The sequence below is a fragment of the Magnolia sinica genome, chromosome 4, assembly GCF_029962835.1.
Source record: "Magnolia sinica isolate HGM2019 chromosome 4, MsV1, whole genome shotgun sequence".
Lineage (NCBI taxonomy): Eukaryota > Viridiplantae > Streptophyta > Magnoliopsida > Magnoliales > Magnoliaceae > Magnolia > Magnolia sinica.
In genome coordinates this window covers 105,443,755-105,732,112 of record NC_080576.1, presented here as the reverse complement: position 1 = coordinate 105,732,112, position 288,358 = coordinate 105,443,755, and the positions used below count along the sequence as shown (strand labels likewise).

Genomic DNA, 288,358 nt, shown 5'->3' with positions numbered 1-288,358 from the left:
ATTTAATAAAAGTCCATAAAATCATTAGGGAGCCGGAGAAAACCATGGACAACCGCTCAAGTGGTGGCCCACATGATGATTGGATTTCTCTGATTTTGGGACTTCCCTTTCATGGTTGGCAACCATTATCGATACGTTTGATCCTATACACATGGTGGGTCCCATGACGACAAGCTTTTATTGTAGTGAGTAAACTCCATTGGGCCCACCATAAATTTATATGGTTTATCCTTACTATAAATCGATTTTTTGAGATCATTTTAAGAGTTTCAGCTCATTTTAGGGGTTGAGCCCAAAATTGAAGCATATCCAAAGCACAAGCTAACTTCACTATACGAAATTGTGGGAATAATGATTTCCACAGTTGAAACCTTCTTAGGGCCCACAATGATGTTTGTTTGACATCTGACCTGTTCATAAGATCACAGAGACAGGATGAAGGAAAAACACAAATATCAGCTTGATCCGAAACTTCCGTTGCACCTCAGAAAATTTCAACAGTAAAAGTTCAATTCACACTCTTTCCTGTGTTGTGGTCCATTAGAACTTTAGATATTTTTCATTTTTTGGCTCAAGCCTTAAAATTATCTGATAAAATGGATGGTCAGAGTGGATAAAAGTTCTATTGCTATCCAGAGTTTACTCGCTACCACATCCGTTTCTTAAAGCTTATTGCTATTCGATCATAAATGGTAGAGGACCAGGAATTCTAATAGCTTACCAGAGAAGAAATACAGTACAAAATTATGGCATTGATTGAAGTTGGGATGGGTTCGTTGTGAGCGCCTGACTTCTGCCTACCGGTTGTTACGTGGGACAAACATGTGTCAGATCCACCTCACTTTTCTCCACTGATTACTAAGTGGGATCTAACTTCTACCTGCCGATTGCTACGTGGGACAATATGCATCAGATCCACCATGTCCAGCAGATGAGCTGTCACGTTTTCACTATGAAGTCACATCCAAGATTTCGGTGGGCCACAAGAAAGTGAACGGCGTAAAATCATGGATGAAAGTCTAAATTTAAGTGGTATGGTACACATGAGTCTTGGGGATGGATGTGGATTGGATGTCGCTATATCGCTCTTCCCTCAACAAAACTTCTTCCGCCAACCTAGCATAATTGTATTAAATGACGGACCACTGTTAGAGAAAAAGCCCATACAAAGTATGCTTGAAAGTTATTCGATGCCCTTGTTGTTCAATCATATCCCACCGGGTTAGGACCAAAGGGAGCCTCATCAGGCAGGGGCAGTAATCTGTCTGCATCTTTGGAGGTTATCATGATGTCTCATGTCAGATGAGTGGATTGGAGAGGGCATACACACCATGGTAGGCCGGACACGCAATTTGGACCATAAGATGATAGGACTTCCCATATAACCATTTGCAAAAGTGTAGCACACTTGAGTTGTTTAATTAGCCTGATTTTTGGGCATTGTTATAAACGTTAGGTGGTGCACCTGATCGACTAGGTGGATCTTATCCGTATGAAGTTGTTTAGTTGACATTACTAAAGGCCCACTTGGATCATAAGTTACTCTACATTTATTATTTATTCATCAAGTAACTAATCTTGGTTTCTACTTATCTGGTAGATGAGTATGTTTATTAAACAATATTCTAACCAGCAAAAAGTAAAAATGTATGCTTGTTTGTAACATTATGGGAGTACTTATTTCTCAATTTTGTTTGGTATAGTCTTAATTTCAATTGTCCATCATGTGAGGCTAACCTTTGATGTGGATCATTTATTATGTTGAGCTCACCTTGGCCTTTTATCTTTAATATAAATCATCCATTTTGTGGAGCCAACCTTCAATGTGGGCAATCCATCATTGGGGCCCACCTTCGATGTGGGCTATCCATTGTGTGGAGCCAACCTTCGATGTGGGCAATCCATCATTGGGGCCCACCTTCGATGTGGGCTATCCATCATGCAGGGCCCACCTCGGATGTAGGCCGTCCATCATATCGGACAATGGATATGGGTTGTCCATCATACAGAGCCCACATTTAATGTGGGCCATTTATCATACTAGGTCCAACCTTGAAGTGGGTCGTCCATCGTGTGGGGTCCAACTTCAAAGCGGGCCATCTATTATGTGACCTGCCTTGGATGCGGCTCACACATAAGGGGCTAACTTCCAATGTGAGCTGTCTTCATGTGGGGCTCACCTTAATATAGGCCATCCATCATGTGGGGCCCACCATCAATGTTATTGTCCATCATGTAGAGCCCACCTTCAATTTTTGGCCCATCATGTGGAGCCCACCTTTGATGTAGACCATCTATCGTGTGAGCCCCACCTTCAATGTGGGTTATCTATCATGTAAGGCCCCCCTTGGATGTGAGTCATTCATCATTAGAGGCCAACTTTTGATGTGGACAGTCCATTATATGAGGCCCACCTTAATGTGGGTCCTCCATCATTTAGGGACCACCTTGAATGTCTATTGCCCATCTTGTGAAGCCTACTTTTGATGTGGATTATCCACTGTGTGGGCCCTGCCTTCAATGTGGGTTGTCCATAATGCGGGGCTCACCTTGGATGTGGGTCGTTCATTGTGGGTTGTCTATAATGCGGGGCTCACCTTGGATGTGGGTCGTTCATCATCAGGGATTATGAGGAACATATTATGTCAGGTCCACCTTGAAGTAAGCCATCCATCATGTGGATCATCATCATGTCAATTGTCCATCATACAAGCTCACCTATAACGTTTCAGAATTTTGTTATTTTGGATTTTTAAAAATCTTATAATTATCTTACGTTGTCTCTTATTAATCCTTAACACTTAAGGTGAGTCTATATACAAGTGATACTAGTAAAGAATCATCGACTACCTCACTTATAGTGAGGCTGCTGTTTTCATTTATTTTTTTCCATTGGTGTCAAAGTTCGGTGCTCGAGCGCACTTGGCTCCGACCCGAAACCAGTGTGTGGATGGGACCCTGACAATAGGGCCCACCTAAATATATGCATTGTATATCGACGCTGTTTATTTTAGTGTTGGCCTAAAAAAATGAAGTAGTTACAAATTTAAGATGGACCACACAACAGGAAACAGTGGTCATTGAACGCACACCATTAAAAATTTCCCAACCTGTTGATAAGACCGTACAGGTATGGATGATGGGAAAAGTTAAATACCAGGTTCATCTAAACTCATATGGCACAAAATCTTTTTAATGGTTAATCATCACAAAATTTGCATCCACTTCATTTTTGAGACCAAGCCTTCAAATAAGCTGGTAAAATAGATGGCCGGCATGGATATATGATTAATACAAGGTGCGTGTGACAGATAGGGTCCCACCCATAGACGTGTACACGAACCGAGCTAGCTCGACTAGCTCGCTCAACTCAAAAAAGCTCGATTCGACTCGGTTTGAAGTTGAGTTCGAGGTGATTTTTTGAGCTCGACAATGAGATCGAGTCGAGTTCGAGCTGGCCCAGCTTAACTCGACTCGGATTGAACCCAGCTCGAATCGAACTCGGATTGAACCAATTCGGTGACCCGCTTACTTTGATATTGATGTTGCTCACCAGGTGTCTGATGAAATGACTTAAAGAAGTATGGCCGATGGCAATGAAGGTATGCATATAAAATCAATACCCTTTTTTTCTTGATTTTTATATTGCTTAGAAGGTGTTTAATAAAATACTTGTAAAACCATTGCCGCTATCTCTAATACAGTGAAAATTTGAAGGTGCATTATAAGTGTTTGTAAAAATGCTGCAGTCGTGAACTCAGCTCGATCTTACCTTGAACTCAGCTGGAACTGGCCGGAGTTGCTGACCGAACTAAGCCAAGCTGGCCAGTCAGGCTCAAGGACCGAGCCGAGCCGAGTTTGAGCTGAGGTCAGCTAGTGGCCGAGCTGAGTCAAGCCATGCCAGATTGACTCGGTTCAACTCAATGTACACCCCTACCCACCCACAAAGCTCGTTCCAATGGGAAGCCAAGACAAGCTTCGCTCCAATGAGCTGCACTACGATGGATGTGTTTCATCCATACGGTTTATCTTTTTTTTTTTCAGCTCATTTTAGGGTAATAAATAAAAAACGAGGTGGACTAAGTTAACGAAACATTAGAGATTGGCTGTTTCCCGTTGGAAACTTTCTGAAGGCGACGGAAGTTTTGGATCAAGCTTATTTTTATTTTTTTTTCAACCATGGTTACGTGACTTTTTGAGAGGTTGGATGGCAAATGAACATTGCAATGGTGCCCATGAAGTTTTCAACGGCAAGTGCTCAATCCCCACCGTTTCATGTGGTGTGGTGTGGTCCACTTTCGCGTTGATCCACCTCATTTTTGTGCACATTCTCTAAAATTAATTGGAAATGGACGGCGTTGATGAAACACATAAATCACGGTGGGTCCGCGGAGCTTTTACATCAGCTATCTGGGTGGGGAAGCGGATTGGCTGGTGTACCACCACGAGCTATATAGCTGATGTAGGTACGTGTCGTGCGAAGACGAGCGCTGACGATCCTCGAGCTCCAAGTTGTACAAACAGTTCAAAGGAGATTAAAGTTACATGGGCCCCACAATGATGTATTTATTATATCCACACCGCTCATCCATTTTTGGAGATTATTTTAGAACATTATCCAAAAAAAATTATATCCAACGATCAAATGGGCCACACCACAAATAGCAGCGGAGATAATGATTTTCACCATTAAAAAATTTGTAGGGCCCACTATAACGTTTATTTTCCATTCAATATGATCATAAGGTCACAGAGGCGTGGATGAAGAGGAAAAACAAATTTCATATTGATCCAAAACTTTTATGACCCCCAAAAGGATTTCAATGATGGACGTTCAATACCCCACTGATTTTTGCAGTGTGATCCACTTAATCATTAATTATTTTTTATTTTTTGTCTCAAGCCTTACTACGAGCTCTCAAAATGGATGAACGGTTTGGATATAACACATACCTCATGATGGGACCCATAAAACTTGCTGACGTCAATACACCAGCCATATAGCTGGTGTGTGGTACACCAGCCAAACGGATGCGGATTGGCTACTGAACTTGACAGTAGCGAGTGTTACTACTGAAGTGACGTCACCACAGCACGCGGGCTCCACCATGAAGTATGTGTTGTATCCACACCGTCCATTCATTTGGAGAGATCATTTTAGGGCATGATCCAAAGAATGAATGAGGCAGATCCAAATCTCAAGTGGACCCACCACAGAAAAAAAGTGGGGATTGAACGCCTACCATTAAAAACTTCTTTGGGCCACAGAAGTTTTCGATCAAGCTGATGTTTGTGTTTTCACTTATTCCATATGTATGTTAACTTATAAACAGGTTGGATCTCAAATAAACATCAGGTGGTTCCTAGGAAGGTTTCAACGGTGGGCGTCCGTGACCCTACTGTTTTCTGTGGTGGGGTTCACTTGAACTTTGTATATGCTTCACTCTCTGTATAATGCCCTAAAATGATCTCTCCAAATGGATGGATGGTGTGGATACCACGCATACATCATGTTGGGCCCAAAAAATATGGTGACGTCACTTCAGCAGCCAACTCGCTAAGTAGCTCATCCGCGTCCCAGCCAATCCGTATCCTACTTCTCCCCCAGATGCGGCGCGTGGGCGTATCTCCCACGAGAATTACGTTAGATGGAGGATTTTGTGGGAAAAAGAGAAGTTATTTGATACTCTTGTAGAGTACGGTCGTTAATACACATGCGTATGGGAATTCTTCAAGTAACAAAAATGTAACTCAGTTTAGACCGTCCTATTTCTGAAAACAAACAGTGGAAAGTTTAAACTTATAAAGATCTCAGAAATGCTATTAATGGACGTTTGTTACTTAGATTCAGATAAATGATCTTTTTATACGAACCGTCCATTTGATGACCTTTGATTGGCTATTTAGATTAACCATTAAGGTTGATTTTGTTTGCGATAAACCATTTGGGCGGTGGATTCTGATTACCTATTTGCTAGTTATTACTTAATTACGGTGTGAGTATGAATTATCTTGCTCCTCCGAGTATTAAAGTTTTTTCCCTTGTGAAAATCGTGTCTTTGAGGTGAGTGGATTTGGTGGACCCTGATACTCTGACGGAGGAGGGTAAAGATTAAAAAGAAAAATAAAAAAAGAAAAGAAAAGAGATATATATCTATCAACAATTTGATTATCCAACGGTTGTGGAGGCCATTCATATTTGAATTCAAGGAGTCAAATTATCAAAGCTTTGCATTATTTCCACCATCCATGTTGAGTCCCATGACATGGATGGTTGATAGTACTCCCATCTAAAGGGAACAACTCAATCCAGGCAGGGGCTCCATGGGTCCTATGAAGGTTTCGATGGGGGCATCGTTATCACTATTTCTTCCCGATGGTGTGGTCCACTTAGATCTGTCTATTTTTGACCTCATGCCCTAAAATAATCTATTAAAATAGATGGACGGCCTGGATAGAACAGATACATTGCAGTGGGCCGCATCGAATCCCTGCCTGAACCGATTCCTTCCCGGGGCGAGGCAGGACGCAATCCGCGTACTACACAAAGGCTAAAGATCCGACGTGTAATGTAAGCTTGGGTGCGGATGTATTCTCGCTTATGAGAAATTTCCTACTGTGTGACGAGTATGGGCCCACGACCTTTTTAAGCCCATTTCTTTTTAGCGGCCCAGAATACTCTCCAGGCGTACGGACAGCTTTTCACGTTACGAAAATGCCCCTGCTTTCAAAAATGTGATATGTGCAAGGGGTTTCCTCCTACGGATTAGAACTGTAGCTATTGGCCAAAAAGTGAGTACTGGGATGGCGAGTTAGGGCCAACTAGGCCAAGCTATTTTATGGATGAAAAGCATGAATATAGTCACGTACATCACAGTGGGCCCCACAGTTAGGTCCCACCCACTTTAATGTCATGGATCCCACCACACTACTCAAACACCAAGTGTCCACTGATTCTATTTTTTACAAAAAATAAAAATAAAAATAAAATTTAAGAGCAGATAAGCATTTTGATTGGCTATCGGTAATTCATCTTGTTATGATGATCATGACCATGGGTTTGGCACCAAGTTCTTCAGTAAATGATTGAATTGTGTTTAGATTTACATATGAATTCAATTGAGAACAATCATTTTAATCAAGAGAGAATGACAGGAAGTGGCCCTCAAATAAATCCAACTTGAAAATAACATTAGGGCTCATTTGACGTACTTAGTAGGATTTAAACATTGAAATTTAGTAGGTTTTGCAACATGAAAAATTAATTGAAATTTGTTAATTGAATGTATGTGCTATATCCAAGTCATTTCATATTTCATAGTTAATTCCCTTCACTTCACGATCAATTCAATTCACTTTACGATCAATTCTCTTCACTTCATGATCAATTTCGTATATTTCATGGTCAATTCAATTCATTTCACGGTCAATTCCCTTCACTTCATGGTCAATTCCATGCATTTCATGGTCAATTCCATTCACTTCACGGTCAATTTCATGCATTTCACTCAATTCACTCCCTTACACTCAAATACATGTCCGAACTCATCCCTGTCATCCTTATTCCCTCAAATACACATTCAAACTCATCTCTTCCATCCCTATTCCTTCTTTTCACCCATTTTCTTCATTAAATCTCCATCCTACTATCACATTACATCTTCCATTTCCATTCTACTCAAGGTTACCTGAAAATGCATCGAATTGACTGTGAAGTGCATTGAATTGACCGTGAAGTGAAGTAAATTGACCATGAAATGCATTGAATTAACCGTGAAGTGAAGGGGAAATGACCGTGAAATGTATGGAATTTACTGTGAAGTGAAGCGGATTCGCCGAAATTGACTGTGAAATGCATGAAAATGACCGTGAAGTGAAGAGAATTGACCGTGAAATGCAACGAATTGACCATGAAGTGAAGAGAAATGACCGTGAAATGCATGGAATTGACCGTGAAGTGAAGCGGATTCGTCGAAATTGACCGTGAAATGCATGAAAATGACCGTGAAGTGGAGGGAATTGACCATGAGGTGAAGGAAAATGACCGTGAAGTGAAGGGAAATGACCCTAAGTGAAGCAGATTCGCCTAAATTAACCGTGAAATGCATGGAAATGGCTGTGAAGTGAAGCGAATTGACCGTGAAATGCATGGAATTGACTGTGAAGTGAAGGGAAATGACCATGAAATGCATAGAATTGACCGTGAAGTAAAGCGGATTCACCGAAATTGACCATGAAATGCATGAAAATGACCGTGAAGTGAAGGGAATTGACTGTAAAATGCATTGAATTGACCGTGAAGTGAAGAGAATTGACCATGAAATGCATCGAATTGACCGTGAAGTGAAAGGAAATGACCATGAAATACATGGAATTGACCGTGAAGTGAAGGGAATTGACCATGAAATGCATAGAATTGACCATGAAGTGAAGGGAAATGACCGTGAAATGCATGGAATTGACCATGAAGTGATACGGATTCACCAAAATTGAGCGTGAAATGCATGAAAATGACCGTGAAGTGAAGAGAATTGACCGTGAAATGCATCAAATTGACCATGAAGTGAAGGGAAATAACCGTGAAATACATGGAATTGACCGTGAAGTGAAGCAGATTCGCCGAAAATGACCGTGAAATGTATGAAAATGACCGTGAAGTGGAGGGAATTGACTGTGAAGTGAAGGGAAATGACCGTGAAATGCATGGAATTGGCCGTGAAGTGAAGCGGATTCGCCAAAATTGACCGTGAAATGCATAGAAATGACCGTGAAGTGAAGGGAATTGACCGTGAAATGCATGGAATTGACCGTGAAGTGAAGTGGATTCGCCGAAATTGACCGTGAAATGCATGAAAGTGACCGTGAAGTGAAGGGAATTGACCGTGAAGTGAAGGGAAATGACCGTGAAATGCATGGAATTGACCGTGAAGTGAAGCAGATTCGCCGAAATTGACCGTGAAATGCATGAAAGTGACCGTGAAGTGAAGGGAATTGACCGTGAAGTGAAGGGAAATGACCGTGAAATGCATGGAATTGACCATGAAGTGAAGCAAATTTGCCTAAATTGACTGTGAAATGGATGGAATTGACCATGAAATGAAGGGAATTGACCATGAAATGCATCAAATTGACCGCGAAGTGAAGGAAAATGATCATCAAATGCATGGAATTAACTGTGAAGTGAAGCGGATTCACCGAAATTGACTGTAAAATGCATGGAAATGACCATGAAGTGAAGGGAATTGACTATGAAATGCTTGGAATTGACCATAAAGTGAAGCGGAAATTGACTGTGAAATGCATGAAAATGACCGTGAAGTGAAGGGAATTGACCATGAAATGCATCAAATTGACCGTGAAGTGAAGGAAAATGACCGTGAAGTGAAGCGGATTCGCCTAAATTGACCGTGAAATGGATGGAATTGACCATGAAGTGAAGGGAATTAACCATGAAATGCATCGAATGGACTGCGAAATGAAGGGAAATGACCATGAAATGCATGGAATTGACCGTGAAGTGAAGCGAATTCACCGAAATTGACTGTGAAATGCATGAAAATGACCATGAAGTGAAGGGAATTGACTGTGAGATGCATCGAATTAACCGTGAAGTGAATGGAAATGACCATGAAGTGAAGGGAAATGCATGGAAATGACCGTGAAGTGAAGGAAAATGCATGGAATTGGCAGTGAAGTAAAGCGAAATGATCGTGAAATTTGCAATAAAAATGTCATATTCTAAAATCTACCCATATCTTAAAAATATCTTGATAACACCTTTTGGTGTATTTTTCAAGATATTTTTGTAATATTTTCAAAATCTGAGTGATACTTGTCACACTACTGCGGTAGACAGATCATAATGTATGTGACAACCTAGTTACCTTGGAGATCATCAAATGTTTTGACTGATTCGAACTAATTCATGAGCCACATCAAGTATAAATCAATGATAAAAGGTTCCAATGATTAGTTAATCTTACCCGTTGGATCTACACTACCGTTCCCCTAGACCGTGCAAAAACTGTGATGAGTTGAATTGTTCTCAACCAATGGTGTAATCTTTTGGCTGTGGCTCATTGGAAAGATCATCTATGAACTAGACAGTCAAAGCAGACCAATCAAGGGTTTATGGCCTGTTTGATTTACTATAACTATTATAAATTAGAGGTAAATGGGTAATCATTTTTCTTCACGCGTGTTTGGAATGGATGTTGGAATGGTGGTGGAATTTCACCTCGAAAACCAAAATTCAAACTAGTCTAAGCCAAAACCTTGTGGGCCCACTTTGGTGTATGATTTATATATACATGTTGTTCATTCATTTGTTTAAATGATTTAAGATCATGGACCCAAACATGAAGTAGATCCAAAGCTCAAGTGGGCCACATAATAGAAAACAGTGGAGATTGAATGCCTACCATTGAAAACTTCTAAAAGACTACATAAGTATTGGATCTACCTCTTCTGTTTTTTTACTCATGCCCTAAAATGATCTTGCAAAGTGAATGGACGGCATGGATAAAATATGTACATCAAGGTGAGCCCCATAGAGTCTGAGTTAAGACCTGCGCAACTTGTAAAATGGATGGACAGACCGGATAAAAAACATAACTAACCCGGTCAACCCCGAATTGTTGTCCAGTTACCCGGTCGACCCGGTTGGTACCCGGTCGACCCCATTTCTTTGTGGGGTAGGCAATCAGGGTCGACCGGGTTACTGGATAGCAATTCGGGGTCGACTGGGTTGGGGTCCACCATGATTTATGTTTTTTTTATCCAGTCTTGTCCATCCATTTAATGCCCACTATTAAAAACATATTAAGAGTTGCAAAAGTTTTGTATTGAGTTGATATTTGTGCTTTCACTTCATGCAGGTGTTCACTTCATTGTAGATGGGGGATGGCCTAAAATCTTTCAAATAGGAAGACCCTAGCTATCCAAGTCCTTGTCCATTTTTCTGTTGTCAATTGCCCATTTGTAGGCCACTGATCTAAGAGTTAGGAACTTCCGATCTGGAATATTTGGGAATAGTCCATCCACGGTGGGCAAGTAGAACAATCTATAGCTCCAAGACGTGGGCCCAATAATATACACATTGTCGATCCATTTTGCCAAGTCATTTTAGAGCATGAGCCCAAAATTGAAGCAAATCCAAATCGTAGGTGAACCACTAGTGATTGAATGCCCACATTTAAAAAATGACCATAAAGTGAAGGGAAATGACCGTGAAATGCATGGAAATGACCGTGAAGTGAAGTGAATTGACCGTGAAATGCATGGAAATGACCGTGAAGTGAAGCAAATTGACTGTGAAATGCATGGAATTGACCATGAAGTGAAGGGAATTGACCGTGAAATGCATGGAATTGACCATGAAGTGAAGGGAAATGACCGTGAAATGCATCAAATTGACCGTGAAGTGAAGTGAATTGACTGTGAAATGCATCGAATTGACCGTGAAGTGAAAGGAATTGACTGTGAAATGCATTGAATTGACCATGAAGTGAAGCGAATTGACCATGAAATGCATGGAATTGATCGTGAAGTGAAGGGGATTGACCGTGAAATGCATTGCATTGACCGTGAAGTAAAGGGAATTGACCATGAAATGCATAGAATTGACCATGAAGTGAAGAGGAATCGCCGGAATTGACCATGAAATGAATGGAAATGACTGTGAAGTGAAGGGAATTGACCGTGAAATGCATGGAATTGACAGTAAAGTGAAGGGAATTGACCGTGAAATGCATGGAATTGATCGTGAAGTAAAGGGAATTGAGCGTGAAATGCATAGAATTGACCATGAAGTGAAGGGGAATCATTGGAATTGACCATGAAATGCATGGAATTGACCATGAAGTGAAGGGAATTGACCATGAAATGCATTGAATTGACCGCGAAGTAAAGGGAATTGACTGTGAAATGCATAGAAAATCTTACTTTCGGCCATTCCCCTTCACTTCTCGGTCAATTCCATGCACTTCACGGTCAATTCCCTTCACTTCACGATCAATTCCATACATTTCACAGTCATTTTCAGCGATTCCCCTTCACTTTACTATCAATTCCATGCATTTCATGGTCAATTCCCTTCACTTCATGGTCATTTTCAGCGATTTCCCTTCACTTCACGGTCAATTCCATGCATTTCATGGTCAATTTCCTTCACTTCACAGTCAGTTCCGTGCATTTCACGATCATTTTTGATGATTCCCCTTCACTTCACGGTCAATTCCATGCAATTTACGGTCATTTTCGGCGATTCCCCTTCACTTCACGGTCAATTCCATGCATTTCACAGTCATTTTTGGCGATTCCCCTTCACTTCACGGTCAATTCCATGCATTTCACGATCAATTCCCTTCACTTCATGGTTAATTACATGCATTTCACGATCATTTTCGGCGATTACCCTTCACTTCACGGTCAATTACATGCATTTCATGGTCATTTTCGGTGATTCCCCTTTACTTCAAGGTCAATTCCAAGCATTTCACGGTTAATTCCCTTCACTTCCTGGTCAATTCCATACATTTCACAGTCAATTCCCTTCACTTCATGGTCAATTCCATGCATTTCACGGTCAATTCCCTTCACTTCACGGTCAATTCCATGCATTTCACGTTCATTTTCGGCGATTCCCCTTCACTTCACAGTTAATTCCATGAATGGATAGTCTAGATCGATAACCGGACTGTCCCACATTGCCAAAATAACTAGTTGTATTAGATCATTTCCCCATGATAACAACATCCAACCCATCTGAAAGGTTGGTCATACTATGAAGAACACTTGTATGGCCTACTGAAGAAAGCCATGGACAACAATGGATCTTATCGAAAGCACACGGTGACCATGAAATGCATGGAAATGACCGTGAAGTAAAGCGGATTGACAATTAAATGCATTAAATTGACTGTGAAGTAAAGGGAATTGACCGTGAAATGAATTGAATTGACTTCAAGTGAAGGGGAATCGTTGGAATTGACCGTGAAATACATGGAATTGGCCATGACGTGAAGGGAAATGACCGCGAAATGCATTGAATTGACCGTGACGTAAAGGGAATTGACCGTGAAATGAATTGAGTTGACCGCGAAGTGAATGAAATGAATGAAATTGACCGCGAAGTGATTGAAATTGACCATGAAGTGAATGAAATGAATTTTCGACCATCGATCTAATGGAATCTTAGAAAATAACCAGGTTGGTTGGCTAAAGTAGCTTCTCCTACCCCAAAATCATCCATGGTACATCAAGTAACTAATTTTGGTTTAGAAGATATTCTTGTTAAATGAATAAAGAAAGAAATGAAAAAGGAGAGAATTTTTTTTTATATGCTTATATATTCATTTTTATATAAATATGTATTAGAGAAAAATGTAGGTAGAATAAAATTCTGCATGTAAAAAAAAAAAGAAAAAAAAGTGCATAGCATGATGGTTATGGCTACGGTTATAATCTGTAGCCATAGGTAATCGTAGCTCTAACTCCCAACTGGGCCTATCTCAATAGGTGGACAATGAGTTGGGGTTGATCGGGTTAGTGGGACAGTGACTCGGGGTCGACCGGGTTAACCTGTACTTCTTATATATGGCACTACAGTTATTGCTACAGTTATAATCCGTAGCTATAGAGTCCTCGCTTTTTTTTCCTTATTATAATCCCACCACTTTTTGAGGGTCCTATTATGAGGTATGTGTTATATCCAAGTTGTCCATCTATTTGGCTAACTCGTATTAAGGTTGAGACGAAAATTAAGACAGATCTAGCTATCAAGTGGACCACACTGTAAAAGGCAGTGGAGGATTGAACGTCTACCATTGAAACCCTTTTAGGGTCACAGAAGTTTTGGATCACTATGAAATTTGTTTTTCCTCTTCATCCATGTCTTTGTGACCTTATGAATAGATTGGATGGAAAATAAATGTTATGGTGGGCCCTACAAAATTTTTAATGGTGAAAATCAATTTTCCTGCTGCTCTTTCTGGTATGGTCCAGTTGATCTTTGGATATATATATATTTTTGATAATGCTCCGAAATGATCTCGAAATATGGATGAACGTTGTGGATATAATAAATACATAACTGTGGAGCCCATGTAACTTTGATCGCTTTTGAACCGTTCGCACAACTCGGACTTCGAGGAGCGTCAGCGCTCGTATTCGAGCACCAGGCGATCCGCCTCCGGAAGGAAAGGAGGGGTATTTTCGACTTGGGAAATGGGGCCGTACAGCTGGGGCTTATTCTTGGAAGGTAAAAAGCAAGTGTGCCGAAAAAGATTTGTGGGCCATATATGGGTCGTACGGTTAGAAATTTCCCCTAGCTTATTTGACACTCCGGCTACAGACGGAGGAAGCGGATTGCGTCCTACCCCACCCGTCTAGGCAGATCTGTGCGGGGGCCATCGTGATGTATCTGTTTATCAACCCTGTTCATATATTTTATCAGATAATTTAAACGATCAACTACACCACACCAAATGCACCAAGCATTAAATTTAAGTTGCATTAAATGTAAGAGTCATATGCAGTGTGGTCCCCTTTAGCGTTGTATCTGCCTCACTTTTTATCATTATATGTTAAAATGATATTAGAAAATGAATACACAGCGTGGATAAGTAAATACATCATGTTGGGCCCCACACAAATCTGCTGAGCTGGACGCACTCCACTTCCAACTCCATCCGCTTTCCACTTAATAAAGCTATTCGTGTCCTATATTAACTCAAATTAGACTCACTAAATTGTCTAACCCACTTTCCCTACGCAATCCAGATTTGAATAACAATCCTAACCTTTAATGTATGGGCCCTTGTTTTTTGAAATAAGATCCCTGGAAAGCTTTCATTTTTAACCGTCCAATGAATGTCCACTACATAACTAATTTCTAAATGCCTGGTGTGCATCTAGTTTCATTTGAAATCTTAGCATCCAAATTGCCTATTCATAGTCGGTTGAAAATTCACATCAGATGATCTAAATCATTCAGTTAATGGTATTCAAAATATATTTAACAACGTTATAATTTTTTCGGAGTAACAAAAGTAAAGGACATTGGTATTGTAGAAAAGTTGTTAAATTAGACTGTATTTATTAAATAAAAGAATCATTGAAGATTTTATTTCTAGTTATCCCCAATCCACGGTGGGGTCCATCACATGAACGGTTTGGATCGTTGAAATATCAATCAAATCCAAGTGATTCAGTGACGTAAATGACCCATCAGGACGGTGGGTAAAAATACCGGAGACGGCTCTATGTACCTGATTGCGTAGGCGCGGCCAGTGTTATATCCACCCTGGCCGTTCATTTTTCCGGAAAAATACAAAAAATCGACAAATCCAAAGATCAGTGGGATTGAACGAAACTCCTTCCTACAGGCATTTGAGTTTTATCTTCCTTCTTATGAACGGATTATATGACAAATAAACATCATTGCAGGCCACAAGAAGGTTTCAACGGTGGTATTATTGTCCCACTGCTTCCTGAGGTGTGGTCCACTTAAGCTTTAGATATGCCTTATTTTCAGGTCATACCCTAAAATGATTTAGAAAAATGGATGTATGATATAGATATAACACATACATCATGGCGGGACCCACATAACTTTGCGACGTAAACACAAAGTACCGACCTCGGTTTGGATTGGCTCGTGTACCACACACCACGATGTCGCTGTGTGTTGACGTCATCAAGTTCTGTGGGTCCCATCATGAGGTATGAGTTATATCCAAACCGTCATTTCACTTGGTGGGCTCTTTCTAAGGCTTTAGAAAAAAAAAAAAAATGAGAAGATCCAAGAAGCAAGTGGACCACACAGTGGAGGATTGAACTGTTGCCATTGAAACCCTTTTGGGGGCCACAGATATTTTAGATTAATATGATATTTTTTTTTCTCTTCATCCAGCTCTTGTGTTACCTTATGAACAGATTGATGAAAATTAAGCGTTACTGTGGCCCCTACGAATGTTTAACGGTGAGAATCATTGTCCTCACCTTTTCTTATAGTGTGGTCCACTTCAGCTTTAAAATTACTCATTTTTGGGATCAAGATGATCTCGGAAAATGGATGAACGGTGTATATATGATAAATATATCATCGTGGGACCTATGTAACTTTGTGATCTACTTTGAACCGTTCGTACAACTCGGAGCTGGAGGAGCGTCAGCGCTCGTCTTAGCACGACACGTACCCACACTAGCCAGGCTGGTTGATGTGTGGTACACCAGCCAATCCGCTTCCGTGTTGTGGACTACGCAATCATAGTTATAACACGAGAGTCGTATCGTCTCCGGTACTTCGTTTGCAGAAACTCTTTTCGAAGACTTCTCTATATATACCCGATTTCGTTCCATTTCTTCCCACTCTGTAAGAAAATCCCCAATTTTAAGATTTCAAGATCGGGACTTGGAGCTGTTTGGATTCTGGTGCGATTTCTGCTGTCAATGAGTTCATTGCTTTTCCCTTTGTGGATTTCAACTTCTTTTTGATATATTTCGGTCCTTTTTTTTTTCAAAAATAATAGCACACCACCTTCTTACTCTTCTGATACTGATGGATACAATTCGTTTGCAAGTGGGTGTAGTCCTAAAAAACAGAGGGTGTAAATGTCATTCTTTTTTGCGTGTATTTTAGAAGTGACGAGAGAGAGAGAGAGAGAGAGAGAGAGAGAGAGAGAGAGAGAGAGAGAGAGGTTTTTAAATTCTAGGGTTTTGAGGTTTATGAAGCTCTTGATCCTGTAAATTTATGAAATTGATTCGTTCTTATTCAACAGATCCATGTCTGCATGCTTGATTTGTGATTTTCTGACGAGATCGATCTTGGAAATTAACTCAATTTTTCGGCTATCTGTTTTTTTTTTTTTTCCTCTTTCTATCTGTACAAAAGATGAGATTTTTTTAAAATCCTGTTTGTATTGAGATTTTTATAAATGTTAGAAAATCGATGATCTTCGCAATTGACACAAATCGACGATCTTTTTAATTGAAAAGTCATTCAACATAATAGCTTCCTTGTGTTTTTTTATTTTTTTAAACGAAATCTGAGGAATTTTTTTTGATTTTATCGGTACTTAGGAAATTCGTTTCTGATAGAAAAAGACAATCTTTTGAATTGATATAGAAAAAAGACTTATTGATTATCAAGTCTCACATGCAACTAGTTGGACCACTGAGTTACAGCCCCACTAAAGCACAATTTTCAATTATGTGATGTTCTTATGAAATCCTACCCGTCCAAAAGGTTGGCCCCACCACGAAGATCAGCTAGCACAAAAACCAGTCTGATCCACCCATCAGGTGGGCCACATGTGTGCTTTCGATAAGATCCATTGCTGTCCATGGCTTTCTTCAGTAGGCCATACAGGTGTTCTTCATAGTATGACCAACCTTTCAGATGGGTTGGATGTTGTTATCATGGGGAAATGATCTAATACAACTAGTTATTTTGGCAATGTGGGACAGTCCAGTTATTGATCTAGACTATCCATTCATTCCGCACCACTATTGTCAAAGCAAAGATGCACAATTGCACCCTTTGGATGATCCTGACCCTTTGGATGTTGGCCATCATTTTGAAATCATGGATCAGATGGTGAGCATCATCTGAACAAACTATTTCTTTAGAGCCATATGCAATTTAAAGTGGGGCCATCTATAGATGTTTCAAGTTGTTGATTGGATCTATTTTTATCTGTTTGGTCTTAACTGTCCATTTTGCATGTTTTTGATTGGATGGTCAGACTGACTCCAACTAGCTGACACAAGGCTTAGATGATGATGATGATAGATTGGATGGTCAGAATTTATCTATTTGTGTGTTTCTTGCATTTTTTGCCTGCCAACAGTGACATGTAATGAATGGACAGTCCAGATCGATAATTGGGGTGTCCACGTGTTCAAAGCAACTGCATGTATTATAAACCTACAATACAACTAGTTGTATTAGATCCTTTACCCAAGAAATTTCTTTCATTTAGTTGGTAATTTGCCTTTTCTTTGCCTGATAAGAATCAACAACTGAAGTGAAAGAGTACTTGGTTTTGTGAAATGTTTGAGTTTAGAAGTTAGTTTAAACTTTAGTAATAACAATTTTTGTTTGAGATGTGAGAAATTTCACTCGTTTAATCAATGGTTAGTTTTTCTCTGGCTTACAAAAATCGACAGTCTTTAAATTTTTATGGATTAGATCTTGTAAATGGTTGCAGGTTGCTGAAATCAAAGAGGATTTTAACAATGGCGGGTGATTCTCCCAATGGTGTTCATAATTCTGCATCCAAGCCGCCTCCATGCCCATCTCCTTTACGAAATTCCAAATTTTTCCAGGTAAAATTGCATCTTTCTGTTAGTTCTATGGAGAAGAAATGATCAGATATAATGGATGTATAGCCATTTCTTTCCTGCAAATGCATCGGATAGATAGGATATCCGATACATGAAAAGCTGGGCCGTGTCATGATGATTGTCTGGTGCAAAAATCAGTCTGGTCCACTCATCAAGCAGGACATACTGTCAAAATCAATGCACAGGCGATGGTCTGACTCTGATCTACTGGTGTGCGCACCCAACGAGTGGATTGGACCAATCAGCCTGATTGTCATACCAGGTGATCATGGCATTGCCCACCTTTGTTATGAATTGGATATTCTACAGATGTAATATGTTGGTGGAAAAAAAATGGATGGATGCTAAAGTTCACATACAACTGCTGTATGTGATCATTTCTATTCGGGAAGATTCGGGTGGCAATGGGCTGGATCTGGGTAGTGGGGTCAGCCTGAACCCAATCTGATTATTAATAAGGCATAAAAGTCAGGCAGGGGCCAGCCTTTTAGTAATTAGGTTTGCAATTTCAGGCCCCTGACTGCCCATTAATGTCACAACAGGCCTGTTTAGGTGTTGGTAGGGCCTTTTTTTTTTTTGAGGGAGAGTGTTCGTAGGTCCTTAATAGAAAATTTTGGGTCCCAAAGCCCACCAAGCCCAGCCCAACCCAGCCCGTTTCTAATACAGGCCCCAAACCTGACCTGTTCTGGTCTGGGTCCCAAAGCCTGCCAAGCCCAGCCCAACCCAGCCCGTCACTAACCCTTTATGCAGAGACTACTTCTTCATATGGATTTGTTCTTTGTTCTTGTGTCAGATGATTTTCATTCACCTATCATTCAAATTCATCCCAATTTAATTTTAGATATATCATAATGAACTATTTCATTCTATGACAGGCCAATATGAGAATTTTGATAACTGGTGGCGCTGGGTTCATTGGCTCTCACTTGGTGGATAGGTTGATGCAAAATGAAAAAAATGAGGTACTCATTGTTGTCTCTCTGTCTTGCAAGCAATGATCATTAATTTGGCAGTTCATCTCCCCCATGGGTGACAATTGTATTCTTTGAATAACATAAAACATCTGTTTGTCTGTGGATCTGTTACCATGTAATCATAGAACAAGTCGATAGTGTTGCTCCCTCCACATCAAACGTGTATATTTCTTGGGAGCAGGGGGAGTAGATTACCTGCCTCTGGAGGCATGGCATTTTTGTGCCTCCAAATTGTGTGCCACACGCCTGGCTCATGTGTATAATGATCTAAACGAAGCATCCTGCGTGTTCAACTGTTGATTAGCCGCTGACTAAATGTTTCTTTAATTGAACTATCTTAGGCATCTAGTGAAGGGACCTTTCCTCACTTGATGGGAGCTGTTGCTGAATTTTGTCCTTTAGCATTCATTTACCTGCCACCAAGGGACTAGAATCATCCAAACATTGTGTTTTCAGTTATCTTTCAAAAAAAAAAAAAACACATTGTGTTTTTGGTTAATGGCCCATTTGCTATTGAAAGCATAAAATTGACTGTTTCTATCCCATCCATTTATATCATGTGTTCAGAATGACATGAAGGCACATAAAATGTTGTGCCCACTCCCTATTTTCTCAGATTAGTCACAAAATGCCATCATGGTTTCAGATGGCTTGGAATGAATCCTAACAGCTTCAGTTCCTCGGCCACTCACATCCCTGGACTGAATTATTCCTTGTGTATAACTCTGCAGTAAGTGACTTTTGAACATGTACCTTGGAAGATTTGCTGCTTTGCACACCCGAGCTGCATTTGCTTGAGTGAACCGTTTACGCTTCTATATCATAATTTTATGGCCTTCTCTTGTGAAAGCATGCCTGTGCATTTATGGTACAATATTCTACTCAAGAGTTGCACAACGTAACAAAAACATCTCTTAACTCATTTGACATGGTTGTGTTGCACAGGTGATTGTTGCTGATAACTTCTTCACTGGTTCAAAAGACAACCTCAAAAAATGGATTGGCCATCCAAGATTTGAGCTTATTCGTCATGGTATTTTCTTCAGACAATTTCGTTTTCTTTGATTAGATTGAAACTTTCACTGTTATGAATGTATGCTTCCCTTTAGGGGTCCAAAAAAGGTTGAACATTGCTGTAACAGAAATGCTGAGAAAAAAATAAATAGAGGGCAACTCTCTCCCACTCCCTGATGCCCCATGAAATAATTTGGTAATTCATGCAGTAGTCTTCTTTTAGGGCCTGTTTGGGTTCAGGGATTTGCTCCCATGGATTTGAGAAATCAAGGAATTTAGAAAATCCGGCAATTGGCAACCATAATGAATTTGGCAATCCACCCACGAACACGTATTCACATGCGCACGCGCACACAAATCCATGGATTCATCCAAAAATTTTCCTTCCTCAAAAGTTGTTATTTGCATAAAATGAGAAATCCCCCAAAAGCAACAGAAGCTACACCATTGCAATAAATGCTCCTCAAATCCGTAGATTTGTGGCTTGATTACCAAATAATGGACTCCAGGGTTTGCCAAATACAAATTCCAGGTCAAATTCATGGTTTTGCTAAATCCATATTCCCATTTCGTTGATCCCAAACAGGTCCTTTCTTTAATGGTTATTTTCTTTTTTGTTTTTCCTTTCTTTGCCTTCTCAGAAGGTGTGAAGTTTCAAACATGTAATTATAAGCTGAAGGTGAGAAGTTTCAAACGTATAATTATAATTTTATCTGGAAACACATCAAGTTTAGTTAATATCTCCCTTTGCTAGAAAAGAAACTCCTCTCTCAGATGTAACCTAGGGTATCAGCTCGTTTTAGGCACTCTCAGATGTGGTTTTCTGGCTTCCATGTTAAGTACTCTCAGATGTAACCTAGGATAGCAGCGTGTTTTATTACCACATGCTTGGCTGTTGACTGGAAGTTAGTTGCATGATCTTTCTTCTCATCATTCCGTTCCTACTTTCACTTCCTAGGTCTTCACAGTTGCATGCATTTTGTAACAGACCCTTCCTTACTCCCACATATGGATCTGCTACTTCCTTTCACTCCTCCTACAGCTAAGGACCAAATCTTTTGTTTCTCCACTAACATCTTATGCAGCTTACCACCGTATGCCTTCCACTTTTTTTAGCATTTTCTTTTCTTTCTTTCTTTCTTTCTTTTTTTTTTTCCCTGATAAGCAACAAAAATCTTATTAATAGAGAAAACTGGACCACTTATCCATTAAGGTAATAATAGGAAATAGGAATTGCCCACATCATGTAAGGATTGCCTCGAGAGAACCTTTGCCAACCAATCACCTACAGACTGAGCATCTCTAGGAACCAAATTATACAAAAGAGAACATGAAGACATCACCCCCCTAATAGCCTGAAGGATTGCTTCCAAGGACACAGCCAAAAGCTCTGACCCATGCTAAGTGTGATTGTTGAGTACCCTTCTATAGTAATTTGTCCAAAGTACTGAGGGCAGACAGTGACAGCTGCACCCAACTTTTATTGCTTCCAATTTGCTTGGCTAGAATCTCAGACCTCAAAAGGGCCAGAGAAGAAAGGCTTAATCCGCCTCTTAAAGACAGATTGACAATTACTATGTTGCATGAATACTTTTATGTAACCCGTTGCATGCTGACTGTCATGTAATCATAATGATTTTGTATGTACTTTTATGCAGATGTCACAGAGCCATTACTGATAGAGGTTGATCAGATATTTCATCTTGCTTGCCCTGCTTCTCCAATTTTCTACAAACATAACCCTGTAAAGGTGCATACCTTTGTCTTCTTGCATCTATCAATTTCATTTTATAACTGTCCATTTGAACTTACGGTTTCAATTGGACGTTTGAGTAATCACGAGTGCTTTAGCATGTTATCTGTCTTGGCAAACTTTCCGCATGTTCATGTTAGTTGTGATCTTGTATGTCCTGTGATAATTGCATTGCTACTTTGTTTTCAAGCTAGCTTATGGTGTCTCTTTAGCACAAGCCAATAATGCAATGCACATGGAGAGAGGAAGTGGTATGTCAGTCATGGAAATGGGAGAAGAAGTGGTTGTAAAAAAATAGGCCTCTTTTGGTTGAGAAATGACCACAAGAGTCTACACACACACACACACACACACACACACACACGGAGAGAGAGAGAGAGAGAGAGAGAGAGAGAGAGAGAGAGAGAGAGAGCAATTTATAAGGCAAAAGCCAAAAAAGAAAACAAAGCTAAAACAATACCGTAAAAAGAAAAAAGAAAAAGCTAAAATACAACAAGACCTTCCCCAAGGTTGGGAAGACCCCTACAACCCCCAGCTTCCTCATGCCACAAACAGAAGAGGCCCTCTATGAAGGAGGGTATCACCCATGAAACTTCCGCAAGGGCTAGTACTCATGACCAGATATCCGCGGTGAAAGAGTAATGGAGAAAGAGATGGTTGATCAATTAAGCTTCTTAGAGGTATATTGGCACTACCTATGCGTTTCGTATCGCACAGGTGGGATACAAGATATATCGTGGGATATATCGGCCGATATTGTCAGTATTGAAAACATTGATCGCGTTCATGCCTCTTTTGCGCAAATTATCAACGGTTGGGGCCTGATTCTTCCTAACCAACCACACAAAGGCTGCAATTTTGGAGGAACCCCATAGAACTAGACAACTCCTGAATGGCAGCAACTAGTGGAAGAGATAGGAGGTGCGAGGGACCTATAGAAGGAACGCACTGAAACAGAATCCGAGCTAGCTAGGCTCCACACAAGAGAGTCTTCCGAACCTGGAGAGGGAATAAATCCCTGCAAACAAGACAAGAGAGCAATTAGGTTCAGAATTTCGAAATTGGTGAGATTCCTCCTAAATAGAGGAAGCCAACTCCTCCCTCACCCTAGCCAGAAAATCACTTATCCATGGAAATATCCGCAACAAGATAAAGCGTAGCCAAGGCCAGAAAGGTAGAAATGAGGGGGAGGAGCCACCACACCGGATATCTGGCCAAAAATCTGATTCTCTCCCTATCACCCAAAGCAAAGCCCAGGCCATCAAAAACTTTTTGGGGCAATCCTAACGATCCCTTTACAAAGGAAAGAGGAACTATAGATGGAAGAGGCTTAGTCCACAAACCTCGGGAGACAAACCATATTTGACTGCAATATCCGCTCTCCAACTTAAATGCCATTTCAACTGCTTAAAAATTCTTCTCACGTGCTTTCGTACTAAGTGGTTTAATGGTTTTGAAGGATTAATTTCATAACTTTCTGCAACTCGTGATTCTCGTTATGCATGGTAGATAAATATCAGAGATCATATGGTGTACCCCTAAGTTTCTTTTTCATTCCTTGAAACAAACCTGGAGACATTCTAACGTATTTTTCAATGGCTATTGAGAATAAAATGATTTACTCCGCCGGTGGGAGTTTTGAGCTCTCATTGCCAGTCCAAAGACCGGACAATGGAGGGTTGCATCAGGTTGGCAGCCAGCTTCAAACTTCGGCCACATCTTTTTCTCATGAATCCTGGCAATCTGATGATTGAGAATAAAATGCTACCCTCAAAGAAAGAGGGAATCAGATGATCATTCGGCAATAGTGGCATTGACCTATATATTGACAGAATTTCAAAGAGCACTCAGATCTTAGGAATGCAGGAAACCATCTAGCTTGATAACTGCCTTTCCATACCCAAAAAAACCCTCACAATGTTTTTGCTAGTCTTTACTGCTGATATTGCCCATCAATATGTAAGTCATACCCTTGCATATTCTTAGGACATCTGGTAGCTGCTGCTCAGCTACTAAATCATCTTCATCCCATTTGGGTGCTAAACAGAATGTTCATGTTGATCCCACCCCCTCAGAAGGATCAGCATGGATGATGGCTGGAGTATCTACTCGAATTCATATCAGGTATTCTCTTGTGCCTCTTCTCCTTCGTGAGGGGGCATCAACCTTCTTCTCTTTCCATACTGCCAACATTGACCTTAACAGATTAGAAGCTGAGAGGGTGGGCACCTGGTACACAGTGCAGTCAATGAGAACTGCAGAAGTGATGGCTGATGATAGGTCCCAGTTTCCCACATCCACTGGCACTGTTCACTTGCTGGCACAAAGCACAACCAGTGGTGGTGCTTTTCAATTCAATTGATAAATCTAGTCTGAAATGGCTATGACTGGCAACTATTCACAAGATTCACCTGTCACTCATTTCTTCTATGGTGCTTAAAAGAGTTAAACTTGGACGGTGGAACTGGATCATCTTTCGCTGATCACATAAGAAATAGATGTGTAAGTTGCAGTGAGGGTGGTTGGTAGGAGTAGGTGAGATGGTTTTCTCCTGCTTGACTCAAATTTCTTAGCTGCTCCCTTATAATTCAGTTCATTGCTCCTTGGTCCCACTGCTAAAGGATCTCTACTCTCTCTACTTGTTTGTCTGCTCTTATCCTATTTGAATTCTAATAAAATGGCTTGTAGGCTCTAGCTTATTTTGTTGTTTCCTTAATGCATATCTCAGACATTCTAAATGGTTTTCCATTTTTTTTTTTTGTTAACCCACTTGTTTTGTGCTTGTGCATGCTGATTGGCAACTGTGATGTTTAACAGACAATAAAGACAAATGTGATTGGCACACTGAATATGTTGGGACTTGCTAAGCGAGTTGGAGCCAGGTTGGACGGTTTGACTGCTCACATTTCAATCTAGTTTGTAATGTTTTAAATACAAGAACAATTGCACAAGCTTGCCACACATGCTAACCCATCATGTATTTACATCGTTGGATGAGTTCAAAAGGCCCCACCATGAGATCACCTTGTGCAAAAGTTAGGCTTGGGCTAATCAAACAGGCCACATGTTTATTCAAATCAGACTTTTGGCAGGTCTATTTTAAACCGTCCATTGTTTTTGCATAATGATGCCTGCTTAACGAGTGGACTGATGCAACTCATGCAAGGTGATCTTCATGTGGGTTCATCTTTTTCATGTCTCAGATGTCGTTGTTCAGACGACACCTTGGCAGGTGTACTTTAGATGTGTATGTGATAGTTCCTCATTTTAAATATGCTCATTTCTTGTGTGATCTTTACTTTCTTACAGGATTTTGCTGACATCAACTTCAGAGGTGTATGGAGATCCCCTTGAGCATCCACAAAATGAGGAATATTGGGGCAATGTCAACCCAATTGGTATGTTTTCCTCCCCCTTCCAGAAAGTAATCTTCTTGCTGTCATTGTAACTGGATGCCCTACCTTTGTTGTTTCTTGTAAGGTTACTCTCAGAATTCTGAGTGAAGTGTACTTGTGCGCAATTGAACCTCTGTATTGTTCAGAAGGAGAAAAAAAAGAAAAAAGGAGATCAGAGCCTCTGTTCTCCACAGTTTAGCTTTCCATTTCTTCTGATGTTCACTGGACTGTAACTAATTGTTGGCTGAGGTTGGACTCCAAATGCACAAGAATATGCTTTCAATTCCACTTTCAAGAAAAAAGAATTATCACTCTGGTAGTTGATCATTCGATACAAAATGTTCAGATGATTGTTCTCTTCAAAGCTGTGTGCCTTAACTATTGTTTCATCATTTGGTTTCTGTACTAACTCTGCAAAGACGTACTTGCTTTTGTTGAAGAATCCCCGGAGAAGACAGTGGTCGTGTGTTCTTCTTCTTTCAGTTGTTTTTTCTTTCATTAAGGGGGCGTTTGGATCGTAAGTTACTTGCGATAAGCTACTTATGCCTTAAGTAGCTTATCTTGATTTCTACTTATTAAACTGAAGTGATTAAGTAACTTTAAATAAAAAAGCTACTAATAATTTATCATAAACCAAACTTATCTCAAATAAGTTACTTATCTACTGCTGTAAGTAGAAAAAGTAACTTATTTGGTGGTATCCAAACAGGCCCTAAATTGTATAAGGCAATCCCATTTCTTTCTACAAGCGACAGCAATCCAGAGTTAATCCCCCTGCTATGACTCTGAGCAAACCTGCCAACAAGCGCCCAATCATTTGTGTTATGTAATCTGCCTTTAGATTGGCTCTTCTAGCACACATCACATTTGTTCTTGCCAGCCCTTCCATCTTCCTTTCCATCCATGATAAGTCATGCCAGTTCCATAATCCTGCTTGCTCAAAGCAGGATTTTAGGTATATCCGTTCCATAATACTGAAAATTGCAACTCTAAATTTGAAATAAGTATGCTATCTTCGGGAAGAAGGCAGTATAGCATAAAAGACTTGCAGCTATGAATCAGGCTCTCCTTGGCAAGTAGCTATGGAGGTTTTGGAAAGAAGAGAACTCCTATTGGAGATGGTTGCCTGAAAATATGGCACGCAAGAGGGAGGATGGTTAACTACCAAATCATCCTTATACAATGCATCAGGATCGTGAAAGGCAGTTTGGAGGGTAGAATAAGGTTTTGAGAAGATACCTGATGTGGGGACAGTGCTTTTGAGACAGTTTTCAGGAATTTTCACTTATCTGGCTGCTCAGTTTTTATGAGCCTTGTGTATAGCAACCATGTCAATTTTCAAGTTACTTTTTACATGAGTTGCATGATACATCTTGTTAGTTTATGCTCTAATTGGTAAGATCATATCGTCTATTTCTTGTTAAAGGATGTTACATGCATTGCAGGAGTTAGGAGTTGCTATGATGAGGGGAAGCGTGTAGCAGAGACTTTGATGTTTGATTATCATAGGCAGCATGGCATAGGTAAAAAAATAGTGCTCTACTTTTGACTAGGATTTTGATAGCAATAAACATTACTATAGAAAACTAGTATGTCAGCACAGAACTTGGTATATATTCTGATACATGCTCTCAATGTGGATGGGGGGTCCCATAACAGAAATACGCATTGCTAGGATATTCAATACTTACGGCCCACGAATGAATATTGACGACGGGCGTGTCGTTAGCAATTTCATTGCTCAAGCGCTCCGGTAAAATTCTTACCAACATCATTCTCATCTCTGATTCATGATTTGGGCGGAACATTTGACATTTGGCCTTTTTTCTTCTTCTTCTTTCGGAGGCATAATTTGAAATTCACCTCAGTCATATTGACCTTTAGTCATTTTCATTGTTCTTCCCCAATTTCATGCAGAGATGAGCCGTTGACAGTCCAGTCTCCAGGAACACAAACCCGGAGTTTCTGTTATGTTTCTGATATGGTATGCAGTTCTCCTTTTGGAATATTGGGGTCATGGTATTGACTATAAGTTCCAATGTTTTAACTCTTGTGGATTACCTTTGATGTCTCATTTGTGCCTCTCTTTTCTTCTTTTTTTTGGTGCTCCATCATTGAAGGTTGATGGCCTTATTCGACTCATGGAAGGGGATAACACCGGTCCAATTAACATTGGAAATCCTGGTTAGTTTCCATTTAAATCTGAGTCTGCATGGTTGTTAGATTTATTGTATGATAAAAAATTAAAAGGAGCATTTTTTAATGAACAGGCAGTGAACCCTTTGGATGATCCTAGCTATCCAATGAATGACAACCACTGTCCACATTTAACTAGGCTCAACTAGATGTTTTGGATCAGCGAACGTGAGAGGTTTTTCAAGACATCTCTCATCCACCATTCGGTCCGTGGAATGTACTATTGGTATCACCAAAAGGTGGTCCCAGCATGTACGGTTAATTGGATCATGAAAATGTTCAATTGAACTTTGCATTTTTTCTTAATATGGTGGCTCTAACGTCCACCACATGCACGAACTTTGGTCTTGGATTAGAGCTAGTCCAAAGGTCATGCTACTTAGATGCCTCTAACCACTCAAATATAGGGGCCGATTTTGGGCTATTGAGCATCCAAAAGTTGGGCAATTGATCAAATGGTTTGTATGATGTGATGACTGTGATTTTTTAGCCGTAATCCTATGAAGAGGTGGCCTATCAATTGGACAGTTCAGATTTGATATCCATGCACCGTTTTGAGGAAGCCAAAGTATATGATCTGCCCTCTGCCACATGATCCGTGCATGTGCTCATCAATCCAAAACATTCAACCAATTTTGAACCTCTTGGATGGACCACTTCCAAAGAATTACATTAACATGGTGGCCCAGGTTGCCAAATCTATAGAAAAACAATACGTACCATTAATAATGACACAGGCCAGGCAAAAAAAATAAAAAATGGTGGTTAGGATAATTTGTTCCGTAAGATTTTTGTGCTGTAGCCAATCCAAGAGGTGTGGTGGATGTTGGAAAAAGACTTCTCAGTTAGTTGTTGGTAGACATGATATGTTATGTCTTGTTTTTCAATCATGTCACTCAAATAGCTTCTAAATTGTATTTTATTGCAGGTGAATTTACAATGATGGAACTTGCCGAAACAGTGAAGGAGGTAAGTTTTTTGTTTGCTGTTTTGCTTTCATGAAAAAGATATTCTCTCTGCTTAGTACCTTGCATTTGTGCATGTGAACCTGTGAAGAAACTGCTATCAGTAGATTTTTTGAAACCAGCATCCTGATGAATATGGTTACAGAAAAGAAAGAAAATGAATTGCTAATTGTTCAATCGGTTGTGGGAAGCAGGGATTTTGGATTTGTCAATTATTCTTTCGTATTTTCTGAAAATGTATTTTAGTAGCAAAGTTACCACTAAGAAAGAAAGAAAGAAGGAAAGAAAATTATCAAAAGAAAAATATAAAAAAAGAACTGTGGACTGACTCTATGATTCGGATGTGTATAAACTAGAGAATGAAACTTGCTGAATAAACCATCTCTGCCATCAAATCAGTGCATATATGCATTTATCTCAAATGCCGATATGATTGAGGAAGGATCCAATATGCAAGAGTTGGCATATAAACCATTTCTATTAACTATTAATGCCATCTGTCCAAACTGTCCAAATGGTGGTCCGTTCTACAAAAAAACCACACTGGACCTCCTAAGTGATCCTAACTGCAGTACAATGGACTCTGCTGCGAATGGTCTCGAACAATTTGGTTATAAATATTTCAGGGCTTGATCAGATAGGAACATTCTATTGGCGTGAGCCTTAAGCTGTGGCTTAGCAATCCAAGATGCATCATACTGTTCTTGATCATTGGGCGGCATGTGTTTTGATTGACAGTTTAGTTGGCTTACACATGAGAGTTTTTGTATGCTTCATTTATAGGTCCATCCAGTATTGTGTGAGATCCAGTGCTCGTAGAAGCTTTAGATTTCCATGCCTCCACTTTCTATATCTAGGACGTCATATTTGTATGATCTGAACCTTCATTGATTGGGAACAGCCAAGGGATTGGATTATATACCAAAAACCACAATGACCAGACAATCCCAACCCTTTGAAAAGGGTTTACAAAAATTACTGCAATCCAGCTACTAGTTTCTGTATGCCAATTTTGTCTGATAAGCATGAAAATTTGTAACGTTGCATTTTACGGAGCTGTTTGATGAGAGAATGGTTGGATTATCATACATTCCACATATGCAGTATGGAGTAGGCATGAAAATTCTGTGCTTTTGGCCGTAAGCACAAACATTTTGGGTCCACCTTCTAAACTGAACATGTGGCATGTGTAAATAAATCCAATGGGGAAACAACTAATGGTTCATACACCAAAAAATCACTGTGATTGACAATCCTTACTATTCAAAATAAAAATAAAGGGTGAACAACAATCAGTGTAATCAGGTCCATAATCTTTGCACTCCATTTTAAAGGTTGAACTCCATTTTAAAGTTTAGGACCATAGTTTAAAAACTCAAAAACTCGACTCAACTCCGGGTATTATTTATAAATATTTCAAAATAAGAAATAATGGAACAGATGCAAACCTGGTTGGAGATGTTGCTCTTGCTGTTACAGGTATTGGGTTTGAAACCCTGTTATATAAACGCTACTTAAGCAGGTGACTCGTGTTGAGTCAAGTCAACCAAGTCAGTGAATTGACTTGATTGGTCAGGTCGAGTTGAGGCTGAGTCAGGCTTATGGTGGAGTTTCACAATGACTCAGCTCGAAATCTTGCCTAGTCGAGTCGATTTGGCTGAGTTTCAACTCAAGTTACCGAGTTGTAGAACTATGGTTGGGACTAGTGTTGTCAAAATCGTACGATTTACGATTTTAGTCTAATCTTAAGCAAAAAGATTTGAATCCCAACCTTGAATTCCTTTTTATATGAATCCTACAATTCCATGATTTGAATCCTACTATTCACGATTCAATAATCCTGATTTATTATTCAAATTATACTTGCTCGCTCTATTTTAAGCTTCACCTGGCTTTCATTTTATGTTTTTTAATTGGTGGGCCCTTTAAGAATAGTTTAGAAAAGGTAAATTATTTCATTTGTTCTTTATAAGAGATGAAATGATATATATTCTCTTCAACGTTAAATCATGTAGCTTTTTTTGTGATTTGTTGATGTATGACTTACCTGTAATGTTTTTATGGATGGTTACGATCATGCTGACTTATATGTGTTATGGAATGATGTTTCAAAATCAAAATATCTTTTTTCATCGGTATATAGTATCAAAGGCCGTTTTTCCACCGTGATTCTACATTTAAGAAAGGCAACAATAACATAAATTATTGAAGGGTCCTTGAATATTTTTTTTGAGGGAAATTTCTTGAAAGACAAATAAAAAAAAATAAAAGGATTAAGAATCCTTCAACACTATCATGGCATGGTATTGCTTTGTGCACATTGATGGCAAAAGGAAGATTGTGATGGGGTTAAAAATTTTGATTTATATTTTTCTCAATAGTTTAAGAAAATTGTAAAAAAATCTTACGATTTACGATACGAATTGCGATTCGATATGATTCAGCCCCTGCTACAATTTGTGTTACGATAACGATTTGGACAACATTGGTTGGGACAACCTATTGCTCGATTTTCATGATTAGGACAACCTATTGCTCGATTTTCATGGTTAGGACAACCTATCATGTCTATCGTCCAGTAATGTGTGGCCATTCGGTGAACGAGTGGTTTGGATCATGAATACTCATGCCTTGCAATATCATAGATCGGTTGTTTCAATACCTTTATGGTTTTGAATGTGTGTTTTACAATTTTTTACAAGACGAGGTTTTGAAAGTGGGATATTGCTCTTCATTTTGATGTGAACTGCAGCTGGTTAATCCATCAGTGTTGGTGAAGATCGTGGAGAACACACCGGATGACCCACGCCAAAGGAAGCCAGACATCACAAGGGCGAAGAAATTGCTAGGATGGGAGCCGACGATCACATTGCGTGAGGGCCTTCCGCTAATGGAAGAGGATTTCCGACAGCGGCTCGGGGTCCCAAAGAAGTGATATGCCTGACTGATCTTTTTGAAAAGATCCAAAGGATAGGACCGCCTTAGATGCGGTGCTGCTGTATGACCTTTTTCTTTAGGCCTTATGCTTTATTTAGTTTGTCACAATGTTGAATTTTTGAAGTGTTTTTTAGATTATTATCTTAAGAGTGTTAGAAGGATTTTCTTTAATTATTTCGTTGAAATGAATAAAATTAGTATTTTTGAATGCATGGTGTGCCCATTTCTTATGCTTGTTTGCCCATTTAGTACTGAAGCGAGATGGGCGCACGCCACCTTTGCAATAGATGCGGCCAGACCATATATTTGCATTGGTGGACGTCCCCTTTTTCTCAATTTTAATAGAGCCTCTTGATACCCATCAAGAGAAAGGGATTTTTACGGAAGAGAATTTTTTATTCTGCCAAAAAAAAAAAAAAAAAACTCAGCTCTAATTTTCAAAGGCCCTAATGCCCTATATTGTTTTTTTGAGGTGAAATAACTTAGATGCCTTTCACATTTTTTTATTTTTTATTTTCGCTTTGCTGTAGTAGAGCATTGTACGGCCCACGTTGGGTGTATAGATCTAACACGTCCAGTATGTGCACCCCGCCATGATGATGATCAAGCGACCCAAAAATCAGGCTGATCCAATAATCAGGTAAGCCGTTCCACGAAAAACAATGAACACCACCTGAACCTCCAAAGGTTTGTGTATACTGCCATTGGGGTTTTTTGGTTGTTTAAATGGGGCCCACTGTTTAATGATCCAAACCGTTCAGTATATGGTCCTTACGTGGATTGCTTATTAATACAGTATATGGCCCTTCATCTAGTTTGTCCCACAGGTAATGGACCATGGACCGAAAATGATAAGCTTTGGACTATCAAAACCCTTCAATCGCTGGCACGAAATGGAGCCTGAAAAGGCCATCTCTTCAATGGGTATCGCTCACGCATGTACTTTCAGCCATTGGATCTCATATGATAATCATGAGATTTTATCACTAGGATCATAAGATACTTCACATAAGCTACTGATGCCTAAGTAGCTTATCTTGCTTTCTACTTATTCAGCTAATTAGTAATTATTTTTGGTTTCCAACATCACATAAATACTTAAAAATTATGAATGAGCATGGTAATTTGGTACACTCCATTACCACTACAACTTACGGGTTACTGTATTTAGTTTCTAATTTGAAATTTTCCATGGAGGTTTAAAAACATAAGTGTAGGGCTTTGGTTTAAATACTTCTATCTTTCCTCTCCAATGCTTTAGTCTTGGAGAAATCTCTTCTTTCTTAAAAACCTCAGTACCAAATTTAAAGATTCAATAGTGTATATGGTGTTCTATTTACACGTTGTTGAGAATATGTTAGGTTTTCTTTCTTGTGCAATGAAGAAGACAGTTGTAGTAAGGATTGAGCACAAAATAAGATGATGTTTTTTATGACTAATCTACCCACTATGGTGCAATAGCTATCATGTCATATAAATCTCAAGAACAATCAATCCATCAATTTGTGTTACTCGAATTTAGTTGTATTGCCTTGTCAAATTAGAGGACATAAATAGGAGTTCTTACTTAACCAAAAGAACGAAAGAAATAAGGAAAAGAACATAGATGAGATAGATGAAGAGGTGCTCTCACTATGTGCAAAGGTCACTCTAATTAAGACCATATCCATTATAATCCACTACAGATGCAAATGATTGTCAAAAATTCTTTTTATAAATATAAGAAAGTGTTTACACCCGACTGATCATGACCAGATTAAATGGTTCACGAGGTGCTACGTGACGACCATGCTACATGTGGTGTATGTGAACTTCAAGATGAGGAGTTAGATGCATACAAATGTGTGAACATTAAATGTTAAAATTCTATCAAAAATATTTCTACACAAAGTAAATACCCTTAACACAAATTTCTATCAAGCATTAGTTATTAGTTCTACCAAAAGTAACCTTTGTAGATGTAAGAGCCCAATGATGTGAGGACTTCCATGCACAACGAAAATGGCAAGAGGCTTATTGATCTCCTATACACGTGGCTTGATATAATAATCTATGTTTGTGTGAAGAATCAAGAAGATTTGCATGGTCAATCATCCAAATCTCTCATTATACAAAAACTTATACTTGGTCATTGCCACTTAAAAGCTTATAAAAAAATTACTCAAATAAGAGCTCCAGGTCATTATCACACACAATCAATCTCTTTACAATGCAATACTATCTATCTTTAGTTTAGCTTCGTAGCTTAAAATTTTACTTCAGTCTAATCATGCTACTGCAAATTCGGAATCCTTAGTTTATATCTATTATTGTCCAATGTTATTATTGTAATATATCATAGGAATACATTAAATATTTATGGCCATGGTTGTTAGATCCTGATTACCAACTCCTTAGCAAATCACCAATCATATCCTTCTGACTTCACATCACAACCGTCTCATTCTGTTTTGATTTTTTTTTACGTCCATTTTTCCAGCACAGACTGCAGTAGGTATTAATATTATTATTTATTTATTTATTTACTTTTTTGCTGATTGTACTAATCTTACGTGCAAATCAATAAAATTAATAATAAACCTTATTTTTTATCTTGCTAATTCATTATTTATTCATTAAAAAACTTGTTATGTCACCATTGAAAGAAAAAGCAAAAATATTCCATTCTAAAGTACTTACTCTTATTCTTAAATCTCCTAATTGTTATAATAATTGGTGACTAAACAGTCAAATCAATTTTTATAGGGCTGATCCTAATTAAGTTAGTTCGATGCCTAGAATCATATGTTGAGATGTGGAGCCACATCTGGATGGCCGCTCGATCAGTCATGGACTGACTCAACTCATTTTCCAGCGAGTTGGGATTTTAGATTTCCGAGGTGCTCGACCAGTCGTGGGATGTGCTCGACCGGTTGAGGATGCCGCTCGACCGGTTGAAGACTCCACATGACCAATCGAGCTTACGCAGATTTAAATCCGGATTTAATACGGATTGCGGAAATTTGAGTTGGTTTTCGCAGAGATGCGAAAAGGGAGTTGCCTAAACTATAAATAGGTGTCCCTAGGGCTTTTCTAGGGTAATGGGGAAGCTTTTCTAGGTAATGAGAAATAATTTTAAGGTGTGGGCGAAGGGTTTTCTATTTACTTCTAAGGGAGAGGTTAGTATATTGCCTTGTAATCTTCGTTTTTCTTCATAGTGGAAGTTTGCATCCGTGATTTTTTACCCTTGTTGGGGTTTTTCCACGTATATCTTGTCTTGTGGTTTGTTTGGAATGCTTTGATTCTGTTTCTAGTTTATATTTCTTCTTGTTTATCATTTGTGGGTAAGACCGGAGAATGGATCTCGGCTCACTGCGTTGTTGGCGTGCTATGCAACAACTGGTATCAGAGCTATTGGTTTTAGTTCTATTGAGAGCGATGACGGAAGAAAGGAAGACTAGAATTAAGAAGTTCGATGGTTCAAACTTTGTCTTCTGGAAGATGCAGATGGATGATTATCTATATCAGAAGGACTTCTATATTCCTCTAGGAGGAAAAGAGAAGAAACTAGAAAAGATGCAGATGATAAATGATTTTTATTGGATCGGAAGGCTTTAGGAATGATTCGACTCTCTTTGTCTAAGAGCGTCGCCTTCGATATTTAAGATAAAAACCACAAAAGAATTAATGGAAGTCTTAGCCACCATACATGAAAAACCCTCAGCGTTCAACAAGATTCATCTTATGAAACAGCTATTCAACATGAAAATGTCAGAAGGTGGGAGCGTGACTAAACATTTAAACGAGTTCAATATAGTCACGAGCCAGTTGGAATTCGTTGACATTATTTTTAAGTATGAGGTCAAGGCGTTATTGATCTTATCCAGTTTGCCAGATAGTTAAAGTAGTTTGGTGATTGCTGTGAGCAATTGTTCAGGGTCGACAAAGCTGAAATTTGATGACGTGGCTGGTCTAATTCTTGGCGAAGAATTTATAAGAAAGGCATCAAGAGTTTCAGGGGATTCAGGGAATGCTCTAAACGTTGAAGGAAGAGGAAAATCGTTGAACAAATGAGGCAATAAACACGGACGTTTGAGGTCGAGGAAGAAGTCCAAGGGACCGAAAGACAAAGACGGGTGTTGGCATTGCGGCAAGAAGGGGCATATGAAACGTGATTGCAGGGCGCTCAAGAAACAAGAAGGAAGCTCTCAATGCGAGAATGATTCAGTGAATCTATCTGAGGAGAGTGACACAGAGGCGTTGATCTTGTCTCTTGATGCGATGAATTAGTCTTGGGTTATATACTCGGGTGCTTCGTTTCATGCCACTTCGTGTAAGGAAGTTCTGCGTAATTATATATTAGGTGACTTCGGGAGAGTCTACCTGAGTGATGATGAGCCGTGTAGTATTGTTGGAAAGGGAGACGTTCATATAAATCAGAAAGACAAAACGACTTTAAAATTGAAGGATGTCAGACATGTACCAAGTTTGAAACGGAACTTGATCTCAGTAGGGCAGTTGGTCGATACCGGTTATGTGACGACATTCATCAGTAATTCATGAAAAATCACAAAAGGTGCCTTGGTGATATCTCGAGGCAAGAAGGAATGTACTTTGTACGTGACTTTAGGATCATATAGTTCACTCGCAGTCACATCAATTGGAGTGAATGGGCAGTTATGACATAAGAGGTTGAGACATATGAGTGAGAAATGGATGAAAATGCTATTGTCAAAAGGGAAGGTACTAGGGCTGAAGTCTATTGACTTGAAATTCATTGAGGACTGCATGTATGACAAGCAGAAGAGGGTAAGTTTCAAGAAGACAGGACGCGCTCTAAAGACGCATCTGTTGGAGCTTGTACACACTGATGTGTGAGGACCGGCACAGGTATCATCTCTTGGTGGCTTACGTTATTTTGTTTCTTTTATTGATGATGCTAGTAGAAAACTGTGGGTGTATTTCTTAAAGCACAATCTGATGTATTTGATGTATCTAAGTGAAAAGTTATGGTAGAAAACGAGACAAGTAAAACAGTAAAATGTTTCAGATATGATAATGGAGGAGAATACTGTGACAAGAGATTCGAGGAGTATTGTGCAGCAAATGGAATCAAACAAAAAAAAATGATTCCAGGGATGCCACAACAGAATGGTGTGGCTGAGCGCATTAATAGGACCATCCTTAAGCGCGCTAGGAGCATGAGGTTATATATAGGGTTGCTCAAGATCTTTTGGGCAGATGCTGTGAATACTGCCGCATATCTCATCAATAGAAGTCCCTCGGCACCATTGGATGGTGAGCTACCAGAAGAAACGTGGACTGGAAAAGAAGTGAACCTTTCACACCTCAGAATATTCGGTTGCACTTCATATGTTCATATTGATATAGAGCACAGAAACAAGCTGGATGCGAGTCCAGGATGTGCACGTTTATAGGCTACGAGCAGCATGATTTTGACTACAAGTTTTGGGATAGAGAAAACAGGAAAATCATAAGAAGCAAGGACGTAGTTTTCAATGAAAAAGTGATGTATAAGGACAGTGTACGAAAAAATAAGGCCGAGGAAAAAGAATTCGTAGAGTTGAAAGAGTTACCAGACATGGGTGTTATAGCGCCACATGATGATTATTCATAGGAGCATTATGAGGTAGAGCCACAAACACCGTTGTGACGAGGTCTACTCAGGAGAGGAGACCCATAGTCCGATACTCACTCTCTTTACATTATCTACTGCTAACAGATAACGGTGAACCAAAGTGTTTTGAAGAGGCATTACAGTCGGATACACGGGTTAAGTAGGAACAGACCATGGATGATGAGATGGACTCTCTTGAGTCTAATCGTACATAGGAGCTAGTCACTCTACCTAATGGTAAGAAAGCTTTTCATAAAAAGTGAGTTTACATACTGAAAGAGGAGCACGATGGTTCGAAACAGTACAAGACTAGACTGGTTGTGAAAGGGTTTCAACAAAAGGCAGGTATCGATTTCACTGAAATATTTTCACCGGTAGTGAAAATGTTTACGATTCGCATGGTCTTGAGTATAGTGGCTACAGAGGACTTACATCTAGAGCAGCTAAATGTTAAGACGATCTTTCTTCATGGGGACCTTGAAGAATATATATATATATATATATATATATATATATATATATATATATATATATATATATATATATATATATATATATGCATCAGCCGACAGGATACGTGGCACCAGGAAAGGAGAACAAAGTGTGCAGACTGAAGAAGAGTTTATATGGCCTGAAGCAAGCCCCGAGGCAGTGGTACAAGAAGTTCGACAGTTTCATGTCGGGAAACGGTTTTAAGAGATATCATGCAGACCACTGTTGCTATTTGAAGAAGTTTGATACGTCGTACATCATCCTTTTTCTATACGTTGATGATATGCTTGTGGCCGGTTCAAGCATGAAGGACATTTTAGATCTCAAAAGACAACTGTCTAGAGAATTTGCCATGAAGGATTTATGAGCTGCAAAATAAATCCTAGGTATGAAAATAAAACGTGATAGGGAAAATAAGAAACTAGTTTTGTCATAGGCAGAGTCCATAGCTAAGGTACTTGATCGATTCAATATGGGAGGTGTTAAGCCGGTTAGCACACCATTAGCCAACCACTTCAAGTTATCTAAGGAGCAAGGTGTAAAGATACAGGAAGAACGGGACTACATGACTAAAGTCCCATACGCGTCAGTTATTGGGAGTCTCATGTATGCTATGGTAAGTACGAGGCCAGATATTGCTCAAGCAGTGAGAGTTGTTAGCAGGTTCATGAACAACTTCGGGAAGGAACATTGAGAAGCTGTGAAGTGGATCCTCAGATACCTGGTAGGTACTAAGGATGTAGGGCTGTGTTATGAAGGATCGGAAATCAAGCTATAAAGCTACGTAGATTCAGATTTGACAGGAGATATTGATAATAGAAGAAGCACTACAGGTTATATTTTTTCTCTAGGTAGTGCTGCAGTCAGTTGGGTCTCTCAATTATAAAAGATAATATCTATCAGTACGACGGAAGCAGAATATGTTGCGGTTACAGAAGTGTGCATGGAGATGGTGTGGATGCAAGGTTTCATGGAAGAGTTAGGTAAGAAGCAAGGAGATTGCAAGTTGTACAGTGACAGTCAGAGTGCAATACACTTAACTAAGAATTCAGCCTTTCATTCAAGGACCAAGCATATTGATATTAGATATTACTTCATATGTTCGTTACTGGAAGATGGATTGATTACTCTGAAGAAGATGCATACAAGTGAGAATCCTATAGATATGCTGACTAAGGCGGTCACACGGGATAAGCTGAAGCTCTGTTCAGCTCTGATTGGTCTTTAGGCTTGAAGACAGGGAGATGGTGCACTCCGAATGAATAAGGCAAAAGTTTATGGCGATGTGTTTCCAAGTGAGAGATTGTTGAGATGTGGAGCCACATCTGGACGGGCGCTCGACTGGTTTTTCAGCGAGTTGGGATTTTGAATTTTCGAGGTGCTCGACCAGTCGTGGGATGTGCTCGACCGGTCAAGGGTGCCGCTCGACCGGTCGAAGACTTCGCACGACCAGTTGAGCTTATGCAGATTTGAGTCCGGATTTGATACGGACTGCGAAAATTTGAGTCGGTTTTCGCAGAGGTGCAAAATGGGAGTTGCCTAAACTATAAATAGGTATCCTTAAGGCTTTTATAGGGTAATGGGAAAGCTTTTCTAGGTGATGGGAAGTAATTCTAAGGTGTGGGCAAATGGTTTTCTCTGTACTTCCAATGGAGAGGTTAGTATATTGCCTTGTAATCTTCGTTTTTCTTCATAGTGGAAGTTTGCATCCGTGATTTTTTACCCTTGTTGGGGTTTTTCCACGTATATCTTGTCTTGTGGTTTGTTTAGAGAATGCTTTAATTCTGTTTCTAGTTTATATTTCTTCTTATTTATCGTTTGTGGGTGAGACCGGAGATTGGATATCGGTTTGCTGCGTTGTTGGCGTGCTGCGCAACATCATAGACGCTCATTCAATTTGAGTTGAATATAATTCTAACGCACCTAACATTATTCTTAATCACACGCATTTGATTAAATTTATTTAGCTTTTATGTTCGATTTTGAATAACAACAAAAATATAAATTAAGAATAGTATAAAATACACACAGCTCACCACGGGTGGAGCTCTGCTTTGTGCACGTGTGAAAAGATAATCTTAGCTTATACTCTTCATCTTCTCACGTGCACGGATCTTTTAAAGGAATAAAAGCCTTAATAAAACTGTCCTATTGCAGAATCCGCTCCCTACATCACATCATGCTAATGTCTTCCATGTTTAAAACAGTATCAACATCATACTTTGTTTTTAAACAACGTAACTATAAAACCACCACACGTGGCTCAGTGTTTGACGAGTTGGTACGTTACATCCTAACCACCATCGGCCATGTCCCAAAATATTTCTCAATCGAACAATCCCAACCCTTCGATTCATGGACCTGATGGTCCCGACTTTAGTCCCACTCCTTAAGATCAAGAATCGGGGAGTTACTTGATGCTCTGGCTGGGTATGATGCTTGATACACAGGCAGGCATACATTGTCACATTAAACTGACTAAATCTTGTGAGTTACTGTTGCCAAATCACAGTTACAAGATTAAATTGTTGGAACAATCCTAACCTCTGATTCACCGACAATTGTGACCGTTGAATATTTTCATTTTAACCTTCCAATAAACGTTTACATGCTCAGCAGATCAAAGCGTAATTTTTATTCAAGATACATCTAAATTGGGGCCTGCACTTTGGACAGTTTAATTTGAATTGCTTGTTGTCAACGGATGCAATTTCTAAGTAACTGATAAGTGCCTGTGTATCATCTATTACACACTGCCAGAGTAGCCATTTTCTTCCATCGAGAACCCCCTGTATTTCATGCACAGAGAGGCAGCGAAGTAGGCGAGGCCCTCACCGTGGGGCCCACCTTGATGTGTGTATTCTATATCCAATCCATCCACTCGTTTCTACGTGTCATTTTATTACCAGATCCCAAAAATGAAGAAAATCCAAATCTGAAGTTGGCCATACTATAGGAAACAGCGGTGATTGAACGTTCTACCGTTAAAAACTTCCCATGGCCCATCGTAATATTTCAATAATGTTTATTTTCAATCCAACCCGTTGATAAGGTCACATAAACATGGATGAAGGGACAAAACAAATATCAGATTGATCCAGAATTTACGTGGCCCATTAATGGTCAATCATCACGTTTTTCTATGATATGGTCCCCCTGAGAATTATATCCATTTCATTTTTGGGATCATGCCCTAAAGTGATCTGGAAAAATAGATGGACGGCTTGGATATAGAATACATACTTCAAGGTGGGCCCCACCGTGCCGTTTTGGGTGAGGCCTTGGCCGCACGCAATCCACTCCCTCGAATAAGTCGGTCGCGGATGGCGTAGTTCCACCGCTTTATATACCCCTCCCTCATTTCACTCGAAGTATTCGGAAAGATGAAGAGCGGTAGCTCACTCGTTCACCTCTTTCTCTTCTTCTTCTGCATTTCCGTCTGTTCCCTTTCTTCTGCTCAAACTCACATCCCTCTCCGATCTTCGAAGCCCCTCCCGTCCCGCCAATTCGCAGAAAATCTCATCAGAAGCCTCAATCTCATACCTGGAATTCCTGAAGTTGAATCCGAGATCGATCCACCTGGCCCTCGCCTCGTCGAGCGGAAGCTTGACCTCGAAATCCTTGGAGAAATTGATTCTGATGTCTCGGTTGAAGAGCTAGGGCATCATGCCGGATACTACCGCCTTGAAAACACCCATGCTGCGAGGTAAATCTGCGTGGATTTTTGGAAATTAAGTTATTATGTTTGTAATTTATACGTTTCTGGAAGTTCTGGTGTGGATTTTAGTGAAACTGCTGAGGAATTTGATTTTGTGTTAGGCTGATTGGAAATTGCTACATATGCTTGATATTTCTATGTTTTTGGAAGAATTTAGTGTGGTTGTACTCAGTTTATCATGGAATTTGGAATTGCTAAATTAAAAAAACAGGTAGACATGCTTGACATTCCTGGCTTTTGGAAGATTTTGGCACCATGTCTACGGTCATTGTTCTGCTATTTGATTTTTTTTTAAAATTTATTTTATTTATTTTATTTCAGTTTCTGATAGAAAAGTCCTTTTATGTGCTTAAAATTTCTAGTTTTCTGGAATATTATATAGATTTTATCGAAATCAAGCTGGAATATGAAAATCTAGGTTAGGATGGAAAATTTGTTCTGCATGCTTGAAATTGTTAGGATTCTGGAAGAATTTGAGTAGTTCTGTGGAAATTCTATGAATTTTGAATTTTTATATTAGGGTTGAAAGTTTGGATATAAGTTTGAAATGTTTAGGTTTCTAGAATTCTTAAGTCCCGTTTGTTTTGCCAATTACCCTGGTAATGTAGGGCAAAAGTTTCATCATTGTGATTTTATAACTGCTAAAACAAACATGGGAGTTGTTGGTCAAAGACTCAAATGCAGATGTATTCAGGAGACAGGTAAAAGAATTTGTAGTCATTGAACTTTTTCATGGCATTACTGTAAAATCTCAAACATGAGTGTATTTTGGTGATGATTTGACATTAAAGTAATGCAAAAATGCCCACACTCTAATTTTACTACCGTCAAATGTAGATGTTGCCAAGAGACAAGTGAAGTAATTTTTAATCATTGTACATTTCCTTTACATGATTATGGTAATTGGTGAAGCAAACAGGCCTGTACGGAAATTTCTATGCTAATTTAAATTTTTAGGTCTGGTTTGAACATCGGTACAGTTGAATCAGTATATTTGCTTGAAATTTCCATGTTTATGAAAGGTATAGTGTGGATTCTACCCAAAGTCTGATTTTTTTTTTTTTTTTTTGTCTAGTATCGATATACTTGTATCTGTACTAGAAGCTTTTGACCGAAATTGCTAGGGATTTGAAATTTCTAGGTTAGGGTGCAAAAACTGTCATATAGCCTTGAAATTTATGTCTTTTGGTTGATTTGGTAGTGTGTATCAGAAAATTTACAAAAGTGGTTGAGTTCTGTGGGTGTAGGATCTGAAAATGAGCACATGCAATTGACTTTTTAGGTTTGGAGGATTTGTATGTTAGAATTTGAAGCCCAACAAGGTCTTTGGAACATTTTTAGGCTAGGAACATAAAAGATTCCTGAAATCAAGGACGAGAACTATACTGCAGGTGCTTGCGCCATTGAACTGACTGCTAAATGTCAATGCCTTTGGTGATTGCTTCTGATACATGAGTTGAAGGATTTATGGCATAATTCTGGATAGTATTGCATTAATCACCATCACAGTCACTCTGTGAGGTAAATTCTACTCAAACTTCAGCTGGATTTGAGTTTTCTAGGTTATGATGAAAACATCCATTTCATGGTTGCATGTGTTTGGCAATTTTCAATGTTTCTGAATGTATGTTAATCAGATAGTTTACATGCACAGATTGCTCTTAGTAGCGGTCAAACTTGGATTGAAGTATAAACCTGGAAGGTTTCTCATAGCACTCTGCTAGGCTAAACATGGTTGTTAATGTCAGATGTGTATATAAGCTACAGCATGAATTTTCCATGGACCATTTTTGTCATCCATCTATTTGATGACAACCGATCAGATATCTAGGTTCATCATGTTTTGTAACTAAGATATTTCGCCCATTTACTGCCCATAGGTGGGCCAACAGTATGGAGGTTTGGCATTGACATAGGCCATATAGTAGAAAGTGTGCATGTGTGTTGTGTAATTCCTCTTGAGAAGAGTTCCAAAGAACAGTACATAATATATGGTGTGAAAATTTGACTAAAATCTCTGCTTATTTCAGACCACAATGGCCAGTGTGCTGTAGGCTGTTATGCTTGTTGTTGTGAGACAAATGTTCTAAAAGCAACAGGGTTTGTTGGTGTATGACATCTTTTGCTGCCTTGAATATTGTGTCCCTCATCCGCCACTATCAGAGAAATACTCTTATTAGCCCTGTTAATCCAACTTCAAATGTGGATTATGTTGGGAACCTCAGATTAGCCACTTCTGATGCTTTTGGTCAAACTGTTGTGTGTCATTTTTATGTTTGGTTTCCCAAGGTCATTCTATACTCAAGCCAATGAGAGTTCCATGAATTTCTATCAATTAGGAACATTGCTGTCTACAGAGGCAAACAGCCAAACACCAATACCGATCTGCTTGCTAAGTCTAGGGCAAGCAGGGATCAACTTATTGTGGTTGATTTCTGATGATTCTCTTTTGTTTCTGTGGTTTTCTGTAGCAGTATCTTGCTGCTATTCCTTCCTATATCTATGATATATTATTGGTTTCCATGCTATGGTTCCTGTGTTGTTGCAGCTCTGTTTCTTTTTGAATAAAACCTTGAGCTTACTCATTGGAGGAAAAAAAAGAAGGGACATTGATGTCATCCTAACACAAACTGCTATGCCTTGATGCTTTATTTTGAAGTGTGGCCACACTGTCATTCTAGATTGACTCGATGAAATGATATGTTTTCAATACATTAAAAGACAGAGAAAAAGAAAAAAAAAAAAGAAGTAGAAAAAAGGATCTTTATGCTAATCTCCAGGGTTGCTTTTTTTAAATTTTGAAGTAACTCCTTGCTGCCTGCAGATTGTTCTATTTCTTCTTTGAATCTCGAGGTAGCAGCAACGATCCTGTTGTTCTATGGTTGACTGGAGGCCCTGGATGCAGCAGTGAGTTAGCCCTTTTCTATGAAAATGGGCCTTACAAGATTGCGGATAACATGTCTCTCATCTGGAATGACTATGGATGGGACAAGGTACAGTCTGCACATTTGAGTTCTTCTTTTCGTTACAGTCACAGTTCATTGAAGAATTTGAATTTGGTTGTCATGTGACATAACATCATGGCAGGTAGGTGAAAGAATTCAGCATAGTCATCTTATTATCTTGACTATTAATAACAGATCATAAGGGAGAATTGTAATATTTTTATATTATGTGTTGAAAATCTTGTACAAGCTCTGATATTGTAAACAAGGAAAATCTTGCATGACATTGTGGGATAACAGATGGACTGTCAATGGGTTGGGTTTGGGATGGATACTGGCGTACCTTACTTGAACTCAACTCCAGGATTCGGATACCCTTGGATTCAAATGCAGGTACCATTAGAGCTGTTCACGAGTCGAGCTAGCTCGAATAACTCGCTCGACTCGGCTCGAGTCAGCTCGGATTGACTCGGCTTGAATGGCTGAGTTCGGCCGAGTCAAGCTAAAATTCTGTAGCTCGAGTTGAGTTCGAGCCGAGTTCGACCATTGCCATTTTAACTCGACTCGAACTCGACTCGCCTCGAAACTCGAACTCGAGCTCGACTCGGCTCGTTAGAAATATGTTTTTTAATATTTTAAAATATTATATATATATATATATATATATATATATATATATATATATATATATATATATATCTCATAAAAAATAAAAACCCTACCCCACCCCATGGTCCCCACTCCCCACCGCACGACTGCCTCCCTTTTCTTCTCTTTCTCTATCTCTACCCCACGGTCCCCACCCAATCCGCTGCCCCTGCTCGCCGCACGCTCGCCCGACCAACATCATCAAGGTGAGTTCTTCTTCTTCTTCTTCTTTTTTTCTCTTTCTTGATTCCGTTGGAGAATGGGGTCCACCTGATGAGTGGCTTGGATCTCGAATCGGGTTCCGTGACTGATGGCCCGCCTGATGCCCCACCTGATGAGTGGATGGATTAGATCTCTCCCGTATTTGCCTGTAGCGTGGGTCCAAGAACATCTATAGTTGGAGGTAGAAAGGATGGAATGGATCTGGGTTGCTTTTTTTTTTTTTTTCAGAGAATAGGGATACGGATTGGCTACTCCCCTTGACACCAGCCCTGGAGCTGGTGGTCGGTGCTCTGTGGGTCCCACCATGATGTATATGTTTCATCCAATCCGTTCATCAATTTTTAATATCATTTTAGTTCTTTATCCCAAACATTAGAGGGATATAAATCTCAATTGGACCACACCACAAGAAAACAACAGTGATTGGATATCCATCATTTAAATCCTCCTAAGGCCCACTGTACTGTTTATTTGACATCTAATCTGTTGATTAGGTCATAAAGACCCAGATGAAGGGAAAAAACAAAGATCAACTTGATCCAATACTTTTATGGCCCCCAAAAAGTTTTTAATGGTTGAAGTTCATTCAACACTTTCATGTAATGTGGTCCACTTGAGACCAGGATATATCTCATTTTTTGTGTATTACACATAAATTGATCTAGAAGAATAGATGGACGGAATGGATGAAACACATACATCATGATGGGGCCCACAGAGCACCGACCACAAGTAGCGAATCCGTTTCCAGAGAATGGGAGCTTGAAACGTCATTTCAGGCATGGGCTTCACAGGCCCTCCTTCGAATCTACGCTAGTGGGATTTTTGCAGTCCAGCGTTGGATTTCATGTGCCTTAGTGGTTGGTGCTATGTGGGGCCCACTATGATGTATATGTTTTATCTATGCCGTCCATTCGGTTTGAAATATAATTTTAGGGCTTGACCATAAAATTGAGGTAGATATAAATCTCAGGTGGGCCACACCATGGGAAAACAGTAGTGATTGAATTACGCCATTAAAAATATCCTAGGGCCAAATGTAATGGTTATTTGACATCTAACCCGTTAATTAGGTAATAAAGACTTGGACGAAGGGAAAAAATAGTTATGAGCTTGATCCAAAACTTTTGTGGCTCCCAAAAAGTATTTAATGGTGGGCGTTGAATCAACACTGTGTGGTCCATTGAGATATGGATCAAACTCATTTTTGGGCTCATATCATAAAATGATCTGAAAGAATGGGTGGATGGCATGGATGAAACACATACATCATTGTGGGGCCCACAGTGCTTGGGCTCCACAACCTACCATTATATACATATATATGTATATATATATATATATATATGTATATATATATATATGTATATATATATATATATATATATATATGCCTGGATCCCTCCCCGAGAAACACCTTTGGTACTCTGGCGAAGTATCATAGACAATACACATGCACTTGAGACTTACATACATGGCATAAAATTAGTTCAAATTAACCCGTCTAAAGTATGGGTATCAGTTTAGATTTATGAAAAAATTATGCCCACTCGATCATCTAATATTAGATTTATGAAAAAATATTAGACGGTTAGAAATTAATCTTATCATATGGTCTGATTTCAACAAACAAGTGTTTACGACTCGGATGTCATGATTTTCTAAGATACAATGGATTACATTCAGAGATGGAAAATAAACATTATTACATTTTAAAGAAAGTTTTAACAGTAGATATCATTACCCCCACTGTTTCCAGTGGCATGGTCCACTTGAGCTTTGGAGATGCTGCAATTTTGAGCTCATGCCTAAAAAAATGAACGGAAGGCTTGGATAAAATACACACGTCACCATGAAGTTACGTCGTATTAGGGATCACCACGCAATCAGCTTGCGGTCCCACAGCAGGTGACATCCTAGCTCTGTTGTCTTGCGCTAGTTTACATGTATTACTTCATCATACGGATTAGAAATCCAGCCATAAAACCAAAAATCTCCAGTTTGGGGCGGTAGCACTTTCGATGTTGAAGAGTATGAAGAGGACAATGAAATTGAAAACGTGCGCCAGAATGCTTAAAGGAAAAGCTTTAAAAATTTTCATGAACGGATTTATAATTTTTGATATATTTTAACTATTTCGAATTGATGTTAATGTTGATTGTTGAGGACAAATTATTTTTTTGTGGTATGATATTGATAGTATCTAGAGGTTTATCATTTATGTCTTAGTAATGTGGCATTTAATTTGTATTTTTTAGCCAAAATTTTAATAACGTAACCTATGATGAATGATATGAACAAGCTCGAGCTCGACTCGAGGTAAACTCGACTCGACTCGAACCACTAGCTCGACTCGAACTCGACTCGACGGCTTTGGCAAACAAGCCAAGCTTCAATGTTGAGCTCGAGGCCGAGCTCGAGCTCGAGCTCAAACTCGAGTACACCATGGACAAGCCAAGCCAAGCTTGGCCCAGCTCGACTCGACTCGGCTCGATGCCCACCTCTAGGTACCATACATGAGGAAGCTGATATCAATCTGACCGGATAACTGGGGGATCATTCTGATACCCTCTGGTTCAGATTCAGGTACCATACATTAGGAAGCTGATCTGACTGGATATCCAGATCTGAGCTTTAAGTCTCAGTTTAAGTCTCGGTCAAATGTTGTTTATATAAGTAATCAGGTCCGGATCGGGTCCCTCATCCACATTTACAAGTCTACCCTTCACTTGATCTTTTATATTGTGAACTTATGTGCATATGAACAAATACTAAAAAAAATATTCATAAATATCTGACATGTTCCTGATCCAACCGTCCTTAATTTGTAATGTAACTACTAGACCCAGTTATGATCCTATTATTAATTTGGCCCAAGAAACTGGATTCAGATCCGATTGAATTGGGCTGGGTAGTTTGAGTATCCACATATTGGTACCCATTGCCATCCCAAGCTATGGGCAACACCATGCATGTCTCGTGGGTCTCACATCTCTTTCCTTTTTCTCATTGAAGTTATGTTTTTGACAGCAGGACATTCTACATTTTCTGGGACAGAATGTTGGATAGCCATGCTTTATGAGACAAAATGTTGGGCGGTTAAGGAACAACTTGTTCATGGGCTGATTGTAGCTGAAATGAGGATGTTGAGATGGATGAGTGGCAAGACAAGGAAGGATAGAATTAGAAATGAATGCATTAGAAGAACTTAGGGTTATCACCAATAGATAATAAGAAGAGGGAATGTATAGATGATTTGGTCATGTACAACAAAGACCAAGACATGCGCCGATTGGAGGTGGTAAGAAAAGACTTGATGACTTGTTACTTAACTGAAGTCTGGCCCTTGATAGAGTGGAATGGCGGAACAAGATTCATGTAACCGACCCTAATTAATTGGGATAAGACTTAGATGATGATGACACTGATAACTTTTTAAGTGTGGGATTGATATTTTAAATGAAACTGATAGTATGGCTGTAGCATAATACGTTTCGTGATGTATTTTCCAGGCATCAAACCTCATATTCGTTGACCAGCCCACAGGAACTGGATTTAGTTACAGTACGGATCTACGTGACATTCGCTTTGGTGAGAAGGGTGTTAGTAATGATGTATATGATTTTTTGCAGGTAAATGTGGAAAAAAATAAGTGAATATTTTCAATTCTTTCTATTATTTTTTGCTAGCCTATTGTTTATTACCCACTTCTTGTATTATGTCTAGGCATTTTTCAAGGAGCATCCAAGTTACTCAAAGAACGATTTCTATATCACTGGAGAATCATATGCCGGACACTATATTCCTGCTGTTGCTGAGAGAGTTCATAGGGGGAACAAAGAGAAACTTGGCCTACATATAAATTTAAAGGTAACTCATGATTTGATTCTTTCTAAATTTCTATGGAACAATCATGTGAGCATGTGACTCTCTCTCTCTCTCTTCCATGTATCATCCGTAGCTCTGCCTGAAACTGCACTTGTAGGCCATCTTAATTGATAAAATTTGTTTTTCATCCGTAAAAAAGGGAGGAGAGCATCGACACACACACGTGGAGACACTGGAAGTGATTTCTTTGCACTGACTTAAATTTTTCCATCAAATTTCCCTCAGGGTTTTGCCATTGGTAATGGGCTAACTGATCCTGCAATCCAATACCAAGCGTACACTGATTATGCATTGGACATGGGCGTAATCAAGCAAACTGATCATGACAGAATCAACAAGATAGTCCCAGTGTGTGAACTCAGCATAAAACTTTGTGGTAATTACTCTCCATTTGCCAATTACCAGTCACACATTACAGTTTTTGTGAGTTCTCTCATAGTGTTGAAATTTGGATAGTCTTCTAATTCCTTAGAAAGATTGAGATTGAAGTGTTACTTGGCAGGCTCCAGTACTCTGGCTTGCTTTGCTTCTTTCGTGGTGTGCAACTCCATTTTCAGCTCTATTATGCTTGTAGCTGGAGATATGAATGTAAGATCTTATTGCCCAAACTAATATTCACCCACCCTCTTTAGGGCATTTTTGGAACTGTTTGCAGAATGTGGATGATACAGCCTGTTCACTGCCTAAAATGAAAACAAGGTGATAATGACTCTGAGACATTATCATCTGGTTCCCAATTTGGATTGCTTTTGCATATGGTAGTCAAGATTGAAATTGGCTTTGGTGTACTATATCAGTCACCAATGAAACTGGTTTTTATCACCCTTCACCGGCCCAGTTCAGGCCTGTGTCACCTACATATATAATTGGTTTGTATCAGGTGATGGATACTGGTTTCGGATGGTACTTCATACTTTGATGGTAATATGGCTGTCAATGGGCCAGGTCCGGTCTCGACAAGCAAAATTTAAACAAGCCCAACTTGATGTGACCAATTCAGAATCTGGACCCAATCAAACCAGCATCAGCCTGTTTTACTTTACTAGAGTACTAGCCAGATGCATTTATCGCTTCATGCCATCTGCATTTTGAAGGATATGCTAAATAGCCCGGCTTCCTAAAATGTGGATGGAGTGCATCAGTGGCATCATCTGTGTTCTGCTGTACATCCACCCCTTCATCACTTTCTTTGTTTTACTATGCATTCTGTTAGTTTGGTTTGCAGGAGGTGCTGTGCATATTTATCTTCTTCTTTCTGATTTTGTGCTATGTTAATTTGCCCTTTCAGCACTATGATATACGAAAGAAATGTGAGGGAAGCCTTTGTTATGATTTCTCGAATATGGATAAATTCCTGAACCAAAAGTCAGTGAGGGAAGCTCTGGGTGTTGGGAAAAGGAAATTTGTGTCATGTAGCCCTATTGTATATGAAGCCATGATCACTGACTGGATGAAGAATTTCGAACCAGGAATTCCTGCTCTGATTGAAGATGGCATCAAAGTGCTTGTGTATGCCGGTGAATATGATCTCATATGCAACTGGTTGGGTAAGCATCTTCTCTCTCTGGTTATGAATGTCAATTACTTACCATCTTTGCATGGCTAGGGATCATACCAATAGTCAGTATTTTGAAATGGGAGAGCTTTTCGATTTGTCTTTTTGAGTTTTGAAGAAGCCCTGAAAGACTCTTTCCCATGCAATGTGACTCGAATCCTTGCTGAACCAAGTCAACTCAATCTCATCTCAAGTCAAAGAGGCTTTTAGGCATTCATGAGCATTGGATGTCATGCATGGGAAATGGAAATGGTTGTTGGAGGGAAGTTCACCCACAAAGGGGCTACATGGTTTCTGGTGAGTCGAAATAAATTGACGTTTCAGTCCCTAAGGGAGCATTTGGATCGTAAGTTACTTTCATAAGCTACTTATGCCATAAGTAACTTATCTTGGTTTCTACTTATTTAACAGATAAGTATGTTTAGTGAACAACATACTCATCAGCCAAAAAGTAGAAAGGCATTTTTGGTTTCCAACATCACGAGTATTTATCCCTCAAGTCTGTTTGGTCCTCCTTACATCCACTGGCCATCATGTGGGGCCAACCTTTGATGTGGACTGTTCATAGTGTGGGCCCCGCCTTTTATGTGAGCCATCTATCATGTGGGACCCACCTTGGATGCAGGTCATTCATCATTAGGGGCTGACCTTTAATGTGCACTATCCATTATGTAAGGCCCACTGTTGATGTTGGTCATCCATCATGTGGGGCCCACCATCAATTTTAGTGTCCATCATGTGGGCCCACCTTCAATATCCACTGCCCATCATGTGGAGCCCACCTTTGATGCAGACTGTCCATCATGTGGGCCCCACCTCCGATGTAGGCGGTCCATCACGCAGGCCTGCCTTGGATATGGGCTGCTCATCATTAGGGCTGACCTTTAATGTGGACCATCCATCATGTGGGGCCACCTTAATGTCGATTATCCATCATGTGGGCCCACCATTATTAATTTCCCATCATGTGGAGCCCATGTCCATCACGTGGCCCTCATCTTCAATGTGGGTTGCCCATCATGCGGGGCTCGCCTTAGATGTGGGCCATTCATCATTAGGGGTGGACCTTTGATGTGGACCATCCATCATGTGGGGCCACCTCGATGTAGGCCATCCATCATGTCGGGCCCAGCTTGAATGTCCATTGCCCATCACGTGCAAAGAGTTATGTTGAGCCCAACTTTAATGTCCATTGCTCATCATGTCGAGAGGGAGGGAAGGAGGTAGGGAGGGTTACTTTTTCTACTTACAGCAGTAGATAAGTAACTTATTTCTGATAAGTTTGGTTTATGACTAGTTATAAGTACCTTTTTTACTTAAATTTAGTTAATCACTTCAGTTAATTTTTTTAGCTTTTATACTTTTCATAAGTTGCTGAAGAGAGGCATTAGGAGAGAGAAAAGGGAGGAGAAGCTGATACGTATGTTGTTTACCAAACATATTTGCTTAATAAGTAGAAACTAAGATAAGCTACTTGAGGCATAATTAGCTTAAGTAACTTACAATCCAAACACCCCCTAAATGATGCTCACTTGCCATATATTATGTAGGAGGTTGGTCATGCAAGCAAGCTGAAATGTTGAACCATGCTATCACCGGAGTCCTGAAAACTGAAAACAAAATGCAAGATAACCTTGCAGGGTTTCGATCTCATGCTTTGAATGATGCTTGCTTGCAATATATTAAGTATGAGGTTGGTCATGCAAGCACGTTGACTTGTTGAACCCAATACAAAAAGGCGGACAAACCTTGCAGGGTTTGGTTCTTATGCTCTAAATGATGCGCACTTGTGATATGGTGAGTATGAGGTTGGTTATGCAAGCAAGTTGGCTTATTGAACCATGCTATTTATGTACATACCATTCAAAAAAAATTATGGACATAAAAGACGTTTGCAGCTGTGTTAGTAGTTGGCCTGGAACAAGTGTTAACTAAGCTTGGATATGGAGTTTGTAGTTTGAGGTGGGATCCGGTAGGTTCATTGCAGCCGTTTGCTGAGATCCTCTCTTTTGCAGTTGGGGAATCTGATCAGCAACCAACCCCAAAAAAGAAAAGAAAAAAGGAAGCCTGTCAACCCATCTCGTGGGCCACACATGTTTGAAAACAGTGGATGGTTGTAAAAAAATTGCCAACTACATGCATCCAATGTTTGCAGGTGGTCTGTCAGATAAGTTGGCTATTCTAATTCTTTGGGTCTCGACAGATACCCTACAGGCCCGGCCTGATGATGGATAACTCACACTGCTGGCCCATTGCTGCATGCGGGCTGTGCAGAACTTTACAATTGCAGTGATTCTAGTATGTATTAATGTGGTCACTGATAGCATTATCGGTAGTGAAGTTTTTGGAATGTGTAAATATCAATTGTTCCTGCATCCATAATCTATCGTGGCAAGCATTGATTTTGCAAGACTAGGATTACAAGAACTGATGATATGTGCAAGTAAACGGTAAATGAGTAATTGATAAGTGTCATCTTATTATAGGGAATTTTAGATGGGTGAACTCCATGGAATGGTCCGGTCAGAAGAAGTTTGCTGTAGCTCCAATGGAACCATTCACCGTCGATGGCAAGGAAGCAGGGCTATTGAAATCTTATGGGTCCCTCAGTTTCCTCAAGGTGAGATTCTTCTTCCTTTACCCCCCACCTGTTTTCAATGTTTAAAATCTGTATCAAGAGAAACTCTATTAGTTTGAAGTCGTATCATGTGGGCCAAACAAAATGGCTGTTCCTCTGTGGGCCAAAATGTGAATAAATCATGCCAAAAAATTCCTCTTACCATATTACGATAAAAGCATGTTTAGCTGGAAATCTCCAGTCACATGAGCATAACCCCCAATGGGGAATATTTTGGACCATGACTCTCTCGTGACATTGCACTCCAGATGAACAAAAGAGCGGGCCTTATTAGTCGCTGGCTTGAAAAAATGCTCTCTCTCTCTCTCTCTCTCTCTCTCTCTCTCTCTCTCTCTCTCTCTCCACCTTCCGAGAACTGTACATTTCCTCTTCCAATGGGTGGCAGAAAAAATGCCACAGAAATTCAGGAAATTGAAAATTTGGGGTTACGCCTGCTTTTCTTTCTATTTTTCTTCTGCTTCTTACTCGTCTTACTCTTGTTCTTTCTTTCTTTATTTTTTTAAATTTTACTCGGGGCTTGATCAAATCCTCAACCAAGGTTCAGGTGGGGCCACATCATGTCAGATGCTGATTTTCGAGATTCAAAATGTTGCCTTTTATTAACCCCCACCCCTAACCCTCCCCATGTTACCTGAATATTTGAAACTGAGGTATTTGGCACTTGATGTCAATGCAAGTTTAGGGGACCAAAGTTACCACATGCCTAATGAATTCCTGACACATATGCTGGATTGTATGCCTTCAGGTGCATGATGCGGGCCACATGGTTCCGATGGACCAACCCAAGGCTGCATTGAAGATGCTGAAGAAGTGGACACGAGGAAACCTGAGCGAAGATGCCTATCTGTCCATGGCTACTGACATGTAGAAATAGTAAGCTCCAAGCAACTTATCATGGCTTGTGAATATTAAATACTGTTCCTGCCACATATACCTCACCTAATTCCCATCCATGGCCGCAGAGAAGTTGAAGACTTTTTTTTACACACATACCCCACCCACACCACACGTCCACTCAAACTTATGATCTCAATGTCAAAACACAGCCAGTCTACCGTTGAGCCATGGAATCGGACCAAAGAAGTTGTAGACATTCATGGTATCACTGGTGTTGCATTTTAATTGACTGCTAATCGTAGTTCGAAAACTTGGCTTGACTTGATGTCCAGCCGGCTTAGGTTGACTCGAAGACTCAATTGAGTTGATACTAAACCTGATATTTAATAATTAAAAATAAGAATATTATCAGTATTAATTCATAATGAGAAACGCTGCAGTGCTTTCAAATCACCATAGATTGCTCTAGCTGCATTGAGACACTTTGACGGTCCAACCCATTGATCCAGACCGTTAACTAGCCCCAACTCTCATTTTATGGTTTACCATGCAAACTTCACAAGAATCTGACAAATATTGACCATTCGATTTGGTGTTGTTGTGGACGGTCAAGATTGTTTATACACAAAAGAAAAAGGTCCAATCAACAATCCGATCTATTTGTTAGGGCCCATCATGGTTTGCTTGTGATCATGAAGAATCACTTTTATTAACTATCCCATCCTTGGCTTTGAAAAGGAATGGCAATAGAAAATAAGGCCAAATCAAGGATTGATGGATCATCCCATCTGTGTGATTTTTGCATGGTAGTCCATGAAACGTGTTCTAGAATGAACAGAATTCAGATCGAACTATTAGAATGTCCGAGTGAACGGATGCAATGAGCACTGATCCATTAGACTCTGCAAGTGAACGGATGCAAGGAGCACTGAAGCATTTCTCAGTACACAATTAGAAAAAATAGTAAAAAAGATATAAAATAGCAAATGCAAACACGAATGACAGGGGAAGCAGAATTCGTGGTGTGCCCCACCACCAACCACTGTTGACCTCACGAAATTCTGTGGGCCCCACCATGATGTATGTGTTGTATCCACACCATCCATCCATCCTGCGAGGCCATTTTAGGGCATGTGCCTAAAAATGAGGCATCTCAATTGGACCACACAACAGCAGTTTTGACAATGATGTCTACAGTTGAAACCTTCCTAGGGCCCACTATGATGTTTATTTACCATTCGACAGGTTCATAAGGTCACACAGACCTGGATGAAGGGAAAACAAAAGTATCAGCTTGATCCAAAACTTTTGTGGTCCCCAAGAAGTTTTCAATGGTAGACGTTCAATATCCACAATATTCACTGCTTTCTGTGGTGTGGTCCACTTGAGTTTTGGATCTGCCTAATTTTTGGGGTCATGCCCTAAAATGATATTGCAAAATGGATGGACGGTGTGGATATATAACACATACATCATGGTGGCGCCCACAACTTGGTAACATCAACACCAGCAAGATTTGTGGTGTGTGGCACACCAAGCAATCGGCTTCCAGTGGTAGGCCGTGTTATTGTAGTTTGTACCATCCGTCGCTCCAGAATTCGAAACCTGGAAAAGTGTAATAATTATTTTGAGGAATCCTCATCCAAACATGCTTTGACATCAAATCAATAGAAACCCTTCTTGGTTTGAGTGGATTGCCCACAATCCAAGCGTGGCATCATGATTGGATGTTAGGGTTGACTAAGCAATTTGATTTTATGTGCACGGTCGATCCAGCGGGTCCTCTCAACTTTTGGAAGTTGGGAGCCTATGTGCTTCTTAAGGAATCGTTTGGGAGATGTATTTGGTACACGGACTGGGAGCTACCCCCACCGTGACCTAGCTCGAGATTCATGGGCCTGGCATGGGCTCCATGGGACCATCTTAATGTATGTGCTTTATCTGTTTTGACAGATCATTTTAAGGCACGAGCCCAAAAAGGAGGCAGAACGGAGGGTTAAGTACACCACACCACAGGAAACAGTGGGTGGGGATTGAACGCCTACTGTTGAAAACCTCTTGGGGTCACAGGAGTTTTGGATCAAGCTGATATTTAATTCCCTTCATCCAGGTTGGTGTGAAATAAACATCAAGGAGGGCTCTAGGAAGGTTTCAAGGGTGGGTGTCATTTTCGCCATTGCTTCCAGTGGTGTGGTCCACTTAAGCCTTCAATATGCATCTATTTTGGGCTCATATTCTTAAAATAATCTGTAAAAATGGATGGACGGGATAAAACACATACATCACAGTGGGCCCCACAGAGTCCTGCCAGGATTTCCATCTCTAGCTAGTCCTAGTGGGCTAGTACCCAATCCGCGCCCATGCATTCGTTGTGAATTGGAATTGATGTGGATTGAAATCGCAGGATTTTTTGTCTTTTCAAAACAAGAGGCTTTTAGTGTGAACGGGATGCTCTCGCCTAAACGCACTAGCTTTTCTGATCCACGCCCATTACCATCGAATGCCTGTTTTGTTCTCCCAAACGAACCCAAGGGATATTAAATTGCCTATCGAGCTCATGTCAGGGTGGCTCTCTTATGGTCACCCTCCACGAAGATTTGACTTTTACCTTGTGAAACCTTTTAACATGATTCAGGGAATTAGTGAAGAAGATGTTTAAGATGTGGATAACTTCCCGGCATACTTTTGTTGCTGATAAGATGGGACGGGAATTGCGTGTTACCCCAGTTCCATGGAGGCCCCTGTAACCCAAACCTCTGTGGGGGGCACCTTGATGTCCATGTAACATTCACTCCTTCCATCAGTTTCGCCAGACGATGTTAGGATGTGATCCCAAAAAGAGGCGTGGGCCAAAACAAAGAAAACAGTGACATGGAAAATTCGATCACTGAGGCCCACATTATGTTTTATGTGCCATACAACCCCTTCATGAGGTGAAAGCTTATGCGGACTCTAATAAGGTTTCAATGGTTGTTTTTCAATCCCTGCTGGTTTGTGTGGTGTGGTCCACTTGAGTTTTGGGTCTGCCTCATTTTTAGGCTCACATCCTAAAATGATCCGGTGAAACTGATGGCGGGAGTGAATGTCACATGTAAACTGTGGTGGCCCCACAAAGCTTTGGGTTACAGGGGTTCTCTTGTCCCATGCTGCTCGCCTGCGACAAGATGGGCCGACTGGGTCCCTTTGACCCACATCTTAGGCTAACTATTTCTTTTAAAGATCAATGTAATGTCAAATACGGTTAGCAATGGCCCCCACCGTGGTTGGCTCTAGCCTACCGTGGCCCCCTAAGCCCTAGCCTCAGCCTGGCCATATAACAATGAGAAGGTAAAATGATCCCGTGTTTATGGTAAGAGCAAATTTCTTTTTTACCTTATCCCTTCTAATCAGTCATTTCATATAGATGGTCTTGACACCTTCATCCAAAGAGCATTGTTAGACTACACATAAAAAAGTTTATTATACCTAAATTTCATCCTTGGCCCACTTATCACCATTGAATTGAAACCGGTTACAAGCATCTTTAAACACTCTACAGTGGCCTACTTGATGATCGGACTGGGTCAATTGGTCAGGCCTGTGCCATTCATCTTCAGCCTGGGTTCAGCCCGGTCTATTAACACTTGGCTTAAATTTCAAGCCCAGATCCAGTCTTCGGGCCAACTTTAGGGGGCCAAGCCCTGAAGTGTGTCTCAGACAGGGGGGGAAAGGGAGGGGCGTTGCTTTCACCATGGACGTGCAACGCACCAGGTGAATTCGATTGGTCCGGGCTGAAATTACAACCATTAAACCTCCAAACTGCAGTCTGGCCTTATAGGGCTGGGCCGTCATGCCGATTGCCACCCCTCTTGTTTGCTCTATCACGTGCCAAATGGCCTGGTGGTGTAAATCTTGGATGCAGATTTGGTACTGATAAATCAGCATGGGAAACTCTTTGGTCCCACAGGATATATGTCTTATCCAAGCATTTTTCCAGCTCATTTTAGGACATCAACTCAAAATTGAAGCATATCCCAGGTTCAAGTGGACCACACCATAGCAAACAGTGGGAATTGAATGCCTACTATTGAAACCCTCTAAGTGCCCCCACAATGATGTTTATTTGTCATCTAATTTATTCGTGAGGTCACACATATATTGATCAAGGGAAAACATAAATATCAACTTGATCTAAAATTTCTATGGCCTCTAATAAGTTTTCAACCGTTGGTGTTCAATTCCAGATTTCCTATGGTGTGCTCCACTTGAGCCTGGCATATAATTCAATTTTGGGATCATGTCTTAAAATGAGCTGGAAAACTGATGGACTGCGTTGATAAGACAATGAAGTTACTTATCATATAATCAGCCTTCCTGAATCTTGACTTGTATGGGTCTTTTTCTTTCTTTCTTTCCTTCTTTTGTTTTTTAATATTAACGCTGTTTTAATGAAAAAAAAAAAAAACACGTGCATGTTGTGAAAATATGGGGCCACGTACGACAACTTCCACTGCTAGAGATTTTTGGAAGGTCCATTGGATCGTGGATCGCCAACTTCCACTTGTAAGAAGAACTGATACCTTTCCCTGCATCTTTGGGGGATATAAAAAGGATTTCATTTCTAATAAGTGGGTCCATGGTTTGGTAATCCAAGCGACGGACACCTAGTCCCCAGACTTGCATGGACCATGTCTCCAGAATATTTCTTTGGTTTGATTCATGGCCTATGGAAGGAGGGTTAAGGAGAGAGACAGCATTGGTCCACGTTCAATTCGCCTAATATCCCCCAATATACGTTTCTTCAGTGAAAAAAATAAAAATAAAAATACATCCGTGCAGTTGGAAATCAAACAAATAAATAAATGATCTGGATTATCTGCGAGCTATGTGCTCCACTTGTCCGAGTAGAACTCAGAAGGATGGAAGCCAATTGGGTAGTAACTAGGGGTGTACTACAACCTGAGTCGAGCTGGCCTCAGCTCGGCCACTAGCTGACCCCAGCTTGAACTGAGCTCGATTTTCGAGCTTGACTCGCCAGCTCGACTCAGTTTGGTCGGCATTCAAGCCAAGTTCGAGCCAAAATCAAGTTTCTGCAGCATTTTCACAAACATATGCTATGCACTCTCAATTTCTCACGATATGTAAAATAGCGGCAGCTATTTACAAGTATTTCATTAAACACCTTGTATGCAACATCAAGATCAATAAAAAATGATATTTATTTCATATATATGCCTTCCTTGCTACTAGTCAACAGTTAAGTCATTTCATCAAACACTTGGTGAGCAACATCAATATCAAAGTACCCAAGTCACCCAATTAGTTTGATTCAAGTTAGGGTTTGAGTCGAGCTCCGTTAAAATCAAACTTGATTCGAAATTTTTTCGAGCTCAAAAATTCAGCTCGACTCGGGTTGAATTTAACTTGGAACCAAGTCGAGCAAGCCAACCGGGCTAACTGGGTTCGTGTACACCCCTAGTAGTAACTTAGTATGCTATAGTACTGTGTGTGTGCGTTTTACCGGCTCATTTCAAGGCATGGCCGTATTTAAAGTTCAAGTGTACCTCATCAGGAAATAGTGTGAGTTGAACTCTCACACTTGAAAGCCTACTGGGGCTACGGAAGTTTTGGATCAAGTGTCTGCGTGACCTTACGAACGGGTTGGTTGACAAATAAATATCATTATGGCCCTAGAGTGGTTTCAGTGGTAGACGTCATTATCCCACTGTTTCCTATGGTGTGGTCTACTTTAGCTTTGGAGATACTTTAATTTTGGATTGGTAGCCCAAAATTATCTTTTAAAATGGATGGACAGCATGGATAAGACACATACATCAATGTGTGGGCCCCACATGGTTTACTCAGTACGCCATGTTAGTTTAACTTACAACGCGCCCATTTTCTGCTGCAGTGTCAAATATATATATATATATAATCAGATCGGTGAAAAAGGTAGATCGCATCATCAAAATCAATTTGGAAGAAAAACAGGATCATGCATTATTTAACAGGGCCACACCGTTTGAGTATATGTACAACGGATGGTCTGAATTAATGTGTGTGGCCCATCTGATGCGTGGATTGTTCCAATCTTCCCTCCAGTTAATCCTCATGACATGTTCCACCCTCTTTCACGGCTCAACTGTTCTTATCCAAATGCCACGTAAGCCGAAAATGAAAATATTGTATGTTAACCTAACATGCAACGTTGTATGTGATCATTTCTCTTGAAAAATCTATTGCCTCTCAGCTAGGGTTTTTTTATTTTTATTTCTTTAACTCGATTTTTCCCTCTCTCTCTCTCTCTCTCTCTCTCTCTGCGCGAGACGATATTTGAAGGTGTGATTCTCTCATTTATTTCTCGTTCTCTTTCATTTCCCAAATCGATATTGAAATCTTCCCTCTCTCATCTCGAAATATGGCATTTCGATCCGTTTGCAACCGAATTAGCATCTGAGTTTCGGGATTTTGGGGAATTCGAATTAATGGAAATCCACTGTCCGTCTAGTGCGGAAGCTAGGGTTAGGGTTTTGGGTTTGTTTCGTTAGAGATTAGGTTTTCGATTGAGCACGTCTGGCGTGTGTCATTGGCACACGTTGAGATTGTGTCCCGAGATCTCTCACCGTCCATTGTGGTGGGCGGGAATCTCATGCACATTCAAATTTGGATTACGGCGCTTGCTTTGGGTGGAGAGTGTGTATGGCTTCCCGCTTGCAAGCAATGGATGGTGGGAGATGCTCGTCTCACGAGGACGTCTGATAAAATGGCGAGAGATGCTGAGGAGGCAATCTTGTTTTGCTCTTGAACTGCGGGTAATGCTGAGATTGAAGTTAGGGTCAGGGTTTTCGGATTTGGGTGATGGTGCGGATTTGTAGATGATTACTGGCCGACCAAAATGATCTGTTTTTTGTTTGGTCCTGCAACTATGCTGGTGGGCCCTCCCTTTCTGTGATTGAGACATTTGATCGTTTGTTCCCATCATGGATGGGCCATGCCTTGGAAATTTCATCCATCCGATTGTAGCGCTATGATTGGTGACCTAAAAATGGGAGCTTTTTCAGTGGTCCACAATCAATGGGAAAGAAATCTACCATCTCCGCGGATAGGATTTTCAGTTGGGGAGAACTTTGGGGCAGGACAAATACATTGTGAACTGCCAGATGTTCGGTCCAAATCTAGAAATGTGATCCCATCTGTATGGTCGCTATACAAATATAAATGCTGCTTTCATCAATTGAGGACTGCATGTTTTGCCTTTTGGCATCCATCTCTGTGATGTTATGGAGTTGGTTATTCTTAGCCTTTTTTTTTGTCTTTCCTCTCCCTGTTGTGGGGGACATAGCTCTATTGATATCTGGCCTTATATGGTGAAAGTTCACTTTTTGATATGTTAATGGTTGCTGGTTTTCAGCTCAAATAGAAAGTTTCTGAGAGTAGGTATTCATATTAATGTAGATCTGTAAATTTGTAAGTTGCATTGAAGCACAGTTCTGTTGACGTTAGGTTTTTGGTTTCTAGTTTTGTTTTAAGTTAGGGTTTTTATTTTTATTTTTAATTGCTCCTAGGACTTTTGATTCCTAGTACTGCCAAATGCCAGGGCTTTTGATTTAGTTACGAAGTTGCTGTTATTAATATTTTGGTTCCTAGAGCAAGCAATTTTTGTGGGGGTTCTCTGACATTAGCAGAGATGGTGTATTTTCCGTTATTCATTTCTTACTTCTTTGATGGGTTTTTTATTTATGGGTTGAATTTGGAGCTTGTGGAAGTTTTGGTTTTTGTGAGTATTGGAGAGCTTAGATATGAATTTGGACTGATGGGAGGTGGCTTGGTTTTTTGGTGACTCGGACAGCGAGTAGGAGAGCAATTGGTGGTTTTGACTAGGTGAGTTCCTTAGCCATTGTGATTTTGGTTGTGGCTTCCGGACTGGTTCGTCTGTGCATTCCTTATCCCCCATTATGAGTCCGGACAGCAGCAGGAGCCCTCCGCGAACACGGCGGTTTCGTAGCAGTGAACGTATGTCATACCGTGATGCACCATACAAAAGGGATCGGCGGAGTTATAGGTATGATTACTTTTTCCAGTTTAATGTTAGTTTTTTTCCCCCCTCATTGTGGCACTCATTAATTCTTCCTTTAAAAACACACATGCACAGACAATCATTAAATCTTAACCCATGGGTTTTGTTTTCCTAACATTACTTGGTTTTGATGTAATGGGCCATAATTCACTCAATCATGCTTGATTTGCATTCTGTTTGGCCTCACTTGGTTGACTTTCAGCAGGTCAGGTCAGCAACATTCTTATTAAAGAATAATATGATACACCATTGCATAGATGTTAAAAACACAAATGCAATATTCTACTGTTTTGACATTTCTCCCTCTTTATATTTTCATTTTTTAAGGCAAAAAGATAAAAAAAGCTACCCTTAGAGAGAGAGAGAGAGAGAGAGAGAGAGAGAGAGAGAGATGTGTCGGTCCATTTTGTATTGGTTTTCGAGAGGGCGGTTACACTCATCGCATGGTTTGGAACATTTGAGATGTTATTATGTGTGCATGCATTTCATTTGAAGTTCATTGTTTGGTACATAGTCCAACTAGTGCATATTTGCTAATGTATGACATCCAAGCTGTCTTGGAGTTGGCCAAGGCCCCACCATGTAGACCACCTAGAGCAAGAATTAAGTCAACTTGCTTGTCAAGTAGGCTACTTGTGTATGTTGAATGAGAACTTTAGTTTTCATTTTTCTCGTGACTTGTGGGTTAGCCTGATTTTTGTGCCAGGTGATGATGGTCATCATGCCCATTGTTTTGATGACTTGGATATATACATACGTGGCATCCTAGGCCCATTGTTTTGATGACTTGGGTTTGTACGTATTTGACAACTTGGCTTCAAATTGACCCATCCGTCTCACATCTTATACATATGCTATTTGATTGTTTGTATTAACAATATGACCACATCGAATGAGGTGTATGTGGGCATTTTACACACATCTCTACACACATGCAGGAGGGTGTTTCTCATTGAATTAGAGCTGGATGCATAAAGTGGAGATGTGCCTTTGGAGTTTTATGCTATAGCCATATACCAATCAAATTGAAGGGGATATTTTATAGGGCAGCTATAATTCCAGCCACGCTTGATGGAAAGAATGTTGGGCATTTGAGGAACAATATGTTCATGGTAAGGTTTAGTTGAAAATTTGAAATGAGGATATTGAGATGGATCCGTTGCAAGATGAGGTTTAGTTGAAAATTTGAAATGAGGATGTTGAGATGGATCAGTTGCAAGATGAGGTTTAGTTGAAAATTTGAAATGAGGATGTTGAGATGGATCAATTGTAAGATGAGGAAGGATAGAATTAGGGATGAATGCAGTTGAGAGAACTTAGCTGTAGCACCAATATCAATAACGCTATAACACCATTATTAATAACTAATATGATGAGAAAAAGTAGAGTTAGATGGCTTGGCCCTGAGCAACGGAGTCTGAGAACCATATTGGTTAGAAGTGAGTTGGTTCAAGTTGAGGGCTCTTGGAGCACAAGGGGAAGGCCCGAAAGGATTTGTGTGAAGGTAGGAAGAAATAATTTGATGACTTATGATTTAACAGAGAGTATGGCCCTTGATGGAGTGGAATGGTGGAACACCACTTGTGTGGCTGACCCAATTTGTTGGTAAGGCATAGATGATGATGATGGTTACCATATTCTGCCTTCTATCAGAGACAATCTCTATAAGAAGGATGTTAGATCTTTTCCCTATCCTAATCATAAGCTAGAAACGGAGGTCATCTCTCCCTGCATCACCCACAAAGTCTTGAATAAATCAAAGAGGCCCACCAAATGGTTGTTGCAAAAGGATGATGTATGGATAAGTGGTTGACAGTTTCCTCATTACTCAAACGTTGGGGGCACCCTTCTTTATTGATCATCTGTCTATGTCTAAGGTGGTCAATAGCGAGAAACTGACCAAAAACCACCACTCATGTGGGCCTTCAAATTTTCGCTGGAGGCAATCCATGGCTAATGAAAGAAAACGATGTGGCCAAATTTTTTTTCCAAGCCTTCAAAGCTCCACCTCCAACTGTCTCTGAATTTCTAGATGAAGGAGAAGCAGCTTGCAGTAGCCCTTGCAGGCACACAGAGTCCGCAACTTTAGAATCTATAAAGTTATGAAGAAAGTGGGCCTTTATATCACCTCCGCCAACCTCCATACAACTCTGTGAAATCTTAGCCTTTCTGCAAGAGGCTAGCTTGTTAAGCACCACCATCTCTTGGCAAAGTGGTTTGTCTCCCACACTACATATCCTCCCAAAACTGTATTCTTGAATCATCCCCGATTACAAAGGATAGGTATTTTATAAAACATCAGCCCAAAATAGTTCAATTCATGTCCCAAGATTCTTAATGGCTGCTCCCCACTAGATTGAGGCAGACACATCTTTTTGCAAAGTGGCTTGTCTCCACACTAAAAACAGCACCATTATCTTTTGTTTCATTCTATTTCACATTTAGTCGTTGATGGATATCTCAATTTATTAGTTTCTCTAGAACCAATGTCCTTGGAACATGTCTTCAGTTAAAATTTGTCAGTGGTTGTTTCTCATTCAGCTTTTGGACATAGCTATAACGAATATCCAACTTGCTCCTTTTTCTTTTTCTTTTTTTCAGGCAGGACAATCTGTGCAAGAACTGCAAGCGACCTGGTCATTATGCCAGAGACTGTCCGAATGTACCCGTCTGTAACAACTGCGCACTTCCTGGGTAAGATCAGTCTTCATGTGCTTCATCTTTTAATTGGTGGCATGGTTAAAGTTATACCATCTTTTAATTGGTGACAAAACTTTTATACCATGCTTTTTTTGTCCTAATGAAAAGTCCAATGTTGTTGACATTGCCACAATACTTTGCCATGGCATGAAAATATTTGATTTTCAGAAAATAAATTTTGTGAGGCCTTGAGTTCTTTTTGAGAAAACCAATTATTTGAAGGGTTAGATATCATTAGTGATTTTATAACATCACAATTGAACATGTCTGGTATACCCGTGGAATTCTTTACTGGAAAAAGAGTTATTGGTCTCTGAGAACCTAGTCCACTTGTCCTGATATTGGTCGAGGGCGTAGGCTATCACCTTCAAAGTGGCAGGACCGTCCCTGGTGAGAACTATGGTTCTTGTGAGTACTAATCAGATGTCAAAAATTTTCGTTGTTGGATGAGTGAACATAAACAATGAACCGGAATGAGAGTACAAGCACAAAGAAGTGCTCAACGAGAAGAAAAAAAGTAATATAGATAAATACACCACTATTTGCTTGGCATCAAATTACCGACAAATGGGTTTTACAAGAAACTGCCTGTTTAGTCAAGGAATCATGTTGGCTTTTCATTTGTTGTATTCTGCTAATTGCCAAGGGAAGTCCTTAATCCAAACAAAATTCGATGATTTCTTACAGTGTCTTTTCCTTGCCAAGGAAAGACCTTTGTACCCTTTTGATCACATTCTCCAAGTCTCTTTTGATGTGTAAGGGCAGAACAGCAATACCTAATTCTTTAATTCTGACAAGAAGTTAGTGACATCTGCCTCTTTTTCTTTTTCTTTACCATCCCCCACCAAAATATATATATATATAGGTAAGCTGGGCTTGTACCCGAGATCTCAATGTTGGGATGCACCGTCTCTGCAGCCTGCCATTGAGCTATGGGATAGAACCCCAGTGTTTTCTGCCTTTTTGGAGTCAGTTTCCCCAATCTGCCCCAAAAAATCCTTCACCATTCTGCCGGTATGATCTCAAGTTGTACTCTTAAAAAACATACCGTCTCTAATTCTACCTTCCACACAAGCTCTCTGGGTTCCCAATTGAACCGCCAGCAAGTTCAGTTTAAGTCTTCCTTAATGAGGCAGAATCCACCGCACCATTCTGTTTCCTTAGGCTTCTTTGTAGGCAACAACAATGCTCTCCAATCATGCATTTGAGATGCTGGAGCTCCCTTGAGACAGCTGGAAGTCTTCGATGACATTATCCTAAGGCATGTCTTACATCTGCTTGTTTCTTTCCATCTGCATGCCCTAAGCCATCCAACATTCTTCAGTGTTACCTACGGCCAGCGGCCAGTCATCATACCATAATTCCATCATTGTAGCAAGTGAGCCTAAAGAGAGAAAGCTTTGCCCCCATATCTGATGATAAACAGGGCAGTGCAATAGGAGATGATTCACCCATGACTACTGCCGCAAACAGAGGATATATCAGTTTCTGTGCTGTGAGGGATTTCCTGTGCAAATTTTTCTACGGTACTAGCCAGCAAGATGCAGAAGTTTACAGGGAAGTTCACCCACAGTTTTTTTGAGACAGTGTGCTACCTTCATCTTCCCCTATCACAGAGCAGCACCTTAAAGAAAGTTCCCAGCACTTCCATATCCAGATTCTGTAATCAGGGGTGGGTGTGACTGTCTTCTCCAGGTAACCAAACAGTTTGCACAGGGATGTAATCTCAGACTTTTAAACAAGGGGCCCCAAATAGTTTTGTCAGTGATTGTGTTGTTAGTATCTGATACCTTTTCCTCTTTATTCGTTGCCACACCAAAAAGATTGTCAGATTTCTCACAGAAAGGCTTGTCTCTGCACCAAATATCATGCCAACACCTGATCCTGTCCTCGAGTCCAATCCCACATCTAATATCTGAATAAAGTATGGTTCACATTAATTAAGAGCTCTCCAAATACCAGACACTGGTCTTCTGGAGGCCTTCTTAATGCTCCAGCATAGCTTTGTATACATACTAAGTGCACGGAACATCTCTAAAAAGCTCCCACCACCCTCACCTATATTCCTCCATTTTCCAAGTAAATCATCATTGAACTCCCCCGGTCTTTTCATTACCAGTCTTGAGGTTTTCTAAGTGCCAACTTCCACTGAATATATTTCTGACCACCTTCACCTGCATTCCAGATTAATTCACGTTTCAGCCACACTATGCTGTTAGATACACAGTGAATGCATTGAAAGGGAGATGTAAAGGTAAATTGGGAAGTTTGCCAAGTTCCCTTAGTTGTAGTTACTCTTCCAATATAGGTAGAGAACTAGAGATATTGTGATTTCCCCACATCCAGCTTTTCATTTAACTCTTTCTGATAACCCTGTCCCAAAGAGATTTTAGGTGGTTTGCCAATTGATTGTGGCAACCCAAGAAAAGTTGGCTGCAACCCTTCTTGTAACTTAAAAATTATGCAATGGGATTTATCATATTGCTCCATATTCATCCTCATAAAGGTGCTTTTGGCCCAAAAGAATCTCTTACAAATAGAATTTTTTTGAGCATTTCAGCCTCTACGATCTTACCTTTTCTGTTCTTTCAGAGAAAAAAAAAAAGATCTTACCTTGTCTGAGAAGAAGGGTGTCAGCATGCAGAAGGGGAGAGACTGCTGGAGTTTTAAAAGTTGAATACACCAACCATTCTGAATGCCATCACTCTAGAAATCAGACTGCTGAGTAACTATATGTAAATAGCAAGCAAGAATGGAGATAAGGAAAACCATTGAAGAGTCCAAATGGAGAGCCATTGATTTTAATAGAAAATGAGGCTGTGGAAATGTAAGCTCTAATCCAGCACCACCATCTTTCTGAAACCCATTCTTCACATTGGGTGGTCCAGGAAACTCCCAATCAACAAAATTTTATGCCTTACCCATATCTATTTTTCAGAAAAAAATCCCGATTCCCCTCTGCTTGGATACTCGTGAATGTACTTGTGAGATGTTAACGAGCCATCAAAAACCCTGAATAAAAGCAGACTGTGGAGAGATGATTGGTGGTCATGAGAACCTTTGTGAGAATATCATATGCACTTCCAATAAGGCTAACTGGTCTCTTTCCGGGATAAAGCATAATCAGATTGTATTCAGGTGATGATTGATCTTGGACCCGAAAAATTTGTATCTTCCTTCGTATTCTCCCAGCTGAACTGTTAGAAACTCGTAGAGAAGCTGTCAGGATGGGAGGTGGGTTTGCTGCCTAGCGCAAAGACAGCTACCTAATTTCTTCCCTGTTGCAGTTCCAATGCCCCAGCTTCAAGATCACCCAATGATTCAAATTGAAGACTGTCAGTGTTCGGTATTTTGATCTTCTCCAGGCGGAGAAGACTGCTGAAGTGAGATAAAATACAACTGCAAGTGATACTATGTGATGTAGTAAATTACCAAACTGAACTGGGATTCCTTCCCCAGAGAATTTAATTGGCAGTGTAGAGGAAGAGATGGAACTGGAGAACCTTCTGATCTAGCTACCCCCAATGAATGATGATTGTAGAAGTCTACCCTGATCCAAAAAAAAATAAAAAATCCTTGGGATGGCACCAATGTTTGTTCTAGTGTCTCTGTTTTCCTCATTTGTGACCTGGCCTTTTTTTGATTGCCTGTTTACATTTTTATTAGGAATCTTAGCGACCTTCGATGACTGTAGAAGTCTACCCTGATACAAACTTGTTCCTTGTGATGGCACTAACAATTGTTCTAGTTTCTCTGTTTTTCTTGCTCCGAACCTCAACTGTGCTTTGATAGCTAGCTTATTTTTTATGCTGAGGAATTGTAGGGTCCAGATGCATTAGGACATGCATAGTGTCCTGTGGTTGGGAGATTCAGAAGGTTGATCTGATGGGCTACAAGGTATGGGGCGCTCTTAAAGTGTTTGGCCCTTTTCTGTAGATCATTGAAGTGTCCTTTGCTTCATCATCATTATCATCACATCGTTGCCTTTATTGTACTAATTGGGGAGCTACAAAAGCTCTTGGCCCTTTTCTTTAGACAATTGTCATACTGTTTGCTTCATCATCATTATCATTGCATCATTGCTGTATTCTGTGCTTAACCACCTATCTTTAAAACCATTTATCTCTGGTCAGGATCATAATCATCAGCAATTATTACAGGGTAGTGGGCATCTATTTTTAGGCTGCTGATCTTAAGGTTCAAAACTCAAATCTTCTAATCTTGAAGCTGTTAGCTCCACATGCAGTTTGTGGCCCATCAGACTAATGGTTTGGATCACCACAATATAGGCCCCACTTCTGCAGAATAGGCATTTAGGACACCGAGCATGTCCTTAGGTGTCGTCATCATCATCATCATCATCATCATGGCCTTTCTCCCAGCAATCTGGGAACAAATTACTGGTATTAGGTTAAGATAATACTCAAACTGTAATTGGTGCAGTCACTGGGCATCTATTTTTAGGTTACTAATCTTAACATCCTGAACTCAGATATTCTAATCTGGAAGATATTGGCTGCTCATCTAGGGTGTGGCCATCAGACGAACTGTATGGATAACCAAAACACGGTCCCTAATTCATCACCATCACCAACATCGTCATCATTTCCATCTTGACCTTTCTCCCTGCAATTTGGGGTTGGCTTTGAAATGGTTCTTTGGCAAAGAGGTTTACAGGCACCTGCTTGCCAGAGATCAATCTTTCCTCTTTATCAAGGTGCTTTGAAATGGACGCGGCACTCTGCATTTGAGCCTGATAATACCCCTCTTATGCATGATTACCATTAACAAAATTCCTGTTGATTCGCTTTTTTAACTGCTAGGCACATTGCATCTGAATGCACCGGGAAGACCATGTGCTGGAACTGTAAGGAGCCTGGACATATGGCAAGCCAGTGCAACAATGAGCCCATCTGTCACATGTGCGGGAAGATGGGCCACCTTGCCCGCGAGTGCTCAGGATCTGGCCTAGCCCCGTTTGACACCAGGATCTGCAACAACTGCTACAAGCAGGGCCACATTGCTGCCGATTGCACCAACGACAAGGCATGCAACAACTGCCGCGAGCCTGGTCACCTGGCCCGAGATTGCCCCAACGATCCAGTATGTAATGTCTGCAATGTGTCGGGCCACGTGGCCCGCCAGTGTCCCAAGTCTAACCTGGCATCAGAGATTGCTGGCGGGCCCTTCCGCGACATCATCTGCCGCATGTGCAACCAACCAGGTCACATCAGCCGGGATTGTGTAAGCATTGTCATCTGCAACAACTGTGGCGGCCGTGGTCACCTCGCTTACGAGTGCCCATCGGGCCGGATGCTTGAGCGTGGGTTCCGCAGGTACTGACATGCACTGTCATGTTTTATTGCACCTATACAGGAGGTAAGATGGTTAGATATGGACAGTTTTGAGCCTTGTGAATTTCAATGGTCGAGCAGATTAATTCTCTACCGGGGAGATCTTATGGTTTTCAGAAGCGTTTGGGATGCTGTTTTAGTTGTATTTGGTCCTTCCTATTGGTGCCACTGCACAACCTTCGTTCCTAAGGTGTCCAATTTGTATTTCAAATTTTGTTTCCGGTGAGATGTGGGAAGATGCTGGGATGGTGTTGTTTTATAATTACTTTGGCCATGATGATCCCGACCTTTCATCAGTGAGCCCCATGAGGGAATTTTTTTTTTTTTTTTTTTTTTTTTAAATTTTTATCAAAGAAAAGAAAGGGAGTGTAATGATGGATTTCATTTTTCTGCAACTTGTTTGGATAGCAAGTGGAAATATCATTTTAGAGAGAAATACTCACCTCATAACTTGTGCTGGGAAAATTGAACAGTAATTGCCATGGAATCTAACCAGTTTCTTAGCTATCCAAACAACACAGAAATGTCATATCAATGGAAGAACATTTTTCATTTCCCTACTTTTCCTCCTATCCAAACACAGCCCTAGGAAGAATTGCCAGACTTTGTAAAGAGAGGAAATGCATATTCTGTGGGTGGATCATGCGGATGACATTGAATCCATTGAGCAATTTTGGTTCCTTTGCTGTGCCCATATGTATATACATCCCAGAGCGCAATGAGGAATATAGAGAACTTTGAGATGATGAGCTATTGCTTGCAAGTAGTACTGCCACAAAAGGTTTGTTTGGATGTTGGATTGGAGCAAGGGTTTCGACTGTTATGAATCTGACACTGCATGGACATTATCAGCAACAGGAGACGGCTATGAATGGCTTCAAGAGTCAATCAAAGGCGTTGAATGGACCATTCGAGTGCAACACGGCCCAAGAGATGATGTTTACTAAGGTACAGCAGATGATCAGTGAACTGCCATCGGATAGAGGGCAACATCCTACCAAGCACTTCTCAGCATGAGGGATTGCAACATCCTACCAATCACTTGACACTGTTTAGAAGGAATTTGATGAAACCACCATAAATTGGGACACTCGAGAGCTATATGTTAAATAAGTTCCTCTTTTTAGTATTGCCAGATATGCCTTTCCTTTATATATATGGTCATAAAAAACCTAGTGCTCAACTTCCATTAATACGTTGTCAAAGGGGAATGTTGACCATTTAATATGACTTTTTACCACACTGATCCTTACCCTTTGACTTTGTAGAGATAAGAGAAATTTTCATTTAATTCGAAAAGATTATCCATTAAATTTGGATGTTTTGATATGTCATTTAGATGGTTTAGATCAAGTGCCATGGATGGCCCATCATCGCATAAAATGATAATCTCTTATTTCATATGGTTACCATCGTGTTGAAGGTCAGCTCTTACAGAAGTTAACCTACGTGTTTAAAGACATATATGAAAATGAGACGGGTTTTTGGTGTATAGCAAAAGGTGAGGATGGTTTATGTGAGACTCGAGTTTTTATCTATTGAGGAATGGCTTGCCATTGGCAACTTGAAATGCCAGGTGCTCTCAAAATTTTAATCCAGGAGGAATAGCCTGCCATTGGCTACTTGAAATGGTAGACGCTCTAATAGCACTATCAATGCTCTTAAGTGCATCAGTTCACTTGGACAGTGTAATGGTTCGTTTCTAGCTGTCTATTAAGTCCAAAACAGATCATGGCCTACCATGAAAACTCACTGTTCAGACAATCTAATCCATCATTGGTTTTGGCTTTATTTTCTATAGCTGTCCCCTTTCCAAGCTATAGATGGGATGCTGTGATTCTTAACAGAAGCGATTCTTTAGGATCATAAGCAATCCATTATGGGGCCTAACAAATGGGTGGATCAAATTGTTGATTGGACTTATTTTTGTGCAAACAATCTTAACCATCCATATTAAAGGCCATTGATCAAATGGTTGATATTTGTCAAATTGGCATGGTATTTGCTTGGTGGCCATTAAATGTGTGATGGACCTATTGAATATCACCAGATTGGTGTATCTAAATGTCTCAATGCAATTAGGAGCAGCATAACTTATAGTGGCATTTCCCCAATTTAACCACTATAATGTTTGAGGGGTCCTGTGAAGATAAATGATCAAAGTGCTCAGTTGGGAAATGGTACTATGAGGTCAACCTCATGGGAACTTTCCATGATATCGAGCTGTGTGGGCCCCACCGTGATGTTTGTTGAACATCTACCCAATCATCCATATGCACCATTCCATGTGGGCCATGATCTTTAAAATCAAGGCAATCCATGAATTTAGTGGGACACACCACATATACAAGAGTTTAGAGGGGTTACTTTCCCATTAAAACATTCATAATCATGAATTGGGCCCACTGAGATGTGGTTCACAAATCCAGCCAATCCATTGTGTGTGTACCACTTGGATGAGGAGTCATACCAAGTTTCAACCTCATACAAAACTCAGGTGGGCCCTACCAAGTGTTTTTATATGTTTTAGGCATGTCTTCATATGGTTTTCGATAGTATGGCCCACTTAAATTCCATATACGGCTGATTTTTGGGATCTCCCATAACCTAAAGGGGACCCATCAAATGCACAGTGTTGATGTTCGACAAACATCACAGTGGGGCCCACACAGCTCGACCTCATGGGAACTTCACATGAGGTCGAACTTATAGTACCATTTCCCCCGTAAATTACCGTGCTATTAGTTGCATTGGGACACATGGAGAGCCAAATGCGACGGTCCATTGGCTCCAGCACAGGTTTCATGAGCTTCTATGGAAAAATCTCACAGATTGGACGTTTCTACATCTCTATCATCAGATCAATGGCTTATCAAATGGTCGGTTCAGACCATTTAGAAAAATGGGTCAACCCGACAATGAGATGCCTGTTGTTGGAGTCCCAGGGCGACTTCTAACGATTCTAGAGAGTCGCCATTCATGGCTTTGAAAATGCATGGTTGCAAGTATGAAGGTGAACTCAAGGTGGACCGTACCCTTACCGTGGGGCCCACCTTGATAATGTGTCCACACTGTCCTTCCGTTTTTTCAGATTATTTTATGGCATGAGCCCAAAAATGAAGCAGATCCAGATCGCAGGTGGACCATACAGTGGTGATTGAACGCACACCATTAAAAACTTCCCAGGGCCTACTGCAAGCAGATCCGTAATGTTTATTTTCCATCCAACCCGTTGATAAGGTCAACCAGACATGGATGAAGGGAAAATAAAAGGATCGTCTTCATCCAAAACTTTTGTGGCCTATAAAAATCTTTTAGTTGTCATTCACCACTCATTACAGTGGTGTGGTCCACCGTAGATTTGAATCTACTTTAGGTTTGGTATAAAATTCTAAAATGAGCTGAGAAAACGGCTGGGCAGCTTGGATATACAATACATTCATAAAGGTGGGGCCCATGCGGTAAGGGTAACACTTAATCCGCTACATCTAATCGACGGTTCAGATCCATCAATTGCACGGTTTAAAGTTTGTCAATGCTAGGAATCCATTTGAGTTTTTTTTTTTTTTTTCTGAGGGTAAGCTTGTTAGTACGCCCATTGTCAGTTCACACTTCACTTCACTATTAGCTACCCCCACACCAGGAGTCGATACCAAAACCTATGCGCTCGACCTCACCATAAGCTCCCGTGAGGTCGAGCTGTGTGGCCCCACCGTGATTCGTGTCGACCATCAACACCGTGAATTTGATGTGTACCCTCTAAATTATGGGATATTCCAAAAATCAGCTGCATACGGAACTCAGGTGGGCCATACCATCAAAAATCATATAAAGGCATGCGAAAAACATATAAAAGAACTTGATGGGGCCAACCTGAGTATTGAATGCTACTGAAACTTAATCTGACCCCTCATCAAAGTGGGACTCACGTAATGGATTGTCTGGATTTGCAAATCACATCTCGGTAGGCCCAAAAAATGATTATGAATGTTTTAATGGTGCATGGCCCCTCATCACTTCCGTATGTGGTGTGGCCCACAAAAGTCACGGATTGACTTGATTTTTGAGATCTAGGCCCACGATGGAATGGTGGATCTGACTGATGGGGTAGATGTTTGAAACGCATCACGGTTGGGCCCACACAGCTCGACCTCATGGGACGGTCCCATCAGGAGCCCATAGTACATTTTCCCATATATATATATATATATATATATATATATATATATATATATAAGCGCCCGTTTGGTTCGGGGTAATACCGTCAATCCACCGTAAAGAAGTCATCATAACCTCTGGCGCGTGTTTGAAAAATGATATAAATACATCGAATTTAAAATCTGTCTGAAATGGCGGCATATCAAAGTAACTCAGCCGCCGGAAGCACCTAGCCGCTGCAGGAAATCGATGCGAAAGCTCGTATCTCTTGACCGTACTGAAAGAGAAAGCGTACTCCGCAGGAGTATGCAATCTATTTCCCGTCCGTCCCAAGCTCCTACATAAGCTCTCCAAACCCACTTTCTTCTTCCTCACTGCTGACCGATACTGGATATCTACGACTTTCTCTGCGACCAGGTAAGACGAGAACCATGAAGAGGATTCTTCATTCCACCTCATGGTTTGACTATCCATTTCTACAGCTCGCAATAGAGATGGTCCTTCATCCTCTACGCTAATAACTCCTCCCTGTTTTCATGGTCGACAGACCGAAACTGCGTCGGAGAAAGTCGATATAGATGGTCATCGGGCATTTCCGCTGCTTCTAAATGAAATCAAGCAACTTCTCATGGAGTTTTACGTCTTGCAATGATCGAAATCGAGTGTGTCTTGACTATTTTTTTTTCCTATTATAGCGGGCCTTTCTGCCTTGCATGTCTTTGTATAGTGGAGTGTTCGTCCGCTTGTGGGTTTTCCTGGTCTTGCATGTTACTGCATGAATCGTCATTGCATGTTTATGTAATTTTTCCGCCTTGCATGTTATTGCAATGTCATGTTATTGCATTTTCTCGGATTTACTTCCATTCTAACTGTACCGACAGTACGCAGCTCGTCACGGCTTCACAAACACCTACGCATTCTCGTCGACAGGTACGGATTGGTATTCATGTGTATGTGACATTCAGTGAATATTGCTCGAACATTGATGGCCCATCAGATGATTTTCTCCTCTGCTAATGGTAGCGATTCCCATCTTAATGAGATATTGATCCTGTTTTTGGTCGGACGTATGCCGCCCATCTGATGAAATTCGGATGTCTTGTATGACATACGAGGCCCATCAAATGATTCCCATCCTCTTCAAATGGTTCTGTTTTTCAAGGCACATATGCGGCCCATCTGCCCACAGCAATGTTGTCCTGTGAGAGGTGTTTCGCCCATCTGATGTCATTGATGTTATGGGAAACATATGTGGGCCATCTGCTCAGAAATCAGACTCATTCTTCATCGTGCTTGATTCTGTACCGCTACCTGTTCTTCTTTTTTCTTCTTCTTCTTTCATTGTCATTGTGCTTCTGAATAGGACTGTAAATTGATTAATATATTTGGGAATAGATGCATCTTCTGGTCCACAAGGCAGGCGTTTCTTTCTTCATTTGAGCAGGGGCTGCCAATGGGTGGTTGTGTAAAACGAGCATTGATTCATCTTGTTGTATTGAGCGGTGAAAATTCAAACAGCACACAGGGAGAAATACATAGATACCTTCTTTTTTGAGAGTGAAGAGAAAAAAAAATAAAAATGAAGTAATGCATTCATAGATGTCCCATTTTGTTGTTATCATTGGTCACCAAGAACTATCTCATTAACCTGCAAAAAGATACTTGCAGAGCCATGCAAGCACTAAGCTGCTCCAGATCATCAATAACCATGTCGTTCTGTAACTGAGAAAGTAAAGTGAATCGGACAATCCACCAATAACACCTCAGATGCCTTGAGAACCCATGCCCATGGATTCAGCTTTAAACCATAGATTCAACCACGGTTCAACATCATCCTCAGAGAGAAGAATAACTTCCAAAATCAGATAACATTATCATTTTGCACATGAAAAAAATTCATAACACAGTACGAAAAAAGGCCTTGTCAATAATTTTCAAATGGGCGTGATATGACTCGAAACTGCAGCATCAGCATTGCTGTTTGCTTCAAATTCTGATTGTTTTTCATGCCTGGAGTCAATTCCAAGTGGGGCCTACTTGGCTACCAAGGAATGTAACGACCACCAATACCATCTTCTAATCCCAATGATTTGATATTGAACTTGCCTGTGTTTGTTGTTTTGCCCAGGAGTCAATTCCAAGTGGGGCCTACTTGGCTACCAAGGAAGTGAACAACAACAAATCCCATCTTGAACTCAGTTCACGACGTCTTCCCAAGACAGATTTTAATTTTGTTGTTATCAGGTTTAAACTGATATGTCTTTGGTGACTGTGGGGGTGGTGAATCTTGGTGTCGTGCAGTTGCTGATTATGATAAAATGAGATGTGTTTTATGGGTAACATTAATATGTTCTAATCTTGTTTCGACGTGTTTTGGATGGGACCTGTTGTTTGAAACTGAATTGTTAAGAAACTGTGCAACATATAGGATTTGTAAATTCAGTAGATAGTTTGAATAATGGTATATATCAAAGGATATTTATTGTTACAAGCAAGATATGAAATTGGTATTTGATAATGTGGTAGATGTTGACATTAGTTTCATTCGGTCTGTTGTACAAGAAATAATCTTAACATGGAGGGACAGAAGAGGAAATGACTGCTTTTACAGCTATAGTTGCTGCAGCAACAACAACTATTGTAGTGGGAGAATATTGCCGAAATTATTTATTTAGGACACCCTCACGATTTGGATACTATAAAAGAAGCAGGATCATAAATGGGATAATTAGATCGGGTGACCAAGAATGTGTTACACAACTCTGAATAAATAGGGCTACATTCTTCAACCTATGCTCCTTTCTCAAGGATAGGAATCTCCTTCCTGAAGGGAAACATGTTTGTATGAAAGAACAACTTGTCATGTTCCTTCATACAGTAGGGCATAATGTGAGGAACCGTGTCATTGGTAATCGGTTTATAAGGTCTGGAGAAACGGTAAGTCGATATTTTAGTAAAGCTCCGGATGTTGTTGTCGGAATATATCCAGACTTTGTAAAACTCCCAAGTGCGGATAGACCTGTCGAGATTCTAGCCAATCCCAATTGGAGCACATATTTTCAGGTATGCTCAATTGTAATGACATCATGCAAAATCTTGTGCTGTGCAACCCTTTTTTATATCTATTTCTTTGCTGGTAATGCATGTTGAAATTAGGACTGTATTGGTGCAATTGATGGCACCCATGTACCTGCCTACGTGCCTGCATTGGAAAGTGCAACCCATCGTAACAGGAAAGGAATCTTCTCTCAGAACGTAATGGTCGCATGTACATTTGATATGAAATTCGTATATGTGCTCTCCGAATGGGAAGGATCTGCTTCCGACGCACGTGTCTTACAAAGTGCATTGACACATTTCACTTATCATTTTACTATCCCTTAGGGTACTTCGAATGCAAATATATGATGGAACATATTCATAGGATTATTTATAATTTTATTTATAATGATATTTACTCGTAGTTAACTGTAGGTAAATATTACGTAGTTGATGCTGGTTACGCTCATTCACCTGCATTTATGGCTCCTTATCACGGTGTACGGTACTACCTTAATGAATACCGCACGGACCGCAATCCTTCGAACAAGAAAGAACTTTTCAACTATCGACATGCTCAGTTACGAAATGTTATTGAGTGGATATTTGAAGTACTTGAAGCTCGGTTTCGAATCCTCAAATCAGCTCCACCATTCAACCTTAATTACAAGTGAAGATGGTGATCGCATGTGAAGGTAATCTAAGATGAGGTCGCCTTAATGGATTCAACAGAGAGTGTAGATCTATCATCATGTGAGGGTAATGTCACGCAACGTGAAAAGGATGAATGTGCGATGTTTAGAAAAAGTATTGCTGAAAGGATGTGGAATGAATCTTTTCTTGTGAGTTGTATAGTATGATAATCATATGCTAAATTGTCATTTTGTACTCGGTTATAGACATGTGATTGTCATCTCAAATACCTATAAGCATGTGTCTAGATTGGCATTCTTTTGAATGTATCAAAATATGATTATTCGCTCTTTCAACTTTTTATCATGTCTGAAATGTGTGTATCTAGTGAAAATTGTCTTTCTTATATGATTTATATGCATGTATGTAATGCTTATTAAATCTGCTCATATCACTATTTGTAGATAATTGAAGTTAGTAACGGGGAAATGTCTCCAAAGAAACCAAACAACCAATCCACCCTGACAAAAGAAACTGGTCAAGAACGGTGTGTTACACCATGAAGGACACCAAAGAAATACAAATTAAAATCACCCGATGGAAATGGATCGTCAAGTGGTGTAATGCGGTGGACAGATGAAATGGATGATTGCCTTATCAATACGCTAATGGATGTTGTTGCAAATGGCCGTAAGAGTGCCAATGGTTTTAAGAAGGAAACCTACAAAACAGTCGTGGAGACCGTGAGAAATGCAATAGGAATAACAGTTCAAGAGAAACATGTTGGGAATTGCCTTTGCACTTTGAAGAGGTTGTATTTCGAGGTTCGGGACACTCTAAACACTAATGGCTTTGGTTGGGACGATGACTTGAAGATAGTGACCAATGCGGATGATGTTTGGGAGGATTACATACGAGTGAAACTATTTTTGAAATAAAATTTGTTATGACTTCAGTAATTAATTTTGTTTTTATATTGTACGTATGTTCTCATGTATGTTTATTTATATTGATTTTTATCGTTGTTGTCACTAGTCGCATCCTTGCGCATAACATGTTCAGGGGAAAACGGTGTGAAGGTACGATGACCTAACATACGTATTCGGTAATGACCGAGCAGCTGGATTGCATGCTTCCACAAGAAACATACATAATACTAAGCCATCGAGAAGGTTCAGGGATACTGATATTTCACCGACACGGTTTGTAGATCTGAATGACGATACTCTCATGTTATTGAGTGACGATGTAGGGGACAGTGCGCCTAACATCCAGTGGTCGTATCGAAGTTGTGATGGTTCTCATATTGCAAACCGAAGTCCGACTGTGAATGGGAACAACTCGGCCAACACGGGAAGCACAACCAATTTAGGGAAGAGAGTTAGGATGGAATGCCCTTGTGATATCATAGCCAAAGGAATGAGTGACGTTGCTGAAGCTGTCAAATCATTGGCTGTTACCATACACCAAGGGAAGGACATGTTACATATGTTGCAGGTTGTACCTGCTCTGGAGCAGATTGAGGGCCTTACTGGTCATGAGATCTTACGCGCAATAAGAATACTATCGAAAGATGAACAACAATCTGCTTCATTCCTTTCTCTCCATGAGAATAGAAGGTTGGATTTCGTGTTGATGCTGCTTGCTCCAGATCATTCATTTGACTGTGTAGTCCCCTCCACCTGACCGTATGGGTTTCTGTTTTGTTTGGCTGGTTTGCCAAGTGATTTTTTGGACATATGTGCTAGTTCTGTTGACTAGCTGGATGAATGTGGATTATTTTGGATGATCTTTTTTATTTCTTTTTTGAAATGTGTATTGAATGATCCATCCATTGATGCCGGTTAACCTGCATTATCTGTTTATAAGGTGTGGAAATTTTGTTATGATTATGTCTACGCGGCTCATGTTACTGCACTCTGTATAGGATAACAATTCAGATTTAACAGATTCAGTCTCCTCTTCAGGTATCCTCTAACAATCGTTATATCTTCATTTATCATAGGCAGTTATATACAAATAGTAATCTTTATCTCATTATGTTCCACTATAAATGCAAATGGTTTGACGTTGTTCAGTTTCATTCGTAATGTGCAGATGGGTAAAAAAATGTATGTTGTATTCAATGGCTGCCAACCCAATATCTATCATACATGGGAGGAGTGCAGTCAACAAGTAAGATGGATATTCTTCAGCCTGCTTCCGTGGCTACAAATCGGCGTCGGAAGCATATACTTAATGGACTGCTACCTCGCATCAGAATGCAGCATTGGGCGACTTGGATGCTGATTATGACACCATGGGATCGACGCATGGACGTGGTTGCATCGCCAGTTACAGCAACCATCTTACAGGGAGATCAAGATCGACATCAAATTACTGTCATTACAGTGATGGCAACGGCACATAGGGAGATGAGGTTGATGAAATGCCGCATTTACTTGAGGCGCTGATAAAGATTGTATTTGGTTGCTAGGTTTTAATCCTTGCCATTCATCTCATCTCATGTTGCTAAAGATCAAACTTACTGGACACAGTGGCCAAATTAGTAGCTGGTTTTACTTTCTGCTTTTTGGGACGTTTTTGGATATATGTTGGACTATGATGGACTGTGAAATCTGATTCGCTATATATGTTTTGGACATGACTATGGCTGCTAGTAGTATATAAGGTTGTAGTGGCAGTATCAGTTTCATTCATCAGGTAGATTACATTACAGTAATCAGGTTAAAACCTACTAATTTAGATCTAAGGCCATTGAAATTTGGGTCTGCCATACAGTGTATGATTCAGATAGATGTGGCATATCCAAAAATCTAGTGGAGGTCTCAATATGATGGAGTGACTAGTGCTGTTTGATCTCGACTGTGTATACCCTTCTTAGGCCCATACTGACAGCCGCACGAATCATGATTGTATGAAAATATGGATGAACGGCGTGGATGAAGCATGTACACAATGTGGGGCCCAGAAGAGAGTGACCACTGACCACTGATTTGAAATGAGCAACGGTCAACATTCCAATTCCCTTATTGGGATGGCAGGGCAAATCAAACGGCAGGAGCAGGTGTATTGGAGGTGAGGTGCTGGACACCATAACATACTTTTTGTGTAAGCCATGTCTATTACACAATGGCACCAAACACACGGCTGGTGATTAACCTTTTTACATAGAAATCAAACGTGTGAGAACAGTCAACAGAAATAGGAACAATCATTAGAAATACAGGTAATAAGTAATTATTACTTCTTTACTTCCAAATACCATGTATTTCGAAAAACCAAACAGGCCCTAAATAATCCAAACAGTTGCTTATGCTTGCCTGTGTGATAGTTTTTGGGCCAACGATCACTTGCAAATGCTATAGGTGTAAAAATATTCTTAAAACATTAAAACTCAAATGAAAATCTAAAGTTATTTTAGTCCAGGATAAATAAAAATTAACAATTCCAATTTAAGTTAATTATACATCTTACACAACCCAAGTACATATGATATCTTCCATGTATGCTAGCAAGTTTATAATCTGAAATGCTATCATTTTGAGAGATTTGGATGGCACAACTTTCATTGGACACCTTCATTTTAATTGAACTATTGGCATGAGCTCATGTATAACTCCTGATGTGTAATATGTGTTTCCACGGGTATATACGAGTTTTGCTCACATTCTTGGTTGCATCCCCAAACCTTTTAAGTTTCACACAGGGTGACATGGTGTTGATACGAAGCTTTCATTCATACATTCGTACAACTAGGAGCAAGCCACACTCTGATCCATATCTCAAGGGTGACATGGTGTCGATACGAAGCTTTCATTCATACATTCATACAACTAGGAGCAAGCCACACTCTGATCCATATCTCAAGTGGTAGACCGAGTGAAAGATACCTTGTTTCAACACTGAGGTCCTTTCATTCATACATTCATACAACTAGGAGCAAGCCACACTCTGATCCATATCTCAAGTGGTAGACCGAGTGAAAGATACCTCGTTTCAACACTGAGGTCTTGGTATCGATTCCCTAGTGAGGGTGGCTAGCAGTGAAGTGTGAACTGACAGTGGGTGTACTAACAAGCTAACAAAAAGCTAACAGTGAAGTGTGAACTGACAGTGGGTGTACTAACAAGCTAACCAAAAAAAAAAACTACCAGCAAGCCATGGTGCAAAAATAATTGATCGAATGATCCTCCCCCTTTTAATGAAGTCAATTTGTTACCATGGGTCCATTGTTTATGAGCCATAAATCACATTGCCAGGAACATTAGATCAAAGTGTTGCTTTACAATCATATGAAATGCAAAGCAAGATACATAATAGATGTTTCAAGATAATAATGGGACTTACTTGGATTCTCTAGTCAATCTTAACTTTCCATTTTCATGCTATTGATCATAGGCTTAAAATCATCCAATTGGTATGATTTTGTACCATGGCTTGCTCTTAATTATATGAATGATGAATAATTTGGACTGATAATAGATCACCTCATGTGTTATTAAAAAAGTTCGGGCCCTCCCTCTCTCTCCACACACACACACACACACACACACACACACACACACGATGCCCCCATTTCCATTGGATGTTATCAATGTTTCTAAACCTTTCAAATGACACATGGGATGCCCAACCATGTTTCTGAGCTGTTCATTTATTCATCCAATTAGGAGCACGATATCAGCCAAAAACAACACAAATTGTATAATCCTAAACATTTGATCAATATTATGAAAAATTGATGGTTGATCTTGAATAGGGAAACAAAATAAATCCAATCACACTTTTTAAACAATTATTTAACAAATCTCACTTTGGTTCTGTGATTTCTAATAATATGATTTATAGCTAGTAAACAATAAATAATTATTTTGAATTGACCCATTCAAAAGGTTAGGATCATTGATGATTGGGCATCCTTCGTCTCATTTAGAAGGTTTGGGTACAATATTGATAGTGTCCCCACACGCATATGTATGCCAAGATGGAATCTTGAGAAAATTACCACTGTAAACACCACCTTTTATCCAGCATCTTTTATAAAGTCTCCAAAACTTACCTTCCCAACTTAGACCTTGCACATACCGACAGAGCATTTGACGACGAAAATAAACCTGCTTATGCCACCTATAGATACGGTTATAATTCCTAGCCATAAGTATACAGAAACGACAAATCACTTTAAAAGGCAGGGATATTTTCGTCCTCAAATGCTCTGTTTGTGCGTGCAAGGTCTACGTTGGGAAGGTAAGTTTTGGATTCTTCATAAAAGACGCTGGATAAAAGGTAGGGTCTACAATGGTAATATTCTCTGAAATCTTTACCGTGTGCATGTGCACATACACAAACATGAAATGGTAATATGAGGTACCAGGAGGTCCATGATGTGTGATGGACAACCACGCCATGCATTTGGCGGGTCCCCTCTAGGTTGTGGGATGTGCTAGAAATCAACTGTATCCAAAACTCAGGTAGATCATACCATCTGAAACCATGGGAAATCATGCTTGAAACATCTAAAAGTACTTGGTGGAGCCCACCTGAGTTCTGGAATGGCCTTAAATTTTGGGTGGCGAGGATCCAAGTGAGACCCACACAATGGATGGGTTGGATGTCTAAATTACATCTCGCTGGCCCCTATATATAATCAGGAAGGTTTTAGTGGGTAGGCATCCACTCTCAACTGTTATATGTGGTGTGGCCCACCTAGGTCATGGATCAGCTTGATTTTTAGGCCTGTGGCCCACCATAGGAGGGTGGATCTGATGGGTGTGATGGATGCTTCTCAAACACCAGGATGGCCCCACAATCTCGACCTCACGAGGCCAGCCTCATAGGGAACGGATTGGCTACTCCCCCTGCCACCAGCCAATGGCTGATGGTCGGTGATCTGTGGGCCCCGCCATGATGTATGTATTTCATCCATTCAATCCATCTATTTTTCCATATCATTTTATTGTAAGAGACCAAAAATAAGCTATATCACAGTCTCAAATGGACCACATTAAAGGAAACAGTGTTGAATGAGTGTCGACCATTAAAAACCTTTTGGGGGCATAAAAGTTTTGGATCAAGCTGATCGTTGTTTTTTCCCTTCATCTGGGTTTGTATGACCTAATCAACAGATTGGATGTCAAATAAACAGTACAGTATGCCTAAGGAGTATTTTAATGATGGATATCCAATCACTATTGTTTTCATGTGGTGTGGTCCACCTGAGATATATATCCCTCTCATTTTTAGGATTAAGATCTAAAATGATCTTTAAAAATGGATTAACGTAATGGATGAAACACATACATTATGGTGGGGCCCACAGAGCACCGACCACCAGCCAGTGGTTGGGGGAGTAGCCAATCCGTTTCCAGCCTCATAGTGCCTATTTCCTGCACACACATAGATTACACACACACGCACCCGCTTAATCGGGTCTCAGTAGTCCGTTCAAAATTATTTGGACGTTTACACCTAAGCCCAAGCCCATCCAATTCTCTAAATGGAATATCCGAGCCCAGCCCATAAACAGTAGAAGGGAGATTCTATGGTAGATCCAGTGGAACCAGAAGCATCGTAGAGCATGTCTGCCCGGGCCCACATACGAGGGGCAAAGTAATGCATGAACTGGCGCCGTCCATTTATCTGGTCCTATCATACATGGCCCATTATTCAAAATCACAATACACAACTATCAGATAATTTAGTATTCTTTACTTTCCTAAACTAAATTTCATCCGTCAATCTCTTTTGTTTCTACGGTCGCTTTGTAGGCCACTCATCGGAAGGACAGGATCGTCTGATGCATGTGAATTTTATTACCGTTTTCCATCCACAATTCAAGTAGTTAGGCGGACGGTCCTGATTGACAATTTCGCTGGCACCTGTTCTGCGGATAGTGGTTGTAACATTTTCCGGTTCAACCGGCTATGCATAGAACGAAAAAGTCTCGCAGTCAGACGTGGATTGCCTAGCGAACAGGTCTCCAGTGAGTTTTTAATGGTGTGCATTCAATCAACACTCTTTCTTGTGGTGTGGTCCACTTGAACTTCAGATCTCCTTCAATTTTGACCATAAATCCTAAAATGATCTGAAAAAAAGGACTAACGGAGTGGATAAAATACCTACATCAATGTGGGCCCCACAGCACTTCATTATTCCCCGTACTGATATACAAGTGGGCCACACACAGTGGGGACAACGACTCCCCACCGTTGAAACCTTCTTATATCCCACCATGATGTTTATTTGCCATCTAACCTGTTCATAAGGTCACGAAGACCTAGATGGAGAGAAAGCTCATATACTAGCTTGATCCAAAACTTCTGTGTTATCCAAGAAATTTTCAACGGTAGGCGTTCAACCCCTTCTTTCTTGTGGTGTGGTCCACTTGAGCTTTTTATCCACCTCATTTTAGTTCTCTTCCCGTGAAATGAGCTGGCAAAACGGATGGATGGCGTGGATAAAACAGATACATCACGGTTGCCCACAGAACCAGTTCTCCAGGCAATCTGCTTGGCCCAAATTGTGGTACGCGGGACATTTTGCATACAATGGTCCCTCATAGTGATCATAACCATTCATCCAACCGGCTATACTGTACAGTACAGTGCAGTACTGGCGGGGCTCACTATTCACTACTAATATGCATTTAAAACTTACAAACGGACCATGGTTATCGTTCAAAAGCTCCACGTCTATGATTTGGACGATCAGGATCGTTCCATTGATGGCATGTCCACCGCAGCGAACTAAAATTGGTACACGTAGGCTAGGGATACCGCTAACCACGAGTTCGAATACTCCCTATCTGTTGCTCTGTCTGAAGAAAACTTTGATACTCTGGCAGAGCGTGATCAATGATACGCAGGGCATTTAGAAATTGGATACGTGAATTTTATTAAATTCAAATTAAACATTAATTTATTTTATTTTTATCGTTTTAGATGTATCATGAACAAAAAATTAGGCTTATTTGATAACCCGAATATGGGATTAATGGACATGTATTGGACGGTTTAAATGCAAATATCCAACGGTCCTGGTTCTACAAACAAGTGACCACCAATCAGAGGTTAGGATTGTCCAATGAATCTTATTTTGAGCAAGTAGCTTACATACAGTGAGTTTCACAATTCTGTCAGTTTAAATTAAATTACTTTATGTCAGTCAACATTTTATTAGTGCTTGCGTATCAAGTGTCACACGCTGCAAGAGTATCATTCATCTCTCCCTTCTTTTTCCCCCCAAACTCGATGGCTGGATGGTGTTTGGATGTGGGTCCCACCTTGATGTATTTTTTTACATCCACGACGTCCATCCGTTTTTGCATCTCATTTTACCGTTAAGGCCCAAATTGAGTAAGATCTAGAGCTCAAGTAGACCACACCATAGAAAGAAGGAGGGATAGTGACATTCACCGTTGAAACCTTCCTAGGGCCCACCGTAATTTTTATTTACCATCCAACCTGTTGATAAGGTCACACAGGTCTGGATGAAGGTCATACACAAATATCCGCTTGATCTAAAACTTCTGTGGTGTCCATTAAGTTTTTAACGGTGGGAATTCAATCACCACTCTTTCCAGTGGTGCGGTCCACTTGGACTTCAGATCTGCATCAATTTTGGGCTCACATACTAAAATGATATGGAAAAACGGATTAACGGAGTGGATATAATAAATACATCAATGTGGGTGCCACATAGCTTCACTTTTCCCCATCCTAGACAAGACCACTCCACGAAGTTCATCCATACGACACCCATGAGAAATATAACAACGGTACATATTCAAATGAAAAAGAATAAATGATATAAATAACTATAAAACATAAGAAAATTTTAGTCATGGTCCTCCCACATTGAAAGTCAATATACCAACGGTCTGGATTATTGAAGAAGTGGGCCCCACTTATTAGAACTGAAAAGCCGTGTTTTCTGTGTAAGTACGTGTGCAATAGCTCTGCTTCTTGTTTCCCACTCAGAGAGAGAGGAAGAAAAAGAAAATCTCCACATTCATTCATCTCAAATTCTCAATGTAGGATAGAGAGAGGAAGAAAAAGAAAATCTCCACATTCATTCATCTCAAATTCTCAATGTAGGAGAGAGAGAGAGAGAGAGAGAGAGAGAGAGAGAGAGAGAGAGAGAGATGCCGAGGATCCTTTCAAGAAGCCCTGCGAATTCAAGGCTGCAGTTCAGAGGAGCCTTCTCTCAGAGGCAGCGATCTTCCTTTTTGAAGAAACCGCCCGAGCCGCTTCTTCGGGCCGTAGCTGATTGCCTCTCGTCGTCTTCGTCTTCTTCGTCTTTGTTTTCGTCTTCATCTTCCCACCACGGAAACCCTCCTGCCTCTGTCTCTGAGGCCACCGCCGAACGGACGCTTCGGGTTCGTAACCTCTGGGCTTATACACCTTTATTCCGTGTATGTGCGCTGGGTTGGAATTTTGAATCTAGTTAGGTGTCGTTTGGATGGGATTACAGATGTAAAGTGTTTTAAGTTTCTCCTGTTTGGCTTTAAGCTGTAATCTGTTTACTGGTAAACATTTGTTTGTGTTTGGATAACCTGTAAATTTTTTATAATCTATAATTGGGTATTCACTCATGACAGAACATGGAGTGGTTAATCCTTTAAAAATCATTAAATGACATATAAAGTCTTCATTTAAGATGGATCATTGGGATAAACCCAAGTCAATAAGGAAGCGGATTGCTTACTGAGTAAACTGTGGGCCCCACTATCATTCATGCATTTTGTCCACTCCATCCATCTCTTGTACCAAATAATTTTAGGGCTTTATCCCAAAAATGGAGTATATCCAAACCTCAAATGGACCACACCACCGGAAATAGTGTGAATTGAACATCTACCGTTGAAAAATTCTTGGGGGCCACATAGGTTTTAGTTCAAGCTAATATTTTTGTTTTCCCTTCATCCATGTCTGTATGATATTATGAACAGGTTGGATGACAAATAAACGTCACTGGGGGCCTTTGAAAGTTTTCAACAGTGGAAATCAATACTTCACTTTTTCCTGTGGTATGGTCCACTTGAGCTTTGGATATGCATCAATTTTGGGTTCAACCCATAAAATGATCTGGAAAAATGAATGGATGGCGTGGATAAACCACATGCATTCACGGTGGGCCCAACAGAGTTTACTCAGTATGATAAGAGCGTACTGAGTTACTTAGTATGCAATCCGATTTCAGTCAATAAAGCCTATACCTGATCCTTATGCTAAACCAATCATTTGGTGGGCCACAGAAATCTGCCCACTAATTCAAATTTCCTTTTGTGATAAGAAACTATTGAATATAAACAATTAACTATTACTTCATGTATACATGCAGTGTGCTAGTGATGTGTATAGTATGCTCCACATGTACAGTGGCCCACACATGCTGGCCACGTATACATGGCCATACATGTACAGTTAGACATACATGCACGATCAACCCACGTGTACAACAGGCCATACATGATATAAAGAGAGGTACATGGAGAGGTATAAAGATGGATTAGAAAGCAGGCCATACATGATACATGGTTATGTGTACAATGGGACATAGATGGATGATCCCATATGTACAGTGGGCCAGATTGCGACTGTTAATTCCTTGAACATAGATGGACGATACACATAGAGAGGATACAGTGGGCGCCATAAACAATGGACCATAAATGCACAATGATCTATATCACTGAACCATGAGTCCGGTCATTGGAAGAAGGCAAGTGTGGGAATCCCGAAGCTTGCAATTCTCCTTGCATTGAAAAGTAAAAAAAAAATATATTTGTTGCCTATAATATGTTTACCTATAATCTGAAACATGCCAAATGCTAACAGCTATAATCCAATTATAGCTTGTAATCCCATTCCAGGCAAATACACCCATCCAAATGACCCATGTAGTCTGATTACCTATAATCAGATGACTACTTAAAGACCTTACAGGCATCCAAATGACCGTTATTGAAGTGGGCTTTTTTAATTTTTTTAATTTTTTAATTTTTAATTTTTAATTTTTTGTGTCTGGTTATTTCCATTGGTTTGGTTTTGGGTGTTTTTTATTTTTTGTTTAAAAAACTGTCATAATCAGTGTTTTCCATTTTAAATGTTGTGGTGAGCATTTGGATGCTCATTTAAACTGAATTGCAATAAATGCAACTTAATACGAATGGAAGAGTTGGAATTGCCGCTGTTTTAGTTCATCTGAATTTCCCTGTTTTTTCTAGTCAGATTTGCGATGGTTGTAATTTCAACTTGAGTGGTGGTTTTCATCGTATCAAACTGAATTCGATTCAATTCAATTGAGTATGCAAACATGGCCTTAGCATTTCATCTATAACTTGGACTCAATGAATGGATTGTGCACCACCTGTGCTTCATTTGGATGCACATTGAATTGAATGTCGAAAGACATTCTTTCTTATCAAGAGGAAATGGCAGGATTTATTGATATTTTCTGGTATTTATGATGTCGGGTTACCCTCTAATTGCAGCTTGAAAGTTGAAACTAACGAAATTGCAATTTGGCTGTCACTAAATGTGAACTAGAGCTGCAACTTGGGTTTGGGTCAACTCCTACCTCATTCACCAACCCGAGTTCGGGTTGGGTTGTTAAGGTCCTTGGGTTTGGTTCGGGTTGGAAAATGTCGACTCGATTTGAATTTGGGTTGGGTTTAGGTTGAGCAATTTCAGTTTGGGTTGGGAATAATCACATGTATTTGGATCAGGTTGGATCAAGTATGGATGACTTCGGGTCGGGCACCTCAGGTTGGAATTCGGGTAGGGTCGGGTTGCGGGTTGGGTCCTCTTGAGGTTGGGTTGACCCTCAACCCGATCCAACTGCCTGAGTTGCAAACCTGATGTGAACATTGAAGAAGGAAATCATAATTCGACTTTTTTCTCTTTTACTTTTTTTGAGAGATAATAAAAGATTTATTAGAAGACCTGCCAAAAAAGCAGGAAAAGAATACAAACTGAGAGTTACACACAAAAACAAGCAACACCATCAGATTTTGCTGCTTTAACATAGGCAACCCACTCCAACACTTCACATTTCACTTTACAAATAACCTCTTCCATAGAGGATCCCTTGTTCTAAAAGCTTCGACCATGTTGATCCTTTCATATGAACCAAAGAATTCCCATCGCAATAAGCCTCCAAACTGCTTTACGAGATTTACCCATACTGCTTCCAGGCCATGCCCATAGAAGAGCATCGACTGATTTCGGCATAGCCCAAGAAATATGAAAGAAATCTAGAAAATGCTCCCAAACTTAGAAGCAAAAGGGCAATGAATGAACAGGTGGTCAATTGATTCCGTAGCTCCCGTACACATCAAACAGATATTAGGGAGGAGAAGAGATCTCTTTCGAAGATTGTTGATGATTAGCATTTTTTTCCTACCCACAAGCATTGTTCGGATTATCCTTGACATTATTGAAATATCCCTGATATTATTCATATCTCCAGCTCGGTGATACCGATAACACTGGCAGCGGTACCGATAATAGTGGTAGCATCAGAAATTCTAGGTGTTTGTGATGTATCACTAAGCATCGCCAATATGTTATATTGTGTAAATTCCGTGTGTTGTTTCTATCGCCAATGTGTTGATATTGCCAATGTTTTTGACTGCGTAAACTCCAGGTGTCGCTTGTATCGCCAGTGTGTTGTAGATGTTTTGATAATATCGCCAATGTATCGGTATTGCCAAAATTTTGTTCATTAAAAAATTTTTATTTCAAATTTTTTTTTTTTTTTTTTATATAATGGGGTGCATGGTTGTATGCAGTGTTCAAAATGTTGATGATATCGCGATATTATTGTTATCGCAACATGAGCGATATCGAGACCATAATCTTTTGTTTCTTTTCCGGTTGTTAATGATTTCTCAGTGAAATATCATGTGTTGTCAATATTTTGAGACATTGATGGATGTTTGGATGAAAGGTTGGATAGATGGGATTGATGGGATGGTTGGACTGATTTCTTATGACAACACATGCTTTTGGGCCTCCATTAAATGGAAACTTATTATTATGCATTCTTTTTACAATTTTTTATTCCTAAATATACAAATATGTGTATTTTACCATCTCTTGAAGTTTTACTGAAAAATTTCACTGTTTCCCTCATGTTTCCCCAATGTTTCCCCACATTTTCCGTTTATCGGCAATATCGATATTGTTTCCATATCCTCGACAGTGAAACTTATAGTGATACCGATACTTTAAACACTGCCCACAAGCCAAACGAAAGCCGCAACTCTAGGAGCTCTGTTAGACCAATGATGGAATGGAAAGGCAATCGAACTTGGAGGCTTGGAAATCAGCTTGTAGAGGGAACACACTGAAAAGATGTGCTTTCTAAACCATCGAATCTTCATCTTGGGGCAAGGGAGTGGCAAGCTTTAAATACTCTAGCAAGCTGACAAATTCATCAAGTTCCTCCCCCGATAAGTTTCTTCAACAAGGAGGAGACCAAACTACCAACCGTCCACAAAAAGCAAAGTAACAATCTACAGTACTGAATTGGTCTGAAGAGATACTGGCAAATTTGGCAAAGAGCTCAATCAATGGCCGATCTCCAAACCAGATATCCACCTAGAAACAATTGTAGTTCCCCTTTCCAAGCGAGAAAGATACTCCTCAAAACATTTGCTTGGTTGAAGCAATCGTCCTCCACACATTTGAAGCCCTGCAGGGAGAAGAATTTTTTGTATTCCAATTGCCTGTTTGGGTGCCATATTTGGAAACTAAAAGTTCCCTCCATAATTTACCCGCTTCAGAACGGAACCTCCAATGCCATTTACCAAGAAAAGTGATATTCATGAGACCCAAGTCTTTCAAACCAGCCCACCCCCAATTTAGCGGTCATTTTAGCAAAGTGAACTTTCTTGTTTCCTCGGCTCCTTTCCACAAGAAATCCCTAATCAATTTATCAATTCTATCGGGCTTTGATTTTGAGCATTTAAAAAGAGACATAAAGTAGACTAGCATATTAGAGAGAGCATCCTTGATGAGAGTTAACCAGCCTCATAATGAGAGATACTAACGCTTGCAACTTGCAACTTTCTTTCAGTTCTTTCGATGACTTCGTCCCACAAGTGCTTTGCCGGTTTTCAACCCTAGGTTGGTAGAGGGGAAACTCTTGCTTTGCACCCAAAAACTCTCACAAACTACAATAAATCTTCACGATCTACATGAATCCCTATTAATTCACTTTTGGAGACGTTGACATTAAGGCCTAAGACCACTTCAAAACAAACCGCTATCTTTTGGTGATTATCAATCGACGTCATGTTCGCATCACAAAAAAGAATCCTGTCATTTGCATATTGAAGGTAACTAACTTTCACTCCTACGTTCGCCACTTTAAAACCCGAAATTAAGCCATTTTCCTTGGCTCTATGAAGCATCCTATTAAAAGCTTCCCCGACCACCACAAAAAGATAAGAAGATAGATCTCCTTGCCTAATTCCACGGGAAGCCTTGCCTAATTCCACCACAAAAAGATAAGAAGATAGATTTCCTTGCCTAATTCCACGAGAAGCCTTGACATAACCTTTTGGCGACCCATTGATCAAAATGGAAAAAGAGGGTGATTAAACACAAGATTGAATCCAACCCCTCCATTTAAGGTCGCATCTAAGCCTCTCGAGCATGTAGTCCAAAAATTCCCAATCTACATAATCATAGGCTTATCCAATGTCTAGCTTATAAATTAAGCCACTTTTCTGGTCCCTGTGTCTGGAGTCAATGCATTCATGAGCAATGAGCACGGTATCCAAAATTTGCCTACCCATTATAAAGGCACCTTGGTTCTTTGAGATAAGTTGAGATGACACTCTTCTAAATCTTGAAGCTTATACCTTGGCAATGATTTTGTATGGACTTCCGATCAGGCTTATTGGCCTAAAGTCTTTTAGCATCTCAGCCCCTTCTATTCCGGAGTCTATCACGTCTCTATAGACCAACGACCAAAAAGTCTGAAAGAACTTCATCGGGAACCCATCCGAACTAGGAGCCTTGTCCCCACACATGGAATCAATAGCATATTGGACTTCTTCTCAGATTGGAATTTCAAGAGAATTCGATTCCTATATATACAACTGAGGGGAAGTCTAGGTCATCCAGGCACGGCCTACACCAATATTCTAATTTGACTATTGCCACTTTATTAGAGTAATTATTGCAATTCAATTTGATATTTTATCCAAATGCACTCTTAGTCACCATGTCGTTTGTAAGGATAAATTCCTATGTTAGTTCCGTACCATCATGAAAATGATGGTGACTTATCCTCCTCACATGTGGCACTGATGTAGAGCTATCCAAACCATCCAAATTGTGGGTCCATTGTGGATGGAGCATATCTCTATACTAATCAAGCAATCCCAACAGACAGTTGGAGGTAAAAATAGTTCGTGATCCATATTCGAAGGGAAAATAAGAAGGTTGATATTATCTTCTCAGTGCAACTTTTCTGTTATGCTCCATCTACAATTGGGTCAGAGAGTTACAGTCTAGATTTCCGTGCAATGATGGCATGTGTACGGTTGAAGAGTCATCACCATGTGTATGGTGCAAAACTAACATAGGAGTCTTAGACGTGGTTTACATTTAGGTTTTTAAGCATCTCCTAGAAAGGCCATATGAATTGAGGTTCAAAGATGGTGATATGTACTGATAACGCCCAATGGGTGGTATCTTTGTATAATAGTACTACCCACTGTAACAAAAATATGCGAAAATGTGGATGTAAAGTTTGGAAGCATTAGACTTGAATTTTCAGTAATTTCTAATTTATTAATTATTAATTTAGTTTAGTTATATTCTTGTAATAATTTAATGCCTTTTGCTTTTCAAAAGAGAGGCAGTACATTCTGGTATGTGATGCCTTGATATTTAACAGTTTCTCATGCATATATGATTACAGCCATTACTTGCCATTATTCATTATATCAAATTATGAGTGAAGGGATTCTTTCATTATAATGGTTGTTCTAATATTTTATGACCATGGTATGAACCAAGGTCTCTAGTTTTCTTTGTTGCATATTACATCAAGCTGAGTTGTTACTGGCAGGACTATCTTGCCAACCCATCAACAATTGACAATGCTTATAGTGTGCTTTTGGAACATACCCTTGCAGAGAAGGACCGCAGGTACTTGCAGTTCATTTCCCATAAATATAGGTTTTTTTAGGTCCACATGCACTTTTGCACATGCATCTGTACTCGTGCCATGCCATGCTGTCGCGTGACAATGCTCAACTTGTGGGGGATGCCCAAGCCATGCATCAGGTTGATGGTACCCACCCTTTTAAATGACCTGCCTAAGAAAAAGGGCTGGTTCAGTCATTAGTAGGGCTGCAATCAATTTAGTTTTTGAAAGTAGCCCATCCAAGAGGTGGCCGTTCTAATAACTGTCTGGATCCATGAGTACATTCACCATAATTGACAGTCTGGATCTATGAGTACATTCACCAATAATGGATGTCGGTAAAGGTTAACAGAACCAAAGTTTTAAATATCGATGATATCGGACATATCCCACAATACATCTTGTATCTCACTTATGCGATACAAAACGCACAGGTAGTGCCAATATATCCCACATGTTCGATCCGGTGAGCATTTTCAATTTCCAATTCCTTTTTTATTTTGTTGAAATTATGTTAAATTAGTGTCAAATGGTTACAAATCTATTGGTTCTTTGTGTTTTGCATGAAAAATCATGGAGTTGGAGCTTTGATTTTGATATCCATAGGTTCTTCATGTTCTCCATTTTATTTTATTTTTCAAAAATTTCCTTCAACTAGCTGTCAATTGAGATTAATTTTGAAGTATTTAGGAGGATTTGATGAAATAATCATCACATGCACTATAATTTCGAATTCTGAGTGTAGTGGTCCAATTTGAGAAAAATTGGAAAAAATTCAAATTTCCCCAATTTCTCCCAAATTGCTTGTAATGTTGCACTCCAAACACGAAATCATGCATGCATGAGGGCTGATCTACTGATTTGTTAAATCCTTGTTAATTTTCAGAAAATAAAAATACTTTTTAATTAAAAAAAAATTTTCTCGAAATTTCCCTTCAGCCAACTTTCAATTGAGACTAATTTCGAAGTATCTAGTAGCGTTTGATGAAATGATCATCATGTACACTCTAAATTTTATGCATTCAATTTGAATATAGTTGCATTAGTTCAGTCAGTCAACACATCGCTTAGGACCATATACAAAGGAAACCTATTATGTGCACTTCTTTTTTGAGACATTATGATTTAAAAGCGCGTATTAAGTTCTTTTTTAACAACCCCTGAAGTTTCATTGAAAAATTCAATCATTTTTCCCAATGTTTCCCAAAAAGTGCGATAAATTACCTGATACAAACAATATATCTCGTGCGATAACCAATCCGTATCTGTATCCTATGGATGCGATGTGTAACACGATACCGATATTTCGAACATTGAATAGAACCAAGTATATGTTACCATCTTTTCCCTCTGATCCTTCCCTCATCCATAGGCAGGGAGGGATCTTTTGATGTTATTGCTTTGTTCTTTCATCTAATTCTGGATCTCTTTTTTTTCAACAGCCCTGCAGTGGTTGGAAGGTGTGTGGCTCTTTTGAAACGGTATCTTCTCCGGTGAGTTCTCCATTGCAGCTTTTGACCTTTATCTTGAATTCATTTGATGACAATCTTTGCTATTTATTACTGACATATATTAGAAACAAATATCAAATTTTGATAGCCTTCTATTTGGAAGATTGAGTCGAGTCTGGAATGAGATATAGCACACCATTTCTATAAAAAAGAAGAAGAGTTGTGTGGCTATGTTTGGATGTGACTTAACCTTGAAGTAATTAGACATATGGTCTTATTACATCAAGGTCTTAAAACATTAGATAAGATTGAAGAAATAAGAAAGGCATATGGTGGTCTTTAATTCAACTAGAATGAGTTCCACAAGATTAGTCAATATGTTGTCAGATATAGGTGGGTGTTAGTCACCACAAATGACACTACAATTCATGAAAACGAGGGTTAGAGCCCACGGGTGAAGTGGTGTTCCAGGAGTCACTAGCCATATTTATGGAGTGAATAAAATAAACATCACTAGTTTTGGGTGTTGTTTTTGGATTTATGAGCATTTCCTTCTTTTTTGTTGCTGCAGATATGTTCCCGGGAAGCAGACATTACAGCAGATTGATTCATTTTGCCTGAATTCCATTGCCGAGTGTGTTTCTGTAGCAAATCGTGGAGTTTCGCCATGGTTAAAATCATCAAGCCAACATTTCCCCGTATCATTGACATCTAGAAATACCACCCCCTCTTTGCCATCATCTAATTTTGCATCCGGTGCACTTGTGAAGTCATTAAATTATGTTCGCTCACTGCTGACCCGACATATTCCAAGACAGTCCTTCCAACCTGCAGCTTTTGCTGGGGCTGCTATTTCTTCAGTGCAGTCTCTACCATCATTGCCATCTTTGTTGCCTAAATCTTTTAATTCTCAATTATGTACGGGGCCCATAAGTAGCAGGGAATCTTCTGAGGGGAAAGAAATTTCTAGTTCGCCTTCTTTGAACTCATCAGGTCCTGGAGTATTTGATGAGGATGAGGATATTAAGTATATTGCCATTGATGCCCTTAAATGGCGATGGTCTGGGGATGGAGAACAACAGTCATCATCTATGATTACAGAAAGGTAGCTTTTCTTATTGTTTGCCTCTCTATTTCTTTACAATTTAACACACATTTTCCATTTTATTTTTTTGGGAAAGGAACTGAAATTTTTATTAGAAGGTGCTAAGATGGCGCACGAAATGGACAACCCGCTCAAAGAACAAGATTACAAACCTTTAAAGAATCTATACAAGTTGTCATTCCACCAAACAAACGTTTACCCTTCTGATGAGGACATCGTGTACACGCACGCCCACACACCACCACCCCTACGCACGTACATACACAGAAGGAGGACCCCACCATTGATCTAGCTCGATGACGACGTCCAAGGAGGGCCTCCTATCTAGAAGATAAGTTTTGGTTCAAAAAAATGGGCCCGATAGTCAAGAAAAGCCCATCATAGGATCTCATGATCGTAGCCCGCTCGTCGGATTGATTTCATATTTTGGGTTTTGCTTATTGTTATTATTTAGAACATCGTGAACGCTTTAGATTTTTTTGTTTAGTTTTTATTTTAGTTTACTTCATCGCCAAGTAATAGGTTGCGCACATTGTGCGAGTTTTTGGGGAATAGGGTTTTTCTTATAAATAGGCACCTCTTGTAATTCTTTTCATTCATTCAAGTTTAATAAAAATTCCTGCTTTATTTTTTTGCTCTCTTCGTGAGTTGTGGAAGAATTCAAAAGTGGGTACGAAGCCCTCCCTTTTCGAAGGGCTAAGTACGTGGTGTGAAGCCACATCTATCCTCACCCGTCCCTACCCTATCCCATCCATATATCTCATCTTCTATCATCATTGTTGCTTTGAATTTTTCAACTTTTGGAGTTATTTATCCCCTACAGCCAGTTTCCAGAATCTGGACCTGTAGGAGGGTTGAAACTTCGGCGGATCACTACACCTCGACCTTACGTCGGATTGTCGTCAAACTTAGAGGTATTGGAGGTCTCTCCTGGCCGACCAAGGCCTAGGTATCACTTTGGGGAGACGGGCTTCCATCACACGTGCGGCCCGCCCACCCGCGCACGTGTGTCAACCCCAGGCCACCATTTGCATGCAGGAGCTTTCTCCGGGTCAGGTTTTTCTCTAGTTTTCATCTTTTCATTCTTATTTCCTAAATCCTAGCCTTAGTTTACATTAGCCCTAATTTATTTGCCCATTTTTTTTTTCACCGTAGGGTTCTTTGAATTGAAATTGGGAAATTCCTTGGATTAGGGACTGATTTTTATGCATGTGTGGTTAATTTCTATTTCCCTTTGACATCGTTTGATTTATAATTTTTATTGGTTTAGTCCTAGCCAGTGTCGGCCTGGACTCGCATAGATTCCCCTTTTAATTGAATGATTTGGACTGTCATGTGGGATGTGGAATTTGTCTAACTGTTTCTGAATTGGTATTATCTAAGCCTGAATTCTTGCATCTCATACTTAAATTTCATGTCCTGCATCACCTCCACACTATTTGTGGCATCAAGTTGCTTATGTTGTTGAAACATTTCCCATTTCTCTCCCCTCAAATGGTCCATAGAACCAGTAAGATTAATCTCCAAACCACCCTTTCTTGCTTCCCAAGATACACTGTGTCATTGAATAAGCAACCTTTGCTGTAGATTCCGGCATTGTCCATGCCATAGAAAATGAGCCAAGAAGGATGGCCCATACCGATTGAATGGAAGGATAATGATGGAACAAATGATCCATCGATTTAACATTTGCCATAGACATGATGCAAACATTTGGGATTACCATTTCCCTTTTCTAGAGATAGTCAGGACCCGTTTCCTCCCACCTAGCAACACAAAGGCCGCCACTTTTAGTGGGGCCCCCATAGTGCCAAACAAAAGTTGGGGTGACATTTGATTCCTCTAGAAGAGACCTAAGCATCTTGTTGAAAGACCGAACTGAGAAGCAATTGGAGCTCTCCTTGCACCACACCATTTTGTCCCTCGCCCCCGATAATGGATTAGAGAGAGATCTTGTCTAGAAGGATAGCTAGGTCTTTGATTTCCTCAACGTTTAAATTCCTTTGACAAGGAGGCAGCCACACCCATACATTTCCACTTTCCGAGAACCATTTAAAGACTGCTAGTTAGTCTTCACCGCTAGATAAGCCAAATGAGGGAACAAGGAGGGGAAACTCGCCCACCCACACATCCTTCCAAAATTTGATTCGCTCCCCATTTCCAAGAGAAAACCCAACCCCCTCTTGAAATTTGGCCTTCACGGTTACTACCCTATTCATACCAAATATGCTCTATATAAAGAAGATTCCCCTATCCACCAACCCCTTTCCTCGCAAACATAGTTAGGTGCAATTATCTTTCTCTAAATCGAGTTTTCCTTAGTCTCGAATCTCCAATACCATTTCCCCAACAAAGCTATATTTTCCCTCACCAAATCCTTAATGTTAAGCCCCCACCTTGAGGCTTACAAACCGAATCCCATACCAAAAGGTGAAATTCCTTCTTCTTTTTTTTCCCTTATAATTTTGGCCACAGGAAATCCCTTTGAACAAGGCAAGAAGTATAGGGGCATGTTAGAGAGTGCTACTTCAATCAGGGTTATCCGACTCCCCATTAGCAAATATCTACTTTTTCATCTTGCTAATTTCCTTTCCACTCTTTCTACCACATTATTCTAAAGATGCTTCACCGGATTGCTAGTGCAAAAAGGGAGACCCAATTAGGAAGAAGGGTAGGATCTAATCTTACACTCCAAAATCCTTGCCATGTGCTCCACCTCCTCAGTTGACATTCGAGCGTGCGACATTTTACTTTTTGCAATTTTCACCCTTAGTCCTAAAACCACCTCAAAACATGTAATCACCATTCTTAGCTTGTCCACCATATCTGAATCCGCTTTGTAAAAGACCACAGTGTCATTGGAAAACTGAAGATGGGAGAACTTTTGTCAACCTTGAAGCCACTAATGAGACCTGTTTTCTGACCCCTTTCCAACATTCTAATGAGACCTGTTTCCTGTCATTTTTTCACCATTCTTCCCAAATCCCAACGCTTCGACCATGACCACAAAAAGAAAAGGAATAAAGGATCCCCTTGCATTATGCTTCTCGAGCTTCTAAAAAAACCCTTTGGGAGACCTGTTAACTAGAATGAAAAATCTCTTCGATCATATACACTTCCTCATCCAACCTCTTCACTTCTCATCGCATTCGATGCGACCAAGCATCTAATCCCAAAATCTCCATTCAACGTGATCATACATGCCTTCTCAATATCCAACTTACAAACTAACCCTTTCTTTCCTTCCCTCTAGTATGAATCAGTACATTCATGGGCAATGACGGTACAATCTTAAATTTGCTTCCCTTATACAAATGCACATTGGTTCTTGATATGACACTGTCTAACACCTTCCAGAATCTCATGGCTAAAGTTTTCGCAAGGATCTCGTATGGACTTCCTAAGTCCTAGCAAGCTAGTAGGTCTGTTGTCCTTAATAGCTTTGCTCCAGACACCTTCGGAATAATAGCGATGAAAGACACCCCCAAGTCTGCTGACAATCACCCCCTTCGAAGAATTCTACTATAAAACTCATAACGTCGCCCTTTACTGCTTCTTAGAAAACCTAGAAAAATGCAATTAGAAAGCCATTTGGCCCCGACCCCTTATCCCTGCCTAGATAATCTACCGCTGCTTTGACTTCTTTGGCAAACGACTCCTCAAGAGCCTAAACTTCCTCTAATGACAACTTGTTGAACTCCAAATAGTCCAACATCAGCCTTTCCCGTCCCTCCCCTGCTAGCATTGTATCAAAATATCACACCACAATTTCACAAAGATGATCCTTGCAACCTCAACCCCCAATTCTCTTACTACCTCCAACAATATAGGACAATGATCAAACACTAGCTTCAATTCCCTTTTAAGTGACTAGTAGAAACTTTTCCACCCATATCAGCAACACCAAGAATCTATCTTGGTCATAACGGGTCTCTCCTACCTGTTGGACTAGGTGAATTTTACTGCCCCCATCGGAATGTCGATCAACTCATGAGACATCATCGGTCTGAAAAGTCCTTCATGTTGTGTGTAATATTTTGTGGTTGATTTTTCATAGGAGAATCTGGTCACTTTAAAATCTCCCTCTACGCACCATGGAATATCATAGCTTTCTCGAGCCTCGGTCAACTCTACCCAAAAATCTTGCATTATAGCTGCCACGTTTGGCCCGTAAATTTGTGGTTAATAACCATATGCCCCGACACTAAAAAACTCTCCCCCCCACCATTGTTTGAATGATCTCCGATATTATCATTATCTCTAGCTTGGTGATACCGATAACACCAGTAGAGATACCGATAACACAGGTAGTATTAGAAATTCCTAGCATCAACAACGTATTGCTAAATACCGCTAACGAATCGTTATCGCCAATATTTTCAATTGTGTAAATTCCAGGCTTCGCTGGTATTACTAATGCATCGATATTGCCATTGTATCGCCAATATTTCCAATTGTGTAAATTCTATGTGACTCTTGTATGACAAGTGCATCAACGACATTTCAATAATATCTCCAATGTAGAGATATCACAGAAAGTTTGTTTGTTTAAAAAAATTCTATTTCAAATTTTTTTTATGAGCGCATTGTTGTATGCAGTTTTCAAATTGTCGTTGCTAATATTGATAATATCTCAATATTATCATTATTGCAACATGCGCGATATCAAGACCACAATCTTCTGTTTCCTTTCTTGTTGTTGATGATTTCTTTGCAAAATATCATGGGTTGTCAATGTTCTACAATATTGATGGATGTTTGGACGGATAGGATGGTTAGTAAAGCCTGCAAATGGTTCTTATGAGTTATGACGACACACATGCTTTTAAGCCCCCATTAAATGGAAACTTAGTGTATACATTCTTTTTGCAAATTTTTTGTTCCTAAATATGCAAATATGTGTATTTTAGCATCTCCTGAAGTTTCATTGAAATTCTACCACTTTTCCCACGTTTTTTCGCATTTCTGGTTATCAGAGATATTATCAACGATATCGATATTGTTTCCGTATTCCCGACCAGCGAAACTTGTAGCGATACCGATACTTCTAACATTGGTCCCCACCGGTCCTCCTCTCACTGATTCAAGCCCCATGCCACAACTATCCCTCCACCGCTCCCTCCACATCGACTACCACTCGCTCCTTCAAATTACATCCCTAAACTAAATTTATAATATTCTTGTCATAGGATACCTATTTCGACTCTTGAAATGTAATAATATGGGTCTTGGACCGGCGACACACTTCCTTGATCTGCTCTCTTTTTTGCTGGTCACCTAGCCTCTTCACATTCCAATTGAGAATAATCATCTGGACACCGATCTTCCTCTTCTGCCCTTTCTTTCCTCACCTGTCCCTTCCCCTAGTTCGTAATTTGACTCTGACAAGAGTTTGATTGGTCTCGCTGACCTTTTGGGGATCTCCGTATCTTCCTCTGAAGTATGGGATCCTTTAGACCTCCACACTACTCCACAAACTAGAACAACACGTAGTAATTCTCATCGTCGTCTACAAATGTGACACCTAGCAACTTCCCCACGTGCACTAACGCCTCCCTGATCCATCTCTTCCCTTTCACCATTGTGATAAATCCTTCTACCCTGGATTCCATACCCAACTTTAACATACCTAGAGGCTGTTGATTGGGGCCCATGCTAACCTCTATAGTAGATACTATCTGCAGTGGCTCCACTACTAAAATCTCCCTCATAGCTTCTTCGTTGCATTGGATGTCTTGTAAAACCTCTCCCTCAGTCTCCCCAGGATTGGAAGACTTCGTCTTTAGCAACTCCCCTTAAATATTCCCCCCAAGGTTGTTGACCTCAACACCCATCATAGATGACTCCTCCGGAGGTATGATCACAAGCTCTGAAGACAATGGCCTACTTGAGACGGACTCTAGAGAAGTTGAGCAAATTCTTTCTTTAAATAAATAAGAATAGTCTTTGCACGTGCGCCCAAGGTCATCACACATGTGATGTTCGACGAGATGAGCACACACGTATCATGTGTCTCGCAACATGGTATCCCTTTCATAATTTCTTCAACCTCATTAATATCTCGTATCCTGGGCCTCCACACGTGTTGCCACGCGGAGCCTCTTGTGCTCCAATTGATCTCAAGCCTCCACCTCCATCTTAATATTTTCGAATTCGAGCTTGAGGTCTCTCCTAGACTTGATTGCCGACCCACCATGTGCTGACATCTCCTCCATCTACAACACTAATGAAACCGCCTCCTAACACAATGTGGCCCTTGAGCCTCTATTAGAGACACCCTCTCCTCCCCTATCACGTCTGAGATTTTCTCCTTCATCTTTGCTAGTCTTTATTCCTCAGACAGATGCACACTGCTCGCATGTCCTCCCTCCTGGCTTTTGTCGGGTCAACTGCCACCACCTCCTTGAGGCATGACCCCACCATCACGTAGGCTTCTATAAACCATAGCTTAAGAGGCTACCCCAACACATGGAACCATCTCTCCTCCCATTCGAAAGGTGACCAATCTATCCATTTACAACGGTCAACCACAGACCCATTAGCCTTCTAACTTAGGATTTTCTCTACCTCCTCCAATGACAGCGAAATGAGGATCTCCTTCTTGGATAGAGGCTTGATAGAGCATGCCCCTTCTACGAATGCCCCCTTCGTTGATATACACTCTGCCACCTCCGCCATAGAAGACCCAAGCCTCACCCGCACTACCAAACTCCATTGAAGCACGTTCCTAGCATTCTCCACCACCGTTAGGGCCTAGGTGGACTTTGATGATCACGCCCTTTGTTATCATCCTCTTACCGTAGAACCTTATTTCTCCACCTTCCTCCTAACCCTCCCTCCTATCGCCCTCATCTCCTTCCTTTTCCTCACTGTTGGCCCCACTAGTCACTGCATTCCTGTATGACTTTCCCTCCATTTTTATTCCTTCCCTTTCTTCCTCCCTGGTATCCACCTTTAACTCCTCCCCGTTCTCCTGTTGCCCCTCTTCTACTACTTCCTCCTTCTCTACCACCTCGTTGATGACCTCAGGCCCATATCTTACCTTCTGCACTAGTATCTTCCAACCTTCAAACACCTTCCCATTCATTTCTGCCACCACCTTCCCAACTTCTTCGATCTATTGAACGAAGATGAATCCCTTGTATTTCCAAGTCCCTTTTCCCTTGGGACGATCACTTCCTTCACCGAGCAAACAAACCCCCCCTGAATGGCCTTTTGAAGTTGAACTCCCAGCCGACCCGCTAGAAAATTTTCAATGAGAAGGGGTGGGAGCTTAGAGAGAGGTTCTTTCCAACGTGTCCTACACCCTTCGGCTTCCCCTTCGTTTCCACCCGAATCCACTCCCCCTCATTTGTATCGGCAGATTCCACCCTCCTTAAAGATGTGCTACCTCATCTTACCAGCCCCTCCTCCCTCTACTATTTGCTTCTGCTTTCCTTTCACATCACCCTAGCATCACCCCACTCGTTGACACTACTTCCATCCCTTTGCCCACACCTCACTTTCCCTATTGCCCAGCCTTCTAAGCTCCCTTGAACAGCCTTGAGGATTGTGGGTGCTAACCTTTGAGCCGCCTTCTCTAATCTCAATCGAGCCCCCCTCTTCGTTCCCAATCTCAGATGTAGATTTTCTCCACAATAACTCTTCCCTGAGATTGTCCCTCCTATCCTTAACTCTTGATCAACCTTCTCTCGATCTATCTCTTGCTCGCCCTTGCGAGGTGGAACATCCCCTCCCCATTACCATATCATGCTTCCCTAAAATAAAAATCCATTTGGATTGTGTTTTGCCATAATTTCTGAAGATCTTATTGGGTTATACGTCTTAGCAGTTGATTTTGAGAGTTTTATTCATGCCCGTGCCCCTACATGTAGACCTACATGCAGGTGCATATGAAAAGAGTGCCATATTTGTTATGTCCAAGCTGCTCAGTAGGAAGCTCCACAGTGCTAATGACCTATCTGACCCGGTTCAGGCTAGTGCACTCTATCTGGTGTGTCCCATGTGTTGAATTGACTGGCCTAATTTTAGGGCAGACCATCTACATGGTGGGGCTGCATTGTGAGCATGTTGGCACATGCGGCTGCGTTAAGTGTGCTTTGGGATTGGTCATCCTCTTGATTTAATTCCTTTGCATTGAAAAGTCTAACTGACAGTCTATAATCCAGTGATGGTGTTGCAAGGGGGCTAGACATTTGGACACACAGTTTTGCAGATATTGGTACTGCAGCTCTACTTGTTGGGGATATGGAGGCCAAAATGAAGGGCTGGCCTTGGAAATATTCTAGCACTCGAGATATATCTGACCTTGATAAACCCTTGCAACCTTCGACAGTCATGACGGCCACTAGTTTTGCCTCATCTACTTCTCATTTGAGAACAATAACTGCTTTCAAACGGCTAAAATCAGGCACATTTCAAGTTTGGTATGTTCTCTTTCACATTTTACATATTATTATGCGTTTTGTTTTTTGTTCTTCTAAAATTCTGTTTATCATATGGGTGGTCTGATGTGCATGTCTCTCTGTTTGGATGATTTTTCAGTGACAGGTTTTGTTGTTGTGGCTTGGTTATCCTTGATATTTTGTTCCTACCTTCTTTGTTACTATTTTAAACTTCACTGCCTGTCCGCTTCTTTTCTGCAATTATAAAAAATTGAAAGCTAGATATCTTTATTAGCCTTGATTACCAATACCCATAGGACACAAGTTACTATGTTAGAACAGGTCTGTGATATGGGTGGACATTGGATACAAAATTGATATGGGATTATCCATCACATCATTAACGTTATCATCATCATCTTAGCCCTATTCCCAGCAATTTGGGGTTAGCTTTCTAGTAGTATATTGGCAAAAATTCTACGATTGGCAGCTCATCAGATATCTACCATTCTCTTTTACCAGGGCTCTTGGAACTGGTCATGGCAGAGAGGCTCACATCGGCACCACTCCCTTGCCAACATTGTCCACCTAGGATTGATCCCCAGGGCAACTGTTACATGCACACCCCAAAGGTTGAACAGGCGAAGCAGGTTCATGGAGGGGCAGTTGCCGGGCAGGCCACTAAGCTTGGAAGCACCCACACACATGAAAGGTGATGCTTGAGTAGATGGCTACTCAAAAATACAGATTGGCAGAAGTTTAATGGTTAGCTGCCGACGGGACATCAACCATTCTCTTTTACATTATCTCTTGGAATCAGCCATGGAAGAGGCCCACACTGGCACTCACATGCCAATATGAACCTGCCGTTATTGACCCCACAATGCAACTATTACACTCACACCCCAAAGGGAGAGCAAACAAAGCAGGGTCATGGAAGGCGGTTGCAAGGCTAACTGCTAAGTGTAAGGCATCCACACACGTAGGGTCATGCTCAAGTTGGCAGCTCAAAAATGCAGGAACCTGCCGATACATGATTGCCAACACAACTCACATGCCAGCATGGTGAGGCCTACTAACCACAAGGGCAATTTGCAAACAGTTGATTTCTTGAGCATCCACTGCTAGATGAGCATGCTGAGCACAAACAGTTTTAGCCATATCCTACTTTGAAATTATTTTGAAGACTATGCTTTAATATGTGAACATTCTATTATATTCTGTTACACAAAAAAGATAAATGAACATGATACAAACTAATAATGATATCAATCCTTTTAAAAAAAAGGAGATCAACATCATGTACCTTGCCGTGTTAGCATTTTTTCTGCTCTCATGTCTCAACAATCATATAGATTTTAGCATTTTTTCTACTCTCAAGTCTCAACGATCATATAGATTTAAGAAAATCTGAACAATACTATCCATCCCATCTTGGACAGCATATCCTGGTCCAAACTTGAGTTTTTGGGAACTGCTGAGTTGAACTGGTGATTCTATGCAAGGTTGGCCCACTCAGGGAGTTCACCTGCGACTCACCCGAGTGAACCAGGTTTTACGCCACCCCAAGTGAAAAGTGGTTTGGACTCTATGGGGGTAAAAATAGGACATGAATCGTGTGATTTTCACCGAGTTTTTCCATGACTTGGTGAGTTGAGTGAGTCATCAAACCTGGGCAAGTCATGACTCTTCCTCCTTTCCTTCTCCTCCTCTCTTATTTCTTCATTATTCCTTGTTCCTTCTCTTTCCTTCTTCCTTTGTTCCACACCTTCTTCTTTATCTTCTTCCTACTTCTGCTGATTTCACAGCGTTGCGATGGCCATAGCTATTGAGCTACTATTGGCATTTAACCCCAAAAAGATAGAAGAACTTTGATAACGCCTGTAAAGTGTGATAGTGATACTTTGTGATGCAGGATACATGATTTAATGCTAGCATGCAACGTGGAGATTATAAAAGAGTCCATAAAGTAATTCAATTAACAAAAGATGCTAACCTACCAGTTAATTAAGAGTAAACAATAGGAAATAAAATCTGATTTAACCTAAATCACAATCCCGTATGCTAAGAAATCACATAAATCAATTAAAACTAGGGCCGATGGAAGGATTGAACTTCCAATTTAGCATAGGCACGTTCCACACTCAATGGACAGATTTGTAGGTTTTATGATTAGGGTTAGGAAATGAGAAAATCTGAAATTAGGAAAATTAGGGTTCATGGGAATTGGGGATTTTAGAATTAGGGTTTTTAAAAATTGAGGAAAATAAGAAATTGAAGATATAGGGTTTAGAAGGTTGTAATGGAAGGATAAAAATGAAGACAAGAGAAGAAGAATAATACCTTTCGAAGAAGAAATATGAAGGATGTAAGAAGAAGACTACTTTTTGAAGAAGATGAAGAGGAAGGATGTACCTTGGAGAATTTACCACAAAACAAGTTTCTACCCTTCCACAATTTAATTGGAAGGGAGGGTTTTTTTATTTTTATTTTTTTTTAAAATCTTAGAAAATAATGAGGAAAATTCTTTCACACAAGAGAGCTTCTCTCTTCCTTTTTTTTCTTCTCAAATCTCCACTAGGGTAGGAATTCCACCCCCTTTGTGTTTTTATAATTAAAAATTTAGAATTAAAATCCAACATAATTACAACTATGCCACTCACTTAAGTGAATTAGTTCATTATCCAAAATAAGAAAACTAATACATTTATTATCAATTTGAACCATCAAATAACTCATAAAAATAACAAAAAACATAAATAAAGCAATATCATAGTCCAATGGGCTAAGATTTAAAAGATCTGGTGGCCCAATGGCCTGATCGACAAGATCCAACGGTCGGATCGACACGAAATATAAATTGTATGACTAAAATGATCTCCTAAGCAACCCACATGCATCATCCCAAGGTAGGGTCTTCCTGATGCACGTCCAATGCATGTGGGATCTTCAAAATGGCCTGGCGTGCCCCATCTGAAACTCGTCTCCCATCCACAAAGAAGGTTACGCTGATGTGGGTGGTCGTCTCCGTCTCTGGTATACCCGAGTAGGTCTCTGATGTCCCCATCACTTTGTCACTCAAAATTGCTCGTGTTCACAAATTTAACTTAAACCGTCCAAATGGTGGGTCCTAGTTTGGATGGCTTATAAATAGAAAATCATACTGAGTTGATTTCCCAATTATATGAGCTTTAGGCATTTTATGGATGGTAGCATGCAAAATAGTAAGTGGTGGACATTTAACAAAGGAATGCACAATAATCAGAGGTTATGATTGTTACATTGACTTGAATTTGGATGATGACCTGTATATGGTGGGTCCCATAATTTGAACCATTTAATTTGGAATAATGTATGGAACATGTGCAATTTCTAAGCCTGGGTTCAACCATCACAAGGGAAGTTTTTTATGGGCATGCCGAGTGGGATGAGCTATATTGTAGGCCCTTTTGAAATTGGGGCTAGGCTCTTGTGATGTTTTATCATTTAAAAAGTGATGGTGACTCTCCAATTGTTTTTCAAAATGACATACTTGAATGGTAATAGACCTTTCAAAATTTTGAATGGATCACAACCCAAAAATTATACTTAGAAGATGATAGTAACCATCTGTTTTTTACCTTGCAATTTGGACAACTACCTTTTTTTTAACGATCCATTTCGTAAATATTGTTGGAGAGTTAGCATTTATTTATTAGTGTGTTTTTGGCGATATATGTATTGGATGATGTGCCCTGTGATTTGGATGGCCGGGATGGTCATGTATGTGGCACCACATATGAGGATGAGTCACCACCATTTTGAACTCTCATAGGAGTCTAGTCCTAGAAATTCTTATGTGGAATACATTAAATAAGCAATCAAACTAAAGAGTTCAAATTGAATGTCCCTATTGATGGATCATGATGCATGTGATGATCACACGTGTTGTGGTTTTGCAGTAGTAGAATCATCATTGGTGGATGCATCAAAAGATCCAAAGGTAGTTCTAGTCCTTGTTGCAGTGCGGTAGTTAGTAGGTGATCCAACACCAGAGATAAGAGATGCAACAGAATCATAAACTGACAGTCAGTGATACATCTCCTTTTTAGTCCTTGAGGTGATGTGTTAGCATAGTGTTTAAGCATATGGGCTTTGGTTTATTTAATAACTTAAGCATGGAGGTATTTTTGTACTTTCACATATATATTATGAAAGCCCTAATGACAATAAGTGGAGAGGCTAAGGGTGTCGCTACCTTCTAGGCCTTCTCTTTCCCCTGCTTCTTCTCATATTCTTTCCCTTTCTTGTCAATCTAACTCAAGGAACATGGTATCAAAGCGGTAAAAGATCTGGTATTGTTCCTTCCCTTTTTCTTCCGCTTTCTTTCGCCTTCCTTTTTCGTCTCCAAAAGGTGCAATCTAAGTTGTTTGGGAGCTTCACATTCTACTTAGACACATATGATAATGACTAAACAAAATGGTGTCGTTGAACATAAGAATCACACTTAATTGAGGTTGCTTGGGCTTTGTTGTTTAACTTGACGGTTCTGAAAATTTTTAAAGTGATGCAGTTTTTATTGCATGCCATTTAATAAATCGAATGCCTTCATCTGTTTTGGATAGTAAATTAACTTTTTTCATTTTGCATCATAGTATTTGTGTTTTTCATCCCTCCTAAGGTGTTTGGGTGTGCGCATTTCATATATCAATTAAATTATGTTCTTGACAAGTTTGAACCAAAGGCTAAGAAGGATACTCACATACCCAACGAGCATATAAATCTTACAATCTCGTCTCTCGCAAATGTTATGTCTTAGCTTATGTCATGTTCTTTGAAAGTACTTCATATTTTTCTGAAGATGGTAAGTCGTTGCAGTTTGAAGAGATGTCTATTAATCTTCCTATTGTGCTTGACACATGATTTCCATCGATAGAAATGTTTGTACATCGTTTGGTTTCGCCATTGCATGTCTACTCCAAACGTCCTAGTATAGTAGTGAAGTTCATCCAATTGTGGCTTCCACCAATCTTCCGGCTCCATTTGAAGATCATTGTCTGCCTGAATCTCCTTTAGCATCTAATGAAGGCGATTTACCCATCGCTCTTTGCAAGGTTATACATTCTTCCACTCAACATTCTATTAAAAAATAAATAAATTTGTTTCCTTTGTTGGTTTATCTCCTTTTTGCAAATTTGTTTTATCTTGGTCGTCCATGTCTATTCCTCGTTCTTTCCTTGAACCTATTAGTCATGATGGATGGAAACAAATTACAGAAGATGAGATGGCTGCTCTTCATAACAATCAAATGCGCATTTGGATGTTGATGTGTGTATATGGTTAAGTACAATATTGATGGTTCAATGGAATGCTGAAAGGCTTTGTTGGTCGTTAAACGGTACTCTTAGACCCTAAAAGTCGACTAGTTTGAAAAATTCTCTCGTGGCAAAGCTTAATTATTTGCAGGCAACATTTTGGTTGCCACAGATTTGGATTGACCCTTATATTAGCTTGGTGTGAAGAAAGTGTTTCTTCATGAGGATGTTATTGAAGAAGTCTATATGGAGCAACCGCTTGGTTTTAGAGCCCAGAGGGAGTCGGACAAAGTGTGCTCATTTATGGCTTAAAACAATCTCCAAAAGCATGATTTAACAAATTCAATAAGTGGTGTTTGAATATGGGACGAAATGGAGTCCAGCTAACTATGTTTTTGTGAGGCGAAGTGAGGTAGGCGTCATTGTGTTGGTAGTGTATGTGGATGATTTTGTTGTCACTAATAGTGACAATGCGTATTAACAAGTTGACATTTTTCCAGCAACACTTCTATACAAGAGACTTGACCCGTGATCACGTACACCTTTGCGTACATATTAGAAGAGGAGGTGGGCTGCACCGATTTCCCTGTGGCTAGGTGAGTAACCGTGATCGTGCTGAATACCCCGTGTGCATGTGTGAGCATCTGCAAGACCTCACACTGGGAAGATGCATATGGGCTGCTTTATGGAGTGATCCAGACAGTTGGATTCGAGGGACATGACGATCGGGCCGTTGGATCACATGATCGGGCCATTGATCATGGATCGTCCACACTAGTTTTTCTTAGATTTTATCAACTTATAGGATTTAGTTTTGTTTATGTTATGTTTAGGCACCATTATGAGTGTTTTTAGTTGATTTTAATTAGACTAGGGCTATTTTCGTCAAAATTCACAAAACAATGTGTTTATTGTAATTTTTGAACTTTCTTGGAGCTATAAAAGAGGGCGGGCGTGTGACCCTCTCCCTCGTTGGATTTTGTAATTTAAAAAAAAAAAGAGAAAAACTCTTTCTTTCTTCTTCTTCTTCCATTTTCATGAGATTTGAAGATACTTTCATATGATTTAGAAAGGAGATTGGTATGAGGCTAATCTTCATCAACGGAGGTGCGAGGTCTCCATCTATCCCCACATCACCATATATTTTTCCCTCCATCAAGGTATTTTCTTCCAGTTCTTTGATTTTCCCATCCTAAGCCTTCATCTTCTCCTAAACTCATCTTTCCTTTCCCCACAGGAAAAGCGATATCAGGTTGATTGATCGTAAAGTCAATTCTTCAGCTTCCATAAATCAAACACAGATTTAATCATGTTGTTATCTCAAACAGAAAATCTTATATTTTCTTTTTCAATATATTACTTGAGGAAATATCTTCTGCTATTAATGTTATTTATCAATCAAGCATTCAATTGCCATACACAGGGCCCATAGATATGAGATCCAGACTGCAATGTGGTGGACTAAATAATCACAGTGATGTTGACCCTAGCTACTGATTGGAGAACGTTGACAATTGTAAATGTGTGTTTCAGAAAAAGCCAAACCAGTGGTGGACATTAGATGGCAAAATTCCATCAGTCCACCGATGGGTAGAATGATCTGACTGGTGTATTCTGCCATATGGCCGATCAATGTTAAGTTACAGCAGAAAAATGGTCCCATCTGGTGCATGTGTCCCGCTTTTATGGAGTTTGAATGCTTGATAACTAACATGGATATTAGTGTTTGCAACTGGATCCTTTCCTCATACTAATTTATGCAGGATACTGGTTGCTATTTATGCATTTTGACATGATTATGTTTGCCAGTTATTGTAGATAGCTTGTATACCATATATTACCAACAATTGTTTTTCGAGTAGATATTACTGAGTTTGTTAGTGTAAAATTAAATTTTTTGCCCATTAATATTATCTATGTTAGTTATCAATCAAGCACTCTATTGCCTTACGCAGGACCCACAGATACAAGATCTAGACTGGGATGGGTGTGCCAAATAATGACAGTGGTGTTGACTGTAGCTACTGATTGGAGAACATTGGCAACTGTAAATGTGATGTTCAGAAAAAGCCCAACCGATGGTGGACATTTGGTGGCAAAATTCCGTCAGTTCATGGGTGGGTAGAATGATCTGACTGGTGTAAGTTTGGCATATGGCCCATCCATGTTAGGTTATTCATCTGAATGTCGTACGTGTGTGCCACTTCTATGGGGAGAATGGAGATTAACTGCTTGATAACTAACATAGATATTAGTGTTTGCAACTGGATTCTCTCATACTAATTTATGCAGGATACCGGTTGCTATTTAGGATTATTGACATGATTATGGTTGCCTTATAGTAGAATAGGTTGTATACCATATTATTACCAACAATTGTTCTTTGAGTAGATATCATTGAGAATTTTTTATTTTTTATTTTTAAAAGAGAGAGTAGATATCACTGAGTTTGTTCCTGTAAAATTTTCTTCATTTAGAACTCACTATTTTTTCCACCCGCTTAATTTTTTTCCCAGGGAGGATGCACCCGTGGGCACATTCCGACCACGTGCCCGCCGTCTTTTTCAGTATAGACACTACAGGTACCAAATGCAATCTGTCCCTCAGTCCTGATAGTAGACCTTTTCTTATTTGTGATAATTGATGTGAATGTCAAGTATGGAAGTCTATAATTCATATACATATCAGCAACTAATTTTATTTTTTTCCTGTTTGCGTTAAGGGAACTGTGTTTCTGTGATGACTATGTACTTAAAAGGTCTTTGCGGGGAAATATATGACCATGTAATTCAAATGGTCTTTGCAGGGGAAAACACCCTTTGGTGTCTTTAATGACCATTTAGTTTAGTGGTCTTTGCAGGGGAATACACCCTTTGCTTTGCTTGATTACATGTTAAACATGAACTGATGTCAGGGATTAAGTGTTATTTTTCTCGAAATGTTTTGACACGAGCTACAACCATATGATCATTACTTAAAATGTCATTAACCATTAATCAGAAACTTGTTTCCTCCACGTATGCAACTGCGTCAGAAGTGTTTATGGTCCTACTTGTAAGCTGGCTTGATTTGATAGGTTTTACGTGTTAAACCTCCAACCATCTTGGTTATATTTATGTGGAATTATAGAATCCTCGGTCTGATTATTTGAAAAGTATCCTTTGCTATGAGTTTGTACATGCTGAGTGTACATGGTGATGCAAACCTCTAACTTGATGAGCCTCATTGTAGATGGACTGCGCACCAAGATCTCCCCAATGGGACTATCCTAACTGATGAGGGCGTTCCAGCACCTACATGAGTTTATTGGAGAAGGAGAGCGGAGGCCCCAACCCCAGTTTCATTATGGTTGTATGATCATTAAATGGGGCCCAGTGGACCCAATTCGAGTTTTTAGCCACATTAAGACCCCACATGCATGGTTAGGCATTTTTTAAGATCCCACACTGGGAAGATGCATGTGCGCTGGTTATTTGGAATTGATTGATACATCTTTGGACTGTTTGGATGTCACCCAGCCAGACCTGGACCACATCTAGACGTTACATAGATTAGACCATGTTGTTGGATATCTTGGACACATCAGTTTGGTAATTCAGTCCGTTGGATATGTTAGGAGACTCGGGTTTAGGTGTACTGACACTCTAGTCTGCACATTCGAGCCATTGGCATGTCGGACCATATTCATCCAGGCTGTCAATCACATGTGGATGTGTGGAAGTACCTGTTGTATGATGGAGATTATTCTTCATCTTTATTTCTGCTTTATTTTAGGTTATCAGAGATTTATGTTTTGATCTTGACCGTTAATAGATTCGGACAGTCAAGAATAGGTCTAGACTTAGGGTTTGCTTAGGTTTTCTTATATATACTCGTTTGAGACTTGAGACTTGAGATGATCGACATATTGAATGGAATTTCTCTACATTGCTTCTTTTGAGCAAGAAAACTTCCTGCGAATGGAATTAGGTGTGAAGCCATTGGAGTGATTCCAAGTTGTCTTTCTTATTCCTATCAAAGTATTTCTTTCTTCTCTCTCAAATCCTCATTTTCTATTGAATATCTTTTTCTCAAACTCTAACTCCATCATCATCAACCCAACTCATCACCAACCAAACCAACCCAGCCCCACCACACTATCCGTATGACCGCATGGACGTGCCCATACACTACATGGACCTATCTATACAGTGTCCGTACAACCGAATGACCTCGCCCTCATTAATCCTATCTCTTGTTCTCTATTTTATAAAACTCTAATCCTAACCTTAACCTTTTATAAAACCCTAAATTCTCAATTTCTTAATTTCAAAACCCAAACCCCAACCCATTCAAACTCTAGCAAAGCGCAAGTGAATCCTCGAATCTAGAACGAATCCTATGCTAGATGGAAGTTCTACCTTCCATTGGGCCATGTTCGATTAATAGCCTTAAAGATTTATTTTCCGAGATTGTGATGTGGTCTAGAACTTGAGCTTAATTGAATATTTGATTTCTCTAATTTTTTGGTAGATTGGCTTTATTTTATGCTTTGATTTACTCTAGTAATCCATTAATTAATTTATTTACATTATCCTAGTTTAGGCCATCCGTCCTGCATCACTAGCCTTTCAAGAGGTGATCTACATTTTTTTATTTTTTATTTTTTATTTTAGAAACATGGCTTGCAAATTGATGATTAAAAAAATTACAACAATTGTTAGCCTTTAACAGAAAAGGACTTAGGATTCAATGGTTGGGAATAACTATTAGCCTCAAACATTAGCTGTTAACCATTAGCATTCAACTATTCACATCCAACCCATATACACCTCTAGAACAGCCACAAGTAGGGTTGACTTGATAACCTGTGTATATGATCCGACTTGGATATAGGTCTCTACCCGGACTAGGTCTAATGGGCCAAATCTTGGGGTCTCATTAATAGTCAGGTCAGATCCACGTCGACTGTAACTCGACCCAATTATGGGCTTATCGCCCAATGATTATTCATCAATCCTGGGATTTGGAGCCTTCTCATCAGGTGGTAGATTTCTTTTCCTCTGCTAATCATAGTTTAAAAGCTCAGGTGGCCTTCATGAAAGCAACCCCTTATCTCCATTCCTCGTTAAAGTGGTGGTAGAAGCTCTCAGTAAGATGCTAGAGAAGGCAAGAGAGACGAAGTCTTAATCGAGGTTCTGCGGATGAGAATGCACCTTTCCAGATTTCTCATCTCCAATTCGCTGATGACGCCTTGCTCTTTTGTGGAGAAAATGGGGCCCAGGTGGATAATCTTTGTAAGATCATTTGATGCTTTGAGGCGGTTTCAGGTCAAAAGATCAACATTTAAAAACTAAAATGAAATTTTGGGCATCGGCGTCAGTGATGTAGAAGTGGATGTGCTTGCTAGTTGCTATTATCTTTGGATGTAGGAATGACTAGTTCCCGTTGTTGTATCTCAGCCTTTCGTTATGCATTGGAAACCGGCAAAGAACCTTTGGGATGCAGTCTTGGAAAGAATGCAATGGAAATTGTTGTGTTGGGAGAGTAAACTATTATCGTTTGGGGGAAGCATCCTGCTAATTAAGGTGGCTCTGTCGAATATGCCTCTTTGCTTTGTCTTTGTTACGTTTCTCCTCAAGTGTTATTGAGTGAGTATAAAAAATTCAAAGAGATTTTCTTTGGAGAGCTTCAAGAAGAGGAAGGATCTCCACATGGTCTTTATTGTTTTATAGAAATTATATGATAGGGTCTCTAGAGAGTTAATCTGGTGGGTGTTGGGAAAGAAAGGAGTTTCAAGAGGACAAAGTGACATGATTAAGGAGGGAGTGGTAAAAAAATGTGAGGACCACTAGTGGAGAGACAAGTGAGCTCCCACTTACTATAGGCTTGCACCAAGGGTCAACATTGAGCCTATACCTTCTCACATTTGTTATAGATCATTTAACAAGGCATTTGCAAGAAGAGATCCCATGGTGTATGTTATTTGCAAATGACATATTTTGATTCACAAGATGAGGAAGGGCGTTAAGCACAAAGATGTTTTCGGGGATCATTTAAAATTAGTCCGACTAAAACAAAGAATATGAAGTGTAACTTTGGTAACAATAGGAGTGAAAAAGAGGAATTACTTGAGATTGCTGACCAAGAAGTTTCCCAGAATGACCGCTTTCGATACCTTGGATCAATAATTCTTGGGGGTGTTTCATGTTTTCTTTAGGATTAGGCTTGGCTGTATAGTTTTTTTTTTTGTTTTTTAGGTTTGTGTTGTTCCCTTTTTTTTTCTTTTTTCTTTTTTGGTTATGTTGTTTTTCCCTTTTCTCTTTTCTTTTCTTTTGTTTTTTTTAGCCTTCAGCCTTAATAAATATCATAATCTTTCAAAAATAGTAATAATAATAATAATTCATGAGTTGATAGATTGAGAGGGATCTTGCCCATAGAATCCAAGTTGCGTAGAACAATGGAGATGTGCCTCTTGAGTTTTATGTGATCATTGTGTACCACTCAAACTAAAAGGGAAATTTTATAGGATAGCTATAAACTAGCTACGCTTTATGGGACAAAATGTTTTGTAGTTAAGAAACAACATGTTCATAAGATGTGTAGCTGAAATGAGGATGTTGAGATGGATAAGTGGCAAGACGAGGAAGGATAAAATTAGAAATAAATGCATTCAAGGGAGCTTAGGAGTAACACCAATAGGTAATAAGATGAGGGAAATGGACTTAAGATGGTTTAGTCACGTGCAAAGGAGACCAAGAACTGCGCCGATTAGGAGCGAGTTGGTACAAGTTAAAGGCTCTAAAAGGGCAAGGGGAAGGCCCAAAAGGACGTGGATGGAGGTAGTAAGAAAAGACCTAATGACCTATTGTTTAACTAAAGGTATAGAGTGCAATGACGGAATGTGATTCATGTAGCTGACCCCAATTAATTGGGATAAGGTTTAGATGATGATTTTCTTTGGAGGGTGGAGGAAGACGAGGAAATTTTCATCTTGTGAATTGGGGGGAGGTATGTAAACCCATGGAAATAGGGAGCCTTGGTATCACCAAAATTATTCAATTTGCCAACCTCATTTCAATTCTTCCATATTTCAGCAGTAGCATGTTGTCCCGTGGAGCTAAGGTCCAAAATATGGAATAAATAAGTGTTTCCATGACTTTGCCAACCAGTCATAGAGTTGACTGGGTGGCGGAGTAGTGGAAATGCTTGTTCATTCCATATTTTTGGACCTTAGCTCCATGGAATAATATGCTATTGCTGGCTGTGGTGCTTTGGAGTGGAAAAGGAAAGCCTTTGAACAAGGTCATAGTTGGCAAGTATAGGAAGAATAGTGGATGATGGTTTATCGCTTCATCGTCCAAGTGCAAGGGTTCTAGACTATGGAAGGCGGTCCCACCGGTGACCTACTCTTTCAAAGAGCCTGTATCTTTTGATCCAGGCAACAGGTCTGGCATCCACTTTTGGGAGGATGGATGGTGCGGGGACAACCCGTTCAGGATAGTGTTTCCTCTCTTAAATTGGGGTGCACAAATGCTTCGGTGCTTCACCTTCAAAAGGAACTCATGGATGGGGGGATCGATGAATTTGTAATCTTGAAGACGGTGTTGCATAATCAAGGGATTTCAAGAGTGGAGGGGGATAGGTGGGTTTGAAATCCATCTGGATTCAGGGTTTTTCAATAAAGTCTTCTACTCGATCCTACAAGGTTCGTGGGTTGCAGGATTTGGATCCTATTTGTCATACTTGGAAATATCTGGGGCATCTTGGGTGGTATCCTTTGTGCGGTTGGTGGGTAAGAATTGACAACTAAAGTAAAAGGTAAATGATCCTGCCTAATGGTTGTCCTTTTTGCTTAAATGATGGGGAAATGGTGGATCATCTTTTCATTCACTTTCAATTCACTTGGATCATTTGGGGGAATTCCTCCCACTCTTGGAATCTTGTCGGGTGGCCCCCCCAAAACGTTGGGGAGCTTTTCTACGTGGCATTTTGCTTGGTTGGGTAGAAAAGAAATGGACTGTTTTGCGCCTATCCTTTATAGCCATTTTATGCACAATTTGGCTTGAGTATATCAAGATATCTTTGAATGACAAAACTGCGACTCTAGAGAAAGTGTTCTGTAAGTCTGGGTGGTTGGTTGGGGGGGAGGGGGGAACCCTTCTTCGTATTAGTTGAATGATTTCTCATCATCCCTCTAGTATTTTCTATTCCTTGGTTCTCTAAAAAAATCTGAGTTACCCCTTAAAAAAACTACAAAAGATGGGGTTTTCTATTCACTGATTCTTAATCTCAAACCTTGGGCATTAAACATTTATGCTCGCTTCCTCTAGCATGAATTTTTCTGAGATGATGATGGGATATGACACCGATCTATTATTTTTATTTTTTATTCTTCTTTTTTCTTACCGTTCTTTCTTCTTCTCATTTTCAAAGATGTATGATATAAATGAATTAGTTAACTCTCCTATCAATTCATTAACTGGTTAGGAAAACAACTGACTGTTAAATATTCATTTCTAATTAGTATTTTTCATGAGATATTAATGCTCACTTGAGAGAAGTAGAGTGCACAGTCTATCAGGCACCCTTTGTCAGGGCATGTTTGCAAATGATCCAGATGGAAAGAGGGAGATCCCATCAATCTTTTTTGGAGCTACCAGCACCAGCAGGCTGTGCTGAGCAAAGAGTACTTGACTGACATTAAAATAGAACTTACCTACTTTAAAATCTCCGTCACTGTCAGCTTCTCCTTATCCTCTTGTATTTTTTTTTTTTTTTACCATCATGTTAAAAATAAAAGTCTCTCTTTTCACTTGTCATCTGATATTGGTAAAGCATGAAATGCTACTTTTGCACAGAGAAGCTAAAAATCCCTCTCACCAGTACCTTAATGTGGACAGCGAACAGCAACCTTTGCGGTTGAATCCTGTGGAAGTTTCCGATGTTATAACGGATTTTTGCTTGGAGATGTCTTCACCAAACACAAATCTTATGACGATGTCATCCGGCTTAACCAACCATAGCAGAAAGCCGCCCATGGATGTCACAGTTAGTGTCCTTGTAAAGCTTGTTATTGACATGTATGTTCACAGATTTGAAGACTTGTTTATCAGTTTATTTTATCTTATTTCTTAGTTCCTTAAGAGTTATCTGCATTTGTGATATTTCTGTATTCTTGCTGGTTTCTCATACTTCTCTGATTTACTCCTGCATCAAATTCTAATTGGTTGTTTCAACTTATGTCGATATAGTAACAGTTCATATTTAGTAATTAGTGGATTATCTGCAGGTGAGTCCTAGAGAATGCTTGTCTATTAGTGTGCTAGCAATTCACATCTAAAAGAATCCATATTGTGAGGTACTAAAATATAGAAGCAGTCCTGATAGAAGACCAAAGATTGGATGCGTAGGTTGATCTTGTAGTTTGAAAGAATTTTGGGCTATTCCCCACCCACCATGGTGCCCATTGGATCAGTGGTCTATTCCTCGTCCATGTGCCCACCTGTATGGAATGAATGCATCGGGACACTATTGACATCCTGATGCATCCAGACAATAGTTCCTCAATGTAATTACTTCAGTTTTCTCATCAAGGGTATTTTCGCTTAGTTATGAGATGTTGGGTGAGTTATGGCTCAGGAATTCTTTCCTTGATGTCTCACCTTAAAAACTTCTCTTGATTGTGGCAGAAATTCAAGCCTGTAACCATTTGAAGGCAGATGGTGAACATTTTTCTCCGACAGTAAATAATTGTTGACCCGTATAGAACTGTGGAGTTAGATGTTAACATTTAGAAGTTCAGGCACAATAGGTAAGTCATGAAAATTAAAGAAGAGCATTGAAGAATCCATGATGTGGTGGCATGGATTTGGTGTATGGTTGTTTCCTTAATATTGATGTATTGGACACATTCAATACATATTGCTGTCCTTTTTTAGAATCATCACACCACAGCTTTCTCCCAGCTATTCGGGGTTGGCTTTATAAATTATATTACACCAATGATATATTTTTATTGGCAACAAAATGATTTTGCACAAAAAGAAATGGAGAACTGTAACCCATTAGGGCAATGTAACTGTCTCCAATTACAAGAGAGTTTGAGAACACCTCTAACAAGAGCATCCACTAAAGAATTGGCAGGAATATGCATTGCATCTCGAGGAACAACAGAAAATCCCAGCAGCAGCCATCAATATGATCTCATTGACCGCAAAGGCATGTTTCTATGGTGCTTTACTCAAAGCGCTGCCCATGTGGTAGTTTTTTTGTCTCCTTCCTTGCCCAAGAAAATTTCCTGTATCTGAGATATCCTCTTAGTCTCTTTCAGATGCCCTTCGAGGCTCCAACTCCTGCATATCCGAATCCCCATGGCCCATGGGGCCAAAAGAAACCTAGTCTTGCCATTTTCATCCCTAAATACTATGATACCTGAATCCTATTTCACCAGTAATATTTGAAACATGATTTTCTTGATTTCATGGGAAAAGTTCTACAAGCGACTTCCCACCTGATTGACACAACCCTTTTTCCCATCTTTGGAATACTTGGGCAATTATCACAGCATTTAAGAGATCGTATTGTAGTCACCTGTGGTGGCTATGAAGTCACAATGCCCAATACAGTTTACTACATCAAGTGATCTGGATATACCACTCATTAGTCAAGAGTGTGTTTACGTGTACCACCAATATACAGTTGGTGGGGCTTCTGTGGCGGACACAGTATTTAATTTTTTTTCTTTGGGAGGTGCGGAAAAGGAACCAGCAGTATGCAGGCTTCTGTTTTCCAACTTTATCCACCCTCAAATCACAAGGAGAACGGGAACGTGCAATTCTTATCTCCTTTGTGATTTGGACTGAGCGCATTCAGTCAACCTTGAAGCAGGAAAACACAAACCTACTCTTAAGTAGATATTGGAAAGCTGAGGCTATAGTTTTCATAAGGATTAGTCAACCTTGAAGCAGGAAAACACAAACATACTCTAGATCTTGGAAAGCTGAGGTTATAGTTTTCATAAAAGTCCTTTCCAATAAATATTTGACTTCCATATCAATTCAGAGGTTACACGATGAACACATCTTTTTAGACTCTCCCAAATAAGTTGCTTCACTGCTTTCATACTTTCCTTGTTTGTATACATTTTCAATGAAGTGGGGAGAAACGATGAAAACCTAGATTTTCCTTTTGTAGGTATGTGTTGGATTCTAGGACTGCAGCTCCTCTCACCTTTTCTATGCTGGAGGTGCTACGTCAATTGCATCTCAACTTCTCTTAGTGGCCAATGTAGTCCAGTTTTCTTATTTTCTTATTTATTTTTCAGGAAATGCTTAGGTCTCAAAGATTGGCTTCTAGAGTTCGGGCTTTTGATTTGATTCTAAACCTTGGGGTTCATGCTCACTTGCTGGAGCCTATGTTACAAGAAGATCCTCCCATGATCGAAGAAGAGGAACCTTCTCAAGAACAAAATTTTAGTGACAAGAGACCAGGTGTGGTACTAGTCAAGGAAAATGCTGAATCTGGCAAACAGAAGACAGCATCCTTGGCTATTGATAATTTTCAGTCATGGATTTTGAGTATCCTTCATGAAATTCTTCTTCTACTTGTTCAGGTATCACACTTATCTATCTTCTTTTTGCAAGCTCTTTTGCATTAGATTGAAAAAGAATTCCTCATGTTCGCTAATGACCTATTTGGATTGCAAATTACCACTGTCATGTGCTGTATTATTGCGATGATTACAAATTCCAATATGTCCCCTATGAAGGCATCCATTTGACCAGCAATGATAATGTTGGGATTCTGATGGGGACATCACGCCCACGCACGCCGCCCCCTACGCACGTACGTACGAAGGAGGGCCCCACTGTCGATCTGGCTCGATGACGACGTCCAGGGAGGGCCTCCTAGTTAGAAGACGAAGTTTTAATTCAAAGAGTGGGCCCGATAGTCAAGAAAAGCCCATCATGGGATCTCATGATCGTGGCCCACTAGTCGGATAGATTTCATATTTTAGGTTTTGCTTATTGTTATTATTTATAACATCATGAACGCTTTAGATTTCTTTGATTGATTTTTATTTTAGTTTACTTCATCGCCAAGTAATAGGTTGCGCACATGGTGCGAGTTTTGGGATATAGGGTTTTCCTATAAATAGGCACCCCTTGTAGTTCTTTTGATTCATTGAAGATTAATAAAAATTCTGCGTTTTCCTACTCTTTGAGTTGTGAAGCCTAATTGGGTGCGAAGCCCTCCCTTCATCGAAGGGTTAACTACCGTGGTGCGAAGCCACATCTATCTCGATTCGCCCCCATCCATCGCCATCTCTACTACCCATCTTCTACCATCCCTTCTTCTCATCTCACCCCATCATCTATACTTTGAACCAATCATCTATTGCAGCAATTCTCCTCCCTACAACGGAATTTCAGAATCTGGCCCTACGGGAGGGCTGAAACTTCAGTGGAGCACCACGCACAAACCGTACATCGGATGGAGCTGAGAATTGAGTATTTTGGAGTCCATCCTTGGCCGACTAGGGCTAAGGTGACTTTTTTTTGAATAGTGGGCCCCACACACGTGCGACTAGGATCACAAACACGTGCGTCTGGGCCATTGTTGTTGTCCACGTGTGCGGTACTTCTCTGGTTCATCTCTCTCTTCTCTTTCACTTCGCTTTCACCCAAAATACCTAAACTTAACCTTAAATTACTCAAATCTCCAATTTTATGCCCCTTTTCTTACCCTAGGGTTCCCCGAATTGGAATTTCTGAATCTCTTGGATTAGGGACTGATTACTATGCATGTGTGGATGATTATTTCTTACTTTCGAGTATCGTTTGGTTCATAATTTTTATTGATCCAGCCTTATCACGTGTAGGCCTAGACCCGCATAGATTCCCCTTAATTGAATGTTTGGACTTTCATGTGGGATATGGAATTTGTGTAATTGTTTCTGAACTAACATGATCTTAAGCCTGAAATCTCGCATATCATATATAATTTTCATGTCCTGCATCAGATTCTGCCATAATCAGCTGTGCGAAGGGCAGTAAGCGAAAACGGACAATCGAACAATGTCGTAATTCATGCCCATTTACCGGCCAAAATAATTTGGTGCTCCATATCCATCACATACACATATACAATACAACTACAATGTTTGGATAGCTAAACTGCATGGTAAATTACAACCACTATGGTATAATAGCTACCTTCACCTACTTATGGCTCATTCGTGCACCTAGAGGCATTCTGGTAACAGTTGTACACCTAACAATAGTAATACCATATAATGCTGTATGTACAGTTTGTAACAATAGATAAAATTACCACCATGATACGTAGGTAATTTAAATAAAAAATTGAGAACTGCCTGCATAGAAGGTCCGCAAGTAATACCGGTCTAGAAGGTGGCCAAAACAGAACGTTCACGGATACAACTTAGAGCAAGTCCAAAACACACCACAATTGTAACTCCGAAATCTGAAGAGGTGAACCAAAGATGACGTCTAACACCTAATACAATATACAATGACATAAAAAGAACCACTAAACCTATGAGAAAGTCAAGGACAGCGTCCCCGTTGCGCTTGCATTCGTCAGAGGAGGGATGATGGTGCACAGAAGAGGCCGCTGAACATCCGGATGCACTCCACTTTATATGCTAACACCGGCGGTTGAGGGACTTCTGCGTTTTTCATCATTGAATGTCGTCAGTATCACATAGGTACCATTAAACATGGACCAAGCAATCAGCGGCTCATCATAGGACCGGTAAGACTGGGAACAACACCCACTATAGCCTTCCACCTGAACGCGACAATCATCCCTAGTATTGTAAATGCCGGGACGTCTGCCTGCGAGACAACATAAAATCTTGCCATGAAAATCTGCTTCATAAGAATGCCGATTACATTTGGTTCAATATCAACTCCATTTCAAGAAGCATAACACACAGTACCTGCTATCCAAGCTGAGGAATGCTGGGAGCCGGTCGTGCACTTTCCAGAACATCCCCAAATAAATCAGCTGGAAAATGATGGGGGTGATAATATGATCAGAAATATATATATATATATATATATATATATATATATATATATATATATATATATATATATAATATGATCAGAAATATATATGACACGTACGGTACATCTTCAAATATCATAACCTATGCCAATTACAGCATAACACCATTGGGAGGAAACAAATAAATGATTAACCTACTACATTGATGTGGTGATGTGATAAACAATCTCTATGACTCTTTAAGTAGATGTGTCCTGAAAAACATCTCAAATGCAGCTGCATCAGCAATTGGGAAAGAATGATATTACATATAGCAATTGGGATCCATACTCTTGCTTGGGTGGTAGACTCTCAGGAGTTTCAACACCTGATCAAGGGTTCGAGTGTCCATAGGTGGTGAAATCCCACTATGGCGTGAGTGTGTGGGGTGTGTGTGCGTGTGTTAAAAAAAAAAAAAACTTATGAATTTAGAGTTAGACACTTGGACTAAAACCATCGAGAAGCTTTCTGCTAGGTGAAACATACCATGGGTGTCAGCACTAATGAGATGAAAATGGTAGAGCTGATCATCAGGAAATCTTAAGACTAGGTAATGCATCCCTGTTATTCCCTCAGTCCGCTAATTGAGCCGTGTTCAGACTGGTGGAATCATTTACTAAAGAAAATGTAAAAATAACATACAAAGTTAATGACAACAACAGAATCCAACCATGGCGGTGGTACAGGCCACCATGATAGACAATTATATTATCACAAATATACTGTTTCATTTGTGAGTGCCTGCACATAAATGAAAGGAATTTCCTTCTCAAACCCTCCTCTGAACTTAATGGGGAGTAACTATCAGAGGAACAATAACCTGCAAAACATACATGATACATGTACAAGTAACTCAACCATAATACAGATAGGGCCACACCAATTTCAACTGTAATAGTTAACATCATTACTCAGCAGCTACCACGGTTATGGTGTCTTGTCTGTCCAAAAACACAAGTACTAAGAACAGGCTAAGATGGATGATTCATGTAACAATAAAATTGTCCAAAATATATAACCCTTCAGACGTCTACCACTAAAGCAACCAGGGCCCATATCCACATAGGGACAGAAAACATCTATGGTATGAAGTCGTTGGTAGGCAATTTGGGAGTTGCCTGTACAAGCAAACTTGCAATTGTACCACAAAACTATGTTATGCAAAATGCAAAATGAGTATGTTCATCCAGTTGATGTAAAATAAGTACGCTTTACTGGGGGCAGTCACGCTGATCTTTCTTGGTGAGCCTTTACTAACATTTGCAACCACTCAAGTCAACGATATTCTCTGAGATTGAGAAAAGGGGCTATATACTGCTCATCCTTCAACAGGATGTTGCTCACAGTGAAGAATTCAATGTTGGCTAAGCCCTTGACCTGTTCCAATGCACACAATCTAGGATCTGACAATCTTCAACAAAAGCAAATTGGAAGGGAGAAATAACCTTAGGGATTACCATCCTAAGCCTTTGGCTCAAAATTTTGGATATAAGTTTATATGGACTTCTAAGGAAGCTAATAGGTCGGAAATCCTTCAGATTTTGGGCACCTTCTAATTTGATATTAGGGCAAAGAAGGTACTGCCTAGTTCAGTAGCTAGATGATGATTATATATTAGGATCCTTACTCTTGCTCGGGTGGTAGACTCTCAGGAGTTTCAACACCCGGTCAAGGGTTCGAGTATCCATAGGTGGTGAAATCCCACTATGGCGTGAGTGAATGGGGGTGTGTGTGCGTGTAAATATATATATAAACCACAATAAAGAAGAGCAGATCATCCTTCAAAATGTCCCAAAACGTTTGAAAGAAATCAATTGGAAACTTGTCCGGGCAAGGAGCTTTAACCCTGCCTAAACTCGAAACTAGTCCAGGGCCAGAACATCCTCATTTGTCAAGGAATGGAAAGGCAAATCATTGATGCGAGGTCAAGACAACAAATTAGAGTAAAAGTTTACAGTGGCTTGGCAAATGGAATTTTTATCCATCACAATCTCATCATCGATGCAAAGGGAAGAGATTTTGTTAGTCCTAGCCCTAGCATTAGCCACATAATAGAAGAAATTGGTATTGCGGTCTCCCTCCTTTAACCAAGTGGCCCTAGATCGTTGACGCCACGTTCGAATCTGAATGGTTTGGGACCCCAATTGATCTCATTAGTTTTAAGAAGGATTGGGCAATGGTCAGAAACAGGCCTTGGCAACCCTCTTTGGCAGGCAAACGAGAATTGGTGGATCCATTCAGGGGAAACTAAGAATCTATCAAGGAGAGATATAGCAGGAGGGTAGCGACCGTTTGTCCAAGTAAATTTGACGCTCTCATAGGTAGGTCCACAAAGCCATGTTGTCCACCCAATCAGAGAAGGCCCACATCAAAGAGGAGATTTGGGATCCATTCAACTTTTCAAAAGAGTAGCGTATAACATTAAGGTCCCCTCCCACCACCTATGAGAGGTTCCATCTGTGAGGAACAAATGAAAGTTCGACCCAGAAATATGGGCAATTGGAATAACTGGGATGGGCCTTAAATAATGCAGGGGCATTTTCACACCGAGCTCAGGTGGGGTACCCCGTGGGATGCGGGGACACATTCGGGGTGGGTGACCCATGTGATTTGGGGCCCACAGGGGATGTCTTGTGTTCAAGACTCCTCACCGAGGGTGATTAATGCGCATTTCACACTAGGCTCGAGTGGGGTAGCCCGTGAGATGTGGGTACACACTTGGGGCGGGCAGCCCATGTAATTTGGGGCCCATGAGGGGGGTTCAGCCGAGGTCCTAACCCATAAGATGTGGGGCCTGGGCTATGAGATAAAGGGATTAATTCGCCATACTCTAACATTCGAGCTTTTAGAGTAATTGGTTAATTTTCCTGCATCAAATTGGTAACAAAGCAGGAGGTCTCATGTTCGAGACTCCTCACCGGGGGTGATTAATACAGGGGCATTTTTACACCGGGCTCGGGTGGGGTAGCCCGTGGGATGCGGGGACACACTCGGGGTGGGTGACCCATGTGATTTGGGGCCCACGGGGGAGGTCTTGTGTTCGAGACTCCTCACCGGGGGTGATTAACGCGCATTTCACACCGGGCTTGAGTGGGGTAGCCCGTGAAATGCGAGGACACATTCGGGGTGGGTGGCCCATGTAATTTGGGGTCCACGAGGGGGGTTCGGCCGAGGTCCTAACCCATGAGATGTGGGGCCTGAGCTATAAGATAATGGGATTAATTCACCATACTCTAATTGTTCGAGCTTTTAGAGCAAGTGGTTAATTGTCCTGCATCAGTAAAGTCCTGAGAAAATCCATCTAAAACCTGTAGCAGATTCTCAGCAATTCCTCACCTTCTCTGCAGATATAGCTGCCAGGAAATTATTTACATTATGTCGATCAATGTTAATGATAGATCAGCCATGTTTTTCCATACCTTTACAGGCATGTACGAGTACATTTTGAGTTGGGTTTTGGAGGGGGTATGAGTTGGAGGTAAGCATCCAATGTTTCTAAGTTTCACACATTTCTGATCCGTCACCAAGATGTGGAAACCTAATTCTGAAGTCCCTCAACTGACATGTTGTATCACTGAATGGAAGGAAATCCATTCATATTTTAACACTACCCAGTAGATCACATGCATTTACCTACAGGGGCACAATCAGGTTAAAAAAATCCAACGTAGCTATTTGGACTATTTTCATTTTGTCATAATGGCTGCCTGTGAAACATGCTAACAGAAAAGTATTACTTTTCAGTTAGCAGGTCTATACATGTACAATTTGACTCTAAAAAGAGCCAGAGATAGACTATTTTCATTTTGTACCTATTGCTACTCCGACACATTCCAACCTCCCAAGTTTCACCTTTCAGTTAGATCCCAACAGGAAAATGCACATACTAACATGTTATCTGGGCGCATTTCACTTCCGACAGTACATGTTTTATGATTGCTTACATGGTACAGTGAGAATGGAGTTCACATTATTCAACAACACCAACCATGCAACTCCATACAACACTTGTGTGTACGCAGTTAAGTGGCACCATATGCACAACATGTAGTAGATACAGTAATGAAAGTATATGCTAAGTTGTGCACATGCAGTTTATTATTTGTATGATATTTGCAATTTCGATGAAATGTTGTACAGAGAGTGAAGACGTACATAATCCCAGATCAGGCACAGTTGTAATGGAATTTAGATACGAATCACTTAACTGGACTTTCACTGGACAGTGTTGGTGCTAGGCAGTCATAAAGAGGAATTATATTGAGAGGAAAATATGAAGAAATAAGAACAGAAATGAAAATTAATAAAAGCACACATTTCAGGAAGCTGTGGATGATGCATGTTACATGTGTTGCACGAGGAATAACAAAGGAGTGATCCCCTAAAACAGAAGTGGTTGTGGTCAGCAGGAAAATAGCAAGAAAAAGTTGAAGTAGATGATGTAGAGCATTTGAAAATAAATAAAAAAGATAGAGTCAATTTATTCAGAAGGAATGATCAATGGCATTATCAACTGTGACAGTAGTGATTACTGTAGGGAACATGAAATAAGAAAATTTAAAGATGATATCATATAGCAATTGAAAATTAAAGAATTCAAATTATTCAGATTTCATGGCTAAAGATGATGCATGTATAATGTATTCATGCATTCAACCAGGACTGGTAACATGCAGCAACCAATTACATTTCGATTGCGGATGCGTCTGTGGATTGCAACCCTGTAGCCTCAAATTTAACTGGAAAATGATATTTAATGTAGCAGCGAGTTGAGCTCATGTGTCCTTGTGCCTGAGTTGGACTGGGATGACCCCTTTGTGTCTTTGCTTTGGCAAGGGGGTTTATATCACCAGATCAGCAATTTCAACAACCACTGGTCCCAGTTGGCAAACATGCAGAAGGATCCATGGCTATCATGTGAAGGACATTAAAAGATGTTTGTTATGAGAGGATTAATCCAAGCATTCAAGAAGCTGTGTTGCAGCATAATACCATCTTGATAGCAGCATACAGATGCAAGTGCTGTTACTAGAGGATTTGTCTAGTCATTCAAGAATCACACGAAGGTGACATGCATGCTTATCGGCTGGTATTTGTTCACAGGGCACAGTTTCTCAATCCAATGTTTATGGTTTCCTTCCCCATCACCTACGTATAAAAATGCTTCGCCATGAAGGTATTGCAAAGATTTATTAATTTCAATGTTTTTACATGCCTTTGCTATGGCATCCATGGATGGATGGAGGACCAAACCGTATTCAGCCGATCTGGACGCATGAGTGACTGCAAACCAATAATGCCGAAGCATTATAAATGGCATCAGTGATTGAACCCCAGAAGTTTTTCCACAAGCAGTTGTTGACATATTCCATAAAGATCGAATATATGATACTCACCTTAACAAAAAAAAAAAAAAAACACACACACACACACACACCCCACACACTCTCGCTAGTGGAATTTCACCACCTATGGATACTCGAACCCTTGACCGAGTGTTGAAACTCCTGAGAGTCCACCACCCGAGCAAGAGTAAGGATCCTATATATGATACTCACCTTGCTATCTGAAGCTTAGGTTACTTAACTCTGGCTGATGAATCTTTTGATTTCACGTGTAATGTATGTCTCTGGCTGCATCCTTGAGTCCAGTGGATGGAGTCAGCTGTACGAGTTCTTTCCAGCTCCTAGATCAATGTCTTGATATGGTGACTCCAATGGAGTGTGTCAGATGATGGTCTCCTTAGGGCCAGACGTTAGGAATGGAGGTGATGAAGGACATGCAATGGATGGAGGTATGAAAGTGTTGCTGGAGATGGGAAGATGAGGGAGATGTAGCAGAAGGCATAGACATTGAGATTCTGGAGGTGGTAATGTGGTTTGATGCTGAAGACAAGACTCCGTTATACTCTGTTATACAGTGGAAGACGAGCATTTCATCAGTAGTAGGTAGATATGGAGATGTCGGTGTACCTTGAACGGTACACCACCATCACTACCCTGCCAGCAGTTGTCCACTCAAATCCCAGGTGTTTCTGGCTGTGGAAATCCAACAGATTTTGTTGCCGTTCTCGACATACAGCTGAGAAGACATGGCAGTAAAAGCCAGTCAAAATACACGTGTCCAATGCAGCTATCTAGTTGGCTTCTTCGGGTAATAATGACGAAACTACAGCACATCACTGTCATATTTTGGGATCCAAACACACCCTAAGCTTTTTCAGTGGAAGTAATAATGCCTTTTTGTATCCTGTGTGTTGGTTTTTATTTGGCTTGTTAGAAGGAAGAGAATCCTAACTATTGACAACCTTCAAAGGAGAGCTTTAGTCTTGCCTAATGTCTACCTTATGTGTTTGAAGAATACGGAGACAATCGATCATCTCTTCATCCATTGCCCTTTTGCGTGCAAGGTTTGGGAGCATTTTCTGTGTCCTTTTAACATGCCTTAGGTTATGCCAAAGACAACGGAGAATCTCTTGTGGGCTTGTCACGGAGGAGTAGGAAAAACTGGTAAAGCCTTGTGGAGGCTGATTATCATGGCCTTATTTTGGGTTGCTTGGGAGAGCCCGCAACGCTCGATGCTTCCAGAATGAAAGTGCATCTGTGGAAGAGGTTATCAAGAAAATTAAAGGTTTAGTTATGGGTTGGGCAGTCTATGTTAAAGCAGCCTCGGTTGCTAATCTTTTCGGGTCTTGTTGATTGGTGTTGGGTTCTATTCTTTTCTCGCCTTTTGGCGGTCTTCTAATAAAATTTATTTATATCTCTTGAAAAACGCCTTTCTGTATCATCGGACTTGTTGTAAACAATTTCCAGCGTTTGCATCTTACATTTAAGACTGTATAAAGAGATAAGTAGTTTCCATTGTGAGACTTCTTCCCAGTTGGCAAGGAAGATAGTGTTTAGATGTACTGGCAAATTGTGGTTAACAGTGCTTCCAAGCTAATAATGGCTTGTTGCTTGAAACTGAGAAAGATGCAACCTGCAATAAGGACAGAAGTTTCCATTGTGAGACTTCCGCCCAGTTGGCATGGAAAGTATTGTTTGGATGTACTGGCAGATTGTGGTTAAAAGGGCTTCCAAGCACACTTAATAATGGCTTGGTTGTTGAAATTGAGAAAGATGCAACCGGCAATAAGGAGACTTACGTTTTCCCACTTTTGTACCCCAAAACGTGATTCAGCTAAGAACAAGATCTGTGTTATCTTAACCATGATTTGATGCTACTGCAATATGCCAGCCTTGGTAGCTGAGAACGTCCAAATCTAACCTTAGTTCTTCATGGAGAGATTGGAACTTGATTTGTTTGTTCGATTATTTTTTTGCGTGTGCCGGTATCTTTTTTACTACTAGTTGATTTTGTCCAGCATGTGACTTTGCCCGTTTTGTGGTTTTGCATGCAATTTGTTTATTTGCTTGTTGGATTACTCTACCAACTAATAGAGTTGGTTTTGCTGAGCATGTGGTCTGTATCTTCCTATGTGTATGTACATTTCTCTAATGTGGCTTGTAAGTTGTATGATCTCATATATTAAATGGCTACATAAATGAATGAAGTGGATTTATTGGGTTGGTGATGGGTATAGCTACCTCATTTATCTGAATTTGATGTTACATGAGGCATGCATGCTAGACACTACTTTCTGAATGAAGCTGGTAATCTTTGAGGTGTGGTTTTTCCCATGCTATGTTCAGGGTTCAGTTCAATTTCAAGGAAAGATGGAGGACAATCCAGTTCTCGTATTTGTTCTTGAGATGTCTTCCTGGATTATCATAGTCAACTAATTGTCAGTGTCTTTTAGTTATCTGCGATGTGTCACTAATTACTATTTTGTGTCTGTCTTGGATTATAGCAACATACTAGTTATAAGTTATAACTTCTCTGACATCTTTCCTTGTTTTAGTAATCTCTCCTTCTCAACCTTTTCACAGAGAGAAGAGAGGGAAGAAACCATCTGGTCATCTGCACTCAGTTGTTTACTTTACCTCGTTTGTGATAGAGGAAAAATCTGGAGGAACAGATTGGAAGGTCTTGACATAAGGGTGAGATAACTTGTTTTCCTGAATAATACTTAAATTTATTGGCCGGATGAGGAAATGCAATTGTATATGTTCACTGCTAACATGTAGCAATGAGTCTCTTCTTACTAGGGTCCTGGATTGGATAGACACAATATCTAGGAAATGTTTCCTTTTCGTACTCGAGTATAATGCAGTTTCTAATTTGGTAGTACTGCTTACTGACACTATTAAGACACTGGAAAATTGCTAGATAGTTGATATCCAGATCATTCATTAGGTTGGACTCACGTGAACATGCCGTGGCCCAATAAAGGGCTGGTCCAGTGATCAGGCGGGGGCCACATGTATCAGAACAATGGATGACTAGGAAGGTTGATCAACTGTCTGTATTCAGTGTACATATCGGGCTCACTCGCTGCGTTGACCAGCAGCACCACCTGAGCCTGTAAGTCTAGATTAGTGTGCCACATTTGCACATGTGCCATGAAGAAAACTCTCGATCGTTTTCCTGGGTTCTTCCGATGAGCATTTATCATTGCACTGATAGTGCTCCACCATCAAAGTTCTGTGTGATATACATACTGGTAGTTCCAATGTATGGACATCTCTCACGAAATTTAAATTGTGTTTTGAAGTTTTTCAGTAACTACCTACCCTCATGCCTGAGGAAATTTAGGTGATTAGTATGCTCTGAAATCTCAACCTTCCTGAGACTGCAAGGTGTCAACCAGAAGAAATGAAAGCTCCAAAATGCTTTTGGGATGAGTCCATGATTGCATCTGTGCTCATTTCTCCTGTTCTTCATGACAAATCTCCCGTAGAACTTCTTGGAAAATATTGCCATTATGATTGACTACGGTGTTTGAACGATCTGGATATAAATTATGTGTTGCGGGCCTACTTAGCAACCTTATCTCTATGCGTGAAAGCATGCTTCCCCTTCTTACTACAATTTGCATGCTATTTATATCTTGTAAATATTGTCAAAAGAGTTCAGGTAATATGCACCAGAAATCTGCGGTGAGACTCACCTCGGTTCTACTTCCCAACTCGCATGCAGCCCCAAGTCTACTCTCCAGCTGGATGTGAAATTGCACTAATCTTGGGTTCGCTACTGGAAGCCCTAGAGCATGAGACTCAATCATGGGTCTCCCTCTGCAGGAGGGCATGCACCCCCAACTCAACTCTCCAGCTGGATGTGAAATTTCTCTAATCTTCATTTAGCGGTTTTTTAAGCCACATATGTGTGACCTTATCATGTTTGCATCTCCCTCCATGCACTCCCAACTCTACTTCCCAGCAGGATGTGAAATTGCACTAATCTTGTCTAGGTTCACCGCTGGAGGCCCTAGAGCAGTGAGACTCAATCATGGGTCTCCCTCTACAAGAGGGCATGCACCCCCAACTCGACTCTCCAGCTGAATGTGAAATTTCGCTTATCTTCATTTAGCTGTTTTTTAAGCCACATGTGTGACCCTATCATGTTTGCATTGTTTGCAGGTTATTAAGGTGCTTCTGGAGATAAGTAGGGAGCATTCTTGGGCAGAAGCTGTCCATAGAAAGCTTATTTGCATGCTGACAAACATGTTATATCAAGTCCGGACTGCCCATCTGGATGCTGGATCAAGTAACACTATATTTCTAGTAGAACAAGTCGATCTGCTGGGAGGAATTGAGTTCATCTGCCTTGAGGTGTTTACTCTCAGTTACAGATCAATGCACAACAATGTGCAACACTTTATTCTATACTTGCATATCAGCTTTTTATGTGAACCGAATTTGGGTCAAAATGGAATGACTCTTCAGTCATCTGAGAAGTGGAACATAATTGCGGAAGACAGCAAAATACTGTCACAAAGTAAAGAATGTTGGATGATGTTGAGTATTGAATGTTAAATAAGCATCACAGCACATCATGGGATTGACTATTACAAGTCAAGTTGGGGTTGTAAATCCACTATTTCTAGCTGCAACTGAAAAACTGATTCCTGGGAAGCAAACTTCTCTGGGTATATCAGGTAGCCGGTTGTTGTTGCTTATACTGATAAAGTAAAGCATCTTGATTACCCTTTTTTTCAGCTGCTTCCTTATGAAGTGACAATAGACCTCCATGAAACACCAGATTCACAACAGTACCCTAAAGCCCAGGCAACTAAGAACTGTTTTATGACTAGGATGACCAGTATCCCTTAATCATCTAGTTGGACAAGGATTGAGCAATCTAATTAATCATGTAGTTGGACAAAGATTGAGCAATCTAATTAATCATGTAGTTGGACAAAGATTGAGCAATCTAATCACTGGTATTAAATTTGACTCCATTTAATTTACCATTTTTTATCACTTTCGTTTCATTTTTCTACTTATTTAGCATTGATCACAACCTTGTGAAAAAATTCACAGATCTTCCCATCCTTTTCTACAATAAGCAACAAACTTTATAGTATCCAAATCTCTATGTCCTAGTAATATATGCTGATATCAGTGTTTTAAATAGCTACGCTATGTAGCGTGTAGCGTACGCTACATAGCAAGGCTTAGCCTTAATGCTATGTAGCTCAAGAAAATAGCTTAAGTTGTGTGTGGCCTAAGCGACGTGATTAATTTGCATACGCTACACGCTACATAAACTAGACTACACGCTACGTAGCTCATATTACAAGTTATTTTTCACTACATTAAAAATTGAAATTTATTAATGTTTTAGTGATTCATTACATTTTTCTATTTTAATAATCAGTTAATCCTTTCAATGCTTTTAGTAAAATAATATAAGTAACAGTATTAAATCAGTTTCGTTGCTCTTTCTTTACCTTTATACTTGATCGTTGCCCCATCCTATTACTTTAGATTGTGTTTGGTTGCACAAAATATCATGAAATTTTGTTAAATTTCATTATTAATCAGTCTAATTTAGTGCAGAATATCATGAAATTGGTGCAACTAAGTACAACCTTAATTAAAAATCTACAAGTAGCATATAGCTTATGCTACACACTATGTAACTTTCACCTAATGCTTCAGAGGGATGAACGCTATGATACACGCTATTCGCTATTTAAAAAGACTGGCTAATATATTGTGATATAGAGCCCTCCCCGTGCTTTACCCAATGTATGTGGTTTGCGGGTGATTGCATGCATCTGCAGGGAATAGTCTCACCTTCAAAAGGAGAGGGAAAACCCTGTTGTCATCACAAAAATATATTGTGATATAGAGGAGTGTGTTGGCAGTCTTCACCTTCTTCCTGACCTAACATCTCAGTCCACAATTTAATATGATTCTAAGGGCCTGTTTGGTTTTCCAGTTACAGTGTAAATGGCTGTAAATGGGTAATGATTATTTACTCTTGAAATTGTGTGGTGGCATCATATACATTTAACTGCAATGATGATTTTGCTACATTGTTTGTTTCACTCAAAAATCACTGTAAAACTGATAGCTATATAATGTGAAAATGTGATGATTATTTCTTTACAAGTGTATTTGACTGCAATTTATGAGCCATAATTCATGTTTAAACAAACACATGGAAATGATATTAATGGCTTATTTACTTTGTATTTCACAGGAAGTTGGAAAACCAAACAGGCCCTAAGGCCAAATGGCATGCAATTCCTGCTCAATAATCTCTTATGGTAGTAAATTTCTAATTTTCTCCTCAACTATGCATACTCAAAATTTGGTTTTCCTAGTTGCAAGTAGTTACGGAAGATATGGTACATTAGTTCATGCATCTCACTCTCTCTGTTAGCATCAGTTACAAGGATTCATTTAGGAGCACATATTGTTCACAGTTGCACCTATTGCGTGTGTGTATGTGCAGTATTCACGAGCAAACTCGAGAGAAGAAAAGAGGAATCTATTTCTGGTGCTTTTCGATTATGTCTTGCATCAGATAAATGAAATGTGTGTGGCTACTGGAGGTTCTACATATAGTTTTGATGAGATTCAACCACTTGCCACAATGCTTACTCTTGCAGATGCTCCTGAAGCTTTTTATATTGCTGTGAAGCATGGCGTAGAAGGCGTTGGAGAGATGTTGGAAAGATCTATCTCTGAAGCATTGTCCAGATGTCCCAACTTCAAATGCCTGAATACAGTAATATTTCTCCAAAAAGCATAATGCTATATTTTGTTTTTTAAGAAAAATGGCGTATGTTGAGGAGACATGGAAACCGATATCAATGATTAGGAGTTGCATAAAAGAAAATGGATTTGTGAGGCTGGACTACTATGTGAGTTTTTCAGTCTTTGCTCCATCCATTTTGGGCTCACAATTTGGACTGTCTAGATTTATGTACAGGTCACATGTATGGTGGACAAATCACCAGACTGACAGCAATTAAAGAAATGGTGAAAATTGCATAAAGTAGTCTAGCCCTTGTGAAAGAGAAGGCCAGGATGAGGAGAATCTTAGTCAGCTTCTATATGGGTTTAAATATGTGCATAATTTATTTCTCTAATTTCCTCTTTTTCTATATTTCCTTTTTTTATTTTCTAGTTTTCTGATCTTTTATTTTTATAATAATTTTATATTAATTTCTGGTATTGGTTATGCAACTCTCCTGATTTCCAAAGAGTCGGATCGGTTTTTGTGGCACGACTCAGTTGGGGACCTCGGCAAGTCAGGGACTGAAACCGAGATTTTAAACCATGCTCTTTGGGCAATCAGTTGCCTAAAACGAGTTACCCTCTTATCACCGCTGGATGTCTTCTTCTTTTTCTTTTTTCTTTTTTTGAATCAGCCCTCTTGGGTAACCTTCAATCCGTAAGATTGCCCAGTAAGAGTTCATAAGCGTGTTGAGGACATATCAAGGGTGCCTAGTCTTTTCTTTCTTTTTCTTTTTCTGACCAAGTGGTGTAAAGTGCCAGAAATTTCAGGACTAGAAATTTCCAGCAGAAACTGCCATATTGTTCATTCTTTCTTCATCTTAGGAAATTCTGCAATTCTTCTTGAATTCTTTGGGTTTTTTTCCTGTTACCTTCAAATCATTTCTTCGAATTCTTGATTGATCCATGTAATCATGGTGTCAAGTTAGCCATATGATTTTAGGATTAGAAATTTAAATAGACTTCTTATTGTTCCTATCTACACTGTTCTGGGTGAGCGTTGTTTTCTTCATTATTGCTCTCCTCTAAAATGCTCTTCTTCTTTTTTCCTGGTGTAGCTCTTGGAGAAGATCACAAGGCAGCTTGATGCCACTATAAGTACATTCACTTGTTTAGGTGAGGAATTCTCATATATGATCCACATAACAAAATCTTACAAGTCTTTGGAAGGTATTGAAGATGGACTTGTAGAAGTTGGTTTGGGCCCAAAAATCAAATTTTCTTGGGCCACTTTACACTCTCTTCTTCATTCACAACGATCTGCTTCTCGCCATAATGGGTATACGTGGCTAGTTGAATTGCTCGTTTCAGAAATTAGCGAGGAGGGAAATATGAGTATATGGTCGAAAGTTAATACTTTGCGAGATCAAATTGGAATTGCTGGTAATCAGGATTCTTCAACTGCATCATCAGTGACATTACCTGTTTCGATCATGGTTGGGCTACTAAAATCAAAACACAACTTTATCAGAAGGGGCTTCCTTTTTGTTCTAGAGAAGCTTCTCATGTGCTTGAAATTGTTGTTAGATGGAAACAAGCTACAGCATGTAAGTGGTAGGGAAGTCATTGGTTATGATCTCAGCAGTAACCATCTGGAGGAAGCATATGCAGTGGTAGACATAATGAGTAGTGCTTTGTCCTTGGTGGCACAAATACATGAAACAGATTGTATCAATATTTTGAAGGTACTGTAGATTAATCATATTTTAACTGAACTACTTTCGCTATTGTTTTTTGGCATTTTATGATTAGAGGTTCCAATTCGAACCTGTATGGTTATGCTTAAAAGGTTTCCAATATGTATTGTCCATTAATTTGAAGAATTGAAAGTAGAAGATAACTTTTTAAGCTAATGATTGAATATGCAGTTAACTATGTTCAACATGTTTTCTTTTCCAGCTAACCTTTTCCATGAAATCTGCATTGCCCATACTCAGTCTAGCATATGGTGGGACATCCCATGTATTGTGGGCCCCACTGAATAGATGACCTTGACCAAAAATCAGGCCAGTGCTGATTTCCTACTTGTCTGGCCAGTGGCCATCTAATGAGTTGGCCAGCCTGATTTTTGGGCTAGGCCATCTATACATGGTGGCGCCACCTGATGCCTGCTCCGATGCCCCCCCACCCCATGCCACATTGGCATGTGTGGTTGAGTGTAGAGGTTTGTGTGGGCATTGCCCACCAAAAAACAAAAACAAAATTTTTTTAGTATAGTCATGGTTTACTGACTACTGCTCACTAGCGTGTACGCCCGTGCAATGCACTTGGAGAGAGGAAATGGTTTGCAAGATGGAGAATTCATGTTGAGCGGTTGCAGAAGGAGAGCTATTTGATACTCTGGTAGTGGATGACACTTGATACGCATGCATTCAGAACTCTTACAAATAGCATACACAATCCCACTGCATAATCCGAAAATTGTATCGTTTGAGAAATCCTAACCTCTAGTTAGCAGACAGATTATTAGTAAATCCAGATCATATGATTTTTTTAATTGAATTGTCCTTAAATATCTACCAATCAGCTATTTGGATGATCAAATCAGTACAATGTTGGTTTGTAGTCCAAATTATGGATCACAATTTGAACATTTTAGTTCGAGTTACTTAGATGTCAAGTGTACAATTTCTCTATGCTTGTGTATTAACCATCACGCTCTACCAAAGTTTTAAAGGTTCCCTCTATCTAAAAACAGGTATGTTTGGCAGAAAGAACAAGTTCACCTCCAAATTACCTAAATTTCCTATTATTTAGTTTGGAACTGTTCCTACACCTTAAATAATGCCTAGTTTTAGCAATCCGTAAAACTAAGTGCATAAAAGTGTTTGCCCTTGTTTGTGTTCTTGTCTCATTACATATAGTAGAGACATATGGTGCTCCTCATCTATGCTGACTTGTTCTAACTGTGTGAACAGATGTGTGACATGTTATTTTCTCAATTATGCCTGAGAGTCCTCCCTGGAGCTGGAATGCGTCCTGGTGATCTTGGTTGCCTTGATAACCTACTCAATTTTACAGATGAGAATGGCAAGGTTGATCAAGTTCCACATCTCCCTCAACAAGAAATGAATCAATGCGGAGATGAATTCTTGGGAAATATTCACAGCAGAACAAGCCTCGATCACCCTCGAATTTGCGAGACAGCATCCTTGGCAGCATTGCTTCTGAGGGGACATGCTTCTGTTCCCATGCATCTGGTGGAACGTGTTCCTTCTGCTTTGTTTTACTGGCCATTGATTCAGCTTGCGGGTGCAGCAACTGATGACATTGCATTAGGCCTTGCTGTTGGTAGCAGAGGAAGGGGGGATCTACCTGGCATGACTTCAGACATTCGGGCAGCTCTTCTTTTACTTTTGATTGGTAAGTGCAATGATCCCTCTGCATTTCTAGACGTTGGAGGAGAAGAGTTCTTCAGGTAATTCCGTGTTCCCTGCTCATCATGGAAAATTGTAAGGTTGCATTTGGTTGCACAGCTGAATTGACTTGTGAATATTAGGTTCAATCGAGAGGAAATGATCAAGTTTTAATGATGTTTCCTATCACTTGTAATGACGATGTAACTTCCATATTGCAGCTACATTTGTTTCAAGTCTAACATGATAGTATGCAATTGCAGTTGGGAGCCCAGAACATCAATATAATCAATGAAGGCAATAATGACTTGGCCATTTTCAATTTTGATTGTGTGTGTGCGTGCGCATGATGTGTGCGTATGTGTGGCCATTTTGTTGAACCAATGATCCCAGTCAACAATGCACCCAAATGCAGCCTAAATATTTTTCATGTCCAATATTGATGTTTCTTTCCCTCTTTTATTATTTATTATTTTTTATTTTTTTTATGCAGGAGACTTCTAGATGATATGAACCCAAGGGTAGCATATTACTCTTCATCATTCCTCTTGAAGGCAGGCCATTTATCCTTTTGACATTAGATAGTTTCACCCTGGTTTCTTGTTTTGTTTTCTTGCATCTTTGAAAATGTTTGCTAAATTCAAGTTTGTTCTTACAGAGAATGATGACAGAAGAACCTGAGAAGTACCAGCGCATGCTGCAAAGTCTAGTTTTCAAAGCACAGCAGGTAGGGGCTGTTTTACATACTATGTTTCAAGCTAGACATGTAGATACAAAATGCTTCGTTAGCGTGGTTTTTATCTGCTTCCTCTAATAGATATTGGACTAGGACTATCGACGAGCCTGGCTCTGGCCAGGGTCAGGGTCTGCCTGATCCTAGCAGTTACTGCGTTAATGGGTCAGGGGATCTGGCTCGGGCTGGTTCTCGATTGAGATAGTTGATATTGGCACTGTCCAGCCCATTTATTTTGTGGGAACAGAATTCACAGCCAGCTGGTTTTTTTCTGGACGCCCAACGTGCTAGCCTGGCCAACTTACGACCTTGTTTAAAATACGAACATTTGAACTAATGCATTGTTTTTCTACTGACTAGAGCAACAATGAAAAGCTGTTGGAGAATCCATACCTGCAGATGCGTGGTATAATTCAACTGTCAAATGACCTTGGAACTCGGCTATAATATTACCGACCCGGAATCGAAGTGAGTTCTGCTTGGCCTGGAAGGAAAAGCTACCTTTGCATTACGGTAATCTGATGTTTGTCACGCTTTGTGAATTCGGTGTTCCAAATAGCATGAAAGTGGAATATCGGGCCGGGATTGGCATCCACGTAACTGAAAGGTGTTTATCTTTGTGTGCAAGAGCTTTGAAATGTTGTCTCCTGAGAAGGTATGGAATGTGGTGCCTATGGAGTGGTAAATGGGCCAGCTTTGGCTGACAAACTTTTGGATATGCCCGGGATGATCAGTTCAAAATACAGTCCCAAACTGACTGATGCTTGGCCCATTTGCAACCCTAGATACCTAGATATTTTTATCTTGTCAAATATTAACATGGACAGGTATGGTATGGATACAGCACATCTTGAATAATTACTTGACAGTGTTTTAATTATCTGATGGCTATCGCAACAGGATATCTATCATGAATGCCAACCATCAAGTCAGATGTGGCACAATGGCTCCTTTTTCCAGACCATCAATCTGATGCTCCTTAGATGGATAGCAGTATGCAAATTGAATGAATCAGGGTCTCCTGCCTGTCCAGTTGGTGGACCTTTTCACATTCAATGCCAATCATTATTGAAATTCTTCCCTGTCAGCATATTTGTTGGTTGCCATTTGGATGGCTAAGATTGTTCAATCGGCAAGATTTTTTACTGCCTGTATGCATATCCAGATCTGCATGTCATTTGTTGAGGTGGGACTCTAACCTGCTTGAAGTATGTGGCAGTTTTGTTCCAGGTGTTCAAATGGAAGCTTTAACCTTGCACTACGGCTAGAAGCAGCAGTCAAAGTGCTTGGGGTACTGGAAATCGTGGAGTAACTTCATTCATTGATTGTTTCTATTATTTCTTTTTGCCACCAAACATAGTCGGATTGAGTGTCAAACGCTATTTTGTTTGATGTTCAGGTACGCCATCCCAACCCTACCAGTTCATATTGATGAGAGATTATGTGATAGTTGACCAAGGATACATACAATACTGTTAGGTCCTCAGTCTATAAAACCATGGTCCATGGTCTGTTGTCCTGCCTTTTGATCTTACGGGTGAGATGCCCCAAAAATTCCCTCCAATTAAACAATCCTGAAATAGGTATTTCTCTGGGGAAATCTCAGCAAGCAGCCAAATTAGCCCCATATTCTGTCATATGAATGAAACACATTTATAAACTTCAACAGCAAGATGGCAAAAGATTGAAAATGGTTTGAATCTTCTGGCAGGGATAGTTTTGGGGGGCATCATCCATGTCATGACCCATCAGATCACATTCACTCCACTAGTGTAATTCCTCTCTACATATTGTTTTACTATATTTGCTAACAATACACGCAAGTTATGTAATGATTTGTTCTTTGCCTTTTTTTATGTGAAAGCAGTTCTCAGTTTTGGGTTAGAAGCTACTTGTTCTTGCTGGCATTTGAAGATGGGCTTTCCTTGTACAAACTGAGTTGCCTCTTTAGCTATTTTAACTTCCTAATCCTATCTTGAAAGCCGAGATTCATGCGTAGTTTTTTCCTGAAGCTTCTTTGGACAATGAAATTCCATCTGTCTTATTTCCTAAATGACTGGATCTTTTTTAATTATGGCTGAGAACAGCTGCTTGATCTTGTAATTTATTGAAATCTAGGAGCTAAAACGCGGTAAGAGAAGGTCAAATCCTACTATGCCAGGCCTCATGATTATTTGAATATGTGACCATGGCTCAACCTTATTCCGCGCCCTGCATGTATTTTGAACCTTTGTTCAATTGATCTTCAACTGTGCAAATGTGTCAATTTGTAAGTTTTTCTTTTCTATATATGACCGGATTGATAATGTTGTAAAATGGGTTTTGAGAGATTTGTGTAGTTTATGGTATTCCCAGTGTTTGATTCAGATGTGTGTGGGCTTTCTTTGGTGCAGATATATATGGGGAAACATGAAGCTCTTGTTTTTTCCCCCCAAGATGGTTAAAGACGTCGATTTTTCAACCGTCAATCATGATGATTGATATCATTGTTATTTGCAAAGTAGTTTGTGAACCTGGTGAGGCGAGTCGGGACTCGAGTGAGTTGACTTGGCCCAGTCACCAACTGCATGACTGTGTCAAGATGCTCCAAGATTTCATCCGACTCGGGTCTTACTCATCTGACTCAATGAAAACTCCACAAGTCTGCTCGGCCCCATAAGGGGAAGAATATTTATATATTTTTATTTTAGGGAATTTTACAGAAAACTACCTACTTAATAGAGAATTTACATTCCTTTACCTTTTCCAAAAAGGTTTTGAATAAGCTACCTCATTAATCTAAGTAATTATCATTAGAGTATATTTGTTAGATTAGATTTCTTAATTGCAGCTCAAGTGGGCTGCTCAGGTGGGGCCACCCTTATGTTTATATGAAATCCACCCCAACCCCCACATGCGTCCTCCTGTTAGACCAGAGGCCAAAAACTCAGCTTCATACAGGTAGACCACACATTTGGAAACAGTGTACAAGACCTCTCCCTTTCCCCTTTCTGTGGTCCACTTGAATCATAGATCAGGCTGATTTTTTGGCCATAGACTAATGTAGGATTACACATGTAATGGTTAGAGTGCATCTCACATGAACCATTACCGGAGGCCGCGCTTGATTTTTTACGGGGCCCAACATGATGTGTATCTGAAACCACTCTAACCATTAGATTTGTAATCCCATGTTAGGTCTAGGACTAAAAGCTCAGGCTAACCTGTAATTGAAGTGGACCAAGCCAAAGGAAACATTGAGAGAGACATCCACCCTTAATTTTTACAATGCCCTATGTGACGATTGTATAAGACTGCTGCAATCATTAGATCCCAAAGCAAAATTTATGCCTAGGGCCCAAAAATCAGGACCATCCGTGATTAATCACGTGGGACCATACCAACAGAAATAGGTTGGAGGATAAGTGCTACCGTGTCCATGGTTCCAATCATGTGGTACACCTAAATCTCATATGGAGTGGAGCTCTAGGCCATGGGGCCAAACGGTTGACCCACCTAGTGGTCAGGGTAGATTTCATATAAGGTACTCTCCTGATAATTGCTTCGCTATTGAAAAATCTTTTGGGATGTAAATTCTATAATAATTAGGTATTTTCTTTTCTTTTCTTTTCTTTTTTTTTGTAAAATTCCCTTTATAATTTATATTTAACTAAAATCAATTTTCGACCACTTAGTGGCCCGTGACAGTTTTTGGGTCCGACTTTGGGTTTTCAGGGCATTGACACAGCAACAGCTAATTGCAGATGATCATCTAAGTTGGTTTGGTTGAAATTGGTTATTAGAGTGGTGATCTAGTACAAATCCTTTCCTTATTTTGGGCAGATTTCCAGAGTAAAGATTGCACCAATCCATGAAAGAACCCATGCTAGATCAAAGCCATCGATCGAGGGAAGAGCCTGTGAAAAATAGATGATAAAACCATTATTACTCTTGCCGTCCATCTTATGTGCCCTTGATCTTTGAATGATATGCATTCGTTGCCCCATCTGCTCTCCACATGTGCAAGATTTGTTCTGGATCTCTGCTTTAGAGAACTGACCTTATTGCTCTATTTTAAGGACTTTTATTTTTATATGGTTTAAGCCTAGCATACAGTCAATCTATTTGAACTTTCACATAAAGCCAGGTCTTTCTTGCATGGACAATGGAGTTGTGCAAAAGATAGGCCACACCAGAAGGTCGCCTGCTGTGAAGATCAGGCTACCAAATGCTCAGTGACGTGTGCAATTGAGAGCATGAGGTGTCCGTTGATTTTGACTGTGGCCAAACTGATAAATGGGCCCAGATGAAATTCAGTGTGTTGGGGCCTAGTAGATCCATTCACAAGCTCTGATGTCCCTGCTACAACCTATCCATAGCAGCAGCGCCCAATAGATGAAATGTCGTGAAACACATGATGATATCTGCACGCATTGTGATGGAGCTGATGGCAGTGGATCCTTCCAAACACAATCCCGCCCACACCAATGTACAGCTAATGCCCATACCACCATGGATGCCAGTATATCAGATAGGTGAAATATCCAAGCCATCCATCTGGTTGACATGAAAGATAATGGTGGTCTATTAGGCATGCGATGATATTAGAAATAAGCTGACTAGTTAGAAAACCACGGCTGATTTTTTTCAATTGCAGCGTTAATTGCTGTCTAATTGACTAGCAGATCAACCTAATTCTTAGTAGACTATTACAAGCACAGGCTTATATAGCAAACCTCAGCTTACAAATCACACAGGAGAACAGAAACCATAGCAATTTCGCCCGACATGCAGATGCTGGATAAGATGTGGTATAGAAGGGATAATGACAATCCTCAGGCCACGAGGAAGGGGGGCTTTGCTTGAACAATCATGTAATATTCAATGGCCCAGAATCCATTGACACAGGCAGTATTGTCCTAACCTAATGATGATATTCAAGGAACAAACCCCGTCTCAAACTGATACTGGTTAGGTGGGCCATCATCACGATTGATATTTCTCTACTCCACAAAATCAACATCACATGCTTAAAATAATGACTGAGCAAAATCATGGCTGACAATTCGTTTATCATGTGTGGGGTCCAGTTACCTGCACTTGCTCCCACAAAAGCGAAGCAATACATGATAAACTCCATGGATTACATGCTTCCCCTTTCCCCCAAAAATAGCAGAGAAAGATTAAGGAAAACCCCATTCACTCTTTTTAAGTACTAATTTAGACAAGAATACAATAAAAAATTTACAGCATCGGTCTGAGACAAAAACCGACCATTGGGTAATGGAACTAAACACACTACATTCTCAGTCAGGGGGAGCAAAGAGATGCTAAACAGGAAATGAAAACTCTTACCTTCATTTGAAACTACTCTTGCCGTGTGTTGATGCGTAAAAGCCGCATTCATCCCACTATTCATTGTAGCTGACTTCAGGGGTTCGGATCCGCCAAGGCGAGACAAAGACGACTCAGCTTCTATTTTGTTTCCCGCCCTCTATGAAAAGAAACTCAAGGGAAACTAACCAAACCAAATACGCACAGCAAGCTCAGCAGCTGTCCATTAACTTCAAAGTTATACCATGTCGTAATCAAAAGGAGCGAATACAGTTAGAAATGAAGAAAGAAAATGCAAACAAGGCCCCCCAATAAACCAGTAACAATTCTCTATCGCATGTCGTTCCTCTTCACTGAAGCACCGTTGGTAGAAATACACACAAATGTCTGAGGATGGATATCATATATACATCCCCAACAAAGCAAAGCCACAGTTCACCAAAGAACCCAAGAGGCCAAAAGAGATGGTTTCAGTTGATTTGCATTCCTTCTGCATGGTACTTCTCCAGCTCAGCATCGAGATCTTCTGCAGTCTTCTGCTCGCCATGGCCCCTTCCCTGTCCTCGGCCCCCTCTACTGAATCCACGCCCACCCCCTCCACCACCTCGAGGCCGTCCCATAGAGACTCCTCTTCCCTGCAAACCACTGTTTCATTGCACATCAAAAGATATAATCAGGCCCAGATTACGTAAAAGCAAGCAATGACGAGAGTACAGTTATCACCATTAGATGAAAGAACATACCCAGATGGATAAGTGAAATAAGATATATGATGGGTATCATAAATGTAATGCGTTATTTTCAGCATGGTAAATGATTTCATCTTTGCTTTTCTGAAGGGGAAACAAAGAAAGAAAAACTGCCTCGTGAGGCAATGTATTAAACCCCCAATGTTTCTTGAGAGCATCCGACGAGATAGTTGTCATTGGCTTCCTCTACAAAGCCATGGATAAAGTGAAGCCTTGCTATTCATTGTGATTATGAAAACTACAAAGAGTACTGGAGGATGATTGACAAAAGTTAGACGAATCAGCCTCCTCACTACCTTCATGCGGCAGATAATAATATAAAACTGATCCACAATATCTATTACTCTTACTCTAGTAATGTAACATACAAGTTCATTATGCAATTAGGGATCGTTATTACCAAGTTATTTTTATGATACAAACCATTAATGTCCTTTATTGGTTTCATTATTGTATATGTAAATCCGAGATACTCGTTGCAGATGAAGAGGTTCGTGTTGGGCTAAAAAAATGTGATACGGAATTAGAGTCTAACTTAGATATGCAAATAAGAACATTAAATGAAGTGGGTTCACCTCTTTAATTATTAGTCATTACTTATTCATTAAATACATATTTTGTTATTTTGGTGTTCATAGCAATGGATGTTTTCAAGTTTTAAAAAAAAAATACAATATGAATGTTTTGACAGATCGTCCACCGTTGGAATATATAGACTTTGCTAGGGTAGCTTCTTAGATCCACTTGCATAAAGGACAACTTTCCAAAGACCTCCAGGTAGAAAACTAATATTTGATTACTATTAGGTAATTGTAAAATTATCTTATCAATGATGTAAAGTGGTGCATTTAACAGTATTACTATTACACACATGGCATAAGGTTCTTTTTCTATATAGCTTATTGGTGGCTTCACCTCGGAGAAAGTGCAAAATCTCTCAAAACAATAGCAGTAAAAGTTGAGCCAGACAACTTCCCCTAACAATAAAAGGAACTGGAGATATTTTGCTTCATCCGAAGCAGAGGAATAAGGTTACAGGATAAGACGTTTGATAGCTCATCTACATACACTAAGTTAAATACTACCAAATGCAAAGCGTGCGCCGAACCAGATTAAAGGCGCCTTTTGTCCAATAAACTTAGACAACATCTAGAATGAAGATAACCCACTTGTACTTTAGTTGAAACAAAAGGAAAAACAGGTAGAAGATAATTAAGAGGGAATTGAGGTACATGATCCAACATTACGTAAATAACAGGAAGAGAGTCGCAACCCAAAAAAAGAAAATGCAGGGGCATTTTCACAACGGGCTCGGGGATGGGGGGCTCGTGCAAGGCGGTACCCATGTGAAAAGGTGCTTGGAGACATGCCTCGGAAATTTTTTGAATCCAAACGGGCTGCCCAAGCATGTGAGCTGCTTGATATTGCTCCTGGAATCTCATTGTTTGATTGCCTGAAGAGGGTCTTGAGGCTTCCATCCGTGTGTTCGAAACGCTTCTTGACAACGAAAGTTGATAGGTGTGTAACTGGTCTAATAGCACAGCAGCAGACAGTCGGGTCCTTGGAACTTCCTCTTTCTGATGTTGCTGTGATCGCTCGGACATATACAGATATCACGGGTGGTGCTTGTGCAATTGGAGAGCAGCCCATCAAGGGCTTGTTAAATCCGAAAGCAATGGCAAGATTGGCTGTTGGGGAAGCACTTACAAATCTCGTATGGGCAAAGGTGACATCTCTCTACGATGTTAAAGCAAGCGGGAATTGGATGTATGCTACCAAGCTTGATGGAGAAGGAGCAGATATGCATGATGCAGCTACCGCTCTTGCAGAATCGATGATCGAATTAGGTATTGCAAAAGACGGTGGGAAGGACAATCTTTCAATGGCTGCTCATGCCTCAGGCGAGGTTGTCAAGGCTCCTGGAAGTCTTGTAATCAGTGTGTATGTCACATGCCCAGATATAACAATGACGGTGACTCCAGACTTGAAGCTCGGAGATGATGGTGTTTTGCTGCACATTGATCTAGCGAAAGGGAAAAGACGGTTGGGTGGTTCTGCTCTTGCCCAGGTTGGCAATGAATGCCTTGATCTTGATGATGTTCCTTATCTCAAAAGCATCTTTGAGTCCATTCAAGAACTCATTTTCAGAAGGCCTGATTTCAGCAGGCCATGACATCAATGATGGTGGGTTTATTGTTTGCATTCTTGAGATGGCATTTGCTGGAAACTGTGGTTTACAGTTGGACTTGGCATCACGAGGAAAAAGCCTCTTCCAAGCTGGTCTCGTTCTTGAGGTTAGCAAACGAGACGTCGATACAGTCATGGAAAAACTTCATGCAGCCCACGTTTCTGCTGACATCATTGGACATGTCACCAAATCACCCATCATAGAAATACATGTCGATTGATTGCCTCAGTTGAAGGAGGAGACCACCCATCTTCGGGACATGTGGGAGGATACTAGTTTTCAGCTTGAGGGCTTTCAAAGATTAGCTTCATGTGTGGACCTCACCACATAAAACAGTTCGGAGAGTGACGCCCACCATTAAAAACTTAAATAGGCCACAAAAGTTTTTGACGAAGCTGATATTTGTTTTTTCCCTTCTTTCATGTCTGTGTTAACTTGTGAACAGGTTGGATTTCAAATAAAAATCATGGTGAGCCTTAGGAAGGTTTCAACGGTAGGCATCAATCTCGCCACTGTTTTTTGTAGCGGGGTCAACTACATATTTGGATCTTCCTCATTCTTTAACTCATGCTCTAAAATTAAATCTCCAAATAGATAGACGGTGTAGATAAAGCACATACATCATAGTGAGCCCACATACATCATAGTGGGCCTATGGAACTTGACGACGTCACTTCGGTAGCTAATCCGTGTCCAAGTTGGATGTTGATTGGTGGATGTTGATTGGTTGGTGTACCTCACACTAGCTATATAGTTGTTGTATTGATGTCAACAAGTTCTGTAGGTCTCATCACGAGGTATGCGTTATATCGAAACCATCCATCCGTTTGGCGAGTTCGTGTTAAAGCTTGAGACGAAAAATAAGCTGCAAAAAGTAGTGGGGGATTGAACGTCTACCATTGAAACCCTTTTTGGGGTCACAGAAGTTTTGGATCAATATGATTTATTTTTTTCCTCTTCATACAGGCATTTGTGACCTTATGAACATATTGGATGGAAAAAAAAAAGAAAAAAAACTTAAATAGGCCATGGAAGTTTTGGATCAATATGTTTTCACTTCATCCAATTGGGAATGACCTTATAAATGGTTTGGATAGTATATAAATATAAGGTCAGCCTTATTTGAAGGTTTTGTTGCTACTGGTGTTTAATCCAATGCAACCCAAAGCGACAATGCTAAGAGGAATTGAGGGCCTTATGAGAATATTTTAGTTTTTTATTAAGTATTTTAATTTATTTGAATTAAATATAATGATTTTATTTTCATTTAATAAAAAATAATTTCTTTATAATGTAAAACATTTCCAAACAAGAAATAGGGGCAAATGTGTCAAATTAATATATTTTAGACATTTAAGATGTTTGTTAACAAACAATTTATTTAAGATTCAGTACTTAATTTTTAAACTTCAGCCATAATTATCAAACAAGTTTTTTTTTTTTTTTTTTTTTTCACTACTGATTTTAGATTCAGTCTTTAAAGTGAGCCTTAAGCACCTTTTAAGAATTCATTTTCCATCTCTCTTTCTTGTTTTAGGTATCCGCTTCAAGTTAGACTAAGATAAGGACTGTGTTGGTCATGATGGCCCCGGGTTGGAGTTAGGCTTTCAAGGAAAGATTCGCCCGGCCCTAACCTGGCTAGTTGGTGGAAGCTATGTGGGGCCACCGTGAGCTCAATAAGAAATCAAACTGTCCATCAATATCGGGAGCTGACAACAGGACAGACCCAATAATTAGGCAGATCCAAACCACAAGTGGGCCACACCATAGGAAAGAGTGGGGATTAAACGCTCACCATTAAAATTTTCATAGGGTCACAAAAACTCAGATCAGGCTAATACTTGTGTTTTCAATTCATCTCAATGGAAATAACCTTATGAACCGTTCAGATGGTGTATAAACATCATGGTGGGCTTCAGGAAGTTTCAACGGTGCACGTTTTCATTCTCACTCTCCTATCGTGTGGCCCATTTGATTCCTCAATCTGCCTAATTAGATTAAGCTTTCTGTCCTTTTGACAGCTTCCAAAACTGGTGAACGGATTGGATTTCTAACCGACATCACGGTGGGCCTCCTTTGTCTTCCGCACTCGAAGTTCCGGAGGGGAGCAAGGTATTGTACGGACTGGTCTACAGTGCTAATTTTTTCCTCGATACGCATTCAAAACGAAATCTGAGTTGGAGATGACCATCGGAGCTGACCCGTGGATATTCACTTCCATACGCCAGAGCACGTGCCGATGACAACTCTGTTGGAGATCGTATCTGTACATCGTGCCATTACCACCTTGTAGATATATGCTCCAAATCGTACTCGTGAACTCGTTAAGTGGGCCACACAAGAAAGAATAAAACGGACGGCTCAGACTCACTGATGATTGGAAAGACATGTTTAGTGGATTAAAATCATATTCATGGTAGGCCACACGATGATGCTCCACTTAGACTGCTCGGATGTACTATAAACGTAACAGGATGATGACACGTGTGCGTGCGAAGGATGGTGTGAGCAAGCATAGCAGTACTCACGAAATCCCACTCATACGTAGACTTGCTTTACCTTCGGCTGAAGGATTCCCTCTGACCCCAGGCTCCATGACGCCCAATGTGATGTTTGTGTTATATCCACACCGTCCATCCGTTTCAACAAATGATTTTACAATATGACACCTAACACGAGAAAGTTAGAAAACTAAAGTGGGCCACGATAGTGGGGATTGAAATTCCACCATTGAAACTGTCACTGGGGCCACATAAGTTTTGCATCAGGTTAATATTTATTTTTTCCATTCATCCACTGCGAACAACTCATCAACGGATTGGATGGCATATAAACCGCATGGTGGGACCCATGATGGTTACAATGGCGGACGTTTCCATCGCTAGTGTTTCCTGTGGGTGGTCCGCTTGAGTTCTCTACATCTTTTATACACACACACACACCCACTAAATTGAGCTGATGAAACGGATGGACGGAGTGGATACAACACAAACATTATGGTGGGCCCAACAGATCTTGCGGTTGCAGGGAATTCCTCTGACCCCGATCATTGAGGTTTCAGAGTAGTGGAAGTTCCTATAGTCGGAAGTTGTGTGGGAAACAAAGACTTTCGCGAGAAAAATCCACTCCGTCCATCAGTTACGCAAGACCTCAATAAGACAAAACTATAAAAATCAGATAGATCCAAAACTCATATGGGACACACCAAACGAAACATTGGGAAAGGAAACATCTACTGTTAAAACAGTTCTAGAGCCGACCATGATGTTTATATGCCATCCAAACCGTTCATAGGATTATTGAACATTTATATAAACTGAAATTCCAAATATCATACTGATACAAAACCTCTGTGGCCACCAAAATCTTCCAATGGTGGTCATTCAGTCCCCTCTGTTTCTTGTGGTATGGTCCACATAATTTTCTGATATTCCTGATTTTTATATTCCCGTTCTATTGTGGTCTTGAAAAACTGATGGACGGAGTGGATTATTCACAGGAATCTCTGTGGGCCCACACAGCTTCCAACTACAGTATCTTCTTGTGCCTGCGCGCACAAAGGCAACCGGACGCGGATTTCCTGCAAAAGCCTTTCGCAGGAAGTTCCTGCGCAAGGATTCTGAGTGGGGCCCTCTGCGATGATTGTGAGAAATCCACTCCGTTCATCCGTTTTTAGAGATTATTATAGTACATGCAACAAAAAATGAGTGTATCTAAAACTTAAGTGGGCCACACAAGAGGAAATAATGTTGATTTAGTGACTACCGTTGAAACATTTATATGGCCACAAAAGTTTCGTATCGATTTAAGTTCTGAGTTTTTGCATTTCATCTCAGTTAAAATGATCTTATAAACGGTTTGGATGTAATATAAACATCAAGGTGGAGCCTAGGAACGCTTCAACGGTAGGCATTCCTTTCCCCACTGTTTCATCTCGTATGCCCAACTTAAGGTTTCAATCCTCCTCATTTTTGTTCGCATGTCCTAAAATGAGATCCAAAAACGGATGGACGGGTTGGATTTCTCGAAAACATCACAACGGGCCCCACCCTGAATCCTTGCGCAGGAACTTCCTGCGAAAGGCTTTCGCAGGAAATCCGCGTCAAGGCAATCCGCGTCCCCGAAATAAAATCTTCTCTCACTTCGAAAACCCTGCCGTTTCCCTCTCGACTCGCTGACCGGAATCAAGTCGCGCCGGAATTCTTTGACGGAATCTGACATCTCCGGTAACATTCGTTCATTCCTTCTCTCTTGATGTGAAATAAATATTTTTGGAAAGATTATTAAAAAAAATTTATTTAATTTTTAAATTAAATTATAGAATATTTTATGATCATCGCTCAGCGGCAAAATCATTTTGGTTGTTCGCAGTCATCAGACAATGGCTGCCTTCGGCGAGATTGCGGTGGCGGAATTTCTGCAGGGATCGCAGAGGCAGAGTATGATCTTGAATCGAAGCTGGAGTAGTAAGCAGAAGCGCCGTGTGATTCGCGGCAGCTTTCTGAATCGGCAGTCTTCGTCTTCAAATGGCCATCTTGCAACGAGGGCCCCACTCGTATTGAAGGCCAGAGCTGTGGTTTCAGGAGGAATCTCCAATACAGTAGATGAAGAAGCCAGTCTGTTGGAAAGCATTGGTGGGGTGGTGCATTTTTACCGGATTCCGTTGATTCGAGAGAGCGCGACAGAAGAGCTGCTGAAGCTGGCCCAGAGGAAGATTTCTAATCAGATCGTTGATTTAAAGACGGAGCAATGTTTCAATATCGGATTGAGTTCTGTTCTGTCGAGCGAAAAGCTTGGAATTTTGAAATGGCTTCTTGGGGAGACATATGAGCCACAGAATCTGCTTACAGAGAGCTTTCTCAATGAGGGGCGGGAAGGCGTTAGCACTGTATTGGTTGAGGTGGGGCCGCGTCTGTCCTTCACGACAGCCTGGTCTGCTAATGCGGTCTCGATCTGCCATTCGTGCACGCTGACGGAAGTGACCCGCTTGGAGCGATCACGGCGGTATTTGCTGTTTCTCAAGGCCGGAAAGGGGGTATCAAGGGAGAATCTTGTTAGGGAGTTTGCGGCAATGGTCCACGATCGGATGACGGAATGCATCTACCCGTCCAAGCTCATGTCATTTGAGACGACAATGGTTCCTGAGGCAGTCAGGCAGGTGCCCGTCATTGAGAGAGGGAGGGAGGCATTGGAAGAGATCAATGAGAAGATGGGCCTTGCATTTGATGAACAAGATCTGCAGTACTACACAAGGCTTTTTAGGGACGATATCAGGCGGAACCCGACAACTGTCGAACTCTTCGACATCGCACAGTCTAACAGTGAGCACAGTCGGCATTGGTTTTTCAATGGGAAGCTTGTTATTGATGGAAAGCCAATGGATAATACACTTTTTCAGATTGTCAAGAGTACTTTGAAGGCGAACCCCAAGAACTCGGTTATAGGATTCAAGGATAACTCGAGTGCTATAAAGGGGTTTTCGGTGAATACATTGCGGCCAGTGACGCCTGGTTCAACATCTCCTTTATGCAGTTTGACTCGTGATCTTGATATTCTGTTTACAGCAGAGACTCACAACTTCCCGTGTGCTGTGGCACCTTACCCTGGTGCTGAAACTGGCGTGGGAGGCCGCATCAGGGACACTCATGCAACAGGCCGGGGGTCTTTTGTGGTTGCTTCAACGGCTGGTTATTGTGTTGGGAACCTTCAGATGGAAGGGTCTTATGCTCCATGGGAAGATCTGTCTTTTGCTTATCCATCGAACTTGGCTTCACCTTTGCAAATCCTAATTGATGCGAGCAATGGTGCCTCGGATTACGGGAACAAGTTTGGAGAGCCTTTGATTCAAGGATATACAAGAACATTTGGAATGAGGCTCCCGAGTGGGGAGAGGAGGGAGTGGTTAAAGCCAATCATGTTCAGTGCAGGAATTGGGCAGATTGATCATGCACATATATCAAAAGGGGAGCCTGACATTGGAATGCTAGTGGTAAAGATTGGTGGCCCTGCGTATCGGATTGGAATGGGAGGTGGAGCTGCATCGAGCATGGTGAGTGGTCAGAATGATGCGGAGCTAGATTTCAATGCTGTTCAGAGAGGGGATGCAGAGATGTCGCAAAAGCTGTACAGGGTCGTCCGTGCTTGTGTTGAGATGGGGGAGGAAAATCCTATTATCAGTATTCACGATCAAGGTGCGGGTGGGAATTGTAATGTTGTTAAGGAAATAATCTATCCAAAGGGAGCTGAAATTGATATCCGGGCCATAGTCGTTGGTGATCAGACGATGTCAGTGCTAGAGATATGGGGCGCCGAATACCAGGAGCAGGATGCCATCTTAGTGAAGCCTGAAAGCCAAAGCTTGTTACACTCGATTTGTGAAAGAGAAAGGGTGTCTATGGCCGTGATCGGGACCATCAGCGGTGATGGACGGGTTGTATTAGTTGATAGCTTAGCTATGGAACATTGCCAGTCGAGTGGTCTCCCTCTCCCCCCTCCTGCAGTGGACCTCGAGCTTGAAAAGGTGCTTGGAGACATGCCTCAGAAAATTTTTGAATTCAAACGGGCTGCCCAAGCACGTGAGCCGCTTGATATTGCTCCTGGAATCTCATTGTTTGATTGCCTGAAGAGGGTCTTGAGGCTTCCATCCGTATGTTCGAAACGCTTCTTGACAACGAAAGTTGATAGGTGTGTAACAGGTCTAGTAGCACAGCAGCAGACAGTCGGGCCCTTGCAACTTCCTCTTTCTGATGTTGCTGTGATCGCTCAGACATATACAGATATCACGGGTGGTGCTTGTGCAATTGGAGAGCAGCCCATCAAGGGCTTGTTAAATCCGAAAGCAATGGCAAGATTGGCTGTCGGGGAAGCACTTACAAATCTCGTATGGGCAAAGGTGACATCTCTCTGCGATGTTAAAGCAAGCGGGAATTGGATGTATGCTGCCAAGCTTGATGGAGAAGGAGCAGATATGTATGATGCAGCTACCGCTCTTGCAGAATCGATGATTGAATTAGGTATTGCAATAGACGGTGGGAAGGACAGTCTTTCAATGGCCGCTCATGCCTCAGGCGAGGTTGTCAAGGCCCCTGGAAGTCTTGTAATCAGTGTGTACGTCACATGCCCAGATATAACAATGACGGTGACTCCAGACTTGAAGCTCGGAGATGATGGTGTTTTGCTACACATTGATCTAGCGAAAGGGAAAAGACGGTTGGGTGGTTCTGCTCTTGCCCAGGTTTTTGACCAGGTTGGCAACGAATGCCCTGATCTTGATGATGTTCCTTATCTCAAAAGCATCTTTGAGTCCATTCAAGAACTCCTTTCAGAAGGCCTGATTTCAGCAGGCCATGACATCAGTGATGGTGGGTTTATTGTTTGCATTCTTGAGATGGCATTTGCTGGAAACTGTGGTTTGCAGTTGGACTTGGCATCACGAGGAAAAAGCCTCTTCCAAGCTCTTTTTGCAGAAGAGCTTGGTCTCGTTCTTGAGGTTAACAAACGAGACGTCGATACAGTCATGGAAAAACTTCATGCAGCTCACGTTTCTGCTGACATCATTGGACATGTCACCAAATCACCCATCATAGAAATACATGTCGATGGATTGCCTCAGTTGAAGGAGGAGACCACCCATCTTCGGGACATGTGGGAGGATACTAGTTTTCAGCTTGAGGGCTTTCAAAGATTAGCTTCTTGTGTGGATTTGGAGAAAACGGGGTTGAAGAGTCGGCATGTGCCTTCTTGGGTGCTGTCCTTTACCCCTCGATTTACAGACGAGAAATGGATGGTTGTGTCTTCAAAGCCGAAGGTGGCCGTGATTCGTGAGGAAGGGAGCAATGGGGATAGAGAAATGTCGGCTGCACTTTATGCTGCTGGTTTTGAGCCTTGGGATATTGCAATGTCGGACCTTCTAAGCGGGCATGCTTCTCTTCGTGAGTTCCGTGGGTTGGTATTTGTTGGAGGTTTCAGCTATGCAGATGTACTGGATTCTGCTAAAGGTTGGTCTGCTTCCATAAGATTCAATAAGATGCTCCTGAATGAATTCCAAGAGTTCTACGATCGGCCCAACACTTTTAGCCTCGGGGTCTGCAATGGGTGTCAGCTCATGGCACTGTTAGGATGGGTGCCTGGATCGCAGGTCGGGGGTGTCCTTGGTGCAGGTGGGGACATGTCTCAACCAAGGTTTGTTCACAATGAATCGGGCCGCTTCGAGTGCCGTTTTACAAGTGTGACAATAGGAGAATCCCCATCAATAATGTTCAAAGGCATGGAGGGTAGCACGTTGGGTGTGTGGGCCGCTCATGGTGAGGGGAGGGCGTATTTCCCTGAAAAGGGCATTTTGGATCGCGTTCTGGAGTCAAATTTGGCACCGTTGAGATACTGTGATGATGATAGGAGTGTGACAGAGGTTTACCCATTCAATCCAAATGGTTCGCCGTTGGGGGTGGCAAGCCTTTGTTCGCCAGATGGGAGGCATCTAGCCATGATGCCTCATCCGGAGCGTTGTTTCATGATGTGGCAGTTTCCGTGGTATCCAAAGGAATGGGATGTTGATAGGAAGGGCCCCAGTCCATGGTTGCGGATGTTCCAGAATGCTCGCGAATGGTGCCAGTGAAAGAGGTAATATAATGGTCTGATCACTGTGACTGCACTTGAATGGCCTTGATCAAGCACACATGGGCCACATTAGCGCACGTGGGAAGAGTTGTATTCAGATTGTTACTTGAGCAGCAATACAACTGCTCATTTTCCTTATTTCTATTCTAGTTTATCTTCTTCAAGATTATTTACTAATTTGTGTCATTGATTGTTTGCTTTTGCAGAGTTGTTCAAATTGTTAGGGAAGGAGACTAGACTACAGACTTGAGATCAATCAAACACCTTATGGTTGAAAGTTTCTAAGGTAGATGGGATTCTGGTATTCTCGACTTTACTTGTTTGTGTAAAGCGGGATTATATGATGTTCGATCTGATGATATGCATGTTGTACCTTTTTTTTTTTGAAGAGCTATGAATAATTTTAATTAGATAACGGCTTGTCAACTGACAAAAAATACAATAGAAAGGAGATTAAGGATGTAATGTAGAGCGAGCTACATTGATGTCAACATGAAGAATATCGATAGCCCATTCTAATACATCTCCTTTTATCTTCCATAATATCTGCTCCCATGGTTTCAGTTTGTTGTCAAAGCAGCGAGCGTTGTGTTCACCCCAAGTATTCTAGAGGCATGCGAGAAGGCTCAGCCTCCATAGAGTTAATGGGCCAGTTAGTGGGCTCCACATGAGTGGTATGGTTGGTTTTACAGGTCCATGGGGTTTAGTCTTTTGTCTCCTTGCATCAATTTGTTTTCGAGCAGTGATAGACTTATAATTGGTTTGTCACACTCACATGTTGAACAAACTTCACTATTTTCATCAGTTATTTTGTTTTATACCTTTTGGGTGCCAAACGATATCCAAATGATGGGAAATTGGCCATTTCATTATCTTTCAAGCAATTTCAAGATCACGTGATTTTAACATGAATTGAGTTATGACCCACTGACAGAAGGCATGCATGGTAGATATGGAGTTTAGGGATATTTTAGTCATTTCAAGTATTTTTTAAAAATAGATTGTTGGGATTAGAGTTAAAAATTGTACATGTATAGACTTACTTTTCAGTTAGCACGTCTATACATGTACAATTTGACTCTAAAAAGAGCCAGCGATAGACTATTTTAATTTTGTCCCTATTGCTATTCCGACACATTCCAACCTCCCAAGTTTCACCTTTCAGTTAGATCCCGACAGGAAAATGCACATACTAATATGTTATCTGGGCGCATTTCACTTCTGACAGTACATATTTTATGATTGCTTACATGGTACAGTGAGAATGGAGTTCACATTATTCAACAACACCGACCATGCAACTCCATACAACACTTGTGTGTATGCAGTTAACTGGCACCGTATGCACAGCGTGTAGTAGATACAGTAATGACAGTATATGCTAAGTTGTGCACATGCATTTTATTATTTGTATGGTATTTGCAATTTCGTTGAAATGTTGTACAGAGAGTGAAGCCGTACATAATCCCAGATCAGGCACAGTTGTAATGGAATTTAGATACGAATCACTTAACTGGACTTTCACTGGACAGTGTTGGTGCTAGGCAGTCATAAAGAGGAATTATATTGAGAGGAAAATATGAAGAAATAAGAAAAGAAATGAAAATTAATAAAAGCACACATTTCAGGAAGCTGTGGATGATGCATGTTACATGTGTCGCACGAGGAATAACAGAGTGATCCCCTAAAACAGAAATGGTTGTGGTCAGCAGGAAAATAGCAAGAAAAAGTTGAAGTAGATGATGTAGAGCATTTGAAAATAAATAAAAAAGATGAAGTCAATTTATTCAGAAGGAATGATCAATGGCATTATCATCTGTGACAGTAGTGATTACTGTAGGGAGCATGAAATGAGAAAATTTAAAGATGATATCATATAGCAATTGAAAATTAAAGAATTCAAATTATTCAGATTTCATGGCTAAAGATGATGCATGTATAATGTATTCATGCATTCAACCAGGACTGGTAACATGCAGCGAGCAATTACATTTCGATTGCGGATGCGTCTGTGGATTGCAACCTTGTAGCGTCGAATTTAACTGGGAAATGATATTTAATGTAGCAGCGAGTTGAGCTCATGTGTCCTTGTGCCCGAGTTGGACTGGGAGGACCCCTTTGTGTCTTTGCTTTGGCAAGGGGGTTTATATCACCAGATCAGCAATTTCAACAACCACTGGTTCCAGTTGGCGAACATGCAGAAGGATCCATGGCTATCATGTGAAGGACGTTAAAAGATGTTTGTTATGAACTTATGAGAGGATTAATCCAAGCATTCAAGAAGCTGTGTTGCGTCATAATACCGTCTTGATAGCAGCATACAGATGCAAGTACTGTTACTAGAGGATTTGTCTAGTCATTCAAGAATCACACGAAGGTGACATGCATGCTTATTGGCTGGTATTTGTTCACAGGGCACAGTTTCTCAATCCAATGTTTATGGTTTCCTTCCCCATCACCTACATATAAAAATGCTTCGCCATGAAGGTATTGCAAAGATTCATTAATTTCATTGTTTTTACATGCCTTTGCTATGGCATCCATGGATGGATGGAGGACCAAACCGTATTCAGCCAATCTGGACGCATGAGTGACTGCAAACCAATAATGCCGAAGCATTATAAATGGCATCAGTGATTGAACCCCAGAAGTTTTTCCAAAAGCAGTTGTTGACATATTCCATAAAGATCAAATATATGATACTCACCTTGCTATCTGAAGCTTAGGTTACTTAACTCTGGCTGATGAATCTTTTGATTTCACGTGTAATGTATGTCTCTGGCTGCATCTTTGAGTCCAGTGGATGGAGTCAGCTGTACGAGTTCTTTCCAGCTCCTAGATCAATGTCTTGATATGGTGACTCCAATGGAGTGTATCAGACGATGGTCTCCTTAGGGCCAGAAGTTAGGAATGGAGGTAATGAAGGACATGCAATGGATGGAGGTATGAAAGTGTTGCTAGAGATGGGAAGATGAGAGAGATGTAGCAGAAGGCATAGACATTGAGATGGTGGAGATGGTAATGTGGTTTGATGCTGGAGACAAGACTCCATTATACTCTTTGTTATACAGTGGAAGACGAGCGTTTCATCAATAGTAGGTAGATATGGAGATGTCGGTGTACCTCGAACGGTACACCACCATCACTACCCTGCCAGCAGTTGTCCCCTCAAATCCCAGGTGTTTCTGGCTGTGGAAATCTGACAGATTTTGTTGCCGTTCTCGACATACAGCTGAGAAGACATGGCAGAAAAAGCCAGTCAAAATACATGTGTCCAATGCAGCTATCTAATCGGCTTCTTCGGGTAATAATGACAAAACTACAGCACATCACTGTCTTATTTTGAGATCCAAACACACCCTAAGCTTTTTTAGCGGAAGTAATAATGCCTTTTTGTATCCTGTGTGTCGGTTTTTATTTGGCTTGTTAGAAGGAAGAGAATCCTAACTATTGACAACCTTCAAAGGAGAGCTTTAGTCTTGCCTAATGTCTGCCTTATGTGTTTGAAGAATACAGAGACAATTGATCATCTCTTCATCCATTGCCCTTTTGTGTGCAAGGTTTGGGAGCATTTTCTGTCCCCTTTTAACATGCCTTAGGGTTATGCCAAAGACAATGGAGGATCTCTTGTGGGCTTGTCACAGAGGAGTAGGAAAAACTGGTAAAGCCTTGTGGAGGCTGATTATCATGGCCTTATTTTGGGTTGCTTGGGGGAGCCCACAATGCTCGATGCTTCCAGAATGAAAGTGCATCTGTGGAAGAGGTTATCAAGAAAATTAAAGGTTTAGTTATGGGTTGGGCAGTCTATGTTAAAGCAGCCATGGTTGCTAATCTTTTCGGGTCTTGTTGATTGGTGTTGGGTTCTATTCTTTTCTCGCCTTTTGGCGGGCTTCTAATAAAATTTATTTTTATCTCTTAAAAAAAACCTTTCTGTATCATCGGACTTGTTGTAAACAATTTCCAGCGTTTGCATCTTACATTTAAGACAGTATAAAGAGATAAGTAGTTTCCATTGTGAGACTTCTTCCCAGTTGGCAAGGAAGGTAGTGTTTAGGTGTACTGGAAAATTGTGGTTAACAGTGCTTCCAAGCTAATAATGGCTTGGTGCTTGAAACTAAGAAAGATGCAACCCGCAATAAGGACAGAAGTTTCCATTGTGAGACTTCCGCCCAGTTGGCAACGAAAGTATTGTTTGGACATACTGGCAGATTGTGGTTAACAGGGCTTCCAAGCACACTTAATAATGGCTTGGTCCTTGAAACTGAGAAAGATGCAACCCGCAATAAGGAGACTTACATTTTCCCACTTCTGTACCCCAAAACCTGATTCAGCTAAGAACAAGATCTGTGTTATCTTAACCATGATTTGATGCTACTGCAATATGCCAGCCTTGGTAGCTGAGAACGTCCAAATCTAACCTTAGTTCTTCATGGAGAGATTGGAACTTGATTTGTTTGTTCGATTATTTTTTTGCGTGTGCCGGTATCTTTTTTACTACTAGTAGATTTTGTCCAGCATGTGACTTTGCCCGTTTTGTGGTTTTGCATGCAATTTGTTTATTTGCTTATTGGATTACTCTACCAACTAATAGAGTTGGTTTTGCCGAGCATGTGGTCTGTATCTTCCTATGTGTATGTACATTTCTCTAATGTGGCTTGTAAGTTGTATGATCTCGTATATTAAATGGCTACATAAATGAATGAAGTGGATTTATTGGGTTGGTGATGGGTATAGCTACCTCATTTATCTGAATTTGATGTTACATGAAGCATGCATGCTAGACACTACTTTCTGAATGAAGCTGGTAATCTTTGAGGTGTGGTTTTTCCCATGCTATGTTCAGGGTTCAGTTCAATTTCAAGGAAAGATGGAGGACAATCCAGTTCTCGTATTTGTTCTTGAGATGTCTTCCTGGATTATCATAGTCAACTAATTGTCAGTGTCTTCAGCATGTTTTTAGTTATCTGCGATGTGTCACTAATTACTATTTTGTGTCTGTCTTGGATTATAGCAACATACTAGTTATAAGTTATAACTTCTCTGACATCTTTCCTTGTTTTAGTAATCTCTCCTTCTCAACCTTTTCACAGAGAGAAGAGAGGGAAGAAACCATCTGGTCATCTGCACTCAGTTGTTTACTTTACCTTGTTTGTAATAGAGGAAAAATCTGGAGGAACAGATTGGAAGGTCTTGACATAAGGGTGAGATAACTTGTTTTCCTGAATAATACTTAAATTTATTGGCTGGATGAGGAAGTGCAATTGTATATGTTCACTGCTAACATGTAGCAATGAGTCTCTTCTTACTAGGGTCCTGGATTGGATAGACACAATATCTAGGAAATGTTTCCTTTTCGTACTCAAGTATAATGCAGTTTCTAATTTGGTAGTACTGCTTACTGACACTATTAAGACACTGGAAAATTTGCTAGATAGTTGATATCCAGATCATTCATCAGGTTGGACTCACTTGAACATGCTGTGGCCCAATAAAGGGCTGGTCCAGTGATCAGGCAGGGGCCACACGTATCAGAACAGTGGATGACTAGGAAGGTTGATCAACTGTCTGTATTCAGTGTACATATCGGGCTCGCTCGCTGCGTTGACCAGCAGCACCACCTGAGCCTGTAAGTTTGCATTAGTGTGCCACATTTGCACATGTGCCATGAAGAAAACTCTCAATCGTTTTCCTGGGTTCTTCTGAGCATTTATCTTTGTACTGATTGTGCTCCACCATCAAAGTTCTGTGTGATATACATATTGGTAGTTCCAATGTATGGACATCTCTCACAAATTTTAAATTGTGTTTTGAAGTTTTTCAGTAACTACCTACGCTCATGCCCGAGGAAATTTAGATGATTAGTATGCTCTGAAATCTCAACCTTCCTGAGACTGCAAGGTGTCAACCAGAAGAAATGAAAGCTCCAAAATGCTTTTGGGATGAGTCCATGATTGCATCTATGCTCATTTCTCCTGTTCTTCATGACAAATCTCCCGTAGAACTTCTTGGAAAATATTGCCATCATGATTGACTACGGTGTTTGAACGATCTGGATATAAATTATGTATTGCGGGCCTACTTAGCAACCTGATCTCTATGCGTGAAAGCATGCTATTTATTTCTTGTAAATATTGTCAAAAGAGTTCAGGTAATATGCACCAGAAATCTGCGGTGAGACTCACCTCAGTTCTACTTCCCAACTCGCATCCAGTCCCACGTCTAATCTCCAGCTGGATGTGAAATTGCACTAATCTTGGGTTCGCTACTGGAAACCCTAGAGCATGAGACTCAATCATGGGTCTCCCTCTGCAGGAGGGCATGCACCCCCAACTCAACTCTCCAGCTGGATGTGAAATTTCTCTAATCTTCATTTAGCGGTTTTTTAAGCCACATATGTGTGACCTTATCATGTTTGCATCTCCCTCCATGCACTCCCAACTCTACTCCCCAGCAGGATGTGAAATTGCACTAATCTTGTCTAGGTTCACCGCTGGAAGCCCTAGAGCAGTGAGACTCAATCATGGGTCTCCCTCTACAAGAGGGCATGCACCCCCAACTCGACTCTCCAGCTGAATGTGAAATTTCGTTTATCTTCATTTAGCTGTTTTTTAAGCCACATGCGTGACCCTATCATGTTTGCATTGTTTGCAGGTTATTAAGGTGCTTCTGGAGATAAGTAGGGAGCATTCTTGGGCAGAAGCTGTCCATAGAAAGCTTATTTGCATGCTGACAAACATGTTATATCAAGTCCGGACTGCCCATCTGGATGCTGGATCAAGTACCACTATATTTCTAGTAGAACAAGTCGATCTGCTGGGAGGAATTGAGTTCATCTGCCTTGAGGTGTTTACTCTCAGTTACAGATCAATGAACAACAATGTGCAACACTTTATTCTATACTTGCATATCAGCTTTTTATGTGAACCGAATTTGGGTCAAAACGGAATGACTCTTCAGTCATCTGAGAAGTGGAACATAATTGCGGAAGACAGCAAAATACTGTCACAAAGTAAAGAATGTTCGATGATGTTGAGTATTGAATGTTAAATAAGCATCACAGCACATCATGGGATTGACTATTACAAGTCAAGTTGGGGTTGTAAATCCACTATTTCTAGCTGCAACTGAAAAACTGATTCCTGGGAAGCAAGCTTCTCTGGGTATATCAGGTAGCTGGTTTTTGTTGCTTATACTGATAAAGTAAAGCGTCTTGATTACCCTTTTTTTCAGCTGCTTCCTTATGAAGTGACAATGGACCTCCATGAAACACCAGATTCACAACAGTACCCTAAAGCCCAGGCAACTAAGAACTGTTATATGACTAGAATGACCAGTATCCCTTAATCATCTAGTTGGACAAGGATTGAGCAATCTAATTAATCATGTAGTTGGACAAAGATTGAGCAATCTAATTAATCATGTAGTTGGACAAAGATTGAGCAATCTAATCACTGGTATTAAATATGACTCCATTTAATTTACCATTTTTTATCACTTTCGTTTCATTTTTCTACTTATTTAGCATTGATCACAACCTTGTGAAAAAATTCACAGATCTTCCCATCCTTTTCTACAATAAGCAACAAACTTTACAGTATCCAAATCTCTATGTCCTAGTAATATATGCTGATATCAGTGTTTTAAATAGCTACGCTATGTAGCGTGTAGCGTACGCTACATAGCAAGGCTTAGCCTTAATGCTATGTAGCTCAAGAAAATAGCTTAAGTTGTGTGTGGCCTAAGCGACGTGATTAATTTGCATATGCTACATGCTACATAAACTAGACTACACGCTACGTAGCTCATATTACAAGTTATTTTTCACTACATTAAAAATTGAAATTTATTAATGTTTTAATGATTCATTACATTTTTCTATTTTAATAATCAGTTAATCCTTTCAATGCTTTTAGTAAAATAATATAAGTAATAGTATTAAATCAGTTTCGTTGCTCTTTCTTTACCTTTATACTTGATCATTGCCCTTTCCTATTACTTTAGGTTGTGTTTGGTTGCACAAAATATCATGAAATTTTGTTAAATTTCATTATTAATCAGTCTAATTTAGTGCAGAATATCATGAAATTGGTGCAACTAAGTACAACCTTAATTAAAAAGTAGCATATAGATTATGCTACAGACTATGTAACTTACACCTAATGCTGTGATGAATGCTACGATACACGCTATTCGCTATTTAAAACACTGGCTAATATATTGTGATATAGAGCCTTCCCCGTGCTTTACCCAGTGTATGTGGTTTGCGGGTGATTGCATGCATCCGCAGGGAATAGTCTCACCTTCAAAAGGAGAGGGAAAACCCTGTTGTCATCAAAAAAATATATTGTGATATAGAGGAGTGTGTTGGTAGTCTTCACCTTCTTCCTGACCTAACATCTCAGTCCACAATTTAATATGATTCTAAGGGCCTGTTTGGTTTTCCAGTTACAGTGTAAATGGCTGTAAATGGGTAATGATTATTTACTCTTGAAATTGTGTGGTGGCATCATATACATTTAACTGCAATGATGATTTTGCTACATTGTTTGTTTCACTCAAAAATCACTGTAAAACTGATAGCTTTATAATATGAAAATGTGATGATTATTTCTTTACAAGTGTATTTGACTGCAATTTATGAGCCATAATTCATGTTTAAACAAACACATGGAAATGATATTAATGGCTTATTTACTTTGTATTTCACAGGAAGTTGGAAAACCAAACAGGCCCTAAGGCCAAATGGCATGCAATTCCTGCTCAATAATCTCTTATGGTAGTAAATTTCTAATTTTCTCTTCAAATATGCATACTCAAAATTTTGGTTTCCTAGTTGCAAGTAGTTACGGAAGATTGGTACATTAGTTCATGCATCTCACTCTCTCTGTTAGCATCAGTTACAAGGATTCATTTAGGAGCACATATTGTTCACACTTGCACCTATTGCATGTGTGTATGTGCAGTATTCACAAGCAAATTCGAGAGAAGAAAAGAGGAATCTATTTCTGGTGCTTTTTGATTATGTCTTGCATCAGATAAATGAAATGTGTGTGGCTACTGGAGGTTCTACATATAGTTTTGATGAGATTCAACCACTTGCCACACTGCTTACTCTTGCAGATGCTCCTGAAGCTTTTTATATTGCTGTGAAGCATGGCGTAGAAGGCGTTGGAGAGATGTTGGAAAGATCTATCTCCGAAGCGTTGTCCAGATGTCCCAACTTGGAATGCCTGAATACAGTAATATTTCTCCAAAAGCATAATGCTATATTTTGTTTTTTTTGTTTTTTAAGAAAAATGGCGTATGTTGAGGAGACATGGAAAACGATATCAATGATTAGGAGTTGCATAAAAGAAAATGGATTTGTGAGGCTGGACTGCTATGTGAGTTTTTCAGCCTTTGCTCCATCCATTTTGGGCTCACAATTTGGACTGTCTAGATTTATGTACAGGTCACATGTATGGTGGACAATCACCAGACTGACAACAATTAAAGAAATGGTGAAAATTGCATATAGTAGTCTAGCCCTTGTGAAAGAGAAGGCCAGGATGAGGAGAATCTTAGTCAGCTTCTATATGGGTTTAAATATGTGCATAATTTATTTTTCTAATTTCCTCTTTTTCTATATTTCCTTTTTTTATTTTCTAGTTTCTGATCTTTTATTTTTATAATAATTTTATATTAATTTCTGGTATTGGTTATGCAACTCTCCCAATTTCCAAAGAGTCGGATCAGTTTTTGTGGCACGACTCAGTTGGGGACCTGGGCAAGTTAGGGACCGAAACCGAGATTTTAGACCATGCTCTTTGGGAAATCAGTTGCCTAAAACGAGTTACCCTCTTATCAACGCTGGATGTCTTCTTCTTTTTCTTTTTTCTGTTTTTTGAATCAGCCCTCTTGGGTAACCTTCAATCCATAAGATTGCCCAGTAAGAGTTCATTAGCGTGTTGAGGACATATAAAGGGTGCCTAGTCTTTTCTTTCTTTTTCTTTTTCTGACCAAGTGGTGTAAAGTGCCAGAAATTTCAGGACTAGAAATTTCCAGCAGAAACTGCCATATTTTATTTTATTTTTTTAATTGTTTTTTTTTTTTTTTTTACACACGCACACACACCCCACACACTCACGCTAGTGGAATTTCACCACCTATGGAGACTCGAACCCTTGACCGGGTGTTGAAACTCCTGAGAGTCCACCACCCAAGCAAGAAACTGCCATATTGTTCATTCTTTCTTCATCTTAGGAAATTCTGCAATGCTTCTTGAATTCTTTGGGTTTTTTTCCTGTTACCTTCAAATCATTTCTTAAAATTCTTGATTGGTCCATGTAATGATGGTGTCAAGTTAGCCATATGATTTTAGGATTAGAAATTTAAATAGACTTCTTATTGTTCCTATCTACACTGTTCTGGGTGAGCGTTGTTTTCTTCATTATTGCTCTCCTCTAAAATGCTCTTTTTTTTTTCCTGGCGTAGCTCTTGGAGAAGATCAAAAGGAAACTTGATGCCACTATAAGTAGATTCACTTGTTTAGGTGAGGAATTCTCATATATGATCCACATAACAAAATCTTACAAGTCTTTGGAAGGTATTGAAGATGTACTTGTAGAAGTTGGTTTGGGCCCAAAAATCAAATTTTCTTGGGCCACTTTACACTCTCTTCTTCATTCACAACGATCTGCTTATCGCCATAATGGGTATAGTTGAATTGCTCGTTTCAGAAATTAGTGAGGAAGGAAATATATGGTCGAAACTTAATACTTTGCGTGATCAAATTGGAATTGCTGGTAATCAGGATTCTTCAACTGCATCATCAGTGACATTACCTGTTTCGATCATGGTTGGGCTACTAAAATCAAAACACAACTTTATCAGAAGGGGCTTCCTTTTTGTTCTAGAGAAGCTTCTCATGGGCTTGAAATTGTTGTTAGATGGAAACAAGCTACAGCATGTAAGTGGTAGGGAAGTCATTGGTTATGATCTCAGCAGTAACCATCTGGAGGAAGCATATGCAGTGGTAGACATAATGAGTAGTGCTTTGTCCTTGGTGGCTCAAATACATGAAACAGATTGTATCAATATTTTGAAGGTACTCTAGATTAATCATATTTTAACTGAACTACTTTCACTATTGTTTTTTGGCATTTTATGATTAGAGGTTCCAATTCGAACCTGTATGGTTATGCTTAAAAGGTTTCCAATATGTATTGTCCATTAATTTGAAGAATTGAAAGTAGAAGATAACTTTTTAAGCTAATGATTGAATATGCAGTTAACTATGTTCAACATGTTTTCTTTTCCAGCCAACCTTTTCCATGAAATCTGCATTGCCCATACTCAGTCTAGCATGTGGTGGTACATCCCATGTATTGTGGGCCCCACTGAATAGATGACCTTGACCAAAAATCAGGCCAGTGCTGATTTCCTACTTGTCTGGCCGGTGGCCATCTAATGAGTTGGCCAGCCTGATTTTTGGGCTAGGCCATCTATACATGGTGGCGCCACCTGATGCCTGCTCCGATGCCCCCCCACCCCATGCCACATTGGCATGAGTGGTTGAGTGTAGAGGTTTGTGTGGGCATTGCCCACCAAAAAAAACAAAAAACAAAAAACTTTTAGGATAGTCATGGTTTACTGACTACTGCTCACTAGCGTGTACGCCCGTGCAATGCACATGGAGAGAGGAAATGGTTTGCAAGATGTAGAATTCATGTTGAGCAGTTGCAGAAGGAGAGCTATTTGATACTCTGGTAGTGGATGACACTTGATACGCGTGCATTTAGAACTCTTACAAATAGCGTACAGAATCCCACTGCATAATCCGAAAATTGTATCATTTGAGAAATCCTAACCTCTAGTTAGTAGACAGATCATTGGTAAATCCAGATCATAGGATATTTTTAATTGAATTGTCCTTAAATATCTACCAATCAGCTATTTGGATGATCAAATCAGTACAATGTTGGTTTGTAGTCCATCAAATTATGGATCACAATTTGAATAGTTTAGTTCGAGTTACTTGGATGTCAAGTGTACAATTTCTCTATGCTTGTGTATCAACCATCACGCTCTACCAAAGTTTTAAAGGTTCCCTCTATCTAAAAACAGGTATGTTTTGCAGAAAGAACAGGTTCACCTCCAAATTACCTAAATTTCCTATTATTTAGTTTGGAACTGTTCCTATACCTTAAATAATGCCTAGTTTTAGCAATCCGTATAACTAAGTGCATAAAAGTGTTTGCCCGTGTTTGTGTTCTTGTCTCATTACATATAGTAGAGACGTATGGTGCTCCTCATCTATGCTGACTTGTTCTAACTGTGTGAACAGATGTGTGACATGTTATTTTCTCAATCATGCCTGAGAGTCCTCCTTGGAGCTGGAATGTGTCCTGGTGATCTTGGTTGCCTTGATAACCTACTCAATTTTACAGATGAGAATGGCAAGGTTGATCAAGTTCCACATCTCCCTCAACAAGAAATGAATCGATGCGGAGATGAGTTCTTGGGAAATATTCACAGCAGAACAAGCCTCGATCACCATCTAATTTGCGAGACAGCATCCTTGGCAGCATTGCTTCTGAGGGGACATGCTTCTGTTCCTAGGCATCTGGTGGATCGTGTTCCTTCTGCTTTGTTTTACTGGCCGTTGATTCAGCTTGCGGGTGCAGCAACTGATGACATTGCATTAGGCCTTGCTGTTGGTAGCAGAGGAAGGGGGGATCTACCTGGCATGACTTCAGACATTCGGGCAGCTCTTCGTTTACTTTTGATTGGTAAGTGCAATGATCCCTCTGCATTTCTAGACGTTGGAGGAGAAGAGTTCTTCAGGTAATTCCTTGTTCCCTGCTCATCATGGAAAATTGTAAGGTTGCATTTGGTTGCACAGCTGAATTGACTTGTGAATATTAGGTTCAATCGAGAGGAAATGATCAAGTTTTAATGATGTTTCCTATCACTTGTAATGATGATGTAACTTCCATATTGCAGCTACATTTGTTTCAAGTCTAACATGATAGTATGCAATTGCAGTTGGGAGCCCAGAACATCAATATAATCGATGAAGGCAATTATGACTTGGCCATTTTCAATTTTGATTGTTTGTGTGTGCGTGCGCATGATGTGTGCGTATGTGTGGCCATTTTGTTGAACCAATGATCCCAGTCAACAATGCACCCAAATGCAGCCTAAATATTGTTCACGTCCAATATTGATGTTTCTTTCCCTCTTTTTTTTTTTATTGTTATGCAGGAGACTTCTAGATGATATGAACCCAAGGTTAGCGTGTTACTCTTCATCATTCCTCTTGAAGGCAGGCCATTTATCCTTTTGACATTAGATAGTTTCACCCTGGTTTCTTGTTTTGTTTTCTTGCATCTTTGAAAATGTTTGCTAAATTCGCGTTTGGTCTTACAGAGAATGATGACAGAAGAACCTGAGAAGTACCAGAGCATGCTGCAAAGTCTAGTTTTCAAAGCACAGCAGGTAGGGGCTGTTTTACATACTATGTTTGAAGCTAGACATGTAGATACAAAATGCTTCGTTAGTGTGATTTTTATCGGCTTCCTCTAATAGATATTGGACTAGGACTGTCGATGGGCCTGGCTCTGGCCAGTGTCAGCGTCTGCCTGATCCGAACAGTTACTGCGTTAATGGGTCAGGGATCTGGCTCGGGCTGGTTCTCAATTGAGATAGTTGATATTGGCACTGTCCCAGCCCATTTATTTTGTGGGAACAGAATTCACAGCCAGCTGGTTTTTTTCTGGACGCCCAACGTGCTAGCCTGGCCAACTTACTACCTTGTTTAAAATATGGATATGTGAACTAATGCATTGTTTTTCTACTGACTAGAGCAACAATGAAAAGCTGTTGGAGAATCCATACCTGCAGATGCGCGGTATAATTCAACTGTCAAATGACCTTGGAACTCGGCTATAATATTACCGACCCGGAATCGAAGTGAGTTCTGCTTGGCCTGGAAGGAAAAGCTACCTTTGCATTACAGTAATCTGATGTTTGTCACGCCTTGTGCGTCCGGTGTTCCAAATAGCATGAAAGTGGAATATCGGGTTGGGATTGGCATCCACGTAACTGCAAGGTGTTTATTTGTGTGCAAGAGCTTTGAAATGTTGTCTCCTGAGAAGGTATGGAATGTGGTGCCTATGGAGTGGCAAATGGGCCAACTTTGGCTGAGAAACTTTTGGATATGCCCGGGATGATCAGTTCAAAATACAGTCCCAAACTGACTGATGCTTGGCCCATTTGCAACCCTAGATACCTAGATACTTTTATCTTGTCAAATATCAACATGGACAGGTATGGTATGGATACAGCACATCTTGAATAATTACTTGACAGTGTTTTAATTATCTGATGGCTATCGCAACAGGATATCTATCATGAATGCGAAGCATCAAGCTCTTACGTGCAATTCACTCTAGTCAGATGTGGCACAATGGGTCCTTTTTCCAGACCGTCAATCTGATGCTCCTTAGATGGATAGCAATATGCAAATTGAATGAATCAGGGTCTCCTGCCTGTCCAGTTGGTGGACCTTTTCATATTCAATGCCAATCATTATTGAAATTCTTCTCGTTCAGTATATTTGTTGGTTGCCATTTGGATGGCTAAGATTGTTCAATCGGCAAGATTTTCTACTGCCTGTATGGATATCCAGATCTGCATGTCATTTGCTGAGGTGGGACTCTAACCTGATTGAAGTTTGTGGCAGTTTTGTTGCAGGTGTTCAAATGGAAGCTTTAAACTTGCACTATGGCTAGAAGCAGCAGTCAAAGTGCTTGGCGTACTGGAAATTGTGGAGTAACTTCATTCATTGATTGTTTCTATTATTTATTTTCGCCACCAAACATAGTCAGATTGAATGTCAAACGCTATTTTGTTATGTTCAGGTACGCCATCCCAACCCTACCAGTTCATATTGAGGAGAGATTATGTGATAGCTGACCAAGGATACATACAATACTGTTAGGTCCTCAGTCTATAAAACCACGGTCCATGGTCTGTTGTCCTGGCTTTTGATCTTATGGGCGAGATGCCCCAAAAATTCCCTCTAATTAAACAATCCTGAAATAGGTATTTCTCTGGGGAAATCTCAGCAAGCAGCCAAATTAACCCTATATTCTGTCATATGAATGAAACACATTTGTAACCTTCAACAGCAAGATGGCAGAAGATTGAAAATGGTTTGAATCTTCTAGCTAGGATAGTTTTGGGGGGCATCATCCATCCATGTCATGACCCATCAGATCACATTCACTCCACTAGTGTAATTCCTCTCTACATATTGCTTTACTATATTTGCTATAACAATACATGCAAGTTGTGTAATGATTTGTTCTTTGCCTTTTTTTTATGTGAAAGCAGTTCTCAGTTTTGGGTTAGAAGCTACTTGTTCTTGCTGGCGTTTGAAGATGGGCTTTCCTTGTACAAACTGAGTTGCCTTTTTAGCCATTTTAACTTCGTAATCCTATCTTGAAAGCCGAGATACATGTGTAGTTTTTTCATGAAGCTTCTTTGGACAATGAAATTCCATCTGTCTTATTTCCTAAATGACTGGATCTTTTTTAATTATGGCCGAGAACAGCTGCTTGATCTTGTACTTTATTGAAATCTAGGAGCTAAAATGCGGTAAGAGAAGGTCAAATCCTACTATGCCAGGCCTCATGATTATTTGAATATGTGACCATGGCTCAACCTTATTCTGTGCCCTGCATCTATTTTGATCCTTTGTTCAATTGATCTTCAGCTCTGCAAATGTGTCAATTTGTAAGTTTTTCTTTTCTTTATATGACTGGATTGATAATGTTGTAAAATGGGTTTTGAGAGATTTGTGTAGTTTGGTATTCCCAGTGTTTGATTCAGACGTGTGTGGGCTTTCTTTGGTGCAGACATATATGGGGAAACATGAAGCTCTTTTTTTCCCCCAAGATGGTTAAAGTTTTCAACTGTCAATCATGATGATTGATATCATTGTTATTTGCAGAGTAGTTTGTGAACCTGATGAGGCAACTCGGGACTCGAGTGAGTTGACTTGGCCCAGTCACCAAATGCATGACTGTGTCAAGATGCTCCAAGATTGCATCTGACTCGGGTCTTACTGACTCAATTGAAAACTCCACAAGTCTGCTCGGCCCCATGAGGGGAAGAATATTTATATATTTTTATTTTAGGGAATTTTACAGATAACTACCTACTTAATATAGAATGTACGTTCCTTTACCTTTTCCAAAAAGGTTTTGAATAAGCTACCTCATTAATCTAAGTAACTATCAGTAGAGTATCTTTGCTAGATTAGATTTCTTAATTGCAGCTCAAGTGGGCTACTCAGGGGGGCCACCCTTATGTTTATCTAAAATCCACCCCAATACCCACATGCTTCCTGTTAGACCAAAGGCCAAAAACTCGGCTTCATACAGGTAGACCACACAATTGGAAACAGTGTACAGGACCTCTCACTTTCCTCTTTGTGTGGTCCACTTGAATCATAGATCAGCCTGATTTTTTGGCCATAGACTAACGTAGGATGACACATGCAATGGTTAGAGTGCATCTCACATGAACCCTTACCGGAGGCCGCCCTTGATTTTTTACGGGGCCCAACGTGATGTGTATTTGAAGCCACTCGTAACCATTAGATTTGCAATGCCATGTTAGGTCTAGGACTAAAGGCTCAGGCTAATCTGTAATTGAAGTGGACCAAGCCAAAGGAAACGTTGAGAGAGACATCCACCCTTAATTTTTACAATGCCCTATGTGACGATTGTATAAGACTGCTGCAATCATTAGATCCCAAAGCAAAATTTATGCCTAGGGCCCAAAAATCAGGACCATAGACCATCCGTGATTAATCACTTGGGACCATACCAACAGAAATAGGTCGGAGGATAAGTGTTACCGTATCCATGGTTCCAATCATGTGGTACGCCTAGATCTCATATGGAGTGGAGCTCTGGGCCATGGGGCTAAAGGGTTGACCCACCTAGTGGTCAGGGTAGATTTCATATGAGGTACTCTAGTGATAATTGCTTCGCTATTGAAAAATCTTTTGGGATGTAAATTCTATAATAATTAGGTATTTTCTTTCTTTTCATTTTTTTTTTTTTTTTGTAAAATTCCCGTTGTAATTTATATTTAACTAAAATCAAATTTTGACCACTTAGTGGCCCGTGACAGTTTTTGGGTCCCACTTTGGGTTTTCAGGGCATTGACACAGCAACAGCTAATTGCAGATGATCATCTAAGTTGGTTTGGTTGAAATTGGTGATTAGAGTGGTGATCTAGTACAAATCCTTTCCTTATTTTGGGCAGATTTCCAGAGTAAAGATTGCACCGATCCATGAAAGAACCCATGCTAGATCAAAGCCATCGATCGAGGGAAGAGCCTGTGAAAAATAGATGATAAAACCATTATTACTCTTGCCGTCCATCTTATGTGCCCTTGATCTCTGAATGATATGCATTCGTTGCCCCATCTGCTCTCCACGTGTGCAAGATTTGTTCTGGATCTCTGCTTTAGAGAACTGACCTTATTGCTCTATTTTAAGGACTTTTATTTTTATATGGTTTAAGCCTAGCATACAGTCATTCTATTTGAACTTTCACATAAAGCCAGGTCTTTCTTGCATGGACAATGGAGTTGTGCAAAAGATGGGCCACACCAGAAGGTCGCCTGCTGTGAAGATCAGGCTAACAAATGCTCAGTGACGTGTGGAATTGAGAGCATGAGGTATCCGTTGATTTTGACTGTGGCCAAACTGATAAATGGGCCCAGATGAAATTCAATGTGTTGGGGCCTAGTAGATCCATTCACAAGCTCTGACGTCCCTGCTACAACCTATCCATAGCAGCAGCGCCCAATAGATGAAAACATATGAAGATATCACCCATTGTGATGGAGCTGATGGCAGTGGATCCTTCCAAACACAATCCCGCCCATGTACAGCTAATGCCCATACCACCATGAATGCCAGCATATCAGATAGGTGAAATATCCAAGCCATCCATCAGGTTGACATGTAAGATAATGGTGGTCTATTAGGCATGCAATGATATTAGAAATAAGCTGACTAGTTAGAAAACCACGGCTGATTTTTTTTCAATTGCAGCGTTAATTGCTAATTGACTAGCAGATCAACCTAATTCTTAGTAGACTATTACAAGCACAGGCTTATATAGCAAACCTCGGCTTACAGAACCACACAGGAGAACAGAAACCATAGCAATTTCGCCCGACATGCAGATGCTGGATAAGATGTGGGATAGAAGGGAAAATGACAATCCTCAGGCCACGAGGAAGGGGGGCTTTGCTTGAACAATCATGTAATATTCAATGGCCCAGAATCCATTGACACAGGCAGTATTGTCCTAACCTAATGATGATATTCAAGGAACAAACCCCGTCTCAAACTGATACTGGTTAGGTGGGCCATCATCACGATTGATATATCTCTACTCCACAAAATCAACATCACATGCTTAAAATAATGACTGAGCAAAATCATGGCTGACAATTCGTTTATCACGTGTGGGGTCCAGTTACCTGCACTTGCTCCCACAAAAGCCAAGCAATACATGATAAACTCCATGGATTACATGCTTCCCCTTTCCCCCAAAAATAGCAGAGAAAGATTAAGGAAAACCCCATTCACTCTTTTTAAGTACTAATTTAGACAAGAATACAACAAAATTTACAGCATCGGTCTGAGACAAAAACCGACCATTGGGTAATGGAACTAAACACACTACATTCTCAGTCAGGGGGAGCAAAGAGATGCTAAACAGGAAAAGAAAACTCTTACCTTCATTTGAAACTACTCTTGCCGTGTGTTGATGCGTAAAAGCCGCATTCATCCCACTATTCATTGTAGCTGACTTCAGGGGTTCAGATCCGCCAAGGCGAGACAAAGACGGCTCAGCTTCTATTTTGTTTCCCGCCCTGTATGAAAAGAAACTCAAGGGAAACTAACCAAACCAAATACGCACAGCAAGCTCAGCAGCTGTCCATTAACTTCAAAGTTATACCATGTCGTAATCAAAAGGAGCGAATACAGTTAGAAATGAAGAAAGAAAATGCAAACAAGCCCCCCCAATAAACCAGTAACAATTCTCTATTGCATGTCGTTCCTCTTCACTGAAGCACCGTTGGTAGAAATACACACAAATGTCTGAGGATGGATATCAAATATACATCCCCAACAAAGCAAAGCCACAGTTCACCAAAGAACCCAGAGGCCAAAAGAGACGGTTTCAGTTGATTTGCATTCCTTCTGCATGGTACTTCTCCAGCTCAGCGTCGAGATCTTCTGCAGTCTTCTGCTCACCACGGCCCCTTCCCTGTCCTCGGCCCCCTCTACTGAATCCACGCCCACCCCCTCCACCACCTCGAGGCCGTCCCATAGAGACTCCTCTTCCCTGCAAACCACTGTTTCATTGCACATCAAAAGATATAATCAGGCCCAGATTACGTAAAAGCAAGCAATGGCGAGAGTACAGTTATCACCATTAGATGAAATAACATGCATGCATGAGAACATACCCAGATGGATAAGTGAAATAAGATATATGATGGGTATCATAAATGTAATGCGTTATTTTCAGCATGGTATATGATTTCATCTTTGCTTTTACTGAAGGGGAAACAAAGAAAGAAAGAAAAACTGCCTCGTGAGGCAATGTATTAAACCCCCAATGTTTGTTGAGAGCATCCGACGAGATAGTTGTCATGGGCTTCCTCTACAAAGCCATGGATAAAGTGAAGCCTTGCTATTCATTGTGATTATGAAAACTACAAAGAGTACTGGAGGACGATTGACAAAAGTTAGACGAATCAGCCTCCTCACTACCTTCATGCAGCAGATAATAATATAAAACTGATCCACAATATCTACTACTCTTACTCTAGTAATGTAACATACATGTTCATTATGCACTTAGGGATCGTTATTGCCAAGTTATTTTCATGCTACAAACCATTAATGTCCTTTATTGGTTTCATTATTGTATATGTAAATCCGAGATACTTGTTGCAGATGAAGAGGTTCGTGTTGGGCTAAAACAATGTGATATGGAATTAGAGTCCAACTTAGATATGCAAATAAGAACATTAAATGAAGTGGGTTCACCTCTTTAATTATTAGTCATTACTTATTCATTGAATACATATTTTGTTATTTTCGTGTTCATAGCAATGGATGTTTTCAAGTTTTTTTTAAAAAAATACAATATGAATGTTTTGACAGATCGTCCACTGTTGGAATATATAGACTTTGCTAGGGTAGCTTCTTAGATCCACTTGCATAAAGTACAACTTTCCAAAGATCTCCAGGTAGAAAACTAATATTTGATTACTATTAGGTAATTGTAAAATTATCTTATCAGTGATGTAAAGTGGTGCATTTAACAGTATTACTATTACACACATGGCATAAGGTTCTTTTTCTATATAGCTTATTGGTGGCTTCACCTTGGAGAAAGTGCAAAATCTATCAAAACAATAGCAGTAGAAGTTGAGCCCGACAACTTCCCCTAACAATAAAAGGAACTGGAGATATTTTGCTTCATCCGAAGCAGAGGAATAAGGTTACAGGATAAGACGTTTGATAGCTCATCTACATACACTAAGTTAAATACTACCAAATGCAAAGCGTGCGCCGAACCAGATTAAAGGCGCCTTTTGTACAATAAACTTAGACAACATCTACAATGAAGATAACCCACTTGTACCTTAGTTGAAACAAAAGGAAAAACAGGTAGAAGATAATTAAGAGGGAATCAAGGTACATGATCCAACATTACGTAAATAACAGGAAGAGAGTCGCGACCCAAGAAGAGAAAATGCAGGGGCATTTTCACAACGGGCTCAGGGGTGGGGGGCTCGTGCGAGGCGGTACCCATGTGATTTGGAGCCCACGAGGAGGGTTCGGCCGAGGTCCTAACCCATGAGATGTGGGGCCTGGGCTATGAGATAAAGAGATTGATTCACCATGTTCTAACAATTCGAGCTTTTAGAGCAAGTGGTTAATTGTCCTGCATCAAAGTGGTATTAGAGCGGGAGGTCTCGTGTTCGAGACTCTTCACCGAAGGTGATTAATGCAGGGGCATTTTCACACTGGGCTCGAGTGGGGTTGCCTGTGGAATGCAGGTGCACACGGGGTGGGTGGCCCGTGTGAGGCGGGTGGTTCGTGTGAGACTGTACTCATGTGATTTAGAGCCCAAGAGGAGGGTTCGGCCGAGGTCCTAAGTCTTAACCCATGAGATGAGGGGTCTGGGCTATGAGATAAAGGGATTGATTTGCCATGCTTTAACAATTCAAGCTTTTAGAGCAAGTGGTTAATTGTCATGCATCAAAAGAGTACCAGTAAAATGTGAAAGATGACGACAATTAGAAAGATGACGGCAATGACGACGATGATGATGCACCTGGTCTAACTTCTGGTGTTGCTCAGCACACGAGGATACAACCCTTTATACGGTTCAAGGCCTATAAGCATTGATGGAGCGGAGGGGGTCAGACTTACATATATCGATTCACGATACCACCGGCCAGGAGAGGAGCATCACGGAGAGGCCAAAATCAGTGGCATTAGGGGAGATGGGCACCAATAGGACAACATATGGCTTACAAATATGGATATAACCATAAACAGTTTCAAGAGGCCCTAAGGCACTTTCTTGTCCGGTGGCAACGATGGTCGTGATCAGTCATCATCAATTTTCATTAATACCGTCTTTCCCTCTAGTTATTATGGATATGTAGCACCCGTTCTAGAATCGCAACTAGATGATGATGATATTGAGATTGAGCAGCCACTAGCAGCATGGTTTTCTTTCTGATGGTAACATGATTGGTTAATAACCTTTTTTTTTTGTCTGAACTTTAACATCACATTATCACTTTTCTTTTGAAATGTGACATCACTTTATCACTTAATGACTTATGAATTCACTTTATACTACATGCATCTTATGGACCTATTACTATATTATGGTTGTTTGTGGTAAAATAATTATATAAATATAAATATATAATGGACATATTACTATATTATGGTTGTTTGTGGTAAAATAATTATATAAATATAAATATATAATTGTGTCATGATTAGATTTATGCTCATATAATCTTATTTATATTGAATCATTGTTATTAGATATTTGGAAAATTAAGATAAGAATTTTGTAGTAAGTTTAAGCATTTCAGGTTAATAAAATCATCAAGCAGCCCAAGACAATATTCTTATCAAAGAATGGCCTGTTACACTATCATAAACATGTTTAAAACCATAAAAGAATACATATTTGGAATCCTCACATTTTTCCAATTTTTTAAAGAAAAAATCATATTTTTTGTTCAAAAAAATTCCACCATTACAGCTTGAATGTAACAGTCTCTTGGTTGGCCATATGCAAGCCGTTACAGTTATTGAATACCTTGACAGTAACAGACCCTCACATCATTTCCTCACAAGAGAATCTACTCACCACGACATTGGCACCTCCCACAACAATGGAATAACGAGGACCTAAAAGGACAATAAGAGATTTCATCTCTCGATTAAAAGTACCAAGCCCTAACCTTTCCATAAAACCCGCTTAATAAGAGGAGGCAACCAATCACAACCTATCTCTAACCTTTCCACAAAGCTCCCCGACTCAACAATTTGTTTCAATGCAAGTCCTTGATAATATCTTCTCAAGGGACAGCCCAAATTGATATGAAAGAATTTTCTAGCAAAACAGCAGGGTATTCTTTGACATAGCTCCATGGTCCCCAGCCCCCCAAGAAAACATTCATAGATCGACGCCCCAATGAGCCTAAATGTTTACTTTTGGACACCAATAAATGCCAAAATGCAACTAGGATATTTGTAGGATACTGGATAATGAAATGGTTTGAACCACTTGAAATGGAGGAAATGCACATTATCTATTTCAGGGATCGTTTAGCACACATCATAGTGATGTGTGGATAGAGTCATCTTGATATTTATGATGATTATTCTTGTGCATATCTGGTGTCTGGCATTACATTGACTATCAGTATAAACCTATCTAAATAGTATCAGGTGTTTGGATGACGCATTGTCATGCGATTTATCAATGATAAGATATATAAATTCTACTTTTAAAAATAAGTAGATAATGTATACTAAGTTTTTGTCAGGCCTTCGATCGTAAAACCATGAATCCCACTTATCCAATGGTTAGGCATGACCAGGGGTGAGCTATTTGGGTAAGATGCACTCCCATGACCATGACTCTCTACATACGGATGAGCTGTCGCGATCTAGCCAAAAAGTGGCAACAAATGCAGAACTTTTGCCAAAAGAGGACAGTTCCTCTACCTTTTCTTTTTTAGAACAGGCTTATTTTACAGGTTGTCCATCAGCATTTAAAAAGTCATTCACCTCCCTGTAAAAGTTATTCACCAGAGTATCCACCTGCTTAAGCAATATTGCCTGTACAGGGCCCACTGTGTTGTATATCTGTCATCCAGCCTGTGCATCAAGTAAGCCCCACGCTGATGATGGGATTCCCCAAGAATCAGGCCTATCCAATTATTAGATGCGCCACACCATCTCCAATAGAAAACCACACAAAAAACTCCAAATTCATATGGTGGATCACATGATGGTTGGATTAGCCTGATTTTTGGGGCATCCACCTTTCATGGTAGGGGGATCCTGGGAGACAGATTGATGCCATGAAGAACATGGAAAGTTCCGATCATCGGAAACTCGTGGACCTTTTGGTCTTTCCTGTCTTTTGCTCCAAAACCATTTCCTCTCCATGTACCGGAATCCTCTACAGCACCTGTGCAACACCTAAAACACCCAAGTCTGTGGGCCCACCATGTTGTAAATGTAAATCCACTCTGTCCATCAGATTGTATCCTCAATGTTAGGCCTGAGGACATAAATCAGCTAGATCCACAACTCAGATGGGCCACAATGCATGGAACAATGGGGATGCAATGCCAACCATAGATTGTGTGTAAGGCCACCATGGAGTGTATATTCCATCAAACCCGTTGATCCGGTGTGACTCACCAGAACGAAGAGGATACAAAACTCAGGCTGATATTAAAAACAAAAACAAAAACAAAACAAAAAACAAACAAACACACACTTAGGCAGGCAGGCCATGTGAAATTAGTGTTCTTGGGAGCAATTTTGCATTGTTCCCATTGGTGGTGCCCATATGAGTTTCTTATTGGGCTTATCTTTTGAACTAACAGTTCAAATAATGGTTCTCACCTGATGGATGGAGTGGATTTTACATATACAAATTACAGAACTCGGATGTTTTACACAGTGAGTAAAACATAGACTTCTAGTTTCTTAGATTTTTTTTTCTTCTCTCTCAAGGCCAGCTTCTCTACAAATTTTGTAGAATAAGCTTATTCTACAACATGGGGTGTGAGGCCCACCATGATGTGTGTATGACATCCAATCCATCCATCACATTCACCACCACATTTTCTCCTTAGATCCCAAAACTCAGGCCCATTCACAACTCAGGTGGGCCACATCATGTAAATCATTCCTAAAATCTCTAAAATCACATGGTGTGGGCTGTGGCCAACTTTAGTTTTGGGATGTTTCTTCATCCTGGCATTGCTGCAGTGCCCTTATTCTGAATGAACAAGATGGTGTACACTAAAAATTGTGTGCCTCACAAAAAATCTGGAAGGTTTTAAGGGTGAATGTCCCCGGCCTAAATGTCCCCTGTAGTGAGATCAACCTTGGTTTTGGATTGTGATAATTCTTGGGATACAAGGAAAAGTTTACAGGCGCACTTCATGGACAGATTGGATGTGGGCCATTCATCAAGGTAGGCCTCACATACCCTGTTGTAGAAGAACTACTTTATGGACATGACAAAGAAAGAGCCTACTTTCTCTTATCAAAAGAGGTGTATCCTGATTTATTTATTTTTAAGAAGTAACAGGCTTGTATTAAAAACTAAAAACAGAAAAAGAAACAAAAACAAAGGGACTGCTGAGATAGCAGAGCAGAAAACAACAAAGGGACAGAAAGGAAACTAGCATCCTAAAAACAGCAAATCAAAGCCCTTAAGCGCCGGCACATTAGCAGCCTATTCAATCAAAAGGTTTTTCTCAGAACCCACCTATGCCGATAAAGCAGTTAATTAAACGCCACCAAAAAAAAAAAAAAAAAAAAAGGTGGCATGAAATAGTGTTATTTTGCTAACTACGTTATTAGCATAGCATGTGAAGCGCCTAATGCATAATAAATCCATGCAAGTAACATTATTTTATGCACATAACACTATGACTTGAGCCAAACGGCACCTTGTGTCCATATTAAAATATAAAAGACCACAGTTACAACATGAGGCATCATAACTTATATATTGATAATAAGCCCTCACTCTTCTCATGAGCACTTTAGATTTAAGACCCAAAAAACGGGACAGTGAAACAGAAGGACCCATTCGTGTGCCACTTAAAAATGAGTTCATGCCATTTTATCTAATCACAGTTATATGTACTTGAGGTTTAAAAAAATTAAAATTAAAATGGTAGGTTTAAAAATATAAATACCAGTTTATATAAACCAGTGTTTTAAATAGCGACGTAGACTTCACCCCTCTCAAGGGTGAGGCGTACCGCGTACACTACATGTTACTTCTACGTATTTAGCCAAGGTTGTGCTTGGTTGCACCAATTCATGATATTCAGTCTGCATTAAATTAGACTGATATTTGGTGCAACCAAACACAACCTGAAGTAATAGGAAAAGGAAATGATTAAGGTAAAAAAAGAGCAACTAAACTGATTTAATATTGTTACTTATATTGTTTTACTAAAGGCATTGAAAAAAATAACTAAATTTACTTGAAAATAGATAATTATAACAAATTGTTGAAAACATTAATTGATTTTAATGCTGTAGGGAAAAATAACTTGTAATGTGAGCTACGTAGTGTAGTGTGGTCTGTGTAACCTGTAGTGTATGAAAATTATCATGTAGCATAGGCTACACGCGACTTAAGCTATTTTCATGAGATATGTAGCATTAAAGCTAAGCTACGCTGCGTAGCAAAAGCCACATGCTACACAGCATAGCTATTTAAAAAACTGATATAAACCATTATCTTGAATATGCAATTGATGTTAATTGAAATCAGATGAACTCATTTGTAGGTTTCCAAACATGCACGAAACCTCTGAAGTTGAAACTATTGATTTCAATGTTCATATAAATTTTACCGAAATTTTTCTAAATGTACTCCTTTAATCAATATTTTGTTATATGTACACACCTTCTAGCAATGCTGGTAGGATTTCCAGATGAGCCATTTGCAACCTGAGGGATAGCAGCAGGGGTTACAATATTTGTTCCAACAATCTCTATTTTCATTGGCTTTCCATCAAGCTGCACATTGTTGTATCTCTTAAAGGCTGCTGCAGCATCAGCTCTCCGTGAAAAGACAACTTCTGCCGTTCCCTAAAAGAAAGAATCTTCCTTTAACTACAGCAGCGAAAAAATCTCCCGGGACAAACCAGACAAGGCCAAATTTTATGGATACCTTTGATCTTCCACTCCTATCATAATGGATCGAGTATCGTTTCAGGTCACCAACTTCTGAAAAGAGCTCCTGCAAAGAGTTAAAGAGTTTAGTTAGAAATTCAAATGGCTGGAACATTTTGTGCTTATTGCTTAACTCATTTTTTGCAAACTTAAGCAAACACAGACCTAACTAAGACCATTGAAAGACAAAAGGAGAACTTGTGTCTTTATAGTTATGCAGAACCTAACAGATTATGCATGGAGGACTAAGCTTGGGAATTACATAAACTAGAAAAGAAAGATTTTGCAATGTCCCAGGAACCAGTTTCTGCACAGTAATCCTCTGTGAAACTCCATTTGAAGATTTCTCTTTTATCAACTAAAGAGAAATCTTCTGAACAAGTCAAAATTACAACTACAGTGTGATTCTCATGTCTCTGGACTCTAGGAGTCTAGAAAATAGCAACTCCAAATTTTGCTCATTATCAGCCCTGTGATTACCTTTGAGATGGATGTGTTGTGTCCCATGGAAACTGATAAATGAATTTGGCAAACTCAAGACAACTTGGGTATATCTTGTGTGGGAGTTGAGCTCCTTTGGATATCTGATGAAGTTCTATGAATCGCAAACTATGCACATTGTCGACCTTGCTACACAAGATGAGTTTCGACACCAATTTGTGAGTTGCCCTGCCTCAGCACTCAGCAGCCATCACAATTCATGTTCCCCTTGGGACACATGAAAGCTATAACGAGGTGCGCCAACTCATTAGAGAACACCTTCCTAATGCTACCATGCCAAGTCCGAAAGCACCGTTACGCTTCTGGAGGGGATTGCAGCTAGTGCTGAAACTAGCCAACCACCGTGAGAGCTCCACATGCACAACAGCGCTGGACCACCAAGTGTAAGCCCAAGAGCTACCCATCAGTTTGCATTCATCTGGGTAAGCAAGATACATCTATAAGACGATTGAAGTGGAGCATGTTCAAAGACTTTTGAGGACTATTCCTCTTATCACCTCCATATCCATGAATGGTTTCCAAATGTTATGTTCCCTTAAAAGATTCATGTTGTCAAGAAGAATTAGCATTTGGCACAAGCGCATTCCAATGTTCACAGTTGAACAAATTTAAATTGATATGAGCATTTAATCAATAACAACGAGCTATTAGTATTAAATATATACCAAATCAAAAAATCCGCATCTTCATGAGTTATCCAAGAAAACATTAACTTTCATCCTCTAAAACAACAAAGCCGAATCTTCATGCACAAAGACATAATGTTGCATCCCTTTTCATGTTGAGAAAATGCAGAAGTTTCTTATGCCCAACCACGTGAAGGATAAACCACACGAGTAATGTTGTCAAAATCATTATCATATAGAAAATCCTAATAGGGTTTGAATTGTATCGAATCACAAATCATATAATAAATCATAAGATTTTTTGTGATTTTCTTTTTAAAAAATCTGAACAATATAAATAAATCAGAAAATAAAAATAAAGACTCATCAATCATCCTTTTGACATCAATATGCGCCAAGTAATAACATACCATGATAGTGTTAAACGATTCTTATCTTACCTTTTTTCTCGTCTTTCGAGAAATTTCCCTTAAAAACATAGAAGGATCCTTCAATCATTTATTTTCTTGTTACATTTCTTGAATGTAGGATCACATTGGAAAAGCGGGCATTTGATTCTGTAGACCGACGAGAAAAGATATTTTGATTTCTAACCATCATTCCAAAATACTCAAGTCAACATGGTCGCAACCAACCATAAAAACATTCGAGATAGGTCATACATTAATTTGGTGTTTCGACCAGTTAAGAAATAAGAAATCATTAAAGAAAAGCTCCATGGTTTAGTTGAAGAGAATATATTTCATTTTTTTTTCAAAAGCAATGGGATTAAATATATATTAAAAAGAGAGAGAATACAAAAAACAGAAAGGAAAAGCAAATCTGTTGAGGTAGCAAACAGCCACTAACAGCCTAGAAAACAAAGATCGCAATCTTTCAACCCCTTAACATTGACTGCCCATTCAAACAACAGCCCTTTGGCCCTGGAACCGACTGCATCAGTAGAAGAAGAGTTGTCGTTGAAGCATCTTTCATTTCTCTCTTCCCATACGGACCACCAGATTGCTAAAATGGCCATTCTCCAAATAGTCGTTCTGATTTTTCCTAATTTGAACCCTTGCCATGTCGATAGAAGGTTGAGGGACGAGTCTGGAATGCACCAACTAATCTTGAAACGTTGACAGAAGTTGGCCCAGATTTGGGCAATAAAGGGACAGTGCACCAATAAGTGGTTCACCGATTCTGCTTCTTTCATACAACATAAGCAGGCATTGACGATCTGCATTCCCCTCTTTCTAAGGTTGTCTATAGTTAAAATTCTGTTTTGACCCACCAACCAGCCAAAACAGATGAATTTGGGAGGAGCTGAGTACCTCCAGATGAAGGGGGAAGCAGGGACGGACAGATGTGGTTTTGTAATGATGTGGGAGTAGAAGGACCTGACCGTGAAAGAGCTGGATTTGTCAAGCCTCCAGATAAGTCTGTCAGGCGAGGATTGGAGCGGCATGGCTTTGGAGAAGCAATCGAGGAGTTCCATGTATTCAGAGAGTTCCCAGTCGTGGAGGTTTCTTGAACATCTCACGTCCCAAACTGTTTGGGCAGCAGTAACTGAGAAGCAGTCAGATATGAAAATGTTTTTGACTGGGGCGAGCCGGAAGATGTTTGGAAAGCAAGTTTTCAGCAATTCTTCACCCACACATAGGTCTTCTCAAAATCAGATGGCGGATCCATTGCCGAGCTCGAAACTTATATTCTGGAGGACTGCCTACTTCGACCGAAGAATCCCTTTCCATAAATGGGAGGCCCTGTAGGAAGAGGAATCTTTGGTCCACCAACCACCTGGGGAAGAGCCATATTTTCCTTTGATTATCGAGGTCCAAAGGGCGTCACCTTCAGAACTAACCTCCAGGTCCACTTACCGAGACGGGCTTGATTCATAATTTTCAGGTTTTTTACATTTGCTCTGCCTTCCCGGAAGAGCTTGCAGACTTCTTTCCACTCAGGGAGATGGATCTTCCTCTGATTTTCCTTCCCGTACCACAGGAAGTCTCTTCTAAGGTTGTCGATGGACTGCAACACAGAAGCGGGGCATCTAAACAGGGACATGAAGTACAAAGGAAGATTGGAGAGGGCTGCCTTCATAAGGGTTAGCCGGCCTCCCAAGGATAAGTAACGACATTTCCATCTTGCCAGGTATTTCTAGAATTTGCAGATGATCTTATCCCACAACGATTTTGGGGGAGGGACTATGTAAAGGGGAAGGCCCACAAAAGAAGTAGGAAACGAATCTGTTGGGCATCCAAGGTTAGCAGCAAAGCTGTGGAGATCCTCTGTTGGCACGTTAACACCGAACAATTTTGACTTCGCCATGTTGATTCTTAGCCCAGAAACTGCCTCAAAATAGCGAAGGGTTGTGTGAAGATTTTCGATATAGATCACAGCTGCTTCGGAGAAGATGAGTGTCAAACTGAATGTGGGTAATGGGTGGAGACACCCCTGGCATAGATATTCCTCTCAGGATGCCTTCATCCTGACCTTTACACAACATTTTGGAACGGGCCTCGCCAATTATGAGAAAAAGGGGAGGGGATAGGGGGTTCCCTTGGCGTAGCCCTCTCAAGCTCTTGAAGAAGCCCTTGGGGGAGCCGTTAAGAAGGATTGAAAAGCGAGCTGAACCGATGCAGGATTCGATCCACCTTCTCCACTTGACCCCGAAGCCCATACTGGTGAGCATATATTGGAGAAAGCCCCAGTCAACATGATCGTAGGCCTTGACGATGTCCAGTTTGCAGAAGATGTCCTTTGAACCTGACTTCTGACAGGAGTGGAGGACTTCATTAGCGATGAGGGCACAGTCGATGATCTGTCTGCCCCTGATGAAGGCATTCCGGTTGGCCGAGATTAGCTTCCCAATGACTTTCGATAGATGAGTGGTTAGGACTTTGGCCAGGATTTTGTACGGACTCCCAATCAGGTTGATTAGTCTGAAGTCCAAAAATGAGCTTGCACCGGCCACCTTGGGGATGAGGGCAATGAAAGATGCACCGAGACCTTTCGAAAGTCTGCCTCTGCTGTGAAATTCGTGGATGAAATCTAGGACATCCTGACGGACGACATTCCAAAAAGATTGGAAGAAAATGATCGGGAATCCGACTGGCCCAAGAGATTTGTCTCCTCCCAGTGAGGATCATCCCATGGAACGTTGGGGGGGGGGGGGGGGGGGCTCTAAGCAGAAAAGAAGCCTAATAAAAGACTCAGTGAGCAGAAAAAAACCCAGATGTTATCTGTCTCCAGGAGACTAAGGTCCCTCATTTCAAAAATAATTTGTTGGCCACCCTGTGGAGGGCGAACAACGCGAAGTGGGTATCTCTCAACGCATCCAGAAGCTCGGGAGGCATTCTCTTAGCGTGGAAATCATCAAAGTGGGACCTCCAGTCCTCCTCGATACGAGTCTTCTCGGTGTCGATAATCCTGCAAGATAAGTCCTCCAATTTTCAATGTCTCATTTCTGCTGTATATGGTCCTACTGTTGATTCTGTTAGGTCAGAATTCTGGGACGAATTGACCCATGCTAGACAATCTTTCTCAGGACCATACTGTGTGGTTGGCGATTTCAACGTCATTTGCTCTGCGGAAGAGCACTCCCGTAGGAGAAGGGTCTCTCCAACCATGATATTCTTCTCCAATTGGATCTAGTCCCAAGAACTCACCGACCTCCCATTATCAGGAGCGAAGTTCACTTGGACCAATGGTTGCAGAATCCCCATCCAATCCAGGTTGGACAGGTTTCTTGTATCTCCTGAATGGATCGAGGCCTTCCCTCCAGTCTTTCAAATTGTTCTCCCAAGAACTACTTCAGATCATTGTCCGATGTTGCTTCTGATGGAAGAAGAAAACTGGGGTCCGAAACCATTCAGATTCAACTCTTCCTGGCTCAAAATAGATGGCCCCAATTCCAAGATTGCAGATTGGTGGTCAAGTTTTCAAGTCAAAGGTTTCGTAGGTCATAAGCTCATCTCTAAACTCAGACTTCTCAAGCTAAAATTAAACGAGTGGTTACAGGGGGAGTTCCGTAAGAGAGACAGAATCGGAATCCCTTCTTTCAGAACTCCAACGTATTGATTCAGAGACTGAAGGCAATCCAATTTCGACAAATCTCCTGGGCAGGCGAATCCAAATTATCCAGTCCCTAACGGCCAGTGCATTGGAAGATGAAGCTTCCTAGAAGCTAAAATCAAGAGCCAGATGGATAGTCGAGGGTGACAAAAACACCAAATGAGGGTGACAAAAACACCAAATAGTTTCACAGTATTGCCAACATGCATTCCCGATCCAAGGTTATCTTCAGTATCACTGATAATCAAGTCTACATCGAAGATAAACAGGTAATAGCGGACCTAGCCATCAACCACTTCAAAGCCCTTCTTTCTTCTGAAACCCAACAGACTGGATATCGCTAAAGCTGAGTTCCTTGAATCCCAATTCACAAAAGAAGAGGTTAAGGCAGCAAGAGAATATATATCATTTGAACTCTTCTAAAGAACAAAATAAAATAATGTACCTTTTCTAAATGATTCTTAAAGCCCCCACCAATTTAAAAACATAAAATGAAAGCCAAGTGAAGATTAAAATGGAAGAGAACAAGTATAATTTGAATCATAGGATTCAAGTCATAGAATCATAAGATTCATATAAAAAAGGATTCAAGGTGGGAATAAAATCGTTTTGTTTAAGTTTCGACTCAAATCATAAATCGCAAATCGTACGATGTTGACAACTATGCACACGAGTGGAAGGGTTGGGCTCTAAAAAATTTTAGATCAAAATTGAATGTTCGCAAAAAATGCGTAAATTCTGGAAGTTCCTTGTAAAACTGCAAAACCCTAAAACAGATGATGGAAGGTCTTCTCCATTGGTTACAACTTTTGCCTCGTATTGGCCAGTCCCAAAAATGATACCGGTATCGACCAATTTTATTTTTTTTTGGTCCAAAAATCTTTTAAAAATATTGGAAAAGGAGGGGGAAATGCAAAACAGCATATTCTATCTTTTTGGTGCTGTTAACATGTATTCAATAGTGTATTATTAGACCATTCGTTGATGTTGACCTGCTGAGAGTCAACCAAATGGGCCCAAATCAAACATAAATGAAGCATGATTTGGTAGGTTGTGGCTCATTACATTGAAGTACAACAAAAAGATGGGGGGAAAAATGAAAAACGAAGTGTGATGGTTTACCCCTTCTTTTGATCTTTCCCAAAATAGTCCGTTTTGTTTGATTCTCAAATCCCACACAAATCTTACATTTTGATCCTCAAAATAGACTTAAATCAAATCTAAAATGAGTTTCTAAGCTTCCTTCATTGCATAAATGAAGAATAATAGAAAAAATGAAAGAAATTTGAAAAAAAAAAATAAAAAATCAATGGGACCTTTATGGTTGTATTGACCAATGGCCACTTTTGTGTAAGAGACTGGTTCACCACACATCACATGACCACGGTGCCAATACAGTTACAACACAGCCATATCGTAAATGATATTCATAACCATGCTTTCGTAAGAGATAGGGCTCTCTTGATTAACTCATGATTGAAGGGAATTCTAGGTGTGCCCCATCTTGGGTGGCAGGCTCTAATTCTCTCTTGAAAGCAATATTTTTCGGCAAATCTTCTTTTCTTTCAGTTTGGTCCAAAGGGAAGCTGACTTCCAGTTGATAACTGGGTAAAAGATGGTGTGGCAAGGCAATGTTTGTATGTGGGCCACACTAATGCACTATCTTAATGGATAATGTTCCCCTTACTATCTTAATAGACAATATCCCCCTCATCCACAATCCTGAATATCTTATCCAATTTTCAAAACCATGCTTTGGCCTTAAAAATATGGCTCTCTCCATCACCTCATAATTGAAAGGGATTCTAACTGACTTCAGCAACGGGCACCAGTTCTGTCTCTTGGATGAGATTTTTCTGTAAACAAAGTTAGGAGGCATATCTTGCATTCTTTTTTTCTCTTTCACTTTGATCCTTGGGGAGGGCAACTCTCAGGTTGATAACTGGGCAAAAGATGGTTTCCGCAAGGCAATCATTATATGTGGGTCACACTTATCCAATATTCCACTATCTTAACAGACTGTTTCTTTATAATAAAGCACTGGTCGTCACTTATAATGATAAAAACAATAACAATAAGAACAACAACAATAGCAACATTAATAAGTAATAATAATAATTTTTGTTAGCATCAAAGGCAACTCATTATTCATGGCACCTTGTTTGCGAAAGGACACCCAAAATTGCCTCCATTCCACATTACAATGTGCTAAATCCTTGAAGTGCATGTTGTAGTACTGTGTAAATGGTTAAGAACCTTAATAAAATAAAATAATATAATATTTGACATTTATTCACGAAGAGAATTCTCATAGTTATCATGCAACACCATTGAAAGATTCAAGACCTTCACAGACATTCACAGTGACCAGATTACAATTTCCTATCTTCATCAAACATTTCTTCTAGATGCAAGTGATGCCAATAACCTTCCCAAAGAAATTTCAACTAGGGTATCAGCAATGTTGGATCTTCTTTTCCTTCACATTTTGCTCTTCGAAAAGAGAAGGCGATGACATTTGCCTGCCATGACACCATCCCACTTAAGAAGTTTTGGAGTCTTTTAAAGGATAACCAATGACACCATATTTCATGTCCTTGCTTACAACTTCCAGGCATCAATCAAATTCTGATATGAGATCAAATTCCAATGTGAGACTTTTCCTCCCATTGGATTGTAATGGTTTAATGGAAAAGCTCAACTTCTTACCCTTGGCAACCTGGCTTGCCAAGGACCTCCATCTCCAAAAGATTTCCTCTTGATTGAGCACTCTGAATCGTTCATGTTTTAGCAAGACCTTCCTAATACAATATGTAGGAGAAAGAGAAGCTATTTAAACCTTGAATATAGGATGACAACCCAAAATCTCATTCTATTCCTCAAAAAGAAATAAATAAAAATCAATCTCATTCTTCCTGAGAGAATGCCAAAGACTCTTTGCTCCTCCAAACCATTGGTTCAGAACTTCAAACACAACAGTGAATTCAATCACACTGTCAATTTAAATAAAAAGGAAGGGCCAAATCGTAAAGCCATTTCATAGTATTCATAAGGAGGACAAGTTACCCCATTGAACTTGCATATAATGAGTGAGTTAACCATAAGGCCATGCAACTGACCCCCTTAAAGAGGATGACCAAACAAATCCAATAACTGATATAAATTCAAAGTCTCCCTTTGACTCTTCAGTCCCATTACATCTCTCAGTCAACAATTTGACTGTATCTAAATCTCCAACATTACAAAAAGCACCATTTTCCCTAACCAATATAAATACCTTAAAAGATGTTTCTCCGTTGGATACCGTGCATCAAATGGGCCATCTGAATACTTATCCAGATTGACAAGTCATGCTCAAACACTCGCTCACCAGTTGCTAAACTAGGAACCTAACATGATAAAGACCATATTCATCACATCCACAACTGCCACACTGCAACCAGATTGACTTCGACACCAAGTCCCAAAAACCTTCCATTGTCAAGTCATGCAAAAGAAGTCCAATGATTCAAAGAACCAAATCAGAACTCCAATCACCCTTTCATGATCCAGATTGCATATGCTGATAGCATTCGAATAAACGATCTTCAAAGAATGGAGCTCACAAACAACCAAGGTGTCCCGTATCAGTATCGGTTGGCATAACGGTGCCCTCCGAAACCGATACGGATACGGGGGCATAACGGCGATACGGGGGCGTAACGGCGCAAAAAAAAAAAAAAAATTGCCAAAAAAATATGAAAAAATATGGATTAAATCCGGAATATTCTAAGCATTCCAAATATGCATTCATTTATAAATTGGAACATGTTTATGGTGATGTAACGGTCCACTCTTTGGTGAGAAGTTGTATCGGACTGTCTGATGAATTTATGAACCAGATAACCTGATTTTGACTACAAAATTCATATATTTAATTTTCTAAATATCTAATTTATATACTTAACAATTTGATATCATTTCTCCCAATAGTTCTTTTTAAAAATGAAATTAAATTCAGGTAGATCGCGTTGCTAATTTGGGGCTGACTTGGAGGACCAATCCATGCCCCAAATCAGCCTCAAATTCATGCAATTTATTGGCATTATCCCACTTGCGAATTGGTGGACATTTATTGGATAGTGAATCATGAAAAAAAAAAATCAAAGGGTCCTATTTTAAAAAATAAGCGTCCACAAATTAACAATTAAAACTATTCAAACAATTTGATTTTAGCATTTTGAGTCAGTAATTACAGTCCATAATTTAATTGGTAAATTTTAAGTTAATACATGTCTCGTGTATAATTTTTTAAGGGCCCGAATTAGGTAGGACTCAGATTGTGAAGTGTAGCACACGTGTTAAAGTTTTTTGGACCCCACTCGTGAGGTATGTGTTATATCCACACCGTCCATCCATTTTGCCAAATAATTTTCGGGCATGAGCCCAAAAATGAGGCAGATCCAAAGCTCAGGTGGACCGCACCATAAGAAACAATAATAATTAAACGACTATCATTAAAAATTTATCGGGGCTACAAAAGTTTTGGATCAGGCTGACATGTGTGATTTCCCTTCATCCACGTTAGTGTGACCCTATTAACAGGTTAGACGGAAAATAAACATTATAGTGGACCCTAAGAAATTTTTAATGGTGAGCATTCTATAACCACTGTTTCCTATGTTGTGGTCCACCTGAGATTTGGATCTTGCTAATTTTTTGAATCATAACCTAAAATGACGTGGCAAAATGGATGAACGGCATGGATAAAATACATACGCATGGTGGGGCCCATGTGGCACGTGTAATTATTAAAATGTGCAACGTGCTGCATAACGCGTACCAATCCATTCATTTGACGCGAGCAAGTCCTATGGGTTTGATCATGAGGTATGTGTTATATCTAAACCGTCCATTCATTTGACGAGCTCGTCTTAAGGCTTGACACGAAAAATAATACAGATCTAATTATCAAGTGGACTACACTGCAAAAAGCAGTGGGGTATTGAACGTCTACCATTGAAACCCTTTTTGGGATCACAGAACTTTTGGATCAATATAAAATTTGCTTTTTCTCTTCATTCAGGTCTTTTTGACCTTTTGAATAGATTGGATGGAAAATAAACGTTATGGTGGGCCTACGAATTTTTTAACGGTGAAAATCATCATCTCGTTGCTATTTTTGGTGTGGTCCAGAAGATCTTTGGATACGATTCATTTTTTGGCTAATGCTCTCAAATGATATTTAAAAATAGATGAACGGTGTAGATATAATAAATACATCGTTGTGGAGCCCATGTAACTTTGATCTCCTTTGAACCGTTCGTACAACTCGAAGCTCAAGGAGTGTCAGCGCTCGTCTTAGCATGACACGTACCTACAGCAGCTATACTGGTGTGTGGTACACCAGTCAAACCGCTTCCGATTTCAAAAGGAAAAAACGGGAGAGGAAACCGAAAAGAAAAGGAGGGAGAGAGAGAGAGAGAGAGAGAGAGAGAGAGAGAGGAGGAGGAGGCCTGAGCCGCAGCTGTAGCCGCAGCTGGGCGAGAAGAAGAAGAAGATGAAAAAAAGGTTTTTTTTTCTTCTTTTTTTTTTCATTTTTCTTTAGGGTTATGGACCGTAACGTTCGTTACAGTACCGTAACAACCACTCTGCGCCATAATGGCCGTTACGGTCCTGTAACGACCGTTACGAACCCAAAAAACAAAGGTGCCCCGTTTCGGGGCCGAATCGCGTAACGGTTGATGCCGTTACCGTTACGTATCAGTCGTTACGGCCGAAACGTAACCGATTTGGGATACCTTGCAAACAACAGCCAGCCATGTCCAAACAAAAGGTTGATAAAATCCATAGCGCTTTTGGCACTTCCTTATCATCTAACACGCGTTTGCCTCACAACAAAAAATCAGGGAAGTAAGCAGAAAGATTGGGTTAAAAAAACTACAATCACACCATTAACATTCAAATCTAGTACAATAATAAGCAAGGTATATCGAATCATCCAGGACCATTGCATATTGCCCAATATGAACTGATATCGTCCATAACCAAAATGGCTGTATCGGCCTGTATCGGCCCAGAACAGCCCAATACGGGACGATACAGGATAATCCAACCCAGTATCAGTGGTGAACGATTCTATGGTGTGAATGATTCTATGCGCAAAAGACCAACTCGCAAACCATGATAATAAGATATTCGAAATTCCAGAATCCCCAAATCCAATGATTCAGGAATCAAAAAAGAAAAGAAAATATTACCTTTATGTCCTCGTTCGAGACACCGTAGTCCAAGTTCGAGATATATAGTTTAGTGCCCGTCTCGATCGCAGACGCTCTAACAGCCGGCACCGCAGAAGCTGCCACCTGATCTGCATACATATCATGCTGCCATGCCGATTCCGGTGCTTGAACCAGCTGTTCTCCATACAACGAAAACAAAATTATTTAAAAAAAAACAAAACAAAAGTCAACGAAACAACAAAATTGCCATCACGGATAGATCAAGAACACAAACCCCAGCATCGAGATCAAAAGGAACGACATCGATCCGGATCGGGAACCCTATCCTTACCTTTCCCATAGAATATGGTGTAGACCGGTTCGCCGACCGGTTCGGGGTGCGGCGGGCCGGCCCTGGACCGGATCCTCTTCCCCTGCCCCTGGAATTGCTGGAATTTCCTCCAGATCTCTTATTGTTTTTTATGAGATCGTCGAGGGACATGTCCAAGGCGCTGGACATATTGGAGAGATCTACGGTTTGAAGAAGGAGACTGAAATAGAAGAAGAAGAGAGGGAAAGGCACTAGAGCTAGGTTTTGGGTTAGGGTTTGCCAAGGGGCGAGAGAGAGATAGAGATCAGGAACTAGGGTTAGGGTTTTGGGCGGAGAGAGGAAGGCTGGAGCTTGGGGGTGAGGATTTTCTAAAGAGGTTTTCTACCGTACACTCGGACGTATTGTTATTTTCTACGTCCGACTGTAGCCGTTGGATCTGGGATCGTGTTGCAATGATCGAAACCATCTAGATATGATGGGTCTCACCGTGCATTGATGATGACCAAAAGAATCTTCGAGACTTTAAAATCCTATCACTAAAACGATGGACGGCGGTTAATCGAGACGGCCCATATTCATAGGCATAGCAAAAGATTTAAATGATCCAATGGTCAAAATAATAGAATCAAAGATTTGTAAAGGAAAAAATAGAAATAATTAAAAATATAAAAATATAAATCGCATCCATTTTGAGGCCCATCATGTAAACGGTTTGGATCATTGAAATATGACCCTTGGATCTTAACGGAGCATGGGTTTTTTTTTTTTGAATGGTGCGCTCACATGGTACGTCTACCACAACAACCTGTTGTAGCACCAGGCTACAGTCAGGCCCACATGATGTGTGCATAGACCTGCCTGGCCATCCTGTTTGAAACCCCAACAATCATAATGATCCAAAATTTAGGTGGACCACTAACGCCAACTGCTGCGTAGAACCACTAAATTTTCATGGTAAGGCCCAACTAAATGGTTAGCATCCCCTCCAACCGCTCTCGGTAGTGTGGCCCACCTGAGTTTCAGGTTAGCTTATTTTTGGTCCATAGCCTAACATCAGCTCAATGGAGGAAGTGAATCTAATGCAGCATCAAATGTCCCACGATATGGTATATGAAACGTTGAATTAAATGATATTGAATTGTGTTAGATACTATTAGCATCACTGTTGCACAATGATTGTCATGATATTGTAATCATTCAATCCCATATTATAAAATTTTGCAATGGAAATCATGGGATTAAGCAAAATCATGTTTGGTGGATCACGGAGTTATAAAATTCACAACAAATGTCATTCACTTATACGTATATATAACTAAAATGTGGCATATGAACAATATATATGGATGGACGGCATGGATAAATACACGTAACAATGTGGGGCGCACTTGTGATAGATTTCAAAATTCACAAAAGTCTTGCATGGACAAGACACAATTCCATCAGGACACGGATTGCGTCCTACCCCCGAACGGTAATCCATCCAAGCAGGGCTCTGTGGTGCCCACCGTGATGTAAGTGTTTTATCCACGCCGTTCAACGTTTTTTGCAAATAATTTTAATATGAGAAGCAAAAAATGAGGTAGGTCCAAGGCTTCAGTGGACCACACCAAAGGAACCTACACTGATAATGACACCCACCATTGAAATCTTTCCAAAGGCCAACATGATGTGTTTTTTACCATACAACCTATTCATAGGGTCAAGTAGACGTCGGTGAAGTGAAAACACAAATCTCAGCTTTATCCAAAACCTCTCCGGCTCCCAAGAAGTTTTTAACGATGGACGTTCAATCCCTGCTTTGTGGTGCACTTAAGCCTTGCACCTACCTCATTTTTTTCTTTGCATATTCAAATTATCTGCCAAAAACTATTGAACGGCGTGGATAAAACACATACATCACAGTAGACCCCCACAGAGCCCTGCCCGAACGATAGGACGCAATCCACCTCCATTCCATCCCACCTAATCCCTACCTTTCCAATCCTCTCTTAGGGCCCATTTGGCCGGTCGGATTGGAAGGGACTGGATGGTATTGGAAGGGATTGAAAGTTAAATCCCAGGATTGGCCAAGTGTGCCAAATAGAGTCGGTGATCTGATCCCAATCCCATTGATCTTAAAATAATCCATTGGCAACACCGTCATTACCTTTAAATACCATCCAATCCACCCTAATCCGTTCAAATTTACCTGAGATGTGTTTGGTTCCAGGGATTGGAGGGGATGGAAAGGTTTAATCTCCAGATTGGTCGGGCATGCCAAACAGACTAGATATAGCAACAAAGGGATATAGCAATCCCATGGATCTCAAGACAAACCTGACAACACCATCATTACCTAGAAATCCATGCCATCCACCCTAATGCCATTCAATCCCTTCCAATCCACCCGCCCAAACGTGCCCTTATTGCTAGATGGAATTGCATAGGACCAAATATTCTGCACCAACCGCCTCTTAAGAGACATCGGAGAAATCTTTTTATTGCCCACCCTGATGTTTGTTTTTCATGTGACCAATAAGGTCACACAAACCTAGATGATGGGAAGAAAAAAAATACAAATATAACTTCAATCCAAAACTTCTATGGCTTACAATCATTGTCCCCAGTGCTTTCAGTGGTATTGTTTACTTGAGCATTGGAACTACCTTTATTTTGGATTCATGTCTTAAAAGGATCCCTCGAAATTGGTGGACGGTTTAGACACATACATTATAGTGGGACCAACATGACTCGGTGACGTCAACACACCCTCTACTGGTGGTGTGGCGTACAAGTCAATCCGCTTGCATTAAAGTGTAACTTTATGTGAGATGGATGTATTTTCAATTCCGACGGCTTGGACCACTGTTCTGATAACGGAGATGGATTGGCTATTCCGCCTGACACCAGCCAATGGCTGGTGGTCGGTGCTTTGTGGGCCCCACCATGGTGCATGTGTTTCATCCAAGCTGTCAATCTATTTTTATAGATCATTTTATGTTATTAGAGAAAAAATGAGGTATATCGAAATCTCAAGTAAAACACATTACAGGAAACAGTGTTGAATGAACGGTGACCATTAAAAATGTTTTGGGGGCCATAAAAGTTTTGGATCAAGCTGATATTTATATTTATTTTTTCCCTTCATCTAGGTCTTTATGACCCAATCAACAGATTGGATGTAAAATAAACAGTACAGTAGGCCTTAGCAGGATTTTAATGGTGGATATCCAATCATTATTGTTTTCTTGTGGTGTGGTCCCGTTGAGATTTATATCCCTATTATTTTTTTCATCAATCCATAAAATGACCTGTAAAAATGGATGAACGGAATGGATGAAACAAATACATCATAGTGGGGCCCACAGAGCACCGACCACCAGGCACGGGGGGCTGGTGTCAGGGGGAGTAGCCATTCCGTCTCTGATAACGTAGGCCACAGATTCAGATATATTTATTAAAGAGTATTTCTTGGACATTTCAGTGATTAGACGATCACACCAATTAATATCGATAACTTATTATTATTATTATTATTAAAACTCCATCTACAGCTAACGCGCATCCAACTGAGGACTCTGAACATCCGATCGATGGTCAATAGATATGTATCCCCGCCCACGAATCCCATCCATCCAATGGTGATACCTTGCATAAAAATTTAGGAGTCGTTTGGCACCGTGGATTGGAGGGGGTTTCAAATCCCCTTGGTTGTCTAGCGCATGAAGTAACCAGGGGTTACAAATCTAGGGGTTTCCAATCCCCTCTTTTAAGGGGGTTTGCAATCCACGGTAAGGCCTTGGATTACACCTCAAATTATTTCAATAGTTGCAGGTGTGATGTGTGTGTCACTGTACACTATCATTCTATTGGGCACATGGCCTGTTAATGATGATAGGCACCATCTAAACACTGTCCATGTAAATCAGCGCCGTCCAAACATTGTCCCTATTAATCAACGATTAAAAATCATTGGTTAGTCACTCAGACATGATCTTGTGCTCGCGGTCCATCCGAGACTTAGAATTTCATCGTTTTCAGGGAAAGTATATATTTCAGCAGGCTTATCACAACCATAGTGTTAAAAATTATATATCTCACTAATTAGAGATATTAAAGTCGATTTAGTAATTAAATTGAAATGCCCATGAATATACCATACATAGGTATTTTTTGATTAAAGTTGATTCACACTCTAGGATACCAAACACATGCTGAGGATTGCAAATCCAGGGGTTTTCCAATCCTGGGGTTCCGAATCCAAGGGGTTCCAAATCCAAGCTCCCAAATAGGCCCTTTGCGGGCCACGTTTATGGTACAGATGAGCTAGCCCGAGTATCCCATGATCAGAGTCTAAAGAACTGTGTATTGACACTGGCTTTCTCACGATCCAACGGTAATGCCAATGGCTGTTAAAATACGGAAATCCGACAGGCATTTTAAATTTGGGAGTAATTGACCATTAAAAACTTCATGTATGCCACGGTTTTGAATCAAGCTGATATTTGATTTTTTCTTTCCATCCAGATTTTTCTTATCAACTGGCTGGATGGCAATTTAAGTAAATATTAAAGAAACATTATCGTCAGCCCTAAGAAGTTTTTACTGGTGGGGCATTCAATCACCATTGTTTGTTTCCTATATTATGATCCACGTGATATTTGGAGATGCATATTTTTTTTAGCTCATGCCCTAAAATGATATTGGAAAACAGAGGGATATATAATATGTACATAAACTGTTTCCTATATTATGGCCAACCTGAGATTTGGATCCGATTCATTTGCATCATATAGGCCCAAAATATTACCCACGTTTTTTCATTGGACCCGAACAAAACTTTGAGCACCAGAATAGACTGGAGTCGTACGGACAAACCTAGAAAGATGGAAATACCCATACTTTTTCCAACTGCTTTACCCTAATATGCAGGGATATTTTCGTCAAAAAACCAACATCAGTACCCTAACAAATCGCCTTTGGTCAGATAAATTTCCAAGCGACAATTAAAAAAAATGCATTATACGGTCTTGTCTACAATGTTAATTTTTTCATTTTTAGGCTCATGCCCTAAAATGATATGGAAACAGATAGACCATGTGGATGTATAATACACACATAACAGTGGGCCCCACATTAAGGGCAGCTTGAGCTGCCCTTAATATGGTCTACAGTATTAATTTTTTCATTTTTAGGCTCATGCCCTAGAATGATCCGGAAAACAGATAGACCATGTGGATGTATAATACATACATAACAGTGGGCCCCACATTAAGGGCAGCTCCGTCTTAGGGGAGGCGGGGCTGCACCTAATCCGCTCCCTTCAAATTTAGGCTTCGGAATCCAATTTCAAAACGTTCGACCACACCTTGATTATCGCCCTGATATGAATAAAGGGGCCACCAGGGTGGGCCACCCCTGTTCAACGAATCATGCCTTTGGCTGTATATTTTATTTTGATGTTGCTTCCCCATTGATGAATGCATCAGCCTCTTTTCATGTCAGGTGATCATCAAGGTGTGGCCCATCACATGTTGGAAATCCTACACGAGATGCTAGCAGCAAGAAAAGGTTGTACCATAACCTGTAGTACAGCGACTGTATTTGATCATTTTCTGTTCGGTCTTTGGATGGTAGGGATATGCACGCACAATTTACATTTTTACAGCAATGGCCCCAGAGACCTGGCTGACTAATTCAAATCGGAGCCAAACATAACCCTGGCCAACCTATTGCCTGGCCTAGAGTCTATTTGCTGGATTCATCATATACGGTCCATGGCCAGAGTCGAGTTGGCTGGATACTAACCACACGATTTGGCTCACCTTTTGAACTCGGATTCCCAATTTTTTCACGTTGGTCCGTTATTATCCAATCTTACCAGGTTTTGGGTCAAGACGTGGTGGGCCAGCTAGACAAAGCGGCCCAATCTTGTACGTAGACTCTGTCCCTTTGCAACCTGTGCGAGATGAGATCCCCATAGATGGATCGGATATAAAAAGTGTGGGGGCCAAAAATCAAGCCCATTTCACAATCGTGCCCAGGTATCCAGGATTTAAATTTTTGGCTAGTAGGACCCCTACGATCAAGATCACTAGTCCACTGGGCACCACCAGGACTGACTGTATTGGCTTAATACACCAACCGGGACCTTTCAATTCATGGCCCACAAGAGAATGGACCAAAGGTCCACATTCAACTGAAGAAATGCCCACCACCGGTGGCTAGGATCTTCCAATCTGGATAGTTTCAGTACACGTCCTTGATTACACGCTGCTCATGCACATATTACATCGGGAATTCAGAGCAGCATTCGAAAATTCAAAATCAACAGATGAATAGAAACAATAATTGTCACAGTCCACAAATCCATATATATAATTCCACTTCCAAATCATAACAGTATCGATCCCTGCCAAACGCTTTAGTTCTACTTTACTGGGCAATTACCCCCTTGTAAACTCCTCTATCATAACAATAAAAAGAAGAAACAAAGCATGCATGCAAACAACTAACCTCAGATGAATCCGCCCTCTGTCCACAAGTTACCCGATTTCCCATTCTGATCGGTGCTCTTCTTGGACGACCCGTTGTAGAAGCTATCGTAGCCGTCATCTTTGACGTCATCCCAACCAGCCCAGCTGTCCCCACCTTGGGTGCCTTTTGCAGATTCCTCCTTCCCATCTTTCTTATCCCAATCATCCCAAGAGTTCGAAGAGTTCACAGAGTCGAATTGTCGGCCTGAGGAATGTGGGCCGCCAGAAGAGTTCCAACCTTTGCTCTCCTGCCCAAACTGTTGGCTAGATGAATGCGACATGCCTGAAGAATTCCATCCCTTGCTCTCCTGACCGAACTCTTGATAGTATCCATTGTTCCTCTCACTGTCGCTTCGCTGCCAACCGTCCTTGGTGTATTCCTCGACTTTCTGTGAAGCCATTGCCATGACACCTTTCATGATCCCCCATGTCTTTTGGCCAATCTCAGTCGTCTTTGTTGTGACCACATTCACAGTTTCATTAACCTTGTGGTCATAACCACCGTCTCTCACCTGTAGAAGGATATATGCATATGGTTTAAAATAGAAGACATGATCATAGACAAAGATGGGAACAGCCCCATTCTCTTCATAATTGAGGCAGATTACCAAATCAACATTCAATCTGACCAAGTTACCAGTCCTGACTGGACTGTGGAGCCAACAGATACAATCCAATGACTCATCCATTGACCCGAATTACCCGTGGGGCTCTCACATGGCCAATTGGGTGGTTCAGACAAGGATCAGATTGGATTGCCTAGAGGCCCACCACAATTCCAGCCAGTTGCTATCTATATTAAAATTAAAGCAAGCAGATGACAATTGTACCCTCACAATTAGTTTTCCTATGAAGTCAAATATAGTGTATTCAAGGGTCTCTACTCATGGCTCAGTGGTAGACACCATGTGCTTCAACTTTGAGGTCATGGGTTCGAGAACCTACGTGGTGTGCATGGGTGTGAGAGTGTGCGTGTGTATTCACCTTTCGAAAAAAATAGTGTATTTTAAGGACATGAAATGACATCGCAAATGAGGTTATGGGTATAATGGGAATTTGAAAGTGTGGCTGCTGTCCAATGTAAAGGTACATTTTCACCCTGTTAAAGCCACACAACAGCTTATATTTTACCATTAAATTTTTATTTTTTATTTTTAAAAAAAAAACATGCACTGACTTCCTCTTCCTCTCTGCACGCGGAGTTCCCCTCTACTCGATCTTTGTCCTCCATCCTCTCTCCATGTGGGTCTCACATGCCATACAACCTAGTTCTGGTATAATATAGAAATTATATGAGTAGACGGGCTTATTACAAGTCATATGGCCCCCCAAGTCTAATGTCTATATAGTTGTGTATTTTATTTTTTGAAAGGCAGATAGTTGTGTATATTGGGCATTTTAGTAGGAAAAGAACCCTTTAATGATTCCTTTTCTCCCCCTTCTTTCCCACAAGTAGCTTGAGACAATCTAGGAAAGAATTAGTGCAAGCCCCAACATTCAACACTATAAAGAGTAGTATACAAAGCCTATATGTGCAGTCATATGCAGCCATGTGTAATTATGTATGGATGTAATAGGCAATGATCTGTATGGATGGAATATGTAACCATGTGTAATCATGTGTGGATGTGAGCAGGCGGTCATGTGTGGGGTGTGTGAGTGCATGTGAAAAAAAAAAAAATCTCAATGCCGACTGTTTACCAATCTAAAAGGACATTACACTTGCAACCAGTGCACGCCATAGGTAAGGACAGTACCAATTGGCCTGTCAATTATCTCCCAGCAAGATCTAAAAACTTGAGTTCGAAGTAAACTTGAGACTGGCAAACCAATCAGCTTTCAAGTTTGTGGCTAAACAGCACCAACTTTAAATTCAAACCTGACTCTTTCTGAGCAGAGGGAGAAAGAAGGTACCCCAGGGTGTTGTGGGGGTGGGAGGTGGGAATGCAACTGTTCAAATTGTCGATCTGGACCAAATCCATGGTTTGATAATCAATCTGATGAGATAAACAAATAGATTTCATCGTTGGCTGAGAGGATCAATCGGATGGTCATTAGGGTTAGGTTGAGTATTTAACCAAACCATGTCCGGATGACATGAAATTGATCCCATTTAATAGACAAAAGGGTTAGCTTTCAAACGAGCCCAAGCACAAGCAATTCCGAGGGAGTGTGAGTTATAACCCATTTACATAAAGCCCACATGATGGTGAAGGGCTTCACTTTGGTCATCTTCTGTTATTTAGGGCTTCTGTATTTGGTTTAAGCCTACATTAAAGCTATATTGTGGACATGTAATAGATTATTATAAGCATTATGATGAATTTCTTTGGTGGAGGGAGGGAGGGAGATCAACAACTTCAGTAAATATTCAGTCTCAAATACAATCACCCGTTGTACCCAATCAATCATTTTGCAGGATGGTATAATGACCAATGTATTCAGTGTCAGTGTCAATGGATGTACCCCAACCTTAGCATACAGAAATATATTGGTTATCACATGGGAAATATCAGATGTACCGTGTAATGTTTTGCTGTTTTGGGGAAATATTGGGGAATTGGTCGAATTTTTCAGTGAAAGTTCAGGGGAAGTTTGTAAAAAAAAAAAACACATCATTACACACTTAGAAATCAAAAGATTAAAAAAATAATAATAATAAGCGCTCATAATAAGTTTCCTTTGTATAGGGTCCTAAATTATGTATTGTCTGATAGAAATCATAGAAAACATGTATGAAAACACAATCAATTTTAATTATTTTTAAAAACTGCACGTGGCCTACAAGCAATTGAAATTATTATTTTTTTAACACGGACACACACTCACGCCACACCACAGTGGGATCTCACCACCTATGGATACTCGAACCCTTGACCAGGTGTTGAAACTCCTGAGAGTCTACCACCTACCACTGGAGCAAGAGTAAGGATCCTGAAATTAAATTGTCCATATTATGTCTCGTAACTAAAAAATTAGGTTTATTTCTTCATTTGATGATGAGATTGGTGGTTCTTGGACAGTTAAGAATAAAAAATATCCCATCCTGTTTCAATAGACAAGTGACCATGAATCAAAGGTCAGAATCATTCAAACGATCTGATTTTGGGACCGTGACTTAGCAACAATGGTTCCACAATTTAATTGGTTTAATTTGAGTTAATACATGATGTATATAATTTCTAAGTGCATGCATACACATGTACAATTTGCACTTGCACATGCCTTTAAATAGAGAATAGGGATCTAAACGGCTCAGGTGGACCCCACCATGATGTTTATGTGAAATCTGCCTTGACCACCAAGTGTGGCGCCCATGTCAGGCCCAAGGCTAAAAAATCAACAAAATCTGTGATTCAAGTTGACCACATGATTGGAAACAGTGTACAAGACAATGCTCTCCCTACAAACTATTTCCCTTGGTGTGATCCACCTGAATCACGAATAGGCCTAATTTGTTAGCCCCGTGCCTAAATTTTGTTGTGGCATAAATAGTTTGAGTGGATTTCGTATAATCATCATGGTGGGCCCCTGCAAAAATCAAGGGTGGTTGTCTCTCTACCAATTATTTCCTTGGGTGTGGCCCACCCGAATCACACGTCGACCTAATTTTTTGGGCCTAGACCTAACGAGGGATTACAAATAATGGTTCAAGTGGATCTCACATACATATCAAAAGGTGGGCCCCGTGAAAAATCAAGGGTCCGTAAGTTTTTTTTATATATATATTAACTAAAATCAAGGAGGCCCACCCTTCATTTTTTAGGGCCCACTGTGATGCGGTATGTGAAATCCGCTCCAACCATTAGATGAGTTATCTCACTTTAGGGCCAGGGCCAAAAAATCAAACCGGCCCGTGATTTAGGTGGCCACACCAAAGGAAATAGTTGGTAAAGAGACGTCCACCCTTGATTTTATTGGGCCCACCATGATGATTATATAAAATCCACTCCAACCATTAGATGGCATAACAAATTTTAGAAATGAGCGCTCAGGCTCATCAATGATTCATCTGGGCCACATCAAGGGAATTGGAGGGTGAGCATTGCTTCTACACTGTTTCTAATCATGTAGTCCACCTAAATCACAGATGGGGCTCATTTTTGGGCCCTGACCATAACATGGGGTAACACTAACACACCTAGTGGATGGGTAGGATTTCCGCCAACCCCTTCGCCTAACATGCGGTGACATGTAGTCGAAGTAATTAAGCCTTACAGCCTTTTTTTTTAATTTTTAAAATGACCGTTGTGGACTCAGATTGAGTGGTGTAGAACACAACCACCAACGGAATTGTGTATACGTGACAAAACTTTGTAGAACCCATCATGATGTATGTGTTTTATCCAAGCCATCCATTCATTTCGCCAAATCATTTTAGGCATGAGCCCAAAAATGAGGCAGATCAAAAGCTCAAGCGGACCACACCATAGGAAGCAGTGGAGATAATGACGCCCACCGTTGAAGCCTTGCTAGGGCCCACCATGATGTTTATTTACGATCCAACCTGTTCATAAGGTGACACAGACATGGACGAAGGGGAAACACAAATATCACCTTGATCCAAAACTTTTGTGGACCCCAAGAAGTTTTCGATGGTAGGGGTTCAATCCCCACTATTTCCAGCGGTGTGGTCCACTTGCGCTTTGGATATGCCTCATTTTTGGGCCCATTCCCTAAAATGATCTAGCAAAATGAATGGACGGCATGGATAAACCACACACACCATGGTGGGGTCCATATCGTTTTGCCACATATACACTACAGAGAGAGAGAGAGAGAGGAAAACAAAGAGGGGAGAGACGTAGGAAAGGAAGAAGCAGGAGAAGAAGAGGAAGAAAATGTACGTTTTTCTGATTTATTTTTATTTTTAGATTTTTCGATCTCCTACCACCGGCACCGTTGATACATTGTGATAATATCACCGATATCCTAGAAAACATGAACTTAAGTGGGGTTTCGTATCAGGCACATGCAATACCGATAATATCGGCCACTATTATTGTTACCGCATTCACTGGGAGGGACAAGTAACAATTTAGAGATCCATTTTACAATGCATGATTCATATTTTAGCTTCGGAACCAAAGAAAACAGTCAAACAAATAACATTCCTTTCCAGTTGACACTCCCAAGTTTTCACTTCCAGATTATTGCTATACAATAGAGTGGTAACATACGGAAGTACAACTTTATCAGAACATGAAATGTTTCTTGATGAGCTCATATGGTAACAGGTGGGTACCACGGTTCAGTGATCCAGATGGTTGATGTGACAAGCCCCATAGTGGATGGGGGATGCCCCAAAACTCTTCCTGATTAGATGATCCTATGCCAGCCAATCCTGGGCCTTTTATCTGGACTAATGCTGCATTTTTTCCTTAATCATGGGCCCATCTGGTATGGAATGAGTAATTTAGGAAACTATCCATGTCCTGATGCATAAGGACCTTTATTTTTTAAAAGGAAAGGGCCAAAGCACATAGAACAAAGGGAAAGATTAGATTATGTGCATGTTATGCAGAAATTACTCTAGCGTATGCAATCATAGATGTAATATACAAAAAGGTTTACAATGACTAAGTGGATGATTGGAATATCTTCTACTTCATATTTCTCTAAGAAAAGAATATCATTCTGATACAATTGGAATATAGGAGATTTTCTGAAATTTCTAGAAGCAAAGGTATGATCAGCATAAAACGATGTTTCTTTAAGACATTGTCCCCCGGATGAGTTGATTCAGTTGTACTTAGTGTTTTAAATATCGACAATATCAGCCGATATATCCCACAATATATCTTGTATCCCACCTATGCAATACGAAACATACAGATAGTGCCGATATACCCCACTTATTCGATCTAGTGAGCATTTTCAATTTCCTACCTATGTTTTTGTTGTAAATCATGTTAAACCAATGTCAAATGGTTACAAATCTATGATTCTTCATGTTTTCCATGAAATATCATGGATTTGGAACTTCGATTTCGAGATTTGGGGGAGATGGGTCAAGTTGTGGAAAATTGAAAAAAAAATTCTCAATTTCTTACAAATCAATTGCAATCTTTGCATCCAAACACAAAATTAAACATGTATGTAACTTGATCTAGTGATTCTTCTTTTGTTTTTGAATGTATTGCTTGTGTTTCCATACATGTCTTCTTACATTTATAAATTATATGAACAGACTTTGAATATGCTTGCATTAGTTTAGTTGAAAAGCACATATATTAGGACCCCATACAAAGGAAACCCCCATTATGTGTACCTTTTTTAATAATGTTTTAATTTCTAAGTGTGTATTGATGTCATTTTCAACAATCCCTGAAGTTTCATTGGAAAATTTGACCAATTTCCCAATGTTCCCATGTTTCCCAACAACAACGATGCATTATGCGATACAACTGATATATCCCATGCGATAACCGATATTTATCTGTATCCCAAGGGTGCGATACTTTACGCGATAACGATACTCAAAACATTGGTTGTACTGTTGCAAAATCATGAGTCACGACAGCAAGCCCAACATCCAATTACAGTAGGCATTACTTATACGGTCAAAAGGGAACTATTCGACAAGGTCGGCAATTTCTTCTCATTGTTACCGATATAGAAAGAAAGAAAGAAAAAAGTTCAGCATAGAAAATATTACCTGGCCTTGCCACTGCCAAAAAAAAAGTAATGATAAAGGAATGAAAAGGCAGATACCTTAGTAGTCAGCTCCTTCGTACCCACTTGGACTGCATTAGCAGCAGATTGTGCAGCAGAAGCTGCAACGAGGGACAGACGGCCAAGTCCCTACAGAAAACAAACAGCAACATTAGTTGTTTTTTCAACAAAATAATAGCAATTACAAACACATATGACCAGCCTATACATCAGTGTGTGATGATATGTTTCCTATCTTCTTCTTCTTCTTCTTTGAGAATTATGATTTGCTTCCTATCTGGTTGGTTTAAGAACTAAACTTGAGTTTGGTTACATTTTCAATAAACAATGTATTTCTTATGCTATCATACTAGAACCATGCACGTCAGGAAGAGTTGCGCCACAAGTGTGGTAAGATCTGGGCAATTCATCAGCCAGCCCATTGCATTTTGCGCCCCACCTAAAAATCAGATCAATGTGCTTCATGAGGTCCATACACCTGAAAGAGACAAAAAAAAGACCCAACTGCCCACATTTAGTGCACAGCCTCTTCGCAAAGCATCCCATCAGACACCTTTGAATTCCAAAGAAACCAAGGCCCAAGAGATTATTCTCACACACAGCCTTTAAGAAACTACCATAGAACTTTCAGACTTATTGAAGAATGCCTCATTATTTTGCTCTTTCCATTCACTACATTCCTTCATATCTGCAACATCAGGGTTTGGAATACAAGTGTTATTTTGAGGTCATCAAAGCAGCCTAAGAATGGCCCAGGAAATAACGTGCTGAAAAGCCAATTGATATTGTTGCGCCACATGCAGCAAAAGAAAAGGACAGCCACAATAACAGGCAGAACTTTGATTAGGGTTGAAGAGCCTGAAAAGGAGATGAGGAGGATAACCAAAAGGACTTTGTAACAGATGATCACCGTGGATGTGAAGCTTTTTTCACTTGCCAGGCATAAAGCCTGAATGATGGGAGAAGTAGGATACATAAATCTGAGCCTTATCAAATAGGGACGAAGGCTATGGTGATGAGGTCATGGAAGTGGTGGTGGTGGAGATACAAATGCATTAAGCCAGCATTCACAATGAAAGGAAATAGGACTGGGGATTAGGGTTGTCAATGGGCCAGGATTTGGGCTGCCTTTTGAACAATTCAGACAGGACTTTCAGGCCAGGCCCAAAGTTTTGCATTTGCCAGGCCCGAGCCAGGCCAATTGACAGCTCTGCTGCGGATTCAAAGACACTCCCATTCTACATGAGGAGAGTTGCTTCGCTCATGAGTTCTCCCTCCATGCACTAGGTGGGCAAGAGAGTGTTGGTCTCATTCACCTTTTTTCGTAGGGATGGAGAGTGGAGACTATCAGGAATTCAGGATCATGGTCCAAAATATCATCCAATACAATTTTGTTTTGGCTAAGTTGTATCAGTTTCGGTCGGAACTGGTCTGGATTGCACCCCCGGTACAACAGAACCCCCTTACTGGCCCTCGACTGAGACCAACTCGCTCGACTCAGTTTGCGACACCGAGAACCAGGGGAAGTTCTGATGAGTCAAGCGAGCCGGGGCAAGTTGTCACTTTAGTTAAACAGGACTATTTTCATCATGACCTTCCATTAGATGTTTGCATATCAACTAGTTAAGGTGTCATTTCAGAACATTTGTTTGATAAACATCTAAAAGGGGGTGCATTATCTGGACAGTTTACTTGAGTCACACTCACATGCCACGTTTCTGACTACCTCTGTATCATCCATCACACTGTGTCATGACTATCGAAATTTCTCTCATTAAAGGAGTTATTTGATACTCTGGGGATGACATGGAGGTTTGCTAGGCTCACATGCATGCCCATCTCCATCCCATCCCATGGGCCAATGTGGCACAAGTGTGTGAGATCCAATCCACCGATCGAATGGGTACCACCAGCCTACACCCACATATATGGCAACTCAACTCATTAAATAGCCATGATGGGTCAGCTCAACTGATCTAATGGTTTAGAAAGACCTGGATAACAAATTTTTTAGCCATCAAATGGTTTCTGAAAAATTATCTCAACTAATCCATTGTGGGACCCATCTAATAGCGGCTTAGATCTTGCATGCCTATATGACTTTGGCATATAAGGTGGTGTGTAGATGAGTTCTCTTTTACATGCATTTGGGCTGCTCAGCAAGTTGGCAAAGTGTGGTGGATGATAAGCAAACACAAGACATAGTGGGTCCCACACCCTTTTATTTTGACTAGACTATAGAGAATGACCCAACGATAGGCAGAGAGTAGATAAGAAAGACGAAGAGAAGTAAGAAGAGAAGAAGTATTGGCCCAATTTGGTACACACTTGAACAGCCTAAAAACATCTCAAAATTCATGCAATTCATCCCAACGATGGATATCCCTATTCTATAAACACCATTTCCATCAAGAATTTTTTTTTTCGGGGACCAGACAGTGTTGGCCTGATTTAGGTAAAACCTAAACGGCCCCAAATTCGTACAATCTGTGGCATTCATCCAACTAATGTATATCCTAATCAATATACATCGTTTCCCTCATAAATTTTGAGGAAAATAAAAATAAAAAGAATTTGGATGAATAGTGTTGGCCCAATTTGGGTACACTTGAACGGCCCAAAATTCATGAAATCCATGAGATTCATCCCACAGATATGCATATCCCTAATCTATATATACCATTTCGCTCAAGAAATTTGTGGAAAAATTAATAAAGAAATTGGACGAATGGTGCACAGTTATTATTCATCTTCTTCAAAAGAGCCTTGATTTGTGAAAATCAAGAAAATAGGCTGAATCGAACACAAATCAGGCATGATTTGGTAGATTGGGGTCTATTATGTATGAATCCCACAAAAAATACAAGAAGGAAATGTTTATTTTTATTTTTTTAAAGGTGGTTTACTGAATTTTTCAATTTTCCCAAAACAGACCAAAACCACTTTGGGCCTTTGATTCGCACTCAAATCCCCTCTTCCTATCTTGCATTTAGGCACGGTCAAATCTAACACATAACAAGTCCTCTCAATTTTTATTTTATTTTATTTTTTAGAAAATAAGTGAAAAAAATGAAAATGAGGAAATCCTCATCCTTCTTGTTGCTTTCCAGAGTTTTCTTTGTCCATTTTCAAAGGACCTTTTCTTCTCCAATTTCCAATCTGCTTGTAGTTTTTCATTTCTGATTTATAGCCCAGTTGGCCGGCCTTGCTGTGTTGCTTCTTATCTTTCATTTTTTTGGTTTTACATTTCTCCATTCATCAAAAGAAAATGAGGTACACTAGGAGTAGGATCATGTGGATCACTCTAGTACATTCAATATGCATATACGATATAGTTTACATCCGAATTAATATTGTAACTCACATATAAAATGAGGAATGTTGTTATTGAAGACTAGCAAGTTTTTTGGGGAGACAATAGCATTCATAATAATATATTGTATACATGCTATTGCACAAATCAAACTATAAATCTCTACATTGCAGATATAAATTTACATTACAAACTTAATCAACAGCACGAGTATAGAACCATAACTTCGGGCTGGCGAAAACAGTGACCCAGATTGTAATGACCCATAATCTAGATCGCAGATTGAGAATGGTAGATGTAGGAGGGTTGGCAATTTAACGTAACATTGGCCAAACCCCATTACAACGCTTCAGATGGCCAAAATGAGGGATTCAAGAAAGCACCCTACATTTCCTAAAAAAGTTCACCCTACTGCTCATAAACTCCACCAATTCCCACAAGTGGCCTTGACCCTCCAATAGCCAGAGTATGAACTTTTGACCCATGTGATCCACAAGCCCACCAGCATCCAAACCTTAAAACACGATGGTGTGCAAAGACCAAATAGTATAATTTGGGTGTGTCTGGATGCACTCAGAATCACATACAAAATGAATATTTTGTGGAATAGAATTGTCCAGTACATCACACGTTTAGTCAGTCCAGAAGTCAGGAACTGCATTAAACAAGAAACTACTTTCCACCTTTTCTGACCCAAATGAGTATCCAAAATGTTTCAAGTCGGACTTGCAACATAATCAATATTCATTTAGGCCAAAAAGCATCCCCCCACCTGACTTTTTGACCTCCAACTCCAAACACATCGTTGAATCGGGATCCCAAACTAAATATTCATATGCATATTTATTGTTGAGCTAGTCAATAAGTTGTCCACGCCGGCAAACATCATGGCAAGACACTACAAAGACCACATTCTCTAAGTACAACAGAAAAGAAGGTCTATTATTTCTTTGAACAATAAACTTCCCAAGATCAGAGACAAAGTGTTGATACTTCTACAAACAACCAACATTTTCCAAATATTCCATCTTACAGGTACGAATCAGAATCTAAAATGCAAATTTGACAAGCACCACATTAACTGATTAACAAAATCTGTGCTTAAATGCACAAAATGAAATGAATTGCAAAGTCCCAGTTTTCATAAAAGGGAAGGACTAGAACTTGGAATGCTTCCTAGCATTTACAACCAGGAAATAGCCTTGCAAATTGAATTTTTGTTTCTTTCTAGTCTTACTTGAAAGTAACATGATTGCAATTTGGGGAATATTGTCAAATGAAATTGTGATTTTGTTAGTTCCACTTCATGACACTAATAATTGCAATTCAATTCAATATTGCATCCAAATGCACCATAGAATTATAATTAAAAAATTATCGCAACCCAATAACTCCCTCACCTGAGAAACAACCGATACCGTGTCTCTCAGCACATCACCTTGCACATTATTCCCCTGAGTCGGCGGAGGCGTCGATCCGAAACCAACATACTTGCCCCCCTGTGATGGTGGAAGTCCCTCTGGCCTTGATTCGTTCTCCACCATCTTCTTTGCAAAGAAGCTCTCCTTATTTGCAGCCGACGCCTCCAGCTGTGACCGTGTGTAAATATCCTCTGTTGATCTAGACCTAGACGGCGCCCCTCTCCCAGACCCACCACTGCTAACTCTAAAATCTCCAGCGGACTGATTCCTCCTCATATCTGAGGACCTCAGTGCGTCCTCATTACTATCCCAACTATCCCACCCTCCATTATTCCCGGAATTGCCGATCCTACTGCCACTCTGGCCCAGCGGTGGCTTCTTGGCGCCAACAGCTGATTCCTTGACAACGGGCGGGTCCCGCCAGGAGCGGCCTTCGGCGAGGGCCTGGATCCGGTCGCGGTAGACCGAAGCAGCATTGGTATTGTACTTGGCAACAATATCCGTCTCCTTGGGGATGCCATACTGGGAGAAGAAGGCGTTCAGCTGATCATTGCCACCAGCCTCCATCTTCTTGAGCTGGATCTCGGACCATGAATCCATCGTGACCGACCGCACGAAACTGATGTGGACGCCGAGACCACGGTGCTTGCCGGAGCACTCGAGGCACATGAAGACGCCGTACGATACAGAGGCCCACTGTGGGTTCTTCTGGGAGCAGTCGACGCAGGTCTTGTTGCCGGGTTGGGATTGGAGATCGCGGAGGCGACGGGACGCCGCCATCGGACAGTCGAGGGTGGGGGATCGGGACTGGCCGGGCGGATCGGACGGATCTGGATAACTAGGGTTCGGAGGGATGGAAGGAGAAAGAATCAGAAGGAGAAATGGAGGATTTGAAGGGAAATTGAGGGTTTATGGAAGGGCTCTTTCGTGTTTTAATATGTTGGGACAGAAAGGGGGGATTTGGGCATTTGGCGATTTGCGGGAGGGCTTTTTCGACTTTTTATATTTGGAAGGAGGAAGAGGAGAGAAGGGGGCAAGATCTTGCTCTTCTACACAGGGAGAGTGGGGGAGGAGATAGAGGAGGAGAGACTGGGGTATATGAGGGGGGTTTGGGGATTTGCTGAAGGGTAATTTTGTTTTTTTGAAATTTTGGGAGGGAGATCTTATTCCTGCTGTTGTTCAGAAGCCCTCTTCTTCTTCTTCCTTCTCCTCGGGAATTTCCGCGGATCACCGACACCTTACAAGAAGCGATGGTGATGGTGGACGGTGGACCGTCATTGTGAAAAATATAGGAGACGTTTCAGGTCCGACGCGCTGGATTCAGTTGGTCCGTCGCAATTGAGACCGTCTGCCGGACCCACCAGGTGGGCCGCTCCGCCCCTCGTCACCATCATCATATCCTTGCCGTATATCTGGGGCCAGGCCATGTATCTTGGTGAAGCGGATTGCCTGTACCCCGCTCACAGAGATAGTCATTTGCCCCTATTGTTGGAAGCTGTGTGGGGCCCACAGAGATGCCCATCATAAATCCACTCCGTCCATCAGTTTTGCAAGACCACAATAGGACAGGATTTAAAAAATCGGGTAGATACAGAAATCATGTGTGACATATCACACGAAACAGTGGGATTGAACGCCTACCATTGGAAACTTTGTGGGGGCGACAGAAGTTTTATATCAGGATAGTATTTGTGACTACAGTTTAACTGAGTGGTAGTAATCTTATGAACCGTCTGGATGGCATATAAACATCATGTTAAGCTCCAGGAAGATTTCAACGGTGGACGCCACTATATCGTTTGGTGTGGACAACATGAGTTTTTTTATTTATCTGATTTTTAAATCCTGACCTATTGTGGTCTTGAATAACTGATGGACAGAGTGGATTTGTTACTAACATCTCTGTGGGGCCTACACAGCTTCCAACATAAGGGGCACAGGAATATATCTGTGTCGGGGCACAGGCCATCCGCTTCAGTGTATAGGGTCAGAAATGGGCAGGCCTAGCCAGCGGAGTGCAGGTGTACGATGTGGATGGTGTATAAATGAATTTGACCGAAGATGCAAATTCAAAGTACAAATGCAGCCCAGCCCCACCTGATAAACGGCCACAGTTGCTGTACCCACGTAAGTGGGACATTCTGCATTTTTTTTCTTGGGAGGATGCTAGTGTTTCATTGGTGAATGTGCACCGTCCGTCAGAAAAGCTTAGGTGTTACCGGGGTAACAGTTCAGTAGGTGTTACTCTTACGGCCACATTGATAATTTTTTGTATATCCGCGCCATCCATCCGTTTCTCCAGCCCATTTTAAGATGGGGTTCCAAAAATTATTCAGATCTAAATATCAGGTGGACCACACCACAGGAAACCGTGTTTGTTGTGTAACTCACTTCTAAATTTTCCGGAGGGCCAGGCTAAGGTTTTCATAATATATATTGGTTTTCACAATGTATATTTGAAATCCAACCTGTTGATAATGTCATGGATGATGGGAAAATACAAAGATCAGCTTGATTCAAAACTTATTGTAGCTCTCATAAAGTCTTTAGAAGTCATTCATCACTATTTCTAATGGTACGGTTCACTTTAGATTTTTATCTTCTCAAGGTCCATGATCACTCCTAAAATGAGATGGAAAAATAGATGGACGGCGTAGATATATAACAAATACATCAAGGTAGGTCCCACACGGTTAGAGTAACAGAGTAACAGTCACTAAGTTATCCAGGTAACAACTAATCCGCTCCCCAACTATGGATGCCTGAGTAGCAAACCACCGATTTAATTGTCCTGACCGCAAAGTTTTAAATCCACTTAGGTTGTGGACCCTTTTACCAACTACTACGTTTGCAGATTAGGTGCAGCCCCGATCCAGTCATGTGGATGCAGCCCCCCAGACCATGGCCCACCTCGACATTGTCAGATTATTTTAGGATATGGTCCAAAAATGAAGTAGGTATAAGTTTCTGCTGGACAACACGGGTTTAAATTCCTACCGTCAAAAACTTCTTATGGCGACGGAAGTTTTGAACTCAGGTGCTTTTTATGTTTTCCCTTCATTTAGGTATACGTGACCTTATCAACGATGGGAAGTTTTTAATAACGACCATTCAATGACCACTGTATCTTACAGTGTAGTCCATCTTAGATTTGCATCGCTTTATTTTTGGGACCATATATGGTGTAGATATACAACACATATATCAAGGTCGGCCCAATGGTTAGGGCTACACCCATGGTCGCACCTAATCAATGCTTGCTGGACATGCAGATTGCCTAGAGACCTAGAGATCACTCTCCGAAGCCCACCGTGATATATATGTTTTATCCATGCCGCCTATCCCTTTTGTTAAATTATTATAAGGTGTCATTCCAAAAATGAGGCACATCCAAGACTTAAGTGGACCGCTGCTGCCTTCCAACATGTTTGTAAGGTCGTACAGACCGGTGGGTGAAAGGAAAACATAAAAAAAAAAAATTTCCACTTCCGTTGCTCCAAAGAAGTTTTCAGCATTCAATCGTCATTATTTCCTGTGATGGTCCACTTGAGCTTTTGGTCCGCATTATTTTTGGGCTCAAGCCCTAAAATAATCCAGCAAATGGATAAGCAGGTGACCGGGCCTCCAATCCATCCGTCCAGCATAGATGGGTTCTTTAGGTATATGGTAAGGGTTCATGAATAAAACGTGCATTACTAAAGTCAAAAGAGAAGTCTACCCACGTAACCGTGTGCACGAACTTTCACTTAAAGTTTATGCTAAGGAGCCGTCTAAATAGTGGGCCATTTCATAAAGATCTCATGGAGTAAAACTTGGAGCAATCGCTAATTTGGTGGGCAACACACATGACTTAGACTATCAGCTATCCCCTAATCTCAACGGGGAAATAACAAATGGACAATAGTTGTTTTTATGGATCTTTACCAGTGAATCGCACTATTTGGATGCTTGGATATCGAAAACAAGTGCCTTGTTGCTAGGAAACAAAGGAGAGTTGATGCAGTGGTAAGAGCACTAAGGGCCTGTTAGGCCATTGGTATTAAGTTGTATTAAATGGGATTGCATTGCTAATCCCACCTCGGAATTAGGAATGGCATGTTTGGAAGGAGTGTGGGATGAGATTAAAATTAATTTTATAGGCTTTGAAAAATGAGCCTTATGTTAGAAAGTTGGAAAGTATGAGATGGGATTTCCAAATCTCATGATGATGAATTTTCAAGTGTAATTTGAAAGAAAATTCTGAAATTTACTTTTAATTACATACATTTTAAACATGGTATTGAAAAACATGGGATACATCCAATGCAGGGACAATACTCTACCCATGCATTTATTGTTACTTTTACAATTCCTTTCACCTTAATCCCACCTAATGCAGTTCGTCAAACAAGCCCTAACAGGGCGTTTGGCGCATGGTATTAGATGGGATTAGGTGGGATAGAATTGCATTTGGTCTGTACCAATTCCACCCAATGATTGAGAAGAATGGAAAAGCTTGGAATTAAATTAGATGGAACTGCGTTTGGTCCCGTGCCAATTCTACTCAATTTTAGCAAGTTGTGTAGGTCTCACCATGATATGTGGGATATATCTACACCGTCCACCCATTTTTCGAGATCATTTTAGAGCATGGGTTAAAAAATTAGGTAGATCTAAAGCTCAAGTGGACCCCACTATAGAAAGCAATGGGGATTGAATACCTAACATTGAAAACTTCTTTGGAGTCACATAAATTTTGGATCTGCCTCATTTTTAGGCTCATGCCATGAAATGAGGTTACAAAACAAATGAACGGTTTGGATATAACACATATTTGTTATTTTCAATGGTTTCAAATGATGGTGGGTATATTCATTCAATGTACAACCATATCACAAACATAGCATGGAATTAAGCTTATCCCATGGTATCAGGGGACAATACCGGCATGTAATAATTATATTTTTTTTAATCCCATCCCATCTAATCATTCCCAATATGTGTTAGATGGATTAGGTGAGATAGAATTGCATTTACTACCAAGCAATTCCATCCAACATTTTGGAGAGGTTGGGATTAAGTAGAATGGAATTTCATTTTGTCCCATGTAGTATTTATGTGGATTTTGAGGTCAACTACACATGTGGGCCCCACATTTATGCATTTATCCATGCCATTTACCTATATATATATTGTTTACATGTGACATTATGCTTATATATCTATATAAGCAAATGACATCCATTGGGAATTTGGTCTATTGATTACAATTCCATAGTCCACCAAACATGATTTTACTTAATATGGTGTTTTCCAATAGTAAAATTTTTATCCCGAACATGGAATTGGATGGCAACAATAGTAACAAAATCATGGTATTTCCATACATACAATCATTGTATAATAATGATGTTAATGCCATCTAATACAATTCAATTTCATAGACTAAACATGCCCTAAGGGGCCGTTTGACACTATGGATTTAGGGGATTTGAGGGGATTTCAAATCCCTATTGTTTGGCATTGTGAAGAGGTTTCAAATCCCCCTCAAGGAGGAGTTTGAAATACACAGTGAATGCTTGAATTACATCTAAAATCCTTCCATTAATACTTGCATATGTAACATGTGTGTTATTTGACTATTAATTTACTGGGTACAAGGTCCACTAATATTATCCTAGAATGATTAGATTATCAATTGCATCACTATAATTACCTTAATATGATGATCAACAGCATCTAAATATTGTCCATGTAAATCAATAGTTAAAAATTTTAGTTAGTCACTTGCACATGACTTTGTGCTTGTGGCTTATATGAGACTTGGAATTTCATCATCTTTGGAAAGAATAAATTTCATAAGGCTTGTTACAACCATTGTGTCAAACATTACATACTTCTACTAATTAAATATATTAAAGTTAATTTAGTAATTAAATTCAAGCCTCTCTAAATGTATCATATATAACTATTTTTCGATTAAAGTCTATACTGAATCTAGGGTGCCAAGCACAGTGGAGGATTTCAAATCCAGGGGTTTCAAATCCATGCTCCAAAACAGGCCATAATAAGGCAAAACCATATCTACCGTATTTTAGTTCTTCTTTTTTTCTATAAGAAAAGTTATTGATCTGAAAATATCAATAGCCCAAAAATTATAAAAGACCAAGAGACAAAAGACATCCTACATCCAAAAAGGGAAATCATTAAAAAAAAAAAAAAGGAAAAAAAGAAAAAAAAAAAAAAAAAAAAGAAGAACAGGAAAGTCACTTACCAAACATTTTTTAATCCTTTTTTTTTTTTTAACGCACATCGTACATCCACACATGATTACACGAACTCATAACTACAGTATGGAAACCCATAAAGTCTACTGAACCAAGCTTAAGGAAAAAGAGAACTCACACCAGGTGAAGGACCAGGGCAAGATCCCATACCCATGCCAAGATGGGAAAAAATTAATAATCAGCCTTTACAAGGACAGACAAAAGGGCCCCACAATTGGTAAAGAGTGGTCATGCGTGGAGGGATCCAACTAAAGGAAATGCAAACAACTTAGTTAGGAGAGAAATTCAGGAATGCAGATGCCTCGGTAGTTCCCAGCTTGGATTTTGAACTGTTTTGGACTGTCGTTGGGCCGGGCTTATTCAAAATTCTTATTTTTTGAGCCCGAGCCCGGCCCATTGACACCCCTGTCAATACCGTTCATTTCCCAACGTATATCATCGAAGAGTTTTTTGGTTTTCCACCGTCAATTTAATCCTCACCGATCATATGGATAAGATTGTCTATATGAGTGAATTTTGAGATATAAACCATCCTTGCTATAGCCATGAATGTGGACGGAGCCGGCTGCATATCACCACGCTACGTGTCCTGCGGAGAGATGGCTCTTCCATAGTTCTTCCTGTCCACCGTATCATGCACACGTTCCCTGCAAATGTATATCGGGTTGGATCTTGTGTTAAAATCAGTATTCCGTAAATGCCCTTACAACTTGCAATAACAAGAAGGGTTGGGAGTTGGGACTCGTGATTCGGCGAGGGGGCGTAACACGTGTCAGAGATCTGGTGGTACGGAACACGTGTTATGAATCAGGGCCATAAACCAGGTGGGGTTATCTGTAAACATGACATGGATAAAAAATTCCGTTGGCTTCCTAATCAGGAAGGTCAAACCTTTATGACAAAATCGACGGTTAGAATCAAAATCTCAACGGCCCAAAATTAACTCATGTGTGGCTCACTTGAGAAGCGAACTATTCTGATTTTTTCCATATAGCTTTTTCACAGTGTGAAAATACTGATGAAGGGCCACGATCTCTGGAATGTGGAGCGTACGCCTGGATCTCTGGCAAGTTTCCGCCGCTCACACGAGCAGTCACAAAGTGAATGATGAATGCCGTTCCTCGCCGAGTGTTCTTTCTTGCACTTGCCTCTCACCCTTTACAATTTTATAAAATACTTATAAAAGATCCAACCCGCTCATATGGTGGGCCCTGGCGAATAGATTCGTAGGTAAAAATATCATCCATACACTGGAATATATGTTGATCAATATTGGACTTCCTTCAACCATCCATTTATTTTAGTCACATCTAAAATAAATGGGCTCACCTACAGGATGATGGGACGAACGCGGTTTGGCCAGCGACCTACTGGTCGGTACTCTGTGGACTCCACAATGATGTGTGTGTTTTATCCGCACCGTCCATCCTTTTTTCCAGATTATTTTAGGGCTAGTGCCAAAAAACGAGGCTCATCTAAATCTCAGGTGGACCACACCAAAGGAAACAAGCAATGATTGAATGGCCATCATTAAAAACCTCATAGGGCCCACTGTAACGTTGGTTTGACATCCAACCTGTTGATCAGTTGATACCAGCTTGGATGAAGGGAAAAAAATAAATATATGCTTGATCCAAAACTTATGTGGCTTCAAGTAGTTTTTAATGGTGGGTGTTCAATCAAAACTACTTCTTGTGATGCGGTATACTTATTTGGATATAATTAATTTTTAAAATAATGTCATAAAATGATCTTTAAAAAATGGATGGACGGTGTCGATGAAACACATACAGCATGGTCGGGCCACGTAGGACCTACTGGCTAATCGTGGCGTCAGTAGCCAAACCGCGTCCGATGGGACCACCTTGGGTTCGCCAGCTCACTCCACTTGGATCCCCACTGCGAGCATGTGGAGTAAATTATTCAGCGCTGGCGGCTTCGGTGGATCCCTGACCGTGGTTCCCACCTTCGTGTGTTTGCCTTATATCCCCTGCTCATCTGTTTTTATATATATATACGGAAAAGGTACTATGCGCTCGACATCACGATAAGCTCCCGTGAGGTAGAGCTGTGTGGCCCCACCGTGATACGTGTTGACCATCAACACCGTGCATTTGATGGGTCCCCTCTAAATTATGGGATATCCTAAAAATCAACCGTATACGGAACTCAGGTGTGCCATACCCTCTAAAATCATGTGAAGACATGCCAAAAACATATAAAAGTACTTGGTGGGGCCCACTTGAGTTTTGAATTTTGTTAAAAATTTGTCTGAACCCTCATCCAAGTGGGACACAAATAATGGATGGGCTGGATTTGTAAACCACATCTCGGTGGGCCCAAAAAATGATTGTGAATGTTTTAATGGTGCACGGCCCCTCCCCACTTCTGTATGTGGTGTGGCCCACAAAAGTCACGGATTAACTTGATTTTTGAGAACTGAGCCCATGATGGAATGGTGCATCTGAGGGATGAAGTAGATGTTCGAAATGCATCACGGTGGGGCCCACACAACTCGACCTCATGGGACGGTCCCATCAGCTAGAGCGCATAGTACCTTTTCCTATATATATATATATATATATATATATATATATAAAGCAGATTCATATCTCAAATGGACCACACCTAAGGAACAGCAGTGATTGGCGATTAAAAACATTTTGTGGGCTAGAAAAGTTTTAGATGAAGCTGATATTTGTGTGGACGTTTCATCCAGGTCATTGTGACCTTATCAACAGGTTGGATGTCAAATAAACTTTCTGATGGCTCCAAACAAGTTTTTAATGGTGGGTGGTTAATCACCACTCTTTCCTGTGGTGTGGTCTACCAAAAATTTAGTTGTAATTCATTTTTGAAATCATCACCTAATGTGAGCTTTAAAAGCGGATGGATGGCGTGGATATAAGGAACATACATCAAGGTGGGCCCCATAGTCAGGGATCTACGGACCGGGAGCGACGCTCCTTATTCAGTGTTCCCTGCGGGTACCAGAACCTTCGGTACTAGGAAGCATTGGTATTCCTGCACGTGTGAGCCTCTGGCACGCATACATCCTGATGTGCATGTATCCGTCGACCTCGTCACCTCGCTGTGAATGGGTTGGTACCGGAATCCTCCAACACTTGTGCTCGAGTAAAATAAAATATTCTGTGGGACCCGCTGTGTTTTTAGTGGTTCATCTACTCCGTACATCGGATGGGCCTTCTTATTTTAACCGTACAAACCAAAAATCACTCCTTCAGGTGGACTAAGCATGGGAAATAATGCAAAATCATGCGTGAGACCTTCATTTCGTGTGGTCCGCCTCAGTTTGTGGACTGTCTGTAATTCTTCCTGGTGAGGCGCAGCTGATGACGGATTGAATGGAATGTTGGCCTCCCTTCTTCATTGTTTCCAGTAGTGCAGCCCACCAAAGTTATGGATGGATTTGAATTTTTGCAGCAGGCCCTGAAATCGTAAGGAACACCTGATGCCCGGAGTGGATTTCATACATACAATACAGTGGGGCGTGGAAGTTGATTGTTGTACGCTCTGCGTACAATATGAATTACAGAAGACTCCGTTCCAATGGTTGCACTTGCATCGAAAAAATCCCATATGAATGGAGGCAGTCAACGACCGGAATTCAACGAATGAATAAGAGGTCAGGGTCATTAGATCCATCTTTCCGATTTTGTCCTGTTTGCCGTTTGCGTATCAGAAGACCGGGGCAGTAACTCACCACGCTTAGCAGTAAACTCAGTGAGGTCCACCATGATTTATTTATCTGATCTGCTCCGTACATCCATTTAAGAAGATAATTCTAGGGCCTGAACCCAAAAATAAAGTATATAAAATGCAAAAATGGACTACACCATAGAAACAGTTGAATTGAACATCTACATCTGAAAATTTCTTAGGGGCCACATAAGTTTTGGATCAAGATTATATTTGTGTTTTCCCTTCATCCATGTCCGTATATTGTTATGAACAGGTTGGATGACAAATAAACATCTCTCGGGCCTAAAAAGGTTTCAACAGGAGAAATTATTATCTCCACTCTTTCATGTGGTATGATCCACTTGATCTACGGATATGCTTCCATTCTGGGCTCCACCCCTTAAATTAGATGGAAAAACCGGATGGACAGCATAGATAGACCATGTACATTCAAGGTAGGCCCAATTGAGTTTACTTAGTACGATAGGAGCATACTGATTTCGTAGTAGAAAAGCTCGGTGGGTCCTGCCATGATGTATGCATCTTATTGACACCATGCATCCATTTTGGATGCTCATATTAACGCGTGATGTATGCATCCTTTTCCATCTACTTTGTAAGCTCATATTAGGGCATGAGCCCAAAAACGAGGTCGATCCAAATATTGATTGAACCACACCTACCACAGGAATTAGCACCCATTGTTAAAAACTTATGTGGCTCCCTTTTGACATAGCTGTCCGTAGTAAGCTGTGCTTTTATTTTGAAAATAGGAATTTTTTTTTTTTAAAAGGATATGATCCCACTAAAATTTGAAATTCCACTCACCTCGTAGTCAATCTGATTCGTTCATTTTAATTGGACAATAAAAAAATATATGATTATTTTTTCAATTTTCTGTTTAAACTTCTTTGTGGTCCACAATTACAATAACGTTATGTGTCTAAACTATTCTCCCGTGTGGTCTATCTGCATTGACTTTTGCCTTCAAACTTTGGGCTAATGGTATGAAGTTAAAATCTCTTACATGTGAACAGTATAGATTTGCTTTAAGATAACGTGATGGGCCCCACGTAATATGTGGATGGGTTCAAAACATGGGCCTCTTACTACACGGGATCATTTGGTCGTTTCTTCTTCGTTTTTTCTTTTTTCTTTTCACTTTATGGGACCACACAAAGCCGAAGCTTACTCGATAGTTGGTAGTTGCACAGCCAATCTTCGCATACTTCGGATGATAACAAAAAACTCAAATAAGCTCCTGCCAAGCTCAAACCTATCATCCGACGAAAAAAATAGTTTTCTCTAAAATAAATTCGACCATAATCTCCAAAGTGAAAGACATGGTGAGTAGAGGTAACTTTTTTGTATTTTTTTATTCTCTTTCTTTTAATAGGTATGAATGGTGGGAGTTTATAAAAGAGATGAAGGTGTGGAGGGTTTTTTTCATCATTTTTATTTTTTTACTGTATGAATGGTGGGGCCAATGTAACACTCCGAAATACAAGAATTGAATATAATCAAAATTTTAGGATTCTCAAGTATCAATTTTTTGTGTGAATAATTAATTTAATGACATGAATTTATAAGGCATCAAATCATAGTAAAGAAAGTCAACCCCAACCGTGTATGCATATATCAACTAAAAGATAAGTATGGAATTATACAACCAACCATATAAACAATAGAGTCCACTCAACCAAGGACTTTATATATACATGTCTAAAATTAAAAGTCTAGCTAAGTTTATCATCTTCCACTGGTCTCCAAAATGATAAAATGAAAACAAAGACATAGCATCCTACAGATGACCATCAACAAACTAATAGAACGACTCACTAAAAATAGGGTCCACCACTTCATTTTCTATTATTTCAATTGTACCTGCGCAACAAACATATGATTGGTGTTTTAAAACACCATCCCAAAAATGACTGAGTGATCAACTTGGTGTTACAATTCTCTAACTTAAAACATAATATCAACACAATCAAGTTCAGATAATGAAGTACAATATTCAAGCAAATCTTATTTTACTTATTTAATTCATGCGTGCAATGCATGAATGCATGGTCCACACAACATAAATATAGGTCTCTCTTGCCTACCATGAAGTGAGTCTTTTGCCTCGCACAATATATTAGGAGTATAGCTCACCACTAGTTCTTGTCGAGCAAACAGTCACTCAACACCCGTAAATATCTATGCACATGAATCATTATTATTCAACCTTTATTATTCTGTATTCAAGCAGTAATATGAGTGAAGTCATGTTACCACAATTCTTTTACAAGTCAAATATACATGAACTGCGAGACTCGTCACTAATGTCCTTAAACTATCATGGTCATCAACAATCAAAATTGATTGGTTTTAGCATTTGCCTAGAATACATTCTCATACGATCATAGATCGTCACCCAAGATCAATGATGGCAGGCTACTCAATTCCATTGGTGCTCAAGACTCACTATAAGGTTTGCTCACCTATATGGGTCAGAGACAACAAGACATAGTGTCCCATATCACCGTATATGACTCATGAGTTGTAACGAGTAGCATATTAAACCACATTTATTAACGAACATGAATGATGATTCTTCATCAATGGTAATCATGATAAATTGGATTCAATAGGATATGTGACAACATTCACCAATTAATGATTTTCCATGGATTAGACAAATTCAATGTATTAAAGGAACATGAACTAGGCCGGCCTTAGGTACAAAGCAACCTATGAGTAGCCCATGCTATTTTTGGTCATCCTAGTTCTGCTTCAATTAATCAAATGTGTCATTGACTGCCAATCTAAAACATGCAATTATAATTCCCATATTTTTCATAAGCTAATCCACATCTCCAACAAAACAATTTCACAATATTCTAAACATGCCCATATGCATAATTTAATAAAATTTAACTTAAAATCTTACTCAGACGTTTAATCAAAACACTTAGCATGTCATTTTCATATTTCATATTTTTATAACCAAAATTCAATCTATATAATTAATAACTAAAACAACTCAAAACTATATTATCAAATAAATACAAATATCATGAAATTCATAATACGATAATATTGATAATTCACAAATAGAGATAATTTTAAATAAAATAAATTTTCACTAACTGAAAACTATTAGGGACTGATAAAAGCTAACTTAGAATAATAGACATTGTCTACAAACTCGATTATGCATTCTATAATGCTCCGAAAATCAGCACCCGAGTATAAAGACCTCAATCCCGAGTTTCCGGGTGTTAACTTAATGAGAATGTACATGTGACCTCATTCAGATTTACATTTATTCCACACACAGATAATCAGAGTAACACAGTTCATTTAATAGATCTAAAGCACGGTGGAGATAACGAAAGATTCAGAATAGTAGAGTTAACAATCAAAAATATAATTTCAATGATGGTGATCGCCCAAAATGGAGATTATACAAGTCACAATATACATACCCAAGATGGTTAAAGTGTAAAGCATTCAGTTTATACCCAATCCTCTAAAACATAATGGTGTTGGCACAACCCCATATAAGCCTACCTGTCTGAGGTCTCACTAATACATGCATCAATGATATGTCTGATTGATGTTTTAAAACATTGTCCCAGGTGGGAGTGAGTAGCTAACTCAGTGATTCCATTAGTTTTAAGTTACACATGTTATCAACTCAATCAACGCAGGTAATGATAAAACAAGAAATCAAACATTTTCTAAATACTCTTGTTAAATGTGCATATGAAGACATGACATGATGCATGCTCTTACCATTCGACACTCCCTTAACACGTGACTCCGACTACCTGGTTCGTAAACAACAACACTTCCTCGACATGCGACTTCAACGCTTGTTTCCTTTATTCCTCTCAGCGGGTCAACTCAGCGCCCAACTCCAGAACTCAGCGGGTCAACTCAGCACCCAATTCTCTCTCTCTCTCTCTCTCTCTCTCTCTCTCTCTCTCTCTTTCCTCTTAGCAACGTCCAGCTAATGGACTCTGGAGTTAGCAACTCAAATCGATTCAGAGAGTCAAACCTGACTCTCTCTCTCTCCCTCCCCCCTTCAAAATCCTCTCTCGATTTCTTCTCTCGCTCTCTCCACATAACCCTCTCTTTCGGTTGTGTCTTTTACAACATCCAACGAGAGGAGAATATATAGGGCCATAAGTCTCCAGATCCTTCTTGCGATCAGCTTACGCAACCCCTGTTACGTAGCCACGAATGCGGAGGAAATCTTTATGCAGCTTCTGCTTGAGCAACCAGAAAAACGGAATGGGCTAGTGGTTCTTCACTTCTTCTTCCAGATCCTTCTTCTCTCCGTAGATCATACTGGATTTGGACGGGTTACCGTCTGGACACTTTGGATCTTGCAATGGGCAGACTCTCACAGCCCAGGTTGTCATCTTAACTAAGGAAGATGATCTCATTTCAATGGCAGATCATGCCTCAGCCGCATGATCATCGAAGTGGCACCCTTAATCGGTCTAGATTGGTATATTGCTGTTGGTTGGCCCACCAGATCGACGATTCAGGCCTCTCTCTTGTGGTGGGTTTCTTGGAACGTTGGTTTCCGTAGGTTGTGGTCCGTCCCCGAGGAAAGCGATGGAATTTACATTCCTTCTACTTCCTTTCTGCTAACGTGGAAGGAGTCAGGAGAGTTTTGTATGGCTAGGATGTAGTGGTGGATTGCGTAAATGGGATTGAGAGTGAGAAGTTCGGTTACGCATTGTTAGCTAAGGAGAATGCAAGGTTTTCTCTCACTCCCGCTGCTGTCCACGTGATTGTGTGCATGCATTCTCGCGGACCTTGTGGTCTTGGCTGTCATGGTGTGCTTGACTCGATGAACAGTTCGGATATCCATAAGGGTTAAAGTGGTGGCCTAAAGCTAGATCAACCACAAGTTGTCTGCTCGCAGCCCGACTACTTGTGCTCAAAACCGTGCACATGTGGAAGCTTGGAAAAGTGTGAGAGGATCTAGGGTCTAGTCGGTTCCGTCCCATGGACATGATGAACGGATCAGATCATCTTGATGGTGGGTCACATCGACTCCAAACGGATGTTATTTTTGGGAGTTTGTGGGTCAAACACAGTTTGACCGTGTTTGGTAGTTTGGCGTGTTGGGGCGAATACGCCCCTTGTGCACACACACTTGAGTGTGGGGCCCATAGGGATGTTATGAGAAATCTACTCCATCTGTTCATTTTGTGAGTACTTAATACGACCCGTCCTAAAGTATAAGGTGGACATGATTCTTAGGTGGGCCATACCTACGAGTTATTCCCTTAATTTGAAATACAGGCCATTATAAATAACCAATCAATCTAAATTTCTGATGGGTAGGGTTCGACTAATTCGACAAGCCACAGAGCATACGTTTGAAATAATTAGGTGCACAATGCTATGAATGTAATGCTATAGATGAGGGTAAACAGTGGGGTTGAAAAGGGAATGGATGACGCATAATGCGAATGCAAGTTTGAATGAGACTTATTAGAGTTGGGCTATTGGGTGGACGAGTTTGTCGCAAGGATAGAATAGAGTAGCTGGATTGGTGTTTTGATGGCTCTGGTGGCTAAGGGTTGGCTTGGCTACACTAAATTGAAATAGACACATTTCCTCGTACTCTTTTTCTCCTTGGTGAAGGGATTGGTGAAGGGATGGAACGGGAGATGTGGAAGACTATCGGGAGAGATGAGATATGAGGAGTGATTTAAAATGGAAAACAAGGGGCTATTTATAGTGTTAGCTAGATTTTTAGTAATTTTGGAGAAGCTCAAGGGTAAACAAGGGTTCAACGGCTGGGATTTAGGATTGACATGTGACAAAATGTGGGTGGTTGGATCAATGGTGTAGTTTGTAATTTGGACAAAGGGGCAGGACTGTGCAATCACTTCCCAATTCTCACATGATTAGGGCTAAACCAAGGCCTCCCCACTTCTTTTGGACCTCTCCTGCCAAAGCAGGAGAGCTGCCACATGGCAGGTGTGTAACATTCTGAAATTTTTCGTGGGCCGAGTACATACTCGTGCCCGAGAATTCCGGGTATTAATAATATATAAATTAAATGCTTTAAAAATTGCACCGTATTTTATTTTATTTTTCATTTAGATCACATCTAGTTACATTTATGAAGGTAACCATTCATGAGAATAAAATCAACTGTATTTATTATTTCATTTGAGTAAAAGAATTCAACAAATTATCAAATGCCCTCTTAATGAGAGATAATTACATTATCAAGTTTGCAGCAGAAATATAAGTATAAATCATAAAACTATCTTCTTATATATTCAGTATAATCTTCTACAGGGAGATGGTCTTTTAGGTTTTCAATTTATATATCACCTACATCATCTGTATGATTGGAGGAGGTCAATGCCCTACTCATAGTAATGGTTATCAATTAATATTAACAATAATTCAAAATATTCATAAAAGTAATGTAAGGGTTCTGATACGCCTCGTACTCCACCACTACGAGGAGTATCAGTATGCGCAACTAATATATATAAATGCATGCCTAGCAAAGTATGTGTGACTCATCATATGCAGTGATCATTGTCACAATGTGGAAAGTACTTTAAAACATCAGACTCGCCCTGCATTTTGACAATACAGAGATTTGCCAGCGTGTCCAATGTTAACGTGGATTTATGCGAACATCTCAAGACGATACAACAACGCGATTGAGGAATTTACATAAGACGATAAGTTCATGGAGTGACTATTTGCAACATCCAATCCCGATAAGTGATGTAACACACATGGTGATTTACTTATATCGATTGTGCACCACACCAACCAACTCACGGAATTAGGTGCCGACCAAAAGGACTGCTACCCGTAACGCATTACGTCCACGATAAATATTTGAATCACTGGTAGTGATACCTTTAACACATCACTTGCATCGATAGAGAAATAGATTGAATCACGGGAGTATTTGGAATTGTAAGACACGTGCCTAAGCTTTGAAGGGATGTAGTATAAAGTTAACATAATAAAGGAAAAGAGTAGCAATAAGCTAACTCAACAAAAGAGGAGAGTAACAATGACTAACTCAACAAAAGAGGAGAGTAGCAATGACTAACTCAACAAAAGAGAAGAGTAGCAAGCAGAGGTGTACACGAACCGAACTAGATCGGTTAGCTCGTTTGACTCGACTCGAAAAAGCTCGATTCGACTCAGTTCAAAGTGAGTTCGAGCCGAGTCGAGCTAATTTTTTGAGCTCGAAAATGAGTTTGAGCCGAGCTAGCCCCTGTTCGACTTAACTCGGATTGAACCTAGCTTGAATCGAACTTGGATCGAACCAATTCGGTGACTCAGTTTGCTCACCAAGTGTTTGATGAAATGACTCAATGAAGTGTGGCCAGTGGCGACGAAGGTATGTATATAAAACAAATATCCTTTTTTAAAATTTATTTTTTATGTTGCTTAGATGGTGTTTGATAAAATACCTAAAAAAAACTTTTGCTGCACATACAGTGGGATTTTGAAGGTGTAGTCCAGGTATTTGTGAAAATGTTGCACAGGCGAACTTGGCTCGTTCTCCCAACTATCAGGTAGGCCACATCTTTCCAACCAATTTAATGTCTTGAAAAAACTCACGCCAAATTATTTTAGCCGTCCATTTATTTGGAAAACTGTGGCCCACCTGATGTTTGGGCAAGCATGGGACTGATGAACAGCTTGGGCGTTCGAACTTCAAAACACGTGCCAGATTGACACGTGTGGCATAATGTAAAGGAGTCGGGTTGATCATCTTTTGCTACAGTTGAAACTGGGCTGGGCCAGACCAGATCGAAGTGTGCCTGGCTCAGTCCATGAGCTGGACCCAAAATTACTGGACAGCCCAGCTCACGAGAAGCGAACCGGGCCCAGGCTCATTCAACCGACAGGATGACATGAGTTTTCAGCAGTTGTCCAGGCCAATCATTTCCTGGTCGCACCGTGAATGGACCGTGTTGTTAAAATGGGACAACATGGATCTTTCAATATGTGATCCGAGAAGGGACGGTCTACAAGATCCAAGGATTCACACTCAATTGAGATACTACTATTAATAATAAAAGGTTGGTAATCAAGACCTTCCCAACAATAGCCCAACAAACCAATGGTTTGGATGGCTACACAGCTGGGTCTCCCTGTACAAGCTTAAAACCAGAGGACGCGGCTTCGGTGGATCCATGTGGGGCCCATTGTGCCCTCCATCCATTTTGACGGCTCATTTTAGGGCATGATATAAAAAATGAAGCAGATCCAAATCTCAGGTGGACCAAACCAGGGGAAACAGTGGTGATTGACCATTACAAACTTCTAGTGGGCTACAAAAGTTTTGGATCAAGCTGATATTTGTATGATCCCTTCATCCAGGTCCATGTGATCTTATCAACAGGGGTTGGATGGCAAATAACCATTGCGATGGCCCCAAGAATTTTTTTACGGTGGGTATTCAATCACCACTATTTCATGTGGTGTGGTCAACCTGAGTTTTGGATCTGCTTCATTTTGGATCATGACCTAAAATGAGCTATTAAAACAGATGGACGGCGTGGATGTAAGGCACATACATCAAGGTAGCCTCCACAGTAAGGGATCCACCGAAGCTGCATGGAAAACCAGACCACATTGTGCCCGAACTCATAGTGGGAGGATGTATAGGGGTCCATCGGACGATCGATCTGGTGCGTTAAAAAGACACCTTTGGTGTCCATCCATGGCGAGGTCCACCGCATAGCAAAAAGGATGTGCGGATAAAACACCTCATTGCAAAAAAAAAAACAACCTACGGATGAAAAACACGATCTGGTGCGTTAAAAAGACACCTTTGGTGTCCATCCATGGTGAGGTCCACCGCATAGCAAAAAGAATGTGCGGATAAAACACGTCATTGCAAAAAAAAAAAAACGTACGGATGAAAAACACAGTGGAAGTCTGGACTCCAAAAAGGTTATGTAGGAACTAAAAGGGCCCAACCGGGTTCGAACCGGTGACCTCTTGATCTGCAGTCAAATGCTCTACCACTGAGCTATGGACCCATTTGTGTAAGAGGATTTGTAATTATTTTATTCATTCTTTGATCATGAAGGCCAGAGACTATTTTTGAGCTAGAAGATCTCATCACCAAGGCCCACCAGATGGGTGGTAAGGACCGTTCATCTAGTGGATTCTGATGCGGAGATATTGCCAAACACGTTAATTGTGGGTCCCTGTTAGTATAGATTAAAAGTCGGTCCAACTGGTTAATTTTGCCATCGGATTTCCTGTTTTGAATTTGAAACTGATGATCACTCTCTCCTAGCCGTCGGTTTCGTGACCATGAATTGGATGGTTTGGATTATTAGATGGAGGGGTCCACAATCCATGGATGGTCTGGATTACGCATGAGTATGCCAGCTGTGGGGTTGATGAGTTGCGAGAGGAATTATATGATGCTCGATCTGTGGATATGCATAGGATATATGGGTGTCTAGTTTGTACAAGTGGGGTACATGGGTCTGTGATCCAGACGGTTGGTACAGTTGGGCATCACAGTTGGACGGACCATGTCGCTTGAACATCCACGTGGGAAAGTCTCAGCCTTTGAATTGTAGGTCTGGCAGCCCAAATCAGAAGGAAGCAGATTCTGTGTTCCCAGGAACCATCCAGCTCGGTGGATTTGTGACTGTGGCCCACCTTGATAAATATGCTTTATATCCATGCCATCCATCCGTTTTGCCAGCTCATTTATGGGCTAGCAGATCCAAATCTCAAGTGGATCACACAGGAAACGGTGGTGATTGAATGCCCACCATTAAAATTTCCTAGGGCCCACCATAATGTTTTTTTGCCTTCCAATCTATTGATAAGGTCACGCAGACCTGGATGAAGGGAAAGCAAATACCATGCTGGGCGTTCAATCACCACTGTTTTCCGGTGGTGTGGTACAGCTTAGATTGGATCTGCTTCATATTTTGGAAGCAAGATCTAAAATGAGCTGGAAAAATAGATGGACGGAGAGGATGTAAAGGACATACAACAAGGTGGGCCCCACAGTTACGGACCCGACCTCGCTGGTTCTGGGATTTACTGAATCCGCGTCCCCGCCAAACCCGGTTATTAATCAGGCCAAAACGTCCAGACCAGGCCCCATCATTTACTAATCGGGTCTTTAAAAAAAAATTCGGGTCTTTGATTTCACCGTCGGATTTGCTTGGTACCCGTCCAAAATTTCGGGTATTTGATTTCACCTTGGGCTTGATTCCAATAGCCCATTTTAAATGGGCCAATTGAGATAGCCTGCTTTTAGGCCCATTTCTCTTAGGCCTTCCAAGGGCACAGTGCAAATTCTACTTAGAGATCAGAGCACGTCAGGCATGCCAACGGGTCAACTGTCATTGGAACTGGACCGGATGGCCCGACTGGCCCGACCATCCCAACCCATTTTTGGACTGGGCTTGGACCTATCCGTTACAGAATGGGCATGGCCCAATCAAACGGGCCAGATTGAGCTGAAGTCAATTTAGGGCAACCCAGATTGGCCCAACCCAATCCTACAAATATGCCATTCCATTTCTCGACAGGTGACCACTGCATCTGACATATAGACCGTTGGTTTCATTCCTCCTAGTGTCTACTTCTTTGTGCATGTGTGGCCCACTTGAATAGATCCACAGGAACATTCAAGTGCAAAATAGGGATTTTTATCAATTTTCAGGCCTGGCCGGGATCCAAACCATTTTTTCCCCGGCTCGAGCGAGTCTAGCCGATCGGATCCAAACTCGGTACATTGCCGGAGCCTTAAGACAGAAACGAGGCCCATTTAGTGTAAATACTCAGCCCAGAGTTGAAGTATACCCGACTCGCCGCGCATACAGGCTATCAATGGGCTAGGCCAGAAGTCCCAATTTGACCTGATAGATTACAGTGATTAAGGATGGCATCGGGCCTGGTGGCCTGTTCAACCCAATGAGCATGACCTGACTTTGGACTTGGGCTTGGACCCACTAGCTAGGCCTGTGGCTCAGCATGGGCTGAATAGCGTGATTAATTTTACTGCTGGGCTTGGGTCAAGTTAGCCCAACCCAGCCCAGCCGTACCCAACTTCAGATGCACATGTGTTTATAGTCTTCTTCATCATCACCATCATTATCATCATCATCTAAGCTTTATCTCAATTAATTGGAGTTGGCTATATAAATACTTTCTGCCATTTCACTCTATCAAGGTCCAGACCTTCAATTAGGACATATGCGTTCAATCTTTTCTTACTATATCCATGTCTTCCTAAGCCTTTCAGTTACATTTTAAAGTTCAGATGCATCTATTATATCCTATAAATATACCATTCCAAACCTCATTTAGGCAACCCCATCCATCTTGAATATCTTGATTGTAAATGATTGGTTTCATACCTATAAATGCCTGTTTCTTTATGCATGTGTAGACCACTTGATCAACCGATATATTAGAAACATTCAAGTGGAAAATAGGAAATTTATCAGTTTTTAGGCCGGCTAGGTCAGGTGTGGTCACAACCTTTTTTTTTTTTTTTTTCCAGACGCCCTGCCATGCTAGGTCTAAGCTAGGCTGGGGTTTGGATCTTAAGTGTCGGGCCAGGGCATAGGTTAGCTCAGCCTAATGATGATATATGTTTGTGTATGTTTGGAGTTGTGTAATAGAAAACCATATGAACCTTATTTGTTGGATGTGGATGTGATATTGATGATCTTAGTTGTAGATTATGATAACCATAAGTCTTTAGTGAATATGTATTATATTATACGTAATATGCATGTGCATGAATATCATTAAACATCTGTAGACATGGGATTAAAGAGGATGAATTTTTTTTAGCTGTATTTGAAAACTTAAGATTGGACACAATCATCATTAACTAAGGAACAATTGTGTCTATGGATCTCAATACCCTGTATATCATGACCACCTAGTAGGTTTTATGATGAACATGTGTGAGGAACTTGACGATGAGTTAGGATAAAAGATCTCAACCATCATGTATGACAATCAACTAATGTGCATTTGCTTTTCCACGTAGGAGTGTGAATGTGCTGAGGATATATGTTTATGGTTTTGGATAAAAAAAGTTAATCAATTTTAGTCCGTACTTAAGTTTACCAGCGTCTGGGCATGATGCGCCTCTTGGCTTAGAGACTTAACCTTGATTAACCAATGCAAGCATCAATGAAAATACCTACAAGCCTTTATCCATGGTACACTCACACTCCTAAATTTTCATAACATGATAGGAGACTGAGATCCATGGCCCACACTCTCCCGTGGTCAAACCTTGAGTCCAATCTCAAGTTTCCGATGACAATCAAAGGATCACTCTCCTATAACCTATGTCATGTACATTTAAGATATTTTCACATATTACCTATAGTATTCTAATCTATTCATATCAGACAGATGATTATCATAATGTATAATCAAGATCATTAATATCACTGAATTCCATTCATGTCACCAATAAATAAGATTAACATTGATTTTCTAGGGCACAACTCCAAGAATAATGTCATCCTAATACGTGTAGTGCTAACTAGACCCATGGAAGTAGGGTTTCAAATGAATTCGGCCAGCCCAATCCAAAATTAAATGGGTCTAGGTCCAAAATTTGGAACATGGAGCAGTTCTGGGGCTAGAAGTTCAACCAGATCACTAAATAATTACTAAAAAGAGTCAGATCCATGATTGGCCTAACCCATATCTGAATTTTAACAAGTCCAGTTTAGGCTACTTAAAATAAACCCAAGGACCCTAATTAAAGTAAACCTGCACCTGACCCATATTTAAGAAGCAAAAGGGTGGGGTTAAACAGGTCCAGGTCTGAAATTTGAACCCACATAATAGGTGAGGGCTGAAAAGTTCAACACAACCACTAAATAATTACTAAATGGGTTGGGTCTAGAACTTCCCACAATCAACCAGACCGAGACGCAATTCGTAAATGGGTCCATGGAATTGACCCAAACCTACATAGGCCCAAACACAACCCAGACCTCAGTGGCTAAGCTAACTATTACAAAACTCGTGAGAAGTGAGAATTAGGAAACTATCTATAGTTTCTAAGCTTAAATAAAGAAAATGAGAATTGAAAATTACAATTAAGCAGTCGATGAATGTGAAAGTCTGTGAGATCCAATAACTTCAATGTGACATGTTAGCAAGAAAGAAATGGATGGATGATCATCTCTAATCTATCTATGGAATGGGCAAAAAGGGCCCGCAAAGGAATGTTCTAGGTTTATTGCTCACATGAATGGAGACATGGTGAAGCACATGCCACCAATGCACACTTATATGAGATGTAGGCCTATACCTATTTTAGACACTGACCATTAAATAAGTGAGCCGGCTTATTTTGAATTGGTCACTAGATCATAACGAAAATTTGAAATTTAGCCAGTTTGGTAGGGGCAAAAAGACAAGCCAGGACCAATGAAATAAATGAGTTGGTTATTTTGACTTGGTACCGGCATAGACCCAACCTAGATTTTAAGGCCTCATCAAAGACGTTGTGGGCCTTATCATGGGGCCCACTTTTTTTTTTTAATTGTTAACACATGCTCATACACTCATGCTTTATTTCACCACCTACAGGTACTCAAACCCTGAACCTTGCATTGAAACCCTTATGAGTCTACCACTGGGGCAAGAGTAAGGACTACCTTGATGATCATTTTAAGGAACGAGCCAAAAAATGAAGTAAAGCTAAATCTCAGGTGGACCATTAAAAATTTCCTAGGGTCCCACCATTAATGGTAAATCACCACTGTTTCCTATGGTATGATTCATCTAAGATTTGGATCTGTTTCATTTTTGGGATAATGCTGTAAAATGATATGAAAAATAAAAAAAAATAAAAAAAAAAATGAACGGAGGATGTGGATATGGAATACATGCATCAATATGAACCCCATGGTAAAGGTTGCACCATCTTGTGTGAGGCATGGGCCGTACATACCTAATCCACTATCGTTTTTAAGGTGTTGGGAGGGGCCAAAAATACAAACCCAATTATTCTCGTCTGTTTACCCCCACAGCGAAAGAATTACAGCTGAAATCTCACCCTCGATCCATTTTCCTGTGGCCAACCCAACCTGCTCAAAATTCATCAAGCCAGACGCAGCCAACCTAATTAATGGTTGGACCCCATGTTTAAGCATGGGATACAAGGATAAGGGCGTGCCCAGCTTGGCTAATGACCCCAACACCAGACAGCTAGCTGGTGTCAAAGCCCAGTGGGCCCCACCACGATGTATAACTTTTTATCCATGCAGTCTTATTTTAGGGCATGAGCAGAAAAACTTCAAGACAGATCTAGTTTTTATCCATGCAGACTATCCATTTTAAGGCATATATTCAAATCTCAGTCGCACCACACCACACCACACCACACCACACGAAAGATTGGGGATTGATCTATGTCACCTTATCAATAGGTTAGATGGCAAATAAATATTACAGTGGCCTAAGAATGTTTTTAATGATGGAAGTCCAATCAACACTGTTTTCCTGTGGTGTAGTCCACTTGAGATTTGAATCTGCCTAATTTTTTGAGCTCATGCCCTAAAATGAGCCAGAAAAATGGATGGGCATCATTGATAAAACACACATCATGGTGGAGCCCACACAGCTTTGACACTGGGTGGCTGACTGGTATTGAGTTAACCAGCCAAACCGCCTGGGACCAGCCTGGCGAATTGATGTGTATTTAAGTACTATGATTATTTCTTAGGGGTTCAGGACTAGGTTAGGTCGGGTCATGTCACCACACTACAAATCTTGCTGAGCCAATTTCTTGGCTGGAAAATTTCTTTATAAAATTTAGATGTTTTGTCCTAGTATTATCTAAAATATTTTACTGAAAATAAAATTATTTAAAAACATTTATTTAAATTATTAAATAAATTTATTATGAATAATATGGAAAAGGTACTATGAGGTTGATCTCCTGGGAAGCTTTCCATGAGGCCTAGCTCTGTGGGCCCCATCATGATATGTGAGAGACATCCATTTCAATAATTAGATGCATTCTTCAATGGTGAACCATAGGCCAAAAAATCAAGCCATCCATGACTTAGGTGGGCCACACCACATGCAACAGTTGATAGTAAATGCTAGCCCATTAAAACCTTCCTGATTATACATAAGGCCTATTGGATGGACCACCATGATATTTAAGGGCCTCACCAAATCTGTGTTTCCATGTCACCAAACTGATATCCCCACTGGTCCTGGCTATGAATAGATGGGCTAGAGAGGTCACCGTGATGTATGGATTTTATCCACACCGTCTATCATTTTTTTTCATATCATTTTATAGTACAAGCTTTAAAAAAATGATGCAAATCCAAAACTCCATCACATGAATTAGCTGTGATAATAACACCCACCTTTGAAACCTTCCTATCCTACAATGATGAGTAATTGCCATCCAACCTACTTACAAGCGACAACACACATATCAGAACTATAATGGTCCTAAAAAAAAGAAAAAGATAGGTGTTTAATCCCTAATCTGCAGTTCTAAGTATTGACAATTAAATGAAGGGTGTGAATAAAACTTTAAGATTGGACAGGAAGATTTGATTGGATGGCAGCTCGTGTCCAGGAACTACTATTCCCTGTCATGCAATCCACATGAAATTTGCATCTTCTTCAATTTTGGGACTTGGCCTAAAATAAGCTCCGGAAGCTGGAAAAACAGGCGAACGACGCGGATGTAAAGGTGATTTATAAGCGGATTGTCTGATGGCAAGGGGAGCACCGACCATCAGAAACGGATTGGCTACTCACCCTGCCACCAGCCCGAAGGCTGATGGTCGGCGCTCTGTGGGCCCCACCATGATGTATGTGTTTCATCCATTCCGTTCATCCATTTTTACAGATCATTTTAGGGCTTGATCCCAAAAATGAGAGGGATATAAATATCAGGTCGACGACACCACAGGAAAACAATAATGATTGTATATCTACCATTAAAATCCTCCTAAGGCCCCCACTCTACTGTTTATTTGACATCCAATCTGTTGATTAGGTCATACAGACCCAGATGATGGTAAAAAACAAAGATCAGCTTGATCCCAATCTTTTATGGCCCCCAAAATTTTTTAATGGTCGACATTCATTCAATACTGTTTCCTGTAATGTGGTCCAGTTGAGATTGGGATATAACTCATTTTTGGTCTCATACCATAAAATGATTTAGAAAAATAGATGGACAGCATGGATGAAACACATACATCATAGTGGAGACCACAGAGCACTGACCACCAGCCATTGGCTGGTGGCAGGGGAGTAGCCAATCCGTTTCCTCCCCAAACCTACATAGGCCCAAACACAACCCAGACCAAAGAAAGTGGCTAAGCTAACTAGTACAAAACCAGTGAGAAGTGAGAATTAAGAAACTAACTATAGTTTCTAAGCTTAAATAAAGAAAGTGAGAATTGAAAATTACAATCAAGCAGATAATGAATGTGAAAGTGAGAATTGAAAATTACAATCAAGCAGATGATGAACGTGAAAGCTCGTGAGATCCAATAGCAAGAAAGAAATGGATGGATGATCATCTCTCATCTATCTATGGAATGGGTGAAAGGGCCCACAAAGGAATGTTCTAGGTTTATTGCTCACATGAAGGGAGACATGGTGAAACACATGCCACCAATGCACACTTATATGAGATGTAGGCCTATACCTACTTTAGACACTGACCATTAAGTAAATGAGTCGGCTTATTTTGAGTTGGTCATCAGATCATAACGAAAATTTTAGCCAGTTTGGTAGGGGCAAAAAGACAAGGTGTTACCTATGAAATAAATGAGTTGGGTTATTTTGACTTGGTCCTGGCCTAGAACCAACGTAGATTTGAAGGGGAGCTAGCGGTCTGAGCGGATTTTAAACACACGCACATACACTCACATGGGATTTCTGATTTCACCACCTATGTGAACTCAAGCCCTTAAACCTTGGGTTGAAACTCTTGTGAGTCTACAAGTCAGGGCAAGAGTAAGGACCACGATAATGTATTAATTTTATATCTACTCTTTCCATCCATTTTATCTTATCATTTTAAGGCATGGGCCAAAAAATGAAGGTAGACATTACTAGACTAAGCAGTTGCACCATTAAAAACTTCCCTGGGCCCACCATTAATGATAAATCACCACTATTTCATATGGTATGATTTATCTAAGATTTGGATCTGTTTCCATTTTGGGATCATGTTATAAAATAATCTGAAAAACAGATGGACGGTGTGGATATGGAATACATGCATCAATATGGATCCCACGGTGAGGGTTGCACCATCTTGTGCGAGGCCTGGGCCGTACATACCTGATCCGCTCTCGATTTTAAGGGGTTGGGAGGTGCCAAAAACAGAAACCCAATTATTCCTGTCTGTTTACCCCAGAGTGAAAGAATTACAGCTAAAATCTCACCCTTGACCCATTTTCCTGTGGCCAATCCAACCCGCTTAAAATTCATGGAGCCTAAGCTTGACACAGCCAACCTAATTAATAGTCTGTCCCAATCTTAGTCGGCACAACTGCATTCGGGTTTAAGAATGGGATGCAAGGATAACGACCCCAACACCAGGCAGCTATCTAGTGCCAAAGCCATGTGGGCCCCACCATGATGTATGCGTTTTCATCCACGCAGTGTTATTTTAGGGCATGAATGCATGATCGTAAAAATTTTCAGGTTTGTCATTTGTGTTTTCCCTTCGTCCACGTCTGTGTGACCTTATCATCAGGTTAGATGACAAATAAATGCTACGAGGGCGTTAGAAAGTTTTCCACAATGGAAGCTCAATCAACACTGTTTCCTATAGTGTGGTCCACTTGAGATTTGAATTTGCATAATTTTCTGAGCTCATGTCCTAAAATGAGCTAAAAAATTGGATGAGCATATCCTGTAGAACACACATCATGCTGGAGCCCACACAGCTTTGACACTAGCTGGCTGGTGTGGAAGCGGATTGCGTAGTAAACTTTGTGGGGTCCACCGTGATTTACATATTTCATCTACTCCATCCATCCATTTTAATGGATAATTTGAGGGCTTGAAGCCAAAATTGAAGTATATCCAAATCTCAAGTGGACCTCACCATGGAAAACAATGTGCATTGAAATTCTACCGTTGAAATTTTCTTGGGGCCCACAGAAGTTTTAGATAAATATGTTATTTGTGTTTTCCCTTCATCCACATCTGTGTGATCTTATTAACAAATAACAAATAAACATCACCATGGGCCCTAGAAAGGTTTCAACGGTGGAAGTCATTATTCCCACCATTTCCTGTGGTGTGGCTCACTTCAGCTTCGGAAATACCTATATTTTGTATATTTTGAACTCAACCACTAAAATGAGCTGGAAAAATGGATGGACACCATCGATTAACTACGTACATTCACAGTACACCTAACTAAGTTTACTCAATACGTAGAAGCTTACTCAGTAACTCAGTAGGCAATCCGATCGCGGCTCGTACTGGGTTTACCAGCCAAACCACGTGGCCCAGCACTGCCGAATAGATGTGTATTTATGACTAGATTTATTTCTTAGGGGTTTAGAACTGAGTTAGGTCGGGTCATATCACCACGCTGACAAATCTTGCTGAGCCAATTTCTTGGCTGGAAAGTTTCTTTTTTCAAATTTAGATGTTTTTGTTGAAGTATTATTTAAAATAATTTGTTGAAAATAAAATTATTTAAATACATTTATCTTAATTTATTAAATTAATCTATTATGAATGATAAGGAAAAAGGTTTTTTTTTTTTTTTTGGTTAGCTCGTTAGTACACCTACTGTCAGTTCACACTTCACTGTTAGCCCTCCTCAGTGTTGAAAGGAGGTATCTTTCACTCAGTCGTCTACCACTTGAGATATGTATCAGGGTGTATAATGGGAAAAAGGATGAGCTCATGGGAGGCTTTCCACGAGGCCGAGCTCGGTGGGCTCCACTGTGATATGTGAGAGACATCCATCTCATTAATTAAATGCACCCTGTAATGGTGAGTCATTGGCCAAAAAAATCAAGCCAATCCATGACTTAGGTGGGCCACACCAAAGGCAACAGTTGAAAGTAGATGCTTACCCATTAAAACCTTCCTGATTATACATAGGGTCAATTGAATGGATCTCATGAATATACAACGGTCTCATCAAATCTGGACCCAGATTGGGTATTATCCCCGCTCGTCCCTGGCTAGGAATAGACGGGCTAGAGAGGTCACCCTGATTTATGGATTTTATCCACACGGTCTATCTAGTTTTTTCATATCATTTTAGAGTACGAGCTAGAAAAAAAATAATGCAGGTCCAAAACTCTATCACGTGAACCAGCTGTGATAATAACACCCACCTTTGAAACATTCCTGTCCTGCAATTGATGACTAATTGCCATCCAACCAGTTTATAAGGTACAACACAAATATCAACTTCATCCAAAACATCAATGGCCTTAAAAAAATTTCAACTATAGGGGTTTAATCCCTATTCTGCAGTCCGCTTAAGATTTACATGTGCGTAATTTTTAGGCCTATACCTTAAAATGATATGGAAAAATGAATGGATGGTGTGAATAAAACCTTAGGATCAGGTGGGGGGATTTGATCGGATGACAGTTCTGTGCTCCAAAGCTAATGTTCCCTGTCACGTGATCCACATGAAATTTTTATCTTCTTTGATTTTGGTACGATGGCCTGACATGAGCTCTGAAAGCTGGAAAACAGATGAACCGCGTGGATTATATTTATGGCCTGTTCGGTCAACATTAGGTGGGATTAAGGTAGTTGGAACTACAAAAGTTACAATAAATGCATTATTGTCTCTAGAATGTGTTTATCTCATGTTTTTCAATACTATGTTTGGAATGCATGCATTGAAAAATAAATCACGGGATTTACTTTCAATGTGAGCTCCTACGATGTTAGTCTCACCCAAATGCAACAGAGGCAGTAAAAACCCGTATCCCTAGTTCATTGAGCTAGCACATTCACTCAAGTAGGCCATTTTCTCCAACCTGAGCCTGACCCACCGCCATGTTAGGCAGCGTCCCATGTGTCAACCTTTAATGACCGTGAAAAAAATAGGAGTTTTTTTTTTCCCCTAAAAAAAAAACCTTTTATAACATTCATTTGTATTCATTAATGGCTGTGAATGAATCATCTAAACTCCATGAATGCTGTCAATTTATTAAATGAATTGTTGAAAATGAAATTTAACGACCTTATCCCCTATATTTGAGGCAAATAATCCAGATAAAAGAGCCAATGGTCAATATTAAAAATCAATGTTCAGTAAAGCATAGTCTTGATCGATGATCCAATAGTCACATTAACACAAATGTGACCCAGATGATCCTAATTGATGATTCAATGGCTAGATCATCACATATAGTCCTTGATTGATAATCTAACGGTCTGGATCAAAGATTTAATGGCTGGTCAATATTAAAAATCAATGGTCAGGAAAGCATAATCTTGATCACTGATCCAATAGTCGTATTATCACAAATGTGACCTTGACCCACCGCCATGTTAGGCAGCGTCGCATGTGTCAACCTTTAATGACCGTGAAAAAATGGAATTAAAAAAAAAAAAAACCTTTAATAACATTCATTTGTATTCATTAATTATTGTAAATAAATTATCTAAACTCCATAAATACTGTCGATTTATAAAATGAATTGTTGAAAATGAAATTTAATGGCCATATCCCCTATATTTGAGGCTAATAATCCAGATAAAAGAGCCAATGGTCAATATAAAAAATCAATGTTCAGTAAAGCATAGTCTTGATCGATGATCCAATAGTCGTATTAACACAAATGTGACCCAGATGATCCTACTTGATGATTCAATGGCTAGATCATCACATATAGTCCTTGATTGATGATCTAACGGTCTGGATCAAAGATTTAATGGCTGGTCAATATTAAAAATCAATGGTCAGGAGAGCATAATCTTGATCACTGATGTATTATCACAAATGTGACCCAGATGATCCTAATTGATGATTCAATGGCTAGATCATCACATATAGTCCTTGATTGATGAGCCAGCACATTCACTCAAGTAGGCCGTTTTCTCCAACCCGAGCCTAACCGACCACATGTTAGGCAGGGTCGCATGTGTCAACTTTTAATGACCGTGAAAAAATTGAGAGTTTTTTTAAAAAGCTTTAATAATATTCATTTATATTCATTAATTGTTGTGAATGAATCATCTAAACTCCATAAATATTACCAAATTATTAAATGAATTGTTGAAAAAAAAAATGAGAGGTTAACCTAATGGGAAGCTTCAATTAGGCCGAGCTCTGTGGGCCCATCATGATATGTGAGGGACATTCATTTCAATAATTAGATGCATTCTTCGGTGGTGAGCCATAGGCCAAAAAGTCAAGCCATCTATGACTTAGGCGGGCCACACCACAGGTAACAGTTGATAATAAATGCTGGCTCATTAAAACCTTACTGATTATACATAGGGCATATTGGATGGATTTCCATGTCACCCAAATGCTATCCTCCCTCATCCCTGGCTATGAATAGATGGGCCAGAGAGGTCACCGTGATGTATGGATTTTATCTACGCTGTCTATCATTTTTTCATATCATTTTACAATACAAGCTTAAAAAAAATGATGCGATTCCAAAACTCAATCACATGAACCAGCTGTGATAATAACACTCACTTTTGAAACCTTCCTATCATACCACGATGACTAATTGCCACCCAACCTATTTATAAGCGACAACACAAATATAAATGGTCTAAATTAAAAATAAAAATAAAAATCAATGATAGGTGTTTAATCCCAACTCTGCAGCCCCAAGTATTGAAAAATGGATGAACGGTGTGAATAAAACTTTAAGATTGGACGTGAGGATTTGATTGGATGACAGCTTGTGTCAAGGAACTACTATTCCCTGTCATGCAATCCACGTGAAGTTTGTACCTTCTACAATTTTGGGACCACGGCCTAAAATAAGCTCTAGAAGCCAGAAAAACAGATGATCGGAGCCTATGTACCCCTGCCACCAGCTGGAAGGCTGATGATCTGTGCTCTGTGGGACCCACCATGATGTATTTGTTTCATCCATTCCGTTCATCCATTTTTACAGATCATTTTAAGGCTTGATCCCAAAAATGAGAGGGATATAAATCTCAGGTGGACGACACCATGGGAAAACAATAGTGATTGTATATCCACCATTAAAATCCTCCTAAGGCCCACTGTACTGTTTATTTGACATCCAATCTGTTGATTAGGTCATACAGGGGCCCAGATGATGGGAAAAAACAAAGATCTGCTTGATCCAAAACTTTTATGGCCCCATAAAGTTTTAATGGTCAACGTTCATTCAACATTGTTTCTTATAATGTGGTTCACTTGAGATTGGGATATAACTCATTTTTGGTCTCATACCATAAAATGATGTAGAAAAATAGATGGACAACATGGATGAAACACATACATCATGGTGGGGCCCACAGAGCACCGGTAATGGCTGGTGGCAGGGGGAGTAGCCAATCCGCTTCCTCCCCAAACCTACATAGGCCCAAACACAACCCAGACCTAAGAAAGTGGCTAAGCTAACTATTACAAAAACAGTGATAAGTGAGAATTAAGAAACTACCTATAGTTTCTAAGCTTAAATAAAGAAAGTGAGAATTGAAAATTACAATTAAGCAGCCGATGAATGTGAAAGTTCATGAAATCCAATAGCTTCAATGCGACATGTTAACAGGAAAGAAATGGATGGATGATCATCTCTCATCTATCTATGGAATGGGCAAAAGGGCCCACAAAGGAATGTTTTAGGTTTATTACTCACACCAATGGAAACTTGGTGAAACACATGCCACCAATGCACACTTATATGAATGTTTTATGTGTACTTGAACCCTTGACCAGGTTTCGAAACTCCTGTGAGTCTACCACCGTGGCACACATGCCACCAAGTATATTGTTGGCTAGAATTATAAGCTTGAAGTTACATAATATATTAGTAGGCCATATTTGACCTCAATATATTAGCCAATATGACTCTAGTGTAAGCATTATCATCTAAAAGATTTAAGAACAATAGGACTCGTATACAAACTAATTAAATTATCAAAGGATGACATATGCACCTAAATCCAACCGTTGATCAAGCGGTATAATAAGTTGATAATTAAAGGAACCCTAAAACTACCTGATTTGATACTTAAAAAAAAAAAAAATCAAATGATGAATGGTCAGTTCAGGCAGATGTTTACATATGACGCGTAAATTGGAAGACAATTCAGATTCAACGGTCAAATTATTAAAATACTTCCATATAATGATTCGATCACCATAAAACTGAAATCGTCACGTTTTGAAAATCGATACTCGAGTACGGAGACTCCGATCCTGAGTTGCTGGGTGTAAAACTAGCAAAAATGCACGTGGGTGAGTTCTCACATGCTAGCGTAGTCCAGTTAACGTTCATCAATCATAATAGTTAAATTAGTGACATTACAAGTTAAACAGAGATAACTAAGCTCAGAAATAGATGACTAATATTTAAAATGTACAATTCCAGGAGTGGTGTCTACCCAAATGAGAATTATACAAGACACAATATACAAACCCAAAATGATTAAAATGTAAAGTTTTCAATTTTTGGCCCAATCATTTGAAATATAATGGCGATGGTACAAGCCAATATAAGCTTACTCACTTCAGATCTCGATAGTAATTGCATCGATAATATTACTTGATTAGTGTTTTAAAACACCATTCTAGGTGGGAGTGAGTAAATAACTCAGTGGTTCCATTAGTTTTAAGTTACACATAGTATCAACTTAATTAACACATGTAATGATAACATACAAAATAAATAATTCTTAAGTTAGTTATTTAATGCATGATGCGATATTATGCGCAATGGTTAGCCCGTAGTACAATTCAACAATATTGTCATGATGCTATGCATGATTAGACAAGTTGTTATTATTTCCGGTTCAAATAGTAGGTTGACAAAGCTAGGATACCGATGTAATATCACGAGTCCTTATCGGATCACGTAGCTTGTACCGGATTTTTACCAGTATCTCTTGATTCAAATTTAGATATCACCTATTATATCTCACGAATCAATAATTTCAAAGGTACGACTGATATCTAAGAGTATAAGGATTAACCCGGGATGTGTTGTCACTCAAATATCGAGTATGATTAATTAATTTAGAGGTGCAGGCTTGTTAAATAAAACCAAATCACCAAAAAAGGAAATGGCTTATTACCTAATTCCATTCGTGCCCGAGTCGTTCGAACGATACTCTAATATAGAACCATCGACTGGGTATTTGACAGGGGCTGTTCGAACAATGATTTATTACCTCCATCAATGCTCATTGGTCACTATGGGTAGGCTCATCATCTAATGTTTTACCAACATGGTGGGCTCATCACCCAATGTTTTACCTATGTGAGGGTGAGGAGAGGCGGTAGTGCAGGGAAAATCTTTCGATATCCTTGGCGAAGACCTCGAGATTCCGAGTGTGTCGTTGCCATCTCCTGAGATCTTTGGAGAAGATCTCAGGCGGATCTCTTTAGATAAGATTTTATTATTCGGAATCAATGAAGACATGTAGTAGGAGGTCGAGGTGGTCTTGGCCGACCTGACCTGGAGGTAGTATATTGACCTGACCTGGGGCTATACCGACTTGGATTTATGCCGATTTGGGCTGCGAGGGTTGACCTTCTTTTGGTGACGGGTGGATCGATGGATCTTCCAACTTGCTAGTGAGAGGCCGAGCTCGACTTCTTCTCATGCTCGGTTAGGGCTCAAGGGATGAGGCTTTAGTTGTATCTAGCGTTGTCCGACCTGGCGAAGTGCCTAAAGTTTCGATTTAGCCTCTTCTGATCGGTCGGTTCATTTTTCTCATAATAGGTTGAATGTCCACTGTAGAAATATTTATGGGCCATGGAAGATTTGAATCAGGTTAACATTAATTTTATTTGAAGTTCATCCCAGTAGGCATCACGGTAGACCATAAGGAGGTTTCAACCGTAGTCATTTTCCTACCCATTGGTCCTGTCGTGCGTCCACTTGAGTTTTGATCTGCCTTGTTTTTTAGCCACGTCTTAATATGAATGTAAAAATGGATAGGCCGAGTAGATTTCTCACAACTGGCAATCCCCGTCCGCTGGTATCGGTTGTTAGATGAGCATCGGTGCAATAACTGCACGTCCAGTCCACTCCAACAACCATATTGATTGCGGAAACGGATTGGCTACTCCCCTTGCCACCAGCCAATGGCAGGTGGTCGGTGCTCCCTGGGCCCATCATGATGTATGTGTTTCATCCATACCGTTTCATCCATACCTTTTATATATTTTTATAGATAATTTTATAGTACGAGAACAAAAATGAGGTATATAACAATCTCAAGTAGAGCACGTTACATGAAACAGTGTTGAATGAACGTAGATCATTAAAAACTTTTTGGGGCTATAAAAGTTTTGGATCAAGCTGATCTTTGTTTTTTCCCTTCATCTTGATGGGTCTGTATGACCTAATCAACAGATTGGATTTCAAATAAACAGTACAGTGGGCTTTAGGAGGATTTTAATGGTCGATATCCAATCACTATTGTTTTCCTGTGGTGTGGTCCACCTGAGATTTATATTCCTCTCGTTTTTAGCATAAATGCATAAAATGATCTGTAAAAGTGGATGAATGGAATGGATGAAACACATACATCATGGTAGGGCCCACAGAGCACCGACCATAAGCCACGGGGCTGGTGGCCATATCCAGTGGGGAAGGGGCGAACGGATTGGCTACTCCCCTGCCACCGGGCACGCGGCGTGTGGTTGGTACCCTGTGAGCCCCACCATGATGTATGTATTTCATCCACGCCGTCCATCCATTTCAACAGATCATTTTATGGCTAGATCCCAAAAATGAGAGGGATATAAATCTCAGGTAGACAACACCACATGAAAACAATAGTGATTGGATATCCACCCTTAAAATCCGCCTAAGGCCCCCTATACTGTTTATTTGACATCCAATATGTTGATTAGGTCATGCAGGCCTAAATGAATGGAAAAAACAAAAATAGCTTGATCCAAAACTTTTATGGCCTGGAATGTTTTTAATGGTCAACACTCATTAACACTGTTTCTGTAATGCGGTCCATACAGTAAAATGATCTGTAAAAATAGTTGGACGTAATGGATGAAACATATACATCATTGTGGGGCCTACAGAGCACCGACTACCAGCCATTGCCTGCCGTCAGGGGAATAGCCAATCCGTTTCCCTGGATTATCGGTTGCAATCTGCCAATGCTATCTCGATGCTGGACGCGGATTGCGTCGTACACCCGACCCGCCCGTCTCTAGCCACGAACTGGCAATTCTGTGAGCGGGCCCACCGTGATGTATTTGTTTATCAGATCATTTTAAAGCACGTACACAGCAATTAACGCTTAAGTGGACCACACCAAATAATAAGCTTGGGTTTCTTTAAATGCAAAAGCATTAAATGCATGTTGCATTAAATGCAAGAGTCACCTGTAGTATTATCGACTCGACGTCTGTAGTATTATCCACTTGATCGTTAGATCTGCCTTATTTTTTGGAGTTGTATATTAAAATGACCTGAGTGATGGTGCGTGGACAAACAGATACATCAAAGTGGCACGCCAACGTAACTATCCGTTCGTGGCTAGAGACGGGCGTGGTAGGACGTGGTGTGCGCGGACTGCATCCTACCTACCCTGTCCGTCACCAGCTGCGAACGGACAGAGCTTTGAGTGGCCACCGTGAAGTATGGATATTATCCACACTGTTCATCCATTCTCCGAAGCATTTTATTAGATACGACTCAATTTTAGGTAGATCCAAGGTTCAGGTGGACTACACCACAGGAAGCAGTGGTGATAATGATTCTCACCGGTGAAAATTTTCTAAGGCCAACCGTTATTTTTAATTTCCATTCAATCTATTCATAAAGTTACGTAAATATGTACAAGGAGAAAACACAAATATCAGTTCAAGCATTAATACAAGCTTGCTAAATGGATGGACGGCTTGGATATAACACATACCTCATGATTGGAAAGCATTAATACGAGCTCCTAAATGGATGGACAGCTTGGATATAATACATACCTCATGATTGGACCCACGGAACCTGCTGATGTCAATACACCAGGTATACAGCCAGTGTGCGGTACATCAGCTAATCCGCTGCCTCCTTTCACGGATGCGGCACTACTGCTGACCGGACTGTCCGAGGCGGTAAGTGAAAGCACAACTAGTGGGGCTTGCTGAGAGGCCAAATTGGGCTACGTCCCTTTTTTTTTTTTGGGGTTAGCTTGTAAGTACACACCGATGTCAGTATACACACTCCAGGTTAGCCACCCCCGCTAGGGATCGATGCCAAGACCTCAAGTGTTGAAACGAGGTATCTCCACTCAGCCTGCCAGTTGAGCTATGAATCTGAGTGTAAATTGGGCTACGTCCTGTTATTAGGAAATGTTTCAATGTCAGTTTTGGCTTCGAGTTGTAGAAGTTCAATCCGGAAGTTCCAAGACCAGGTTGAGGTAGTTTCTAATTTCATGTTCATTTGTCGACCCTATGGACGGTTGGAATAGTGGGTCCTTTAGGGCTAAAATGTGCGAACAAGAGAATTTTCAAAGGCAAAGCTTTGAGCTTGGCACAAGTTCTGGCCAAAATCAAAACCATTTTAGCAACAAAGGGACAATCGATCAAGAACTGGTCCACTGGCCCTTAAACACAAAATACACCCACTTACAATTATATTTTACCTACTCCTTGATGGTCCAAAATCAGTATCTCCTAGACTGCCACCCATGCAAAACCAACCACCCTTCAGGATCTGTTGAATCCCCAACTGATGGATTCAGTCTACACAGCCTTAACCCTTCTTTTCCATTGGAATGCCGAATCTCTATAATATCCATGAGGGTACTGAGATTGTCAATCTCATTTTCACACACGTGCGTGTGCGCACACAGGTGTGCATTGGGCCCAAAGTGCTTTTAGATGTTCTAGGAATGATTTTACGTGGTTTCAAATGATGTAGCCCACCTGAGTTTTAGACACGGCTGATTGATTTTTGAGACATCCCATAACCTAGAGGGGAACCAAATACATATTTTATACTTTAAGAAAACTTCAATAATGGCATGGAATCAAAATTTACGTGATGAGGCTGATGACCTCAATTTTATTTACTTCATTCACTTCGCAATGAATTTTATTTACTTCGCGGTCAATTTTATTTACTTCATTTACTTCACGGTCAATTTTATTCATTTTGCGGTAAACTTCATTCATTTCGCAGTCAATTTCATTCACTTCGTGGTCAGTTTCAATCAGTTCACAGTGAATTTCATTCACTTCGCGGTCAATTTCAATCAATTTGCGGTAAACTTCATTCACTTCACAGTGAACTTCATTCATTTCGCGGTCAATTTCATTCACTTCACAGTCAATTTCATTCAGTTCGCAGTGAATTTCATTCACTTCGCGGTCAATTGCATTCACTTCGCGGTCAATTTCAATTAGTTCGCAGTTAATTTCATTTACTTCGCGGTCAATTTCACTCACTTCGTGGTCAATTTCGTTCACTTCGCGGTGAATTCCGTTCACTTCGCGGCCAATTTCACTCACTTCGCGGTGAATTTCACTCACTTCGTGGTGAATTTCATTCGAATCGCAGTGACAAGGGAAGTAAAGAGGGGACAAAGAGAGATCATTAGGCGAATCGACCTAGCTGCTAATAAGCTTTTCAAGGAAGCGAACAAGTGTGTGAACATTGGCAAGCCAATCTTCGGAAGCGTGCCCGGGGTCAAAATTGGCGATGAGTTCCGCTACTGGGTGGTGCTTTCCATCATCGACCTTCATCGGCCTTATCAAGGTGGATAAATTACACAAAGGTAAGGGGAAGGATTTTGGCTACGAAATATCGACATTCCTCCTAGTCAATTATGTAACTCATTAAGGTCCATCAACATTCCTATGAAGTGATTGAAATTCACCGTGAAGTGAGTGAACTTCATTGCGAAGTGAATAAAATTCACCACGAAGTGAGTGAACTTTATCGCGAAGTGAATGAAATTCTAGGTGGACCACACCACAGGAAACAATGATCATTGGCCATTAAAAACTTTTTATGGGCCACAAAAGTTTTGGGCCAAGCTGATAGTTGTGTTTTGCCTTCATCCATGTCTGTGTGACACTATCAACATGTTAGATGGCTAATAAACATTACAATGGAACGTAGGAATTGTTTTTAATGGCGGACGTTTAATAACCATTGCTTCCTATGGTGTGGTCCACCTGAAATTTGGGTTTGCTTCATTTTTGGTACCATGATAAAAAAAAAGCTGGCAAAACGGATGGACAATGTGGATATACAATGCATACATCGAGGTGGGCCACACTGTCAGGATCCCACCCACATTGATGGTTTCGAAAAAGGTGTGCTACACCATAATCATCAGTTGAAGTTAAGATCGAGCTAGCTGTCTATTGATTTGATGTTATGTCCCACTCACTAATTGGATTTGCCTGATTTCCTTATCAGGGGATCATCGTGGTGTTTCCCACCTTTTTCATGACATCTTGGCTGGAAAAAATGGTTGCACCAGATCTTACAGCCATTAATACTCTATAAACAGTGTCTCATCCAATGTTGTTGGTTGAATTGATTAATTGGATTTGACCTGAACATGATGTCCATTTGCCTGGTCCATTTTAATCTAACTCGAGTGAGTCATGACTCAACTCGAGAAACAGACAAGTCAATCTGAGTGTAACATCCGGCCTAACTAGAACAGTGTCCTGAGGCGTCCATGTGGGAATTACCGCAGGACCACTCGATTAGACTGCTCGTGTGAGGGATACCACCAACAAATTAAACCGGGTTATCCCATTAATGCGGTCAAGTTTGATTATGGTTGGACCGAGTGCGGGCCGTAAAACCGTTTCGCCTGATTGTACTTGGCAACTGTCTGTGCGGGCCATGAAACGTCAAAGGAAGGTCAGAAAAATTTAAAACTTGGGGAGACCGTGGACCTCGTTGGGCTTGTGGTCTGACACGAATTATGGATCCAGAGGGCGCCCAGAAATGAAATATCCGTACTAGTTGGCACTTACCAAGTGTGACTCGCACCAGCCTTAGCCTAAAGTCTAAACTTTAAATCAATGGCCATTTTACTTGAAATAGAGAAATGGGGCATTTAAGCCGTCGGATCTCTTCTAAATTTACACCGAAGGCTAAAAACATTTCTCTGCGCCCATTCACAAAATCTGAACCCTGATCATGGAACGGTGACCTTTGATCACAAATCGGCCCCTTACAATAATATCCCGCATCCGTTTGCCTTCAAACTTTACACGGCCCTTCATCGGGCCATGGGACATCTATCCTACAAATTCATGGCCAAGGGGCCATCAGGGCTGCCCCAATAGCCAGAACCGGGTCCCATAGGGCCATTTAAGGGGAAATAATATAACTCAAGGCCATTTGGCCCAAATATAGAGAATAAAACCCTCAAACTCTCTCTCTCACCCACTTCCACAGTAACTCCAGTAGCAAAAGAGAGGAGAGAGTGAAGAGAGAGAAGAGAGAGGGAGAGGAGAGAAAGGAGAGAGAGAGGGAAAGAAGAAAGAGAAGGGGGCTGTAGTTGAAGGTGGGGCCTAAGAGAGGTATAACTTTGCAGCTTCTCTTTCCTTTTCCTCAAGGAACCCCATATCCACAACTATAAGCACAACTTTCAACTAATTGGGGAGGTAACCACTCATCTTCTCTATAAATTCATTGTGTTGAGCTAGGCCTTGCATGTATCCTAACATGCAAATGCATTTGACTTAGGACCTCGGCAAATCGACCCGCGATTTCGGCGCCCCTAGGATGATTCCGCAAGATCTCAACGAACCATAGGTCGGACCATTATCCTTAGGTGGCTAAGTACTAATTTTAGGATAAATTTAATAATTGTGGATGTTAGAATGATGTGCATGAGTAACTTAGAGAAAATCTAGCTAAGAACCTATATGATAGGTCTACCCAACATGCATGCGATGATAAATTGTTGTTTGATTGGCCTTCAATTTATTTGGGCATGAAATTGGTGCTGCATGTTCATTCTTGCATCTGATTTTTGCATGTTCTTCCTTGCAGTATGCATAATTGTATTTTTTCCTGCTGTATTTTGCTGCATGATGGATGATGTGCTATCTCGTGTCTCTTAGAAAATCTGGCACCACAAGCACACACGTCTAACTTATGCTGTTAAGAGTAGTTGCATTCATTATAATATCCTGAAATTTTATACTGGATGTATTATACGCATAATTCTATCTGTACTAAGATGAACTCTTAGCTGCTTAGAAGTGTTATTGAATACAACCCATTTTCTGGGTTGGTCAAGAAAATGAGATTTGTGAAGGTGGTCCCGTTGGTTGGGCCGTCCTCTGACTCGACTGACTGATTTGGGCGGACACGAATGGACGATAGTAGTGGGACTACATGGGTTGCTTGAACCGATGTCGTGTATTACGTGCCCGCCTGAATTTGGGCAAGTGTAGTCTACCGACTGACCAACCATGCTTGTTAACTATGTTTGCTCATGTCTGTTTGGAACCTGAAACACCCCTCGCCCACTGATGCCCACTGATAATAGCTAGAAACTGATCCATGGTCTCGTGAGCCGGGCATGGTGAAATGAGACACTATGTCTGTGTAATATCCTGAATTTTCACTATTTTGGATTTCCAAAATTCCTTTAATTTTTTTAAAAAATTTAATTAACTTATAACATTACTTATTAACCATTAACACTCAATGTTAGTGTATACAAGGATGGTACCAGTAAAGAACCGCACCAATCCGATTAATCAGCTATAGGAAGCCAATGAATCCGCCCGATCACTTGAACATTAGGTATAGTGTAACGTCCCGCCCAATCAGAACAGTGTCCTGGGGCGTCCACATAGGATTTACCACAAGACCGTTTGTTTAAGCTACTCGTGTGAGGTATCACAAATAAATTAGACTAAGATTTGCCCAATTGATTAGGCCAGACGGGTTCTGATAGTACTTGGTGTGGGCCTCCAAGCCAGATGGCCGTTTACACCTAGAGACAGCCCTTGCGGGTTGTACCGCGACGCGGGAAGGTCAGAAAAATCTAAAAATTTAGGAAACCATAGAGTTCACTGGGCTTGTAGACCATCACGGACCACGGACCTAGTGGACACCCAGAAGTGAGATCTGACACTAACTAAATGCACCCCACTTATCCAGGACCGGAATCTGGCGCTCGCAAATGAAACTGAGATACAAGGCTATCCAGCCGTCAGATCTCTTCTACATTTTCAGGGGAGGTCTAATGAATTTTTCTACACCCATCCATAAACTCTGGGACCCGATCGTGGAACGGTGACCGTTGATCGCAAATCGGGCCCGTACGACCAAACTCCAGATCCGATCGTCCCCAAAATTTATGTGGCCCTTCATCGGGCCATGAAGCAACTATCCTATGAATTTCATAACCAGAGGGTCGCCAGAACCACTCCAATCACCAAAATGGACCCCACAGGGCCATTTGAAGATCGGAACCGTTTACTCAAACCCCATAACCGTTCATCCGTTTGTTCCTGAATTTTATATGGCCCCTCATTGGGCCATAAGGCACCTACACACCAAATTTGGTGGCCAAGGGGGTGTTGGGTCTGCCCCAAAGCCAATGAGGAATCCTATAGGGCTATTGTGGGAATTCATTGAAACTTAAGGCCAGAGGGCCCAAATCTAACCGACCCTTCGCTAACTAATCAAGGCAAGCATGACTAAATTAAAGATCTAATCGGGGCAGAGTCAGATAAGGCCCGGATCTTGAATAATAGACCAAATCAACCCCATTACTCTTTTAGTCTAAAATCGACGGTTTAGAGTGATCATGACCAAATATCCACTTCCACTAGTTATAAATAGGTCACCCTATAAATATAGTTAATCCAAACCCTGATCATTGCCCACGAGAAATCTCAATACCTAATTCATTCCAGAAACGCCCCGATTTTCCGAACAAGCTCTAGACCGCTCGTTGGTGGGCCATTAGTTCCAAAATTATAGAGTAATGTTCGTCTTACTGGGCTCGACATCCATCGCGGGAGTCGGACCTGGGTAGTGTCCAAAACCATTCAACTTAAGCCGAAGAACGAGTGCATGAGAAGCGCAAATACCCTAAAGAAAGGAACTGAAACTTAAGTGAATTGAGTCATCCATTCTTATGCAAAGTTGAGGATTTCGGACAGTTGGTTTGTAACCAAACTTCACACGTGGAGTAAGGATATTTTCCTGCTCATATCCATATAGTCATGGCCCCGATCGACTATCGGTGACCGTTGAAAAGACTTCTAATCGTATCTGTCGATCGGCGCATCCAAATGGTGGGCCGATCATGTTCATACGTAGATCATCATTAAGGCTAACTATCCTACAGTGTATATCAATATGTGCACCTCATAGTGGGCCCTAGAGCTTAGAAAGACCCTCCTATAGGTCTAGTATAGTAAAAACCCAACACTTGGGGCCATTTCCACCAAATCTGGCATTATAAAAGGGCCTCATTTGGGCACCTCCTCTCCCCATACGATTTTGCCTTAGAAGAGAGAGAAGAGAGAAAAGGAGAAGAGAAAGAGGAGAAAGGAGGAGAAAGAGAGAGGAAGAAGAGAGTGAAGGAGGGTGTTGTTGATGGTGAGGCCCAAGGAAGCTCAACCTTGTAACTCTCTACCCCTTCTCCAAGGAAATCCCTACACCACAACCACAAGAATCGTCCGTTGGTCGTCTAGGTAAAACCCCTCACCCATTTTTCTTGAAATCCATGTATTGAGAAGAGATTGTCATGGATTCTAACATACAAATGCTTGCTTTAGGGATTCCGGCCGTTCAACCTCAAAAATTCATCTTCCTAGGTCGTCTTCCAAGCCTTCAATAACCAGAGGTGCGGACTATTGTTCTTAGGTGGCCTAGCACCAATTTTAATACGAGATTAATGATTTTAGTTGCTTGGATGTCATATTTGGAGAATCTAGAGAAACCCTAGGAATTGTAGGTTTGTTGGAATAATATAGAATTGTCAGTTTGACTCTTATGATGATTGTTCTTGCCTCTCACATGATTTGGTGTATGGATGATTACATGTTCATGCCTTGTGTGATTTTCTCATGTGTTGTTGCCTCATAGGATGTATGATTTATTGCTCTTGTACATATGATTTCTCAACATGGAGAAAGTGTTAACTTCCTCACCAACCCACACCACACACATACACTTTATTCATGATGTTAATAGTTACTTGTTAGAGAAATTTGAATTGTATATTGAGCAACATGAGAACATGGTGTTGAATATGCTTGATGTTACATTGGTAGTTGGCATGCTATGAGCCCCTATTCATACCCTTGGGTTGGTCAGGAACTTAAGGAGAGACGGTAGTCCCATCGGTAAAACTATGCTATGGTTGGACTTGTAAGTTTGGGCGGGTGTGTTCGGGTGGCTGTAGTTCGACTACATGGGACCTTCGTGTCCGATGTCACACGCCTCATGCCCGCCTGACTCGTGTGGTCTAGCCTACTGTCTGACCAACCTTTATTGTTAACCCTGTTTGCTCACACTTGTATGGAACTTGGGACACCCTACTACCGTTGTAGCTCATTAATAACCCACTTGAAATTGGTCAACAACCTCGTGAGCCGGGCATGGTGGAATGAGACACCATGTCCGAGCTGTCGGCCTATGCTGGGGTACCGCGCCTCCCCGTAGTGACTGCGAGCGATCCCTTTCTCACGACACTCCTCATGTGCTTGAAGTCGGGGATGAGGAACCCGACGGGATCACGGACCGCGGGGTCTCGGCCTCACGCATTGGGGGTCTTGGCCTCGCAACCCATTTAGGGCATTGATACGTGGGGTGTACCAGATTTCTAAATCTTCTGGATGAATGGACCTAACTAAAAACTCGGCTAACACGTTGCATTGCATCGCACTAGTTAGGGTAGTGACTCGGCAGTCGAGGTCACACTGAGGGAGTGTTGTCATTTGCGATCGTTAGATGGTGTTGCTCGATGGAGTATTGTGGTGAGGGCATACATCATATCATCCCGCATGCATGCGCATTAATAAGATTAGTTTGACGTTTATGCTTGACTGCTTTTCATTGATGTCATATTATAATTGATGCCTGTGATAACTTAAGACTAATAGCACCCACTGAGTTGATCACTCATTCCCACTCTGGGACGGTGTTTTAAAACACCAACCAGACCCGTTCATAGATGCAGGTGACTCAAGGCTTGAGGAGCCTGGTGAGGCGAGCTTTGAGGAGGAGGACGAGCTGTCCTACTTCCAGTTGATGGACAGTTCTCTGCCAGCTTGAGAGGCGGGATTGGATCGCTGAGCAGGGGCTCAGTTTTATTCCTTTTTGGAGTTACTATTCTTTTGCGATTTTGTTGGGTAGCATCTTATGCGACCCATGTACTCTTTTGGACATGTATATATATAAATATTTGTATTCGGTCTCTTTCATTTCAGTGGACTTGTGTGGATGTACTTCATGTTCCAGGAGATTCCAGGCTGCGCATTTAGACTGGATTGCATATTAATGAAAATTGGCTATAAGTGACCCCGGGAACTCGGGAGTCGAATATATGCACGACCCCCGATTTTCAGGGCGTTACAATCTGAGCTGTCGACCTACACTGGGGTGACGAGCCTCCCTGTAGTGATTCGCGAGTGATCCCGCTTTCCAGCACTCCTCACATGCTTGCAATCGGGTGTGAGGAACCCGATGAGATTAAGGATCGATGGGTCATGGCCTCGCACGTTGAGGGGTCATGGCCTTGCAATCGGATGAGGGCATTAATATTATCGGGGTGTATCAGTTTCTCTAATTTGTTGGATGAACGGAATTAATTAAAAACTCGGCTAACACATTCATATTCGCACTGCATTAGTGAGGTTGGTGACTCGACAATTGATGTTGCAATGAGAGAGTGTTGGTCATGCGCGATTGTTAGACGAAGTCGCTCAAGGGATTATTGTTGTTAGGTCATGCATCATATCATAATTCATGCATATGTAATAATAAGATCAGTTAGATACGTGTGATTATATATTTTTTATTAAATTCATCATAGAATTGATATTTGATATAACTTACGGTTAATGACACCCACTGAGTTGATCACTCACTCCTACTCTGGGACGGTGTTTTAAAACACCAATCAGACTCTTCAGTAGATGCATGTGATGCTGAGCTTGACGAGCCGAGCGGAGTGAGCACAGATAAGGAAGAGGAGCATTCCTACTTCCAGCTTATGGGCGGGTCACCGTAGATTGAGCGGGCTGACTATGGGTTGCTGAGTAGGGGTCTTAGTGCACTATTCTTTTAGACATTCATTTTTAGTATTTTGTCGGGCGATGCCTTGTGCGGCCCGTTGATATTTTTGTAGACTCATATACCGTAGCCGCTTTCATTTCAGTAGATTAGTTGTAGTTGTGGTTTATGTTCCAGTCGATTCCATTTCTGCTCATTTAAGTTGGATTATATGCTAATCACTAAAATTAGGTTATAAGTGATACCCGGGAACTTAGAGGTCGAGTGTTTGCACGACCCCCAAATTTCAGGGCATTACACTAAGTCACTGAATCTTTTAATTATGATTAAAACTAGTAAACCCATCTCCCTAGTGAAGTCAGTTTGCTAAATCATATATGGTCTATTTGTGGGTAATGACTGTAATGACCCGAAAAATTTTGTGCCAAGACCCGAGTACTACCTCCATTCTCCTTAGAAGTTTTTGTGGGTTATTTAGCGCTAAACTCGATTGCTTGTGAAATTTGCATCAATCACTTTAAATTTGATCTGCATGACTTAAAACCTGTAGAATCATTAGCGCTAGGTTACTCTGAAATCTGGGATTCATCGCTAAATCCAGTTGTTCTTGAAAATTTTTGGAAGTTTTGGATCGGACCTGGACCGCGCATCGAAAGTCCGATGGCGATGATCTTAGGCAGTTATGGTCACCATGTTGGACTTGGCCATCACCTCAAAAATCAAGTCCAGATGATGTTCTGGGTCGATTTGATTGAGTCCGGAGTGAAGAGTGTGAGAACGGTGAGAAATTAAATGTGATTTTATGAAATCTGAGTCGTGTCGCTTGCGCGACGATTTTAAGCAATCTGACCGTTGGATTCTGACCCAATTTCACCCTCGGATCAGGGAAGATGGCCCAGGCAGGTCATAGTGCTTGTGGACCTGATCGAGTTTCGGTGACCGTTGAATTGAGTGTGGTCCGCCACGGTTGATCTGTATATCCGATCAGTACGAAAACTCAGTCTGACCTAGATCCATGGTCAGTGAGCTTAAGTCCGACCGCACGTGGAAAAAGGCCCACCAGAAGTGTTCCGTTGGATCGAGAGAAGCCTGTTTTGGTTATAACCTAAGTATACCTTGGCCCTGGGGCTATTTTCATCAATGTTAGGCCTATATATAGACCTTAAAACCCTAACTCTCTTTTCCATACGAATTTCCTAACCCTAGCTAAGAAAGAGAGAGGAAAAGAGAGAGAAAGTGAGAGAGAAGTTGGTGAATCATCCTAGATTCTTTCCTGTTACTCTTCATCCTTAAACCTCCACTTTTGAATCGTTATTCCGGCGATTCTAAGTTCCTTCTTGGGTAAGTTAACCTAACCCTAATCTGTTTTAGAGCTTAGAATAGTTTATGTGTTGTTGTAGCTCATTTCTATTCTTGCCTTAGGTTGTCTAGTCGCCGTTGACGAAGACATATCGTCTGAATCAGTTCGGTGCGCTATTTCTGGTTTAAGGTGCGGACTTTAATTGTATAGGTTATGGTTTTCAAGGCTTTCAATGCCAGTGAATGGTTTATTCTTGTTATGGATGAGATTTCACATGCTAAATGCTATGTTTATTTTGCATTCCTGATATGCATGTGTTATATTGAGATTTGTGTATTCTATGTGTATGTAGGAAGTACCGTATATGTATAAATTATGAACGTGTACTTGCCATGATTATCTGTCGTGTACTTATGCTAATTGTATGTGCGACAACTCCTTGGTAAAAGGAATTGTCCAAATGCGTGTATTTCAACATACGTCATGTATGTTGCCCTATGTATTCTAAGTGTTTGTAGAAATGTCTGAATGATCTAAAGTGTAATATATTAACCTAATTGCAGGCGTTGAGAAGCGATTTTCAACACTCCTATTGATGTGTATGATTTATCACATGCAAGTCATATTCCTTGTTGTTTAAGTTCAAGTATTACTTATGTGAGAATCCATGTTAAGTTGATACTCTTCAAATGCTTACATACCACATGATTTGAGTTGTTGTTCCATTACTATTTTAGATTGTTGATATGAATATCTGTTGTGGTGGAATGTGTTTGGGACTATGAATTAGTCCAGGAAATCGGTAATCGGCCTTGAGTTCGTGGCTGAGGTTGCTTTCGCCACGTAGGACGTGATTTGATGAACCCGAGTCGTATTAGAGTTGTCGGCAGTGGTTTGGCCACATGGAGTGTTTGCGCACTCTATGTCGTTCAACCCAACGTGCGCTCGTGCTAGTCGAGTTCGTTAAGTAACCCGATTGTCCGATGTATGTTCACCATATATGGACGCTATTGTTTGAATCTAGGGTACCAAACTTACCAATGCAAATCCTGTTAACCATTATACTTTGATCCGCTAAGACTCATGAGCTGGACATGGTGGTATGGGACACCGTGGTCGAGCTGTCGGCCTACGTTGGGGTGACGATCCTCCCCGTAGTGACCAGTGAGCAACCAAACTCGTGAGCCGATTATGGTGGTATGGGACACTATATTCGTGCTGTCGGCCTACATTGATTGGTGACGAGCCCTTTGTAGTGACCTCGAGCATACCTGGATACCGCATTGAGGTGGCGAGCCTTATTGTAGTAACGAAGGTATGATAAGCGTGCATTGATTGGTGACGAGCCCTTTGCAGCGACCTAAAACCATATGATCGTATGGGATTGTCTAGGACTGACGACCCTAGAATGGATCACTGTTTGGAAATTGATATGAGGAAGGTACCTTAGCTTTTCAATCCTGCTGTATGAAAATGACTAATAACAACTTGGTAATCATGTGCATACACCGCATTGCATGTGCCTGGAAGAGGTGGAACATTTGAGGTGGTGTCATGCGTAACGTAAGATGAAGACGCTGAGGGTGTACGCGCGAGGGCACGCATCATTCTGCATACATCCTTGCACTAACAAGAGTACTTAGGACATGTTTGATTGTTCTGCTTTATCATTATTGCTTGATTGAATTGATAACATGTTAACCTTTGCTTTATTGTTCCACTGAGTTGATCACTCACTCCTACGTTCTGGGGCGGTGTTAGACACCCACTAGGCTCTGTCTTAGTTGTAGATCTTGATGCGACCTCTGAGGCAGAGCAGGAGTTCGAGGATGATGAGGCTGCATTTTCTTTCATGTAATTTTTAGGCGTGTTCTAGTGAGCCTTGTTATGATGCGTGGGAATCTGGGATTTCTTTTTGGGAATAGATGATGTAATTTGATACTTGTAATTTTGATAGTAACACTTGTAAGTATGACCTGGTGTATATATGTATTTCAGGGAATTGCACATGTACACATATATTTCTTTAAGTCTTCCGCTTGCGTTCTTCACTTATCCCTGAATTATGATTGCAGTTTGGCTTAATCTATTCCATGTTTTATGCACTTATACAGACAACATACATCCACCATTCAATATGTTGCATAAGTGATGTTTTGAAACTCGGGAGCTGAGTTATGCTCGACCCTCGAATTTCAGGGCGTTACACTGACTTGTTGGGCTAGGCTTTTCAACACCCATTTTAAGGTTGTAATGACTCATCCAGTGATGAACTGTATTAAACCGGCTGGTCAAGTTGGACCTGAACTGGTGTTTATGTGGTTCCATCATGGATTTAAAACTCGGTGAATAGGACCAACTCATCCGGCCTTGAGCCGAGTCACTACTTGGGTGAGTTTGGGATGAATCAGCCTGACTCACTCAAGTCAAGGGTGACTTGTTGCATTGAAATCGATCAAGTTGATGGTCGAAAATCCATTTCATTCACTTCGCGGTCAATTTCAATCAATTCGCGGTCAATTTCATTCACTTCATTCACTTCGCGACGAATTTCATTCATTTTGCGGTCAATTTCATTCATTTTGTGGAGAATTTCATTCACTTCGTGGTCAATTTCATTCACTTTGCGGAGAATTTCATTCAGGGCCTGTTTAATTTTCATCGTTTCACCGGGAAAAAGTAAATACCCTGGAAATGGGTGATTATTACCGTTTCGCCTGTTTGAATATTCACGGGGATTTCACTTCTTGAAAACTGGTTCAAAAGTAGTAATGGCCATTTTAGGACCCCATCTTGATGTATATGATATATCTGTTCCGTCCATCCATTTTATTACAACATTTTGAGATATGAGGAGAAAAATGAGTTAGATCCAACACTCAACTGGCTCATACCAAAAGAAATAATGGCCCCAAGAAGTTTTTAACGATAAGTATTTAATTCACATTTTTCTATGGCGTGGTCCACTTGACCATTGGATATGCCTCATTTTTTGTCTTATATCATAAATTTATCTAACATAATGGATGAACGGTGTGGATATATGATATGCATCATGGTGGGACCCACAAATGTTTTACAATATTTGCCACTTTTACCTCCAAAAATTAGGCCGTCAAATCAGTTATGGGGAAGTGTACGACAACTACGGAGGGAAATAATTATTACCATTTACCCGGGCATTTCCCATTTCTTTGAAAAACAAACAGGCCCTCACTTCATGGTCAATTTCATTCACTTTGCGGTTAATTTCATTTACTTCATTCACTTCACGGTCAATTTCGTTCACTTCGCGATAAATTTCATTTACTTCACGGTCAATTTCATTCACTTCGCAGTCAATTTTAATGGCTACGGTTATAATCTCTAGCCATAGGGAATTGCAACTTTCAGAAATTATATTTCTGATAAAGCAGAGGCATTTTGGTTAAGTAAATGTATGTCTGTACAGCAGGGGAGTAGTGTAAGACCCGTATCCTAGTTCGTATTGTTCCGTCAACTCCCGCAATCCTTCTCGTCGAAGTCCGGTAATCTGCGACCTATAATCGATGTTTGTGTGCGATCCTAAGTCATATCCTATAGATTTGAGTCGGCTTAATCCGAGACTTATACCATTGCGACCGCACTATCGCCGCGGTTCTAACGCCGCGTCTTGCATACCGATCCAATACCCTGGCCAGGAGATGTGGACCGACGTTTATTTCGAAGAAATATCGCACATTTGCAATCCTAAAAGAATCTCTACAACATGTCTCATCAATCAATCACTCAAATCAATCAATCAATCACCTCATGTCAAGTACAAGAGCAACCTATGCTTTCGTTCTTCACAAGTCAAGCAAACCCCAAAAGTCAACAAGTCTCTCACCTCGCCCATCACTCACCTCACATCCATCACCTATCACTCTCTCTTCCTTACAACCCTTTCTCTCTCTCTCTCTCTCTCTCTCTCTCTCTTTCTCTTCACAATTTCCAAGTAACAAATCTCAAGCAAAAAGTGGACGTCCAACATTTCTAAGGAGAGAAAAAGGGTGTTGTGTGTGGCCCACTTCCCACCCCAAGAACCATCATCCTAGCCATTCAAACCTCATCACCCTTCATCAAAGTGAGACACAAGGAGATCAACTTTCCACCGGACCAAGAAGATCGAACGGTGGGTGCTTCTATAGCCCAGATTTCATGTTTTTATGATGGGCCAAGTGAGGCCTACCGTTGATGGTATGGATCTCACTTTGGACCCTAGATGTGGCCGATGGCCCATCTTGCTCCTCATGATCATTCCATGATGGGGCCATCCTCCATGGATCCCATCATGATGTTTATTTCCCTTGCATGGATAAGGTCATCTAGACCTTACATTTCGGTGGAGAACGGATCTCCACCGTTGATTTTGATCGGTGGGCCCATATGTAATGGGACCCACTTAATGTATGTTGTAAATCATGGAAGGGAGGGCTCATAGTGCCGGGGTCCCTCCATCACTCGGTCTTTCTCTTTCTCTTTCTCGCCTTTTCCTTTGTTCATGGCCCCATGATGTGTGCATTTTATTGAAGTTGTCCACCTTCGTGGGACCCACTCAATGGATGTGTTGGATCCATCCGTCCAAGCCACGTGGGCCCTACATAGTAGTGATGAGAAGACATAAATATCAGATTTATCTAAATCAAGTGGGCCACGTCTATGTGGGACCCACCTTGATTTCATATATGTGCATAGTCCGTCTAGCGTCCCTGGACGCTGGACGTGTTTACTAAAATGTGAACAGACAGTGGGCGTACAAGCTTGGTTTTAAGCTTTTAAGGTGGGCCACTCGTACAGCCCACACCCTGATGTATGAAGTCAATCCACGCCGTCTATTCCATTCCCCAGCTCATTTTAAGCGTTGAGCCGAAAAATGGAGTCAATCTGATTTTCTGGCTGGCCATAGCTTTGAAAACAGTGGTTGTTACCATTGAAATCCACCTTGATTTTTCTACTGGCCAAAACACATCGCATATTGGGCTTGTTTGGTCCATCTTGAGTCTTGGAATCCAATGGCTGGGGTGGATTTTGTTGATGCGGGCCCCACGTGTGAAAAACCTCAGATAAACTAATTTTAAAAAAAAATAATAATAATAAATCAAGGCAGCAGTGCCTGCTGCTGCCGCTGACGCTAGACAGCGTCCTGGACGCTGGAGGCTGGGACTGTGGGTCCCAGCCATGGGCCCCACCTTGATGTGTTTAAAACATCACCACCGTGCATTTCGATAGGACCCCTTAGGGCTGTGGTCCACATCACAGGGAACAGAGTGATTAAACGTCTGCCATTGAAACCCTTTTGGGTGTCACGGACATTTTGGATTAATATGAAATTTGTTTTCCTTTTCATCCGGGTCCGTGTCACCTTATTTGCAGGTTGGACGGTAAATAAACGTAAGGTGGGCCCCACGTGGGAGCCACTGATGTATGTGTTTTATTCACACCTTCCATGGCAGTGGACTCGTGGACGGTGGAACCCACATTAATGTATGTGTTTTGTATCCATGTTGCCCGTCGAGGGACGCTGGGTCCCAGCAGCGTAGCCGCTGTACTAACGTCAGTTAGTGGGCCTCATTTGAGGTATGTGTTATATTCAAACGTCCATCCATTTGGCTAGAGGGGCCCACCCTGATATGTGTCTCATCCACCGTCCATTTGAGGACGGTGGAACCCACCTATGCAGCTGCTGACCTGACGCAGCAAGGGTCGTGGGGCCACCATGATGTATGTATTGTATACATATGGTTCATTCATTTTTCTTATAATGTGGGCTGGGTACCATATAGCTGCTGTGTTAACGCGAGCATGTTCTTCTAAACATGGGGCATGTATTATATCCAAGCCGTCCATGTGGACGATGTCATCCAACAAGTGGGCCATGCAGGTGGACCCCACCATTTGAGATATGGGTGGTATCTCCACCGTCTAGGGACAGTAGGACCCACCTTAATGTATGTCTTGCATCCACGCCTCCATCATCTGGATGGTGGGAATCCCAACCTGATATATATTTTTATGGACGGTGGGACCCACTTCAGATGTATGTGTTTCATCTTGCGATGTGGGTCCCCTTTAATGTATTTATTCTACGCACTATCCATGTGGACGATACATTTGAGGTCCATCTTGAGGTATTTGTTGTATATCTACACCAGGTTGTAGGGCCATATGATGTATGTATTTCATCCTTATTGGCCATCAGCGATGGAGCCCACCTTTGATATGTTTATGGCCCATCTGTGAGGCCCACCTTGATGTGTATAAGGCCCATTGTTGAGGCCCATTTAATGTTTTTAGGGCCCAAGGGTTGAGGCCCATTGTGATGTATTCAAGGCTTGTTGTTGAGGCCCACCTCGATGTTTATAAGGCCCATTGTTGAGGCCCATTGTGATGTATTCAAGGCTCGTTATTGAGGCCCACCTTGATGTGTATGAGGCCCGTTATTAAGGCCCACTATGATGTGTATGAGGCCCATTGTTGAGGCCCACCTTAACATATATAAGGACCATATGATGAGGCCCATTTGATGTATTTGAGGCCCATGAATCGAGGCCTAGTGGGATGTATTCAAGGTCTATTGCATTGTGTGATTCCACCATGGGTTATGTAATTACATTTATGGCGGGCCATGCCTTGGGAGCAATGTTGGTTTGACGTCCGCATTGTAAGAATAATGTTGGTTAAATGTCCGCATTATAACTCTCCCTAGGACCCATTGATAGGCCCATACTTGTCGTGTGTAGGCCATCAAGGCCCATCTTTGTTGTGAGGATAGTTCATCACCATATAACATGCTTAGTATAACTCTATGATTCATGCCCATACGCATCATATGTATGCCTGATATGAGGAATGTTTGATCATAGCATACGCCATTGGGCAGACCATTTACGGGACTCCTTATGAGATGGAGTGCCCCACATTATCGCGCAGTACGCGCATGATTGCTGCATGATTGAATAGTGTGACTCATGCATCTCGCATATGTGTGACTTGATCATTGTACGCCCTAGTGACATTAGGGTCGTGGCCTCCACAGGCACATCGTGGATGGCTAGATGAGACACCATAAATATTTGGTTCTAGCACTATGGGCACTTAGGATATCCTTGGGTGAAAATTCCAGAACCTCCGAGGCCAGGAGAAGCACCAACGTTTAGACCGAGTGGAACATGAGCGCCCGAGTGCCGAATACCAGTAAGCCGCATCTCCCATTGTGTCGTGGTCGATTGAGAGGGGGCGTGGCCTTATCCGCCCGAGTGAGAGGGCTATAAGCTAGGTTAAGTATGACCAGCTTGTAAATGGGTCCGTTATCGATGAGCCAAGTAGGTATTAGCAGACTGCTGGCTAGGGGAATAGTGAGGTCTCTTCCACTCGCTGGGCTGTGCAGCTGGGGAGGAGGCAGTTGGTGTCGAGTGTAATAGACCCCGGTGATTTTTCCCAGAGAGCAACCGTATTGATATGTGGACTTATTGAGTAGGAATTTCATATCCATTCATTCATTCATTCACTATCTACTCGGGCTGGTGGTGCGTAACTATTTGTTACGTGTACCTTCACATGGCCAAGATTTCTATTGGGTGTGCAACTAACCTGAGATCAGGAGTTTACCACATTGAGTCAGACTATCCAAATTTAGGTATGGGACTGGTTTTGATAGAAGTCTCTTATGGTGGACCCCGTAGCCTGCGATACTATGTACTATCATCCCGACTTCACGTTCCTGAATGGTCAATTCATTCGCACCATATAATACATTACATCCGCAGTACTTAGCATTTTGGGTTACTATGTTTTTGCACTTATATGGCTTAGATAAGGTTGATGGTATTCGTGGCTCCTCAGGATTTGCATATTACCTTGCATCCTCAGCATCTGTTATTGTCTTATTATGTTTTGCATCGCATAGCCTTGGTACGATTGATAGCACTCACGGACTTACCAGTATATTTTCGCTTACTCTGATATCATATGATTCATGATCTTATCAGTATTTTCGCTTATTCCGATGATGTATGATTTATGGACTTTATGGTATACTTGGCACTTATCTTGTGCACACACTTTTACCACCATCTAAGCTTTTGTAAGCTTATGCACGATAGATGTGTGCAGGTGATGTTAGGTTGCGGCAGCGTGGAGCTTGGAGCATGTAGCTGACTTATAGAGCTTGGATTTGATATATATATTTTCCTTTCAGCATTGTATTCAAATGATTATATTAGTGGATATGTGATGATAATGTTGCCTTTGTGATTTGGGTAAACTTGTGGTTATGCTTCTTACAAGAAAAAAATGTACGTTGGAAAATCCTCCTTATAGGATCCCAGGATCGAAATCTGGTATATGAGTGCCGGAATCCAAGAATGGGGTACTACGGAGGTTGTCGGCGCCGGATTCGGCAATCGAAAATTTTGTGAGCTCGGTTTCCAAGTTTGGGACGTGACAAGTAGTTTGAGAAAGTAAGTTTGGAAGGGCTTAATAAGGTACGTGGCTTAAAAGTGAGGCATACAATGGGAAAAACCTCGTTTAATCACCATTGTTTTTGTGTGGTATGTTCCACCTAAGATTTGGATGTGCCTTGGAAAATAGACGGATGGTGTGGATAGAACACATACATCATGGTGGGGCCCACAGAGCACCATCCAGTAGCCAGGTTCAAAATGAGGCATACAATGGGAATAAGAGACGTTTGTTGAACGAGTGATTGCGTAGGAAGATGAATGATTAATGGGGCATATTCATTTTCAAGATTCAAAGGTCAGGGATCATCAAGAAACTATGATTATAAGATCATGACTTCTGTATAGTAGTAATCACATCAAGGAACTATGATTATAAGATCATGACTTCCGTATAGTAGTAATCACCACATGAACAGCTCAGAACAATCTAAGGATGCGATCTGATGAGCCACCATACGGTAATATGGTACGCCGCACCATACAGTAACAAAACTCGGTGTGACGGCGATCAATCTTGATCAGGAGTAAGGATACGCGACTAGAGCTGGGCAAAACAGATCCGATCCGGTGGTCCGACCCGATCCAAACTGAACCGACGGTCTGGATCGGTGCGGATCGGGTAGCCCCATCCAGATCCGAAATCTTTTCGGATTGAGTTCGGATTGGCCCTGATCTGACCCGATCCGATCCGTAATCCGATTCGATTGGATCTGATTCGGACCGATCCGATCTGGACCGGATATAAGTAATATGTATTTACATTTTTACCCTTACCTATATATATATATATGTATATATTACTTTATACCCGTTTATTTTTACCCTACCCTACCCGCACTCGAAGAACGCTCGCCCCGCCCGAACCCTAAATCCCCAAGTCCTCCCTTCTTTACCTGAAAATCTCGAACTCGTCTCGATTCTGATCCCGATCTCTGATTGCCTTTTTTACCCTACCCTACCCTACCTGTTTGAAAGGTGGCCTTGCCGTTTTCTCCATTTTGGCTCGATTGAGAAGTCGCAGATTCCCAGCCTTTGGAAGGTGAGATGAATCCAAGCATGTGCTGAACTTTGGGTGCAGGGAATTCGATTACCTCTTCAGTTTCTGGTTTTGTGGTGTTTTTAGTTTTTCAATTTTCTTTTTCTTTTAGGAAGGTAGGGATGCTAACGAATGGGGAGGCAGTGGTGTCAGCCATGAAGGAGACGCTCCGATATGGTCTTTTTCTTAGCACTTTTGTGGGTACATTTGTTTCTGTAGATGAGTATATTGTGGCTTTGGGAGGACATAACAGGCAAGTTTCTATTCTTCCTCTTCTTCATGTTTTTCCATTTTCAGTATTTGTTGTTTACGCGCAGTAGTCTTAGTTGTGAGATTTTGCATTGGAGGCCCATGGTCTGGTGATCCAGATGCTCATTTTGACCTACGGGTGTTCATATTGGCCCACTATCGATCCGAACCGTGCCCAAACCGATCCGACTCAGTTTTCCTGACCGAGTCGGACTCGAATCAGATCAGGCAAAGCACATTTCAGATTGGTCCAAGTTAGGTGAACCGAACTCGGTCCCGGATCGGATCAAGTTCGGGTCAAGCCATTGAGATTTCGGATCGGATCGAGTTAGACCCAATCCGATCCGATCCGGACCGATGCCCAGCTCTATACACGACCCGTAATTGTGCATTTATGTCGTCAGGTATAGCTGCTGCACCATGGGCTTTGCCTCCTGCACCTTTCTCAAGGCAATATCTTACATCTATAACTCATTTGGTTCGTGTGAAATGTCAAGCCCATTATGAAGATTTGTTACCATGAGGATCATGCTAATAAGCTTATTAGGTGGGTCACACAATTGAAATCATTTTTTATGTGTACGACCTAAACAATTTACAGGTTTTACCCTGATGATCTTTATGTTCGATTGTAGGGTTCTCAATGAAGCGAGGCATATCCTAGATCCGATTCACTCCAAACACTTATAATGTGGAGTTGGATCTTAAAATAGGTCCAATTAATTAAATTGATCGAATTTGAGTTTATAGGAGAGGATCTTAAAATAGGTACAATTAATTAAATGAACCAAATTTGAGTTCATAAAAATAAATTCAAATCATATCCTGATTGGATGCGGATCTAATAGTGAGATCCAATCGGATTCCACTATGGTATACTTCAAGATGTCAACCATTTTGATTTTCACAATAGTAAATTCTATATGGCTATTTCACTTTGATCTTTAGATTTGAATATTATGTATGATTTAAATTAAAAATATTTAAATTGTGACATTTTCTTACTAAATTAAATATATTATTTTTTATATTTTTTAGATGTGATGCGGTGGATTTGGACCAAATCTGACCTTAATAGCTATATAAATTTTTGGATCGGAAATAAATCCAGCTATTTATAAGTGGATGGAATATGGATATCACTTTTGGATATTTGTAGATTCGAATTCGATTAGAATTGGGTTACATATTTTTGGACTTGGATCTGGATCCAACTGGAATGGATACAAATCCAACTCATTGAGAGCCGTATTCGATCCGATCATCCACGCAGCTCGGTTGTATACACATCAAGGGAAAAAAAAAGTGATGTATGGTTAGTATACGGTGCTGCCGTGCCAGCGATGCGGATTTCCTAGATAGCCTTTTGCACGAAGTTCCTGCCTAAGGATGATGGGTGGGGCCTATCGTGATGTTTGTAATAAATCCACTCCGTCCATCCATTTTTTGTGCTCATTTTAGGACATGCCACTAAAAATAAGATGAATCCAAAATCAAGTGGGTTACACGAGAGGGGAAATTGGGGAAAGAAATTCCTACCGTTGAAACCTTTCTGGGATCCACCTTGATGTTTTTATGCCATCCAAACCTATTATAAGGTCAACCCCACTGGCATGAAGTGAAAATACAAAAAATAATAACTTGGTACAAATCTTTTATGGCAATAAGATTGTTTCGATGGTGTCACTGAATCCCCACTATTTCCACTCATGTAGCTCACTGGATTTTTGGATCCACGTCATTTTATTTTATTTTTGGTCAAATTTTCTAAAATGAGCTCAAAAAATGGATGGATGGTCTGGGAGGAAGTCCGTGCTAGTGCCTCATCATTACCCTTTTGGAAAGGAACTTTATACTCTGGCAGAGTGTGGATGATATGCAGACACTAAGTATAGTACTTGGGAATGCAAGGAAGTAAAAATAAATAAATAATAATAATTCTATACCAACTAAAATTTGAACTTAATTAATTACCTAACTATGCGGGTGGCCATTTATTTGTCGCTTAAAATAGAAATGATACATGATAGTACCTTTTCAACTAAAAGATGTCCACTGATAGATGTCAAGATCATTGAAATAATCATGCTTAAGTGACTGGCCGTTTGGGTTAATACATGCCATATGTGGTCTTTATATCTAATGAGTTTTTTTTTTTTTTTCCCTTGGAAGATAAGAAAACTCTATTAATATCAAAGATAAAAGCTCAATATGCATTAAAAAAAATCCACTCCTACAACTAAGGAAGAAAAAAAAAAAAAAGAACAAAAAAAAAAAAGAAAAGAAAAAAGAAGGAAAAACCCACACTTCATGTCAAGGAAAAAAGATCCACCCATTAATCAAAGATTAAAGGAGACCTTACCACTTAAGACTTGAGGAAAAACAGAAGGCACAAGCAGAAGGAAGAGATAGGAAAAGTTCCCAAGGCTAAGGAAAAGCACTAGAAACAGGCATTGAATGGGCCCTACATAAGAGAAAACGCGAGGAGTCCAGCTAGGCACAATGTAGCCCTCCTGACTATAAGAGACTGGCGTCATCTTGAGATGATGCGCGCCGTCAAAGTGGCTTAAGTAATAAGCTCTTGAGTGCGCATACAACTGCATGGATGATGAAGACATAGTGTCTCATACCATCATATCTTGCTCATGAGACTCTAGCAATTATGATTTTAATATATTCTAATTATTATAAGTAGTGATCATAATATAATAGAATCACGACATTTTAGATTCAATGAAAGGTTTGGAAGCAATTGATCGATTTAAAGTAGGTACAAATACATTCCACATTGAATAGCATAGGTGAACTTCTATCATCACAATTTCATTTGAAATAGGAATTCAATTGGGCATGCTATCAATTCAACATAAGTCAATACAGTGGTTATCTCATATTGAAGTAGTTCCAACATAAACAATGTAGCCGATCACAATATTAACTGTAGGCCATAATAATGGAACAATTCCTACATAAGCAATGTAGGCAATGATAACACAACTAAAACATCATTAATAATTATAGCGTATGATAATGAAACAATTCGAACATAAGCAATGTAGTCCATTGTAATATAACTTTAAGTATCATTAAGTATAGTCCATGACAATAAAGTAATACCAACATAAGCAGTGTAGAAAATTATAATGAAACTAAAGTGTCATTAACTATAGCCATTATGGGCTGATAGATGGAAGCTTGGAAGGGATGGTCATCACCTCCAACTTAGTTTTGAATTACTAGAGTGGAGCATTTTAGAACTCCGACCCCTTCTAGCTCTCACTCTCAAACTAGCTCTCTTCACTCACAAATTCCCACTCTTCTTATCTTACTCTCTCTACCCTCTCCTTACATGGATGGAGAGAGGAATTGACTCTAAAAGGGATATTTATCGGGGATTTTAGGGGTTTGATTGCCTTAAAAATGTAGTTGAGCACTATCATCACAAAGGAGGTAGCCATTTTTATTTTTGGGGCTCTTTTAATATCGAATTGGAAGATCCAAGCCATGAAACCGTTAGCTTTGATAGTGAACTACGCAATGTTGTGTTCACCTCGCATTTTAGTCACATCGATTGACGGATACAGTTAAAGGTTCAATTCAACGGTGGGTGCTTCTCGATCGGGGTAACGACGTTAGAAATATCCGTAAGATGGTTGTATAGAAAGATCTTAGAAGCTTCTATTCTCTACTTAAGGTTATCTTCACACTCTCATATGGCCCACTTCAAGACTAATGTTGTTCAGTTTGGCCAACCGTCTCAACCATCCCATCCACATAGAGTATTAAGCCCATTAAGATAAGCCTTTTTTTATAGCTTTGTGGTTGATGGCCCACCAACAAGTGGTCTATAGCTTGTTTGGTTCATCCGACTATTTCTACGGTGATTTGATAAGTGAGGTTTCTTCTATATGGCTGATATGGTTTGGATGACCTATGTTTCATATTTGGTCATTACGATGTTAGCAAAAATGACTATTTAATATCATCCATTCTAAGTCATTGGTTCTTAAGCCATAAGGGTAGTTTGGTCATTTCAGCCTATGCACTTAAGTTATTCAGGATCTAAGTTGTTCGTTAGGTTGGTCTTAGGTGAATCTTAAATAAGCTTTAGTTACTTTTTATTAATCGTTGATGGGTCCATTAGATCTTAGCCCTTGATTTATAGATCCCATGGTTAGGCATAAGATCCAAGTGATCAAGTTGATTCATTAACTTCCTAGGGGTATTTAATTGAGTTTGTATGGTTCTTCCTAGGTTATCATTGGTATTTTATGCTTACTTAGCCTGACTTTAATGATAACACCCGCATATTTACTAAGATCAAGTATTGTGAAATATGCGGGGTGTTACACATTTACATGTCGTCAACTACTTACCACCATATTTGTAATCTCTGACTAGTAGTTTAGTTTTTCGCACTAGTTCTTAGAGGTGGGCAGGATTCGACCCGACTTGTCGGATCTGACTCGATCGAACCGGTCGAATCCGATCCGACCCGAACCGAAAGCTAGGGTTGGGTCGGATCGAGTAGATCCATTGAGATTCGACCACAAAACGAGTCGAGTTCGGGTCAGTAGCCAATCCGATCCGATCCTGTAACATCCTGGATTTTCACTGTTTTGGATTTCCAAAAATTCTTAATTTTTTTAATGTAATTAACTTATATTATTACTTATTGATCATTGGCACTCAATGTTAGTTTATACATGTGTGATACCAATAAAGGACCGCACAAGTTCGATTAATCAACTATAGAAAGCCAACGAATCCTCCCGATCACTTAAACATCAAGTTTAACCCCATGATTTACTCACGTAGGGCCCAAATCTAACCGACCCATCGCTAACTAATCAAGACAATCATAACTAAAGTATAATCAAGACAATCATAACTAAATTAAAGATCTAACCGAAGTCGAGTCAGATAAGGCTCGGATCTTGACTAATAGACCAAATCAACCCCGTTACTCTTTTAGCCTAAAACCGACGGTTTAGACTAAACATGACTAAATCTCCACTTTCATTACTTATAAATAGGTCATACTATGAATATATTTAATCTAAACCCTAATCATTGCCCACGAGAAATTTCAATACCTAATTCATTTTAGAAATGCCCCGATTTTCCGAACAAGATCTAGACCACTCGTTAGGCCACTTGTTCCAAAACTATAGAATAATGTTTGTCTTACTGGGCTTGACATCCATCGCGGGAGTCGGACCTAGGTATTGTCTAGAACCGCTCAATTTTAACCAAAGGACGAGTGCATGAGAAGTGCAAATACCCTAAAGGAAGAAGCTGAAACTTAAATGAATTGGGTCATTCACTTTTATGCAAAGTTGAAGATTTTGAACCGTCGGTTTACAACCAAACTTCACACGTAGAGTAAAGATATTTTCCTACTCATATCCGTATAACTGCGGCCCCGATCGACCATCGATGACTGTTGAACAGACTTCTAACCATATCTATCAATTGACGCATCCAAATGGCGGGCCAAACATATCCATACGTAGATCATCATTAAGGTTAACTATCCTACGATGTATATCAATATATACACCCCGTAGTGAGCCCCAGAGGCTAGAAAAACTCTCCCATAGGGCTAGCATAGTAAAAATTCAACCCTTATGGCCATTTACACTAAATCTGGCATATACAAAGGCCTTATCTGGGCACCCCCTCCTCCCACACGAATTTCATGCCCTAGAGTAAGAGAAAAAAGGGAGAAAGGGAGAAGAAAAGGAGGAGAAAGGAGACGGGAGAGACCTTGGGGTGTGGGTGTTGGTGCACCTCCGCCCTCTCATCCCCTCTTTAGCGGTATCGCCGTAACCTGAGCCGTCATTGGAACTTTCTCAACAATGGTTGGATGTAAGTGTTGAATCTCAAATATAATTTAGGGTTTCAATAGTTGTTTATCCCAAATCTCATAAGTTTGTATGTTTGTTTAGGTCTTTCAACAATTTTCTCTAAAAAAAACTTAACCCTAGGAGCTCAAAATCGAAGATTCTTTCTTAAAGGTGTGGACTATTATTCTTAGGTGGCCAAGCACCAATTTTAGTATGAATCTAATGATTATGTTTGATTGGGTGATGTATTTGGATAATCTAGAGAAAATTTAGGCAAGACCTTACATTTTAGATCATCTCAATCTACATGGAATGATTATGGAATGTTTGTTGTTCCTCAACATGATTGGGTATGAATTTGATGATTGTTTGTTTATTCTTTGCTTGATTTTTATACAATGTTTCCTTATAACATGTATGATGCATTAACCCTTGTGTATTTTGTACTATGAGATACATGAAATTCTTGGCTTCCTTACTAACCTACACAACATACTTGCACATTTATTTCGTAATTATGTTAGTAGTCGCATTTATAGAGAAACTTAAATTTATATGTTTAATATATGACTACTTGACATCACTTGTGCTAGATGATAAACCCTAATTTGTTGAAGTGCTATTGAATATCATCAAATCCCTAGGTTGTTCAGGAAACTGAGGTGAGAGAAGGTGGTCCCATTGGTAGGACTATCCTGAGGCTAGACCAATGGATTTGGGCAGATGCGAACGGGCGACAGTAGTTGGACTGCATGGGTCGCTTGTACCCGATGTCGTCCGTCACGTACTCACCTAAACTCGCACGGTCTAGTCCACTTACTCACCAACCATGTTTGTTAACCATGTCTGCTTACGCTTGTATGAAACCTAGAACACCCTTCAACAACTGAAGCCCATTGATAACCATCTGAAACCGATCCACTGACTCGAAAGCTAGGCATGATGGAATGGGACATTGTGTCCAAGCTGTCGGCCTACACTGAGATGACGAGCCTCCCCGTAGTGACCGCGAGCGATCCCTCTTCTCAGTACTCCCAATGTGCTTGAATCGGGGATGGAGAACCCGATCGGATCAAGGATCGTGAGGTCCTGGCCTCGCACGTTGAGGGGTCTTGACCTCGCAACCAGTTGAGGGCAATGATACATGGGGTGTACCAGTTTTCTCAATATGCTAAATTAATGGAATTAACTAAATACTCGGCTAACATTATTCACACATCGCATTAGCTAGAATTTGGTGACTCGGCAGTTAAGGTCGCAATGAGGGAGTGTTGGTCAAGGGCGATCGTTAGACGAAGTCGCTTGAGGGAGTGTTGTTACGAGGTTATGCATCATATCATAATATATATACATGCATTAACAAGACTAGTTTGGGATCTATGAATGTATGTCTTTCATTAAATTCATCATATAATTGCTGCTTATTATAACTTAAGGCTAATAGTAACCACCACTAAGTTAACTACTCACTCCCACTTTGGGACGATGTTTTAAAACACCAACCGGACTCTTTACTAGATGCAGGTGAGGCGGAGCTCCACGAGCCGAGCGAGGTGAGCAAGGATAGGGAAGAGGAGCTTCCCTGCTTCCAGACTTTTGGCGGATCCTTTTAGTTTGAGTTCGGGCGATCGCGGGATATGGACCAGGGCCCTAGTCGCTTTGGGTCATGTATGTGTAGGACTAGTTCTCTATTTCGATGATTTTAGATTCGTGATTTGGATATTTTTATATTTAGTAGCAATTGATACTGCTTTATGACGTATTTATGCTTCATGCCTTACTAAATCCTTCATTGTGTATGAGATCATCCAAATGTAATTAAAATATGAAGCCCATTAGGGCACCCATGACACCTGGGAATTCGGGAGCTAAGTTCTTACACAGCCCATGAAAACCCGGGGTGTTACAGATCCGGGCGGGTAGTATAAAGTATCTTTTTAATTTATTTATTTCTAACTTTTACCCTTCTTTTCTACCCGAATGGCGAACCCTAACCCGTCCCTAACCGAGCGGCACTGCACCCCATCTTCACCGTTCATCCTCCTCCATTCATTAAGTAGGTTCCATTTTATTTTTTTCAATTTCTCTGTGTATTTTGCACTGGCTCGCTGGTGGTCCGGCCGAGGTCGGGACTTCCCTGGCTTGGTTGCAGCGTCCGGCCCTGACTCTCCTCCTATCTCTCCCTCTTTCTCTCCTAATTTTCCTTCTCTCCTTCTTTCTCTCCTCCTTTCTTTCTCTCTTTCTCTCTCGATTACCCTCCTCTCTTTTCTCTCCCTCTCTCTCCCGATTTCCCTCTTGTTTCCTTCCTGGCATGAGAGTCTCCGACTCGGCCTGACTCAGCCTGACTCAGCCCAGTCTGAATCGATTGGACAGACTCAACTCGATCTTACTTGGTTTCCCTGACCAAGTCAGACTCGATTCGGGTCAGGCTAGCAAGGATTCGAATCTACCCTACTGGACTCGGTTCGGGTCAAGCCAGCAAAGATTCGGATCGGATCGAGTCAACCCTACTGGACTCGGTTCCGGATCGGATCGAGTTCAAGTCGGGTTCTTGGAAAAATCGAATTGAGTTGAGTTGGACCCAATCCAGTCCAACTTGACTCGATGCCCACCTCTACCAGTTCTCCTTAAGCAAAAGCTAATCCATTTTACCTTCTTATTGTAGGCTTTGCCAACTTTCAACTTATGAACCTTCAGCATATCCAAAATCTGAAATTATATCTTGTCCAACTCTCCCAATTCCATAAAGGGGGTGTTTGGAGCATGGGATTAGATGGGTTTAAGTGGGATGGAATTACCAAAATGCAATGATTACACTCTGTCAAGGATTGTCATCTAATCCCATGTCTTGGAGGCCATCCCACTTCATGTTTAGGAAACAGATTGCCTACTCATCTTGCAACTACCAGTCGGTGCCCTGTGGGCCCCACCATGATGTATGTGTTTCATCCATGTCGTCCACCCATTCTTCCATGTAGGGCTTTGCATTGAGCTGAGTCGAGTCGAGGTGGGCCAAGCTTGGCTTGGCTTGTCCGTGCTCTTCTCGAGTTCGAGCTCGAGCTTACTATTGAAGCTTCGCTTGTTTGCCAAAACTTTCGAGTCAAGCTCGAGTCAAGCTAATGGATCGAGTCGAGTCGAGCTTGCTCCCAACTTGACCCAACCCGCAACCTGCACCTGACTTAACCCAGTAACCCGAGCCAACCGACCCAACCCCCAAATCAAATATTTAATTGATAATACACACATATAATATTAGATAAAACCATAGATGGTACTTTGTTGTTGATATTGAGAGGGAGCGAGGGAGAGAGGGAGAGGGGGAGAGAGAGAGAGGAGCTCGAGCGTGGCGGGTTAGGTAAGGAAAGGAAATGGTATAAGAGAGATGGACGGGTACGATAAGGTTTATATTTTAATTTTTTTTAATTTTTAAATATAATATAATATATATTAATTTATAATAACAATAACAACAACAATAATAATATATTCGAGTCGAGCCGAGCTCGAGCTCGAGCTTCGAGCCAAGTCGAGTTCGAGTTGAGTCAAGTCAAACCCCACTATGTTTGAACTTGGCTTGTTTTCAAAACGAGCTGGGTTATATAAAGCTTGGCTCGCCTTGATTTATCATTCGAGTCGAGTCAAGTCGAACTAAATCAAGCTAAGCCGAGCAAGCTTTTCGAGCTAGCTTGGCTCGTGTACAGCCTTACTTCCATGTCATTTTATGGTATGATCCCAAAAATGAGTTTGATCCAAATCTCAAGTGGACTGCACAGTTGGCCCTAAGAGGTTTTTAATGGTGTAATTCAATCATTACTGTTTTCCCATGGTGTGGTCCCCCTGAGATTTATATCTACCTCATTTTTTGGTTTAAGCCTTAAAATTCTATTTTAAAATCGATGGACGGCATGGATAAAACACATACGTCATGGTGGGGTCCACATAACACCGACCACTAGTTACACGAAACCTAAAGTAGGATTGCAGAAACCCTTGCCCTGGCGCTGATTCCAAGAAAGGGCTTCACAACCCATACCTTATATGAGTCCCAAACAGACGTTGCAATGATCCATGGGATATTAAAACCCACTCCCACCAAATCCCATTTAAACCCATGCGCCAAACACCCCCTAAGCATGCATCGGTAAAATTTTCAAGACTCATCTTATTCTGGTAGGCTACCCTTAAGGAGAAAATCTTAACTTCCATGGGTAATACGACATCATGTCCGTATGTTAGAGTAAATGGTGTTATCCTTATTAAACTTGGTCCAAGGATCTCTATTTTACATTTTCAACAAAATCATTATTAAGTGTACTCTAAGGATCTCCATGGTATATTTTCGACAAGATCACCGTTGAGCTTAGTCTAATGATCATTGTCACGCCCCAAAATTCGAATACAGAGTATGCACCCTCAGACCCGAGTTTCAATTCGTAACTTATACATAAAGTATACTAACTTAATTCCTTAATTAGTTTAATCAGAGGTGATAATTATATTCAGTTTAAGTTCCACCCCAACTCCAATCACACGTACATAACACTTAATACAAATCAACCAGGTATATATAAATCTTGACGACCCTTAAAATAATATAAATATTAAAAATCATTCATTTATTATATCATCATACTACAAATATGTTTATTTCAGACTAACATTATTTCAATTAGATAAATCTAAACAACTTCTTAAAATCTCAAAATCAATACCAATATGCATTATACGCTAATCAAACTATTTTAGTAAATAAATCACATAATAAAAAATGGTCTAATGCTGTCACTTCATCTTCAGATAAGTATGGCCACGTTTCGCATGGGTCGTATTCAGGTGCGGTAAATCATTCCGATTCTTATGCCATATCATCTGCTAATGGCTCCTCTATATGATTTTTTCATTAATAAAAAGGTAAGCTGGTTTATAATCATAACAATTAAAATAACATAAAAATATATGTACAATGATATGAATGCAAATGGTGTATGAATGCATCAAATGGGATGATCGTCCATCTGCTTGGGTTGGAGGTCGTCAAACCGCATCCACCCGTTGGGTAGGCTTCCACCTTTCTGTAGGCTTGGGCATAGCCCGCATCTGGTAACGCTTTACTAAGATCGACATTTCTTCTACGGAGGGCCCCTATGATCGACCATGCATTATGTAAATGCATATTTTTCATATTTGGTATAGTTGTCTTGATTAAAGAATTCACATATGAATTTAGCGTACAATTATCATAACAAAATACTCAAATAAGTATATCAATCAATCAAACAATCACAAACAATTTATTTTAATTTTAATAAATCATGAGACAAGTTGGGTTACTCACCTGAGTCTGGTAGTGTATAATCCATAAGGTAATTAGGTTAGTTTGAATTAAGAGATCCTATCAATTATATCAACAACATTATTATTCATCTAGTTATATTACACGGTGGGGCCCACCTTTGATATACATCCTAAGTGGCCAAACCTTAAATGATCAAATAATTAAAATTATATGTTTATTAAATTTAATTATCAAGATTTAGATTTTCTTTTTAAGATCCTGAAATTGAATGTCAAATAATTAATCGGGATGGCCCACCGAATGATTGGATCATCCAAATTCTTGAGATCTTGGCATATTTTGTCTCTACACATTAGATGAATTATGTGGATCTAACCACATATACACCAATGACCCATCTCGACTTTCTATACTAAGTGATATCAATCAGTTGTGTAAAAATCTCAACTTTCCTTATTAAACATTTATATATCTGAGTAGTGTGGCCCATCTGATGGTCAGATCAATCTGAAATTCAAGTCACTGTTATCTTTTGGTGCTTAGGATCAAATGACCCGTTCAGATCTATCTTAACACAATCAGATTTCATCCATACAATTTATTCCTAAAATATTACTAACCAGATCTGAAATCATAAAAGCACACTTTATTAAAATTATTTCTACACACTTATATAATGATCGTGTGGATAATCCACACCATCCATTATATAGATCAAGAAGAAATTAACAACATAATAAAAAATTAAGAAGATAAAAAAATATTATTACTACTCAAAGAATCAATCCCTAAGCCTCTCTCTCAACTAAGAATGTCTCTACCAATTCAGCTATTTACTTGCTTTTATTATTTATTTAAAAATAAAATCTTTAAATATTTATTTTAGTTTTTTTTAATGCACCAAAATTTAGAGTTTTTACAATCATCATTAAAGAAGAATGAATTTACACCCAGATCCATAGCTCAACTAGCAGACTGAGTGGAGATACCTCATTTCAACACTTGAGGTCTTGGTATCGATCCCTAGCGGGGGTGGCTAACATGGGGTGTGTGTACTGACATGAGTGTGTACTAACAAGCTAACCGAAAAAAAAAGAAAAAAAAAATTCTTTAAGTAAAGTGCATATTGTTTTTTTAAAGGTTTTTACTATTCTAATCCACTAATAGGTTTTGCAATGAAGTGAATAATTCATCAAAGGCTTGCTATAGAGTAATTGGCGACTTTAGTGACCCTGCATAACTACTTTTCAACCGTCGGAACTTTCAAAATGGGGGGTGGTACTACTTTTTGGAAACACGTTAGAATTGAGAGAATATCATTGGAAACATATCAAAATCTCAAAGGAATGAGTCCCGCAGAGGTAACAACAACGTCCAACGTGCTTCTGCAGTGGTGTTCCTGTCACGCCCCGAAATCCGGCACCTGGGTATATCCGACCCCGATTCCGTACCCGCAGGCATGACTTATGTTTTGTATGTTTACACTTCATATTCCACGCATATATTGACAAAATAACCTCATTCATAAAATATAACAATCTAAAATTTTAATAATTAAACATTTATTTAAAGAAAAATGTCCATGTTCCAACTATTCAAGATTATCATCAAACACATATCATCGTAATGTTGTCATACTAAATGTTCATTACACTTATTTAGAAAATGGTAAAGAAACAAAATAAATAAAAGAAAATCTCTTTAAGCTCCTCCATGTGATCCTGATCCTGAAATTTTAAAATCCCAACAGGGTAAGCTGCGAAGCCTAGTGAGTAATCTCAACACAGGTTTCAAAATAACCTCATATAACATGAATAAAAGTATTAAAAGATACAATATCTATTTAGGTAAAATAACAAATGAGGAGATCTAATAAACACCAAATTTCAACGTAAATTCAAAGAAACATGAATGAATGAAATCAACATATGATATACTCCATAATAAAAGGTGTGGTTTATTCCTTTTAACACCATGGCCAGTTTACACCGGTTGGCCAACACCCGCGCCAAAACAACAACTAGCCTGGCAATGGGAACCTCTTGCATGACATACTCACCCATCCAAAGGGCACTTGGTGAGGGACCCATTCGTACGTTAGTTGGTCAGACTACTACCCTACCGAACTTGACAGTGGGAACCTTTTGCAATCCTAACATGCTCACCCACTCAAAGGGTACGGTAGATGTTCCAAAAGGTACCAGTTGAGTTTCTGGGACTTTCAACCCAAGGGTCTTAATCGCCCTACCTATTTACGCTTTAGGGATTTTCAACCCAGAGGACTTGATCGCCTCACCTATTTTCTGGTGTTTTATAACTGTTTTAATGATGCATGATTTTAATATTGCATAAATCAAATATTTCTAAATATCTTCAATGACTACTATTCTTTGGTCAATCCATAATACTTGATGTACATGATTTAATAAACTAAAAACAAAATTTTCAATCAATGTAAATTGTATGTAGATAATTAAAATTTTACATAAAAATAAAATAAACATTCAACATAATCTATTAGATCATGGTTAAAATACAATGAAAAAATAAACATGCAACGTGATTTATTAAATCTTGATTAAAAAGATAAGCATGCAACATGATTTATATGATTTAAGATCTATATAAAAATATATATATAAACTCAAGATTTTGCAATAACTTTTAACAAAACAAAATCTAAATGCAAATAAATAATATATATATATATATATATATATATATATATATATATATATATATTTAGATAGGATTAACAATAAGACTATAAAACTTCAATGAAATCATATTAAAGCAATGACAATAAAAAAAATAATTTAAACAACATTTTAAGAAGCAGGGTAAGTAATTACGTCAAATTAAAAAATACATCCAAGATGGCAATTTTGTATTACAAGTACAATTGAATTAACAAATAAAATGAATTAAATTAAATTATATAAAGTTTTCATAAATATCAAGTGAGAGAAAACTCACTTTTTCTTAAAAGTATTTTCTTTTTCTTTTTTTTTCTTTTTTTTTTTTTCTTTTCTTCCTCTCTCTTCCTTTTTCTCTCTTCTTTTCTTTCTTCCTTTTTCTCTCTCTTCTCTCTCTCCCTCTCTTTCCAACGTGAATGTCCAGCAATCTACTTCTCTTTTGTAAGAGTCACACCACATCCCACTTCTCTTCCTTTGCTCCTTATTTATAAGGATAGCATCTCACGTGTGCTATTAATGTCTTTTAAAATTTCAGTTTTCTTTCGTTTTTCTTTCTTTCTTTCTTTCTTTCTTTTGGTTTACACCACGTGCACAAATCTAAATGCTTCACATGCATTTATGCTTCCGTTTTGCAATTCTTTTCATAACGTTTCTTTTTTTTTTCTTTCTTTTTTTTTTTCTTTTGCAACGTGGGCTGGTTAAATGCACACATTCACCATGCATCTTATGTGCACCACATGCATGTGCCACATGTATGTGTAAGCTATGATGCATGCATGGCTACTTGTGTGTGTGTGAGAGGTATGTATGTGATGTGTTTGGTGTATGTGTGTGGTTGGGATGTATTGGATGGTACATGGATGATGTAGATGGATGGATGGATTAGTGTATAATAGATGGACGGATAGATGTATGGGTAGATGGATGGATAAATGTACGGCTAGATGAGATCGGGGAATGGACTTTGTTATGTACCTGTGGATTATTGGTGAGATGGACGGTCAGTTTAGATGGATGGTAGATGGATGGATAAGTATTCTGATGATTTCAGCATATGGACGGTTTGATGGTTGTATTGTTGGATGGATGGTTAAATATATGGTTGGATTTATTAGTTAACGAACAGTTGGATTGGATATGTCCAAATTAATGGTTGAGATTGAACCAATTGATCTTGTAAATCGACGGTCATATCAGGCTAATTGGGTACATTGGTCAACGGTTAAAATTTGACGGTCAAGATTTATTTGGGTTATTACAGTTCCCCTCTCAAAAAAAAAAAAAAATCGAAAAGCCTCAATTAGGTCCAGGCTTCTGTCACGCCCCAAACTCGGAAAACGGGCTCACAAAATTTTCGATCACCGAATCCGGTGCCGACAGCCTCCTTAGCACCCCATTCTCTGCTCCTAGTGCCCATACGCCAGATTCCGATCCTGGGATCCTACAAGGAGGATTTTCAGTATGAAATTTTATTTTATTTTTATAATGGAGCATAACTACAAGCATAACCAAGTCACAAAATAACATCACCACTAATCCACTAAATCAAAGACTTTAAGTACAATGCGTATGAAAGGAAAATACAATATAATGAAAGTAAAAGAAACTCCAGAAGCTCGGCTGCACGCTCCAAGCTCAACGCTGCTGCAACCTGACGCCACCTGCACGCATCTATCGTGCATAAGCTTATAGAAAGCTTAGAGGGTGGTGAAAGTGTGTGTAAGGCAAGTGCCAAGTGTATAATATCAGAGTAATGCGGAAATATGCGGTAAGTCCATGAATGCTATCAGCTATATCAAAGCTCGTGCATAAGCTTATAGAAAGCTTAGAGGGTGGTGAAAGTGTGTGTAAGGCAAGTGCTAAGTGTATAATATCAGAGTAATGCGGAAATATGCGGTAAGTCCATGAATGCTATCAGCTATATCAAAGCTCGTGCATAAGCTTATAGAAAGCTTAGAGGGTGGTGAAAGTGTGTGTAAGGCAAGTGCCAAGTGTATAATATCAGAGTAATGCGGAAATATGCGGTAAGTCCATGAATGCTATCAGCTATATCAAAGCTATGCGATGCGAGGCATGAATGCTATCAGCCATACCAAGGCTATGCGATGCGAGGCATGAATGCTATCAGCCATACCAAGGCTATGCGATGCGAGGCCTATGTAGCCAAATGTCATATGCGATATGCAAGCAAGTGTGCCAGTACTCGTCAAGTACCCATATCAATACAGTTCCTCTCTGGATATCACCGGGGTCTAATACACCTCACACTGACTGCCTCCTCCCTAGCTGCACAGTCAAGCAAGTGGAAGAGACCACACTATCCGCCTGACCAGTAGTCTGCCAATACCTACCCGGCTCGTCGATAGCGGACTCATTTACGAGCTGGTCAAACTCAGCCTAGCTTATAGCCCCCTCACTCGGGCGGATAAGGCCACACCCCCTTCCAAACGACCACGAAACAGTGGGAGACGCGGCCTACTGGTATTCGGCACTCGGGCGCTCGTGTATCCACTCGGTCTAGACGTTGGAGCATCTCCTGGTACCAAAAAGGTTCTGGGACTTTCACCCAAGGACATCCTAAGTGCCCACAAGCCTAGAGCCAAGCATTTCCGGTATCCGATACGGCCATCCACGATATGTCTGTGGAGCCACGGCCCTGATGTCGCTAGGGCGTGCAGTGATCAAGTCACACATATGCGAGATGCATGAGTCACACCGTACAATCATGCAGCAATCCTGCGCGTACCACGCGATCATGTGGGGCACTCCGTCTCATAAGGAGTCCCGTAAATGTCTCAGCCCAACGGCTTATGTTATGATCAAACATTCATCATCTCAAGCATACATATGATGCGTATGGGCATGAATCATGGAAGTACACTAAGCATGTTATAAAGTAATGAACTATCAACAAGTATGGGCCTATCAATGGGCCCTAGGGAGAGTTATAATGCGGACATTTAACCAACATTATCCTTGCAACGTGGACGTTAAACCAACATTGCTCCCAAGGCAAGGCCCGCCATAAAATACCATTACACAACCATATGGAATCACACATTGCAATGGACCCTAAGGACATCCCGTTAGGCCTCGACCCATGGGCCTTAGATACATCAATTGGGCCGTATCACATGGGCCTTACATTCATCAAATGGGCCGCATTAATGGGCCCCCACCAACGGGCCTTATGTACATTGCAA

The 288,358-nt window shown here is 40.4% G+C and overlaps 7 protein-coding genes, 3 long non-coding RNA genes, 1 other non-coding gene and 2 pseudogenes across 21 annotated transcripts; 9 read left to right on the top strand and 4 right to left on the bottom strand.

Moving 5' to 3' along the window:
* Positions 1-16,276: 16,276 nt before the first annotated feature.
* On the top strand, positions 16,277-31,786 carry LOC131243649 (UDP-glucuronic acid decarboxylase 6). 2 transcript variants are annotated; one of them, XM_058243139.1, is made up of 13 exons: positions 16,277-16,434; positions 18,213-18,330; positions 19,224-19,310; positions 20,268-20,355; positions 21,995-22,086; positions 24,907-24,971; positions 25,399-25,487; positions 26,930-27,007; positions 27,144-27,237; positions 27,402-27,468; positions 27,605-27,668; positions 28,609-28,649; positions 31,398-31,786. In XM_058243139.1, the coding sequence occupies exons 2-13, from the start codon at positions 18,241-18,243 to the stop codon at positions 31,578-31,580; spliced, it is 1,038 nt and encodes a 345-aa protein (XP_058099122.1). In that variant the 5' UTR covers positions 16,277-16,434; positions 18,213-18,240; the 3' UTR covers positions 31,581-31,786. The 2 variants fall into 2 exon arrangements, with proteins under 2 accessions (XP_058099122.1, XP_058099123.1); XM_058243140.1 differs by having other exon boundaries at positions 16,311-16,434; positions 18,194-18,330.
* A 9,265-nt stretch (positions 31,787-41,051) lies between these two features.
* Positions 41,052-54,494, top strand: LOC131243647 (serine carboxypeptidase-like). Of its 2 annotated transcripts, XM_058243136.1 has the most exons (9): positions 41,052-41,397; positions 44,234-44,402; positions 48,737-48,856; positions 48,951-49,094; positions 49,338-49,488; positions 49,615-49,700; positions 50,401-50,659; positions 53,154-53,287; positions 54,051-54,494. In XM_058243136.1, exons 1-9 carry the CDS (start codon positions 41,075-41,077, stop codon positions 54,171-54,173), a joined length of 1,509 nt encoding a protein of 502 aa, XP_058099119.1. In that variant the 5' UTR covers positions 41,052-41,074; the 3' UTR covers positions 54,174-54,494. The 2 variants fall into 2 exon arrangements, with proteins under 2 accessions (XP_058099119.1, XP_058099121.1); XM_058243138.1 differs by lacking the exons at positions 49,338-49,488; positions 49,615-49,700.
* LOC131243648 (uncharacterized) lies at positions 41,896-44,130 on the top strand. Its single transcript, XR_009170156.1, has 2 exons — positions 41,896-42,930; positions 43,064-44,130. It is a non-coding gene; the product is annotated as an uncharacterized LOC131243648 (long non-coding RNA).
* A 5,851-nt stretch (positions 54,495-60,345) lies between the features above and the next one.
* LOC131243646 (zinc finger protein GIS2-like) lies at positions 60,346-70,545 on the top strand. The gene is made up of 4 exons (XM_058243135.1): positions 60,346-60,460; positions 61,971-62,183; positions 64,800-64,892; positions 69,722-70,545. Exons 2-4 carry the CDS (start codon positions 62,077-62,079, stop codon positions 70,239-70,241), a joined length of 720 nt encoding a protein of 239 aa, XP_058099118.1. The 5' UTR covers positions 60,346-60,460; positions 61,971-62,076; the 3' UTR covers positions 70,242-70,545.
* A 4,743-nt stretch (positions 70,546-75,288) lies between these two features.
* Positions 75,289-80,781, top strand: LOC131243644 (uncharacterized). 5 transcript variants are annotated; one of them, XR_009170154.1, is made up of 4 exons: positions 75,289-75,340; positions 76,973-77,473; positions 78,547-80,049; positions 80,180-80,781. It is a non-coding gene; the product is annotated as an uncharacterized LOC131243644 (long non-coding RNA). The 5 variants fall into 5 exon arrangements; XR_009170153.1 differs by lacking the exon at positions 76,973-77,473; XR_009170152.1 differs by lacking the exons at positions 75,289-75,340; positions 76,973-77,473 and having other exon boundaries at positions 78,152-78,999; positions 79,118-80,049.
* Positions 80,782-87,126: 6,345 nt separating this feature from the next.
* LOC131243642 (uncharacterized) lies at positions 87,127-173,298 on the top strand. 5 transcript variants are annotated; one of them, XR_009170147.1, is made up of 19 exons: positions 87,127-87,461; positions 94,175-94,254; positions 95,695-95,745; positions 96,275-96,808; positions 104,977-105,234; positions 113,003-113,068; positions 119,369-119,548; positions 121,662-121,713; positions 121,792-122,079; positions 132,470-132,580; positions 134,060-134,251; positions 136,386-136,661; positions 137,731-138,357; positions 139,591-140,090; positions 140,522-140,582; positions 140,687-140,755; positions 141,122-141,229; positions 141,981-142,160; positions 173,006-173,298. XR_009170147.1 is itself a non-coding variant. In XM_058243134.1 (18 exons), exons 1-17 carry the CDS (start codon positions 87,228-87,230, stop codon positions 141,206-141,208), a joined length of 3,666 nt encoding a protein of 1,221 aa, XP_058099117.1. In that variant the 5' UTR covers positions 87,127-87,227; the 3' UTR covers positions 141,209-141,229; positions 172,353-173,298. The 5 variants fall into 5 exon arrangements, 1 of the variants encoding a protein (XP_058099117.1); XR_009170146.1 differs by lacking the exon at positions 173,006-173,298 and adding an exon at positions 142,629-143,127; XR_009170148.1 differs by lacking the exon at positions 173,006-173,298 and adding an exon at positions 142,161-142,526 and having other exon boundaries at positions 141,981-142,069.
* Positions 123,783-125,902, bottom strand: LOC131243643 (uncharacterized). The gene is made up of 4 exons (XR_009170150.1): positions 125,028-125,902; positions 124,697-124,756; positions 124,432-124,499; positions 123,783-124,327 (listed from the first exon to the last, which is right to left on the bottom strand). It is a non-coding gene; the product is annotated as an uncharacterized LOC131243643 (long non-coding RNA).
* LOC131244256 (probable phosphoribosylformylglycinamidine synthase, chloroplastic/mitochondrial) lies at positions 148,190-149,293 on the top strand (annotated as a pseudogene).
* Positions 153,130-158,170, top strand: LOC131243641 (probable phosphoribosylformylglycinamidine synthase, chloroplastic/mitochondrial). The gene is made up of 3 exons (XM_058243133.1): positions 153,130-153,237; positions 153,383-157,630; positions 157,834-158,170. The coding sequence occupies exon 2, from the start codon at positions 153,393-153,395 to the stop codon at positions 157,623-157,625; it is 4,233 nt and encodes a 1,410-aa protein (XP_058099116.1). The 5' UTR covers positions 153,130-153,237; positions 153,383-153,392; the 3' UTR covers positions 157,626-157,630; positions 157,834-158,170.
* On the top strand, positions 159,952-173,298 carry LOC131244255 (uncharacterized; annotated as a pseudogene).
* Positions 173,299-176,616: 3,318 nt separating this feature from the next.
* On the bottom strand, positions 176,617-196,305 carry LOC131243640 (THO complex subunit 4A-like). Its single transcript, XM_058243132.1, has 5 exons — positions 195,933-196,305; positions 195,620-195,775; positions 184,196-184,264; positions 183,929-184,113; positions 176,617-177,062 (listed from the first exon to the last, which is right to left on the bottom strand). Exons 1-5 carry the CDS (start codon positions 196,098-196,100, stop codon positions 176,888-176,890), a joined length of 753 nt encoding a protein of 250 aa, XP_058099115.1. The 5' UTR covers positions 196,101-196,305; the 3' UTR covers positions 176,617-176,887.
* Positions 196,306-202,234: 5,929 nt separating this feature from the next.
* LOC131243639 (probable ADP-ribosylation factor GTPase-activating protein AGD6) lies at positions 202,235-215,108 on the bottom strand. Its single transcript, XM_058243131.1, has 3 exons — positions 213,818-215,108; positions 209,144-209,233; positions 202,235-202,941 (listed from the first exon to the last, which is right to left on the bottom strand). The coding sequence occupies exons 1-3, from the start codon at positions 214,616-214,618 to the stop codon at positions 202,411-202,413; spliced, it is 1,422 nt and encodes a 473-aa protein (XP_058099114.1). The 5' UTR covers positions 214,619-215,108; the 3' UTR covers positions 202,235-202,410.
* Positions 215,109-232,784: 17,676 nt separating this feature from the next.
* On the bottom strand, positions 232,785-232,856 carry TRNAC-GCA (transfer RNA cysteine (anticodon GCA)). The gene has a single exon. It is a non-coding gene; the product is annotated as a tRNA-Cys (tRNA).
* Positions 232,857-288,358: the final 55,502 nt, after the last annotated feature.

What these genes read in the sequence shown, in the direction of transcription:
- LOC131243640 (XM_058243132.1), bottom strand. Translation starts at nt 196,100, where the DNA reads ATGTCCAGCGCCTTGGACATGTCCCTCGACGATCTCATAAAAAACAAT. An exon ending in TCTCGAACGAGGACATAAAG is followed by an intron (nt 184,265 to 195,619) that starts GTAATATTTTCT and finishes AACTCTTTGCAG; the next exon opens with GAGCTCTTTTCAGAAGTTGG. An exon ending in ATAGGAGTGGAAGATCAAAG is followed by an intron (nt 184,114 to 184,195) that starts GTATCCATAAAA and finishes TCTTTCTTTTAG; the next exon opens with GGAACGGCAGAAGTTGTCTT.
- LOC131243641 (XM_058243133.1), top strand. Translation starts at nt 153,393, where the DNA reads ATGGCTGCCTTCGGCGAGATTGCGGTGGCGGAATTTCTGCAGGGATCG.
- LOC131243642 (XM_058243134.1), top strand. Translation starts at nt 87,228, where the DNA reads ATGCCGAGGATCCTTTCAAGAAGCCCTGCGAATTCAAGGCTGCAGTTC. An exon ending in TCATCTATGATTACAGAAAG is followed by an intron (nt 96,809 to 104,976) that starts GTAGCTTTTCTT and finishes TCTATAATCCAG; the next exon opens with TGATGGTGTTGCAAGGGGGC. An exon ending in ATTGTATCAATATTTTGAAG is followed by an intron (nt 138,358 to 139,590) that starts GTACTGTAGATT and finishes CTGTGTGAACAG; the next exon opens with ATGTGTGACATGTTATTTTC.
- LOC131243646 (XM_058243135.1), top strand. Translation starts at nt 62,077, where the DNA reads ATGAGTCCGGACAGCAGCAGGAGCCCTCCGCGAACACGGCGGTTTCGT. An exon ending in AGGGATCGGCGGAGTTATAG is followed by an intron (nt 62,184 to 64,799) that starts GTATGATTACTT and finishes TCTTTTTTTCAG; the next exon opens with GCAGGACAATCTGTGCAAGA. An exon ending in AACAACTGCGCACTTCCTGG is followed by an intron (nt 64,893 to 69,721) that starts GTAAGATCAGTC and finishes TTTAACTGCTAG; the next exon opens with GCACATTGCATCTGAATGCA.
- LOC131243647 (XM_058243136.1), top strand. Translation starts at nt 41,075, where the DNA reads ATGAAGAGCGGTAGCTCACTCGTTCACCTCTTTCTCTTCTTCTTCTGC. An exon ending in GAAAACACCCATGCTGCGAG is followed by an intron (nt 41,398 to 44,233) that starts GTAAATCTGCGT and finishes TGCTGCCTGCAG; the next exon opens with ATTGTTCTATTTCTTCTTTG. An exon ending in GGTCCCTCAGTTTCCTCAAG is followed by an intron (nt 53,288 to 54,050) that starts GTGAGATTCTTC and finishes GTATGCCTTCAG; the next exon opens with GTGCATGATGCGGGCCACAT.
- LOC131243649 (XM_058243139.1), top strand. Translation starts at nt 18,241, where the DNA reads ATGGCGGGTGATTCTCCCAATGGTGTTCATAATTCTGCATCCAAGCCG. An exon ending in ACAAACATAACCCTGTAAAG is followed by an intron (nt 22,087 to 24,906) that starts GTGCATACCTTT and finishes GATGTTTAACAG; the next exon opens with ACAATAAAGACAAATGTGAT. An exon ending in TCATAGGCAGCATGGCATAG is followed by an intron (nt 27,008 to 27,143) that starts GTAAAAAAATAG and finishes GTCCCATAACAG; the next exon opens with AAATACGCATTGCTAGGATA.
- LOC131243639 (XM_058243131.1), bottom strand. Translation starts at nt 214,618, where the DNA reads ATGGCGGCGTCCCGTCGCCTCCGCGATCTCCAATCCCAACCCGGCAAC. An exon ending in CGGTATCGGTTGTTTCTCAG is followed by an intron (nt 209,234 to 213,817) that starts GTGAGGGAGTTA and finishes TGTTTTCTGTAG; the next exon opens with GGACTTGGCCGTCTGTCCCT. An exon ending in CGAAGGAGCTGACTACTAAG is followed by an intron (nt 202,942 to 209,143) that starts GTATCTGCCTTT and finishes ATCCTTCTACAG; the next exon opens with GTGAGAGACGGTGGTTATGA.